Raw genomic sequence first — 271,419 nt, 5'->3', positions numbered from 1 at the left:
ATACTTGGCCCAGGGAATGGCACTGTTGGAAGGTGTGGCCTTGTGGGAGGATATGTGGCCTTGTGGGTGTGGGCTTCAATCCCCTTGTCCTAGCTGCCTGGGAGCTAGGGAGTATTCTGTTAGGAGCCTTGAGATGAAGATGTAGAACTCTCAGCTTCTCCTGAACCATGCCTGCCTGAATGCTCCCATGTTCCCACCCTGATGATAACAGACTGAACCTCTGCACCTGTAAGCTAGCCACAATTAAATGTCCTTATAAGAGTTGCCTTGGTCATGGTGTCTGTCACAGCAGTAAAACCCTAACTGAGACAACCTACATACAGTGGGAACATTTTGGAGAGTCCTGATTACTACCCTACAGTACTGCACATTCACTCTATGGGGAGAGATCTGCAGATGCCAATGTGGTTGCCTCTCTGCGGGTGCCATGATCTTCTTGATCTAATGTCATATCAGAGGGGTTCCCCTGCCTTCTCTTAATTAAGTGGCTTTTTTTGCCTGTCCTTACCAATACATGCCAGGCACCTTCTTTCCATGTCTTATTTTCTTTCATAGCCCTTATTAGTAACTGAACTTGTCTTGTTTATTTATTTGTTAGATTAATTAACTATGAAGTCATGAGATCAGGGAGTGTGTCTGTCTGATCTACCACTTCTTTCTCAGATCATAGCACCCTGCCTGTCACAAAGCTGGCACTTAACAAATCTGCAAGCGAATGAGCGTTTACTTCATTTTGTGTACTAGACACAATCCTTTCAGAGGAATCGCAGTGTGTTTGTGTTCGGCAGTGTTTGTCACCACAAATTGCCCCTGATGACATTCATCACATCTGTGAAGGAATCCGCATGAATCCCTTGTCTATGGGATGCTCACTGTTTAACTGCTCTGGCAGCATCACTGCTGAACAGGAGAACCAGAGAAAAAGCATCCAGACCCACTTGGCCTTGGTTTCCTGGGTAACCAAGGTTGTGTGCTTAGATACACATGACCAAGCAAGACTCTCCCAAGGTACATGGGCATTGAGGACTCAGGCACTAGCTGCATATTTTTTAGTCTCTGAAGTAGTTATGGCCTGAGACAATGACAAACCTGCTCAGTGGCTTGATCTCTGGGCCAGACCCAAAGTCTCACTAGAAAGGCTCCCAACCCCCACGTTGGGTTTTTATACTCAAGTTCACGGACACTTGGTCTGCCATCTGCAGAAGACGTGGTTGTACATTAATCTATATTTTTCTGGGATTACTCTTGAGATCAAGCCAAAAAAAAATGACATGTTATTGTATTCGTGGAGCCAAATCACAACTGGCATGCTGGTCTAAATTTTCTCAATGATGCCAATTGGTTAATAAAATGTAGCATCTGTAAACATTTATACACACAACATTGAAGCACCTCAGCGTACAAAACACCCCAATATATAAAGTATATAAAGTTACCAGCACTGAAAGAAAACCCCCAAAACATTATACTAATGGGAAGAGTGTCAAAGCCCACTCCCAGCAATGATCCGTCACACAGAGTCAATAAGAAAGCAGCCGATGCACAACACCATAGACCGATGGGCCTCACAGGTGCACACAGTGCATTCTATGCCAAGGCAGCAGAGCATGATCTTCTCAAGTGGACATAGAATGTTCTCCAGGGCAGACTGCGGGTTAGGCTCCAAAACAGCTCTTCACAACACAAGAGCATTAGAACCCTTCAGCTTCATTTCTGACGACAGTGCTACAAGTCTCACAACCAGTAATGGGACAGTTGAAAAACGTCACAAGGATAACGTAAGTGATGCACTGCTAAAACCAACACATGGTGAAGAAATCAGAAACCGGAAACTATGAAAATAAAAATGTGAGCTTCCACCAGTCAAGGGCTGGCAGTCAGAGGACTGGTAGAAGCGGTAAGAGGCAAGTACTAAATGGCTGGTTTAGCGAGATGAGACCTTAAATAAACAGCCAACTTTATGCTGCAAAGAACTAGAAAAAGAACAACCAAGTGTACAAGCAAACTCTCCAAACCACCAACGAAAGCTGTTGGCACTAGAGGAAAAATCAATGAAGTAGAGGCAGAAATGCAGTGAAAATATTGAATAAAAGAAGATCTGGGTTTTGAAAATGCAAGTAAAATCGACAAACCTTTAGTCACACTGACCAAGAAGGGGAACCAGCTCAAATAAATGAGTCTAGACAAGAAAAGGAGACGTTGCAACCCATTGGGGTGAACGGCACAGGAACGCTGTGACCATAAGCCACTATCTGTGTGGAATAACCTAAGCCTTAAGTCCTAAAGGAAATGGGTACTTCCTGAGGTAAACTTATCCTATCAAGACTGAATCCTTAAGAAACAGTCTGAATAGGCCAATAGGTCTCTACTGGTCCATCGACCCAATGCCTCTTAGCCCAAAAAAGGTCTAGGACCCAGCAAAGTCTCTGGAATATTTTAGCAGATTAACCAGAGTCATCCTAATGCTCTCCCAAAAAACCTGAAGAAGAAATGACCCTTCTGAACTCATTCTGCACAGTAAAACCCACATCAGGGCCATCATTCAGATTATGGTAATGTGGGAAAATTACAGGCCAGCATCATGGAACAATGTGGATGCAAAAACCCCACAGCAAAACACCAATCAACAGGCCAGAGCAACCGTAAGGACAGGTAAGCATGTGCAGACCAACAGAAATGACACACTAGCAGGCTAAAGACAAAGCCAAACTCTCATCTCAGTAGAGGCAAGAAAGAGTTTGACACCTTTTATGGAAATGCTCCAAACCAGAGCATGGAAGAATGCACCTCAGGACACTCAGGGCTGCATGGTGGGGAGCCCCGCACTTCTGTGGGATCAGCAGCACGCTCACCACTTCAGCTAGCACCATGCTGGGAGTTCCAGTGAAGGTAAGTAAGCAAGAGCGAGATATGAAATGCACCTCAAGTGGAGAAGAAGACATAACGTTACCTCTGTTCCTCACTGACACGATCCCATACAAAGAAACCTGAGAGTAACAAAAGGCCGTCGAAGCTAAATTCAGGAAACAAAAATCAATACGAATGGACAAGAGGCAGGTTTGCGTCTAGACACTAACAATGGGATAGAAATGGACATCTTATGCCGCTCACAAAGTTAACTTCAAGTGGATTAAGGACTTAGATTTAAGACGTGAAAGCACAAAATTCTTAGAAGAAAAAAAGAAATAGGGAAGAAACATTTAGCACATGGTCACAAGACCACAGGAACAAAAGCTGAAATGAGTGGGTGGCACCAGAGGACGCACAGGAAAGGGCGCAATAGGTGAAGAGTCAGCCCACAGAACGAAAACCCCACTGATATATCTGACACAGGGCTGCTATCAAACTGTATAAGGAACTCACATATTTCAACGCAGAGACACAAAAACAGAAAGAGAATTAATATTTGTGACATGTTGGAGGAATCTAAAGTACAGAAAAACAAATGATCCACACCCACACTTTAATGTATATTAGTTTTTAATAATATTAATCAATATATTAATATACATTAGTGCTTATTATATGTATGTATTTGTGTCTGCATGGCTGTGAGTATGTGCATGTGTGGGAATCCAAAGGACCCCCTGGAGCCAGAGTTACAGGTGGCTGTGAAACTTCTGACATGGATTCTGGGAAGTGAACTTGGGCCCTCGGCAAAATCAGCAAGCACTCTTAACCACTGGGCCATCTCTCCAGCTCCCATAACTCCACGCATATGTGAACTCATTAAAAAGTCAAACTTATAGAAGCAAAAAGTAGGATGATGGGTCTCCCAGGACCAAGAGATGGGGGTTGGGTGAAGACACCAGGGTCAAAGGGCACAAATTTGGGGGACTTGGTGAATGTTCAGGTATCTGGTCTCATGCAGCTTGAGGTTACGAAGAGCAGTGATAGATCACATATTTGGGACTGGCTGAGAAGATGCTCTCAAGTCTAATCTGCAGACAGTAAGAAGGCAGCACCATGTGAGGTGATGGATAGATTGGTGGCTGGCCTTGTAACCATCTTGAGATGACATGAGTGTCAGACACTGCACAGCCCTTAGTCATGTATTCTGTTATTGTTTGTCAATAGGGCTGTAGATAGCATCCAAAACAAATTTAGAAATTAATAACTGTCGTTTCACTTCTGCTGGAGAAAGAGGAAGGTCATAGATGTATTTCCCTTCTCTTCATCCAGTCAGCTTAAGCGTTTATTCAACCAAAGCCCCTAGGCCTAGGACTTGCAGAACTTTCTGTAGAGAAAATCTTGCATACTGGTAGTTCCCAGGAACAAGAATAAGCGACAGATATATCATGATTGGCCAGCATCATGATGTCTCTTAATTAATTAATTTCCTCATTTACAAATCAAGAGTGATAGAGGTTCTGTTTCCAGGGTTTTCTAAAATTAGAAGACTGCTACGATGTATCCCTTAATGGTGTTGTGCTTGCCTACCATGCATGAGGCCATGGGTTCCATCCCCAGCCAAAGGAAGATTGGCAGCAGCAGCTGGATCTCTGCTTGCTTTCTTCTGAGGGTAAGCATGAGGCCAGGCAGGGATTCTGTGTGCAAGCCAGGCCTGGTAAGAAGAAAAGACGGAATGGGAGGAAAGCTGGAGGTAGGCCTGGAGACCATGAGGAGGAAGGGAAATGGCTGCTGGAAGCAATAAAGGCCTGGTTGCCCTAAGATTTCTGGGGTGTAGGCAGAATGCTTCCTGGTGGCTTCAGAGACTCAAGGCCAAATATGAGTGCAAGTGCCCAGCCCTCCTGGGGACTCCAGGCTCCTCTCTGCTCTGTCTGCACGATGCCTTAGTCCACTCAGACACTCAAACTTGAGTGGACTGTTGGAAGGTTGCAGAATGCAAGAGGCCTGGATGGAAATAGTGGGACAATGGCTGTCTTTGGAGGCTGTATCTTGAGCTGCCCCTCCCTGTAACTGCCCTCTGTTCCTGTCTACTACGAGGTAAGTAACCTCCCATGCCCCTACTGCCATGACACACATCTTCACCTTGAGTCCAGAAGCAGCAGAGCCAAGGACTTTAGACTGAAACTTCTGAGACAAAAATAAATAATTTCCCCTTAAAATTGTTTACATTGGGTTTTCTATCACAGCAACAACATGTATCTCTCAAATACACACTCTCCAAATTTAGGGACGGGAGGATCACTGCCTGGCTAGCCTTCAGAGAAAAATTTATCTTTCCTCTATAGAACTTAATTTTTTAAATTTAACTCCTTATTGATTTTTTGTGAATTTCACATCATGCATGCAATCTCACTCATCCCCCTGTCCCTTTGTACATGACTTCCACCCTTGTGATCTCTCCCCCTATCCCAAAAGTAAAAAAAAAAAATCTCATGTAAGCTATAGTGTGTGACAGCGAGTCTCACAGTATACTCTTCTGTCCACGTTCTTCTACTTGCAAATATTCATTGTAATGAGCCACTGGTCTAGTGCAAGGCCTCTGGCTTCTGCTACTCTATCAATTCTGGATCCTCACCAGGACTCTTCTTAGATATCCTATTGCTTTCCTGTGTCATGGAGATTCTGCAGCTTTGGATCTGTAGAACTGGCCCCTCCACAGGTTCCAGCAGTTCACAGATGGGATTGATGTAAATTCAAAGCCCTGGATCTGGGCCTGGGTGATAACTGAGATATATCTGTCAGCCTGCCAGTTCTCCTGAACTCACACCACAAGATACCACTTATGGCATCCCAGAGCTTCTGGGTATCTGGAGTAGTCACAGGAGTGCCATGCCTCACCCGCTCTGCATGATGCCAGACCTGGGTGTCCACTCAGGCTTGTTCCCCACCCAGGCCCTGTGCCACCTGTAGAATTTAGATGTTAAAGCCTTAAAAGGGTTAAAAATATAAAATTTGGAAGAATCGAAGAGATAATCCGAACCAGTGTCTTTATTTTCTGGGTGATGGAGGGGATCTGCGAAGCCACAGCTGGCCTGCTATTTAGATACCCGACGTCTGCAATTCTGCAGTTGCTTTGTTCTGCATTTCAAGATGAGGGAATGACCTCACGAGATGGATTTTCATGATTCTGTGATGACGGTAAGCATGCCTGGAAACCATTGTCCATATACCATGCCTCAGAACAATGGTTATACACTCAAGCACAGTGCTATGAAATTCTCCTTTCCTAGAGATCTGCACCTCTTCCTACTGCTTCTCCATCCTATCTTCTCTCACATATCTTGTTCCTCTAGCATGTTTGGAGTTAGGGGTCAGCATGTTTAGTTCATTGCTAGAGGGTCAGCATCATCTTCTAACTGGCCTTCCTGCCTCTGGTCCCTTCCTCCCCATTTTAGCTCTGTGACATCTACAGATTATATTCATTAAGTGCAAATGAAAAAGACCACTAGACTTTCTGAAACTTGGGGGCTTAAGGAAGCTGTTTCCTTGTTGACAGCTCTATTTTGAGGAGTTCTGGCAAGTCTGAAAGGCAAAACCTACCTAGAATTTGGTTGCTGAATGGGATGTTATCCTTATCCACTTCTGGTCTGGATCTGGTCCACCTTGATATGCGCATCCTCCATCTGCACTCTACCACCATGAGCTGAGCAGCCTCACCATGCTTTCCCTGCCATGATGGGCTAAACCCTTCTGACTGTGAGCCAGTAATCCTTGCCCACTACAGCTGTTTCTATTAGGGGACCACTGTGTGGTTGCAGTGACAATGTAAGTAAGACACACTCTATCACACAGCATAGTTATTTATTCAACTAACAAGTCAATATAAAACACCCACCTGTCACTGTTGATAGCTGAACCAATGCCCTAAGTAGACCTTCGGCACTGGCTTCGCACACAGTCCCACAACAGCAAGAGGAAGCTTGCTTCCCAGGAGATTGGACACAACCAGGAGCAGTAGAGCTCTGACATACTCAAAATCACAGTTGAGGCCACAACAACTTTCCCAACAACCAACATAACTGGGACCCCCACAGAAACCAGGGAAACCCAAAACCCCACCGTGCCAGAGGCATGGGTTCCTTGCAGCTTGCACCTATGCATGGAACAAACCCAAGGTTCTGGCTCCCCACCCACTCCTGCAACAACCTGAGAAAGCTTGACTCCCTGGAGCTCTGATACAACAGGATCCTAGGAGCTTGGTCAAACCAGGATTTCAGGATCCTAGAGGCAGCTTGACTCCTAGGAGCTCTGATACACTCAGGATCTCAGGATCTCAGGATCCCAGGATTCCAGAATCACAGGATCACAGAGACAGATGGACTCTAAGGAGTTCTGACACAACCAGGAGCAGAGAAGGGATGGACTCCAGTCAGAAACCACAAGAGCAGGTAGCACTAGAGATAACCAGATGGCAAGAGGCAAGCCCAAGAACATAAGCAACAGAAACTAAGGCTACTTGGCATCATCAGAACCCAGTTGTCCCCACTACAGTAAGACCTGGATACCCTATCACATCAGAAAAGCTAGATACTGGTTTAAAAATCACATCTCATATGAGGATACAGAACTTTCAGACAGACATGAATAACTCTCTTAAAGAAATACAAGAGAACACTGGTAAACAGATAGAAGCCCTTAAAGAGAAAACACAAAAACTCCCTTGAAGAATTATAAGAAAACACAACCAAATAGGTGAAGGAATTGAACAAAACCATTCAGGATCTAAAAATGGAAATAGAAACAATAAAGAAATCACAAAGGGAGACAACCTAGAGATACAAAACCTAGGAAAGAGATCAGGAGTCGTAGATGCAAGCATTACCAACAGAATACAAGAGATAGAAGAGAGAATCTCGGGGGCAGAAGATACCATAGAAAACATTGAAACAAAAGTCAAATGCAAGAAAATGCAAAAATGCAAAAAGCTCCTAACCCAAAACATCCAGGAAATCCAGAACACAATGAGAAGACCAAACCTATGGATGATAATAGGTATAGAAGAGAGTAAAGATTCCCAACTTAAAGGGCCAGTAGATATCTTCAACAAAATTATAGAAGAAAACTTCCCTAACCTAGAAGAGATGTTCATGAACATACAAGAAGCCTACAGAACTCCAAATAGACTGAACCAGAAAAGAAACTCCTTCTGTCACATAATAATCAAAACACCAAATGCACAAGACAAACAAAGAATATTAAAAGCAGTAAGGGAAAAAGGTCAAGTAACATATAAAGGCAGACCTATCAGAAGTATACCAAATTTCTGAATAAAGACTATGAAAGCCAGAAGATCATAGGCAAATATCATACAAACCCTAGGAGAACACAAACGGCAGCCCAGGCTACTATATCCAACAAAACTATCAATTACTATAGATGGAGAAACCAAGATATTCCATGTCAAGATCAAATTTACACACTATCTTTCCACAAATCCAGCCCTTCAAATGATAATATATGAAAAACTCCAACACAAGGAGGGAAACTACATCCTAGAAAAAGCAAGAAAGTAATCTTTTTTCAACGGACCCAAAAGAAGACAGCCACACAAAATAATTCCACCTCTAACAACAAAAATAACAGGAAGCAACAATCACTTTTCCTTAAAGCTCTTAACATCAATGGACTCAATTCCCCAATAAAAAGACATAAATGAACTGACTGGATGTGTAAATAGGACCCAGCATTTTGCTGCATACAGAAAACACTCGGTGATAAAGATAGACACTATCTTGGAGTAAAAGGCTGGAAAAAAATTCCAAGCAAATAGTCCTAAGAAACAAAGTGGAGTAGCCATTCTAATTCAAATAAAACTGACTTTCAACCAAAGGTTATCAAAAAAATAAGGAAGGATACCTCATACTCATCAAAAGAAAAGTCTACCAAAATGAAATCTCAATTCTGAACATCTATGCTGCAAATGCAAGGGCACCCACATTCATAAAAGAAACTTTATTAAAGCTTGAATCACACATTGTACCACGCAATAATATTGGGAGACTTCAACGCCCCTCTTTCATCAATGGACAGATTATGGTAACAGAAACTAAACAGAGACACAGTGAAACTAACAGAAGTTATGAATCAATGGATTTAACAGATATTTATAGAACATTTCATCCTAAAACAAAAGAATATACCTTCTTCTCAGCACCTCATGGTACCTTCTCCAAAATTAACCATATAATTGGTCAAAAAACAGGCCTCAACAGACACAAGAAGATGGGAATAATCCCATGCATCCTATCAGATCACCATAGATTAAGGCTGGTCTTCAATAACAACTAAAACAACAGAAAGCCTACATATACATGGAAGCTGAACAATGCTCTACTCAGTGATAACTTGGCCAAGGAAGGAAGGAAGGAAGGAAGGAAGGAAGAAAGAAAGAAAGAAAGAAAGAAAGGAAGGAAGGAAGGAAGGAAGAAAGAAAGAAAGAAGAAAGAAAGAAAGAAGAAAGAAAGAAAGAAGAAAGAAAGAAAGGAATGAATAAATAAATTAAAGACTTCCTAGAATTTAATGAAAATGAAGGCACAACATACCCAAACTTATGCGACAGAATGAAAGCAGTTCTAAGAGGAAAACTTGTAGCTCTCAATGCCTCCAAAAACAAACTGGAGAGAGCATACACTAGCAGCTTGACAGCACACCTGAAAGGACTAGAACAAAAAGAAGTAAATACACCCAAAAGGAGCCACGGGAGGAAATAATCACACTCAGGGCTGAAATCTACCAAGTAGAAACAAAAAGAACTAGACAAAGAATCAACAAAACCAGGAACTGGATCTTTGAGAAAAATCAACAAGATAGATAAACCCTTAGCCAGACTAACCAGGGGGCACAGGGACAGTATCCAAATTAACAATCAGAAATGAAAAGGGAGACATAACAACAGAAACCGAGGAAATTCAAAAAATCATCAGATTATACTACAAAAGCCTATACCCAACAAAACTGGAAAATCTGGATGAAATGGACAATTTTATAGACAGATACCAGGTACTAAAGTTAAATCAGGATTAGATAAACCATCTAAACAGTCCCATAACTCCTAAAGAATTAGAAGCACTCATTAAAAGTCTCCCAACCAAAAAAAAGCCCAGGATCAGATGGATTTAGTGCAAAATTCTATCAAACCTTCATAGAAGACCTAATACTAATACTGTTCAAACTATTCCACAAAATAGAAGCAGAAGGAACACTACGCAATTCCTTCAGTGAAGCCACAATTACGCTTATACCTAAACTACACAAAGACCCAACAAAGAAAGAGAACTTCAGACCAATTTCCCTTATGAATATCAATGCAAAAATACTCGATAAAATTCTCGCAAACCAAGTCCAAGAACACATCAAAATGATCAACATGATCAAGTAGGCTTCATCCCAGGGATGCAGGGATGGTTCAATGTACGAAAATCCATCAACATAATCCACTATGTAAGCAAACTCAAAGAAACAAACCACATGATTATCTCATTAGATGCTGAGAAAGCATTTGACAAAATTCAACACCCCTTCATTTTAAAAGTCTTGGAAAGATCAGGAATTCAAGGCCCATATCTAAACATAGTAAAATCAATATACAGCAAACAAGTAGCCAACATCAAACTAAATGGAGAGAAACTTGAAGCAATCCAACTAAAATCAGGGACTAGACAAGGCTGCCCACTCTCTCTCTACATAGTCAATATAGTAATTGAAGTCCTAGCCAGAGCAATCAGACACAAAAAGAACTCAAAGGGATACAGATTGGAAAGGAAGAAGTCAAAATATCACTACTTGCAGATGAGAAGATAGTATACTTAAGTGACCCCAAAAGTTCCACTAAAAACACCTAAACCTGATATACAACTTCAGTAAAGTGGCTGGATATAAAATTAGCCCAAGCAAATCAGTAGCCTTCCTCTACTCAAAGGATAAACAGGCTGAGAAAGAAATTAGGGAAATGACACCCTTCACAATAGTCACAAATAATACAAATACCTCAGTGTGACTCTAATCAAGCAAATGAAAGATCTGTATGACAAAAATTTCAAGTCTCTGAAGAAAGAAATTGAAGATCTCAGAAGAAGGAAGGATCTCCTATGATAATGAATTGGCAGGATTAATATTGTAAAAATGGTCATCTTGCCAAAAGCAATCTACAGATTCAGTACAATCCCCATCAAAATTCCAATTCAATTTTTCATAGAGTTAGAAAGAGCAATTTGCAAATTCATTTGGAATAACAAAAAACCCAGGGTAGCAGAAACTATCTTCAACATTAAAAGAACTTCTGGGGGAATCACCAGCCCTGACCTCAAGCTGTATAATAGGACAATTGTGATAAAAACTGCATGGTATTGGTACAGAGACAGGCAGGTAGATCAATGGAATAGAACTGAAGATGCAGAAATGAACCCACACACTTATGGTCACTTGATCTTTAACAAAGAAGCTAAAACCATCCAGTGGAATAAAAGAGCATTTTCAACAAATGGCACTGGTTCAACTGGAGGTCATTATGTAGAAGAATGCAAATCAATCCATTCTTATTGCCTTGTACAAAGCTCAAGTCCAAGTAGATCAAGGACCTCTACATAAAACCAGATACACTCAAACTAATAGAAGAAAAAGTGGGGAAGAACCTTGAACACATGGGCATTTGGGACAATTTCTTGAACAGAGCACCAATGGCTTATGCTCTAACATCAAGAATTGACAAATGTCACTTCATAAAATTGCAAAGCTTCTGTAAGGCAAAGGACACTGTCATTAGGACAAAATGGCAACCAACAGATTGGGAAAAGATCTTTACCAATCCTACATATAGTAGAGGGCTAATTCCCAATATATGCAAAGAACTCAAGAAATTAGACTGCAGAGAATCAAATAACCCTATTAAAAATGGGGTACAAACTAAACAAGGAATTCTCAAATGAGGACTATCAAATGGCTGAGAAACACCTAAAGAAATGTTCAACATCCTTAGTCATTAGGGAAATGCAAATCAAAATAACCCTGATTCCACCTCACACTAGTCAGAATGGCTAAAATAAAACACTCAGGTGACAACACATGCTGGGGATGTTGTGGAGAAAAAGGAACACTTTTCCATTGCTGGTGGGATTGTAAGCTGGTGCAACTGCTCTGGGAATCAGTCTAGAGGTTCCTCAGAAAATTGGACATTGCACTACCTGAAGACCCAGCTATACCATCTCTGGGCATATACCCAAGAGTTGCTCCAACCTATAACAAGGATACCTGCTCTACGATGTTCATAGCAGTCTTATTTATAATAGCCAAAAGCTGGAAAGAACCCAAATGTCCCTCAACAGAGGAATGGACACAGAAAATGTGGTATATTTACACAATAGAGTACTACTCAGCTATTAAAAACAATGACTTCATGATTTATTAGGCAAATGGATGGAACTAGAAAATATCATCTTGAGTGAGGTAACCCAATCACATAAAACATACATGATATGTACTCACTGATAAGTGGATATTAGCCCAAAAGCTCAGATTACCCAAGATACAATCCACAGACCACATGAAACTCAAGAAGAAGGACAACCAAAGTGTGGATGCTTCAGTCCTTAGAAGAGGAAACAGAAGTATCCATAAGAGGAGATATGGAGACAAAGTTTGGAGCAGAGACTGAAAGAATGGCCATTCAGAGCCTGCCCCACCCTAGGATCCAGCCCATATACATACAGCCACCAAACACAGACAATATTGCTGATGCCAAGAAGTGACTGTTGACAGGAGCCTGATATAGCTGTCTCCTGAGAGGCTCTGCCAGAGCATGACAAAACATAGGTGGATGCTTGCAGCCAACCATTGGAATGAGAATGGGGTGACCAGTGGAGGAATTAGAGTTAAACTAAAGGATCTGAGGGGGGTTGCAACCCCATAGGAAGAACAACAATATCAACCAACCAGACACCCCAAGGCTTCTAGAGACTAAACCACCATGCAGTACACATGGACAGAACCATGGCTCCAGACACATATGTAGCCAAGGATGGCCTTGTCGGGCATCAATGGGAGGAGAGGCCCTTGGTCTTGTGAAGTCTCAATGCTTCCCAGGGTTGGGGAATGCCAGGGCTGGGGGTCGGCAGGAGAGAGTGGGTGGGGGAGTGAGGGAACACCCTCATAGAAGCAGGAGGAAGAGGGATGGGATGGGGGTTTCTGGAGGAGAAACGGGGAAAGTGGATAACATTTGGAATGTAAATAAAGAAATATCCAATAAAAGAAAAAAAAACCTATTGATAATAGCAAACAAGGTCTCTGCAGCAATGGGACTTAAAATGTAGTGGAGTTTTATAAAGCTTCATCCTCCTGAGTGTGACACACACAGCGTTTCCTGAGCCATTCTCCAAATCGTTTTGAAATGATTCTGCCTCCGCTGAGTGAGTCCACTCTTTGACTTGCGATTCATTAGCTTGTTTGTATACTGAAAAAAACAAGTGAGTAGTCAAGGGGTTAAAATGGGGAGAACCCAGCCGGGCACCTAGGCACACCCTCACTCTCAGGAACAAGCCTGAGGGCTTGTCTTCCTCACGTTAGTGGCAGGTGAGGCTCCAAGGCATAGAAGCTTTGTTTGGTGAGCTGTCCGTGGTGCTGAAAGAAACCACAGTCCGTGGTCTAGGGTTCAATTTAGAAAGCCTGTCTGTGGTTTCCTTTGCCCTGTGCAACCTCGGAGTTCCATGATCTTTGTTTCTGCGCGGCTGTGGAATGCAGCACACCCCAGGGTCCAGGCTGCACTCCAAAATGTGCCAAGGAAACCAGACAGAAAATGTCTCTGCCATTTGGTTTCAGAAAAACAGGTGCTGTGCATTATTAGGTGGCCAGGGAAGTCTAAAAATACCCACCTCCAACTCTGTGGGCCCATTATAAGGTATGCTATACAAATTGGCTCTGTAAATAATATCCAGGATCTTCAAATGTCTCTGGGATGGCTTTCAATCCCGAGAGCTAGCAGATCTTGAGTTATTCTGGGTCTACCCAAAACCGTGTAGACTCGTTTTAACAACTCAAAACATCACTAAATAATACGAATGACCTCCATTCATGTTGCCAAAAATCTAGACCAGTTAAAACCCTCCCACTGGATGTTGACTTACACAACATAGCCTTAACCCGGACCTGCATTAAAGGGAAGTTCATGGGGTCCTTCTGAGAGAGCCTGCATGAAGTAGGAGTTCTGTTTTCATTCGAGTCTGAAATATCCTCTATGGGCTTGTGATTTGAATGCCTGTCCCCAGATGGTGGTACTATTTGGGGAAAGCTGCTGGACCTTAGGGAGTACAGCCTAGCTGATGGAAATAGGCCACTAGGAGATGCTTCTGGAAATTAGAGGTCAGCCCTAACTAGAGCTCAGCCATGGCTCTGGTCATGCTCTTCCTGATATCTGGTCTACCGCGATGTGAGCATCCTTCATCACATGCTCCCACCAACGTGAACTGAGCTGCCCACAATGCCTTCCCCACCAAGGTGAGCTTAATCCTGTAGTCAGAGTCATTCCTTGTTGAAGTCGCTTCCTTCAGGTGTCCTGCCAGAGCTATGCACGGTAACTAACATTCCTTCTCCTTCCCATACCGAGAAGTGGGAGTTAAATGCCATGCTGGTTTTTATGTGATCTGACTCCTTCCGTATACCCATAGACTCTGTTTAACGGTGAATCTCATATAAGAGAGACATAGAATCCTGATGTGTCAGACCTCAAGGATAGCACTTGCACAACTAATCTCTACATTTAATAAGGAAATTTAACAATCTGGAATTAAGTAAAGAAGGATTTTTTTGGATCAGGGTCACACAGTGAGCTGGTGGCAGGCTGAAGTTTTATAACTCCCAAGCAAACATCCACTCATCCATTCTTCCTTCCCTCGGGCTGATGACCTGAGGAGTATTTTGAAGCCCAGATATAGAGAAGTTGGTCATCAATAAAACACTGCACTGCTTGTGTCCCACACCTGCTGCTTTGAACAATGACCATGAGGTTGGTGTTGTCTTCTCTGTCTTCCAGTCTCGGCTGCTGCTCCTTATTGTGGCCATCACCAGAACCCTTCCCTTCCACAAGGCAGAGGTAAAGAGTGGTTGAGTAGCTTGTTCAAGGCCACAGAGATAACAAGTGACTAAATAAGCCTTTGGATTTAGACTTGACTCCAAACCATGGTCCCTTTCCTGGCACGGTCTCTTGACTGCCTGCTTTCTTCCTTAGCTTGCCTCCGTTGAAAACATTTGGTTTTATGCTCATCCACATGAAATGCACTAAATCCCTGGTGGTGACAGCATTTTACACTTCTTAGCAGATGCAGCGAGCAGATCTGTGCCAGAGGTAAATCACAAACCGAGAGTGAACTAATGGGCTGGTCCTTAGTTGTCTTATTATCTTAATTACAGCAGCTAGTAGAATGTGGCTGAATGGGGTCTCATTGTGATGTGTTGTCACATCTGGCCAAATGATATCTCCTTTATTATTGTTGCTATTATGAACCAAACTGATCAGCATATGTCAAGTGTCTATTACATGCTAGCTAATTTATAGAACGGGCCACTCATAATCCTCAAGACAGCCTTTCCATATATAGGCACCCTTAATGCCATTGTTCAGACAGAGAAACTGGGGTTCAGACAATTTTGAGCCCTCGTCCATCTTTAATATCACTGTAACTGACTTCAATGTTTCAAGGACTAGATCGTGGCTTGCTTCAGATGACAAGTCACTTCCCCATGGGGCTGTGTCCCACATTTTGCTAATTTAGCAAGTGCCTATTTTATTTAGTTTTCCTGCGTTCCTATGTATTTTGGAGTAGGTAGTAAGAGCTGTTCAGCAGAAATGACGGTTTGCATACTGTGCAGCTCCCTTCTATTATCACACTGTTGGATGTGACCATGGTATTCCCTTGATCTGAGAAACACTTCGTTTCACCTCCAAATACTTCAACTCAGGAGTCACAATCAGATGGCCACTCTTCAGGTCATTTCTCCTTCTGCCCCTTAAAAACAATCTATTTCCTCTCAGCTCCCTCAGAGTCTCATACAAATGGCACATTACTTCATTTACATGTGAATTCCTCACTATGAAAGCATCTACTCCCCATAGACACTGTACTTAAAAGTCAGGGAGCCAGGCGTGGTAGTTGCTGGGCAAGACTTCATCTCAAAGTAGCTAATGGCTACTGAGAAATGTCGGTGGGTAAAGGTGTTTGCTGCCCAGCCTGACAGCCTTGGGGATCCACACCATGGGGGGAGAGAGACAACGACTCCCGCAAGTTGTCGTCTCACCTCCAGCCTTGCAACATGGAACATGCATCCCCATAGTCCCACCTCCCACATATAAATGTAACTTAAAAATTAAAAGTAAAATATTATATTCTGCTCTTTGCCCTGTTTATTCCTTTTCATTGTTTTCACTCTTATACACGCTAAACCCTCAGGGCCAAAAGGTGCACATTAGTCATCTTCAAACACTCAGTAGATAAATATTAGGAATAAGTGAGGATCTGAGATAAGTCTGTGGCTTATAATGAGGCTGAACCATTGTTAAGACCAGCGTCTGAGCAATGACGTCAGTGCGAGGCAAAGGACGAACTAAAAACCCAAGGGATATTCTGCATTTCATAATTTTCGGTTTCTCTTTGCAAAGCTCTATCTTGCGCTCATCTATGAGCATCCCCAAAATCTCTTGAGAAAATACATGTAGAGCAGATTAGAGTGTCACTGAGGACAGGTGAAGTCATTCTCTTCACCCCGTGACGCATTGACATTCTCTTCCCTCTCCCAGCCTTGCCTCGTGATGACCTATTCTTAGTTGGACTCCAGTTCTTAGAACCATGGACGCCTGACTTGGTTTTGTGTTTGGTGTTTTCTTCCAATATGACAGTGTAGGTCGCTGGCAGCAGACAGGTTCTCCCTTCAGTTGGTGACTTGGCTCTTTGTGCCTGTGTGCTCACCACCTGCAACTAGAATCTATAAAACTCAGCGGGATGAAGTGCTGGCTTTTGTAATTGTTACCGGTGCGTTTTTTTCCTCTTGCAAAATTTCATTTTAAAGAGTCCTCAGCCATGTATAAGGTGAACGACAGTGTCCAGGAAAACAGTTTCAATGTTTCAGGTACTGTGGTGCTGCCAGAGTGGAATGCTTACTAGATCCTCTATGGACATTGGGTAGAGGTCCCACTTCTGACCTGTACTGGACAGTTTTATGTCAGCTTAACACAAACTAAGTCATCTGAGAGGAGGGAATCTCAATGGGGAACATGCCACCATAAGATCCAAGGTTGCAGGCAAGCCTGTAGGACAGTTTCTTAATTAGTGATTGATGGATGAGGGAGGGCTCAGCCCTTTCTGGGTGGTGTCATTCCTGGGCTGGTGGTCCTGTGTATAAGAAAGCAGGCTGAGTAAGCTGTGAAGAGCTAGCCAGGAAGTAGCACTCCTTCGGAGACTTGGCATCAGTTTCTGCCTCCAGGTTCCTGCTCCTGCTTGAGTTCTGGCTTTGACTTCCTCTGATGATGAACAGTGATGTGGAACTGTCAATCAAATAAACCCTTCCCTAACCCAGTTGCTTTTGGCCACTGTGCTTCACCCCAGCAACTGTAACCCTGTCTGACACACTACCCTGGGAATTTACAGTCACATATCATAAAACCTTTCTGACTATACAGTATGCCATGGCATGAATATCCAGTTCTCTCCAGTCTTGCTTGATTAGCTCCAGACCTGTGTTATAAAATTCTGAACAGTTTTCTCCCACACGAGGCTGCAGCCATGTGTATGTGCAGGTGCTTCTCTCCGGAGCAGTTTCTAAACTGGTTATGCACATCGGAATGTCCTCTGTGCTCACAAAATAAAGATCTGCAAAGGAAAGCGACACAAAGAAGAGCCCTGGGTGGGAAGGACACAGAAGATGTCTGAGACACGGAGGAAGTCTTGCAAGAAACTCAATTTCAGCCAAGCACATCGTGTCTCTGTGGCATGGAACTCTCAGGTTTTCTTCTCTTGGCAAGAGTGTTTGAGAATCAACTAGCAAACAAGCCATTTCCAAAGATTCACTTTAAGGAATTTATCTCTCATCAGTGACCTAAGAAAATGTACCTCGGAGAAGCCACTCCCCCTTCTCTGACACTGAAGAATCTGTACAGAAAGGAAACATCCATAAGTCCCTCTCTCTCTCCTGATTCCTTGCCCCCCTGGAGCTACAGAGCTTCGTTGTTATGGAAATACAGCAAGATGGGGATGGGGGTCACCATGCACTTTCTGTCTTTATTATCATCCTCTCTGCTATAGAAAGTCTGCAATGCAAGGCCACTATATTTGCTTTCATTTCATAAACTGTCATTATAGCGCCATTTTCATTCTGTCTGAAGGACTTGAAGGCCATGGGGGAATGGGTTGCCACAGCAGCTTATGAACATCCCAGATGTGGTTCTCTGCCCTGCTCTGAGGACAGCGGCACAGGCTGTGGGTTTGCCTCGTGGTCTCTGTATGGGGGTGGGGGCAGCACTCCTTACACGTGGGATGACTGAACCTCCATAGCCCTTAGCTTGTTTTTAGCAAATTTGGAGTCTTCAGGACAATAGCCAGTTGTAATTTGGTTTCACTAGCTATGCACACTTAATACAAAATTTGACATGTTGTAATCAATGGAATAAAAAGAGGGACCATACCTGTGCAGAGATGAAAGACTGTCTTATGAATTACCATGCAAGTCTGTGGCAGGATAAAACATTAGCCTGCTTCTCCCATTGTTATTAAATAATTCCTAAAGGTTGGAGCATATTTTTTCCCTCAAGGAAACTCTTACTTGACAATAATTATTTATCGAACCTCTTTCATAGAGCAAACCAAGTTTTAAAAAAACCCTATGGGATCTTTAATAAGGATCTTAACTTTTAATTCTGAGACTTGGATCCTGACTTGTGCCGTCTCTGTGAGACCTTATCTATCTGGACCACAAGGAAGCCAAAGCCAAAAGTATCTACAAGCCTCAGCGAGGATTCTTACCCATCTGCTCATGGTTGGATCTTAAATGAATTACTTAACTTTTTTTAAGCCTTATTTTGGATCTGGAAGGTAGAAATACTGACACGAGCCTCCAAAGGTACTGTGGAGAGGAAACTCTGTGTGTGCCAACCCAATAGCCTGGGCCTCACCACGTAGTTCAGAAAGGCGGAGACTGCATGAAGCAATGTTGTTCAGAAACAGAGGCAGAGGTTCTGGTTCTAGGAGGCACCAAGCATGCTTTACCCTCTCCTGTCTACTGAGTGCAACTGTGAGCCCAGACACAACTCATGGAGCCACTACTGATGGACTAGAAAGTAAACAGCAGTAGTCACACTGGAGAAGGAAAGGGAGCTTGCAAAAGCAACAACGAAAGAGGTTTCCAAAGCCTCAACTTATTTAATCTACCTCCCTCCAGGCTCAGCCATTCTCCAGGGCTATAATCTCACACAAGGTATAGGCAGAAGACTAGCCATTAACCTCTAGTCAGAAGTGTAATTACAAGAGAAGAGGCAGAATAAGAAAGGGGGAGCGAATTCCTTTGAGATTGTTTTTCTGATGCTATTGATTTCCCATCCCAGTCCCCTGGCATCCCCAGCCCCATCGCTGTAACACACTGGGAGATGTGTGGCAGGTAAGCAGGAGCAGGCAGAGGTGGCAGTGAGTGCCAGCAGACACCTAAGACTTTGGGAAAGGAAATAACCTCTTTCTAGCTACAATAATTGTCACGGAAACAAGACAAAGAACATCTTTGCTTTCGTCTCTCCTCAGCTTCCCACCATCTGACGATGAGGCAGCTCTTCATAGGAACTGTGCAGTGGGACCGAGAAACTGAAACCTTAGTTAGCCTTCAAGCTTAACGACAAATAAGTGAAAATTGGGGGAGCAGAGTGCTCAGAAAGCTGAAGGCAGGGACAGTTCCAAGAATGTGGGTTTAGGGGACCATTCCCAAGCTGGATTTGAATGTGTCTGATTTATAACAGCACCCTGGAGGCATTCAGAGCTAACTATAGGACAAACGAACTTGGACTACTTTGTAGAAGCATTGAAAATAAGTTGACATGGAACTCATAGCCCATGAAATGTTGACTGTGACCCAAATGTAGCTGAGTTGATTGCTTTGCTATAAAAACAAACGAAACACCAAAACCAAACCAAACCAAAACTATTGTATTTAACAAGATCCACAGTCATAAACCGTGGCAGCAAGTCATTCAAAACATCTGGGACATATTTCAAACTCTTATCCAAACACAGGATGAAAAGTCTCTCAGCAGCTTGAAAAAGAAAGGACAACCAGCAGACACTAAGCAAAGCCGCAGTGATGTTGGAGGCAGCAGACCCACCCGAGAGGCAGCATTACAATAGCACTTCAAGCAGTAAGACAAAAAGCACTTGAAAGGATGAGAGATGGAAACTCTCAGGGAAGAAACCGGGCTTTCAGGAAACAAGGATCGTTAGAAGCAAACACTATGATAAACAAGATAGAAATGTCACTTGACGAGCTTGATGCAGTCTAAGAAGCCCAGAGACAGCAAACCTGAGATAGGTCAGTAAGGCTCCAGTCTGAACAGTAAAGAGAGAGAGAGAAAAAAAAAAAACAACCATCCAAACAAACAAACCAAAAACAATAAACCATAGGAGTATGGCTGAAGAAACCAGGACAATACCTCGGCTGTAGTGTATAGGTAAAGAAGGTACATGCCACAGAAAAACAATAATTCAAGCAAGACTGTATGGATTTTGTCTGAGTCTATGAATGAAAAAGATAAATCATTTACAACCTTTTGGCTGGTTAGAGTTTTTTTTTAACTAAAACATTTAAGCTACTACCCGAGGTAGCAACTTGGCAGTAGGAAGCTGCCCCTCATTTTCAGGAAAGGCGGCAGTGACCTCCTTGTGCTGGTCGAGTTCACACTCTTGATGTTAAATGTAAATTCATGTAGCTGACGAGGGGCTCAAAGTTTAGGGGAATTGGAAAAAGAGACCAGCATTAGTTATGGGCAAGGAAAGACAAGACAAGGAGAGATGAACAGGAAACAAGAAGCCCACCCAGCCAGAAACTAGATTGTATAAAGATGAAAAAAATGGTACAGAGATCATTCTGACCACAAACTTCAGAAAGTCCATGCGATCTGGCTCATGCCCAGAGTTCTCAGTGGTCACGACTATAATGAGGTCATTGGTATTGTGGCTTCACTCTGCACTTTACCTTCCTCTTTGTGACTTGTCTCATTCCCCATCACCCATGTTCCCCTATTCCTATATAAAATTTAGAGACAACAACAACCACACGTTTCTTCCACCAGCTCAGAGTGCTGGAAAAGAATTTGCTTTCCTCAGCTCCACCAGAAAGGAGAGAACCAACCTTTATCATCTCAGAAGGAGCACAAAACATGAAACCATGGGAAAACATGGCTTACTGGGGAGAACAAGGTTGGTATGTTCTTTTCTCAGTGGGGCTAGCAGGCAGAGACATCCACATTTGGATTGAGATTGGAAGACTGAATATTTAACAACTCGTCTGTTTGATGCAATAGTATTTGGCTGGAGAGAGCATGGTAGGCAAAACTCTGAAAAAAAAAAAGAGTTCTAGGATAAGTTGATGTAGGAAGGAAGCCAGACTATCTTGGTCTACATCCACTAAGAAGATCCTGAAACAACCTTGTCTGAGAGAGTTCTGTTCCCCAAGTCTGCCCTCGGTAGACTCTTGCATTAGCTAGTTTCCCAATGATGTAACAAAATGCCTGTGAATTACTTTTTTAAAAATTCTTATTCACTATTTGGGAAATTCTAACTCATAATCAAGTAACATCATTCATTTGAGACTCTGGTAAGAGTGATACGTGAAGACAAGAGCCAACCCAGACATGGTCCATGCCTTCAATCCCAGCACTGAGGAGACAGAAGCTGGTAGACTTTTGTGAGTTCCAGGATAGCCTGGTCTATATAGTGAGTTCCAAGATGGCCAGAGCTACATCATAGTAAGATCTTGTCTCAAAAAAAAATTCAAGAGAGAAAGACCCATGGGTCTCAGAATTGCTTAAATAGCATGTCCTCAATGACCCTACAGTTCTCCCAACAGCCTTCCCTCTCAAATGTGCTACCACTTCCCAAAAGCATCACCCTTGGGGCTAAACCTTTACACAGTAACCTTTGGGAGCACTTGTCCCACCCATGGCAACATTCATATTATGAAAGCATTTTATTCTCATGTTTATCTCAAACTATAATTCACACGAGAGTATGAACTGTTGAGTCTCAGAATGACTTTCTAGAAGGGAAACTCTAAGAACCATGGAGGAAAGTATCAACATGTAGAAGGCTGATTCAGATGAGTCAAACATGCTTGAGTTTCTCCACTTCTTCTGGGACTTTGTTAAGAAACTGTAGCTGGTGTAAGGACCAAACCAGGCCTGTGCTTCATGCGAGATTCTTCAGGAAAGCATTAACGTGGCCTACAGCCCAACTGAAGTTATTGGCACTATAACATTCTTGAGGAAAGAGGGTGATTTTCCACTCTGTTTGGCATCCCAGAAGACCTAGCCCAGGCTCACACAGGCAGTAGCCTTTCCGTTTCCTTTCCACATGTGAGTGGACAAAAGGAGAAATTACTTTGGGCTGAGATTCTGATGCAGATTCCAGGGATGATTCATCTTATCATGATCAAATTTTTAACATCAATGGGCGGAGATAAAAGGCTGGCTCTCTGATCTCTGGAAATATTGTGTGTAGTTCTGGGCAAGCCTTTAAAAGACATAAAGACGCTAGGGAAGTGAGGAGGAGGACATGGAGAATGATCAAGGAGGTGGGGGACAGGAATGCCATTCAAGGGGAGATCAAAATGGGGCACTTTGTTCTAGAAATATAAAAGCTGAGAGAGAGATTATCAAAGTCACTGAAATCCTACAGGGGTTGGGCAGAGTGGGTCAGATTCCTCTGCACACAATGTCCCTTAGTGCGCACATCACAGATAAAATTGGGGGAGGGGTTCATTCCAAGGCATGGTTTCTCATCCGTTTCTCCTTCAAACTGAGAACCAATTTTGAATGAGCCATTTCAAACTCTCCTAAAGGGTTGGTCATGTAAGCTATTGGCCATCTGGAATTCACTGAAAACAAGATGATTATAAGCTTCTTCTAAGAGAAATGTACTAAAATGTTGAGGTTCTGTAGAAAATTTCATGGACAAGGCTAATCACTAAAGGCAGACTGGTGGTGTCTTAAAACTCACAGGCCCTAAATGAATGTGCATGTTCAACAGGAAGAACTGGAGAGATGCCCTCAAACACTGCTCCTGGCTGATCTGGAGACCCAAGCTCTCTCGCAAGCTTGCTTTGCTCACAGCAAGTTTGGTGATGTGTCTCTGAATTGTACTTCCAAGTCGTAAGAGTTGGGCTTTCTACATCAGACTGAATTTGAGTGTTGGTTTCCTGACATTTGTTACGTGACATTTATTGCAACTGATAGATTGTCTAAATCAAATTGGCTTAAGCATAGAAAGGAGTTTTGATTGAAGCTCATGCAATGGCAAAACCTAGACAGGCCTCAAACATATCATTTGATAAAAATCAGTTAACCCCTCCTCCCAGCTACACTTGGCTTTCCTGTGTTTAGTGCATAGTGTATGGATTAATGCTTGAAGCCTAGCAAGGTCAACATGATTTTAGTCACAGAAACAGTTATATTTTATGTCTATTCATCCCTGTAGCCGATATGGATTTTAATCCCAATTAAAAAGCTGATTAACTAGATCTGAGTGACAGCTTTATTCTTAAGGCTAAGGAGCATGCCATCCTATGTCACCTGTCTATAACTGCATGATTTAACTTTGTAGAAACACAAAGAGATGATTCTAGCAGAAGAGAAACTGAAATTGATTTGTGAGATGTAACATGGAAACATTTCAGCTGGTGACCATGACCACCATTTCCTTCGGAATGTGCTTGGCCACATCTTTCACAAGCCCTGCACATACCAGTGAGCCTTACTCGAAATGTCCTCCTCCAAGAATACACTCCTGAGGCCTGTCAGTGAGCCACCCTTTCTCTGTACTCCAGTGGCATTCTCTCTTCCAAGTCCTCTATTGGACAGTCCCCCTGTATGTTCAAAAGGAAAGTCATCCAGAGGGATTATAGCACAGGATGTGTACCCAGCAAACAAGCTTCATTCTAACAAGAGTGGACTTTAATTCTGAGGAGGCATGAGCACACACATTCTGTGCAAGGTGACACAGTGGAAGAGCCATGTGCCAGAGGGACTGAGCCACAGGAACTGTACAGACTGTCTTAAACTAGATCTCACTGAAACAAAGAATGACACAGAGGGCTGTGGGGAGAAAGCTTATTGGAGAACACTCCTGGGGCACAAAACTATAAGAAAGCAAGGATTGCTTTTTGTAACAGAGGGAAAACCTGGTTCATAGTGCATCAACAGAGGACCCAGTCAGTCCTGATGGGAATTCTGGAACTGGAGTTGCTCTAAACTTAGCTGGAGTTGTTCTAAACCAAAAGGGCTCACATGTTGTTTCAGCCACTCATGACTGTAAACTAGGCCTTGGGAAGGCTGGGAAAGCTCTTTACCCTAAGGGCAACTTCCAGTGTAGGAAGCCAAGGCAGATGTCATGCTCACAACTGGGGCCTGGACCATTTGGCTTTGAGGAGGGGATGTGGACAGAGCAGGTTTCATCTGGCCCATGACATGTTTAGGTGCCACTTGCTTGATGTCTTAATGGGACTGTGTGGCATTCTTTACCTCTGTCCAGCTCAGGGTAAATCTTAGCGGCAGGTATAAGAAGACTGTTTGTGAGGTCCACTGCTGAGATTATGGCAAGAAAAATTAAGAAAATAAATATAAATATGAAGTTAATAATTTTCCTTAAAAGTCATATCTTTTTTGTCTTATTCCTGATCTTTTAAAATTAATTTTTATTTACATCCCAAATGTTACTCCCCGACTCCCCTCACACAGTTATTCTCCTTATTTCCCTCCTTTTCGCCTCTGGGGGGGGGAGTGCTCCCACCCAAGTATCCCCTGACCCTGGAGCATCAAATCTCTACAGGATTAGGTCCATCCTCTCGCACTGAAGTCAGACAAGGCAGCCCTCTATTACATATGTGCCGGGGGCTTCAGACCAGCCAAATATGCGTTTTGTTTGGTAGCTCAGTCTCTGAGAGCTCCCAGGGGTCCAGGTTAATTGATTTTGTTGTTCTTCCTATGGGATTGCCATCCCCTTCTGTTCCTTCAATCCTTCCCCTAACTCTCCCATAGGTGTCCCGACCTCTGTCCAATACTTAGCTGTGAGTATCTGCATCTGTCTCAGTCAGCTGCTGGGTAGAGTCTCTTAGAAGACAGCCATGCTAGGCTCCTGTCTGCAGGCACAACATACATCAGGAATAGTGTCAGGGATTGGTGGGGGGGGATCAATCTCAAGTTGGGCCATTCACTGGACTAGCATTTCTTCAGTCTCTGCTCCATTTCTGTCCCTGATTTTCTTTTAGGCAGGAGCAATAGCAATTTTGTGTTGAACGTTTTGTTGGTATGTCCTTCTCTCCACTGAGAGTCCTGTCTAACTACTGGAGGTGATCTCTTCAGCTCCCATAACCACACTATTGGGCATTTTGACTAAAGCCACCCACATTTAGCCCTGGGAGCCTCCCTAATCCTAGGTTTCTGGGACTTTCTAGAGGTTCCCCCCACCCCACAACCCCAGAACCAGCATGTGTTCATTCATTCTCCTGGTCCCCTGGGCCTTTCTTCTGTCTCTCCCCATACCTGATCCTGCACCCCTTTTCCCCCTCTCACTCCCCTCTCCTACCCAGATTCCTCCCTCCCTCTGCCTCCTATGATTATTTTGTTCACCCTTCTAAGAGGTATTTAAGCATCCTCACTTGGGCCTTCCTTCTTGTTTAACTTCTTAAGGGTCTGTGGGGTGTACCATGGGTATTCTGAACTTTTTTGGCTAATATCTATCAGTGGGTACATACCATGCATGTCTTTTGGGGTCTGGTTTACCTCATACAGGATGATATTTTTCTAGTTCCATCCATTTGCCTGCAAAATTCAGGATGTCCTTGTTTTTAATAGCTGAGTAGTATTCCATTGTGTAAATGAACCATATTTTCTGTATCTATTCTTCGGTTGAGGAACATCTGGGTTGCTTCCGGTCTCTGGCCATTACAAATAAGACTGCCATGAACATAGTGGAACACGTGTTCTTGTGATATGTTGGAGCATCTTTTGGGTATATTCCCAGGAGTGGTATAGCTGGGTCCTAAGGTAGAATGTTCCTTTTTCTCCACATCCTTGCCAGTAAGTGCTGTCACCTGAGTTTTTAATTTTAGACATTCTGATTGGTGAGGTGGAATCTCAGGGTCATTTCGATTAGCATTTCCCCGATGACTAAAGATGTTGAACATTTCTTTAAGTGCATCTTGGCCATTCAAGATTCCTCTGTTGAGAATTCTCTGTTTAGCTCTGTACCCCATTTTTTAATTGGGTTATTTGGTGTTTTGGAGTCTAACTTCTTGAGTTCTTTATCTACTTTGATATTAGCCCTCTATTGGATGTAGGGTTAGTGAAAATCCTTTCCCAATCTGTAGGTTGGTGTTTTGTCCTATTGACAATGTCCTTTGCCTTACCAAACCTTTTCAGTTTCAAGAGGTCCCATTTGTCAATTGTTGATCTTAGAGCCTGAGCCATTGGTACTCTGTTCAGGATTTTTTCCCTCCTGTGTCAATTCCTTCAAGGCTATTTCCCACTTTATCTCCTATTAGTTTCAGTGTGTCTGGTTTTATGTCGAGGTCCTTGATCCACTTGGACTTGAGCTTTGTGTAGGGTGATAAATATGGATCTATTAAAGTAATTTCTTAATAAGTAACTTCTTTTCAATAGACTTAAATTCCTGCTAATAGCTCTTCTAGCCTTTCTAACATTCTTTTGTCCCTTGAGGTGAGAAGCTATCACCATCAGAATAGCTTTGCAAACACTGAAAAGCTTTGATGCCAACAATAGCATGGTTACTGTTAGAGCCACTGACTACAAAAGCCCAGGCTGCAGTCTGAGGCCCACTTGCTACTAAATGGTCAACAGATTTGTGAGCAGGGCTTGCGGGGAAACTTTTCCATCTTTCTCTCTTTAAATAATACCAGAATTACCTATTTCAAGTCACGACATGACACCCCTGAACACAAAGTTAGGAAAATTTGCACTCAGCTATCTCTAGAGTCCTGGCAAATCCAGCCTGGGATTAACTCCAAGACAGGTTTCACAGACAAATGGGACAAAATACTGTGGCATGATTCTGAAGGTTGCCCAGATCTATAGCTGAGAAAGGCATCAGAAAAATAGCAATGATTTGCATTGGTGAGGAGTGGATGATATTTTGAGCACTCCCAGCACAAGTCATATCTATAGGTATTACAGGGAGAGAGGTATGTACGCAAGCAGGTTAACTTCCAGAAAACTCATGTCTAAGCTAAGTTACTGCCCCAGGGTTTCAACGGAAACTTTGGAACCTATAGCCAGTACCAGTGGATCTGTTGTCCTTGCTAAACCCTTAGTTCTTCCCAGTCCCACACTGTTACCTCACACCCTGTCAGCATTTTCACACTGGTATTCAGACCTGACTCTTTTTGATTCTGTCACATCATTCCCCTTGGATCTTTTAGATCTTCTGTGGCTCCACATCCTGCTTGCTATTCATAGGACCAGACAGTGACTTGGCCCTTCATTTATTCATTTAAAAGACCATTAAACAACATCAGGAGACATCAGCCCGAGGTATTCTCGAAGAGCAAATGTACTCTGTGATGTCATCTTGAAAAGGCTTGGATTTTTTTTCATGCAAACATCCCTCCACCCCTCCCATGTTCCTTGTGGTATCCTCCAACAAGGAACCCCTCCAGCCCTGCCCCACCCCAATCGAGGCTGAACTCCACTTTCTCAAGCCTTGGGCACAGACAGGTACACTTCTGTCCTGAAGCACTTCCTGTCACCTCACCTGGTCATCAATGGGCAGTCAAATTCTGGAGCCAAAAGACATTCTCCAAAGGCTTGATGAATGTATGCAAGTACAGGGAAGAAAGTGCTTCAGGGGTCCCTCATAATGAAGTGGCCTTGTCTTATGTCTGCTTGACTACCCAGAGGGGCTCTAGCTAGAAGTCACACTTGCCCAGGTCATGTCCAAGGACAGGACTCTTTCTCCTAGATGCAGAACTCCCCTAGAAGTTCTAGGGGACAGCCCATTCCTACTTTCCCCCCAAACCGGCCTTGTGATCAGTGGTAACTAGACAGGGGCCAAATTGTGGTACCTCAAATATGTTTGGACTTCTCACCACCATTTTTCTTCCCCACCAAGCCAGACATCTACCAACTCTAGGTATTGCCAGAGTTATTTTGGAGATCCAGGAGACGAGACAGGTCTCCATCTTTGCCTTTTGGGAGGGGGCGGCACTGATGTTTTTCGGTGGTTGAACTCCTGTTGCTTCTAGCATTTATTTATTGTAGCAGCTTGTCATTTCAGACTCAAAGTATCCTGGGCACAAACACAGTTGAGCTGGCATAGATGACACACCAGGAGAAGAACTTGGGACCAACTGGGGGGACCTCAAGGGACTAGTCAGGAAGGTCTGGAATGAAGCCACCTATAAAGTCTCAAGTTTGTAGGGCTTTTAGACTACAGAGTGCTGGTCTGAAACTGGATCCAGCCCCAGGAATGCTTGACAGAGTTCTTTGGTGCTTCTCTTTCAATTGAGTTTCCTGACAATGTTTAAACATCAGAAGTCTGCTCAAGGCTACTCTGTCTTGTCCTCTTCGGAAGTTCTGTGGCATTCTGTGCATGACCTCATGATAATGATGGTTAAAACAAAGGCTTCCTGCTTTAGCTGGGCCTCAGTTTCTCTCTCCTCACAGCAACCCTGCCAACTCTATGCACCCACAGGTAAACTTGCCATCTTTGTCCTGCTTTTCAGTGCTTTCCCCTCTGAGGCCTTTTCCCCTTCCCCTCACAGCCACACTTGGCCCTGTTGTACTCCAGAGATCTCTGCCTGTCTCTCTGCCCTGCTGTTGTCCAAGATTTAGGCAGCCAAGCAGTGGGCTGGTCAGCCAGCTAGATCTTTGTCCTGGAGACCTGTCCTCCCTCTAGACTAGACAGCAGGGGTGGGAATTCCACTTTCTCCAGACACTCCTGGTGCTTGCTCCTTCTCCTACAATGCCTCCCTTCTCCCAACTACCTCTACCCTCAAGTAAGCCCACCTTAGCACTAATCCTCTCTGAGGTAAAAGGTTTCTCTCTTCCCGCAGTCGCTCTTTATATCACTGCTGACAAACTCCTCCTATAATCTTGGCTTTTATTAAACCATGCTCCAATTCCCAGCTTCAAATGATAGGCTACCAGGTCATCGTGGCCGGGGGTTCCAGGTCTTGTCAGCTAGTTATTTTTACTTTCTAAAAGTCGCAAGAAGAGTGTCAGAGCAGGATATAGAAATGTAGTGAGACTCGGCATAAAAACCCAGCTCGTTTACTAAATGAGACAGAACGAGACCTATCCATGGTAGAACTGGAAATCACCGTGTTAAGCAAAATAAGGCAGACGAGTATCACGTTTTCTCTCATTGAAAAAAGATACAAAAGTAGCGGAAGACTGTTGTGAAGCATGAAGGGAAACAGTGGGAGGGAAGGAGGGATGGGGCTGGACAATGGAGGATAAATAAGAACAAAGGTCTTATATCCATGTACAAAAATGTCTCTTTTATAGACATAGTATTAATCTCTAGGAATAAACTTTTTCAAGTATTTGATTAGAAAATGTAAAAAGTTCCATCTGCACTGCTTTATCTCTCTTTCCAATTTAGGATTGGAAATGCAAGCCTGAGCCTCACCTTGGCCCCTTCATTCACAACAGTGCTCAGCTCCAACCAATGCTGTGCTGTAGCTACACGGCTTGCCCTGTGGACTTCGTTCTCCATACAACATCCTGTCTCGGACGAGATGTTCCTTCACTGGGTCAAGGGTCAGAAAACTATTCCTGCAACTGTTTCAGACTTTGTGAGCGACATGCTTCTACCCCAGCCAGCCAAGTCTGCTGTGGAAAGAGCGTAAGCCATTGATACCACACAGATGAATGAATGCGCAGTCTAGGCGCCAATTCAACTTTCTTGATTGGCACATGGTCTTCACCTATCACAAAAATAATGTTCTTCTTGAATATTAAAGTATTAGTTCCAAGCCAGACATGGTGGTAGTTTTTATTCTACCATTTGGGAGGCAAAGGCAGGCGAATTTCTATGAGTTCAAGAACAGCCTGGTTTACACAGTGAGTTCCAGGACAGTTGCAGAGTGAAACCCTATCTTGAAGATACCAAAACCCAAAGCCCCAAAACCCCAAACCACACATGCACACAGAAAATAATATCAATTCTCTCTCAGAGGCCATTAATGGCCTGCATCTCTTCATCTTCATCTCGGAATGGTGCCTTGTGAGAGGTCTTCTCGAATCTGCCATGGCGTGTCAACTGGTGTCGCCATTAAGCAGGTTCTATATTGCCTGCCATGCTTTTTTGAGATTTCATGGGTGTCATATGGAGAAGACACTCTCTCAGGGCAGATGCCCAGACCTGTGTCGCTAAATACATTTGTCCCCCTCCTTTGGTAATGTTCCTTGAGCCCAGACCTAAATGCATATACGTATGAGCAACACTAAATTCAGCCAGCTCTAGTTAAACGTACATACCTATGCATGGGTATGTGCATGTGTGAGTCTGTGTACGTGTGTGTTTGTGTGTGCGTGTAAATATAACTAAATAGGAAGTCATGAATTTGAGAGGGAGTGGAGGGTCATCTGGAAGGAGTCAGGGAAGAGGGGTGGGACTAATGTAAATACAGTATTCATATAAAAATAGTCTCGAAAAATTATTTTAAAAAATACATGAATGCCATCCTTAGTTTGTAAAAATGCTACAAAAGAGTTAATGCACCCAATTCCATGGATGGGTCTTAGTTTGCCAACTTCTGCCCTGAAATTAACTTAATTGTTCATTCTTTCCTCACTTCTTTCCTTCCCTCTTCCCTCTCCCTCCCTCCGTTTAATGATGATCTTATCAACTTGAGATTGTCCTTAGGTTTTCCATTACTTTCAGGATTTGGGCAAACACACACAGGAAACACAAACGCTAATGGAGAGAGAATGTCTTCAGCAAATCTCATCTTCCCTCTAGCACTAGAAGCGAGAGACAACATCGGCAAGCATCTTGAGAGCCAGGAGGAAGGTTGTGGAGCTTAAACCCACCTAATGGAACTGAAAAGACCCCAAGGTCCTGATGCCACAGTTCTGAAAAGCTGTCTGGCCACACCCCTGAAGACCTCTCGTATAGCTTTTACCATACGACTCTGCCTGCAGTGTAGACAACGAGTAGACAAAGGCTCTCATTCCTTTTGTGCAGCTGGGAATCACTGCTGAGAAAGGTTAAATAACTTTCTCCCAGGCTCAGCACGCCAAGGACAGAAAGCAAGTTGTATCTGCAATTTTTCCTCTCCTAGGGCTGAAGAATTAGAAGTTCGTCCAAGAAGACAAGCAATTAAGTCAGGTTTCATTTGCTGAGTGTGGGGCACAGTCTACTCTGCTGGATAGCACTTCTATCCTAACGTCTCCTCCCTGGGGTTGTGTTTGGCACTTCTCTTGGCCTTCAGAACACAACCCCACATACTCCTTGTACCATGCACAGCATAGAACATACTGAGCCATCAGTGGCATTGTGACTGGTTGCCATGATGAAGACAGATGGTGTTTGCCTTCCCAACTATGATCTTCCTTTTGCTAGTGATGAAACCCACCAGGTACCTTTGGGAGGAATAACCCCTTCCCCTTCTTGTGTAGCCTACTAGTTCATAAAACTAACTCTGTGAGTCAGTCCTCAGTCAGAACACCGCATAGCCCTAGGTCTGGAGATGTGCTCTAGAAGAAGTGATGTGGGGCAGGTAACTGGGCAGAATCCAAAGGTGGGAACCACTGGCAAAGAAAAAGGTCTATACTTTGGTTACTTAGCTAAGCCGACATGAGGCTGGTGTTGCCAGGAGAGCACTCGAGAAAGGGCCTGCCTCAGAGCAAGGCAAACATAAGAAGAGCAAGGTTGAGCATGGAGAGAGGGGACCCAAGCTTGGGGCATAGGGAGTGGGATCTTCATGTCTGAAGCCAAATGGCATTCCTCATGCAGATGGATCAGGATTCAGGAGCTCTGCGCTCTCCTTCATTAACACGTTGCCCTCTCTCTACATCCTGCTCACACATCATCTGTGCCCTGATGTCCTCCAGAAATACCTCCACATCCAGCTTAGATGTCAGGTCAGACCATTTTCCTAGAAGCATTCTCAAGATCTTCATGACACAGATCCCACAAAATGTTCTCTCCCTCAGAGTCACCTCCCTGTGAGTAGGACAATCTCATGAAGATGAACAGAGGCAGTGGGTTCAGGCTGTTTTGGGAAACAGAGCTGGCAGGTCTAACTGATGAATTGTGCAAATATGGCCCTATTTGAGGAGGTTTGTTATGGTCAATCTTACCATGCACCTTGGCCACTTTCCTGTACAAAGATTACTACAAAGTTGCACGCATGCTCCACACTTCCTCACACGAGAATACCTCCGTTCTGTTCTCATTAGGCTCCAACAATGTCGTGCATTCTGTTGTCTTCTTAGTATAAGAATGCTTTCCTTTTACCCTGAGCTCTAGTTTGCTTAGACATTGTTTGGTAAAATATTGACCACAAGCAACTTGGGGAAAGAGATTGACCAAAGGAAGTCAAGGTAGAAACTCGAGTCGGGAACCTGGAGGCAGAAATAGAAAACGGCTCACAAGCTTACTCCACTGGCTTGCTCAGCTTGCTTCCTTATGTAACCCAAGCCCACTCACTACAGGATAGTCCTTTCTACAGTAGACGGGGCTCTCCCACATCAATCACCAATCAAGAAATTGCCCCATAGACCAACTGGATGGGTGCAATCCCTCAATTGAAGGAACCCTCTTTCCAGGTAACTCGAGCTTGTGTCAACTTGATAAAAACTAATCATTCTCTAAGAGTCAATATTAAATGACTTAAGATATATTATATGCATCTAATAAATAATTGCTCTCTGGGTTTTTTCTCATATTCCTATTAGCAGGGCTCTTTATCTTCATTCTCACAGGGCCTTAAGCATTAAGTACAAAACAGACAGGAATCATGCTGCAGGGATCCACATGACGAGGCTTGACCCATGATCCCAAATAAGAACATGTTACGGTTTTCTAAGAGTCTCTTAAAAGTGAGAACACAAAATTAAAGGAAGTCATGATCCTAAGATATAAGGTTAAGCCAACTTTTCCAAATAGTGTGTGTATTGGGGACAGGTTGACCCAGGAGACCTGTGGCAAGGCAGTGGTAAGACAACTGTAGAGGGAACAAAAAGTCCCTGGGAAGAGGTCTAGGAAGGTGGGGAAGTAAGGCAGGAAAAAAATAGCACCTTCCCTTGATTTTGCACTGACCTGATCGCTGAATGAAGCTCTAGAAATGTTATGAGAACTGTAGCACCAGTGGAGTTCAAATGCATTTTTAATATCTTCTAAATGCGTAATTTAGTTTTGCAAGAGATGTGTTTCATCATTCCCTCCTGCCCCTTAATTAAGCTAATGACTTTATTTCCTTTCCCCTTTCTGATCAGCTCATAAGACATTTCCCAGGTCGGCCTCCCTCTTCAAGCCTGTTGTTTTGGATCTGGTTATTAGCTGTCAGACTCACATGTCTTTCCATGTGTTGGGATGTTACTGAATGAGCCTGATCTGCTCAGGAGGCTGTGGGGCTCGGGGACCCCAGCTGGCACCATCCTCGCTCTCTTACAAAGAACAAAATCCCTTACATGTGCATACCACCTAACAATTTACTAGCACATGCACACACATTATCTCAACTGATGCTCATGAGAAATCACAGAGGCAGGCATTATTAACCCTACCTTCTCATCTCATCAGCCAGGAGTCTAAGAGCAGAGATATTGATGGCTAACCCGGACCGAACAGCAGGATGTTATTAAAGCTGAGCTTTGTTACTCCTTTACCCACATTCTTTGTTCCTCTTTCTACACCTCTCATCTCACACAAAAGATGGCCTGAGCTCACTGTATTGATCTGGGCACTACATTCGTGTATTCCTAGGGGTAAGTGTGGATCACTCAGAATCACTCATCACAAGGATCAGAGAAGTGCCATAATCTGGGTAGGGCAGACACTTCCTAGTTCTCTGTGGGTGAGGGGCACTTCTGAAGGACTCCAGAGTTGTCAGCTCTATCCTCAGTGTGTCAGATGATGGAAACCATGGGGGTCAGGCTTTAGTGTGGAGAATGACTTCACTGAGGTTGTATAAAAGCTTCCAACCTGCTAAGGAGCCCCATTTAGGTGGGATGAGTCAGGGATGCCCAATGTCCTCCCAAAAGTCAACCACTCACTGTAAGAGAACTGGAAACAAGAGTTTAATTGTTTCCATATGAATGAGGAAATTACAAAGTGACTTCCAGGGCCAGGAGAGGCCAACTTCTGAGTCTCTTGCCCAGACTACATTAGCCACCTTTCTTCAAAGGCAAGAAAGCAATTGCTCTGATAAGACAAGTGACCTCTGTATGGTCACTCACCCAGCTAGATAAGGTCACCTTGCAAGGAAATGTGCTATTAGGGGGACTCCACACACCAGGAGATGGAATGTGTAGAAGGTTCGAATCTGCTCAGATGACTTACATTACCAGAAACGTCCCTTATTATCAGGAAAGCCAATGGGACAATGCCATCTCATGGAAGGAACACAACTACTCTATGTAGGGCACTTGGTGCTGAATCAAGTTAGCAAAGCAAGGCATTCTGGACCAACCACAGAGACAAATCTACAGCATTCCCAGAATGCACTAGTCATAGGAAGTCTTGGGAACAATCTTAGAATGTAGATATTGGCCCAACAAATCTCGGTCATCCCCGTCTTCCCCATCAGTCCCTGTGCATGGCCTTTCACTACAGATACTGCTGGGAACCCAAGCCTTCTGCTCAGCACTTCCTTGTTAGCAAAATGAGAAGAGTTGGAGAAAGGACGGTTTGGGCTCAGTAACGGGCTCCTGTATTCCCGTGAACTAAAATCTAACAGTGCTTCTACGAAGCCTTCCAAAAATGCCATCCAGGCCAGGAATCTGACCACAAAGAGCTCTGCTCCATCTCCTTGAACAATAGAAAGGAAATTGAAACAGACATGGTAGCAAGCTGCTCATTAGGCAGAGGAAAGAAGGCTCAACCTCTGTACTGAAAACACCAAGAGGCCAAACAAAAGAAAAGCAGTTTCTCCAGAACCCTCAACAGACTAGCTGTCTCTGAGCAATGTTGAAGTACTTCTGGTCACAGTGATGCAGAGACAGGACCAGGGATTTGGGCATGGAACCATCAAGGAGGGCTGCACAGGAAGATAAACGGGCCTTTTCACCAATAGATTGATCACTATGCTCAGGCTAAATACAGCTTTAGTAGCCTACCTCTTGCCTATGGCAACTGGAGCAGATGAAAGGCAAGTGCCTGGCCAAAAAGTGAAGATCAGGTCAGAGGTTGGGGAAGGGGAATAAGGCTGAGTGACCGACAACCCTTCCCTTTGTTACCCTGTCCAAGAGACCAAGCCTGCTAGAGCAGCTGCTGACTCCTCAGGGCGCTGAGATGGGCAGAGATGACATAGTTGGCCCCTCTGGCACACTCCGCGGTAAAGTGACCCAGGTGAGCTATGGCTTCAGATCTGCTGTGCTCAGGAGAACCTGCATGGTGCAGGATAATATTAGTTCACTCTTATTGCCATGAGCTGGATGCCCTCTGGGAGCTTGGTCATAAACCTTTGATCTGCTGGGCTTTGGAAGCTTCAGAGTCCAACCACTGTCCAGCTCCAACTTGTGCCCACACTCCACGGGGTCGGCTCAGAAAGAAGAGGCTGGCCTGGGGCAGCCATTTGTCTCTTCTGTGCAGCACCAGCCCCTGCAGCATTTTAAGAAGCTAAGAAGAGAGGACCATTGCACCGCTGTGAAGCTCACCAGTACCTGGGGTGCTCTTAGAACCCCAGCTCCTGGATACCGTGTTCCTCCTTTTTACACCGTACCTGTACGCAGTCTTATTTCTCCTCTTCAAACGAATTCAACATATTCAAGCCGAAATGTATTTAGCAAGGAAACACTTCTATGACCAAAAAAAAAATTAACAAACAAAAAGCAAAACAACAACAAAAAAAGCCCAACAAAAAACAAAACAAAAAACCCCAAGAAACAAAGCAACCCCACCTCCCCGCACACATACACATCAATAATGTTTGCTTTTTTTAAAAAAAAAATCAATGTAAGGAAAATGAACAGTACCTCCCCAACCTTAGCCAGATTTTTGTTTGCTGCTTGTTCTGAGCTTGAAGTCTAGTTTTCCACGGAAATGTCAAGACAGACTAGCACCGAAATGACATTTTTCTCCTTGGCCTAGCGAGAGATGGATGGAAAAGAACTGTACAGCCCAGGAGACCACTCAGCTCTCAAAGCTGGCACCAGTCTCCCATGAGCTAGCATGGACTAAAGTGGAACAGAACTTCTGTGTACAGCCTTCCCAGACGGCTCCCAGGACACTTCATTCCTGTGGCTTGCCCTCCTCCCCAGATCTCGGGGGCCATCAGTACCTCACCTATGTTTATAGACACATATGTTGTTCTTCATGAAACATGAACACATGTTAGCAAACCTCTAATATCCACTCCAGATTGGGGGTTTGTATCCAAATATCCAGTTGTAGCTTGATGGATAGTAGGCAAAAAAACCAACCAACCAACCAAAACAAAACAAAACAAAAAAAAAAAAAAAAACAAGAGGGGCTGGGGATTTAGCTCAGTGGTAGAGCGCTTACCTAGGAGGCGCAAGACCCTGGGTTCGGTCCCCAGCTCCGAAAAAAAGAACCAAAAAAAAAAAAAAAAGAAACAACATACCAATAACAACACTCAACTTGGTTTGGTTCATTGTAAAGCTCCTCTCAAAATGGAAGCCTTGGAATATGTAAAATGCAGGCTTGTGGCAGGTGGTCCCCCAAGGGATAACTCGTGTCAAGGTAGGACCTAGAGCATGGAGAATAATGAACTCCCTGGCATTGAAGGTATTCCGTAGAGGCTGGAGACCCATTGTCCTGGATAGGGGTTTGGGTTTGGAAATGATTACTTATAAGGGCACTCACTTTAAGTCTCCAAGGCTTGTCTTTGAAACTCCTGGACTTGAGGCTAATCAGCCCTTCCTCCTGATGTTAGGTAAGAGCCATGCATAGTCAAGTTTGGCATATGGTGAACACGCGTGTGCATGCATGTGCTGTGTAAGCAGTCACTAGTTCTTTTTGCTCTGGCTTCCCTTTTGGTCTGCAAATTTAACCCCTTAGTAACCAGCCTCAGGATCCATGCTGGCTTTCTGACAAGCTTCCTTGCAAAAGACCCCAAGGGGTTAATTAAGTTTTATTGAGCTCAGGTTTATTGCAACTGGCTCTTTAAACACCTCTGCTTCTGAGGAAGCCAGAGTCCTCTGGGACAATATTTTCAGTGCTATTTAGCTCATCTGTAACTTATATTTTATTTTATTTGTTTTTCAAGATTCTCTAAGGGGAGGGTGGATGAGGTTGCCCTCTTCCTGCCCACCTCCATATCTGTTGGTGACCCCATTAAATCAGGGGCTTAAATGGTATGCAGATGTTGCCAATTTTCGTAGAAAAGAATGCATATTCATTTACATAAATTTCAGTGAATTATGGCAGCTTGAGTTTGCAACTGCCTATGTATCTGTGTGTGTTACCTGGACCTGCCTGGCTCCCTCCAGTGAAGGGTTGTCAGGAGACACGGACAGGAAACCCTTCAGCCTTGTGCATGATGCGTTTGTCTCCTTTCTCTGTTTTATTTAATTTTTGGGGCTTCCTCCGTTATTTGTAATGGCTTAATACGATTAAAGGCTTCCTCTAATCACTGCTCAATGTGCTTCTGCTCTATTAAAGATTTATATGAAAGCTTTATGGAACACACCTTTTTAGAATTCAGAAGGATTTTGCAGGTTATTATTCATAACATCTGCCACTTACTGCAAAGAGCCTTAAAGCATCCCTTTAATGTGTATTTAATGCTTCTGATACAATATAATATCAAATAAGACGTGCTTTATTATGGCAGCCGTGTTTGTGTAACCGCACTAAAGATCCGCCATGGTTGTAAGCCTGAGGTGGAAGGTTTATAACTACCATAAAAACCTGCAACAGAACTAAACTTGGCATTTAAGGACACACGGATTTTTTTTTCTCTCTCTTTTACTTGACTCTGTACATTGTGGAGAAAAGCAGTTTGGCAATTTAAAGAGCCACTGAACATAATCTGGAAATAAAGCAGTGGTCCTTGGAGGAGGATTAAGGTCAGCCACTGTTTGGAAACAGCCCTTTCCAGTCTTCACAGATGGGGCTGAACCATCACCTTTCAGGGGTAGCAGGAGCTGCAGGGAGCAGCCAGTGTGTCCAGTGACCTCTGACCCAGTGAGTGAGCGCCTTACAGAGAAACCTCGGTTATTTCCCTTAGTGTAGGTTTTTTAACCAGATAGCATCTGTTAACAAGTCACTTTCACATCTCAGTTGATAAAAGATACACACAGCCTCTATGTCTTCAGCTGCAGGGGTATGATACACACGTGTCAAGATTTTAAGAATAGCCCTGTTCGAGCGTTGCAGCTGATTTTGTGACATGGGCAGCTGGAGCAGAAGCACTCAGGCCTGGCCTTGGATACCAACTGCATGGCCTCCTGGGTCAAGGACAAAAGGCCCTTCCAGGCCATTGTTTTACCTGTGGGACAGGAATTAATGACATAAAAATGGCCACATTTCAAATGTTCACCAAAGACCCTAGCTCTCTTCAGGTGCTCTATGGTCAGCTGTCCCATCCTATAAGGAGTGGATGGCGCCAAAGAATTCTTGCAAAGAAGGCATCTGTTGCTGCCCATCAGATTTCAGCTCTGTGGACACAGATGAACCAAACAGGCTCCTTAGCCTGCTGAGAAGACCCGATTCCAGATGCAGCCCTGCCTGGTTAGCAACCCACACCGCCCACTGTACATCAGAGTCTCCGGTGTGAGGGAATCCTGCAGCTCCACTTCCAAGGACTCCCGCTGGGAATGGACTGAGGGAATCTCCACCATTTCATTTTGCTGGGTCCTTGGTCCAGAAAAGAGAAGACAGACATGTCCCCCAAAATGCGGGCAGGAAGGTTTGGCTGGTGGCTCCTTGTTCCTCACAGAACTGCCCCTCCCACACTTTGTTCCAGCAGAAGGGGACTGTCCTCAGGGTCCGGACAGTTCAAGCTTTCAAGAAAAACCTAGCAGCTCTCAGAGTGGCAGGCTCCGCTGTGCACGAGCTCTTTTTTCCTGTTCCCAGCCCGGCCGTGTTCATTTTTGGTGGGCTACCCTGCCTTGGAGAGGGGTTTTAGAAGGAGGAGATTGCTTCCACAGACAGGTTGCCCCCCAAGGCTGTTGCTGATGCTGAGAATACCTTCCGGTGCAGGCACTCCTGCACCCGTGTAATTCCGAGGGTGGAACTCCCTGAATGCCCACTGGCCAAATTTGCTGAACACTTGACTTTCAAACAGCCCTCATTACAGACCCAGAGCCATCTACTTTCTGACAGGTTGGAGTAAATATGTAATCGGGGAGTTTTTAAGCCGTGTTCTGTAAAGTGCCGCCTGCGTGTGCTGTTTGGTTATTTTATGTGGTCATCAAAGCTGTTCTGGGAGTGTGGGGGTGGAGGATGGGCGGGCAATGTTGCAGGCTGCTGGCATCTACTGCAGAGCACACGGTGTCCGGCACCCGGGAGCTTCCGGGTCTAGATAATCCTGTCACACAATACTGGATCCATTTGCCTTTCAGACTCCCAGGTCTAAACTCCAGATATGAAGCTCTTAACATCTTCAAAAATCTTTTTTGTTGCATTTATTTTATTAGCCATATTTTAATGAATACATTTGAGCGTACACTAAAGGGACTTCGCAGTGAATTTCTGTACGAGGGGTTCTGTCACTAGCTTTTATTGTGCATAATTTAGGCACTATACATCTCTTCCTGTTTCTCCCATGCATTTATCTATATTACTTCAGGATAAGTCAAAGCAAATTGAAGATGTTATGCATTTACCCTCAAATTGTTCTGCACGAATTTCATTAGCGGGAGTTCGGAAGTGGTTTGCATCTTTCTTGTTAGGATGTAAAAATCTACACATAATGGAAATACGTATACATTACTCAAATAGCTAAGATGTGGAATCACTCATCGGTGGGTACAGAGCATGTAGGGCCTATAGATAGGGAGTATTATTCAGCCCTAAAGAAGAAAAATATGCCGATATTTGTCATAAAATTGGAGGAGCTGGAGGACAGCAAGGGTAGGTAGGCCATATGCAGACCAGTACCAAATGTTTCCATGGAGAACCTGGAAGTCCATCCGAATGTGGGCTTGTGCTTGGTAGATGTTGAGTGGATCAGAAGGGGCAAAGGGAAGATAGGACAGTGATGCTGTATCATGTGTTGAAGTATCATACTGAACCCCACTCTTAGGTACAATTTAACATGTCGATCGCCGCTAAAACACAGCCAAAGTCACAATCCCAGTGCTTTCTGCACTTTAATAAATGGTTACATAACTGAGCCCCCAAGATACAGAGAACACTGACGATCACCGCCAGACAATTCTGCCCCGTTCCCCAGAGACATCTGCTCTCGTTTCCACAACTTGGTTTGGTTGGCCTCCTGAAACTCCAGCGCCTACCTTTTATGTAGGGCTCACTGCATTCAAATATGGTTGAACACCGTCCACGCCGTTGTGCTGTCAGCCTGTTCTGTTCACTACTAACTGGTGATAGCCCTGCCAGCTTGTCTATCCAGACTCCTGCCCATGGCCAAGGATCTTGGCCCTTGGGCATTAAGCTATGGTGAGCATCCCAGACTTCCAGTAGACGCACTCTTCTGTTTCCTGGGGATAGCATTGCAAGTGGAATCCCAGGATGGATGGGGGTCATCTTACTAGTTCAGAATATCACCTGATCTTTTTTATAAGTTGTTAGTTTACATCCCCATCGACAGGAGCTGAAGCCCTAAGCAGCTTATAACAAGCTGACCGTGGTGATATCCAGGCATTGTTCGCTCTTCAATCCCAGAGCCTCCTACTGGAGTAGAGCTGTGACTCCCCATGGCTTGGGTTTTCATTTCCCTGATGACCAAGGATGCTGTCCATTCTTCATGTGTTTATCAGACGCTCATACGTCTTCTTTTGTGAGCTGTCTAGTCAGATCTTTTGTTCACTTTTAATTGGGTTGTTTGTCTTCTTATTGTGGAGAACTAGCAATGATTTACATAACCTGAAGAGCGGTGGCTTTCCAGATCTATGCCTTGACAATGTTTCCTTCGGATCTGCGACCTGCTCGTCCATCTCTCCCACTTGCCCTTTCTTAAGTGGCGCTCATTCCAGTGAACTCGAATAATCTTTCTCCTCCTCTGACCTTATAAAATCTGTGCACATGTCTCCAGAAGCTTTGTGACTTCCATTCTTGCATTTACATCTAAACACGTCTTGAACTGATGCTGGGATTAGGTAGGAAATAGGAATTCTGAGTGATAAGAACACAGACCTCTTTTGATATAAGTGATGGGGAATTGGTCCATTGGACCGCCTGTCTCTGCTATGGAAAGCAATGGTTGCTCTCTGTGAGCTCTCTGTCCCATTTCCCTCATCTGTAAACCCTTGTCCCAACACCACGCTATCTTTCTTGTTGTAGCTTTAGAATACATCTTGAAGTCTTCTACATTTTTTCTTCTTTTCCAGGATGTTTTTTGGGTATGTGAGGCATTGACACTTCCATTTAGATTTTTCTGATGGGTTTCTGAAGCCCACCATTTCCCCTGAACGTTCTTTTCTTCCTCTCAGCGATGCTTGCTAGTTTCTAGTGTAGAGTTCTTGCATATATTCATGAAATTTACCTTTTAATGTTTTATGTTTCAGATACCCTTTTGAGTAGAATTTCAAGTTTTTCTATTTTGTAATTGTTTGCAACTCCCAGCATCCTCGGGGTTGATTCTAGGCCCCTGCAGAGGCCAGACCCTAAGGTGCTCAAGTCTCTCAGAAGATGGCATGGTGTTTGTACCATAGCTACACGTCCTCTCGTGCATGTTAGCTGGTCTCTGGATCACTCGTGATGCCTAGTGCAGTGTAAACACTGTGGGAGTGTCTTCCTGTTGTGTTATCTAGAGGATATGACAAATAAACAGGCCCGAACCTGTTCAAGAGATGGATGAGTGCAGATGCAAAACCACAGAGAGAGGGCATGCTGTGGGTAAATGTACTATATGTAAATGTGCATCTGAGTTTTGTAGATTAGCAAAACTTTGCAACCTTCCCAAAAATCACTTGTTAGTTTTAGCAGTGCTCTGATTTTCTACATAAGTGATGATGTGATATATGAACATGACTAAGTTTATCATCTTCATCCTTTTTTCTTTTAATGAATATTTTTTTATTTACATTTCAAATGTTACCCTCTTTACCGGTTTCCCCTCCAGAAACCCGCTATCCCATGCTCCCTACCCCTGCTTCTATGAGGGTGCTCCCCCACCCAACCACCCACCTCTTCCCACCTCCCCGCTCTGTCATTCCACTACACTGGGGCATGGAGCCTTGACAGGACCAAGGGCCTCTCCTCCCATTGATGCCCGACAAGGCCATCCTCTGCTACATATGTGGCTGGAACCATGGGTCTGTCCATGTGTACTCTTGGGATGGTGGTTTAGTCCCTGGGAGCTCTGGGGGGTCTGGTTGGTTGGTATTGTTGTTCTTCCTTCCTTCTCCTTCAGCTCCTTCATTTCTTTTTTTTTTTTTAATTTATTTCATGTATATGAGTACCCTGTACTCAGACACACCAGAAGAGGGCATCAGATCCCATTACAGATGGTTGTGAGTCACCATGTGGTTGCTGGGAATTGAACTCAGGACCTCTGGAAGAGCAGTCAGTGCTCTTAAGCACTGAGCCATCTCTCCAGCCCTAGCTCCTCCATTTCTAATATCTATTTTCTTTTTCTTTGCTCAGTGCTACAGCTTTGCGCTGTACTGAGTAGCAGTGGGGAGCACAGGCCTTAGGCCTGTGTGCAATATTGTACCAGCTATGTGACATTATTTGAGGGTTTGTTTTTGTTTATTTGTTTGGGTTTTTTGTTTTGTTTTAGGTTTTTTTTCTCTTAATTTAAGCCAGACTAGCACTTTCTTTCTTTACAGTAAAAATCAAACACTACACACATTGAATAGTCTTTTCCTGTTTCCTTCTGACAAATAAGTCTGTCTGTAAAGCCAGACATCTTTGAACCATCTTTGTTAACAAGCCTACATAGAAACCTGGACTGTAACAGTAGAGAAATTTAAAGGGAAATAGAGCCCAGGAGATCAGTTGATAAGACAGAGCCTTAAAAACTCAATGTGAGTGCGTTCGCTTATTTTCAAGGATTGTGTTTGGATATTCCTTATCTATAAGAATTCCTTGAATTCTTTTTTTACAACCTTACTGTGGTATCGATGGCAGATAAAACACTCTGAGAGGACTGTCTTACTCAAACTCATACATCCGTCCCTCACGTTCTCACCGTTAGTGCACACAGCAAAGACTTGTGTCCTGTCGGCACACTCCAAGTGTACGGTGCCTTTTCTGTGACCATTCTCACTGAGCTCTCACCTGGGTCCAGGACTTTGCATCACCTAGCTGAAGGTTCTCATCCATCACTGATGTCTTCCTTCTCCGGCCACAAGTCCTAAGTCCAGCACTGCCTGACTTCACTTACGTCTTTAAAAGCATAGAACCCACAGCCAGAGAATTTTTGAAATTATATTTTACAAGAATATTATACTTGCTGTCAGGCGAGAATTTCATCAGAAATTAAACTGAAATTCTCAAATGCTATGAGAATATGGTATCCTCTGCAGTGACTATGTGTTTTATTGGTTTTGTTTGTTTGATTCTGTTAGACCAGCCAACTTTGTATTCCTAGTTTAAAAGCACTGTTTTCAGCCATCTAGAAATTTCATTTTTATAATTATTAAAAGCACCACTGTCTCATGAATATTTGGACATGAAAATAAAATGTTAACTTTTGGATATACATAAAGCACTATACAAACAAGTTAGAGTATTTATAAGCTTCCGTTAGGTTTACAATTCAAATCTTGCTAAATTCTTTTTCATCTCTGAAACACCACATCTCTGGTTTTCCACACAGTGTTGTCTCCTTTGCTGTCGTGAGGATTGGTGACCCAGAATTAACTAAAATGATGTTTCCTTATTATGGTCAGGATTGTCTTTCGGGCTCTAAGCTTTGATGCCACGTCCACAAGCTTGCAATCCCAGGACGACTGCTGTCTGGTAGCAACAACCGTGATACATTGTGGCTCAGGGAATGCTAAATGTAAATAACGCATTTCTCAAAGAACTGCTGAATACAATGAAAACCTTAATCTCCCCCTGCATCGTTAGAGATATTTATAAGGGGATTGCATTTGCTTCGTGATGCATTCTGGTCAGGTTTGAGGTTTATAGGAAAAAATATTGTCAGAAAAAGATAAATGAAATTTTTAAAGAAATTTAGTTAAGAGCCTTCAAAAATAGTTTCTAAGTTTCACTGCTCACACTTAACTTTAGGGGGGGTCTGTGAGTAGAGAGGTCATCTCATTCATTGAGCTCACTGAACAGGCGAGGGAGGATTTGAGCTCGTGCTAGGCCCACTAGACTCTGAGCCACCGGGGGTGTTGCAGTCACTTGTACGTTTCAGAGATCCAGTTGGCCCCTTAAAAGTCATATATATTTTCTGAGAGGATTGAGGAATAAGTAAGGGAGAGAGGAGACATTATGTCAAGTGGAAGAACCATACAGGCTGAGATGGGACTAGAACTAAGGAATCCTGACTCTGTCACCATACATTTGGTCACTCACCACATCCAAGAGTTGAAGTGTGTGTGTGTGTGTGTGTGTGTGTGTGTGTGTGTGTGTGTGTGTGTGTCCTATAATTTGAGTATGTATCCCGTGGATCTTTCCAAAGATGGCAAGTCAAGACCTCAGTGTCATAGATTAGGGAGACAAAGCCATCTCCCCTTTGCTGTGCCATCACCATGAATGAGTCACAGCTGCAGTGTGTGGCTATTAATCACTGCTGTTAGCCAGACTGCATCTCAACGGCATGTTGTGTGTTATTAAATCATACCCTTGCACACTCCTGGGCTGCTGTTTTCAGCTGCACGGAAAGGATTACTGATCAACCCCACCTCCACCCCCAGTTCTTTTGTCCCATGCACGGATAAAGCCCTGTTTGTCTGAGCAGCGGCCTGGTTTCTCAGATAATGAGACCATTTGAGGCTCTGGCCTCCTAGGCTCACACAGGTCACCCTCTGTTCTCCTCTCCTCTGAGCAGATGCCTCCACGTCCCTCCATCCCACTCCTTTATCCTTCTTCAGGGTGGTGATGAATCTTACAGTTTGGGTCATTCTTGTCCTAGCTACCGACCATTCTTCCCTGTCCTGGAAAGAGGGCCACATCTACCAAGATGGGGAGACACAGACCTAAACCTCTCCCTTCAGCTTTCCCTCAAAGCTCACCCACCAGTATTCGGTGTCTGTTCTACATCCAAAGGAATGCCTACTCTAAGTACATCACCATTTATATATGCAAGCCATTTTTGACGAATATGTAGGCCATGACCCCACCCCAGTTTTGGCTGCCATGAACATTCTAGCCCACAACTTTCATTCTTCAGTAAGCACGTGTGTGTGCTTCTGTTGGATGTACTCCTAGGAATGGAAGCACAGGGCCACTGATTTATTTGTGGCTCAGGTAGACAAATGGCAAGATGTTCAGGACAAAGATAGCACACAGCTATGAGAACCTATGAACAGTGACTACACACATGCGTGGTTCTGGTCTAGATGAGAGAAATGACAGAAAACAGACTCTGATTCTCATAGAAACCACAGAGTAAGGCAGCCCTGATATTAAAGAAGCCTACAGGTAGGGGTTGATGAGGCCGGCCTCCATGACCAGAGGGACAGCTCGGGGACTCTGAAATGTCACACACTCGTGCTTCAATTCTTGAGCAGGGTGGCAGCAAATGGCACACGGCCTGAAGCTGTGCCCCTTTTCATGTGTAGCAAACATACCATGCCTTTCTGAAGTCTTCTATCACCCGGTGGTGGTGATCTATAGGTCCTGAGTAATTGAGCCCAACTATATATCAGGTCTTGTCTCATAAGCAATTCCACTAAACTGGAAAACATACTTTATATCAGATCAATTTATTGGGAAGATGGAAGATACTCTTGAAGTGTTGGGCCCTGAGAAAGAGGCAGTCTGGAAGGGAGCGGTGAGGAATGAGTGGGGGATCAGATCATAAGGTTTCCGTAGTCGGCAGGCACTGGACAGGACCACCAGGCCTAATTAAAGCACTTGGTGAGAACGAATGGTCTTCCAGAACATGAGCAAAATCTAGGAACTCAATTAAAGCATGCACGCTACGTGAGGAAGACGAAATTACTCTGGTGCCAAGTCAATCCTCCCAGTGGAATTCTAGTCAGTCCTCACAGAGAACAGAGCTACTGGACCCTGCAGGGGTGGCTGCAGAGGCTGAAGAGCCATGCTCTGGGTGCTTATGGTAAACTGGGCAAGGGACAAACAGACCTAGGAATAACAGAGGCACCAGGATGAGGAGACAGCAGCAGACCAGAGGGCTTGCTGGTTAAAGAGGGAAACCTGGGGAGGAGGGTGCTGAGAGGTGGGAGATGGAGGGAGGTGGGAGGTAGGAAGTGGGGGGTGCAAGGAGGTGGGGGGCACAGGGAAGGGGAGGTGGGAGGTGGGAAGCGGGAAATGGGGGAGAGCTCTGAAGGGTGGAGACAGCATCCATTCAGATTTAACAAAGGGCAAATCTTTGCAGGTTAGAGAGATGGCTGTGAGTGAGGATGGGCCCTAGTAAGTCTACATGGGGTCAGGCCAGCACGGCTAGAGATCCAAACCTAGAAACACTCTAGATAAGGAAGGGGGGGGGGCGTTGAGCTTCAGATAGGTAACTGACCCTTTATCCTATAGTCATGTGGAGCTGGCAGTGATGTGATGGCTTGTGATAGAGGAAGGACTCTTCAGGATTTCAAGGAAATAGGGAGTGTGGAACAATGGAGTTGTCTTACAGCAAAGCATAGCCCTGAGCAGAGATGACAAACTCCAATAGTCCCAGAGGTAGGCATTGAATCACGCTTGCTGTGGTAAATGGCAGCCTACTGTAGCACACTGCTGGGAAAGGACAGAGAGTCTGGGATGGGACTGGAGCAAACTGCTCTGCATCCTGAGGGATGATTGACCCTAAGCTCCAGACACTGTCATGGGTCCGAGATTATGCTACAGCCTAGTCTCTCTGGCCGAGACTAAAAGTTGGGATGCCGGGAGGCAGGAGCACACTGCCTAGCTATTTTGATTTATTGTCTTGTTTTGTTTCTCAGAAACATTGTGCACGTGAAACAAAACAGACAAAGGTAGATTAGATGGGTAGCGTGTGACCCCTGGCAAATAAAAATCCCCAGAATTCAGATATCTGCTCCCAACATGTCCTGGGGAGAAGGGGTTAGAAGAACACACAGGACTTCCAGAGGCTTTTTCTTTTGCTGCTACAGCAGCTGCTAACATTTTGGAGCTGTCTGGGGTGCAGTCGGGACAACATTGATCATCCCCACAGTGCTTTGTGTTTCTACGTCTCAGTCATTTGTTATCTGCACGGCTGGGTTTTTGGCCGTCAATATTTTGGGTGAAGAGAGACATCTTCCTCTAATGACGCCTAATCATCCCTAATTTCCTCTGCAAGGATTGTGCACCATCAGGTATAATGAGCACATTTGCTTTAATGCTCCTGCTGCACAGTTCCTGGGAAATGGTTCGAAGGCACGTGCACAAGTCAACTGCAGGGAGCTTGGGAACAGCAGTGACAAGGGAGTGACTTAGGGGAGGGGGTCAGCAGGTGCCCAGAGGACACTATAGCCAGGGGTTGGGACATCAGCCAGCTGAGCCTGAGCCCTCCCTTCACACCCAAAGGTTCCACTTTCATTAATAATCTCAACTCCCTGATTTGCAATTAACCCAAAAGCTCAGTAATGATAATGAGATACGTGTGCAATTCGGTGCCAGAAGATGATAGATCGGCAGGGCTGGGATCTTTATTAATCTCCCTGCTTTGTCGTTCTGAGTGAGGTGAGAGCCCTCTCATCCCCGGCCTGCTGCAGAGGGGACTAAGAGGGAGGCCCCTAGGTAGCCAGCCTGGAATGATTGCCAGCTGAGCTCCATTCCCCACAATCGATGCTGATCAGGGGCCAAAGCCTACCCCTCCCGGTGGCTGGATGCCTCTGTGGTCTTGCTTTGCATGACCTGGGCCATGTTCTTGGAGAAATGCGAAGCTTTTATTAATACTCACAAAGCAGGTTTCTTATATGCCTCTAGATTTCTGGTGGTGTTAGAAAATATGAGTGTATCTGGCAGTCCTGGGATCACGTTCGTAGAGTACAAAGCGGGCTGAGGGCACATGCTTCTTGTGTGTCCTGACCCTACCTGACCTACTCCACCTCCATTCCTTCCTGGACCTGTAGAGAGATATGTGTGACTACCACAAAAGAGGAGGCCTATTTCAACCTCCCCTGCCTATTAGAATAGGTCTGAGCCTTCTCCTCACTGGCTCTCCAGTGGGACTCTTACTTGGAAAAAAACATGAATGCACTTTATCTTCCACGAGTCCCAGCCCCTGTGCATACTAACTTGGCAAACCTGGCTGACATCTGTGCTGTGGTCCAGGTATATGAGCTCAGCAGGGACAGGCAAAACCACTGGACAAGACTGGGAGGACAGAGGCTGAAAGTCCAGGGAACTCTGAGGGACACAATAGCACTGTTCATTGACAGGTTGGTCAGTGGGCTTCAGAAACCTTAGACCACCATGAAGCTCAGAAAGAAACAACGCCATGAGTGATCCATATAGTCTGCCTCAGTTCAGGACCTTGTGTTTCTTACTTGGGATCCCAAGGAAGGAGCAGCAGAGTGAGGTGTGGGATCCCTGGGCCCTGCTCTACCTCAGGAATCTCCTTGTCATGTGACTTGGAGAAAAGGCTGCAGAGAGAATACAGAATCTGAAATACAGGTAAACAAGTACGCCTCGTGCCCCTTTCGGGATATAATAAAACGATTTGTTTACCAGACATTCAAATTCACCGGGCATCCTGTATGCTTATAGCTAAACCTGGCAGCCCTGCCTAGGGAACATAAGTCCCTCTTCCTCTCTACACATCCTGTTCCCCATCTATAAAAAAAGTCGGGCAAAAACAATAGTTGTCAAAAAACTTTCAGTTTCAGAACCTTCCTTCGGAATTAAAGTGCCAGCACACAGCAAATGTGGCAGGAGCCAGGCAAGGGTACCAATGGCATTCATAGAACAAGCTCTGTGACACGGTGCCCCAGTGCCCTGCAGGAAGCGGAACAGCGATCCTGCGTGACCCTCACACACCAGCACTCTGTGGAAGTTCTCCAGAGCACTTGCAAGGACTTGAGAAGCAAATATCACAAGGACCTCCACCCGGAACGTGGGGGCTAGAAGGAAACCCTGAGAAGCTCAAGCCAACGGGAGTTTCGAATTTGAACCCAGAATCTGTGCCTACAGCACAAGCCCAACAGAATTCTAGAAATGTTAGATAAGAAGTCTGCAACTCAAAGCATGAGCTTCTCAGTGCTAGAGGTGGGCAAGCAGGATCTGGATGGTGATGCCCTGTTAGGACGGACGATGGAACTGGACACAATCCTTTCCTACTCCAAGGTCCTGTAGATCTGTGGCCCCCTGGAACTTACTAGTGAGACCTATATCTCTGTTCCCAAGGATTTACAAAAGAAATAAAATAAAACCCTTCCTTAATGACCACCCCAAACACATTCCCATCATGATTATTAATGACCATCAACCCCCACTAGGCATCTTTATTTTATACTGTGCCTTTGTCCTTTGAACCGTTGTCACTACCCTAAATGTTACTGTGCATATAGCAACCATCCATGGGGCTGGTGAGGTGGCTCAGGAAGTAAAAGTGTTTGCCACTAAGCCCCACATCCTGAGTTCCATCCCCAGGGCTCACTTAATAGGAGAGACTAACCTACTTCAAGCTGCCCTCTGACTGCCACACATGCACTGTGCCAAGAATGCCCGCTCTCACGTATGCACAAAATGTCTAAATAGATATAGAATGCACAAGAAACCATCGAGGTTGAACTGCACTTGCACTTGTCCTTGACTGCTGGTTGTCACCACAGCTACCTTCTCGTCTAAGAAGCCTCAACCTGGGTTTGTAAGTTATTACAAAGTGCCGGGAGTTGCAAACATCATTCTGGGAGGACTCAGGGGCTGGATCTGCCACAAGGAGTGGGTGGCCACATTCAAGGTTGAGTAATGAATGAGAGACAAAAGAGAATTAGTCCAGAATGAAGACCTATCAAGATGCAGGGCCAGTGGACGTCCTAAGAGACTCAAATAACTGTTCATCAAAGGAAATGATACAGTGGCTTGTATTCTCACTGGCATATAACCCTGGACTCTGTTGCCACATCTGTAAAATGGGAAGGCAGCAATAAGTATTTTACAGGGACGTGGGAGGAATCAAATGAGAAATGTAAAGTGTTCCACTTGGGCCCTGCCATTGAGTAAGTGCTCAGTGGCAAGGCTGACAGAAATATTCACATCCTGCCGCTTCATCTCCTTCAGGCCTGGGCTTCCTACACAGGATGGAGGCTGCACTGCGGAAGGAGGGCGGGCTGCTGCAGGCTTCTCTTTACCTCCCACTGCTTCTCTGCTTCTCTTGCCGATCTCACAGCTGGGGAAAGGCCAGGACAACGTTGGGACATGGAAAGGCACAGCAGGCTGGTTCTGCAGAGGCCAACATCCCTCACGATGCCTCCATGCAGGCCAGGAAACCAAGTCTGAAGTGCAGGCTGTGGTTGTCTCCAAAACATGACTTCCTCTCTGCAGAAGATGCTTGTCCTCCCTCATGACCCAGGAAGTTATGAGCAGCTAGAAATAAACCACTGGATCTTGGCTGAGCTAGAAATGGCTAACATCAGGAGCATCACCAGAAGGATCTTAACTGCTATGCTTAGGCCTGCCCTATCCCCAAACCCCAACCACACTCCTGCTGTAGCACTGATCATATCTCTGGCTAGCACTCCAGGGCAGAACGGGGAAGCAGGCAGAATCTACAAGGTTGATGAGCTTGAGAACACGGAGAAGACTTCAAATGGATTTCTAGTTCCCAGTGCACACTTATCCCTGGGAGCCTGCAGGACTGGCCCTGCCCACACCTGCTCCTGCTGCACTGGCTTGCATTCTTAACTCCCTGTAGTGCATTCTTTGCAGTGTCAGCCCATGTCACTTACTAAAATTTCTGGGGGGTTAGCCTCCTATGGCTCCTATGCAGTGACACACCTCCATCTCCCCTCCCGTGCCCCAACTCCACCACCACCTACTCCAGGCTTGGCATAGCTTGAAGGCTATCACTCCGGCCCAACCTAGAACATTCTCAAACCATTTTGTGGTAGCTGACTCTTCCTGCTCCTCCCCAGAAAAAGTGTATCTGAGGACACTGTCCTGCTCAGTTTTCCCGGTCCAACTATCACTTCTGCCTGCCTTGATTCCTTCAATCCCTTCCCACCGTCTGTCTCCATTAGCTCACTTCCCATGTTCCGTACTACATTGTAGGCCTCACATGAAGAGAGGCCTAAAGCAAACACATGAAAGAAGGTTTTCCTGAAGCAGACACAGGTGAAAGGACCTCGAATGGAGAAGTATAAATATGGCCCCACAGGCAGTGGGAAACGAGCACTGGGCTTTGGTTTGCTTTGCTCCGTCTCAATATTCTTTGCTAAGGACACGGAAGTATTGGTTCGCCTTACATAGCGTTGTTGAGCTCAACTTGTGGTAACGCAGCCATTGAGAGAAACTCACCCAAGAACTGCTCCTGAGGTTCCTGCAGCCGCTTGCTGCTTCCGCACCCTCCCTTCAGGCTGGTTGGTGAGCCTTGCGATTTCTTTATGAGTGAACAACAATCTGCTGGTTCCTGTGTGGTGTCTGCCTGCCTAGAGCACTGGTCTGCAGCTGCTAAGTCATATTTGGTGTTTGCTGTGGGACTGAACTGCTGAGGAAGAAGATTGAGGTCACCACCAAAGAACTATTGCTGAACAGGTCCACTTCCCCCTGTATCTTAATAAATTTTCTGTTCCACTACGTCTGCTGGGTGGTGGGCTAGAGGAGAAGGCGAACCCTTATTAAAAGTAGGTTGTGAAAAACGTACGCCTGCATTGTCTACCTTTAGGAACTGCTATGTCCCCTGGGCAAACTACCCATGCCCAATAAATGACAGATATGTAACTAGCACCACCTTTTAACCCCCATCACCACTGCATGCCTTCTCTCCAGCTTCTCAGGTTGCCTTCGTTTTCTTTTCTAAGGAAGCTCTTGAGGATATGTTCCTGTTTCCGAGTGACGCTTCTCAGATCCTAAAGAGGCTCTACCAACCCATTTCCCTTCCTGGACCATGCCTCCAGGACCATTAGCCAAGAGTGGAGTCAGGAAGCAGAAGCAGAGGTGCAGAGGGGAGCCAATTCTGCTCCGGGCCAAAGCAGGTCTGCTTTGAAGCCAGACCCCTGCAAAAATAACTTGAAGACTCTGTAGATCACGAAGCAAAAGAGACCCTGATCTTAAGCACTAGCTGCTGGTTCCCAGTGAGCCCTGACTTCACCCAAGCAAGGGGACTGTGAGTCATTTGCATCAAGGGGCCTTTATGTGTCACACAGCTTAGCATACGAAATTCGTTTCAGCAGGACACAGAACTGTGTTCTCAGATTTATTAACCTCAGCGAAAACACCAGCTTCATTATACCTAGAGAGCACTCGGGGTTAGACATTGTTGGCTCAAACCCCAGCCCTGCTCATTAGTAGCTGGATGGTCTTAGGGGAGCTATTTAGCTTCTATACCTTGGGTTTAACATATGTAAAATACATCTAAAGAGAATAATCGTTACTTTTTCGGGATCTCCACAAGGAATGAGTGTGAACCACATATACACACATGCAGAGTGATATTTGGCAACTGGTAAACCTACATGTGTAGAGGAAGCCATTTACTTCCTGCCTTCTGAAGGTGCCAAGAACACCTTCCAGGGCATGAGCCTGTGACCTTCCTCCCCATGCCCCATCTCTTAACGGTCCCACTACCTCTCAATAGCAGAAGGCTGGGAATAAAGCCACAGCACATGGTTTCAAGGGGTACTTTGAAATCCCAGCTCTAGCATTCCCTTCCCAATGTGGCCAATTGTTACTCACTCTCCACTCTCCTCTCACAGGGCACTTCTGAATTCCTCAGCTCCATTTCTGGTTTACACCCAGCTTGGGCTGAAGTATGTCCACACGGAACCCTTGTGTTGAAGGCTCTGTGCTTCAAACACAACTGTCTTTGGGGATAGGACTTTTGAAGAGGCAAGTGAATGCAAACAAGGTTATTCAATGGCCTCCTTTGGCTGCGTCTTGGCACAGAGAGGAAATAAGGACACTTAGAATATCAGGAATAGGCACTCACATGTAGGACACAGAGAGATGGCCATCTGCTAGTCAAGGAACAAACCCCTTCCAGATCAAACTTACCCTAACGTTGACCTTGGAAACTTAGAAAGGTCTTGCTGCTTACATGCTTAGCCTGTGGTACTGTGTTTTAGCAACAGAACAAACTCATAACTGTCTCAAAAATCCTATTCTGCTCTTCATGTACTCTTCCCCATTTGTAAGTACATCTTTGGGTCATCCCACGGCTGGTGATCTTCTTCCACTGCAGGGCAAGGAGAGCTAGACTTCCTGCCTACCGTGGCTAAGAAGGTCTTAAGACTCACCTTATATTGCTATTGTCATTATTATAGCAGGTTATATAAAGCCATTTTCATACAAGTATATAATGTTGTACCCTGAGCATATTGTCCCACATCTTGTTGCCCTCCCCTTTATGCCCCTTCCCATGAGTCCCCACTGTTCCCTTAGTTTCATTTCAATGTTCACTTGTGTATCTATATAAAAAAGACCCACCAGTGACAGGAAACATGATGTTTTTCTGAGAGTGACTTAATTCACTTAATATGATAATCTCTAGTTGCATCCATTTTCAAACATATGATGACTTTGTTCTTCCTTTGTGCATAAAAATGAGTGGAGGTGACATCTGTTACTTCCAAGGGATAACACTGGGAGACAAGAGTATGATCCTCTGTGCACGCTTCCCCTGCTGGAGCCAACACGGGTACACATTTTCTTGGAAGTGTCACAGGATCACAAGATCGGTGTATTTGAGTTAACATGTGGAGGACAGCTGTCCCTTTGAGCCACTGGAACGGCAGTGAACTTTGTTTTAGCATGTCACTGAGCTTTCTAGTTTGTCATTAAAACATAACTAGCCCATGTTCCTGGTACAATTTCATTAAGGTTTTTATTTTGTTTTGTTTGGTTGAGACAGGATTTCTCTGTGTAGTCCTGGCTGTTCTGAAATTCACTCTGTAGACCAGGCTGTCTTCAACCAGAGGTCAACTTGCCTATGTCTCCCGAGCTCCCAAGTGCTGCAATAAAGACATGTGCCACCCTTGCCTAGCAATTTTCTTTTCTCTTTTAAATGATTTGTTTAATTTATGTGCATTGGTGTTTTGCTTGCATGCCTGTCTGTGCAGTATGTGAATGCAGTGTCTGCTGAATCCAAAAGAAAACATCAGATCCCCTGGAATTAGAGTTCCAGACTGTTGTAAACTACCAAGTGGGTTCTGGGAATCAAACCAGAGTCTCATAAAAGAGCAACCAGTGTTCTTAACTACTGAACCACCTTTCTGGCTCCTCATTTACGTTTTCTTATTGTTTACCTTTACAGGTAGAATATATATATTTTGCTAGCAAAGCTCTTTTGCTCATGTAGGCTAGCCCATGTCTTGTCTGCCAACTGGCCCACAGTAGACTCTTGGTGCTGTAGAGTGAGTGATCCTGGTTCTATCATGCCCAGGACAGAAGGTGGCTCCTGCTTGCTAAGGGTTTCTGAACCTAAACAAAAATGAGGTGGATTGGAGCCTTCTCTCCCCCCAAGTAATAAAGATTCCTCCAGCCCAGGTCAGACCTAGCCCTCCTCCCCCACAGAGTAAGTAAATTGTCACCTTGTCTCACAACTGTCACTACAGCTCCTGGGCTTCACACCTCTCCAGTTGCTATCTCAAGATTAACAGTCTGGCAAGTTTCACTGAAGCGGTGCTTAACTTGTGCCATGCTGAGTGAGGACAGTGTCCCTGAAAACAAGGTAGCGAGCCTCTCTAGAATGTGATCACATAAGGTGAGAGGCAGCTTAAGACTCCTACTGCTTGATGAAGTGATGAAGAAAGCCTAAAGCTGGCAGGTAGACTGGAATCTCTGTTGCCCCCCCCCAACCTTTTATGGACAGATTCATCCCTGAGACACAGCATCCATTTGGGACAAAGCCGATGATGGTAGAGGACCTTGTCCTGAACATTTCAATTAGACACAAATGTATGTTGTAATGGCCACAGCCTTGGTCATTACAACTCAGTTAGAATTTAGGGCTGACCGGAAGAACTCATGTATGCGTCTACTCCATTTAAATCAGCCTTAGAAAGGGTTGTAGAAACAACTCAGTCAAAAGAATTCTGTCATGCAAGAGTGACATTGGCCATGGCCATGTGATGGTGGTGGAAGAAAAGTAGAGACATGTCTTTCCCTTGTTGGCAGAGGTGTATAAAACACAGACATCAGCTTTCCTCCTAAAGACTGAGTAACTGCAATGAAAGACAAGGAGCCTGCTGTCTATCTCTATGCCCACGCGTGCGTGCGCACGCGCACACACACACACACACACATACACACACACACACACACACACACACACACACACACACGCACACACACATGGTAGTGGGGGAGAGAGAGGGAGAGTTAATTCCTTTGCAGCCAGTGAAACAAAAGCCGTTGGAAGCTTGGGGTGGGGAGGTAGAGTGGGTATGAGGGGGAGAAGTCCCACAGAGGAGCTGAAGGGGTGAGTCCTCCACACAGCTGAGACCTGACACCCTTTCTGCAGAAGGCACTGCTTGACTGCGTGGTAGATGTCAACTCATGGTCACTGACACGCCGCACGCCACCTACATACTTTGACTCATCAGGGCACATCACTTCATTTGCTGTGTATTTACCTGCTCCTACAAGTCAATCGTCTTTCAGTCTTAAACAGATTTATTTATTAAAGTAAAGCTGGTGGAAGTCCTAGAGCTACCCCTCCAAGTCACGGCCCTTCGCTAAGAGCAGATTGTGTCTCCTCTAGTGCTTATAACACCCCTGGCAGAGGTTATGGCTTAGATACAAAATGTCTCTCACAGGTTCACATGGGTTGGTTTTTGTATGGATTGGTTTCATTTGGTTGGTTTTTTTGTTTGTTTGTTTGTTTGTTGTTTGTTTTGTTCTTGTGGTTTTAGTTTTTTGAGACGGGCTTTCTCTGTGTAGCCCTGGCTGTTCTGGAATTCAATGTGTAGACCTGGTTGGCCTTGAACTCCAAGACCCACCTGTCTTAACCTCTTGAGCACCAGGATTAAAGGCATGTGCCACCATGCCTGGCTACAGCTCCTGTGCTTTGGGGAGGTGAGTTATTCTGAGTTTATGTGGTGGATTAGTCCACTGACAGAGTCAAAATATGATAGTATTTGGAGTAAATGGGAGAAAGAAGACAGTAATGTCTAGTTGGAGGAAGTAGGTTACTGGGGACAAGTCCTTCTGCTCTTTGTCTTGCTGGCCCCTTCCTAGATATTTGTCATTTGTCCCTCCCTATCTCTCCCCTCCCTCCTGGCTATCCTGAGGCAAGTTTGTCTGCCCATCATGATCAACTGAAGCTTCTGAATTCATGAACCCAGCAAAGCTTCCCTCCACCTACCTCACATTGTCATCTTGGCTCCATTACATTGCTCTCATGACTGCATAAAAGTAACCAATACACCAGGGCTATCAGAATGTCTACTTCTCAGAGGAAAAAAAACTGAATCTTAGTAAGTTTAAGTCATTTTTCCAAAGATGCATGGTTTAAAAGGGTGAGGTGTGAGATTTCAACTCAAGCCTAGCTGAGCCCAGACTTTGGGTCGTTCCTTTGGTGTCACTCTGACCCCTCCAACATGGCCTCCAGAGAAGAAGCCATAGAGATGCTAAACGGGGAAGACAAGGGAGAGGCAGAGCCAGACCAAATGCCCTGCTCTTGGACCACAGAGGCTGAAGGGAAGCTCACACCCAAGGGGCTAAGCTAAATGAAACACTTTGTTCAGAGATCAGGGAATGTTGGACAGGTGAGAGAATTACTAGATCGCATGCATTAAAACACAGCGCCAACACTATTGACGATATGACTAGAAGAAAACAGAATGATTCCCACATCCAACATGATCTGCAAGAGACTCCAGGTTGGTGACAAGTTAAACGTAAAAAGGAAGAGCCGTGAGCACTAAGGTACCCCTCTATTCATTGTTATACAGACAAAGTCTATCTGTAATCGTCTGCACAGGCTTCCAGAAAGATCTGGAGGTATTGACAGCACACGGTCAACATTGATTGTTTCTCTCTGGGTAGGAGGAAGGAAATGAAGAAAGGAGCGGAGGGATATATGGTAAATATACAAAAAGGCTCACCGTGACGTGAGAAAGCCAACAGCATGCTGCATAGAGACACAAACCCTAAAACACCGACTTCACTGTTACTGCAAATATTTGTAAATTAGGTAAGCAAGTGGAGGAGAGCAAGGTTACAATATAACAAATGCAAATGAAAACACAGATTTGATTAGATGAAACACCTGTGGGCAGTTGTTCTAAATAGTTGCTATTTAAATCTTTCCTCAGAGTTGTAAAATATCCCGCCCCCTACAAAGCTTAAAAGTCATTGAAAGTATTTTTCTCAAGTTTCTGGCTATATCCAGGAAAAACCTGATTACAAAGCCCCAGCATTGCTTTGTGGAGCACCGGAGAGGAAGAGCAGGGCAGCCAGGGCTCTGATGTGATCCGGGCATCCTGCCTAAACTTCCAACTTCAGAAACAGCTCTTCCTTGGTCAGCCATGGTGTTGTCTGTTTGGCTTTCGTGTTGGCCATTTCATTTCGAGTCAGAAGAGCACGGGGAACTGTCGACAGATATCACCAAGAAGCAGAAGCCACGTTGACCAGTTAGAAACACTGCTGACCGTCTTTCTGATTGTGATTTCTGCATGGGCACCCTGGTGTGTGCTAATCAGGTGAAGGCAATCACAGACCTCCTTAGCTAGAGAGGAATGAGGTTTCTTTCATCTTTTATTAAACACTGAAAATGGCTAGAACCCTTTCCTCCTCCAAGAAGCAAGGTTTAAGGAAGCAAACTGATATATGTTGCTAATTAAGCCATTAAAAACCTCATTTAGGTGTAAATAAGTGAGGCCCATTAAATTTTAATGTATAGTGTAGAACATAAGCTCTAGGCTAAGGACCCAGGCTCTGACCCCAAGAACATACACCAAAACACGGTCTTACTCTGACTGAAAAGGTGTGCTTCCAAAAGTCCGGGCAACATGTCCATAGACCACTTCCCGTGTGTAATGTAGACCATACAATGAGGTTCATAGGACAAGCTAACTTGCTCCTGGCCACTCCAGACCCAAGGAAAAGGTAATGGGAAGACCCAGCTGGAGCCCAAATGGGCCCTGGACAATCATGGGAACAGCCAAGGAGTCTATGTGCATGGAGTTGTCACAGCTGGTATAGAAACTGAGGTGATGGTCACTTGCTATTTCTTAACTTTTAAGATGCATTAGTCTGGGCTTCAAGTCATTGGTACATTGATAAACCAGCATCTGGAAAGAGTGAAACTCTCTCCATGTGTGTCTTACTTAAGTCCTACTGCTGTGAAGAGTCACCATGACCATGACAACTCTTATAATTTAATTGGGACTGGCTTACAGCTTCAGAGGTGTAGTTTATTATAGTCACGGTAGGAAGCACAGCAACCTGCAGGCAGACATGGTGCTGGAGGAGGAGCTAAGAGAGCTACAGACAGCAGGAAATGCCTCTTCCAGGCCTGGCTTGAGCTTCTAAGACATCAAAACCTACCACATCCCCAGTGACACACCTCCTTCAACAAGATCACACCTCCCAATAATGCCACTCCCTGTGGCCAAGCATCCGAACACACAACTCTATGGTGGCCATTCCTATTGAACCACCACAACGTACTTAGATGCTTAAATGAAACACTGTATGTGAAACCATGTCAGGGCATGGAACTAGGTCAGAGCCTGTCTTAGTTGCCTTTCTGCTGCTGTAACAAAACACTCTGACCTAAAGCAACTCTAGGAAGAAAGGGTTTATTTGGATTACTCTTCCAGGTCACAGTCCATCACTGAGCAAACTCAAGCAGAAACTCAAACATGAGCTGAAGTCATGGAGGAATGTTGTTTACTGACTCTCTTAGCTAGCTTTCTTATATAGCCCAGGCCCATCACCTTAAGGATTGTGCTGCCTGCGGTGGGCTAGACCTTCCTACATCAATTAGCAATCAAGACAATTTCTCACAAGCAGAGCCATGGGTTTATTTGACTGAAGAAATTCTTCAATTGAGATTCTTTGTTCCCAGGCAAACTCTAGATCCTGTTAAATTGGCAGTAAAAAACTAACTCCACCCCTTGTCAACTTCACAGACAAACATATCACAATTAAACTGTGTCTTCCTTTTCTTGTTGGTTCCCAGGATCTCATGTTAATAGTGGAATATGAAATATAGTGCAACTTTAAAAGCCTCACAGTCTTTTAAAGCACTCAGCTCTTTAAAAGTTCAAAGTCTCTCAACTGCAGACTCCTGTAAAATCAAAAACAAGTTAGTTATGTAATTGTTATTCTAAAAGGGAAGAGTGGGGCATAGGAAGAATATGATCAAAGTAAGCCCAGAATCTAGCAGTATAAATCCAAATCCTGTAACTCAGAGTCTAGAGTCTGGGACTCATTCCTGATCTACTCCAGGGGACTTAAGTAGTCCCACTTCTCCAACCTCCATTGGGAAATTGTCTCCAAGGCTCATTCCAGTTCTACCCCACATTTGTCAGTCCTTGGCAGATGTATGGTGCCAGAATCTCCATTAACCTTGAGTCTCCACCGCAACTGAAGCTGAAAGGCTGAATTTTCACCAATGCCTCTGTCTTAGTTTGGGTTTCATTGCTGTGAAGAGACACCATGACCAAAGCAGCATTGTAAAGGATAACATTTAATTGGGGGATGTCTTACAGTTTCAGAGGTTCAGTTCATTGTCATCATGGCAGGAAACATGGCAGCTTGAAGGCAGACATGATGCTGGAGAAGCTGAGAGCTCTACATCCTGATCTGAAGGTAACTAGGAAGAGACTCCTCTCCACAGGCAGTAGGGTCTCATTGCCCATAGTGACACACTTCCTCCACGAGGCCACATGTATTCCAACAAGGCCACACATACTCCAAAAGGCCACACCTATTCTATCAAGGCCATGCCTCCTAATGGCATCACTCCCTGGGCCAACCTTATTCAAACCACCACAGCCTCCTAAAATCTCCTCAGGTACTCTAATCCAGCCTTGTAATGCTTCACAACACTCTCAAGTCACCTCAGTCTTACAAGCTTTCATGTTTAAAAACCACAAGAAACACACACACACACACACACACACACACACACACACACACACACGAAAACAAAATCACAAGAGTGGCTCTTACATATTCACAAGTTGGGCCTTCAGTCTGAGATGCTACCTAGGCCATTTGGAGTACAGAAACAATATTCTGACCCTGGAGAAATACTTTCCAGAAGATTTCAGCTCAGTGATGTTGGTCTCATGTTAGTCACGACTGATTCTTCAGCCCTAGCTGACCCTCCTTCCTCTATCTCTTCACCGTATTCTGCATGTCCATGGTAGTACCCAATAGATATTTTAAATTATTTTCAAAATAAATTATTTTCTTAAACCTATAAATATAGTAAGAATGCTTTTGAAAGTGTATATGACACTTTTCAGTGTCTCCTAGGTAGTTTGTACTTTCTATTATTGCTTTGTTTATTTTTTCTAATTTCTTACAGTAAGTTTATGCTGCAAAACTTTTATAAATATTCTCCTATTTTGACATCTTACCACTATTAAAACGGAACTGAAATGTACTTTGAGGTGTGAACCAACGTCCTGCTCTGGACAACCAAATGTACTAACTTTTAGAGAAGCTGAATGAAGAATGAGTTGAATGATCAACAATGATGACACTGTGAGCTAGAGAGATGTCTCAGTCAGCAAAGGATTTGCTGTGCAACCAGGACGACCTGAGCTTAATTGTCATAAACAATGCTAAAAAATATCCTGGGACCATGGTGGTACCCACTTATAATTCCAGCACTGAGAAAGATGGAGACAGACAGACCCCTATAGCTCTCTAACTAGCCAGCCCAGCCTATTTAACAATTCCTGACCAGTGAAAAACTCTGTCTCAAAAACTAAGGTAGAGAGTATTAGAGGTGTGACCTTTGGACTTCAAATTGATGTATACACACATGTATCTCAATACACGGATGCACACATTAATAACATGCTTATTTTACATATATATTGTCTCAAATAAGATTCTACCTCAAAAAACAAGGTGGATAGTATCAGATGAGGGACCTTTGATCTTCATATAGATGTATACTCACATGTATATTCATGCATGAATACACAAATTATATGTGTGTGAGAGAGTTTATATATAAACATGTATATATATAATTCATATATAAACATATAGATAAACAAAGCTGATAAATCTACTATCTATAAATAGAATAAATGAGTATCTGAAAGTAAGTAGACAGCCAAACTATTCTTTTTCCTCAGATTAACTTCAGTTCACATGACCCTTTTGAAAAGTATTTATCAGAGAAAGAAAGTATGATCCAGACTGCCCATTTCCTTCAGTACTGTCCTGCCAGGTGAGTCTCCCTACCTCTCCATCCACACCTCCCAACCCACCAGGGCAAATGCCCCATACCCAGTGCCCTAGTCTAGTCTCGATAGCCCCCATCTGAGCTTCAATCTAGCTCCAGGTATCCCCCAGGACCCACACTACAACCACTACCCATAGGTTCCTTGTACACTGTACCCAACATCCCCAGCCAACCAGATCTCCCATTTCCACTCCTAGTGTCTAGCCAGGTGAATATTCCTTATCTATATACTCTTCTAACCACCAGACCTAGCCCAGGTCTCATATCCTGTGTCCTGACCTAGATTGGCCTCTCTCTCATGCACCATTACCAATCCCTAAGTTCTTGGCATGAGGCCCCTAACTATTCTCCAGCCCACGGGCCCTTCTGCACTACATTCAACCTTTCTACCCAGTCAGATCAACCCCTACACTCCAAGCTTGAACCAAGGGGTCCACCCTGTCCACCAGTCCTTTGTCCACATGTCTTCATTACACACAAGCCATTCCTAACCTCCAGGCCCAACATGCCAGCACATCCTGCCTCCTGCCCCAATCTGCTTTGTCCACATCAGAGTTAGAAAAAGCAAAGGAAGTTCACATGTCTAGATCTCATCACAGAAATAGCAAAAATGAGAGATCAAGTATCTCCTCTTTCAAACTTACCAGTCCTTTATAAATGCTGGTCAATGAGATTTACCTAGATGAACCCCGGGGCACAGAATTAAAAAATAATAATCATAAATGGTATCAAGGAATTTAAAGAAAACCCAGAGATAGAGATAGATAGATAGATAGATAGATAGATAGATAGATAGATAGATAAACACTAAATAGACAAGACCAGAAAATAAAAATCCCCACAACGTATCATTGTTAAAACACTAAGTAAACATATCAAAGAAAGTGTATTGAAAGCTGCAATAGAGGAAAGAGGGCAAAAACCCACACAAGTAACATAAAAAATCCACCAGAGCAGCAGCTGATTTCTCAATGGAAACTTTAAAAGCCAGAGGAGCCTGCAACAGTGCATTCCAGGTCCTAAAAATCTATGACAGCCAACTATAATATTATACCCACCAAAACTGTCTACCATCATTGAAAATGAAAGAAAAAAGTCCATGATACAAATGGCCTTAAAATGTTTATATCCAGCAAAATAAGTGTAAAGAAAGTATAAGAAGCAACATTTTGGACTGAAGATTGAATCAGCATACAGGAAGCTATGAAAGAACTTCAAAGCCATGATTATTAAAACACAAAACACCACAGAGAACACAGCCCACAACACTAAAAATTAACAACACAGTGATTGTAATTAACGTACATTTCAACAATAACTTTAAAAATCATGGCCTTGGTTTATTTTTTTCAAGTTTCATTGATTCTTGGTAAATTTCACATCATGCATCCTAATCCCACTAATCTGCCCATCTCTCCATATCCACAACTTCTCCCAAAAGAGAGCAAACAAACAAAAAAGACCAAAAATCTCACTATGGAAGCTGTGGTGTGTTATATCATGCCACACAGTATATCCTTTTGCCCAAACAAATGTTCTTGCAAACAATCATTACAGTGAGTCATTGATCTTGGTCAAGACCTCTGGCTTCTGCTACACCATCAACACTGGATCCTCACCAGACTCCTCTCAGATGTCCTGTTGTTAACCTGTGTCATGGAGATCCTACAGCTTTGGCTCTATGATTTCAATTCACCAACCAAATGACACATGCTGACTGAATAGATCAAGAAACAAAGATCTATCTACTGTCTTTAAGAAATGCATCCTAACTTTAAACATTAGGCACCACCTTAGAGTAAGAAAAAAGAACAAAAGTATCTCACCCGAATGAAACCAGGAAACAAACAGACACTGCTATCAAAATTTTGATAAAATAGAACTAAACCAACTAAACCAACTGAAATTGAACTAAAACTAACCAGATAAGATGAAGAACTAATTTCAACATATATATGCAAAACACTGGGTACCTAATTTCAGGGGGGAAAGGGTACTATTCAATTTAAAGACATTAATTTATTAATAATAAACAGAGAAAATCAGGATTAATTGATATCCTATATCCAATTGAACTTAACAGATAGCTACAGAATACATCAAACAATACACATTCTGCTAAGTAGCACACAAAAGCTTTTTAAGGTACACCACATCCTCACATCTTGGAACACCAACCAATTCTTTATAAATTCAAAAAGATGGAAATCACTACTTGTAGCCAATCTGACCAAAATGCAATAAAAACTAAAATTGATTGAAAACACATCTCTTGTAAATATGCAAACCGATGGAGATTAAACAACTCCTTACTAAATGATGATGGGTCAAAGAAGAAACCAAGAAACAAATAAAAACACCAATTCCTGAAACTAAATGAAAATGAGAACACAAAACAGGAAAACATCAGGGCATGTTGAAAGCAATCTATAAAGGAGATTTATAGTTCTTAGTGCCGACAATTTAAAAATATTAGAAAGAGCACTGATCAATTATTTCATATTGCAACTCAAAAATTAGGAAAAACAAGAATAAGCAAAATACAGTCACAGCAAGAAATAATAAAAATCAGAGCAGAAATCAATGAAATAGAAACAAAGGAAACAACATGAATCTAAGAGCCGGTTGTTTGATAACATAAACGAGATTGACAGACCCTTGGCATAACTAACCAAAAGGAAGAAAAAGAGAGAAGACTAAAAATAACAAAATCAGAAACTTCCAGGGGAGTACTATTATAGACAGCAAAGAAATTCAGAATATTATCTGAATAGCCTGTGTTCCATGAAGCTGCAAAGTCTAAAAGAAGTGGAAGAGTATCTAGATTCGGTCAAATGAATGCAATTAACCAAGATGTTAATAACCTAAGCAGATCTATAGCAAACGAGGTGATTGAAATGCTTAAAAGAAAAAGAAGTCACTCAACTAAAAGAAAGAAAACAAACGTCTAAGACCGGAGAGATTCACAGCAGAATTCTACCACACGTTCAAAGAGTATTCCTATGAATACAGACTCACAAATTCTCATACTTATGGCCATAGTACAGGTAGATGTACATCAAAAAGGTTATCCACCACGACCAAGTTAACTTCATCCTTAAAATGGCAGGGATGGCTCAAAATAAACAAGCTAAATATGAAATAATAATGATAACAACAACAACAACAACAATAATAATAATAATAAATAGACTTAAAGACAAAAATCACATGACCATCTCAATAAGCTGAATCAGCCTTTGACAAAATTCGGCATGTCTTCAAAATAAAAGTCCTAGAGAATGTAGGGTTAGAGAGTACATATCTCATCAAAGCAAACACCATATATGAGAAACTCACTGTCAACATAATCCTAAATGGAGAAGACCCTGAAGCAACCTTACTGAGGTCAGGAATGAGGCAGGGCTGTCCACCATCCCCACTTCCTTTCAAAGTTGTGCCCGAAGCACCAACTGGTGCAATAAGGAAAAGAAGGAAATTAAAAGGATACAAGTAGAAAAAGAAGTCCAACCATCCCTATTTGCAAATGGCATGAAATTATACATTAGAAATCCCAAAAAATTTCTACCAAAGAAACACTAGAAATGATGAACAAATTTAGCCATGGGGTGGGACACAGAATCAACTTGCACAAAACAATAGATTTTCTGCACAGAAATAGCAAACATACAGAAAAAGAGATCATGGACACACTCCCACTCACAATGCCCCACAGAAAAAAAAAATCTAGGAATAAACCTAACCCAGGAAGCGAAGGACCTCTAAAATGAAAGCTAAACTCTAACAAAAGATGAAGACACTAGACCGGAACCTGAAGGAAACAGACCGGATAAACAGTTCTCTGCACCCAAATCCCGTGGGAGGGAGAGCTAAACCTTCAGAGAGGCAGACAAGCCTGGGAAACCAGAAGAGACTGCTCTCTGCACACACATCTCAGACGCCAGAGGAAAACACCAAAGGCCATCTGGAACCCTGGTGCACTGAAGCTCCCAGAAGGGGCGACACAGGTCTTCCTGGTTGCTGCCGCCACAGAGAGCCCATGGGCAGCACCCCGCGAGCAAACTTGAGCCTCGGGACCACAGGTAAGACCAACTTGTCTGCTGAAAGAAAGCTGCCTGGTGAAATCGGGACACACAGAGGCAGAATTCCTCTAGGACTGGGCACGTCCTGTGTTTACCAGAAGTCCCACACCCTCGGATCCCAGCCCGCAGCAGCTCTCTGCTCCCAGACTCCGTGGGAAAGAGACCTCACCGCCTGGTCAGGTGGGCACTCCTGAGGCTGCAGAGCAGAAGAGACCACCAACACTGCCCACCCCTGCCCACATCCCTGGCCCAAGAGGAAACTGTATAAGGCCTCTGGGCTCCCGTGGGGGAGGGCCCAGGAGCGGCAGGACCCCTGCCTGAGACACCACCAGAACCTGAAGGAAACAGACCAGATAAACAGTTCTCTGCACCCAAATCCCATGGGAGGGAGAGCTAAACCTTCAGAGAGGCAGACAAGCCTGGGAAACCAGAAGAGACTGCTCTCTGCACACACATCTCGGACGCCAGAGGAAAACACCAAAGGCCATCTGGAACCCTGGTGCACTGAAGCTCCCAGAAGGGGCAGCGCAGGTCTTCCTGGTTGCTGCTGCCGCAGAGAGCCCGTGGGCAGCACCCCGCGAGTGAACTTGAGCCTCGGGACCACAGGTAAGACCAACTTGTATGCTGCAAGTGATCTGCCTGGTGAACTCAAGACACAGGCCCACAGGAACAGCTGAAGACCTGTACAGAGGAAAAACTACACGCACGAAAGCAGAACACTCTGTCCCCATAACTGGCTGAAAGAAAACAGTAAAACAGGTCTACAGTACTCCTGACACACAGGCTTATAGGACAGTCTAGCCACTGTCAGAAATAGCAGAACAAAGTAACACTAGAGATAAGTTGATGGCGAGAGGCAAGCACAGGAACCCAAGCAACAGAAACCAAGACTACATGGCATCATCGGAGCCCAATTCTCCCACCAAAACAAACATGGAATGTCCAAACACACCAGAAAAGCAAGATCTAGTTTCAAAATCATATTTGATCATGATGCTGGAGGACTTCAAGAAAGATGTGAAGAACTCCCTTAGAGAAACACAGGAAAAGATTAATAAACAAGTAGAAGTCTACAGAGAGGAATTGCAAAAATGCCTGAAAGAATTCCAGGAAAACATAAATAAACAAGTAGAAGCCCATAGAGAGGAGACACAAAAATCCCTGAAAGAATATCAGGAAATCATAAATAAACAAGTAGAAGCCCATAGAGAGGAGTCACAAAAATCCATGAAAGAATTCCAGGAAAACACAATCAAACAGTTGAAGGAATTAAAAATGGAAATAGAAGCAATCAAGAAAGAACACATGGAAACAACCCTGGATATAGAAAACCAAAAGAAGAGACAAGGAGCTGTAGATACAAGCTTCACCAACAGAATACAAGAGATGGAAGAGAGAATCTCAGGAGCAGAAGATTCCATAGAAATCATTGACTCAACTGTCAAAGATAATGTAAAGCGGAAAAAGCTACTGGTCCAAAACATACAGGAAATCCAGGACTCAATGAGAAGATCAAACCTAAGGATAATAGGTATAGAAGAGAGTGAAGACTCCCAGCTCAAAGGACCAGTAAATATCTTCAACAAAATCATAGAAGAAAACTTCCCTAACCTAAAAAAAGAGATACCCATAGGCATACAAGAAGCCTACAGAACTCCTAATAGATTGCACCAGAAAAGAAACACCTCCCGTCACATAATAGTCAAAACACCAAACGCACAAAATAAAGAAAGAATATTAAAAGCAGTAAGGGAAAAAGGTCAAGTAACATATAAAGGCAGACCTATCAGAATCACACCAGACTTCTTGCCAGAAACTATGAAGGCCAGAAGATCCTGGACTGATGTCATACAGACCCTAAGAGAACACAAATGCCAGCCCAGGTTACTGTATCCTGCAAAACTCTCAATTAACATAGATGGAGAAACCAAGATATTCCATGACAAAACCAAATTTACACAATATCTTTCTACAAATCCAGCACTACAAAGGATAATAAATGGTAAAGCCCAACATAAGGAGGCAAGCTATACCCTAGAAGAAGCAAGAAACTAATCATCTTGGCAACAAAACAAAGAGAATGAAAGCACACAAACATAACCTCACATCCAAATATGAATATAACGGGAAGCAATAATCACTATTCCTTAATATCTCTCAACATCAATGGCCTCAACTCCCCAATAAAACGACATAGATTAACAAACTGGATACGCAACGAGGACCCTGCATTCTGCTGCCTACAGGAAGCACACCTCAGAGACAAAGACAGACATTACCTCAGAGTGAAAGGCTGGAAAACAATTTTCCAAGCAAATGGTCAGAAGAAGCAAGCTGGAGTAGCCATTCTAATATCAAAGAAAATCAATTTTCAACTAAAAGTCATCAAAAAAAAAAAGATAAGGAAGGACACTTCATATTCATCAAAGGAAAAATCCACCAAGATGAACTCTCAATCCTAAATATCTATGCCCCAAATACAAGGGCACCTACATACGTAAAAGAAACCTTACTGAAGCTCAAAACACACATTGCACCTCACACAATAGTAGTGGGAGATTTCAACACCCCACTCTCATCAATGGACAGATCATGGAAACAGAAATTAAACAGAGATGTAGACAGACTAAGAGAAGTCATGAGCCAAATGGACTTAACGGATATTTATAGAACATTCTATCCTAAAGCAAAAGGATATACCTTCTTCTCAGCTCCTCATGGTACTTTCTCCAAAATTGACCATATAATTGGTCAAAAAACGGGCCTCAACAGGTACAGAAAGATAGAAATAATCCCATGCGTGCTATCGGACCACCATGGCCTAAAACTGGTCTTCAATAACAATCAAGGAAGAATGCCCACATATACTTGGAAATTGAACAATGCTCTACTCAATGATAACCTGGTCAAGGAAGAAATAAAGAAAGAAATTAAAAACTTTTTTAGAATTTAATGAAAATGAAGGTACATCATACCCAAACTTATGGGACACAATGAAAGCTGTGCTAAGAGGAAAACTCATAGCGCTGAGTGCCTGCAGAAAGAAACAGGAAAGAGCATATGTCAGCAGCTTGACAGCACACCTAAAAGCTCTAGAACAAAAAGAAGCAAATACACCCAGGAGGAGTAGAAGGCAGGAAATAATCAAACTCAGAGCGGAAATCAACCAAGTAGAAACAAAAAGGACCATAGAAAGAATCAACAGAACCAAAAGTTGGTTCTTTGAGAAAATCAACAAAATAGATAAACCCTTAGCCAGACTAACGAGAGGACACAGAGAGTGCGTCCAAATTAACAAAATCAGAAATGAAAAGGGAGACATAACAACAGATTCAGAGGAAATTCAAAAAATCATCAGATCTTACTATAAAAACCTATATTCAACAAAACTTGAAAATCTTCAGGAAATGGACAATTTCCTAGACAGAAACCAGGTACCGAAGTTAAATCAGGAACAGATAAACCAGTTAAACAACCCCATAACTCCTAAGGAAATAGAAGCAGTCATTAAAGGTCTCCCAACCAAAAAGAGCCCAGGTCCAGACGGGTTTAGTGCAGAATTCTATCAAACCTTCATAGAAGACCTCATACCAATATTATCCAAACTATTCCACAAAATTGAAACAGATGGATCACTACCGAATACCTTCTACGAAGCCACAATTACTCTTATACCTAAACCACACAAAGACACAACAAAGAAAGAGAACTTCAGACCAATTTCCCTTATGAATATCGACGCAAAAATACTCAACAAAATTCTGGCAAACGGAATCCAAGAGCACATCAAAACAATCATCCACCATGACCAAGTAGGCTTCATCCCAGGCATGCAGGGATGTTTTAATATACGGAAAACCATCAACGTGATCCATTATATAAACAAACTGAAAGAACAAAACCACATGATCATTTCATTAGATGCTGAGAAAGCATTTGACAAAATTCAACACCCCTTCATGATAAAAGTCCTGGAAAGAATAGGAATTCAAGGCCCATACCTGAACATAGTAAAAGCCATATACAGCAAACCAGTTGCTAACATTAAACTAAATGGAGAGAAACTTGAAGCAATCCCACTAAAATCAGGGACTAGACAAGGCTGCCCACTCTCTCCCTACTTATTCAATATAGTTCTTGAAGTTCTAGCCAGAGCAATCAGACAACAAAAGGAGGTCAAGGGGATACAGATCGGAAAAGAAGAAGTCAAAATATCACTATTTGCAGATGATATGATAGTATATTTAAGTGATCCCAAAAGTTCCACCAGAGAACTACTAAAGCTGATAAACAACTTCAGCAAAGTGGCTGGGTATAAAATTAACTCAAATAAATCAGTTGCCTTCCTCTATACAAAAGAGAAACAAGCCGAGAAAGAAATTAGGGAAACGACACCCTTCATAATAGACCCCAATAATATAAAGTACCTCGGAGTGACTTTAACCAAGCAAGTAAAAGATCTGTACAATAAGAACTTCAAGACACTGAAGAAGGAAATTGAAGAAGACCTCAGAAGATGGAAAGATCTCCCATGCTCATGGATTGGCAGGATTAATATAGTAAAAATGGCCATTTTACCAAAAGCAATCTACAGATTCAATGCAATCCCCATCAAAATACCAATCCAATTCTTCAAAGAGTTAGACAGAACAATTTGCAAATTCATCTGGAATAAGAAAAAACCCAGGATAGCTAAAGCTATCCTCAACAATAAAAGGACTTCAGGGGGAATCACTATCCCTGAACTCAAGCAATATTACAGAGCAATAGTGATAAAAACTGCATGGTATTGGTACAGAGACAGACAGACCAATGGAATAGAATTGAAGACACAGAAATGAACCCACACACCTATGGTCACTTGATTTTTGACAAAGGAGCCAAAACCATCAAATGGAAAAAAGATAGCATTTTCAGCAAATGGTGCTGGTTCAACTGGAGGGCAACATGTAGAAGAATGCAGATCGATCCATGCTTATCACCCTGTACAAAGCTTAAGTCCAAGTGGATCAAGGACCTCCACATCAAACCAGACACACTCAAACTAATAGAAGAAAAACTAGGGAAGCATCTGGAACACATGAACACTGGAAAAAATTTCCTAAACAAAACACCAATGGCTTGTGCTCTAAGATCAAGAATCAACAAATGGGATCTCATAAAACTGCAAAGCTTCTGTAAGGTAAAGGACACTGTGGTTAGGACAAAACGGCAACCAACAGATTGGGAAAAGATCTTTACCAATCCTAAAACAGATAGAAGCCTTATATCCAAAATATACAAAGAACTCAAGAAGTTAGACCGCAGGGAAACAAATAACCCTATTAAAAAATGGGGTTCAGAGCTAAACAAAGAATTCGCAGCTGAGGAATGCCGAATGGCTGAGAAACACCTAAAGAAATGTTCAACATCTTTAGTCATAAGGGAAATGCAAATCAAAACAACCCTGAGATTTCACCGCACACCAGTGAGAATGGCTAAGATCAAAAACTCAGGGGACAACAGATGCTGGCGAGGATGCGGAGAAAGAGGAACACTCCTCCATTGTTGGTGGGATTGCAGACTCGTACAACCATTCTGGAAATCAGTCTGGAGGTTCCTCAGAAAATTGGACATTGAACTGCCTGAGGATCCAGCTATACCTCTCTTGGGCATATACCCAAAAGATGCCCCAACATATAAAAGAGACACGTGCTCCACTATGTTCATCGCAGCCTTATTTATAATAGCCAGAAGCTGGAAAGAACCCAGATGCCCTTCAACAGAGGAATGGATACAGAAAATGTGGTACATCTACACAATGGAATATTACTCAGCTATCAAAAACAACGAGTTTATGAAATTCGTAGGCAAATGGTTGGAACTGGAAAATATCATCCTGAGTGAGCTAACCCAATCACAGAAAGACATACATGGTATGCACTCATTGATAAGTGGCTATTAGCCCAAATGCTTGAATTATCCTAGATCCCTAGAACAAACGAAACTCAAGACGGATGATCAAAATGTGAATGCTTCACTCCTTCTTTAAATGAGGAAAAAGAATACCCTTGGCAGGGAAGGGAGAGGCAAAGATTAAAACAGAGACTGAAGGAACACCCATTCAGAGCCTGCCCCACATGTGGCCCATACATATACAGCCACCCAATTAGACAAGATGGATGAAGCAAAGAAGTGCAGACCGACAGGAGCCGGATGTAGATCGCTCCTGAGAGACACAGCCAGAATACAGCAAATATAGAGGCGAATGCCAGCAGCAAACCACTGAACTGAGAATAGGTCCCCTGTTGAAGGAATCAGAGAAAGAACTGGAAGAGCTTGAAGGGGCTCGAGACCCCATATGTACAACAATGCCAAGCAACCAGAGCTTCCAGGGACTAAGCCACTACCTAAAGACTATACATGGACTGACCCTGGACTCTGACCTCATAGGTAGCAATGAATATCCTAGTAAGAGCACCAGTGGAAGGGGAAGCCCTGGGTCCTGCTAAGACTGAACCCCCAGTGAACTAGACTGGTGGGGGGAGGGCGGCAATGGGGGGAGGGTTGGGAGGGGAACACCCATAACGAAGGGGAGGGGGGAGGGGGATGTATGCCCGGATACCGGGAAAGGGAATAACACTCGAAATGTATATAAGAAATACTCAAGTTAATAAAAAAAAAAAAGATGAAGACACTAGAAAATGGAAAGTTACCCCATGCTGCTGGATTGATAAAATTAATGTGAAAATAGTCATCTTACCAAGAGCTATTTACAGGTTCAGTGCAACCCCAGTCAAAAATCCCTACCTCGTTCTTCACAGAAAGAGAAAATGTATTCTAAAGTTCATACGGAGCCACAAAGGACCAAGAAAAAAATTATGCTGTAGGGGTTACTATTCTTAATCTTAATGTATGTTATTGAGCCATGGTAAAAAATGAATAAATAAATAAATAGTAAGCAAGTGGCCCAATAACAATCATATAAACCAAAGGAGAAAAGCTGAAGACCCAATCATGGGTAAATGTAACTTCTGCCATTTAATAGTTGACAATGATCAGAAGCACAAGCTGGAGAAAAGAAAGCATTACCCACAAGCAGTGCTGGAAAAAAATGGATGTCTGCAGGCAGAAGAATAAAATTAGACCCACATAGATCACCTTGCACAAAAGCTGACTCCCAATGGATCAAAAGTATAAGTGTGGAAACTGAAACACTGAGGCTGCTAGAAGAAAACATAGGTAGGAAGTACCCTCATGACAGAGGTGTAGGAAAACACTTTCTGCACAGGACTCCATTTGGCCAAGAATTTAGACTAACAATTAACAAATGAGACTCCATCGCATGAAAAAGCTAAAAAGCAGTCAACGAGGTGATGAGGAAGTCCACAGAACCAATGAAATACATATCAGCTATACCTATAATGGGGAAATCATAGCAAAAATACAAGGTGGGGCAGTGGTGACACATTCCTTTAATCCCTCACTCAGGAGGCAGAGGCAGGTGGATTTCTATGAGTTTTAGGCCATCCTGGTCTACAGGGTGAGTTCCAGGACATTTCTACAGTTTCTACATGAAGAAATTCTGTCGTGTGTGTGTGTGTGTGTGTGTGTATGTGTGTGTGTGTGTGTATGTGTGTGTGTGTGTATGTGTGTGTCTGTATGTGTGTGTGTATATGTGTGTGTGCGTGTGTGTGTGTTTTGTTTTTATTCTCACAAAGAATAAAAAAAAAAAAACAAACAGGGTTTGGTCCTGAAAAGAGAGCTCTCAAAAGAAGAATAAAATGATTAAACAATGGCCTCAAACATACACAAAAAACTAAAGGCAACTAAGGAGTGCTGGGAGTAGAGGAGGTGGTGTTCCCTGGGAAGAACATACAGACTGGTTGTCCAGTCTCAAATGGTCAGCACTGAAAACATTCATACAAGTAATACTGTATGGGCCAAGCAAGTTGTATTAAGGAGTATATATGTATAAAGATATACACATATGCATGTGATAAGAATTAATTTACAAGGGGCCATGAATTTGAAAGAACAGAGAGTGAGAAGAGAGATATGAGAGGATTTGAAGGGAGGGAAGGAAAGGGAGAAATGTTATAATTGTATTAATCTCAGAAATAAAAGTAGTGAGGGGGTTGTTCTTGCCATTCTAGAGGCATATTCTTATCCAACAAGGGACAGATGATAAAGGGGAGAAAGTTGGTGTTTGGGGATTTAACTATAAATGTGGGAAACATGGAGTTGGCTGATAATACCCAGAGAACAATGGAGAAATAACACCAGAAGCTGGTGGTACAGACATCCAGGAACAGGACTTACCCAGTTACTGAATGAACTATCCATTCACTCATTGGTTCAGCAGACACATGTGAGGTGCTTTCTACGCGCCATGCACTGTGCTGAGATGCAGAAGGGAACAGAACAGGGTGGTTGAGAGTTGGAGGCTGATTGGAGGAGCAAGGAACAGTTAAAAGGAGCACATTCTACGTCTAATGCAGAATGCTGAAGGACAGGCCATGTCATCCAGTTAAGAAAGTCAATGGAGGTTGCCCCTGAAGCAATTACATACATCTGGACTCTAAAGGGTGAGTAAGGATCGGCCAGGTTACTATACGCAGAAAAGTCCACTCTAGGAGGAAAATGTGTATGCAAAGCTGTGACAAGCAAGAGCTACAATTGTCCAGGTCATAGAGCTGAGAGTGGGGCGTTGAGCTGGAGACAGATTTTGGAGATTATCCCACATGCCATGGGAAGCTATTGAAGTCCTGCAAGAGTATGACAGTTGGTTTGAAGTAGAGAAGGGACCAACACATTGTATCATGCACCCATTTGTGTGCCTCATAAAAAAAGCATTCAGGAAATCTGGTTAATGCTCATCACTAGAGCCTACCACAGTGGCAGTCCTACATCAGACCCTGTAAGAATGAAAAGAGAACAGAACAAATGAGGAAGAGGCTAGGTGAACGGCAGGGTCATTGGTGAACGGGTGAACTCATCCTGACATTGGATGCATTAGGTATACTTCATAGCCTTAGCCCGGGGGCCATGGCTCTCAAGGCCTCCCAAGGGCAGTGAAGCAGGGCAAGCCTGGCCATAGCAATATTGGAGATGCCTTTTCAGAGGCGCTGACTTTGCCTATCCTGTGCTTGGAAGCCCTGTTTATTCTTCTGATCACCAAGGACAGCAATGAGCGGCTGCTGTGCAAGATGATTGCTGTGCTCATTGGCCTCAGACTCTATGATATTGAACAATTCCATCATGTCTAGCTGCTAAGTTATTTTAGACAAGTGGCTTGTGGTAGGAATGGGGAGGAGAACACGGATGCGGGTGAAACATGGGATGGGGCTCCTGCTCTTCACGCTCTCTGAGCCAATGAACATCAAAGCTGGTAAGCTCCTCAGTGTGATTTCCATATCCAGGATCAAGGGCTCTCCAGGGCAAGATGTTGCTTGTTATTTGTACATTCTCCCACAAATCCCAACCGTGTTGCCAGTTCATCTACTGCTGTATGTGCAAGACTCTGCCAGCCTCCAGCACTGGGGAGTGGTGAAGCGTATGGAGCACGTGATGAGGCAAATGGGACCGGAGGAGAGTGAGAAAATAGACAAGTGAGAATCCATAGAGAACTTCCTCACACTGGGCCTCTTCTTAAAGTAGATGGGATTCGCTTGGTGAGCCAGTTAGCATCGGCTGTCAACTTGACACAGATTAGGGTCACCTGATCATAAGTATCAGTTAAATAATTGCCTTGATCACACCAATCTATGGCTGTGTCTGTGAGGAAATGTAATATCATTACTTAATACACGAGGACCCAGACCACTGTGGGTAGTACCATCCCTAGGCGGGAGGTCTTGGGTTATATAAGAAAGCTAGCTGAGGGAAGGAGGAAAGAAGGATAATACAGGGTGAAAGGAGAGGTAAACAGCACTAAGAATGTTTCAAAAAGTCATAGGGCAACATATTTTATAAATTTATATACATATACTTTATAAATATAATATTTATGCATATGCATGTATGTATATATATGTGTCTGTACTTGTATATATATTTTTAATAGAGTCACACCATATGGGGTGATGATGCTCCCATACCAAGAGCCATAAACTAACAAAAACCCTAGGGCCTAGCATGGGAAACCTCCCATCGAATTCCCCAAAGAAAGAGTTCCCCAAAGAAATATGAGCTACCATAAGTGCTCTTGGTTGCCTCCCAGTACTGGAAGGTAAGGCCTCATTGTTAATGAAACCACACACTTCAAGATACAAGACGTGGAGGAATGTAGGTGGAACTGGAATAGAAGCCTCCTCCCTGGGAACTTGTTCTCACGGTATCAGAAGATGCCACACAAGCTTCCAAAGAGCAGAAACATCAGTAGTCCTACCTAAGTGTAAAGCCCACGAACTATAACCAGGCTTGGACTGGCAAAATATATACAATGTTCTAATAGTGGTGCTTTGGGGATAACAGACAGCTATCTAATTGGACTTAAGTCCCATTCAATAGGAGAGAATTCATGCCCAGTACAGTAAACCTAGCCAATTACCCATAAATGGAGTGCTTCTAGACCACAGATAAGTGGGTAAAAATCACTCCTAGTAAGATTCTTTTTGCAACAGATGGAAAATATTTCAGAGTTATACAACTGGAGAAAATAAAGAGACTAAGGGACTGCGGGCTGCCCAACCCATTCTGATGTATCTGCACTGCAACCCTTAAACCCAGGAAATCTCATGGAAGCTCGGGTGGAAAGGCTATAAGAATCAGAAGCTCATCTTGAAAAGATCAGGAGTTCAAGGCCCATACCTAAACATAGTAAAAACAATATACAGCAAACAAGTAGCCAACATCAAACTAAATGGAGAGAAACTTAAAGCAATTCCACTAAAATCAGGGAGTAGGTAAGGCTGCCCATTCTCTCCCTACCTATTCAATATAGTACTCGAAGTCTTAGCCAGAGCAATCAGACAACAAAAAGAGGTCAAAGGGATATAAACTGGAAAGGAAGAAGTCAAAATATCACTATTTGTAGATGATATGACAATATACTTAAGTGACCCCAGAAATTCCACCAGAGAGATCCTAAACCTGATAAACAATTTCAGCAAAGTGACTGGATATAAAATTAACTCAAACAATCAGTAGCCTTCCTCTACCCAAAGGATAAACAGGCTGAGAAAGAAATTAGGGAAATGACGCCCTTCAGAATAGTCACAAATAATATAAAATACCTCAGTGTGACTCTAACCAAGCAAGTGAGAGATCCATATGACAAGAACTTCAAGTCTCTGAAGAAAGAAATCAAAAAAGATCTCAGAAAATGGAAAGATCTTTCATGCTCATGAATTGGCAAGATTAATATTGAAAACATGGCCATCTTGCAAAAAGCAATCTACAGATTTAATGCAATCCCCATCAAAATCCCAACTCAACTCTTTACAGAGTAGAAAGAACAATTTGCAAATTCATTTGGAATAACAAAAACCCAAGATAGTGAAAACTGTCCTCAACACTAAAAGAACTTCTGGGGGAATCACCATCCCTGACCTCAAGCTGTATTACAGATCAATAGTGATAAAAAAAAACAAAACAAAACAAAACTATATGGTATTGGTACAGAAACAGGCAGGTAGAACAATGAAAAAGAATTGAAGACCCAGAAATGAACCCACACACCTATGGTCACTTGATCTTTGACAAAGGAGCTAAAACAATCCTGTGGAAAAAAAGATAGCATTTTCAACAAGTGGTGCCGGTTCAACTGGTGGTCAGCCTGTAGAAGAATGCAAATTGATCCATTTGTATTACCCTGTACATAGCCCATGTCCAAGTGGATCAAGGACCTCCATTTAAAACCAGATACACTGAAACTAATAGAAGAGAAATTGGGGAAGAGCCTCAAATACATGTGCACCAGGGAAAATTTCCTGAACAGAATATCAATGGCATATAGGACTTCATAAAATTGCAAAACTTTCTGTAAGGCAAAGGACACTGTCATTAGGACAAAATGGCAACCAACAGAGTGGAAAAAGATCTTTACCAATCCTACATCCAATATATACTAATATCCAATATATACAAAGAACTCAAGAAGTTAGACTCCAAAGAATCAAATAACCTTATTTAAAACGTGGGGTACAGAGCTGAACAAAAAATTCTCAACTAAGGAATATAGAATGGCTGAGAAGCATCTAAAGAAATGTTCAACACCCTTAGTCATCAGGGAAATGCAAATCAAAACAACCCTGAGATTCCACCTCACACCAGTCAGAATGGCTAAGATAAAAAACCCAAGTGACAGCAGATGCTGGCGAGGATGTGGAGAAAGAGGAACACTCCTCCATTGTTGGTGGGATTGCAAGCTGGTACACACACTCTGGAAATCAGTCTGGAGGTACTTCAGAAAACTGGTCATAGTATTCCCTGAGAACCCAGCTATACCATTGCCTGGACATATACCCAAAAGGTGGTCCAACATATAACAAAGACACATGCTCCACTATGTTCATAGCAGCCTTATTTATAATAGCCAGAAGCTAGAAAGAACCCAGATGCCCTTCAACAGAGGAATGGATACAGAAAATGTGGTACATCTACACAATGGAATATTACTCAGCTATCAAAAACAATGACTTTATGAAATTCATAGGCAAATGGATGGAACTGGGAAATATCATCCTGAGTGAGGTAACCCAGTCACAGAAAAACACACATGGTATGCATTCAGTGATAAGTGGTATTAGTCCAAAAGCTCAGGTTACCCAAGATACAATGCACAGACCACATGAAGCTCAAGAAGAAAGATGACCAAAGTGTGAATGCTTCAGTCCTTCTTAGAAGGGGGAACAAAAATATTCATAGAAGGAAATACAGAGACAAAGTTTGGAGCAGAGACTGAAGGAAAGGCTATCTAGAGACTGCCCCACCTGAGGATCCAACCCATATACATACAGCCACCAAACCCAGACAATATTGCTGATGCCAAGAAGTGCATGCTGACAGGAGCCTGATATAGCTGTATCCTGAGAGGCTCTTCCACAGCATGACAAATACAGAGGTAGACCCTTGAAGCCAACCATTGAAACGAGAGCAGGGTCCCCACTGGGGGAGTTAGATAAAGGATTGAAGGAACTGAAGGGGTTTGCAACCCCATAAGAACAATAATACCAACCAACCAGAGCTTCCAAGGGACTAAACCACCATCCAAAGAGTATACATGGTGAGAGACCCATGGCTCCAGCTGCATATGTAGCAGAGGATGGCCTTGTTGGACACTAATGGGAGAAGAAGCCCTTGGTCCTGCTAAGGTTTGATGCCCCCAACCAGTGTAGGGGAGTGTCAGTGCAGGGAGGCAGGAAGGTGTGGGTGGATGGGAACACCCTCATAGAAGAAGGGGTGGGGAATGAGATATGGGGTTTATGGACAGGAAACCGGGAAAGGAAATAACATTTGAAATGTAAATAAATAAAAAAATCAAATGAAAAAATGAAAGAAAAAAAAAAGGATCAGAAACCCATGCCTATTGGTAAATAGGTTTCCTGAGGCATAAGGAGAAAAATCCACCTGTGAAATCTTGACAATTTGGTAGCCTGAACTAGCCTGGCATAATGTCATCAGTTGACATGACATCAGTAGACAGTGGAAATTTCATGTGGTCCCACTTCTAGATGAAGACCTACAGGTGGCCATGCCTGCTGGGAGTGAGAAAATTAGTTTTCTCCAGTGATAAGCTCCCATATGGGTTGTCTAATTCCAATGGCTAGCCCTGGACACACGTACATACAAACACACCAAATAAAGTCAGTAGGATCTGTGTGTGTGTGTGTGTGTGTGTGTGTGTGTGTGTGCATGTGTGTGTGCGTGTGTGTGTGTGTGAATATATTTTACATGTATATATCATGTTATATACATATGCATGACAATAACAATTTTAAAGGAGACCATACGTTTAGGAGGGGCATGGGAAGAGTTGTAAAGAAGGGGGAAGGAGGTGATTTAAACACAGTGCACAGGTATAAAATTCTCAAAAAGTTATTAAAAATTGTTTTGAAAAATAAGAAGAAATCCAGCCAAGCTTGAGCCAGAAGGTGAGGCAGGGCACAAGCAGAGTTCCTCTGTGGTTCCTGCCTCCAGGTTCCTACCTTGAGTTCCTGCCCTGACTTCACTCAGCGGTGAAGTATGACCTGGAAATGTAAGCCAAATCACCCTTTCCTCTGCCAAGTTGCTTTTGGTCATACTTTTTGAGCGCAGCACAGAATGAAACAAGAACAGATGGACTGCTGTAGAAGCTAGACAGGAGAGGAGGAAAGAAAGGGAGGAGAATTTCCCAGCATGCTCTGGCACAGCAATTGGTCCAGGCTTGTCTCAGTGACTAGCAGATTGCTGTCACCCTCCTCTGCTTTGTCTCAGGACAACAAGGAAGCCAGCTAGTGCCCCATGGAGAAAGGATGCTTTCAAACAGACCAGCAGGTCGTGCCATGCATATGCCACCATCAGAGCGTGTGGCTGTATCTGCTTTATAACCAAGAAAGAATGACTCTAGCCGCCTCCTTCTCAGAGACTGTTTTGATGTCTGGCTAGCACTCAGGATGCTCCTCCAAGCTCTGCCTCTTACTCTTGCTCACCCAAGCTGAGCTGTAATCTTTCAAGAGCCAGGCGCTCATCACATAATAATCAAACTGAGATAGATGGAGAAAGAATACAAAGAGCACCCCACTGATCTGGCTTGGAGTCGGGGGTCTTCCTTAGTGAGAGAGACAGATAAGAGGAAAGGCGTAAGTAATGCTCACCTTTCCCAGGGTGAGGGAAACTGGTGTTTATATTTCTATTCACTGCATTCCGATAAAGAAGGCTCAGTGTTAAAGGCGCTGTAACTGCATTCTCATTTCCAATCTTTTGCACGCTGGTTCTAGGGACTCAAGCAAATTGTTAATCTTTCAGAACTTTTCTTTCCCTGGCATCAAAATAAGACGAACACTGTCTAATGATCCAGGAAGCCTTATCCGTGGAGATGAAGTTCTAACTTATACCTCATTTGAGAAGTGAGAGGTAAAAAGGAACAGAAATTTTCCTTTGCCTTTTTCCTGGGCAAAGGAAACAGAAAGGGCAAGAGAAAGACAGGAGAAAGCCTGGCTTACTTGGAAAAAAACCCACAAAGACTGGTGGGACTGGAGTAGATGAATGGTTTGGAAAGCCATGTGGAGAAATGCCCAAGACAGCAGGAAGTTCTTATGAGTGATCATCCTTTCAAGATGGTGGTCATGCTAGGATGGTGAGAAAACATCTACTAGGCAGAAGTATGGTGTGGGATGATTTGCAATGTGAACAACCATTCTGGCTGCTAATAGATTGGGGTATGTGGGAGACACGGTGTAAGTCATCAGGGCAAAAGATGGTGTTAGCTTCAAAAAGTCAGTGGCATATGCATGGCACGACCTGCTGGTCTGTTTGAAAGCATCCTTTCTCCACGGGACACAAGCTGGCTTCCTTGGTGTCCTGAGAGCAAAGCAGAGGAAAGGGACAATAATCTGCTGGTCACCGAGGCAAGCCTGGACCAATTGCTACATCAGAGCATGCTGGGAAATTCTCCTCCCCTGAAGTAGACAGAAATGAGAAGGCAGCTATAGCTTGGAGACAGTAGGTGAACGAGATGCGTTCTTTCCCGATTTGTAGAGTCGCAAGTCCAACTTGCTTCACTTCATCCTCTCTGTCCCTTTCAGCCCAAGATGGCAGCACGTCTGCCAGTTAGCTTGTATCACATGTCTCCCATCTAGTCTCTTTGGTTGTCTAGTCATGTATCCTTGTGTGCCCTTCCTAACCACACCTCCTCAGTTTTGGCAAGATAGATAGGCTGAGAGCTTCGCACATCTTCACATTCTAAATTCTTTTTGATAATAATCTAGGCTTGGAGTTTTCTTTCCTCTTGGATTCTCCTGCAAAGAACAAAAGCTCCAGGCTGGGCCTTCAAAGTCTCCCTGGTCGACGATACTCAATCACCCATGGCTGTCCTAGGCTTTGGTAAAAAACGAACAGTACCTGCCTTAGCAACTGCTCCTGTCCTTATTTCAGAGTCCAACAGGAGGAAAAGGCTAAGCAAATCAAAGATCAAAGAGATAGAAAGAGAGATATTTAAATGAAGAGGAAGAAAAGTCCTGATCATCAGCAAGGGTGCTGCTTCCGTTCAAGCAGAAGCCAGCCTGTGAGGGGACTTTTATTAGCTGTTGGTTTTCCGTTTTCTGCTTGATTATCTAGTCAATAAGATGAATTTTCTTTGGAGAATTTAGCTTATTAGAAACTTAAATTTTTAAGCTAAGCAGTGGTGGTGCATTCCCAGCACTAGGGAAGCCACCCTGGTCTACAGAGTAAGTTCCAGGACAGCCAGGGCTATACAGAGAAACACTGTCTCAAAAAACCAAAACAAAATACAACTTAAAAATTGGGTAGTTATTTAGCCTTTAAAAGTTAATTACACACACACACACACACACACACACACACACACACACACACACAGCTTAGTAAATGTGATTTTATAATTCAGAACGAGTGACTCCAAGTCTATTCCAAAGAGGCACACATCACCTGTAATCATATAACAGGTCCACAGGACAGGGATGGGTTCCAACAAGATATGTGACCATCACTGGTTCAATAAGATTCTATCATGAGACTTTGGCTTGAATTATTGGAAAAGACATCTGCTGTAATCCAAACAGGTGCCAATCTGGTATAGCACACACCCAAGACTGCCAAGTCTCCTTGTCAGAGGAATCCAAACAACAGGAACAGCTGAGAAATGAAGATGAAGAGGATGCTGTTCTTGAACCCCTAAAGTTTGTAAATAAACACTTTCCCTTCCCTCCATATTCAGCTCACTCTGAATCCACTCTATGCCATTCACTAGCCAATAGAAGTTCTCAGTGTGTACAGAAACGGAATCCCTAAGACCAGTCATGGCTTATGTATGTATGCATGTATGTGTGTACATGTGTGTATGTGTGTATGTATATATGTGTGTATGTGAGTATGTATGCGTGTGTATGCATGCATGTATGTATATGTGTATGTGTGTATGTATGTATATGTGTGTATATGTGTGTATATGCATGTATGCATGCATGTTTGAATGTATGGACGCATATATTATGCATGCCTGTTTGTTTTGACAGGATTTCCTTCTGTAGCCCAGACTGGTTTTGGACTAAGATCTCCCTCTCTTGGCCTCCCAAGGGCTAAGATAGTAAGTGTGAACCAGTGCACTTGACCTAAGACTTTCAAGACCCCATTCTACTTAATCAAGTTTCATCAGGAAAGTTAGAAAGTGGGGGAAATTGAGCTTTGGCAGGAAAAGTGTGTAAGTCAGAATCTAAGCAAGGCAACCATTTCCAGGCATTTCAGCTCTGACTCAGAGTCCCATCCCCTCCCCCTGGGGGACTGTGAGCAGGTCCCTTTCCCTCTCTTCCACCAGCTGGGAAGGAACTTCAGTCTCCCTTTCTTCTTCCCAACAGCACTGTCACAAGGGCATAGAGACGCTATGTAGCCAGAGCCATGCAGGTTGACACACCTCGGCCTCTCCACTGTTACCATGGCTTCAAGTCTATCCTTTATGTTGTTGGTCTGCGTCATGAAGCCACAGCATTCAACCAAGCCCCGCATCCTCCTTCCCAACAGCATTCTCCTACAGATCCTTACAAGGGTGAAGCCATGTTTATCCTTGTCCTTTATTGGGAACTAACGTCACATATTCAGTTATGCCTGCCTCCCTGTCCCTGGTCCCTCTGCAGATGCTGAGTGAGGTTAGGCTGGGGTTATTGATAGACCGTTCCTGTTTTAAATGCAAAACAAAGGAGACACTGTTTGCCTTGAATGCAAAATCAAGCCCAGTGCATTTTTCAGGCTGCTGGGGTGCAGTTGGTCTAATATTCATCTTGGTGGCAAACACAAAACAAGCGAAACCTCACAGATTTGAGGTGTTTGTGTCCCTGTGGATATAACCAGGCAATTCTAGGAAGGCATTTTCTAATTTACTTTTGCTTGGAATCCTTAAGTTTATATAGAAATGTTCTGGAAAGAGCACCCCTATGTCCTTATACTATGCCATGTAATCTCTAGAAACTGGCTTCCAAAAAAGATTACCAATAACTTCCCATCGAGCACATAATATCTAAAGCATGGTCCATTGATCTGACAGTCACTGGGGTAGCTGCAGTCTTCAGGGCAGACTGTTCAAAGTGTTCAAATATGTATGGGTTTATATGGGAGAGACCTGTTGGAAAGCCAGGGCCAGGAGGAACCCCCTGCTTCCCAGGATCTGCTTCTCACCCATTAGACAGTGCTCTTTCTTACATTTGGGAAACACAGAGAGTGACATTGCTAACTCCTTAGAACAATTGGTCCCTAGTAAGTAGGTTTTCTTTAGATAATTAGTCTAATCCTGTAGGAGGATAATAATTTCCATGTAAGCTTTATTATTTTATTTCTTGCTCAAAGAAGTGGTCACCCACTTCTGCCACCCACGTCCCTTACTGAGCACATACCACCATCATTTGATTCCTATGTATGGAGCAGCTATTGCATCTCTGGTTTTGGAAGGCAGTGCTGCAGTCTTCATGGCTTCCTTTCAATGAACGCCCTGTAGATAACTCAACAGACATTGGTGGGAGCTTGGAGGTCCATACACTTCCATGGAATTCTGGAATCCTTTTGGCCTTCCCAGCCATGCTCCCAGTTGGATGGCCATTGTCCAGCTTCTCAAATGTTTACTGTCCCAGGGACTTGATGATGAACATGGACAGGATTGTAGGACAGACAAACATGAGTCCTGATCCACCTGTGTCAAGCTGCTTCTGGCCAGTCAGGCTTAACTTAAGATATCGCATGTTCACCAGCCCTAAGGGGTAGCCACAGAAGAGAAAGGCTAATACCAGGAGAGGTCCAAGTTTCCATCATCTTCTTACCTCCTAAGTTTTTGGACATATGGACCAGTATCTCCAAACTTCATTTCTAAAAAGATGTGACTAAAATCCTGATGCTTTCATCAACATGGTGACCATGTCAGAAAGAGGACTGCATAGTACCAGAACGTCCGTGAGCATATAATGACTAGCATGAAGCACAGCTGGATCAGAGACCACTATGGCCTGTGAGACGAGTCACAAATGTGAAGTGTCTAGGCTTAAGAGAAGCCTCTGATTTCTTGAACTGCAATGTAGTAGACCAAAGACATTAACTGGATGCTGGGCATGGTACATAGAAGAGACCCTGAAAAAATATGACTGGTGGACCATCTTTAATCTTCCTATTACCAAATACCCTGCCTCATCAGTCTGGGTAGCTCAAGGAATGCTTGCTAGTTCCTACCACTTATCTATTTGACTTAATGAGGAAAGCAAGACTGTAACACACAAAATTGCAAGAGCATTCCAATTTGGGGGGTTATAAGTTAATTGAGTTAGCATGGAGCTTACTAAATAACAGGCACTCAGCAAAGCTTTTATTGGAAAAGATCCTGCTTTTACTGCGGATAGTCATGAGCCGATACATTGCACCAATATTTCCCCTCTGTTACTGTGCGTAGTCATGAGTAGATACAACAATGTCACCCAAGATTTTTGCTCCTTACAGCCACTTTCGATAAAAGGATGTAGATGATCTAAAAGAAACAGCACAGAGCTGGTGTTACTCCTTTTCAGCCAAACCATTTGCAGTATCCTCCCCCAGTCCTCAAGAAACAGAAATTTATCTTCAGGATGAGGACTGAAGGTCTCCTGGTCCACTGTAGCCATTAGCCTGCCCTTGCAAAGGCACAAGAGTGGGCTCATATTTTCCTAGAGAGTTGGATTCAGAAGAAACTGTAGAGGTCATCCAGGCTCTCTCTCTCTCACACACACACACACACACACACACACACACACACACACACACACAGAGAGAGAGAGAGAGAGAGAGAGAGAGAGAGAGAGAGAGAGAGAGAGAGATGGGAAAAGTGAGACCTAGAGAGGAAGAAAGGCTCATTCAAAGCCATACAGCTAGCAAAGTGATGTGGGTTTCAGCACAAACTGCCTGACCCTTTATCACATGATTATGTTGGAAAGATGACTGGCCTTGAACAGTGAAGCCATGGTATCCAGTGCTGGAGAAGCTCAGTGGAGCAGATGTAGTGCATTAGACCAGACTGCATTCCACCAATCAGGATGACGAGGTGTGCCTATGCTTGACTCCCCGATCTCCCCAAATGACAGCTTGGTTCTTCATCAGTGTCCTTATAAGGTCACCCAAGTCTACCCATACCCCATCTCCACTTAAACCATTCTCCCCCGCTAGTCTCATAACATATGTGTCATGTTTTCTCTTCCACCACAGACCTTCTCCTTCTCCCACTCCATTATGTCTCATAGCTCACTGGCTTCTATAAGCACTCGTCAATTTAAACACAGACATCTAAAAGTTCAAGGCTAAGAAAGAACATTCCATGTTTTTCTTAGTGGGTCTAGATTACCTAAGCATACAATTTTCCAGTTCCATCCATTTTATTGAGAATTTTTAGATCTATCTTTTTTTTTGAAAATTATTGGTACATTTTATTAAATAGGCATTGGAAACATGGAATCTGAGAATTGGCTGGGCATGGATACGTAGCCATGTGAGCATGTGCATGTCTTCATATTGGCATACTAAATACCTCTACCCGAATGTCCCAATTATAAATCAAACTAAACCAAATTCATTACCTGCCCTTACCATAGATATCATTTCTTCTTCAATGACATTGCTGTATTCCCTCGGGCTACTCTGTGGGTTACCCCCCCCCCATATCTTTACGGGGCACCAACATCTCCTAAGGCTTTCTGACATAGTAAAATTACCATCAAGGGTTTCATTACCATACACACCATTGCTATAACTCCGGCTTCATGCTCACTCTAACACTCTAAAACTACAGGCTGTAATATTGTTAGTATTTTTTTTCTAAGACTCCAACTTACCCATAGTCCCTTGCTTCTTTATACCCATAAGGCAGATTCAAACTTCTTGGTATGGGACATAGGTCCATTCATGATTTGATCCCAAATCATATTTGCATGCTCATCTTCTGATGCTTGTCCTGACAAACTGTATGGCAAGCACAGGAAGATCTATCTTTTTATTTTTAATTATGCATATATGTGTGTCTCCAGGCGTGTGTGTGACTGGAGTGAGCACTGGGTCCCCTGGACCTGTAGTTCAGGCAGTTGTGAGCCACCTAATGTGGGTGCTGGTAACTAAACCCAGGTCTAGGAGAATGATCTGAGCTCTTAGCTTCTCAGCCACCTCTCCAGACCCATAATTTTATTCTTCTCTAGTAATAGATCATATTGTGTGCACATTTTTACTATCCATTCACCAGTTGATAGACATCTAGGCTGACTCCATTTCCTAGGTATTATGATTAGAGCCATGATGAATATGGTGAATGTGTAGAATTTTTGAGGTGAGTACCCAGGACTGGATGGGTTACATAGTGCCTGTTTCTACCTTTTAAGAATTCCACACACTGGTTTGCATTGCTGCTGTGCAGTTTACACTGCCCTGTCCCTTTCTCCTTGGTCACCAATTTGTTATTTTTTGTTTCCTTGATGTTGGCTAGTCGGACTTGGGTAAGACGGAATCCCAGAGTAGCTTTAATTTATATTTCCCTGATGGTTAATGATGTGGAATAGATTCTAAAGTATTTATTAGCCATTGCATTTCTTCTTTTGAGAACTCTTTGCTTAGTCCCTGAACTGGCTGGGTTTGTGTGTCAACTGGTCATAAGCTGGAGTTATCACAGAGAAAGGAGCCTTTGTTGAGGAAATGCCTCCATGAGATCCAACGTAAGGCATTTTCTCAACTAGTGATCAAGAGTGGGAGGGCCCAGCCCTGTGCGTGGTGCCATCCCTGGGCTGGTGGTCTTGGATTCTGTAAGAAAGCAAGCTGAACAAGCCAGGGGAAGCAAGCCAGTAAGTAACATCCCTCCATGGCCTCTGCATCAGCTCCTGCTTCCTGCTCTATGTGAGTTTCAGTCCTGACTTCCTTTGGTGATGAACAGCAATGTGGAAGTGTAGGCTGCATAAGCCCTTTCCTCCCCAACTTGCTTCTTGGTCATGATGTTTTGTGCAGGAATACAAATCCTAAGACAAACTGGTACTGTCCTATAGTCCATTTTTAACATTTTCAATATTTTTATAATGTGTGTCTGTATATGGGCACATGCATGTCATGACACACATATGAGAGTTAGAGAACAACTTACAGAAGTCAGTTCTTTCCTTCTCTGTAGGTTTTAGGGCTAGAACTCAGACTATCAAGCTTGGTTTTACAAACACTTCCACCTACTGAGCTAGTTTGCCAGCCCCTAAAGACAATTTTAAATTGGGCTGCTTTCATGTTGTTTACTTTATTCAGTCTTTTGTATATTCTAGGTATTAATCTTCTGTCAGTTGCAAAGCCAGCAAACACTTTCCCCATTCTATTGGGCTGACTCTTCTGTTGACAGAACCTTTTGCTGAGCTGAAGCCTTTTCATTTCATGAGGTCCTATTTGTTGATCTTATTTCCTAAGCTGTTGGAGACCTGTTTATAATACTGTGCTTCCAAAAATACAGTTTCATAATTCAGTAAAGATAAGTACCTTCTTCCCTGAAAACAGATATGGTTATTGTTATAAATTATATGCTGATTAGCGTGGCGGGCTGGCTTGTGGAGAAGAAAACCAAGACTGATCACCCTTTGGGATGAGGTTTAGTAAGAGATCAGCCCTCCTGATCACAGAGCAGAGAGGTCTAGGGTTAGATCCTAAAAGTGCAAGAGCGATCAGGTGGGACAGAGCACAATATCAGAGACAATTTAATGGGGAGTTCAACAGAGAAGGGGTGGCTTGCCTTCAAAAACCCAAAGAGGCACTATACTAAAATAATTGCAGTAAGAGAATGCCACCATGGATAGCATGATGAAGGGTCTATAGGAGAAAGAGGGCCTACAAAGAAATCATTGGAACCAAAGGGACTTTCCCACTTCTATTGGGTTTCCTGGCCAGAGGCATGTTCCATACCAGTTGACTTAGTCTGGCACAGACTATGCCAAGGAACCTGGGTAGAACCAAATGATTTGCTTGCAGCTGTGATGAGGGAGAGGCTGGACTTGCTTTTTCCTTCAGCGGTCTGTATGGTCTAACCTTCGAATCTGCAGAGAGCGTGGCTTGACCTAATAGGTGTCAATCCGAGAGGAAGCATCCTGGTAAATCCCAGGGCCATTGGAACTGTTTGGCCTTTGAGCGAAGGACTAGCCTCTCCCACATTGTCCACAGCACAGATTCTCACATCGTCCTGTGGGGTGGCTGCCTCAGAACTGCTAGGAGTTTTTTTGAATAAAGACAATGTGGACTTTTGCTCATCCATATTGAACAAAAATATGTCATTTGCAGGAAATTGATAGAGCTAGAGGTCATCAACGTTAACAAGAATTAAGCCAGACTCAGAAAGATAAAAGTTACATGCTGGCTTATAGTGGAATCTAGATTTTATTTCTGAAGATATGAAAGTAGAAGGAAAAGAAAGGTTGGGATCGGTAGGCATGTGGAAACCAGACAGCGAATCAGAAGGTGGGTGTGAGCAAAGTACATCATAAACCCATAAGAATCTCGCTTTCAGACACATTATTTCATGCGATTAATATATAAGCATGCTAATTTAAATGTCTTTAAAAATTAAGTAAAAATAAATGCCCGCTGTTAGGCTTCCCTCGCAGACACTGTGACTCAGTAGGTCTGGGAGGACCTGATAACCTGAATTTCTCTCAGGCTTCCCATGGGCTTCTTTCTGAGCACCCAGCCTCATAGGGGCCACACACGGGGCCAGCATCCCAAGAGGACCCCCATTAAATCCCTGCTAAATGATCTTTGAAGGAGAAAATCAAACCCTTTCCATAAAACCAACATTTTGCAGATCTCTGAGAGGATTTTAGTGCAACCCTGAAATTCTGGAGGCTCCAGGGCATACTCTTGTCAGCTTCGTCTTCGAAATCATAAAGGAATTAATCTCTTTTTGGGATAATTTGTTACAGACTGTGCAGGTGGATGACTAGAAGATATTTAATCATTTATAACCCAGCACAACTTCACTTCAGTGTAATGTAAAGGTATTAAAAATTACCTTCAGATCATTTGACAAATAATGTCAGAGGAAGAGAGAGAGAGAAGACGAAAGCTTGGGAGAGGGGGACATTCCTTTGCCAAGACCAAAATAAATTGTACCTACTCTATTATGACAACTGCCCTGCCTGAGGGAGGTTGAAAGGAAGATCATAAATAAAGATGCTCATGGCCAAAGGCCCAGGTTCTGCCCGGGAGGTAACAGCCAACACTTAGGCATGCCTTTCCTGGTCCATGCCAAATTCCAACCCCTTACCAGCAGCTACAGCCCCCAAGGTGACCCAGGGCTAAGATTCATCCACCCAGGTGCTGGGTGTGGTCATTTATTTTAAGGATTTTTACCAACAATGAATAACAAGACTTAAGGGACAGAGGACAGATAGTGTATAAATATGAAATTCTCTCGATGGGGTGGATCTGGAAAGACAAGTGTCCCAAGAATGACCCCTAATTCCAAGGTCTAAACCTTAAAGCCCAGTCAGATATTTGAGACAGAGTGGGTAAAGTGGTCTTTGATCTCTATTTGTGAACAATGCAGATTATTTTTTTTCAAAGGAGACTCCTAGGAGGTCAAACTAAAAAACAACTTGATGTCACATCATGCATATGGATGAGAGCTGTCTTAACTTGACTGATGACAAAGAAGACTTCTGAGATCCATATTTTTTTAAACCTGCTGGCTTTTTCTTGTCCCTAAAATAATATCACAAGAAGAGCTGAGCCAACTGGCAAACATCCATCCGCAAGGGGTCCCAGTGAGAACTGCTCATGCTCCAACCCCCATCTCCACCCCGGACACTGTGACACTCTGATCCCCAAACTGCCTGTTCAGCATCTGAATGTCAGTACCTCAGGGAGGCAAAGTCATCCTTGGAGCAAAGGGAAGCTCAAAGAATTGCTGGAAAACTAGTCTAAGACCCAAAGACAAGGGTTTATAAGTGTGCCTCCTTGTGCTCGGGAATATAAGGCTGCAGGAGGCAAGGAGCAAGCCTTCACATCGGATGAATTACATGAAGAACCCTTGCAAGTTTGTTTCAAGATTCTTGGAGATCACCAGGTATTAGAGGAGAGACATCATAGTCATCTCTTCTTATCTCATAGGGTCATTCCTTCCTCAACTAATAGGGAAGCTGAGGCCAAGGAAGTTAAATATGTATTAGATTAACTTAAAGAACATTTGTGAATTTTTTTGGTAGCATGCTAAGCATTCTTTCATGCAATGCAAGAGAGGCATGGCGGATGGGTAGGTGGATGGATGAATAGGTGATAGACATACAGAAAGACAGATAGAGAGGTGGATGGATGATAGATAGATAGATAGATAGATAGATAGATAGATAGACAGACAGACAAATGGGTGGGTGGGTGGATGAATGGATTGGTGGATAGGTAGGTAGGTAGGTAGGTAGGTAGGTAGATAGATAGATAGATAGATAGATAGATAGATAGATAGATAGATAGATAGATAGATAAATGATAGATAGATAGATAGATAGATAGATAGATAGATAGATAGATAGATAGATAGACAGACAGACAAATGGGTGGGTGGGTGGATGGATGGATTGGTGGATAGGTAGGTAGATAGGTAGATAGATAGATAGATAGATAGATAGATAGATAGATAGATAGATAGATAGATAGATAGATAGATAGATAGATAGACGGATGGACGGACGGATGGATTGGTGGATAGATAGAGCCCTAGTTTTAGTGCCCCGAAAGACGCCCGCAGAAATGTAAAATGCATAAAGAAAGCTCTCAACAACAGTTTCCTCCAATCGTTCACTCCTTCACTGCCTAGTGTGCCATAATCACTGCCACAAAGTTCCAACGCTGGAAGGTTCAACGCCCAGTTTTCAAGTTGGCTTCTTTCATGTGTACCCTTGTGTCTTCATCGAGCTCATCTGATCCCACACTGTGCATTATCCCATGTTAATGTCTCCAAGATCTGGATCTCCCCCTGGGCATCCATGCTGAGCTTGGGACCACATCTAACTGCCTTTACAGCATCTTCTGAGTGTATAGGGCAGCTTACACTTAGCACATCCTAGACCTTTGCCCTCTGCTACTCACACCCCATTCTCCTGCATCAGCAGTAATTGCTACTCTATTCTTTTGGCAACTTTAAATTCGCAATCATCAATAATTCTATTATTTTTCTTAGGGCCTACATCCAACCTATTGGGTTTCCAGTTCTTTTGGGGTTCCTCCAGTCCTCAGAACCTCTGCCAGGAATTGTAATGACCCCTCTACTTCTTCTTGTCCAGCTTCCTTCAGGTTCTTTTACCACAGATCAGAGAGGGGCTCATGTATAGAGTGGGCTCAGAATCCTCTGAGAGCTTCCCATCTCGCCCCGAATGGAAACCAGCAGTCCTTGAAATGATCCACACAGCCCTGTGAGCCTGGGCGCTCTCACCTCTGACCTCCCCCTCCACTCCTTATCCCACTGCATCTGCCACATTCAACTCCTCTCCCAACATATCAAGCCTATACAAGGCTGGGAGATTTAGCCTGCTCTAGGCTTCCTGCCTGGCATCCACCCACCCACCCTTCCATGCATACACACATACACATAGCCCTGTTCTCTGCCTCTCCTTCCTCACGCCCTTACTCAGATGTCACCACTCACAGTAGTTATAATCACCCTCAAAAATCCTCTTCTTCTATTTTTTCTCCATACCCAATGATCTCTTCCAAGAAGTAAAAGAATGTCAAATTGTCTCTAAAAGGACCGTTTTGTCCTCTCTGCTCTTTTTTTTCCCCTTCCTTTTCATGGACAGTGTGCAAAGTTATGAGGCTTGACTCCTTCTTCGTTTCCTTGGAAATCCAGCTCTAAATCCAGAGCTACAGGCCAAAATTAAAGATATTGATTTGCTTAAATGAAGCACACTTTCTGACACCCAGTTTTATGAGAAGAATCTCTCAGCGGCCGCCATTCTTTACTGCCTCACAGCCTTGAAACCAATGCCAGGAGATGGTCGCTCTTTCTGTGAGTCTTTTCCCACCTACGATGCTTTTTATTGTATTTTAATTTCCCTTTTAATACACAATGAGCAGAACTGTTTCAAAAGCTATTTCTGTGGCTTGGGATGAGGTGAGAGAATTTTCCCTGTCTGATCCTTTGATAAACATGCATGTGTCCTCATGCCACAAACATAGAAAAACACTGCCATCTCACGTGACCCTCACACAGCTATGTCTCTCTACTTTCTCACTCAGAGATGTCCGCAATGCAGTCTGAGTAGTATGTCCACACAGGCTAAGAAGTTGCTTGGTAAATCCAGGGATGAGGCACTGAGGATGTGCTGGTTTCCAGGTTCATTCATTCAAGGCCCCTTTTGGTTGTGGCTCCCACCAGTGTGCTGCAGTTCCCATGTTGGCCAGCTCACTATCCCCGACTCACAGACTGCCCATTCTCTTTTCTGCACTAAGGAACATGACAATCCAGGAGTACTGGCTCTCAGAACTCCCATTGTACTTCTCACATGACTGGCCAAGACATTTCTTACTACTTATAAATTTAACTGTGTCTCTCCACAGGTACTAACTCCTTTCTGAATGGCCATCGTCACTACAGCAATCCATTGTCTACTGAGATCCCAGTATGTCTACACTGGGCCTTCTAGTCTATCTCCTAGGTTCTAAATTCACTTAACTTACCCCCCCCAAAAGTCAACTAAGAAAGTAAATCCGAGGTCATCATTTAGAGCCCAGGGGTTGATCCTGTTGCGATGAGAGGGCCATCTGAGCTCTCCAACCTGCTCCTTCCTATCCTACAGGAAGGCCTTTCTCATCCTCTGTCTTTAAGTCTCCCCTTGGTCTGCTTCTGCTGTTGTAACATGATGCCATAGACCAGGTATCTAAAATAAAAATTTATGTCTTACAATTAGTTCTAGGGGATGTGGAGTCTAAGATTAGTTATGGTGGGGCCTGTTCCTTATAAATGGTCATAGACATCCTCTTCTGTTAGAAGAGGAAACAGGTCTCCTCAGGCCTTCTTTGCAAGGCCACCTCCTAAAGACCCCACCTACTACCAGCATCACACATCAGGGCTTAAATTTCAACATAAGTGTCAGGGTGGGGGACACATGCAGTCATGAGTCCTGCATGACTCCTTTCATTCACCATGTGCAGCCTCACTGGCCTGCCTTTTGCTCAAGCTGAGCTCGCCCCTGCCTTAATATCTCAGTATCATTTGCTACCTTTCCCCCAGGACACCTGCCTGATTGGGCTCCTGAAAATGATTCAGATCTCACCCCTTCTCTCAGGGGATTGCCTAACCACCCACGCCTTCAGCATGCCTGCCGCTAGATTATCTTGGCAGCACTTACCACAAGCAAGAATTATCCTGCTTATTGACTTGTTTTCTTTATGTGTAATGAGGGATAATAATAGCACCTAATTTATTGGGTCTTATGAGGCAAAACAGAACACTCAGTCAAAGTATCTGCACAATAAGCAAGCGAGCCCCAGTCGGTCACTCCGGATTACCACCAAGCACTATTGTTAGTCTTATCCCCAAGACATGGTGTAAACACTGCATGGGTATAGGAGAAAATAAAGATGAAATCTCTCTTCCTTCTAAGCCTTCTAGACTCTTCCAAACCAGCTGCCAGTCTCAGCATCCTCTCAGGGCTGATGTGCATGTAATCAAATCTTTCAGGTCTATAGTCATGACTTCTCGTTGGAGATGAGAGCCAGCCACCTGCCCCTAAAGACTTGACATTGCTTAAAACGTCCCCTCAGAGATAGACATGGGCACACAAGCGTCAGCACACTGACATCTGCTCTTGATCTTGCTCAGCTTTCAAAGGAAAGGAAGGCATTGTTGGTGTTGATGTTGATGTTGGTGCTGCCCTGCTCTAGCCACAGCGTTTATGTTACAGCTCCCCGTGCTCCCCCAAGGCTCTGCCAGCAGAAAGCATGCTCCATTTTATTTCGCCTTCCCCGCTACTGGACAGACTTTGAGGACCCTTTGAAGACATTTTGGGGTATTGTTTCCCCAGCATATGTGGGCAGCATCACTACTTCCAACCCCTCAGGACTACTTAACAACATCAGCAAAGCAATTAAGGCCGGTTTTCAGGAGGAAGCCAGCGGCTCTGCAGAGTCTGGATGGGAGTCTCAGCCCAATTATTTCCAGCTAGTTGTGAACTGTAGAAAAGTGGACTTTACTTCATTAGAACTTGGCTCCTACTGATTAAAAGTCGACCGTGTTGTAGACGGTAAGGAAAAAAAAATGAAACAATTAAACTTGTCATCAATAAAACTGCTGCATATTCCTCAACACAGGGTTTTACTTCTCTCCAGAGGAGTGATTAAAATGAACTGATTGAACTATAATTTGATTGACTGGAGAGCCCCCGTCCATTGCCCTGAAACTGAGCTTACCGCTTACTGCTGTTCTTAGCTTAGGACGTAAAGTTCGCCTGCACTCGTGCCAAAGCCCAGCGACAGATGCTCTGACAGAATCCATCAGGTGCTGGCCCTGCTTAGGGACCAGCAAGGGACAGTGACAGACAGGGCTACCCAGCAAAAAGGCACAGATGCCAGTTCTGGCACCTGTATTTCTTCAGATGACAAAAGAGACCGTGTAGATGGGATTCACATTGAGCACTTTGAAAAGGGGAGAGTGTCCACATGGACCCCATCTAAACATGGATTCTTAGAGGCTGAGACTCTTCCCTGGCTGTCACAGGGTGCTGTGAATAGAGAGAAATCAAAGCGTGATCTTATTGTTATGGAGATAAAGAATACTATGTCTGTGATCTAAAGAGAGAAAGTAACATACAAGACCAGGAAGGTGTTGAAAGTTTCCACTGGAACCTCCAGAAAGGAGCTGACGATTCTTTAATTTTAACCTGGAGAAGCCAAGGCTGAGCCTTAAGATCTCCATTGTCTCAGACTACTACATTTGTGTAACAAGAAATAAACAGAGAGGGTCACAGGAGCCCCAGAGGCTGGGGTGGAACCAGATGCCAGAAGAGAGCACTCCATTGTGCACATGGTGCAGGACTGTGGGGCAAACATGGGAATACATACTCTATGCCATGGACATGCTGCAGAGGACCTGAAAGCCATTGGGACTGTGATGAAAGCGATCATGGTTTTTTCTCTGACACCCTGCACACAGTTCAACAACAGTTTAGTGATTTAAAGATTACTAACACTAAAATTAAAGGTTTTTTTTAACACTTAGGACTTATTTTTACATTTTTTCTCTTATTGGATTTTTTTTTCATTTCAAATGTTATCCCCTTTCCCGGTTTCCCCTCCAAAAACCAGCCAACTCCCCCTGCTTCTATAAGTGTGATCTCCCACCGACCCTGCCCTGACATTCCCCTACACTGGGCCATCGAGCCTTCACAGGATCAATGGCATCTCCTCCCATTGATGCCCAATAAGGTCATCCTCTATTATATATTCAGCTAGAATCATAGGTCTGTCCCTGTGTTCTCTTTGGATGGTGGCTTAGTCCTGGGGAGCTCTGGGGGTGTCTGGTTGGTTGATATTGTTGTTCTTCTTATGGGATTGCAAACCCCTTCAGCTTCTTCAGTCCTTTCTCTAACTCCTCCATTGGAGATCCCATTCTCAGTCCAATGCTTGGCTGTGAGCATCAGCTTCTGTATTTGTCAGACTCTGGCAGAGCCTCTCAGGAGACAGCTATATCAGGTTCCTGTCAGCATGCACTTCTTGGCATCCACAATATTATCTGGGTTTGGTGGTTGTATATGGGATGGATCGCCAGGTAGGGCAGTCAATAAATGGTCTTTCCTTCAGTCTCTGCTTCACACTTTGTCTCCATATTTCTTCTGTGAGTATTTTTGTTCCCCCTTCTAAGAAAGACTGAAATATTCACACTTTGGTCTTCCTTCTTCTTGAGCTTCATATGGTCTGAGACTTGTATCTTGGGTATTCCAAGCTTTTGAGCTAATATCCACTTATCAGTGAGTGCATACCATGTGTCTCCTTTTGTGATTGGGTTATCACACTCAGGGTGATATTTTCTAGGTCCATCCATTTGCCTAAGAATTTTATGAAGTCATTGTTTTTGATAGTTGAGTAGTACTCTACTGTGTAGATGTACCACATTTTCTGTATCCATTCCTCTGTTGAAGGGCATCTGGGTTCTTTCCAGCTTCTGGCTATTATAAATAAGGCTGCTATGAACTTAGTGGAGCATGTGTTCTTGTCATATGTTGGAGCATCTTTTTCTCAAGTGAATTGGATAAGTGTTTAGTGAATCAGATAGTCCCACCCAAGTTTCCTCAGGTAGACAATTAGATATCTGGTCAGACAACTACATATATTTGACACTACAAACACCATAGAAACAAAATAAAGCACTAGGAGGAGGAGATCACAGACCATATCTTAATTCCATTTACCCTTCTGGTGCTTTGTATCCATCCCTAGCAGTAATCTGAGATTTACACCTAGGTTCCCAAGGTCCTGAAGGTTCACTGAACATTGAGTTGGGACTTACACACCCTACTCAGCTCCATAACAAAATACTATACCAAAATACCATAATAGGAACTTATTCTCGTGGTTCAGGAGGTTGGAAGTTCCAGGTCAAGATGTCAGCCAATTCCATGTCTATGAGAGCTCCCTTGGTAGCTAGCATGAAGACTCCTTGCCGTGTCTACAATGTGGCCTTTCCTCTGTACACTAATGTCAGTGTCTGCCTCTGTAAGACCACAGGTTACATCTTGAGGGGTTATACCCCACACCAGCAGGAGAATTACCTCCATTGTACCCCAAGCCCTTTTCTCTAAATAGCATTGCACCGGGGGTTAAAAACTGAACTCATGAGTTTGGGGTGAGGGAAAAGGCAACATTGACTAAAGGCTTCCTACAGCTCCATGCAGAGTGCTCGGTGGGTATAAAACCTCTCTCAGCACTCCCACTAACCTCATACAAACTGGTTGTGTGTACCAACACCATTTCATATACTAAGAAACACTGGGAAATAAAGGGTGCAGAGACAAAATTCAGAGTCAGTTCTGTGTGAGTCTAGAACTGGAATTCTTAACACAGCATCAGGGAATTCTCTAGTCAAACTGATGTTGTCTTCAGTTGTAGAAACATCCTAGGGTACTAGAAAGAAAGCAGTCTGAGGCTCTGAATCCTCTCTCAGAGACTCTGAGGAAACTCTAAACTATAAATGAATAACTGGTGTGTGTGTGTGTGTGTGTGTGTGTGTGTGTGTGTTGAACAGTGAATTTGCAGCTGTGTGTGTGTGTTGAACACTTGATTTGCAGCTGTGTGTCTGTGTGTGTGTGTGTTGAACAGTGAATTTGCAGCTGTGTGTGTGTGTGTGTTGAACACTTGATTTGCAGCTGTGTGTCTGTGTGTGTCTGTGTGTGTGTCTGTGTGTCTGTGTGTTTTGAACACTTGATTTGCAGGAACTGCAGAACTGCTATTGTGCAACAAAAACATAATATACATAAAAAGCCCTGGTACCAGGCCTGGCATTCATGCTGTGTCCCCTAACAATTGATGCCTCAGGAGGACAAATGTGATCTCCACATGTCACGTGGCAGTCTTTAAAAGGCCTCCAATGGTTCATATTTCAATATACATTTAATTCTTCCTGGAAAACAGACTAGGTGTGGCCTCTCCAATGCCTCCTTCCTAGCAACCAAGGGCTTTTGTCATCCCAGCACCAAATGAGCTCACGGTTGCTTTCTGTGTGGGGCTCTCAGTTCCTGACACCAAGGCCTGTCTCTCCTCTTCAGCTCCACGAATTGAAGGGAAGATGAATCAGTGTGGCCCTGCCTTAAGAACGACTCAATGGCAAAGGACCATGTCCATCTTGCTTCCAACAGTCCTTGGGCACATCCCGGTGCATCGTGTTTGTCAAAAACGGGGACTTTGGAAGAGATGAGCCTATTGTTGGGGCTGAGTGGAAACTGCATGACAACTATCCTGTGAGACCAGCCTCTCACTGAGTTTCCAGCTCCCTTGATGAAAGGAGAGGAAAGGACATAGCGAAGAGGGTAGGCTTGCATGACTCAACTGATCCGGCAGCTAGAGCTTGTCCCTCTAATGGGCCACTGTTTCCCATGCTTTCCAACACCACCTCTATGCCAGCAGCTCCCAAGAATGGACTCCAGCTACTAAGTGTCATTCCCTGCTGTGTGCCATGTAGGTCCCTCAAGCCTACGTCCACTAGTTTCATCTCCCACAGGTACATACCTCCCCCACCCCGCTCTTACTTCACTTTTAACCTGCCTCAGGGAATGGTACCTATCTTTCTCAACCTCAATGTCCAACTGACTGCCCAGACTATATTACTCTACTTCCCAGATAGACCTTCAGCCTACCTATCTGCCCCCAACCCTACTGTCCATTAGCATGGCCACCTGAAACACAGTAGTAAGGTGTCCCACCACCTAATGACACCCTCAGCTCCCACAGAATTCTCTTAGGTCCGTGATCTTCCCATGACTCTTCTTACCCGTCTTCTAAGTGAATCACTTTGTAGTGTCAATAAATCTGATCATGTTCTCTACTTTCAAAGTGCATTGACGATTTCCCTTCAGCTAGTGTAAGCTCAGAACCTCTCCTTGTGTTGGGTCCCACTGCCCAGCATACCCTGCTCGTGTGACATCTCATAACTCTTCCCCAGCCTCACCATGGCTGGTCAGCTTTCATTGTCCATGGCTTTGCTCCATGATGCTCCTGCTCCTGGACTGCACTCAATTCCATTCTTCCCACAATATTTCTTTCTTTCCCCTGACTTCAGAAGCCAAGACTTGCCTCCCCTAGCCTTATGTTTTATTCTTGTCTCACTCATGGTCCTTCCACATGACCTACCTTTATTTCTCACGTCACAACTCGTTTCTTTCTTCTGTTTCCCTTCCTCTTCATCATCATTCTCCTTCACTAGCCTGGAGATTTCATGGATGCCTGTTGCAGGCCTGCAACAGAAACAATGTTCAGTGGCGGCTCAGTTCATCTCTTCTTGTCTAAATGAGCTACCCATGATCCCATAACGGATAAGTGGCAGTCAAACCACTCCACCAGAACTCAAAGCCAGAGCTGTCCTTCCCCAAAGCCCACACTTAAGACATTTGCTCATTTGACCTTCAGGAATGATCTTTGGCAGAGCCGTGTACCCCTCTCCCTCCACCCGTGATGCCAGAAATCCATTTGCCTAAGCTATCATTCCCCTTGAAGGTACTATTAAAATGGCATACCCACACAAAGAAATCAGGAGTAAGCATGTAGCAGAGAGAGATGTTACAAGCACCCATGTACCCTCCAGGGTGGCTTTTAGCTCTGCTTATGTTTTAGGTTGTCCTAACCTAGAACATATTCTTCCCCCTCACCCAGTCAGTACTGGAAACAATCCACTACTTCTCCCAAACATTGCCAATCATCTTTGTGTTCCTACAGACCAAGTCTTGTGTGACCGTGGCCAATTCTACAAGCCTTTCTGTCCATCTGTTACAAATATTATAGTGTCCAGTGTCATATGCCATAGGTCCACTCAGTTCTACTGCAGCTACGGGGCACCTCAATGACAACTGGCATATCCATCTCCTTCTGTCCAACATCATATCAAGTGGACATCACTCTTCACCCAGTAGCTGGTGCAGGCCAAAGCGCACCCAGACAATTCTCACAAGGGTGTCCTCCATTTATCCTCCGGGGTATAATGCTATGCCTCTAGGCAACAGCTCTATGATGGAGGAGGTTACAAGTTTCTCAGAGAAACTCCAGGTCTTCTCCTGCTTGTTTGGCTGACTTTCTTCTTCTTCTTCTTTTGTTTTTTTTTTTCTCAGAGCTGAGGACCGAACCCAGGGCCTTGTGCTTGCTAGGCAAGCACTCTACCACTGAGCTAAATCCCCAACCCTGACTTTCTTCTTTCTCTCCGTCTTTCTGCTTCCTCATTCTGCATTTGTGTTCACCTGTCATTAAACCACTTACACCCAACATGATGTCTCAGCCTCTTCTTTCACGGGAAGCCAAACTAAGAAAGGTTCAACTCCCTTTCAGTCAGTTATCAGCGGGTCTGAAGCTGAAAAGAAAAGAAGACAGGTCAGTGGTGACTCTCAGTGGAACCGCAAACTGAGCAACTTTGGAGGAACAGATCATAGTCAGGGGCAGAAACCTACTCAACGAGATCATCCTCCCTTGGCCTAACCACCAATGTGCATTAGAATGTAGGTCAGTGCCCTCTGCACTGATAAGCCTGTCCCCTTAGCCTGGCTCTGTGACCTTTGCAGAATTAACTCCAAAGCCTTATTCTTCTTCCTGAAATACCCCTTCAGAATACCATACCCAATCTCCTGGTGGGCAATTAGTTTTCCCAGTCCCTGGGACCTGACCATCTTCAATCCCACTGTTCTTTGCACCTAGAAGGGACCTGCATTTCATTTGGCACTGGACCTTGCATATGATGTAGCAGTGTGTGTGTGTGTGTGTGTGTGTGTGTGTGTGTGTGTGTGTGTGTAATTATAAATGGGGAATTTTTTTTGGACTATCTTAATTGGAGTCTACGTAGTCCTATAATGACCACCTGCCTACTAGAGAGTCCTATAACTACTCAGCCCAAGAATCTGGAAAACTTAGAAAAAAACTGGGACCCAGTGATGTACCCTGGCCTGAAGCTAAAGACCTAGAAGCTCCCTGGATGGCCACTGGTACTCTTGCTTAGAAAGGACAGCTCGACCTGCTGTCTTTGTCTTCCACATTTTTCTATCACAGCCTACTGGACAGTGCTGTCCACATTGAGGGTAAGTTGCAGGGTAAGTCCTTCCCCTCAGATGGGAACACCCTCACAGTCACACCCAGGGGTGCGCTCTACTAACCTCTGAGACATGTATATCAAACCAGTCGCACTGACAGGCTTAACCATCAAAAATAAAACTCTCCTACAGGATCTCTCACACCTCAATTGAATCTCTCTCTCCTAGGTTCATCTCCACCAGAATACCCAGAAGTCAAAACTGGATTATCTGACAAGAGGAAAAGATTGTTTCAAGGCTGCTTGTCTATTCATTTCTTTAGAGATTTGGGGATCATGTCTGAGTTCATCTGGAGAAAGCCACATTTTCTTGGATAGCCCATAACATTGTCCACAGATGTGGGGTATGTGGTAAGCTCCAAGAGGGGCATCCAAGAGAGCTTTGGTACACCTCCCTTACAGAACCTCAATGTCTTATTTTAGTATTTTGCGGGTCTTTAAATATCCATGGTTTATTTATGAACTAAGGGTTATTATCTGTTTGAAACTTCATTAAGTCCTTCCCTGGGGATAGTCTCGGCTGAGGTCCTCTTAGATGATCCCTCCCCAAATATCTGTCTAATTTAGATTTAATAGAACAGTTTATTGTATGTTGATAAAATAATAATGAATTAATAAAGCCTTCACTGAGACTTAGGTAACAGAAACATAATCTATTGCTGTAAAGCACCATGCAAATGTTTTAATAATCAGCATTTAATATGCAGCCACCCAGACGTAAATCCAGCCTAACCACACATTTGGAAATTCATTTTAAGCAGCTCGTGAGTTTGCTGAAGATGGGAAAACCTTGGGAATGGTTGTGCAGTGAGCCATCTGGTGTCCTTGAGCCCTTTAAAGCCTGGTAGGAATTCGGGGACCTCATTAGGAAAGGCTGTATTGCAAGATACCCCTACATCCCCGCCCTGAGATTAGATCTAGGGATACTTGCTAACTCAGACATGCATTTTTATGGGGCTCCAACAAGGAAATGAACCCAGGTTGCCCCTAACCAGGTAATGCCAAACCCAGGTTTGCTGAAAACCCATTGAGGACTGCCATTATTGGTCTCTCAGTGGGCGGAGGGAAGCACTGAGAGCTCAGCCCACAGGTGTTGGTTAAAGCTTACCTGTGTTTCACATTCTCCATACCTCAGACTTGCCCTCCAAAGACAGTTGCCTATTCAAGGAATGATACCAAACGCTTAATCCAAATACTACAATCAAGTTATCTTTTCTCTTCTTTTTTCTGCACCTTACCTTTGAAAGAACCTATTTGGTTCTTGAGTGACTGACACCCTGGGTCCTCTTGGATTTGCGCCAAAGGTTACATCTCTTATTGTGGGTTTTTTACGTACTCAGAAAGTCTCTTTTTAAAAAATTGTAAAATAGAACTACTATATGACCCAGCTATTCCACTCTTATCTACAGACCCAAAGAATTCCATTTCTCACCGTAGAGATATTTGCACACCCATGCTTAGGGTTGTTTGATTTATTATTACATGGAGATGGAACAAATGTAGATATCTATCAGCAGATGAATGGATAACGAAGACCTGGCACATACATAAAATGGAATATTATTAGAGTCTAAAAAAATGAAGATACTTTTTTTTTAGGAAAATAAATGGACTTAGAATGTGTAATATTAAGTCAGAGAGAGAAAAAAACCCACATATTCTTACTTATATGAGTTTTCTAGCCCATAATGTACACGTATTTATATGTAAGTATCTGTAATTAGAACATTTAGAAGGGAGACCAAGAGAGGGTAGCATTGGGTTATGAGGGGGGACAATCAGAACGCAGGCAAAAATGACCCACATATCACAAAAGAGGAAGAAAGTAAATTCTCTCTAGTTTGTAATTTGTCATAATTTATCTCCTGTCTGTAATGGATAAGTACATAAAAAATGTAACTGATGGTTAGCATATAAAACCCAAAGTGAAGCCCTACAGCTTCGGAGCCGCACAGAAGTTCACTGATATGTACAAAGTTTGGGACAGGGCAAACGTTTGAGCGGCTGCCTTAGCGTAGCTGTGTGATGTTTCATTTGTGGGGTTTTCACAGTAAAGTTCCAGTGAACATAGAAAAACCAGAAAGTCTCCAAGGGAGAAGAAGGAAATGGTCGTGTTGAACCCATTCTGGCTGACTCTTTGCTAACACCAAGAAAGTTGCCTCTGCTCACAGAGACCCAAGGTAAAGTGGAGCCTCTCCACCGCTGGCAGCCACGATGCCTGAGCCACTCAACGGTCTTCTATTTCTTTGAAATTAACTGTAAAACCAGTGTTTGGAGAATATTTCAATGGTAGAATACTTGCCTACTGTGTATGAAGTCCTGAGTTTAATACCCAGAACTGCCAACAATTAATAGTAATTATAATAATAATTATTATTATTATTATTTAACTATAAACACAGAAGTTGATAGAATGAGAAGAGTACTAAATCTGGAAGTCCATAACGTAGGTTTAAGGCCAACACCACATCTTGGTAGTGTATGGTATGTAGATAAGTATATAGCTATGAGACAACCCATTCCTTCGGTGTCTCCAGAGAGGTTGGCTTTCATGGACTTACAGTGCGTGTTCAGCCCCTGTACTCTGCCCCAGGGAAATGCAGTGCTCAAGCTCATTAGCAGACGCACTCACTCAGCGCTGATTAGTCTGCTGAGTATGGCGACACGACAGAAGCAAAGAGCATGTCAACACCAAACCTAATTCCAAAGATAAAGTGAGGGCTGGCAGACTACTGGTGAGCAAGTTCCAACCACAGCAGTGGCCCTCTCAGAGTATGCTACACGCTGACAGATGAAATGTAGACCCTGTGGAGCAAAGAGAAGAATGACAGTATAAGGGGAGAATGGTGGAGACAAACCTTCCCTGAGTTAGCCTTCACTGGGCTCGCCTTCCCTGAGCCAGCCCTCTGGCCAAGACTCACCTCTGGTCACCGAGAATAAGAAAATAAGAACCCCCCAGGCTATGTGGCTGGTCCCAAAACTTGGTGTAGAGAAGACTAGCGTTTGAAGCCAATGCTGGTGAACTGCTTAAAAGTAGTGTCTTTGTGTTTTCATCTAGAGATTGGGACTGATGATCCCCGGAGCTATGGAGAGAATCTCAAGTTCGCATACATGAAACTTAACTCTGTGGAGACTTGCAGTGGTCTCCCCTTCACCCCGAGTTCCTGGGTTATAGTGGAGAGAAAGAAAAGCTGGGGCCTGCTTCCTCCAGCTACGGCCTCCAACATCCCCATGCCTCCCTGAAGATCCTCATCTTTCAAACTATCAGACCAGGGCGAATGCCTGACACAATGGCCTGGGGTAACATAAAGGAACCATAGACCAGTTCTACTCAAGCTGCTACTGGGAGGACGCTGTTTGCTTAGAAGCTCTGAAAGTCCACCAAGGAAACTATAGCATCGGCTCTTACATCATAGCACACACCAGCTGTGTGCGTGCACAGATGCACCCACACACACCGGTATGTATGACTGTGCATACACCACGGGACTAGTGAACACAGGTACATGTACCCACTCATACAGCTCTGTGTTTATACAGATGTGTGTGCACAAAAACTGAGGTACATCCAACAAGAGAGAGAGACAAATAGGCACAGTATGTGTACACTAAGAAGCCGTCGCCCTCTGATGAACTACATATCCATGTGTTCAGCATGTTTCAAACTGGAGAATCCGGGAAAACAGCTCCACACTAAACTTCAGTTTCCAAGTCAATTCTAGAAGCATTGACAATGGCCAGCATGGAGAAGAGGAAAGGAAAAACAGGGATACAGTGTCTTGTCACAGGGAAGAAAGTGCACCTGTCAGAGACCCCATGGAAGCAAGGTGGCAGCCAGGGGCCTCTGCTGTCCTCAGATGGCAGGCAGGAGTTCTCTCTGCTTCTTAGAGCTCTTGACCCCAAACCAGTTTTCCTACCTTTGCAGAAAGGAATTTTCAAGGAATTCTTGGCTGACCAATGTAACCAGGTGTTTCCACTTGAACCCAAGTCTTGAAAAAGAAACTTCTAAGACTGAATTATTTATGAATAAATGCCTAATCCGTAAGCTTGGGCTTGTTCCCTGACTAACTCGCAACTTATTTAACCCGTTTGTTCTACTCTATGAGTGCTATGTGCCTGGTTACCTCTTCTCAGTTTCATAGTCTGCCTCCTCAGAGTCTGAGCTAATCTTCCATGCTTGACTATCTCAGAGTTCCTCTCTCCCTACTGGAACTCCCTCCTCCCATTTCCTGTCTAAGCTAATAGGTCAATAACTTTTTAATTGACAGGTGATGCTTCCACACAGTGCACAGGAGATTCTCTCTCCTGACTAAGTCTGGCCACAAGTATGGCAAAGTTCATCTCAACTGCACTGACAGTGGTACCAGAAAGACCTCAGATGGACAGGGGCTAGAGTTCACCAGGAACAAGGGGCAAATCTTCTCCCTTACGTGCAACAATGTTCTGCCTGTGAAATTGTCACCATATTTCTGTGACTATCTGCTGGTCTTTGGACGTCCATTGCTTCTTGTTTCCATGTGCTTTCACGTCACTTCTCACGTAAGCCTCAGGGCCAACGTCCTCACATGGCACCTGCTGCTGACTATATGACACCTTCTAGAGGCTCAGTGAAGGCCCAAAAGCCACTGTCAAGAAAGGAGTGAGCAGCTTCCAAGCAGTAGAGAAGCCGAGCAGGATGCCAGGGTCTCTGCCGGTGAATGTCCGTCATGGAACATGCTATCAGGGACGTTAGAGAAGGAAAGCAAAGCTGCCATTGGAACCACGCCCACCTACCCATGCTCCCTGCAGTGATGCAGAGGACATCAGCGATCAAGACTCCCCCAGTGTTTCCCACATTTTGCCTGCCACCATCCAAAACACATATAAGAGGCTTACATTCATGCCCCAAAGAGTGGGGATATGGCCCAGTAGGTTAACTGCTTGTTGTACAAGCATGAGGGCCTGTGTTTGGAACCCCAACGCCCATGTATAAAGCAAGGAGCAACGATGCACATCTCTAACACCAGCACTAGAGGCAGGTGGAGAGAGGTAGGGTCTCTGAGCTCATTGGCCAGCCTAGCAAATCAACTGATCCAGGTTCAATGAGAGACAGTGGCTAAAAAACTAAAGTGAAGAGCAAAGGAGGAAGACACCACATATCAACCTTTGGCTTCCACATACATGCAATCATGTGTGCATGTGCAAGTGCATGTGTGCACAAGCATGCACACATAGACACACACACACACACACACACACACACCAAGGTGAGTAGTATGTTTGTTAATAGATGCTATTACCAAAAAAGGAATCCATGAAACAGATACGCACTGACTGTGCACTGTGGAACCCTGGGTACTCTGTGGACTCCTCATTCAGCTGGGAGCCACTAGTGAATACTCTCGTGCCCCGGGGGTGGAAGAAAGAAACCAAACAGGTGAGTGCTGATGTGGCAGTACCTCTGTACCATTAAAGGGCCAGTCTCAGTGGCCTTGGAAACTCAAGCACCTATAAAATGGCTGAAGAAGCACAGGGTAGCAGAAAGAGACTGGTCCAGGCATGTGTAACAGGGAACTGACATTTTGAGATGCTAATCCTGCTGCCTGGTGTGTTTGGAGAGGGGCTGAGGACCAGATGACAAATTGGCCTTTCCAATCTTCCAGTGTGCTAATATCCTCAGGAACAGCCCCTTGACCTCTGCCTCATATTCCGGTGTACCCCATGCTCCCATGTGGGAAGACAGCATCTTTTGGGGGGTGACCCAGTACCGTGGCTTTGTGCCTGCTGTTTCCTAAACAAGTAGTCTCACATATCCTTTGAATCTCAGCTTAAGGGCCCCTCCTCCAAGTAGCCTTTTTTTTTTTAACTCACCTTTCCTAGGGATTGTCTTTCTGAGTACAATGTAGGAATAAATGTTTGCCTTCTTCTTAATTTCCCCTCTAGATGTCAGCTTTTTTAGAGAAAGAAAGAAAGAAAGAGAGAAAGAGAGAAAGAAAGAAAGAAAGAAAGAAAGAAAGAAAGAAAGAAAGAAAGAAAGAGAGAGAGAAAGAAAGAAAGAAAGAAAAAAAGAAAGAAAGAATTTTTCTTATCTTATTTGTTTTATATCCTTAGCCTGGCAGGTAGGAGTTGCTGCACACGTGTATTACGTGTTGACAAGCGCCCAGTCATGGAAACAGTTTGGGATTTGGAAGCAGATCACCTGGTCGCACCCAGCTCTTCCCCCTCTTTAATGGTTGGACTTCGGTCTGTTCCCTTGCTGTCTCTATAGCTCAGCTTCCCATCTGGAGAAGAAGAATAGCAAAGCTATACAAGGAGTGAGGGAGATGATACGTTTAAATGTTTATAGGGAGCACTTGGTGCATGGTAGCCATTACTGTTCTATCCAATCCATTCCCATCCAAAATTCATTCCCATCTGGACATTGTCTGTGATTCTGGAGATTTCTCTACTAAATCAACACCCTTCAGAGGGGAGAAAAACAAAAAATTATTCTGCCTGCCCTTCGGGTCTTGTAACAATCCCTTCTCTGAGACCCAACCGTCTCCTATTTAGGTTGAGTGGACTTTATTTACAAGGACCCAGTTAATCAAGTTGATCCGTAATGTAAATGTGCTTCTCATTATGCGAAGAGAGCACTAGACATGCAAATCCATAAGCATTTGCATGCCTAATGCAACAGTTCTTGTCCATCCTGTTCTGTTGCTATTTACTATCTAGTTTTTATGACTTATGGATTTCCAACCCTTTAAATTTATATCAGCACCCTGACATATCTGCAAGCAGCGACAGTTTTATGAGCAGTAAAAAAGCTGCAGCACACCACCACTAAATACTAATGACATAAATGGTATCTGTAATGGCCCCTATTTTTATTACAATACCAAACCTCAATATATCGCAATTACCCCTGCACTCAGAGCAAACCAAGCCACACTGTACAGGATCCATCCAGTGGTGGGGATGAGACCAGCGACAGTTTCCAATCACAGCCAGCCTGTAGCGTTAAAGAGCTGAGGTCAGCTCTTAGGGGAAGACTTTCCTCTGAGGTATAAGAGGCACAGAGCTAAGGCCCAAAGGCTGAGGAAGTTCTCAAGCCCCAGGTGTTACCCATTCTTGTCTAGCAAATTAAAGCTATCTGCCCTATCATCCCCACAAGCAGCAAGTCTAAAATGGGAACGAAAATACAATGTCTACCCAGCTGTCTTAGTTAAAGTTTTACTGCTGTGAACAGACACTACGACTAAGGCAACTCTTATAAGGACAACACTTAATTGGGGCTGGCTTACAGGTTCAGAGGTTCAGTCCATTATCATCAAAGCGGGAACATGGCAGCATCCAGGCAGGCATGGTGCAGGAGGAGTCGAGAGTTCTACACCTTCATCTGAAGGCTGCTAGCAGAGTACTGACTTCCAAGTAGCTAGGATAAGGGTTTTAAAGCCTACACCCACAGTGACACACCCACTCCAACAAGGCTACACCTCCTAATAATGCACTCCCTGGGCCAAACATATACAAACCATCACACCAGCCTAATTTGTTTTTTTGACAGAACAAATTCTTTCCCTCTCGGGACCACAGACTTGGGTAGAAATATGTATCTCTGAGGGATCTTCCAATGCCAGCAACCTGGGACTAACTCTATGGAAAATCCAAGCCGAAGATGTAGCCATTAATTTTCTAGAGAATGAAAATATATCCAAGAGGACATTTTTATGCCTGGTTTTATAAGTTCTGATCTTGTACCTTAAAATAATAACACCTTGAATTTATTTTATGGCATTTTCTGTCTAAAACACTTTTCTGCCTGTTAATGACATTTATCCTCAGCGTCCATGGAGAACCATCCTTTTTATGTGCAAGCGTGGAAACTGAGGTAAAAGGGAGGGTGTATGAGGTAATATAACATGCCAGGGTCAGTGTCAAGTCTTTAATGGGATGGTCTTCTAATAAACTACATTTCTCCGCTCCAAGGCCACTCCTTCCCAGATATGTGAGTCGGAGCAACATCCTCTGTGAGAAGAATAGCAGAATGGGTCCTCGGACCAGCTGTTCCCCAAACCTCCATGTCCACCACTGTGCCCTTGTTCTTGTGGTTCCTGCATTGCACCCTGGGAGAGCAACTCCCTTAGGGAGTTGTATGTCTAGTTACCTCCCCGTGGACCGGGATAGTTCTTCTGGGGCCAGTGAAAGAGAGGCTTGGCATGGGTAACTGCAGGCCCCATCCGCTAAGCACACGGGAACATCTTAGTGAAGAGGAGGCTGGATGGGAGAGATTAGCTGATTAGAAGATGCCAGGAATGAACAGGTTTAAGGGGAAAGAAGAGGTCTGGGACAGCAACACGCCTAACAGAAGGCTATTCCTTCCTGCTCTCATCTCTAGGCTGTTACCTCTGCTGGGGATGAATGGTGCCCCATGAGGCAGGCGCAGCAGCTGGCACAGAGATGTCTGCAAGGTAGCATTGTAGCCCTAGAACTTTCTATTTTTTCCTCCACCCAGGCAGTCCCAATCCCCTGCCACCCCCTGGAAGATGGTTACCCTACCCCCTCTAAGTTTACATTGAAGTCTTAATCCACAATGTAATCGAATTTGGAGAGCAGCTTTTAGAGCATAATTAAGATTAAATGATGTCTTATGGGTGGGCCCTACATTTGTGTCCTGGCGAGTTCTATGTCAGCTTAACACAAGCTAAAGTCGTCTGAGAGGAGAGAACTTGAATTGAGAAGATGTATCCTTAAGATCAGGCTACAGGCAAATCTTCAGAGCATTTTTTTAAATTCATGATTAATAGGAGAGGACCCAGTCCATTGTGAATGATGTCACTGGGCTGGTGGTCCTGGGTTCTATAAGAAAGCAGAATGACAAGCCAGGAGGAACATGCTAGTAAGTAGCACTCCTCCGTGGCTTCTGCATTATCTTTTTCCTCCAGATTCCCATCTGGTTTGAGCTCCTGCCTTGGCTTCCCTCAGTGGAGTATGATTCAGGACCTGTATGCCAAATAAACCCTTTCCTCCCCAAGTTGCTTTTGCTCATGGCATTTCATCACAGCATTAGTAACTCTAAGAGCTTTTGTGACTGTTACTCTCATAATAATCAAAATGACCATGGGCTATGCACACACAAAAGGAAGACCATGTGAGGACGCCATAGACATCTATAAGCCAAGCAAAAGACCTCAGCCTCAACCAAGTCTATAGACACCTGGTCCTGGCTGTCAGTCTCCTGAACTCTGAGACTTACGTTCTGTTGTTTGAGTTGCCTTGTCTGCAGTAATGACAGCGCCTGGAGCTGACTGAGACAGACAGGGAGAAGAAACCACCTTGTGTCATTCTTTACTGTGGGAGGTTCACTGGTCTGAGCCCAGAACATATTTGAGCAGGAATAGAAGCTCACCTTAGCAGCAAAATTAGTCTGGCAGGGTACAGGGGTTAGGGTTCACAGCACTCCAGTCAGCCACTAAAGACCCAGCAGCTTTCCAGAGGGTCACATGTGTTGAGTCCATATTGTGTGCAGGCCAAAGAAGCCGGAGGTTTCTCTGGTCCTAATAGCAAACTATAGTGGCAGAAACAATAGTTATCCTTGTTTAAGAAGTGAAGGCAGCGCCCACTTCTCTTTCCTCAGACCTCTCTATATCAAGACCACCCATTGAAAATGCTTCCCACTTTGACAGTGGGTCTTCTCCCCCTGTTAAACTTCTCTGTAGACACCCTACGGGCACACCTAGATATGCATCTCTCATGGGATATTCTAGATCCCACCCATCAAGCTGACAATCAGAATTAAGCAGCACATGCCCATCCATTGTCAACCTCATACCTGATCACATCTCTATAGGTTAATTTCTAAATGGAGATAGTAACAAGGTCATAAGTCTACCTCTCATGATGTAACTGTCCAACAAGCAGTAAAAACATACCAATTCTTCCTTCCTGAACAGGTGCCAGAGTCCTCGAGGAATGTTTACTCTTTTTTTTTTTCTTTTTCTTTTCAGAGCTGGGGACCGAACCCAGGGCCTTGAGCTTAGCTAAGCAAGCGGTCTACCACTGAGCTAAATCCCCAACCCCGAATGTTTACTCTTTTAATGTACCATAACTTAAATATGGCAGCAGTGAAGAACTGATACTAACTCAATCAGTGTTATATTACATGGAAAAGTGAGAGGAAAGAAAGCAAAGATGTATGTTCGATATATGTGTGTATGTATGTGTGTGTGTGTTTATATGTATATATGCACAAAAAGAATCATAACAAAATAGGATAGAAACACTCGTGACAATTACAAGCCTTTTGCCCCCTGTAGCCGGTCATATGGTCATGGCTGCTATTTATAACAACCTTCTATCCATCCCACATTCCTTCTGCTCTTAGCAAGCAGATCAGCAGGGCTTGGTTCATTACCTGGAGATGGGACCCCCACCTTCATTCCTGAAGGGTCTGGACCATTTACTGTTCTGCCTATTTGCAGATGATGTAGTTTCCTCTGATGTTAGTCACAGAATAGGATAACACTAAGAGATGCTCTCCAGATGCCTCGGACTCCAGACTACTCTCCCTACCTCCATTGCCTTTGAGTTATTATCATGCTTTCAAAGCAACCATGCTCTTGTTAGTAACTTCAATACATACACTGATCCACCAAGCTAGACTTAGGGAAGTTGTTTCTTTGGTCCGTCATCAGAGCCCAGTCCTGGTGAGTAGACATTTGTGTACCTCTTCATAGTTAAAGTGACAAAACGCCTGGCTATGGAAAAACATACTATGTATTAGACTCAGACACGGAGCACACACAACCTTCTGGAAAACATCCCCAACCCTCTAGGCAACTGCCACCAAGGTGCTGAAGCTACGTCTTTTAAAAGACAGCTGCAGTATTCTATCAAGCCATGTGCCTCAGAATGGTGGGTGGTGGGGGGACATTGTATGACAGGTGAATTTCATGAACTTGAACCAACTGCCACAATTTTACCTGTGAAGTGGGTTCTTTGATCGGAAAGAATGGTGTATAGAATACTGCAATGGTGGATAACTGGATAACACACTGTAAGTCCATGGATGACAGTTTGGGCAGAAGCATTACATGCCGGAAGGTCAATCTGTTGGCAGAACAAGTCTAGTCCCCTGTAAGGACAAACACTGCCTGTTCTGTGATGGAATGGTTCAGTGTGGCCGATCTGCCACCAGCTTGCTAGTTAGTCCTGCCATCAAATGCCACCATTCTGAAGTCCGGTCTTTCCCCCTCAGTTGATCCTTCTTAAAAACATCTTCACCACCCAAGAGTGTGTTGCCTCACAGTTTCCAGACCTCACTGTGGTTCGATGCGGGATGCCGGTCTCTCCACCGTGTGCTTGAACATTGGTCTCTCCTGGTAAGGCTGGTTGGAAAGGTTGGAGAACCTTCAATATGTGGAAGCTCGCTGAGAAAGCCAGGGTAGGCCTCGAGGCTTCACAGTGCATGCCAACTTCTAGTTTGCTGTCACTGACCACAAATGTGATATGAGCAACTGATCTCCTGTAGCTGTGCCCACCACTTCCCTCCTTTACAGAATGATCCCCTGGAACGCAGGAAGCTGGAAGAAACCCTTCCTCCCTCACATTGATTCCTGTCAGGTATTCAGTCACCGCAGTGAGAAAACAACTGATCTAACTATCCATTGAGCTTAACTATCACAACCTGATATAGCAAACCCTACCAACAGAGTGACATGAGTTGAAGCCTTCATCTCACGGTCCTGTGATTCAGAAGTCTGAAATCAACATGGTAGCACAGCTGTGCTCCTCCTGGATGCTCTCAACAAGAGTCTCGCTTTGCCTCCTCCGGTGTCAGTGGCTCCTGGCATTTCTTGCCTTGTGGCCGTGGCGAGTCACTCTGCCTCTCTGCCTTCGATAGCATTGTCTCCATGTCACTTCTTTCGGGACACCAGTTATCCTGGCTAGTTTTATGTCAACTTGCTACAAGCTATAGTCATCTAGGGGGAGGAAAAGATTAAGAAAATTCCTCCATAAACAAAGGCTGTGGGCAAACCAGTAAAGCAGTTTCTTAATTAGTGATCAGTGGGTGAGAGCACAGCCCATTGTGGGTGATGCCGCTGGGCTGGTGGTCCTGGGTTCTATAGTAAAGCAAGCCATGAGAAACAAGCCAGTAAACAACACCCCCCTGTGTCTCCTGCAGCAACTCTTGCCTTCAGGTCTTTGCCCTGTTTGAGTTCCTGTCCTGACTTCCTTTGATGCTTAACAGTGTAGTAGACGTTTAAGCTCATTAAACCCCTTCCTGCACAACTTGCCTTTTGGTCATGGTATTTCACTGCACCAATAGAAACCCTAAGACCCAGTCATATTGACTTATAAATCCGACACACTCTATGTAGTGAGTGAAATGTATTGTTTATAACAGCATACAGTCATTTGGAGTATAATTCCAATTTTTAGAGAAAAACCACAAATCCCCTATTCCTCCTCACGTGTCTTTGTGCTATCTTCACACCGTACAGTGTCAGACAGTGAGTTTAAGGCCAACTCTAAATCCTACACTGCCATGTTGATTCTTTACTCGATTACAACGCCACATTCCTCTCTTGAAATAAGGTCCCATTGTAGCTACTAGGGATTAAGACTTGGGTATATCTTTTTGGAGAACCCAATACATTTACTAAATGTTGCTGTTAATTTTTTCTTAGTAAATTTTTCTCGGCCTGTCAAAAAATATTGCTTCAAGTATGCAAACAAACGAAAAGCGCCAAAGTAAACACTGTGTCTATCCACCCTTGTCTTTAACAGACGTTCTGGTAAACAGAGACTCTGCTCACTCTTTCCAACTCTTCTCTGTTTTCTTTTCAAGACATAAAATGTCACAGGAATGAGTTTTGTAGGATTTCACGTTCATGCTCCATCCCAGAGTCAGCAGCCACGGACAGCAGCTCTGTGTTATTCCCACCCCCATTTGCCTCCCTTAGCGGTGTTACTGTGTCACGCTATACCTGTCACGGCCAATCTCAGGATTACATTTTAGTCTGACATAAACACTACCTTTGAAATTGCCTTTTGCTGTTCAACGTTGGCTTTCTGAGATTTATCCATGTTAATGTTCAGTTCTCTGCTTTACTTATTTCCCCAACAGCTGATAATATTTCCTTTCTGAAGGAGACTCAGTAATAGATGGTTTTTGGCTGGGTGAGCTATCTAGTCTTTCTCACCACTAGCAGTTAACTCTGCCATTATCCCGTGAGATTAATCATACAATCTGTTCGTGAATGACCACAACTGTTTCAATGAAATTCTATTTACAAATACTGATACAGGTATTAGTCCTGCCAGTAATGAAATATACGTGTTGTTTGAGCATTTTTGCACCTATTTAAAAAAGTGGTAGGCTGGATTTAGCTTGCCAACCCCTGGGCTGAATGGTTGCCAAGCTGCCAGTGGAATTTCTAAAGTCATTATGTGATCTTGCAGCATCCCCCTCCCACTGCCTCTGTGGCTGGAACAACACACACGCGCGCGCGCGCACACACACACACACACACACACACACACACACACACACACATTGCTTCACCAGATTTCATGCCTCTTTTCCCCAGGGTAGCAGCCTGTAGCGTATTGTCCCAGGATGTTGGGCAGGGGTAGCCAATTTTGCAGCTACACAGTCAGGAGGGGAAACACACAATCCACACAGCTGTGGCTCACCGAGGGTGTGGGTAGTTAGCATTCACAGTGCACCTCTAAGTGAATGGTTTTCAAGTTGCTAAGGATCTATCAGGTATTTCCCAGATTAAGCCAGAAAACATCTATACTGAAAAAAATGCCCCGTAAACTTCGAGGAAAAGGCAGATAAGGTGGTAAAAAATAAAACAAATAAATGAAGAAAGCCTCAGCAAACAAACAGGCCAGAGCACAGTCCCACAGGCTGTGGGCGCATATTTGGTGGGACATGCATTACAAGTTATATATCCCTTCATAAGGTCTAGAATTCTTTTTGATTAAAGTGTCATCCACCTATTCCATTATGGCACCGTGCTCCGGCATAATGAAGCCTATTGGCCACACGTTTTTGTTTTGCTCAGGTTGGCAGTAAACTCAGTCCATATGGCTTAAACCAAGCAGGAGCCCTCTTTGATATGCAGAACTTAGATTTTAAAAGTGTGTGTGTGTATGTGTGTGTGTGTGTGTGTATGCATGTGTGTAGGTAGGGAGGGAGACAGAAGATCATGAGAGAGAAGGAGGAGATCTTAAGGGAAGCATCAGACATGAGGAAGAAAGGGAACAGGCGCAGGGTTGAAAGGGGCATTGGAGAGGGTAAGAAGTTACTAATAACAAAGAGTAAGGACACCTATGTTTGAGAATGCTACAGTGAGACTTGTTACTTGAATTTTTAATTAAAATAGGGCTCCTGAACCAAAGAGATGCCATGAACTTAAAGGTGGACAGTAGAAGCCTTTTTTGAGGCTCCGCTAGAAGCTGAACGGTGAGGGTTGTCAAGTCTTCCCGTGATTCCTTCTAGCAGCTCCAGAACAGTTCCACTCAAATTGGCTTCCCTGGAATTCCTTGAGCCCTTCACTAGGCCCAAGATGGTCAAGATACTGACTGGCCACCCTGGAGTCGCATGCCTGGAGGCAGAAAAGGAAGTGGTTTCCCTGAAGCATATAGATTACTGGGAGTGTGGGGGAGGGGTAAGAGTACTTCTCCAGTGAAAGGTTGAAAGCTGCCTCAAAGGAAAAGTGAACGGTCAGGACAGTTGGCGTCACTCTCTCATGGCTTCCTCTTAAAAGTGAAATCCTGAGTGATTTCTTCCAAAGGAACAAAATGCAGACATTACTAGGCAGAGGCCAGTCTAGACAAGGTTCTGGATCCATCCTGAGGTAAAGACACTAAAGAAGATGAAGACCTACAGGAGATTAGACTGCCAAGGCTCTCTGCCCCCAGCCTAGAGCAGTCTCAGAATGGGTGTGGCCAAAGAGGGTGTCAAAGGGACTTTTTCTATTGGAGAAACCATGTTTGTCCTTCCGGACCCGGTTCACAAGGTTCCTCTTGGCCTACAGGGATGCTATGCAAAACACTTGGAAGCTGTCTCTCTTGTCCTATAAGAATAATCTGGGAAAAACTAAGTACCAATGGCTTTTCTTTGACCCAGTTTTTCATTAGAGAACAGGGGGGCCACAGTCCAAGTCACCTTACCTGGAGCAGAATCCTCAACACATAATAGCAAGATACTAAAATGGCTGAGTTGTGGATTGAAGGGAGACTGGCTTCCAGGTCTCAAGTTTAGCTCCTGAAATTCTACCAGTTTTTTTTTTACCACGGTAAAAAGCTAAAAGTAAAATAACACTCTCTCTGTTCTGGCAAAAAGGCAAGGCAAGTAGCCATTCTGGAATAATCCCAGTGTATTCTCCATGACGAAGGGCTGCTTCACAGAGGCAGAAACCAATTACTCACCTGTAGCCCTCCACCTAATGTCTCACCTAATGGGCTGTGAAAAAAGGCAAGAAACACTTGGGAGGGCCATAGCTCAGATGGCAGGCCCACCAAAGCAGTGAGACTTAATCACAAGCTACGGGCTACTTCCAGTCCCCAACATAATGTGGCTCCCAGTAGATGTTTACAGTAGAAAGAACTGTGAGCCTCGAGCCCTATTTAGAAAGAAAAGCCTAAGGAAGCCTAATGGTGAAAGACAAAAGCAAGGATATTAGAGGAATTTGAAGCCATACTGGGGTGGAGAACCAATGAACTCCTGAGTTAGTGTATTGTTGGCCACCATCACATGAAGGACACCAGTGCCTCAGACTAAGGGCAATGACAAGACCTTCTCCTGTTCCAAGTACTGATGTTGAGAAATGATTGACCTTTCCCTCAAAACAAAACCCACAGAGAGTATCAACATCAACCTTCTCTTCCTAAACCACTGTGTGGCCACGCCCCTAGCAGCTGCTTTCTTACAGGGACTGGCTATAGAGAGCCTCCTACTTCGATCAGCTAAGAAGCCTCCTGAAAGCACTGACTGGTGCATTTCCCTGCAAGCACAACCCATCCAATCATGGCGTCACTCACTCGTAGGCAGGTTTCCAGGACCCGGCCACGCAAGACACATGATAACACCTGTGGCTCCAGTCGACCTTAAATGCAGACCAACATCTGGCTGGGTTCAGATACACTCACTTACATAAGGCTTACAGACCCAAGCTCCTCTTGTCAAACACACTGTGTTCGATTTTCAATTTTTAAAAAGTCACAAGACATCTAAAATAAGTGAAAAGTATTTCTAATAGGAAAAGTAGACAATGTGTTAAAAACAGACGGGTCACAGAGACAGAATAAGGAAGTCTGAGAGAGAAACCAAAAGATGTCTGTGACTGCACCTCATCTCATCCGATCTCCGAGGAAACCAAAGACAAACTAAACGTCAAAACCTCCTTAATGAAAACCAAGACCCTGGGCTGGATTCATCAGAACACTTGACCTAAATAAGAAGGCAGTGAATTCGAGAAAACATCCATGGAAAACTCCAAGAATTAAGCACAGGAATGTAAAAAGAATAGAATATTCCAGATCAATGGACTAATTTTCAAACAAAAAAAAAAGTAACATCCAACAAGAAGTAAGAGAATAATGCAGAAAAACATCTGATGTGATAAATGGCCAGGAAAGTTTCAAAATTCATGATAGGAATGAAAGCATGGATCTCCGAAGCCCTGGAGACACCAAGTAGGACCAGCACAGGACACTAGCCCAGAGAGCCAATGACTAGGAGAAGGAAGGATGAAAATCACAGCAGGTCTTGTCAGAAGCTTAGAGAGCAACAGGAGAGAGGGGGAAAAAGAAGGGTAGAGAGGCCTACCAGCCTAGAGCCCCTCAGCTAACAAACCATCCCCCCAGACAAGCGGAAAGAAAAGACTTCCTCTGATTAAAGCTGAGGGAATTCATAGCCAGATTTCCCTCTAAGAAACTATTAAAAACAGGTCTGAGGGATGGGGAAAGTATGTAGGTCAGAAACTCCGATGTCTCTGATCCAAAGAAAAGGTAAAGGTAAATATCTCTTATTTTTCCCAATAAATGCAACAGCATCAAGAAACTCTGGGGTGCAGCACACGGACTGATAGCATTTAAGATGGAGGCTTACAGCATAAGAAACAAACAAAAACAATTCCAGGAGAGATGTGGGCACTGGGAATACCCTGCTGTAAGACACCTGTGAATATCAGTGTTATTTGAGAATACAATTAGATTTTCTACAAAGATTTGCAGTAAACTGCAAAACAATGGTTTTTTAAAAGTGTGTTTTTCTTTGCTGTTATAAGTTCTCATTATGTATCCCAGAATAGCTTCAAACTCGCCATCGTCCTGCCTCAGTCTCCCAAATGCTAGGACTTCAGCCATACACCACCATGAAACACTTCACAGCCAGTACACAAAGAGCAGAAAGAAGATGAAACTGTCTGTCACGCTTGGCCAAATGCAGAGAAAAAGAAGAAATGTGTTGGGCTAAGTACAGCAAACAAAAAACAAAATCATAGCCAGATAGCCTCGACCTTTAATGCTAGCAGGACATGAGACTCTGTCTCCAGGAAAAAAAAAGAAAAGAAAAGAAAGATTGAAAGAAGAAAGGAAGAAAGATACAAAGAACTAAACAAAGAAAGAAAATTACAAACAAGGTAGTTATCAAAAAGATACTTGAAATGTGAGTGATGTTAATACACTAAATGGCATGTTTCAAAATAAACCCCCTTTCTATGCAAGTCCATGTAGAATAATAATGTACTATATATTCAAACCACTCGCTGAAACGATTTTGTGTCCCCACTTACGAATGATAAATACCTGAGGTGACAGATAGGTTAATTACTGATTTATCACAACACATTGTTTATGTATCAAAATACTAATTGTATCCCACAAATATATACAAAATTTCTCAACTAAAAATAATTTTACAACAAAAAATAAGTCAAAATTCTTCAAACCAGCAAACGAACAGACCAATACTAAATGCAAAGATTGGTAAAAGGAAAGAAACTCCCAGACCAGTACTCCTGATGGTCAGAGGTGCAGATCCCCAACGGCACTAAGAAACCTAATGCAACATCACAGTAAAATAATTATGAACCCCGATACACAGGAATGGTTCAAAATGCAAACCGATAACCACGTGCGCAGAATAAAGGCGGAAACCCAGGTGATTGACTTGACTCCATGCAGAACAAGTATTTTGGCAAAATCCAGCAGCTTTTTTTCATTAAGTTTCTCAGCCCAATAGGGGAAAAAAAAGATGTGCTCCAACGTAATAAGGGCCATATATTATAAGCTCGCCACAAATAGCACTCTCTTTGGTAAAATCCAAAACATTTCTCTGAGACCAGGGACAAAGCATCACCACGTCTGTGCACCATAGTACCGGATGTCTTAGCCAAAGCAATTACGCAAGGAAGAGAGATGAGAGACATCTGGAACAGAGGGGAAGACAGAACGTTGTTCACTGCAGAGAAGCAGTCTTTAAACTGAGGATCCTAAAGACCACATAAAATGATAATAAACGAACTCAGGAAAATATAAGATACAAGGCTGATATACAAAACACAAGTTGTGTTTCTCCACATTCACAAATTATTTGTAAAATAAAAAAGAAATAAATCATCTTTATAATAGAATTCAAAATAATCAAATAGCTTGGCGCTGTGGTGCATGCCTTCAATCCCAGCACTTGAAAGGCAGTGCCAGGCAGATTGCAGAGTTTGAAGTCAGCCTGGCCTACAAGTGGGTTCCGGGACAACCAGAACTGTCTTACATGTAGAAACTCTGTCAAACTTGGAAAACTTGGAAAGAAAATAATAAACATAGAAATAAACAACCTAAGAGCTAAAAGATCTAAATGCTAGTCAAAGACACTGATGAAATGAATGACAAGGACAGCTGTCAGGGATAAAGAGGGGCATTACATGAGAAAAGGGACAATTTTCCCCAGAATGTACAGTAATCTTTAACACTCATGCAGGTAAAACTGCAGAGAGACAGACAGAGAGAGAGACAGAGAGAGACAGAGACAGAGACAGACAGAGAGAGAGACAGGGACAGAGACAGAGATACGGAGACAGACAGAGACAGAGATATGGAGACAGACAGAGAAACCTAATATAGAAATAAATTAAATTGAAGGTAAAAAAAATTACAGAAAAAATGAACCAAACTTAAACCAATTCCAAATTCGGAACTAGAACTGATATTTTAAAAATATCAATATAGTGGTAAGCCTTCAGTCTCTAAGCTAACAATGGGTAGGGTGTGGAGAAGACACAAATTACTCCCAACAGAAAACAAAACAGGAGTCCTCACTGCTGATTCAGTGGGCATTAAAAACCCCACAAAGGAGCCAAGCAGTGGTGCCACACACCTTTAATCCCAGCATTTGGGAGTCAGGGGCAGGTGGATCTCTGTGAGTTCTAGGCCAGCTCAGTCTACAGAATTAGTTCCAGGAGGATAGCCAGGGCTCCACAGGGAAACCCAGTCTAAGGAAGAAAAAAAAAAGAAAGAAAGAAAACAAAACAAAAACAAACAACAAAAACCTAGTTGTAAAATAAATAATACCCACAAGGAAATAAGAATAATTATAACCACACTTTGATAATTTAGATGAGATGAACTAATTTCTTGCAAGGCATGGATATTACCAAAACTGAAGCAGTTACTATCTATTAAGGAAATTAGAACAATAAAGAATCATCTTCCAAGAAGCTAGGCATGGTGACACCTGTAACCCAATTACCGGAGAGGCAGGAGCGAAAGGACCAGGAGATCAAGATGAGCCTGAGCTCTTGAGCAAGAGCCTGTCCCCAAAAGAAAGCAGCAGGTCCAGGTGCTAACATTGGTGGATTTTACCAAAGGCTCGAGGGATAAATAAGGCTGGTTCCTATGGTCCTTTCCAGAAAACAGAAGCAAAGGGTCACTTCTAATCCCCTCCATTCGAGTAATACTGAAACCAGACAGAGGCGTCCAAAGAAAAGAGACTCAAGACCAGGACTTCTCCCCTACACAGACGTAAAGCTACTTAGTAGAAATACCAGCCAGTCTAATAATAGAACAATGAGTAAAACCAGGCAGTGGGTTTACTCGGGTATGAGGGGATGGGTAGCTTAGAATCCAAAGCCCGTCAAAACAACCAAAAACATCAACAGGTTAAAAGAATTAAAATGCTTAATGAACTAGGAATAAAAGGGAGCTTTCTCAAGTTATCAAGGACATCTACAAAAACCCCACACTCACACTACACAGAGAAGTAAGAAGCTGGATACTTCCCCTCCCGGAAATGAGGAAAAGGTAATTCACCAGTCCTGCCCATCTTAGCAACAGAGTCCGAGTCATAGCTTCTGCAGTAAGGGGAAGGGAAAGGACAGAGTGGATAGGTTGGAAAGAAATAAAATAGTTCTTGTTTGCAGATGATGTGATCTCCTATGTAGAAAATTCCAGAGAATCAACACAATAAATCCTGGAACTTACAAGTGATTACATCAAAGCTGCAAGTTACAAAGTTAATATTTGTACAGAAATTTCCACTCCGCGCAGCAGCAGGCTCATGCTGAAGAAACCCACAGACACCCCAGCTGCCATGCGGTGATGGGTGGTGGGCATGCGCACAGAGGCTACCCAGCGGCACACCCACCCCGTCGCATGGAGGCATGCAGGTGGGCGCCATTGTGGTAAGCAAGTACGTGGCTGAGAACTGGGAGAGAGATGTGAGACAGTTAGTGCACGGTGAAGAGGGGAGGAACTGGAGGTGTGAGGGTGGGGTGGAACAGCCTGAGGTGAGACGCTCCTGCTGCCATCTGAGGCCAGGGTTAGAGACCAGCCAGTGCTGCCGCTAAGGGCCATGTCTGAATCTTTGGCCCTGAAGCAGCAGGAATCTGTGTTGATGTCCTTGACTCATGTTTCCACCAAAGCCCATGAAGATGTCCCTGGTCTGTGCTACCCCTTGGGTCCATCTTGATGTCTGAGGGATGTGCCGAGTTGGCCCCGTTCCTTACCAGCTGTGGCACCTGGCAAAGCTGGCCTCTCTCGCCTGGCAGCATGAAAGGGCATGAAAGTGGGAAAGCCAGCCCTACCCCTCACTCCTCCGCTGCCCCAGCCCTTAGCCAGGGCTGTGCTGCAAAGCTGGCCCTGGTGGCGAAGGTGCAAGTGAAATGGAGGGCTAAACAAAACAGCAACCACTCAGGACCAGCTGCAGGTCTCTGAGTTGCCCTGCCCTAACATCTATCTATGACCCACTGGAGGGAATGAAGGGACCAGTCCTGAAGAATCGAAGCTGCAGGATCTCCATGACCCAGGGCAACTAAAGGATATTTGAGAAGAGCCCCAGTGAAGATCTAGTCTTGATAGGGAAGCAGAAGCCAGAGACTTCAAACCAGACCAATGCAATGAACATTTGCAAGAGCAGCTGTTTGGGCAAAAGGGTATACTGGGTGACACACAGTGACACACTGCACCTTTTTGTTATTGTTGTCTGATTTTTAGTTTTTGTTTTCTTTTGGGGGGGCGGCAAGGGTGGAGGACACATGTGGGTGGATAGTGAGATGAGTGGACTTGGGGTGCATGGTGTGAAGTTTACAAAGAATCAAAAAAAGTTTTTAAAGCGTTATACGCACATAAAGTATAAGTAGGAAAATTTGTCCTTCATTTCAGCAGCACGTGAAGATAAAAACACCATTCATAACCACACTAAAATGGCAAATACTTAGATATAAATCTAACAAAAAATATGCATTATCTACGTGCAGAAAAACTGAAACACTGCAGTGGAAAACGCATCAATATGCAGCATGGAAGGGAAGACTCAGTTCTCACACGGAGTTCCGTCTTTTCCTAGCTTTGTTCAAGTGGACCTGCCCGTCAAGTGTAGCGTAAGAAGCTTCTGAAAGAAATGTGAGCAAGGACAGGTAGCCATTGGCCTGGCAAAAGGCTTTGAGGTGCGGTATCAGGAGCACGGTCTATGAGGGAAAAGCTGAGTTGGGCTTCATTAAAAATTAAGACTTCTGCTGTGCACAAGAGCAATGTGTTACAGAATGAAAGGATGACCCACAGGCTGGCAGGAAAATGTTCTCAAAGCATAGATATCTAAGAACGTGTATCCCAAGTTACACAAAGACCACTAAGAACTTAACAGTAAAACACAAAGAAATCTGTTTTCTGGATCCAAACAGATCCCTCACTGAAGAAAAAAACCTTTTAAATGGTAAACTATACACATTATTGCAATTTTTAAGTTGCTGATTTTTTAAATGAGATACCACTGTATATTAAAGCGGTTAAAAATCTTAAAAACTGCAAACACTAAATGCTGGTGAGGATGCAGAGCAGGACACACATTCATATATTGCTGCTCCTTTGTTTGTCTTTTAACGATGACACACAGCCTCACTATGACCCACCACTTACACTTTGGGGAATTTCCCAATCAATCTGAAAGCCTTTCTTTAGCATACATGTGTGCTTGTGTATACATGTTCTGTGTGTGCATGCGGAGGTCAGATGACAGGCTCGGGTATTTTCTCCAAAAACACTGCCCATGGATTTTAAAACAGCCACTTGACCTAGAGCTCACAAACTGGGTCAGGCTGGCTGGCGGGTGAGCACCTGGGATCTCCTTGAGTCTTTGTCCCCAGTGCTAAGATTACAATGTGTGACACCATGCCTGGCTTTTCCTAATGCAGGTTCTGGAGGCTGAGCTCAGTTCCTGTGCTTACAAGGCAAGTACCTGAAGCACTGAGTCATCTCCCCAGCCTCTAATCTGAAAGCTTATGTCCACACAAAACCTCCACGTAAGTGATTCCGGTATCAACTCAATTGCCCCTGCTGTAAGCAATCAGCATAGCCTGCAATGACTGAAGACAATAAAGTTCGTGTGTGTGATGAGAATATTGTTCTCCTTAAAAAACCCCATTAGGTTATGTGAATACATTTTTGTTTCAATCCCAGATGTGGGACACCGGGCTGCTTCAGACTGTCCACTGACCAACAGCTGACTACGATTGTCTCGTGCTCTAAGAGGGGCATGGCTTTGGCCAGCTACCGATAGTTTGTGTTTGGAATTCTGTAGACCCTTGAGAGGGTATAAATGTGAGAGCCCTAAGGTGGCCTGTGGCGGTGCCTGCTCCCCGTGATCTGGCTGGTTCCTGCTGCTGCATTTGCTGCTGCTTGATTTCTGGTTCTTGCATTGGCTGGATTGCTGGTTGAAGAGATCCTCTTGACAGCAGAGACTGGACTTACCCCCGTGGAACTTGATGCACCTAGTCAGCAGGAAGGAGTCTAAAGAGGTCTATACCCCCTTGCCCCTCTAACCTTCTTTTTCTCAGCTTGCAGAGGGAGGAATTAGGGTGGAACAGGGTTAGAAGGGCAGTAGATAATAGAACCCAATAAAATAGATAAAACCTGTACCAACAAGTGGTGCCCACATTAGGTGCTAAATATAGCAGGACTCTCTGGGCCTGCCAGAGGTTAAATACTGACAAGGAGACTTACTAACTTCTCTTATAGCTTAGGCTTTTAGCTTGGGCTACCTCCTGGCTAACTCAATCTTAATTAACCCAACTAGTCTAGCCCTACGACCTGCCACGTGGCTGGTTCTTTACCTCTCTGCACCAGTGCCGGTCTGTCCACCTCTGTACCCCGCTTGCAAATCTCCTGCTTCGCTTTCTTCTCCCAGAGACCCTTTGTCCAGAAGTACCTCACTCCCCTTCCTGCCAGACTATTGGCCTTCAGATCTTTATGAAACCAATCAGCAAGTAAGGAAAGTGAATGTTTACAAAAAGAAAACGGGATGTCGGGCCACAGGGACAATGCCAGAATCTGGCCAGTACTCAGTCCTTTGCCAGTACAGCAATGAACGATTGGCTCTACAGAGACACAATGTCCACAATGTGCCCCGACAGGTGCTTCCAATGTATATTAATGAAAATATGTGAGCTGGGCCACATGAGAGGATGCAAGGGAACCAACACAGACGGCCTGATCAAAGAAGCCAGTCTGAGAATGCTGCATGCCATAGAGTTCAGTCATACACCATTCTAGCATGATCTAGAGAGGTCAGTAATTGCTGGGGGCTCCAGGGAGGAGAGGAGGAATGAATATGTGAAGTGTAAGTTTTAGGACAATTAGATTTTTATGTATGGCATGATAATGGTGGAGGGGTGGAGTTATATAATTTTGAAAACTCATGGGAGGTTTCCGCATAGACAGCAACCTTTAAAATATGCAAATTTTTATATTAGGAGTGTAGGAAGATCCTGAACGAAAACTGTGACTCTCAGAGACTCTAAAGTGTGCTGTGAATGTCAGGTCTAACCTTGGCCAAGGGGTGGGAAGAAAAGACACAGAACTAAGTAACTGGAAACGGGCAGGAGCGCATCAGCGCCTGGGCGGATCAAGGGATTCCCTACATGGGCACAGCTCTGGAAGCACATGTGCTGTAATTGAACCATTAGGTAAATAGGTGATACGTGGTCAAAGCCGGTTTTCTTGTTGGAGTGGAAATTTACTGACAAGAGCTGAGGCTAGAACAGTCCCCATGGCGCTGGACTCAAGCTGGAGTTACCGTTTTCAGCTTTAATGAGGTAGAGGACCTATGTATATTTACTGGTGTGTGTGTGTGTGTGTGTGTGTGTGTGTGTGTGTGTGTGTGTGTGTGTGTGTGTGTATTTTATAGGTTTATAAGCACTTTTTTATTCTGCCAGCTAAGATGTCCCACAATCAATGACGCTTGATTTCTGTGTTAGCTTTTTATCACCACCACAAAATACCTGAGCTAAACTATTCATGAATAGAAGGGGTTTGTTCAACTCAGTTTTGGAGACGTGGCTGTGTCTGATGAAGGCCGTGAGGCAGCCAGCAGTGCATCTGGTAGATGGTGGAAGGCAGTGAAGAATAGCAGACACACCTCAAACCTGAAAGCAAAGAGAGGTGTTTGGACCCTCCATAGTCCCTTCTGAGGCATGTCCGCCAGTGGCCTGAAGACTTCACTTCCCCATGTCCCCTAATGGCCTGAAGACCGGTCACCATAGTGGTTTCCAATGTCATTATTCAATGAAAAGAACTAGTTCTCGGTAGAGAAATGGCTGAGTCTAAGATGGTCTTGGAAAATACTAAGTATGAACCTGTGGTATGTGTCCAAGGTTAAATAGCTCGAAAACTACACACCCATTGAAGGTGAGGTGTCAAGTCAACACAGCTGTGGACTGAAAAAGCCTCAGAGACTAGGCTGGAAACATTTTAAACAATGTATAAAGCTAGATCCACAAATTCATACAAAGACAATTGAATAAAGAGCTGTGGGAGCAGACTTGGGGCCCTTTCTCACACAAAAGCTTCCATCACTGATGTCGTCAACACTCATGGAGGGAAGACTGCTGCTCACTCCTTGTAGACAGGCTACATTTGATGCTCTGACAGAAACATGGGTAGCAGAAAGTGAAGATGATCTACCATGGGATGCTTGGTAAACACTCTGTTGTGCCGATAAATATTGACAGCAACAGCGATAAGCATAGATGCCTTTGCAACGGTAAGACAACATTTTAACTTCTGACGTCTTCCTAACCTAGTCACTAGCCCCAGTCCAGTAATGAGGAAAATACTGGACAAATCCCCAAGGGACATCCTATAGAACACTTGGCAGTTCTCAAAAGTACTAAGGCTGTCCTTAGTAACAAGGACAAGGTCCAAGAAACGCTGCACTTCTGAGGAGCCCAGAGAAACATGATGGTCAAATACATTATGGTGTCCTGGGTGGGATAACGGGGGGGGGGGGAGGCTCAGACTAAGCTAAAAGAAAGCCAGCTCTTTGATCATGATAAGTACACCACACCAGGGTAAGATGAGATTAAGTCTGGATCTGGACTGTTCCCCATGGGCTCCTGTTTTGGTTCCTGGGCAGCCAGCTTGTGGCACTATTTTGAAAGTAGACCCTTAGGGGCAGGACTTTGGGAAATGCCTGGCTCCTGCTTCCAGTTTGGCGAGCTCCCACCCACCCTGTAGGAGCTTTTGCCTCACGGTGAAGCCACCATGGACAGAAACACCCGGGTGGTCATGCCTTCCTGGATATGATGGACTGAAAGCTAAAACCTTCAGTCCTTCCCTGCTTTTAAGGGGCACTGGAGGAGTCTGTGCTATCTTTTCAATTCTCCTGCAAAGCTAAAACTTTTCTGAAAAGGAAAGGCTATTGGGAAGTCTCCTGCCTCTGCCAAGGTCTCATAGGGCTTTCATTCCCTTGATCTACCACAGCCTTTGCTGATTACACTAGCACCCAAGCCTCTCCCAGTCCCAACCTCCCACACTGAATTAAAACTGAAGTAGAATTACATGCAAGTGTTGTCAGAACCCTGGGATAGCCTGTTGCCTGACTGTTACCATTCCCAACCACACTGCTGTCTCAGTAAGAAAATGTCTCTAATGCATTGGCCTCTCTCTCTCTCTCTCTCTCTCTCTCTCTCTCTCTCTCTCTCTCTCTCTCTCTGTCTCCCTCTGTCTCTCTGTCTCTCTCTCTCTCTCTGTCTCTCTCTCTGTCTCTCTCTCTCTCTCTCTCTCTCTCTCTCTCTCATCCTGGCTGTGCCTGATCTTGCCCACTGCCCAGGGACTAGGACCCTTTCTGCATCCCTGGGTATCCAGCACTTGGCTAGAATCAAGAGCCTGGGTTTTCCTCTGGATTGCTGTCCCCCCTAAAGCAGCTAAACACTTCTATTTTTAAAGCCCTTGGCTTCTCTCTGTCTCACTCTGAAGGGTGCTCCAGGACTCAGCTCAGGATGAATGTTCCATCTCTCACATCCCCTGTCTCTCTTCTCCACTTTTATGCCATTGCCAATACTGTCTTTCCCCTGGTGCTCAGGGAAACTGAGCTCATAATTCTTCCCAGGAAGGCATTAGAAGGAGAGAGCTTAAGTTCAATCAAAGTGTCAGGCTTGAATTGTTTGTGTGTTTTGGTGTAGGTGAGCAGACCCCCTTCTGGGCCTCATAGCCTCTGCTCTTTCTCCTTCTGCCTGCATGGCGTTGCCTCTTCTGAAGTCCGACCTTTATTAGATGACAAAAGGATCAAATAAAATACACACAAGCACTCGCACGCATACAAACATGTACCATGCACACGCACACACACACACACACACACCACATATACACACACAGTCCCACACATCATACATACACTCAGACACATCATACACACACTCACACACACCACTCACACAGACACACCCAGACACATACATATACATAGACACACACACACCACACACTCAGACACACACACACATACTCAGACACATGCATACATACACACAGTCACACATATCACACACACACATAATCACACACATCATACATATACTCACACATATCATACACACTCACACACACACCACTCACACAGACACACCCAGACACATACATATACATAGTCACACACACATACACACACACACACACACACTACATACTCAGATACACATACACACACTCAGACACATACATACACACAGTCACACATATCACACACACACACCACCTTCGAAATCTTTACAACAGTAGGATCATACTCACCCAGAGATTCCCCTCATACGTATCATGTTCCCCCACAAGTTTGTTTCTGCTCAAGACCTACCATACCACTGCTGTGGCCCCAGCCTAATCCTCCAGCACAGATCCATCCTCTGGCCCTGGATGTCTATTAAACATCAAGTTGATGTCGACATAGGTATCTGAAAAGACCCTCAATGCCACCCCTTCCTGAGTGACCTCCAGTCCTTTTACCTCATTACCATTTCTCCCCCTTAGGCCAGTAGCCACCCATCCTACCACACAACCAGAAATGGTGGCGAAATCAGACCCCACACTTCCATACCTCTCCCTTGTCTTCCTGTCTTCATTCTTCACTCCACCCAAAGGATCAGCTGCATCTTCCGTGCTCCAGCCTCACCGTGGCTCGCTGCCTTAGCACATGTGCCTGTGTCCCTCTGCCTGCTGCTGCTGTCACAGCCTCGTGCCCTTCTGCATATTCCCATGCCTGCCTCCCAGCCCTTTCCCTTCTCTGAAGCGAACATGGCACCTGCCCTATGTAGACAGCCCAGGACCTCCCGCTTTCAGCCCTCTCCCAGAGCCCAGCACTCTTGGAATGAGTGCCGGCCACCTCACCTTGACCTCCCTCCCTACCCCACTGTAGACGGATTATCTCCCCTTTCTCAGTCTCTTGGTTTCAAGGTGATGGTCCCCAGTCTCGGAGTTTGAACACTCTCCCTTCTGGCTGGAATGCACCCCACCTTCACCAACCCTGGGAAGCTGATCTGTAATTTAAAGATCTGTTCCCATTAGAACCAAGGTTTCCAGAAAACAGAGAATATGTCTCCAGCAATTGTTTTCAGACTTACGTATTTATCTATTTTATATGTGTGTATTCTTCCCTTCATGAATTTATGTTCATTGCACAGCAGAAGCCTGAGGAAGCTACAAGAGGTTTTTGTCCCCTGGAACTGGAGTCACAGGTGGTTATGGACCATAATGTGGATGCTGGGAACTGGACCCATGGCCTCTGCAAGAGCCCTTAGATCAGCGGTTCTCAACCTCCCTAATGCTGCAACCCTTTGATGTAGTGCCTCATGTTGTGGTGACTCCCAGCCATAAAATTATTTCCATTGTTACCTCGGAACTGTAATTTTGCTACTGCTGTGAATTGTGATGTGATTATCTGTGTTTACTGATGGCTTTAGGAGTCACGACCCACAGGTTGAGAATCACTGTCTTAGATGATGAATTATCCTTCTAGCCCCTTCTACATATCCTAACAGGAGTTGTGCAGATCTGTGGGGACCACCAGAATAAGATTTACCTGTGAACCCAAGGCCAGGTCAGGGGCGGAGGTGGGGTGGGGGGAGATTAGCCAACCACACTGTGAACCAGTCCCTGGAACAGCATGTGGTTTAGAGCAGGAGCTCATGGGTTTTTACATGGATGCCAGAGCTTCCTGTCAACCCTAGGAGAAGTAGAAATTTCTGTTTGTGAATTGTTGTTTTTCTGGAAACTGTCTTATGGGAGGATGTTTTGATGGAGAGAGGTGAGAGGGTGCTGAGAACAGACACGTGGTCTTTCTCTGGAAGCTGCCTGGTGAAAGGGCACATGGTGTTTTGCTGGACCGGACACTCGAGAGGACATGTGATGTTTGGAAAGAGTGTAAGCATAACCCAACAGACAGTGGATGGTGCTCTGGCACTGGTTCACCTTAATTTCTTCTCCAATCTTTGCTTGTTGTAACTGCATAAAGAGAAATGCACCAAAACCTTCTGCTGGCATTCTAGCTCCTTCTGGCCATGTTGGCGGACTCCTGCTGATTGGCAGAGCCTCAGGGTTTCTTCTGGATTGAGCCGCTGCTGCTGATTCATGCTTGGTGTTTTACTAGTGGCTGGAACTGCAGACGATGAAGATTGGAATCACCCCACCCCCACCCCCAGAACTACTTCTAAACAGGTCCATGTCCCCCTTGTCCTATTAGCCTTCTTCCTCTCTGACCTTTGGTCGGTGGGCTCTAAGGGAGGTTGACACATTTAAGAACCCTTCTCAGAGAAGGTTTTGAAAAATATAAAGCTACCCTAAGGAGGTAAGTTTTTATTTCTCTGCTTCCTGCACAGCTCAGTGCTACCCTGCCATGAACCCAGATCATAAAACTACTTGTGTCAGAATTAGGATAGCTGCCTCCCAAGCCCACGCTGTTATTAGGTCACTTGTCCCTCCATTCTGATCCCGTTAGTCTGCACTGGGTGAGAGGCTTATCAGCCAGGAAGTCCCTGAGGCTCCCTTCCTGGGGCTAGACATTTACAAGTGGAGAGGGTAATAAACCACAGGGAAAAATAAGGAGTGGGAAGGGACTTGCAAAAATTCATTGAGAGTACATAATTCCTCCCTCCTTCCCTCCTTTTTTCCCTCCCTCCCTTCCTCACTTCCTCTGCCTCTCCATTCATTAGAATGAGTGTCTCTGTCTATTAATGAGTCACCACAGCCTTGCTAGTTGTCCCCATTTTCAGATGAGAAGATTGAGTCCCCGATCAAGCTATGAAGCACAACTCTTGCTGGAAGCTGCCAGCAGCTCAGAGAAACACCAAGCAGGATCCTAGCCAGGCTATACCCAAAGAGGTCCCTGTTTCCAGAATCACTTCCCTAAGGAAGCTTCTCAAAGGAGCTGCTTTGGATGCTGTCTCATCATGGGGAGACAATGGAGAAACCCAGCTCCCCCCCGCCCCCAGACAAAGAGAGCTAGGAATAAAATCCTCTCCCCAAGGATGTGTGGAATGTCATCTGTGCAATGTTAAGGACTCTCTTTGCTGCACCTCAAAGGCGACACCCAAGGAACTATCACCATTTCCTTTCCCTGGACTCTAACTCAGCACAGCACTGAGTGGTCCTTTTCTCAAGCCTTTGTTCTTCCCTGAGCTTTTGTGAGCTATCCAAGGGTACAGGGAAAAAAATTACCATTCTGCTTAAAGTAGCCAGTTCCTGTTCCTTTCAACCGGAGCCCCTTTAGAACACCTGGATGAGGCTCAAATCCGAAAACTGGGGCCAGCCTTTCATGTCCCCTTGACAGGATCCCTAGACTTGGAAATTAAGCTGACAACCTAACGAAAAGAGGTCACCTAACAGGCGTCATGGTGACAACACCAGAGGTGGTGAGAGTGGGCACAGGCCTCCCAGGACATGTCAGAGGTCTGGGATGCACAGCCCAGAAAGTGGGGAACCGTGAAGAAGGAGCTGTAGATTCATACTCCAGGAGACGAGCAGGCCCAAGGGTGACAAAGGGCAAGAAGGGACAGCAGGTAATGTGGAACTGACAGTGCAGAGTGACGGATTAGACTGACAGGAGTGTGGTGGGCAGGCTCTCCAGCAGGTGCAGCTGGTACAAGGGCCCTTGTGAAGCTGCCTTCATTACCTAGTGGAAGCCAGGCAGGAACACGGAGCGATGCAGTAGGCTGTCAGTACGACCGCAGGAAGAGCCTTCTCGCCTCCCTGGCACCCTGTGTGAGGTGAGCCTGCTGGTTACATGGACAAGACACCTCTCTCCCGTGAAACGGGAGCTAATTGCACATCTCAGATGATCGCTTCCGGATGGCACTCTAACAGCCTGTGTGTAATCATGCTTCATTATGGGAAGAAGCCCATTCTCCTGTTTCTACTTCACCCTGGAAAGCAAGCACCTGCTCAGAGCCGCTGACTCAACCTTTGCTGCCTCACGGACCCGTGCCCCAGCCCAAGCCAGAGACTGGCAACTGGCAAACGTTTATTAAAACAGATCTGGGCAGCCAATCCCTCTAGAACCCGTGATGTTACAGACGCCTCTCACCCAGTGCAGACTCACAGGATCAGAATCTTCGGCATCAGGGACTAGCAGGTGCACTTCTCAAAGGCTGTGAAGAAGCTGCAAGGGACAGATGACCAAGGGACGAGATACCTGACTTACATGGATTCTGAACAGGCAGAGCTTCCGTAGCTGAGGCCTTTCAGTGGAACCATGCCTTGCCGTCCAGGAAATGAAAAATGCAAGACAATGAGAAAGGACAGAACCGGGTTGTTTCTGCCAGTATCCAAGGGACAGTGAGCAGTTGGGTTTAGTTTGAAGGTGATGATGTTTTCAGGGTCGGCTGCTGGATGGATTGTTGGTTATAGACAAGGAAGAATCAGGCTGATGCAAGGGTGTCTGTTCCAGCCACCAGGAAAATGAAAAGATACTGATGTTGATGGGCAGAAAAACCTCTCTCTCTCTCTCTCTCTCTCTCTCTCTCTCTCTCTCACACACACACACACACACACACACACACCTCTGTACATGTACACACCTGCAAGTGAACACACACACCCTTACATAAACACTCATACTTACGCCTGCACATGCATAAACACTTACACAATGTATAAAACAAGAAATCTAATTCTGTTTAGGATCACTGAGATAACACCCATTCAAATGGGTACTAGAATTTTTGTAGAAGCTCAAAAGCAAAGGCCTGCATTTCACTGAATGTTGTAACCTTTGTCACATTGTATGAAATGCTTCCTGCCTCAGGGACCCATGTCTTCTCTCAGCCTCGTTCCCACTGTGATGGTCACATACCAATGAACGGAAGGTATTTTCTTTGTGTTGCTGGGGAGCCCGCTTAATTATAAGATGGGCGCTGTGTACAGCTCTCACTTTGCTACCAACAGTCTTTGTCAGGGCCCTGGCATTGTGATGCCACCAAACACATGCATTGTTTCCTCAGAGGAGCACAAGCCATGAGTGTTAATTTGTGGATCCAAAGCCTCTCCAGGTTTTTCTGAGATACTAATTCTCATTCCTCAAACACAGGCTGGGGATGGAAAATTCCCAGCTCTAACCAGCCCTGACATCAAGCCACACAGCTCTGTCCCGTACTTATACCAAATTAGGATCAGCCGGGATTCCTTTTCTTTGTTGAGAAGAAAATTTACTGTGGAATTCCAAGACCAGAAAGAAAGCGTGAGAGGCGAGGTCACCCTATAACTCAGTCAGGGCCTCTGGTTGCTGTCTTCAACAGGCGCGTGCCTTGCTTTTCATTCCTCAGTGTTGAAGAGAGCTGCTCATCCCTTTCCACTGTTGGTGCTTCAAATCTTTCCAAGAAATAGTGACAAAATTCTCAGTCTTTTATGGACTTTAAAGGAGTGTGGTGCCCATCTCTAAATCTATCCCTCTGAAAAGGCAGTGGAGGTGTTTCTGGGTCAGGCCAAAGTCAGTGAAGGGAAAAGTTAATGTAAGGAGTACACTCATGTCATCATCAAAGAGCATGAGTGTGCGTGTGTGTGTGTGTGTGTGTGCACACGTGCACACACATATGGGTAAGCGTGTGTATGTGTGTGGATGAGTGTGAGTGTGTCTGTGTGAGTGTGTGTATGTTATGTATGTGAGCGTGTTTGTGTGAGTGTATGTATGTGAGTGTGTGTATGAGTGTATGTGAGGAGTGTATCTGTATGTGTATGTATGAAAATGTGTATGATAGTGTGGGTGCATGCACATATGTTTGAGTGTGTGTGAGTGTATATGTGTGTACACACATGTGTGTGAACGTGTATGTGAGTTTGTATGTGTGTGAATGTGTGTCTGGGTGTATGAGTGCGAGCATGTGTGTGTGTATGAGTGTATGTGAATGTGTCTGTGTGTGTGTGTGCAAGTGTGTATATAAGTGTGACTGTGTCTGAGTGTGTGTATATGAGTGTGGCTGTGTTTGAGTGTGTGTGTGTTTATGTGTACACATATGTGTGAATGTGTATGTGTGTGTGTATGAGTGTATGTGAATGTGTGTCTGTGTGAGTGTGTGTGTGTGCGAGTGTGTATGTACGTGAGTGTGTGTGAGTGTGTGTATATAAGTGTGACTGTGTGTCTGAGTGTGTGTATATGAGTGTGACTGTTTGAGTGTGTGTGTTTATGTGTACACATATTTGTGAATGTGTGTGTGTATGAGTATGAGTGTGTGAATGTGTGTGTGTGTGTGTGTGTGTGTGTGTGTATGTGTACGTGTATGCGTGCGCTCATGCAGAGGTTGATGTTGGGAGGCTACTTCCGATGCCCTCCACTTTATTTTTTGAGACAGGGCCTCTCCCTGAATTCAGAGCTCATTGAGTTTGATCTAGCGTGGATCCTGCTTCTTACAGCAGGAGCAGGGGTGCGCTGAGGCTGTGGAGGAAGGTAGCTGAAAGCATTCCAGCCTTACAGAACCTCACAGCCACTCACAGAGGTACGGGAGATGATCTGAGCCTGTTCCTGGTCTTGCCCATCTTGGGATTGAAAATTTGACTGGGGCAACATGAATATGAATAAAAAAAAATGGGGGCACGGGTACAGAAAAGTTGGGATTGGATGGGTTGTGCTATGCAACCTGGAAACTTAGTGAGTTTATAACACACAGCACAGGGAGTCCTTAGCTAATCTCCATGGGTCCCTGCAGGGGAAGAGTCTCATCCAGCGGGAGGGAGCTGTGGTGCAGGCTTTCTGAGAACACTCAACATTTGTACAGGAACCAGTGGAAGGCTTTGCTATTTCCCTGAGCCTGACCTAGGGAAGGCTTTGCCACTCCTATGGGTTTGAGGTATCGGAGTCCTTGTCATGGCCACACTCAAGTCAACAGTAGACATTCATTCAGGACTCTCTCTGCTCCTTACACAAGTCACTCAGAGCTTCCCCACCCATCCCCCACAGGCCTGGGTACCCAGGAACCTCCAGAGCAGTCCTCTGTCTAGGAAGCCTCAGGAGCCCAGAGAAGGAAGGAAAAGTACCCAACCCTCAGAAGCCACACAAATTGGCACCCTTAGCCTGGCTGGTGTTGACAGCATGCCCAGTCTCTCAGCAACTTCAGACTAAGAGGGAGAGACCAGGAAGCGATGCTAGAGCCTAAGGTGAGCAGAGCAAGTTAGCAGCATAGCAGGCTACGAGTAGCAGCACCTTAGTATGTGGGCCTGCTTGGTCATTATAAACTCATCTGAACGCCCAGCAAAGTATACAACAGGGAGTTTATTTTTGATCCTCTCAGAATACAAGGGGGAGTCTTTAATACATGATCTGAACAACACAGCTTCCTTTCAAGTGAGGAGGAAGAAATACCCAGTTGCCTCTCTTTGGTTGTGACTCTCTCTTTCCTCTCTGAATGTTTGCAGTCATTTCCGACCATGGAAGGAAGGGCACTGGGTAGTTTACCTGATGATCAGGCCAAAGCAGTCTTCGGAACCCAGAATCTATTCTCCGTTAATTAGAACGAAATCCCAGAGGCGGTCATGAGTAGAGCCACCAGCCCCTCCATTGGCCAAGCCACTCTTTGTACCTGGCAACCTACTGAGTTCCATCAGCCCTTCTGCACTGTGGGCTCTCTGTAGCCAGTAGGAGTTTCAATATCCGCGCTCCACGATAAACACAATAGCTTGATCCTGGATCCCTCAAACAGACGATTGACTAACCCATGGTATTTCTAAAAGGATTTTAAAATTGTATTTATTATCAGCATGTCACATACTCTATTCCACCTTTAGGAGTCAGCCATATCCTTCTATAAGGTCCAGAAACAAACTCACGTCTCCATGCTTGTTTGGCAAGCACATTTTGCTAGCGAGCCACCTTGCTTGTCCTGATTCATGGTATTCGATGCCGGAGTGAAGACAGAGTCATTCTTGTCCTTTAAGAATAATAAAGCCTGACCCCACGCTCACAGCATGTCGATGTCAGGCATGGGTTTGGGCAAACAGCAGGGGAAGATGAATTATAGGTCAACTGTAGACTACAGATGCAGTGCAATTCTACCCTAACGCAAGTGGGACTGCTCAGAGAGACAGTAAGGATTGGGAGGAGGAGCCTAACGCTGAGCCAACACTCCAGACTTCCTACAAGCCAGTGAGCCCCGCAGCCAGTGTACCCGTGACTACTCTTCTGTTCACTCAAGGGATACTCTTCTTGTTCATTGTCCTGGGTAGGCATAATCTGACTAAGGAATAGTCTACTGGGCGGCAGATGAACTGGAGCCAAGGCACGGTCCTGAGGTCAGGCTGGAGCCTCAAAGACCTTCCTGGCCCCACCCCCACTCACTCTCACCTTCCCAGTCCACTAGAGTATGTGTCTATCCCCAGGATGTGCCAGTTTCGACCCTGGGGTGGCAAGAGGCGGGGGGCAAAGGAAGAGGCTAAGAAAAAAATGCATGGGATGGATGGTGTTTACTAGGAGCCTCAGAAGCCTCCAGGAAGTCCTCAAAGATCATATCAAGAAATATCTCTCTTATCCCTTACCACAAGGCCATCACTGTATCCTCAGGAAAATGATAGACATGTGTGGGCTTTGGGATGTGTCTGCACAACTTCTCAGCCAGCCACAGTCATGCAAAGCAAAGCACCTTCTGGGAGACAAGACTTAGCAAACATGGATCCCATGGATCTTCTCTTAGCGTCTTCCATATTGTCCCTGTGTCTTCCCATCCTAGGGTCACAACTGGGACATCTTAGGGATAGGCTCATCTTCTAGTGAAATGGGAAGATGAGCGTGAGTGGGGGTGGGACCAGGGGACTTCCATATCAGTGTCCCTGCTGGGGAAACAGGGAGAGGAGGAACCCTGAGGGCTCCAGAAAGTCCTCTAAAGAACATATTCATTGGCTGTGCTCACGTCCTGCAGTTGTGACAGGCACAATTTGCTTTGGATCATGGCATCAGCACAGGACACTGTGGTCACAGAGCCAAGGAAGGAGAGGAAGAAAGATGCCCCAACATATAAAAAAGACACGTGCTCCACTATGTTCATAGCAGCCTTATTTATAATAGCCAGAAGCTGGAAAGAACCCAGATGCCCTTCAACAGAGGAATGGATACAGAAAATGTGGTACATCTACACAATGGAATATTACTCAGCTATCAAAAACAATGACTTTATGAAATTCGTAGGCAAATGGTTGGAACTGGAAAATATCATCCTGAGTGAGGTAACCCAATCACAGAAAAACACACATGGTATGCACTCATTGATAAGTGGCTATTAGCCCAAATGCTTGAATTACCCTAGATGCACAGAACACATGAATCTTAAGAAAGATGACCAAAATGTGAATGCTTCACTCCTTCTTTAAAAGGGGGACAAGAATACCCTTGGCAGGGAATAGGGAGGCAAAGTTTAAAACAGACACAGAAGGAACACCCATTCAGAGCCTGCCCCACATGTGGCCCATACATATACAGCCACCCAAATAGACAAGATGGATGAAGCAAAGAAGTGCAGACCGACAGGAGCCGGATGTAGATCTCTCCTGAGAGACACAGCCAGAATACAGCAAATACAGAGGCGAATGCCAGCAGCAAACCACTGAACTGAGAACAGGACCCCCGTTGAAGGAATCAGAGAAAGAACTGGAAGAGCTTGAAGGAGCTCGAGACCCCAAATGAACAACAATGCCAAGCAACCAGAGCTTCCAGGGACTAAGCCACCACCTAAAGACTATACATGGACTGACCCTGGACTCTGACCTCATAGGTAGCATTGAATATCCTAGTAAGATCACCAGTGTAAGGGGAAGCCCTGAGTCCTGCTAAGACTGAACCCCCAGTGAACGTGATTGTTGGGGGGAGGGCGGCAATGGGGGGAGGATGGGGAGGAGAACACCCATAGAGAAGGGGAGGGGGAGGAGTTAGGGGGATGTTGGCCTGTAAACCGGGAAAGGGAATAACACTCGAAATGTAAATAAGAAATACTCAAGTTAATAAAAAAACAAAAAGATACTGCTTTAAAAGGAATCACCTGCAAAGGCATGCAGACGCATGCCAGCAGGGAACAGGGTAGGCAAGCAGAGGGGGTAGGCAGCTAATAAAGAGCACACAGGCCTGAAGACAGACAATATTCAACAGCATTGAAAAATGCAAATTATAAAAGCAGTGGGAATGAAGAAAGCTATCTGGACTGAGGGCTGGGCCCAGTGATGGTGGTGAATGCCCCACCCCACCCCGCTACACACAGGATCAGGTTCTGAACCCATGATGCCTTGTACTTGCCGAGCATGGAATACCTTTAACCATAGTGAAGACTGCCATTGTCTTCACTTGAAATATGAGAAACTGAGGCTCAAGAGAGAGTTGTATTATATGATGAGTCCTGTGCAAAGAATTCAAGAGACCTTTGTAACAGTCCCTGGGAAACATCCCCCACAGAATTCATTCAAAGGCAGGTAGGAAGTGCGCCTGGGTAGTCCCACTGGCTGCTCTCCCCCCACCCCCAGCCAGTCCTGGGCTTCACTGTTTGTCGTCACTGTCAATGGAATGCACCAGCCCGCTGAGAGGGGACTGGATGAATGGGAAGATTAGATTTAAACTCAGGCACAAACAGTGACATTAGACCCACTACCAGAAACTGTAGCCCACTCAGCGTTCTGGAGCTCAAATTGGTACTGAGGACAATGTAAAATCTGCAGTCTGAGAGGAAGGAGCCTCCCGCTGGGTCCCGGGCCCCAGGACCCTAATCCACCCCCTCTCCACCAGTGCCTGCCCCTCCCTTCTCTTTCCTCGATTAAGACGGTAATTAGAGGCCAGCGAGGCTCTCTCTACACCTGGGTAATTATGTTCTCATTAGGCTCCTCGGCAGCACACCGCTCTGCTTGCTCTGTGCTCAGGCACAGTCCCCTGTGGGCTTCCCCGGTGCTGCAAGCTCCTGGTGGCTCCAGGGAAGTTGGACAGGTGACCTCCTGGCCTACTGGCCCTAGGGCTGCTGGGCCTTTATGAAGCTTCCCTGGGTTCCCCTCATCACGTCACTGAGCAGCTTGCTATGTGGTTCTCTTGCCACGGAGAATAACACTTTAGCCTCCACCCTTAGAGAGGCAGAGGTGGGCTGTGGTAGGGCTAGGTAAGACTCCTCAGAGGTAGGCAGTGAAGGGAGGACGGTTCTGCTGTCCTTTGTAGAAGGGGGAACTGCATACTATCCGGGCAGGAAGGGAGGAAGTAACCCAGGCAGTCAGGGGGCTGGGGGAGGGAACTTATTCAGAACCAGAGGGAGGCCAAGTTTGGGGTGGTCCTGGAACCCTTAGAGGTTGGGATCTGAAGCCACTTGTTTTAGATGAAAGCAGGAGTTAAGGCCCAGATCTGCTAGGGATCAGAGGCTTCAAAGTCTTAAAGGGAACCAAAGGCAGGTATGGGTTTTTTAAAAAAATCTCCCCATACACCTACACACCCACCCACTTCCCAAGCTTCTAGTTGGGACAGGAAGGGAGTCCCCAGGGAACTGCAGCTCTCTGGGGCTTTTCTCTTGACTCATCTCCAACTTGCCATCTGCTGTCTCTCATGACCCCATCTGTGGCCCAATTTTCAGGCCCAGGTCTGGTTACTTGCCTCTGACCGAAGGCTCCATTTTCAACCCCAGAGATGTCCAGTTGTCACATGCCAGGAGCGTGGCATAAATGTGGGTGGCCGCTCCATGTGAAACCCCAAAGCAGAAAGGGGAGACAAGCCCAGCCCTAAGTGGCCCCTTCTCTGTCAGCACCAGACTGGGCCCTCCCTGGAGGGCAAGGAGCAAGTGTAAGCCTCCTAGGTAGGGCATTAGCTGCTCTGTGGATTGGGATAGTTCCCAAGGTGAGGTGGCCTTTTAATCAAACTTGGGTCCACTGTGGAATTTGATTTCTGAAGAAAAAAAAAATAGGAGAGTAGCTTCAACTTCGAGGCTGGGGTGGCACATGTAGGTACAAACAGAGAGCGATGGGAGATGGATAGCCAAGTGGCACAGGAAAGGGCTAACAGGAAGAGGAAGAGGTGGGGACCAAGGTGAAAATGGGTTTCAATGCCAGCCTCAGAAGCAGGGACCCAATCCTACCAGGGGCCATGTAGAGCCATTGGCTCCTTGTTGGGATTCAGATTTGGGCCCCAGTGGGGACCCACAACCCCCTGCCCTCGACCCAGTTAGTGGAGTGGAATGGAACCTGTATGCCCCTGTTTCCAGACCAGAGAATCATTGGGTCCCCAATGACTGGGACAGGAGGGACTCTTAGAGACGTTTAGACTCCTCTCTGCCTTTAGACAGAAGGGCAGCCTGAACGTAGGGAGACTTACCCAAGTTACCCAGGAGGAACTCAGCTTGGTGGTTCCCCAGCACCAGAGGTCCTGCACACTAGACCTTGGAATGGTGCTGCGCTTAGGGAAAGGAATGGACAGCATTCAGGAAGTTCTCTGAGCTCCAAGGTGTTCTGGGAGCATTTGCATTGGTAGCAGGCTAAGCACAGGCTGTAATCCTGGAACAGTGAAACTACACTTAGGATGGTAAGCTCAGACAGCTGAGTTGTTGCAAGGTTCCGTAGCAAAGACTCTCTTGTCCTTGACCTGTCTTTCCCAGAACAAAGCTCTCTTATCAAAAAGAAAAAAGAAAGAAAAAAAATTCACCTTTTTAAAAATTTAATTCCCTAAGGCCCCTCTCACCAGAACTGTGAGAATGGAAGAGACCGGCGGTTCCACTACATTCCCTCGGAACCCCCTTTTGTCACCTACGGCCCCCTCGGTCCCTAGCCCTGTGAAGGGCGCTGCTGCCAGAAGCACTTTAAGCTGTGCGGTCGACAAAGAGGAGCTGGGTTCCCAGGACTGCTGTGCTTGTGAAGCGCTGGGGATGGGGTTGGGGGCAGGAGACAGAAATGCCAGAAATTTTGCCTGCGGTGGTGTTAACCCCTGCTTTCCCCACCCCTCACTCAAGAACCACTGAAACTCAAAACTGAATCTCAACCCAAAAAAACCCTGGAGGAGGGCCCAGTACCACAGGAACCCACCGGGTCGCGGATCTCAGTCCTGGACCCTTGGCTTCCGCCCGCTTCTGGCGTTGCATCACCCGCGTTCAACACAGGGTCAGCTTTCCAGACTTAAAACGAAGTCGTTTATTTCAATTTTGCTTTGCACATTATGTTTCGGTACAATCAAAACTTCTGGACGAACCCCTTTAAAATCCTACGAATGAGCGCAATCGCAAGTCTGGCCGCCGCCGAGGTTGTTTGGCGGGTGGACCTCAGGTTCAGAGGCGCTGGTACAAAGTGTAAGGTGCTTCGGGAGCCGCGGAGCGGAGAGAGCTGGAGACATCCAAGGAAAGTAGGCGTGAAGACACTGTCACGCGGGGCAGGCGGGTTCGAGTACTAGAATTGGGAATAATTCCTGATGCATTTGGAATTGAGGGAGGGCAACAGATTGCTTCCAGGCTCTCAGTCACGGCTAGTAGGATTTGGGTCATATATCTCACATTGCACCAAAGCAGGGGACACAGGGAAGGCAAAGCGAGCCTGCTGCGGGAGACAGCGCAGAAATGGCTTTGTGAAGAAGGCCTTGTGCCCTGGCCTCTCCTCGCAGCTTCCAAGTATCTTGTTTTTCCGCCCACCTCAACCTCGCAACCCGGAAAAGGCGAAGTTCAGAAAGCTGTTTCAGAAAAATAAAAGTCCCACTTTGACTTTATTGGATTAAAGCAAAATTAAAATTTGGCTATTCACACGTATGTTACAGAGGAAGAAGAGTCCCGAAGAACCTCCTTGGCGTTTGGTGGAGCCACAGAACACGGGGCATTGACAAGCATCAGAGAACAAACACCAAGCAGCCTTAGATTTCACGATCACTCCGAACAGGACAGAAATACGGAATACAGCCAGCGTCCACCTGGAAGAGCTCTTCGTGTACAAATGATACGTATTTATGTATAGTTAAACCAGTCACCACGAAGGTGAGTCTTTCGTCCGCTAATAAGCGGGGGATGAATTCTCTCCAGCTTAACTGGCGCGGTGTTTGAAGAGCAAAATCTGTTTATTAAAACTACCTGCCCCATTCAAAAACAAACAGAAACCAAACTGACCCCCTCTTCGAACTGGGGCAGGGGGGCATACTAAGTTTCAGTAAGTGGCAGGGTTCAGAGGGGGATCGGGTCGGGAGAAACATTTCACATTACTTCGTTAATTGTTAGGGACATGGACGTGGGTAAGGAACCATAATGACAAGGCAAAGTCTCTTCCTCGATTACTGCAACTGGCTTGGGGGAGGCGAGACTAATTTTGGAAACGGGAGTGTGCAGAGCTAAGCGAAATTTACTTCTCTTAGTAAGGGAGCGGACGAAGTTGGACCGCGGGCGGCGCGCACCTTGGTACCCAGTGTAGCTAGGAACACGTAGGAAGTTTCCGGTGTCGCCGCTTCCTCGCCCTGGTAATTTTCGGCCTCTTTCTCACTCCCCTCCTGCCTCTCTCCTGCCTCCATTCCCGATACGAGCCAGTCAGAGGGGAAACACGAGGAATCCAGAGAAGGTTGAGTACTTCCAGCCCCCCATCAAGTTCCCCCGCTCCAGCTTGAGGTATGCTCGGTCGCCTTTCTCCATCTGGATGAGGACGCCGTTGCTGGCAGCCTCGCGTGTCACGTCTTGGTCGCCGGCGAAGGCTGAAATCACCGGCCAACCGTTCAACATGAGGCTCACCTGAGAAAGAAAACGACCTGCATCAGAAGCTCCACCTACGCGGGTGACCCAACCTAGGCGCTTGGCTAGCAGCCACCAAGGCTTGGTGAAGCACGAAGTGTGCGGGGCCGTAGAGGGCTTGGCTGCTCGCTGCGAGGCTCTAACAGGAACCCACACTGTATCTAGTTATCTAGAAGGGTCTGCCTATCCAGAACCGGCGGTCAGGCTCCTTCCAGTTTCTCAAAGGAGCGCACCAAGCGAATCCCGATTGGACATGATCCAATTTAGTGAACCCGCAGGTGGCTGTAGCGTCCTGAGACCTTTGGCCTCTCGCCAGCTTGCCGCGAGCAACTCTGCTCCCCGCGCGTCCTGAATTACTAAACAAATACCTTCACCCGGGGCCTCTCCCGGGGTCTGTGGTCAGAACAGATTAGAAGCGGCCAGGAGTGGCTGTCCGCAATTCCGAGGGCTGCGAAACTGCACTAGAGCTTCGTTCCCAAGTCACCCGCTGAATTCTCGCCCTATCCATCTCTGCCGCGCCCGCCATCGCCTGTTTGTGCCCTTGCAGTGCCAGCGTCGGCCTAGGGCCAGGCGCCCTGTCCCCAGTCGCGTTTTGGGCCTCTGCGGGTGCTCTAAGGAAACGCAGACGTCTTTGGGGACCTGGTGGGTGCTGGCTCGGACGTAGTGGCCCCGGAGGGAGTTAGCACCACCACACCCACCTCGACCCTTTTCTCTGTCCACGCTACGAGATTCAAGTTTAAAATCAAGTCTGCAAAGGAAGGGTGTGGGGTTAGAGAATGAGATTCTGTCCGCGGTGGGGGAAAAAAAAAGCGGAAAAGCAGGCAGAAAGGCTTTGGGCTGCAGCGGATTGTTGAGCCTAGAAAGCGAGCGTGGCAGAGACCGTATAAAGGCCCTAGCTGTCTGTGAGGCTAACAGCCCTTATAGAAAGTCCCTAAAGTCCCTAAGGAAAACCCAGGGATCTTTACAAAAGGGTTCAGAAGGAGAAGGCAGGAAACTGTCTCTGGGGATGCTTTCAGGAACCTTGGACAGCTTAAGGGGCAGTGCAAGCCAAAGAACCATGTAGGAGGCCCCGCTACCCGTCCCCGGAGCAATGGGGACTTATGCCACTGATTTCTGCCGCTTGCTTCCACAGAGCCTCCGACAGATCCCTACTGCCAGGACCCCCTCTACCGATACCCTGGCCCCCAGGTGACAGCTGACCTGGATGGTCTGTCTGTTGTAGACTTTCACCACGTGGAAGTTAAAACTGTAGATGCCTTTGCGCGGGGCGATGAAAGTGCTGCGTTCTGAGTCAAAGTTGTTCCCGATGTTCACTAGTACCTATAAGAAGACAGGAACGAAAAAGGGGTAGACCGGAGTCCGCCCGAGCATGGCCTCGCGCTTCTGCAGAGCCCCTGGAGAGTATATCCCACATTCGTCTTCCACGCTATCCCTGTCACCCCCTCACCAATCCATTCTGGATGCTGCAAGAAAACGGGAAACTCACCTGGTCGAAGTAGATGATCATGGTGCGATTACTCATCTCGGACGGCTCATGGTTGGTGCTCCTGATGGCAGAGAAAGCCACCTTGGCGCTGCCCGAGCGCACAGAGATGCCCAGAGCAGTGCCCGTAGGGTCGGACGTGGGGTTGGAGTCACACACCACCAGGCACTTGCCCTCCAGGACGATGGGTTCTGTCTCATTCTGCCCGCGGGCTGGGCCTGCCAGCCACGCAGCCCCCAACAACAGCAGCTCCACGACGCCCAGCATCGCGCCTCCGGCGCCCACCCCGCCCCCCACCCCGGGGGCTGCCAGCGCCAGCCGCCCCCCTCCCCAGCCCTGCTCCGAAGCCCCCTCCTCAGCTCTGTGCGCAGCTCTGCCAACGCCTCCCGGGCCACTACGCCTCTCCCTCGCACTCCAGAACAAATGTCCCCGCGCGCCGTGTACCCGGAGCCCCGCCCGGGCCTCAGGGGTGCTGCGGCCGCCCAGCCGCACTTGGATGCATAGCCTCTGCTGCCTGGTCCCCGCTGTTGCCGCCGCCTCCTGTCCGCACTCGCCGCTGCTGCCGCCGCCGCCGCTCTGAATTATTGATGCAGCGGGCGCTGCAGCCAGAGCGGGCGGAGAGCGCGCGCCGGGCACAAAGGCGCGGACCAAGCCTGGCCCCGCCCCCGCCCCTCCCAGCCAGCCTCCCTGAGCGGCCCCGCCCCACCTCCGCCGAGGCCCCACCCCCTAGCCAATAGCGACGCACCGCGCTCCCCGCCGAGCCAATGGCTGCCCTGTCCGCGCGCGGCCACCTGACCTAGGGCGCCGTTGTTATTAGGAGCAGCGAGGCGGGTGGCGCGCGGCAGCGGGGCTGGGCTCCGGCCCGGAGTCAGCGGAGGGAGCGCGCGCGCGCGCTCCCCGACAGTCCGCCGCAGCCACTCGCCCGGAGCCTTTTACTTGGCCGCGTTGCCCACAGCTACCTCGACCTCGCGTGCCGGGTTTGCGAGCTTTCAGGTATGAGGTGGCGCGCGGCGGGTCGGTAGTGCAGGATCGCGCGGGCTCAGGGGCGCGGCGTGGATGTGGGGGGCGGGCAGGAGCGCCCCCCCGTGGGCACGAAAGCGCGGGGCAGCGACAGCCACGGGCAGGTTAAGGGCACGTACGTGCGGGGCGGGGCCTGCGTGGCGGCCTGGGGCGCACGTGTCGCGGGAAGTGGAGTGGACATCGGGGGCTCTTCTGGGGAGGACGTCCGAACCACCCGGAGTCACGCGTGGACTCTTTCGCTCGAGGGTAGGTGTGCAGATCGGCCAGACGGGCTTGCGCCCCGTCACCGAAAGAGCTGGTAGTTTTCTCCTTGGTTCTTGGATCCTGTTTTGCGTCCGCACCCGCGCCCGCACCCGCGCGAGTTCTACGTCCTTCCCGCCTATCTCGTCCACCGTAGACTTAAACCACACACGAATTCGGTAGACAAAGTGAAAATACATCCTCGACCAGTGTGAGATGAGGAGAGGAGCTGCGGGGGTGGGCCGGTCCCTCACCTCGCGGCGGGAACGCAGACAGGTAGGCCGAGGCCCCGGAGAGCCACGGACCTTGCCTGGAATCCAGACCAAGCGAGCAGAGTCGGTACTTGTGCTGGAGCTCATCAGTGGCTACCTGTCGTGGGAACCTCTTGTGTGCCGCTATGCAGGCCATAGGCTATTGGTGCTGAGGTGGCCTCCGGGAGTAAGGCAGGCAGCTTTTCCCTGGCAGGCCTCTAAATCTGGGGACAGCCTCACCTAGCTGCATCCCCAGCCTCTTCTGTTTCTGGGAGGTGTTTTTTAGTAGCAATTTAAAGAGTTAATGGAGGAGACCTAATACGTTCTCTTGTCTCTCCGACTAGAAATAAGGGGCGAGAACGGGATAATGAAGTACAGTTTTAACCCTGAAAGGCCTGGAAAACACCCACGGAGCCCTAACCTTGGCCTGGCAGTATCCTAGACACTAGCCACTCTGATGGCCCCTAGCACTTGCTCAGTGATGCCCGATCAGGTGCAACCGAGAACAAGACACTAGGGTGGAATGGGGGTGGGAATACCGTTTTCGTGGAGGACACATAAGGGAAGATTGCCTTCACCCAGGTGGTTGCCAGCCTGTTCATCCTGTCCTCTGATGAGGCTTTGGTGAGCAGTGCCCACTGCTGGACTACCAACCCGATGTCAGGAATCCCTCAGCTTCTAGTGGCAAATCCCTCGCTCTGCGGTTTACAGCTGTGCCTTTTTGCATGTACATTCTGCAGATGTGATTAACCGGCCCATCCTTTGTTTTCTACTCTGCTTTTGAAACTCAGCCCTTCTTTTTCCTGACCCTGTGAGCCCACCTAAATACGCTCAATGGAGGAACCTCCCACATGGAATCAGTTTCCATCCCGGTGTCCCGCTTGAGCGATTCTCATACAGTTGCACTTTGGTTCAGATCGATAGAGCCTGGGTCACTTGCACAAACCCTGGGGTGTACTATTCCCAAATCAGCGAATCGCTTCCAGTTCTGCCTTACCCTATTTCCACCTTCACTTGATGACTGTCTGTGAAGGCCTGCAATCTCCACTTCTCTCCATGTAAGATTTCCAACCCATCATGCCCCAGCTCCCTCATCCCTTTCCTGTGTACTGTGTTTAAAACAATAAACGAGTGCTAATGTAATGTTTGTAAGTCCATGCTTTGCTGAGCAGTGATAACCAAAGGATGCTGTGTGATTGAGACAGGAGAGTCATTACACACCGCAAACTCGATCATTCGTGTAGAGTAAGGATTCTTCTAGGGGCAGGTGACAGCGCCAGTTCAAACAACCTTAAAATGTTTACTTGGTCATTTCAAAATGCCTAGGATTGTCTTGCCATGTAAGGTGTAGCAACTGGACCTGTCATTATGTCACTAGGCTTTCTTGTCAACTTCTGGCTTCATATTCAGCCTTTTTATATGATCCCAGTCTTTAAAAGGTGCTGTCACCTTAGCCCTAGTAAGAAACAGCCCCCCTTCTCAATACTTGCAGCTAAAATCTCAGAACTATTCTTACAAGGGACAGTTTGAGTCACCTGCCAGTTGTCCATGATGATTTTTTTGAGATTTTTAGCCTGAGAGCCAAAATGCACACCACACATAGTAGAACCAAGTAAATATCATTCTATCTTTTCAAAACTGTTGGGATTGGTTTTTATCTGTTCGATTTTTATGTTTCCAGAAGGGTGGATAGACACCTGGAATTCCTTAACATTCATCAAGTGATAAGAACAAATGAAATATTGAGTTGGAGCTATAAAAAGAATCGGTTGTTTCTGGAATGAACATCCTCCGGTTTAACTTGTTTTGGCCTTCTGGTACTGAAACACGGCTAAGGTACTAAAAAGCACAGCTATACGCTTTGTGAAGCTTGTAAATCAGCCTGTTAGAAAGGTTTAGTGAACTCCAGATTCCCCATAATGAATTTGAACGGCTTCTGTTATCCTTAGTATCGGCTTTAAGTGTGGCTTCTTATTTTGCTGAACTCAAAGGCAGTTTCCTCTGGCCGTGCTCTGATTTCCCATCCTCAGGGAGCTTTGAGAGGAGTGCAGCACCAGCCTCCCCAGCTGTCATGCTCCTGGCAGCCAATCGGCCTTGCCTTTACCCCAGGGAGAACAGCCTGGGAATGATCGGGCACATCCAGGAAAGGCAGTAGTTTCTCACAGGATTCAATCCTTTTGTTACATCAAAATGCATTCTCCACACCGAACAGGATTTCATCTCTGTAGCAGTGGTTCAAAGGGCCAGTCAGTGCTGATCCCTGGAATTTGGTTCATTTCTTCTTAAAGTAAAAAGGAAGGGCTTCTTTATTCTGAAGAATGTTACGGTTAGGGTATCAAAGGTCATTTCAAATCAGTGCCTGACAGATAGCTATCCTATAAACCATCCATCTAATCCTAAATTACTTGGGAGTTTGAGTCTTCACAGTTTTCTTCCTGTTGCCTGTTCAGACACTAATTAGATGTAATGTTTTGTTTTCCAATCACAAGGGTTAGACTTCAAAATTAACTTTGTAACTAGACACCAAGTATTCTGTTTAGTAAAGACCAGTTTGTAACGTTTTTAAAATCTTTTTCTTAATTTTTTATTAAAAAGAATACTTTTAATTTGCTCTTGGACCTCATGTTAATATCAGGTTCTACATTTTCTTAGTCTGTGTTCCAAAAAAAGCATTGTTTCTTAATTTAAAAATGAATTTAAAAATGCAGCATAGTTTTCAGAATGATGCCTTAAGTATTCTGTAGCATGTGAAGGTGGGAATTTCATAGGAAATGTTTCTTCAAACTAATGAGCTTTCCTTTAAGGTCACAGGGAAAGATATAATGTGTTCAGACCTGTTCTCCAAAGGAAAAAAATGCATATATAGGAAGGAAACCTGAAACACCGGATGCCCTTTCCTCCAGGAAGTAATGATGAGCTGTTTTCGGTGGTCGGTTATGGAGACAAACCAAGGTTTAGCCAATTGAGCAGATCAGCGGGGGCTGCAGTCAGCAGTGTGTACCACTCCTCACTTTTGCCTCCAGCTCTGCTAAGCGGGCTTCTTGAAAACGGTGGCACTGACTCTTCTCTCTATATGTTTTCTATATGTTTACCTTTATCCTATAATCAGAAGGTAGAAGAAACCTACACACAGACACATACACACACACTGCACACACAATGTTAATAAACGGGAGAACTTCAAACAAATGATTTGAGTGTATGTTTCAAATTTAATGTGTGAGAGCTGTTGGGTATTGTCATCGTGGGTGACTGGATTACAATTTTGGAAGAGTTACCTTGTTTTATTAATAGGGGGCTTTGGCATATTTCTGCACTGTATATTCATTTACAGTTATATGAAGACTGCCCATGTCTCAGAGAGCTGTCATGGGTCTTTGAGGAGGCTGCTAACAGATTGTTGAATTTTCCATTCCACAAAAGGGAAATGAAAGGAAAAAAAATGAGTAGACCTTTAAGGGTGGAGAATGCAGAAACATGAGATTAGAGACTATATTTTTAAAACTCCCTTTAGAAACAAACACTCCCAGATTAAGTCAGAGGCACATGCATGGTCCTTCCCCCACCCCCCACGCCAGGCCTCAGTGACAGATTTGTAAGCCAACAAGCTCCCCATATGTCTGCTCTCCTCCACTGAGTCAGCCTTCCCTGCCCTGCTCCTGTCCTGGCCGCTGACCCTCACAACTTTCAGTTGGTTCTGCCCAATGAAAAGTAGTAGCAAGCAGTCATGGGCAGGTAGAAGAGAAGCTGAAGTATCTGCTGACACTCTTCCCAGTGAAGCCAGGGGTTGTGAGGGAAATGACCCTGGAAGATCCTGACTGTGCTGTCTCCCTTCCATAGTCAGCTCCTACCCAGGGGCCATATCTCCTCTCCTGAGTGCTAGCGCGCTCCAGGAGCACTCATCTTCTGCCCCAAGCCAGGAGGTCTGTCAGTCTATGAGTTCTCTATATCTGCTAATGAGTTCTTTTTTTTTTTTTTCTTTTTTTTCGGAGCTGGGGACCGAACCCAGGGCCTTGCACTTGCTAGGCAAGCGCTCTACCACTGAGCTAAATCCCCAACCTGCTAATGAGTTCTAACCCTGCCAATACCTGTTGGGTAAAAATCTCTCCATTTCGCCTGAGTTTAGTTCCTTTCCTCCTGTGATCTCACAAATTTGCATCAGTATATAAAAATTGGTGTCCTGGCAACCAATTTAATATACTTCATTCTTTTGTAGGAGCATTCATTATAATTATTAAAAAATGGGTATGGATTAAATGCTGACTTACTGCAAATTTAGATTAGCTGTGTGATTTACCAAAGCCATACACTTCAAATTAACAAATTATGATTGTAAGTTTTTAAGAATATTAAGGTGAAACATTATGAATATTTCAAGTATTAGCCAATGTTGAAGCCACAAAGCTTTTGTGTCCCCCCATCGCACAGGCATTAATGTCCTGGGAAGTCATAAGGCTATCTTAAGAATTTGAAATATGAAGACGTTACCAAACGTCTTCATTGTTGGAAAAAGCATGACAATTCTTGCCGTTTGGTTTTTAAGCTTGTAAAGTTTTATCAGTGCCTACTTTAAATAAATAAGGGTTTTATTGTCATTCAATAAAATAGGTGATGATTTAGGTTTTAAAGGAACAGATTGGAAGCAAGGCACAGTACGATATATTTCAATATTTAGATACTTAGGGCAAATTCTCTTCATCAACCATTCAGCTTAACTGCATTTTATAACTGTTGCTTACAACTTGAGCTTCTTGCCAAAACAGACAACAGCAAAGCAATTAGAAAGTAACCTTTGACAGATAAGCTATTGCACATAGTAACAAAAGCTAGAAGGAATTCAGTGAATTCACTACTCAGAGCTCTAGTGCTCTCAGACAAGAAGAACAAGCTGGCTGAATTCCTAATGTTGTCTGGTAATGGCTCTGTAAATAAGTATGGATGGATCACAGTTTATCTGATTTTCATGCCACATTAAAAGATTTCCTGAATGTTCTAATCTACTCCATTACTGTGAAACCGGTGCCAATATGAAATGATGCCTATTCAAGATGTTGGGGTTGTATTGAGAAAAGGTTTCTTTCTGTAGCTTCTTAAGGTAAGATCTAAACTTTGAAGTGCCTTAATTCTTAGCCGGTCATCTGCCTGCATTTTGCAGATGACTCTGGAGTGTAAGTCCTCAGAATGCACAACCCATGGCTTCTCTGTAGTAATACCAGAGGCGGAATGTAAGAGAATGGGGTCTCCTTCCTGTGCTTGCTAGGGTGTCAACTGATCAGCTGTCACCTCTCTGCAAGGAGTAGCAAGTGTCTACCCTCCGAGTTTGTCTGTGAAGATGGAATGAGAGAATTCACACTGGTGGCTAGGCATAACTGGGAGCTGTCACCCTATCCCTAGTACCCCAGGCCATTGCCCCATGCCTGCTGGGTACCTCTTGAAGCCAGATGAGTTGAGTTCTCTCTTGGCATCTGAAAATCCAGACACTGTCTTCCTTTGGTATTAATAAATAGAAAATCCTTGACCTTCAGATTTAAAACAAAAAAATAATACCTGTGAACTTAGTAACAGTGTGTACATAACTGACAGTTTCAAAAGACTCAAATCCTTCTGTATTTATTCAACAAACGCGTATTGACTACCCTCCTCATAACATCTTATTTACTGGGAAGACTGAACATTTGTCAGTGAACAAACCTAGAGCATGAGGAAATAGCTGATTTCTGTAGCAGCCATGTTTTCTCCTTGTGATATCCCTGGCCCAAATAGTGACTCGGCCCTCGTCTTGCAGATCAGGCTGACCACCTAATCCAGGCTGCGACACAGTCGTGACGGCCATGCTTTGCTTTTAGCTGAAGCATCATTAAAGAGGTACTTCACAAGCCAAGATTTGGCTGTTTTGTAGATGACATTTAATTTTTTTGCCATTTCTAACTAGGGATTTAATTGGAAAATCAGCATTATAAATTTTATGTTGTCATTTCTATTTTTAAGTTTAAGCAGTTTCAAGGACGGTGGGTCTGCTGCCTGCAAATTAAAGCTGAAGGTAGTTGGTACTTGTACATTTTGGCTTTTAGAGTGGTTTCCTGGGCTTTTTGTCTGTGGAAAATATCATTTTAATAAATTTAATGTGGCCTTTAAATATTGCTGTATTTCTTTATAAAATGTTCTATTTAAAATGTGCTCTGAGAAGGGAACGTGATGCCTGTGTTTAAGGTCAGGAACAGGAGGTATGGAGACTGCTGCCCTGGTTCGGCCTTCTTCACCTCTGATTGCGTTCAGTCAGAGAACCTTGCCTCCCTGACCTCTCAGCATCCCCAGGAGACCTTGTGCTGATTGTGTGTGTGTGTGTGTGTGTGTGTGTGTGTGTGTGTGTGTGTGTGTGTGTGTGTATGTGCGTGCATCTATCTGTGTCTGTGTGTCTGTCTGTCTGTCTGTCTGTGTCTCTGTGTGTGTCTGTGTATGTCTGTGTGTGTGCGTATATCTGTGTCTGTGTGTCTGTCTGTGTGTGTGTGTGTCTGTCTGTGTGTGTGTGCGTATATCTGTGTCTGTGTGTATGTCTGTGTGTGTGTCTGTGTCTGTGTGTATGTCTGTGTGTCTGTGTGTCTGTCTGTGTGTGTGTGCGTATATCTGTGTCTGTGTGTATGTCTGTGTGTGTGTCTGTGTCTGTGTGTATGTCTGTGTCTGTGTCTGTGTATGTGTACGTATATCTGTGTCTGTGTGTATGTGTCTGTGTGTGTGCATATATCTGTGTCTGTGTGTCTGTCTGTCTGTCTGTGTCTCTGTGTGTGTCTGTGTATGTCTGTGTGTGTGTGTCTGTGTGTGTGTGCGTATATCTGTGTCTGTGTATGTCTGTGTGTGTGTCTGTGTGACTGTGTGTGTGCCTCTGTCTGTGTACGTGTGTGCGCATTTGTGTGCACGATCTTCCATGTCCCGTTGTACAAATGGACCCTCATAGCCTCACCCCTTCACCCCATGAGTATGGACGGGAAGCTTTGACATTATGCTTGTGTAAACATAGAGCTCGTTGTGTCTCCTGTATCTTCATAAATGACTTGGATTATGCTAGAAGAGTAGTTCTTTAAATAGAAGGTTCTCCCATGGAAATTGCCCACAATGCTGAGTCCACCCTCAGCATTGAGTGAGGCTAGAGTATAGGGTGCATCCTCAGCAGTGCCCAGAAGCCTAGTGCGTCTCTGGAGTCTCCAAACCAAATTTATAGCAGTTCATTAGTGTAAGGGATCATGAAAGCAGTGGGATTGCCACCATCACGGAGGAGGCTTGGAAGACTGAGCTCTGCGGAGGGCTCTCCCTTGTTCTGTAGAAACCCACACGCCTGTTTCAAGCCCAGTTTTCTTGAGAGCATATGTCTTGCTGAGCAACCAAAAGAATGTTTATATCCCAGTCACTTGGCAAAAGCCTGACACTGCTTCTGGGAGATACGCTTCAGGCCTGAAGGATGGAGCTTAAAACCAGATGAGGTTTGGGTCACAAGAACTGGCCCTACCTTGGTTCTCTCTTTTGTCGCTAAATGGAACTACCTTGTGTGTGTGTGTGTGTGTGTGTGTGTGTGTGTGTGTGTGTGTGTGTGTGTGTTAGAAGATAAATAGGAAGGCCTAAAATCAGTTTGGTTATTCTCACCACATTCTAAATGCAAACAGGCTTGACGTTGCCCACAGAGTTGAGAAGCATTTGAAACTCCATGATGTGGCCATTGCCTGAAGAACTATTTCTATTATATCAAATTGCCCTGTGTCGATAAAACAATTTGCAAATGATTGCTCATTAAAAAGTCTACTTGATATTAACCAGGGTCATGGCACATTTAAAGGAGGTACAGTATTTTGGTTAGCTACTTCTGAAAGAACACAGGGAGGGCAGGTAGCAACATCTTTGTTATCCTAGGCTAAGATTGTGTCCTTTGACCACTTTTGTAATTCTGGTGTCGGTCCACTCCACACAGAAAATGTGTCTTCATACTCTTTTCTTAAATGCCTAGGACAGAAGGTTTCTTTTTTTTTTTTTTTTTTTTTTTTTTGGTTCTTTTTTTTCGGAGCTGGGGACCGAACCCAGGGCCTTGCGCTTCCTAGGCAAGCGCTCTACCACTGAGCTAAATCCCCAACCCCTGAAGGTTTCCTTTTAATATATTAAAGTTCACATGATGCTCGCTGTGCTACACAGGCATTTCCCCGTGGTTTTCAGCCTTGCAAACCACACCCGAGGATGCTCATGGACGTTCCTCCCAAGCCTTGGTTTGCCTTCAGCACTAAGTCATTCATATTAGAAGCAGAAATCCTCTCTTCCCATCATAAACACATCTCTTTCAAAAGGACTTCTCTTGTGGATAATGTTTAATATCTGAGAAATTAGCATAACCTTTTTTTTTAAGCACTGCTCGAACCAAAACATTATTTTGTGGGTGGACTCAAGGCTACATGTCTTAAGAAAAGCATCAGGTTGATTCCACTGGGAAAACTGTCTTATTAACAAACTGTTAATACATTAAAAAGATGCCTTCAGAACTGACAGGTCCATATAGGTCTGAATAGAATTAATCATTAGTTAATAGAATTAAATGAGAGTTAGCAAAACAAAGCAGTTGCCTATATACAGAGTGCTAGCTACTGGAAACCAGCATGCCTTCCATAGACAGATCTACAGTCACCCAACAGAAGGCCTTCGGTGCTTTTTAATACTCGAGTCTGGGTGTGTAAAGCTAGTCTAGCAGAGGTAGCATTTGCCCTAGTCTTTCAGCGTGCAGAGGTGGGATGGTTTTCTTCTCATCCTTCTAAAGGTTCTTCACTCTCTCTAACAGGCCTCAAGAAAGTGGCCCTGGCCCAGGCTCAAGTCCTGGTTGGCTCTGGCTGGCTTAACCTGAAATGTGACAGTCTTTCCTTGTAAGCAGTGTTGTTCAATTTGACATTCTTTTTGTTGGTGTTTTTGGGGCTCACTTACATAGCTCTGGCTGTCCCAGAATTCCTTGTGTTCTGAACTCACAGAGATCTACCTACCTCTGCCTCCCGAGTGGTGGGTATGCCACTACTCTTGGCTTAATTTGAAAATTCTTAAGGATTGTGAGTCCCTCTGTTTTCTTCTCATTTGCCCCTAAGTGATATGAGAGAGAGAGAGAGAGAGAGAGAGAGAGAGAGAGAGAGAGAGAGATTGACTGTTGGCTTGCCCATACTTTTCCTACATCTGCGACACAACAACTGTATTTCTAATCTTAAGAATTGTTGGGAACAGGGAGCTGAGGAGTTAACTCAGTTAGCATAAGAAGCTGAGTTCCATCCCCAAAACTTAGGCTAAAGATAAAAAGAAGGAGGAGAAGAAGGAGAAGGAAAACCAACAGGCTTAGTGGTACACATGGAGGAGGTAGAAACAGTTGGGTCCCTGGGACTTGCTGGCCAGCTAACCTAGAATACCTGGAAAGTTCCAGGCTAGTGAGAGGTCCTATATGAATGAACGAATGGTGGGTAACACCATAGCATACAGTCGAAGTTACCTTCTGCTCCCACCATTCATTCTCATTCTCTCTCTCTCTCTCTCTCTCTCTCTCTCTCTCTCTCTCTCTCTCTCTCTCTCTCTGCTCTCTCTGTCTCAGGGATGCTCAGAAGAAAAAGGGAAACAGAGGAAAAAGCAGTTAGGTAACCCTTTTGCCATGTGACATTTTGGTTGCAGGGTTGAGGGGAGAATGTGTTACTAATTCTGCACTACTTTTTTTGTTTTTGTTTTGTTTTTCAGAGCTGGGGACCGAACCCAGGGCCTTGCGCTTGCTAGGCAAGCGCTCTACCACTGAGCTAAATCCCCAACCCCTCTGCACTGCTTTTTAATATCTCAGCTTTACTCTCTTCCTGCTTGAAGACTGTATCCAGAAGCTTTAGTCTGTCCACAACATGAGAGGCCATTTGCTCTTCTTGTAGTCACAGCCTTCCATTGTTCACACAGAGGAAATCCGTTTGCTTTATACCAAGCTAGACAGTAGTGTCTAGCGATAGATATGTTAATTTACTAATATATGCTTTGGTAAGGCATATTAGTAACAAAAAGTGGAATAACTTCATCAAATTGAAGCTTTTGATGTCTCAATATGTGAAGTGAGCAGCTGAGTTTGAATGTATATGTCACGCACACTGCTTTTCTCCATTGCGATTTAACAGCATTTAAGGAGTAATCTGTGGGTCATTTCTGTTATCCTGTCTTCTCTAAGGTGAAGCACTTGGGATTCTTATGTCCCCCTTTGTTGAACTGTGCCCCTGTTTGTTTGTTTCCTGTTACTTAGCAGAAATCTCTCCATTGCGCCTCCTCGGCAGCCATCACTGTTTTTGTGCCATTCAGTATCTTTCTTCAGCAACAAAATGGTAGACTTGACTTTTCTTGAGATGCCCTCCCCCAAAGAGCCGTGTTTTATAAACTCTAACCTTACCCTCCTAAAGGCATTTTAAGAAAACGAGTTCCCCTTGTGCTGTGTGCAAAATTGGTGTCTCAAAAAGGACGCTGTGACCACTGACATCACACATGGAAGTGAATGATACACAAGATACCTGTAAGATGCCTTTGGGTACATTTTGTTATCTTGTTTTGTTCTTAAAACGCATCTGCTAGCTAGGTATGTTGACTTGCACCCCCAGTCCCAGCATTTAGAAGACTGAGGCAGGAGGATGATAAGTTTGAGGCCATTTTGAGCTACGCAGACACTATTTCAGGAACGCAAGGGCTGATTTGTAGCTCACTAGTAGTGCTCTGGCCTAGCATGCAGAAGGCCTTAGAGTTTAATCACCAGCATGGCCATCAAAGCAAACAAAATACATCTGTTCCATTTTCATGCATCTGCAGGCACCTTTGCCTAGAAGAACCATAGTAAGGGAACTTTTCCCCTCATGTGTATATGTGTATGCATGTATATGTATACGGGTGTTTGCATGTGTGTGGACTTGTTTGTGGAGACCCAAGGTTGACATCGAGAATCTTCCTTCGTTGTTCACCACCTTATTTATTGAGGTAGAATCTCATTTGAAACCAAAGCTCACTGGGGCTTGCTCTGGGGAGCCCATCTCTGTCTTCTGGGAGCTGGAATTACAGATGAGCCATCACATTCACCTGGCAATTACCTGGGTTCTGGAGATTGGGACCCCCAGCCCTTGCACTTTGAGGGCTTTAAGTTCCGTGAGGATACTTTTAAGTAATGGTTATGGTCGTCACTTTCATGTCTGTGTAATTTCTAGCTTATGCTTTTACCCTTGATTTGCCTAAATCCACTTATGTAGCGAGCCGATGGTGAGGAGAAAAACAGACAGAAGTGTCTCTGTATCCTTACACCACGTGATATGAAAATGAACCGCACCTGAGGTAACGCTGGGTGCTCTTCTCTCATTCAGTGTTGTCTACTGTACAAAGCGGACGATTCTCTGAATTCTGTACCAGCAGACACGGCCCTATAAGGACTTAGTTTCAATAAACTTTGAAAATGCATATCGCTTCTGTAGCTAGCATGGCACTTTTAGTTTCTTTATGATATATTAAAAAAAAAAAAACTTTGTCACCTAATAAAGTCTGGACTCTGGTGATTCAGATGCCATTAGAACCAAACAATTGAGAGCCGCAGGTAAACGTCAGGCCTCATGGCAGCTTGTCAGTCTCTAAGCAAGGTTGCTAATCAGACTGAGTGCTCTCTGTAGGAGCAGAGAGTGGCGGCCATGTTTACAGCAATGCATTTGGGCTATAGCTTCCTAAAGGGCTCCAGACCCCTGCAGCCAGCAGAGTTTATCTTCAACGTGCCTAACGCCCACACAATGCTCTGTATTTTACACGCCGCTTTTCGGAGCTAATGCGGTAAGTACCATGCTTAATTCTCTAAGTGCGTTACTTCAATTAATTGTAGGAATGATCTTATGAACTAGGAAATTTATGAATCTCATTTTTGCAGAAGAGGAAATAAAGAACAAATAAAATGTCTTGCATCCCATGGGATGTGTTGAGTAGGCAATGCAGCGTGTTGCAACTCTGGCGACTGTGTTCATGGCTAGTCACGACGCACAAGCCCAGCTGTGTCCACATGTGTCCCCCTGCCAACTTCACAATGTAGATAGGGTGGCTTAGGTTCTCTCTGTTGCAAATGGCAAAGCTAAGCTCTAGAGGCTTCCAGAGAGGCACCAAAGTTGAAGGCTAGTGAGCAGTGCACTGGGGTCATCTGTGGTCTTGACGGTCTACATGGAGGGGTCATTCATCCCAGATCACTACCACCACTGTTTTCTACGGCCTGGAGCATCTAACTGTGTTTGAAACAGTTCTCTCTCTGGTTCCGAGTGGGGTCTCCTTGATTAGTGTCTTCTCTCCTCCATGCACCACTGCAGAGGGGGTAAGAGTATAATACCTCCTCCATTCTCGGCCTGTCTTTCTTCCCAATCCCATTACAATAGGGGGAGCTGGCAAGGTGGAAAACAAAGGCTTTGTCTTTGTCACCGTTAGCTTCCGCTTCTCTGACTTTTGTACAAGCACATGCTATTTCAGCCCCTTTGGTTCATTAGTACCTCATGTTCTAAAGCACCTCCCCACCATAAAAGTAGAAGAGGATCTGTGAGTCATTCACACTTTCGGTTGAATGCGCTTTCGTGACTTTCCCAAGGCTATCTGTGCTCAAGTCCTTTCTTCTAATGGCAGAGTGAAGGTCCCTGGACTGTCCTGGCTCCTTAGACAGGAAGAATGAGCTAGGAATTGTTGGCTTGCACATCAGACCACGAGAGACTCATTGCCTGTAAATGCTTGCACTGCAGCCCATGTTTCTTTGGCATCCAGAGCGGCCTTTGCTGAGCATGGAACTCTCAGCCTACTCTTGTTCTCCCTCCCTCTCTGCTTAAGTCAGGGGGATTCCTGCCCTTCTCTCCAATTTTTCTGAGAACACTTTTCATCTTTGTAGTGATCACATCTTGGATTTTTCCTGAGTCCTGCAGCATGGTGACCTAGCTGTCCCTAGGAACAGGTACAGGCTTTAAGTGTAGCCCTTTTGCTGTCTGCATCCACCTGGTACCCAGAGAACCTGGATATGACTGACTAGCATTCTGGCTCAGGCTCATGGGGTGGGTCAGTGTTTCTGCGTGCATGCGTGTGTGCGTGCGTGTGTGTGTATCATCAACACCTAGCTTATATTGGTCCCCAGAAACCAACAGCAACAAGGTCCAAGGCTCATCGGAGAAATGATGGCATGAGATACTGCTGAACAGAGAGACGTAGCAAGCAGAAGACGGCTCTCTTGGAGGAGTTTGGAAGGCAAGCAGCTTTCGGGATCTCTGGAAGTCTGAGATGCAGGCTGACTGAGGATGTTAACCACAGGCTCCCAGCCTTTGGTAGTGGACATGTCCTCTCAGTTCCACATACTTACTGTGAGTCATCAGGCTTCCTTTGCTTTCATAGAGGTCTTCCGATGAGAGAGGGGGGGAGGGGGGGAGAGGAGGAGAGGTGAAGGGGGCGTTGCAGGAGCCATGGAGTAGCAAGGTCTGAAGGCTATGGACAGCACCCATGTGCTTTCTCCTAGTGTGGAGGTGGTGGGAGCAGGGCAGAGAGCCTGTTGTGTGACCATCCTCAGTGAGGATGTCTATGCAACACATTGGGAAGAATTAGATTATTTGTGTCCCCTGAGCAGCTTGTCACCTCAGACTTTGTTGTAGCAGGAAACGACAAGCAGTTAAGAAGAAGAAAAAAACATAATCTACCAAGCAGTTCATTTGGCTAAACACAAGAGTCCTGCTCTCACTGGCGTGAACTGCCTATTATTAATGCTGATTACAGTGCTGTCTAATAATGATTACGCATGCCGTTAAGTATGCGCCAGATTAACTTTGTCATGAAATTTACAACAGTAAGCCTGATTCATATATGCAGTCTTCATAATTTATTGCTCACATAACATGGCTATGACTTCAAAACAATCTCCAAGACAGCGTTGGTTTGATGATTATGGTACTCTCCATAGGTACAGTTTCTCTGTGAATGGGAAATGGCCACCACACATGTCAGTGGTCATCAGCACTCCCTTCAGTGACAAGACAGTGTCCCTCGACTAATCAGGTAGCTCAGAGACACCTCCCCCTTGTGACTGCACTTGCCATAGATCATTGAGGGATGCAAGTGGCTTTTATTTGAACCAGTCATACAGCATGCATTGTGCTGGGGCATGTGGATTGGAACCTGATTCTGCCCTTGCAGCTCATGGTCTAGCAAAGAATCACACTAATTTTCTAAAATGATTACTGAAGAGTGAAGGAAACACGGGCCAGATGCGGTGGTGCACACCTGTTATCCCAGCATCTCAGTACTTTAGAGTCGAAGGTATGAAGAGTTCGAGGCTACCTGTGCATATGTGGCAAGAAACTGTCTCAATAAATAAATAAACAAACAAACAAACAGCAGACTGAAGCAAAGGTAAGGGACTACACATCTCGTTTCCCTTGTTGTGCAGGAACAAGGCCGTTGTTACTTGGTTTCCAGGAAGTGTCTGTGAAGCAGCTATTCACTCTGTTTTCAGAAGCGAGTAGCACCTTGTGCTGTTTACTGCACAGTCTTGGCTTTTGTACTGAGAACTTCATAAAGTCATTTACTGGTAAAGTCTAAGGGCTTCCTTTTGCTAAGTGCACAATGACAGCACTTTTTGAATCCGTGTTTAAAATGTCACCAGATATGCCATGAAAGGGCTATCCAGAAGAACTTTACTATGCCAGCAAAGGCAAACGCTCTCCAGGGTAAGGCTTAGCGTTCTCACAGATGCAGCCAGATGTGTTCTTGAAGTTTACAGTTTCATAGGAAAAGAATGTACCAGGAAGCCTTGGTTGGGCACATCTCTCAGAACTGAGCTTCGAGAGCTGGAGTTAAGCCCATGCTCATCACCGAGAAGAAGGAGGAGAATGAAGCAGAAAAAGTCAAGGTCAAGAATAGGCAGAGCCAAAGGCAGGCAGACCAAAGGAAATGCTAGTGAGATCCAGGACCAGGACATGAGGTCTCTGGGGTGGCCAAGTGTGGGTAGGATAGAGAAACCAAACCAGGTCACGCTGAGACCTTCCGTAAAAAGGTTAGTGCGGAGCCATTCCTAGCTACCGACATAGGAACAGGCCAGGCGACCATGCCGTTCAGGCTGTGATAAGCCCTGGTACATAAAGAGGCCTCTAAATGGCAGGCATGGTTTAAAGGGACGTAATCCTTGGTTCTGAGAGGAGCAATGGTCAGACACAAATACCAACTTCAACAAATGAATGCCAGGACTCCCCCAGCACTAGAAAGGACCAGGGTGTGCCCTCCTATCCAAACTGCTCAGTGTTTCTGACATGGTTCCACACACTTCATGCCAGAGCTTCAGAGAACCCTGGGACCAGGTTACCACTCCACCATCAACATGTCGCAACTCTCTCCCATCGGAAACCAGGGCTGTGCATCTCAGTCCTGCAGCCTCTGCCTCGACCAGAGCCCTTCAGAAACTCCAGCAGGCTTCTCACCTGTACTTCAAAGTCTGTTCTCTGAGCCTAGTCGATGGCACCCTTGGTACATTCTCCCTGCCCCATCCCCACCAAGGCCCTCCACTTTCCTGTCCCTCCCAAGCCACCATCACTCTGAGGATATACTAGCAGAGTCCCATCAACATTTGTCATCTATGCCTTCCCTCTGCCCAGATCTGAAACATTCCAAACCATTCTTACAGCACATACCTGTGTCTGAACCCAGGAAGACGTTCATTTGCTGGTTTTAGCTTTTGACCTAACATCCTGCATAGCTTTGTAGCACTTAGCACAGTGACTGAAGGGGCAAGAGAGGCTCAGACTATGGACTTACTTTAACTGCAGTGATTTGAGATATTGGACTCTAGGCTTGGTCTTTGTCCCACTGCGCTTAGCTTCCAGCTGTGTAACAGCTGTGGCTCATTTGAGCTGGAAAGGGAAAGAGGCTTTGATATTGCAGAAGGAGCCAGGCAAGAAATCTCTTCAGAGAACAAACTTTACCCACTTCTGGGTCTTATTCTGCCACTCACTCATGAGCCTGACACTTGACTGTCACTCCCTCTGGACACTTTCCTGGGCTGCCTTGTTGTCAGCAAAGCCTACTTGACATGGGATCCTTACCTGCCTAAAATTAGGCCAAGACTCGGGCCATCTGATGGTCTAGCCTGGATCATGTCTCAGCCTACGCTGCGAAAGGGCTGTGAGAGTGAGCCTCTGGCTTCTGTGGGATTGTTAGTCTTTCACCTCCCATCAGTACTCATGAGGGCTGGAAATCCTCAGACTATGGTCAGTTCAGATGCTGGACCATGCTTGGGGGAAATGGCTAATACAGGGTGCAAAGACAATGCCTGGTGTTGCCACACACAGTGGGACACACTTGTCATCCCTGCACCTGGAAGGCCTGTCTCCAGAGAGAGAAAAAGACTGCCCTGTCTCTACTAGAACTTCCTTTTGAGATGTCTAATCGCTAATTAAGAGCTCCTTTAACACAATTCTAGAACTTGCTGAAAAAAAAAAAGTATCGTGTTCAAATTAAACCTAAATAAAGGTAACATTAGCAGAGGACGGGTGAACCATGGAAGACCATCAGGGACAAGCAGCACTTCAGAATGACCACTCTAGAGGCTCTAACCACAGGCCTCAAGAGACAGGAGGAAATTCTGGCTTCCAGATCTAGATGTGGCATGCAAAGGTGAGAGGAAGGGACTGTTTTAAGGGGCACAGTTCCCAGGCAGCCAGGAGTAAGGACAAGAAAAGTGGATATGCTGGATCTCCTCCATTTCCTCTGACCCTGCTGAGGACCCCACCCCTCCTGGAGGCTCAAAGGCCAGTAAGCCCATGCTGGCTGCCCTGCTGACTCACACTGAAGTACCAAGCGGAAAGCCACCAAGAGAAACAAAGGCAAGGCAGATGTGCTGCCCTGGAGGCTTGCTGGTGTGCCACCAACACTGTTCTTTTCTTTATCCAGTGTCCCCTCGTGCACTTTCAGTACCTGGACCACAAGAGCAGCACTCTTCACGTGTTCCGATGCTGCCTTTTAAGGGTGCACCATTTCCCCCTTGTTTGCAACTTAGAACCTTCTAGTGCATGTATACCTCAACAGCCTGCACCATTAAAGGTTGGCAAATGTCAACCAGGCCTTTTAGTTCTTTCCCAGGATTGTGAGAAAAGAATGAGCTGTGTGGCCCGTGCAGACACAACAGCAAGAATCCTGTCAAAGCTTGATATAGAAATCCCCTCTCCATCTGGTCCTACCCACCTGGTCTCCCGTTGTTAGCCCACCACTCTGTAAATTGTCTAGTCTTCTACAGGGGTAGATGTAAGGCCAGTCACTGCAGTGAGCCTATGTCACTAACAGAAGTTATAAGGCCCACACAGGACCCGACGGCTCATGGACTGTAACTCTTGAAGTTCTTAGTGAGGAGTGCTTGGGCTCGGTTCACCACTCTCTTCAAGGGCATAATGTGTTCTTCACAGACTGCAGACACCAGCTATTGTCCCGTAAACTAATAGAATTAAGTATCACATGCGAAATCTAGATAAAAGAAATTTTGTTTTTCCTACTTAAAATGGCATTAATATAATCATTATTTTAAAACGGCAGGTGGTAGAAACAGGTAAGAAGAGCAGGAGTCTGCCCTCTCCCACCCCTGCCCCACAACGACATCAGCAGTGTGGCAGAAAGGGTGGAATCCATGTGAGCATGGGCTGTAATGCAGTGCCCTTGTGGTGCTGAGATTCGTGCGTTCCCTCCCTCCCCCACCCCCTGTCCCATCTCCTTCCCCTTCCTCTCCCCCTCGTCCTCCCCCTCCCCCTGTCATGCTCAAATTCTCGATCTCTCTCCCCTCCCCCCCCCTCTCTCTCTCTCTCTCTCTGTGTGTGTGTGTGTGTGTGTGTGTGTGTGTGTGTGTGTGTGTGTGTCTATGACCGAGTCTTGGTATGTACCACAGACTGTTCTTCACCTTGTGATTCTTTTGCCTCAGACCCTTGTGTGCTGGCATTTCAGGAGGGTGCCACTGCGTCTACCTGATGCTTGTATTTTATTTTATCTTTTTTTTTTTTTTTTGAGAGGAGGGTGCCACTGCGTCTACCTGATGCTTGTATTTTATTTTATCTTTTTTTTTTTTATTTTTGAGACAGCGTCTCTCTGCGCTGCCCAGGCTGGCCTAGAATTCCCATCTCCCATCTCAGCCTCCCACTTGACTAGGATCACAAGCACAACCTCCACAACCATAGTTTGTACTCTGCTGCTCTTGCAAAGTCCCGGCCAGCCTTGGGGCAGCTGGCAGAGCACAGGCTGTATCTCCCTGAAACAAACATTGGAAAGACAAGTCTGGGCTATGTTTCATGACCGCCACCTCCAAGGATCTTATTCCTGAGCAGCGTCTGTCCCCTTCGGTGTCAGTCATATACATGCAGCTCTCCTGCCAACACAGGAATTTGGTTTATTATGTTAGAAAACATTTGGATGAAAGAATCTGCTGGTGATGAATACTTAAATTCCTTCTGTGGCTTCTGTCATAGCATTTGTAGACATCAGTTGCTTTTATATTTTTGTTAGAAGGAGGAGTCCAAGAAAAGAGTGTGATTGACACTTACCTAGAACGTAAGAATCCCAGGTTTCCTGTACCATCCCAAGCATATGAAGACTGCCACACGGGTTTGCCAGACTCCAGAAGCCACTCCCGTACTCACCTTGCAGGAGGCCCAGCTTGAGCCATGTTGGTCTTCACATGGTGTCATGCCCCTCCTTGTGGCCTGATCATGGATCACAGCACAGTAGAGTAGTGGGCCCTGGTCACCAGGCTCAGAAGGCTCGCTGCAGACAAGCAAGGAAATTGTTCTACGGAGACACAAGTAACCACTGGCTAAGTCCTTAGCTCTTTTACAAGACCCTAGCCCTCTGTGAAAGACACCAGTGTTCTATGAGGCTGAGCTCTAAGCCCACTCTTATGTTAGCCTAACCCTCCTCTCCATTATGAGAAACTATGAGGTCTTCCTAGCTCTTCACCTAGTAAAACCTTCCACCCACTGTTCTCAGTGATCCTTAGTGCAGCTTTCCCAGAGAGCTCGTCTGTAGATCTAACGCCTCTCCTTAGGGCTGCCATAGTTGGCACCTGGACCTTCGTTTCTGTAGCACTTGCCTAATGTCCGTCTTCTCTGTCAGACCGTGAGATCCACGAGGACAGGAACCAGGTCCGTTATATTTAGATCTGTTGTATTCGCCGTTCTGTCAGCACTTTACAAATATCGCATGATAATTGTTTGTTTGTTTGTTGTTTTTTGTTTTGTTTTCCGGAGCTGAGTACCGAACCCAGGGCCTTGGGCTTGCTAGGCAAGCGCTCTACCACTGAGCTAAATCCCCAACCCCAAATATCGCATGATAAACATTGGCTTTAAAATGCAGGGTCAGAATTAGTTAAAAGGCCGTCTGAGCTGCTTTTAAATTTATTCTAGTGCTTCTGCATTTACTGCCTGTGTTAATGACTTTTCTCCCTGCTCTGACTAAATATCTGACAAAGGCAATTTGAGGAAGACTAGTATCTGCCTTAGGTTTGAAGGTACAATTAATCACAGAGGGGGGTCATGGCCGCAGCAGCATGAGGCAGAGCTCTAAGTTGAGGTCACATTGCATCCACAGTCAGGATGCAGAGAGAAGAAACCCAGTGGCCATGCTCTCTCCTTTTCTGTCTGGGACTCAAGAATTTGGAATCGTGTCATTCAGGGTGAGTCTGCCCTGCTCAGTTAAACCTTTCTGGAAACATCCTCATAGACATCCCCACAGGTAGTTTTATGGTTTTGCTGAATTCAGTCAAACTGGCAGTGAAGATTAGCCATCACACTATGTAAGAGTGTTTCTCATTACCGTTTTGTTGTGAAATTTGCTGAATCCTACCTTTAAGTACAGTTTGTCCATGAATGTGAATTTCTGTCAGGTGCATGCCCTGACTCCGCCTCCCTCAAATGCCCAGCTTCCATCTGCACACTCAGCCTGCATTTCCAGTAGCCAACTCAAATGTGCATGGCCCTTCCCCATTGTATACACTGCCTCCACTTTATATAAATATTCTAGTCTTTAGCTTTCTAGAAAATTAACCCATAATTAAATACTACTACTACTACTACTAATAAACTAACAGGCCTCATGTCACAGACCTATAATTCTAGCTGCCCAAAAAGCTGAGGCAGGAGGATACAAGTTCAGGATTTACTTGGGCTACAGAGAAAGCTCAAAATCATCCTGGGCAACTTAGCAAGACCCTGTCTCAAAAAGAAAAGAAGTCAAGGGGCAAATGATTAGCTCAGTTGTGAGTGTTCACCTAGAGGCCTCAATGTCAGAAGTCCAGAAAACAGAAACCATAATGTGGTCATCATTCCTTCAGACATCATTTGGGAAAGCATGGCTCGGCATCACGGGAGCCCTCAGTCAGGATTAGCTCCTCCCCATTATTTATTGTTGTTCATTTGGGTTGGAATCTCAGTTGTTCTAAATATTAGTTACGGCGTTTCCTAAATCTCTCTTCCTGGCCCTTCCCGGTTTGGTTGTTCTCCACCATCAGTGGTGACAGTGCTGTCATTGGGGACATATAGAGGTTTTCTGGTCCCACCCATGGGTCCCAGTTCCCTCTGAATCATCTCTGATGGAAATTCAAATTATGTTGTTGCTTTGGGAAAGGTTTCTTCAAGGTTCCACCATCTCGCAGTTCGCATGGACCTGGGAGTGCCTCACACGGGAGGCTGAGGCAGGAGGATGGCAAGTTTGAGACCCACCTGGGCTACAGACAAGACCCTGCCTCACTAAAGCAATAGCCAACAATAAACAGGAACCATTTACAATGTCTTACAGACTCTGTTTCCATGTAATGAGGTCACTTGTCTATTAGGAGTTGTAAAAACAGCCTTCTGCCCTTGTGAGTTTTCTCTCCATTTACGAACTAGAGTGTTCTGTCAGCTAAAGTCACAGGGGAGAGGACAAGTGTGGGCTCTCTATTCCCGTTTACAAACTGGTGCTCAAAATAACGAGTCGTTCCTGGTACAGCTCAAAGGTGATGGAGGAACGTGAGCTTGTTTGCTTCCACTTTGTTGTCAGTCCTACCAGTGTTCTGCCTTAATGCTTTTGTGCATTGGCAACATTTATTGCTGCTTAAATTATGTCTGCCTATTGAAAGTTGAAACACATCAACTTGAATACATTTTACAAGACCATAATTCTCTCTGAAAGCTGCCTCACTGAAGACACAGCGCAGTTAGGAGAGTGCTTGCTTAGCATGTGTAGGCCCTGGGTTTGAGCTTTAATACCACATAAATCCCAGGACTGTGCCGTATGCCCATGTGAAAAAGCCAGGAGAATCCTAAGTTCAGGATCATTCGAGGCTACGTAATGAAGTCAGAGCCAGCCTGGGATCCAGGAGGCCCTGTCACCACACACAAGTCCCTTGCTGTATGGCAAGGCTCCCCAGGAACATTCTGCCTCAGACGTCACATTTTTTAAAGATGTGTGGGTGCGCGCATGTGCGTGTGTGTCCGTGTGTGTGTGTGTGTGTGTGTGTGTCCGTGTGTGTGTGTGTCCGTGTGTGTGTGTCTGTGTGTGTGTGTCCGTGTGTGTGTGTGTGTGTGTGTGTGTGTGTGTGTGTGTGTGTGTGTGTTTCCCTTGGAAGCCAGATGAGAACATTGGATCCCCTGGAGCCAGAGTTTTTTTTGGTTTTGTTTTGTTTTTTTCTTTTTCTTTTTTTCGGAGCTGGGGACCGAACCCAGGGCCTTGCGTTTGCTAGGTTTGCTCTACCACTGAGCTAAATCCCCAACCCCGTGAGCTAAATCCCCAACCCCTAAAATACACTTCTTTTTTTTTTTTTTCTTTTTTTCGGAGCTGGGGGAGCCAGAGTTTTAAGTGGCTGTGAACTGCCTGACACGGGTGCTGGGATTAGAACTCTGGTCCTCTGCAGTAACAGCATGTGTACTTAACTGCTGAGCCATCGCTCCAGCCCCAGACAGCACAGCCTTCAGTGGGAATTTTATTTTAGTGACCACAATCTTGGTAGTAAAGGGATTGGTTATTATTTACAGTGGACAAAGGTAGAAATGTATAGTTTTTTTTTTTTTAAGGAAAAAGTTAATTCACTCTGCATCCACCTGACATTAGGCATAGTGATGTTTTTACCTGACTTCACAGACCTTACGTCCTCTCCTGTGCTGGAAACCCTGGGTCCAAGTCCTGCCCAGTGTTGTTCCCAGTTGACTGCGCTTGGCACTGCTCAGAGCCTCCAGGGAATCACATCCAGATGTGGCCAGCAGTGAGGCCAATGATCTCCTTTGTCAGTCAGGTATCCCTACAGCAGGCTGTCTGTAGCCAGACCACCAGCCGTTTCTACAGCGAGGTTCAGTCCTTTCATTTTGCTTTGCGTTTTTTTAGTAATTCTTTTTCTCAGCCTTGTAGTTCTTTATAAATTCAAAAGTATCTACATGATTACAAAGTCAAAATTGATAAAGCAAGGAATCTGTATAGCCGAGGTCTAGCATTTCCCCAATCTACTTGTATGAAAAAATTATTTTAAGATATAATTTGTTCTTTTCCTTCTTGTGCTAGTTATGGTGGTACACACGAGGAGTGTACTGACACCGGTGCTTGTAATCCCAGCCCCTAGAAGGCAGAGGAAGGAGAATCAAAAGTTCCAGGCCAGACTGGGCTGCATAAAGAGATCTGTCTCAGAACAAACGAATGTAATAGAACGAGGCCTGCTGGTTTCTCGAACCTCCCCTGTGATGTGCCCTCACACATGTGGTTGCCCTGGTAATGACACTTAGCCTAGCCTGCCGCCTGCCCTTGACTTCACCAGTGTGTTCTCAGCTCCACGGCTACTACCCCTGCCTGTCACTAACTCATGCTGTCACCCCTCCCCTCAAAAGGCCCCACAAGATCCCATCTCTCTCCTACTGTCTTCCTCTCCCCACTGTACTCTGGCCTACATTTTCTTGGGTGCTCCCTTCAGGGCTTTTGTAAGGCCCTCCATGAACAGAATTCCTTCTGCAGTTCTCAGCTCTCTCGCTCGCCTCCCTCTAGTCCTGCCTCATTGGCACCTTGTCACAGAACGTTACCTTTCCTGTGGCTAACATTTCACCACTGTTTCCATAGCCTTTGTCCTCCCATCATGCTCTGGGAAGCTTACTCTAAGTACATTGGTGTTCTCCACTAGGAAGGGACTTCCTTAAAAGTAGGGACCGCACTGCTCTTATTCACCCACGAGTCCCCACTGCCTGCACAGAAAAGGTGCTTCTTAAGTATTGAGTGTCATAAAGACTTCCTGAACTTCAACTGGAAAAAGTTACTGAACCATGAGCCAGAGTCACATGATCATCCAGTGCCACACTGGCTACATGACCTCAGGAGAACAAGGCTTTTTTCCCATCCACCAGAGCATGGCTCCTTCCTCTCCCATGTCTGGGTGCTCTGGAGGTAAACAATGCGGACATCAATCTGACAACCCAAGGTAATAGTAGTGGCTCATGGCTCAGTTGTCCACTGTGTTAATATGAGCTCCACAGGAAGTCATTAAATCATATCCACACAACAACCCAGCAAGGGTGGCCTGCTGTCCACATTATAGAAATAAACCAATGAAGCATGAATGCTTGTTTTTAATTTTCTATGGCAATATTTCATAAGTGACACAGCCGGAGTCCCCATGGAGTCCATGGACCCAGGCCTTGAGCCAGCGCTCTGCAGGACTAGGGAGACGATGGGTATGTTCCTTGTCTGTGGTACTCAACTCAGTACCCTCAGCAGTGGAGACTGAGCACCTGACTGTTTGCCCTCAATCCTATGTTCATTATATCTAGTTTTAACCATTTACATTTAAACAAGAACACAGCACTGATGCTGTGTTGGACCATGCACCATACCACTGAGCTTTGTAAACACGGCTGGTAGAGTAACAGTGTTAGTCAACTCCTCACATGGTTGTCATGTAAACCCAAAGGTACAGCCTGTTTCCAGGATTCCAGGAAACGGCTCAAACCTTCCATCAGTGTCATCCATAACTCAGGGATTGAACTGCTTTAATCTTAAACAATTACATACCAGAGGACCTGCTGCCCACATATGTTTGCTCCTTTTCGCTGGAAGAAGTGAAGGCACAAAATGTTATGGCTTCAGTTTGCCCTCCTTTGTAAGAGCATAATTGTGTAAAATAAAAATTGTTTAAAGTTAATCTCCACAGCTAGGGCATGGTATTGCAGGATTTCTATTGATTTTTAAACTATACTTTTTATTTTAGAAATTGAAACATGTATATGGGGAAAGACCAGTAAGACAAATTTTCAACACCCAGAATTAATCACTGGCATAATATCCATATTATCCATTATGTGTATAGAAAAATTTATATATTCTTAAATTATACAAGTGATAATGAATATATTTTTTATTTAAAAAACACATTATTAAGCAACTGCCCCTTGTGTGTCCCTCTAAACACAACCTTTTCCTTATTTCCGAGAAGCAGGCAGCATTGGGAAGTTGATGTGTATGTTCCTAGCGTTTTCTAAATGATTCTTAAGGATGTGTATGCATTTGCTTAGAAACGTATGGTGAGGGGGGCGTGAAGAAGCAAGCCTGCAATACCAAGTTCTAAGGTGGAGGCAGGAGCATTGGGAGTTTAAAAATCATCCTAGCTGCTCATAAGTTCAAGGCCAACCTGGGCTAAGTGGGACACTGTCTCTAATTAATTAGTTAATTAGTTAATTAAATGGTTATGTCTTTACTATGTGTGTGAATGGCCACACTGTTCTAGAATGTTGCCACTCATTGTTTCTGAGCCCAGTAGATGGATAGATAAGTCATGTGACATCAGTTTTGCATAATATGCCGTGTTTAATTATCCACTCCCTTGCTGATGTGCATTTAGGGTGGGCCCCCTTTTAAACTTCTAATTGTGATGAGGGACCATATCCTCCAGTGCGTCTGTTCGGTAACTCCGCTAAGAAGATAACTTGAGGGCACGGAATGTGATGATCGTCTGTAATGCTGTTACAGTCGACACCCACCAATGAGTGTATGGAGTCTTCATCCTGCCCTTCACTGACATCAGCTCCTGCTGGCCAACTAAACACTGACCTGGCTGACACACGTGACTTTGTGTTCCCCTGCTTATTAATGAGGTTCATTCTCCTTTATTGGGCAACAGAACACCTGAGTTTTGTGAAATTCTTGACTGCGTCACTACTCCCTTGTGTACTGAGTGGTCTGTGTGATTGATTTGTGGGGTTCAGTATAATCCACGATGAGCACGCTTATTCACCAACTCTGTGGCAAATGTTTCCTCCCTATTGACAGCCAACTTTTTGTGGTTTATTTTTGTCATGACGAAGTTTTAGAATTTCATGGTGGCTTCATGAGACATCTCTCATTCTTGTTGGACTGATTGCAAGTCTTATGGAATCTTCTGGAAGAGATGGGGCTAATGTGTGACTTCCCAGTTTATTGGTTGATCACTAATTCTGAAAGAATAAAAACTTCCCTTGTGCATATTTATAGCATTTTTCTTAGGAACAAAGTTCATTTTTATGTCGTTGTGAAGTGCTGTGCTGGGGAGGTAACGATTTTGCGATATCAAATAATAAAATGTTGGTGTGGTAAAGCCTTATAATCAATTTGAAAGCAAAAGTTGATTCGCTTCCCACTGCGTGCTCTTTTTAGTTGTTTGTTTGTGGCGCTTCCTCTTGGGAGGTTTTTTTAAAATAAGTTATTGGGATCTGCTATCTATGATTACGTTAAGAATGAGTTTCACATGTTTAAAAGTATTTTAATACCATCTCTCTTCAGACTGAAATTTCACCAACCCTGAACCCCAGCTCTCCTGCCTGCCCTGTGGAAACAGGCAGCCACTTGATTTGTTGGTTTCCTTATCTGTCAAAATAGGCAGTCCTAGTGCGGACCTCCCGGGACTGCTACGGCAGTTAAAAGAACTCCGCCTCCTCATGAGAGTACCTTAGCAGCACCCCACTATGGAAGCAACACACCACAGAGGCAGGCCACAGTGTCTGCCCATCTGGTGTCTTCAGTCACATAAGTGAGAACAAGCTTAGTGTCCTCTGCCATCGCTGACCGCCCTTCTCTGCCATCAGTGATTTAGGAAAGTCAGCCTGTAGGTAACACAGCGCTGCTGGGTGTAGCTGACCCACACGTGTCTGTCTTCACCGATAGATCCCATTGCACAGTTCCAGCCATCCACGCTCAGTGCTTTCCAACACAGTAAATGGAAAATGAAGGAAAACCCTGGGGAAGAGTGTGTGTGTGTGTGTGTGTGTGTGTGTGTGTGTGTGTGTGTGTGTGTGTATGTGTGTGTTGGAATGTGATATGCAGTATGTATCTATGTATACAGAGAGAAGGTGAGAGATCTCAAATTAAAGTCCTTCACACATGTATTGTATAGCTAGCTGAAGAAGATGTGTTTGGCTTCACCTCTCCTGCTGGTTGACAAGCTCTGTGTAGCCCCAGGCAGTATATGCATTTAGGATCAGGTATGTGGCTATTCTTTTCTTTCTTTTTTTCCCACTAGTTTATTTATTTACTCACTTTTCATCCCAATCTCAGCCTCTCCTCCCTCCTCATCTCCCAGTCCTGCCTTACAAGCCCTTCCCCCTCCTCCTCATCCTCCCCTCCTTCTCAGAGAAGAGGAAGCCCCCCATCTTCTTCTTCTTGTTAGCTGACAGCTAGTAATTGTATCTCTTAATATATGTGTGATAAAATGTGGCAGTATTTTTTGAATTGCTGGTAATTAAATCACAGTAACAAATGTATTACCTCCTGTGCTTATTATTTTTATGGTTTAAAACTATTTTAAATCTGCTTTCTAATCAGCTTTTGAATCCACTCTGCCATGTAGCCTTTCAACAGAGCACTGAATGCATTCCTCCTTGCTGAAAGTTTCTGGCTTTTGCTTGATATTTACCTTTGTTTCCCTCTGCTCTGCCCTGGCTCCTGCCCTTCTGTTTTGCTTCTGAGCTCACTATTTTTCAGTATCATGTGACCAAATCACCCAGTACTGGCTTCTCTGCGCCTCGTTTGTTTCACTTAACATACGATCTTCTAGGTTCATCCACGCCATCACACATGACAGGACTTCCCCCCTTCAAAGGCTGCGTCTGTACCGCTCTACGTGCACACCGTCTTCATTCACTTGAAGGATGCAGGTTGCTTCTGCGTCTTGGCTCTTGTGTCGGATGCTTCAGTGGTCATGGGTTACAAATGTCTCTTCAGTATTCTGATCCCCACTCCTTAAGAAAGCAACCGAGTTGCTGGGTTGTTCAGTGTTATTTTCCACAATGGATGTCCTGATTGGCATTCGTTCTAGGCGCTGGGCAAAGGTTCCTTTTACTACAACCTACCTAACAGCTGTGATCTTCCTTTGTGTAGCAATGATTCTGATAGAGAAGGGGCCCCCACAGCTGTTAGCAAACGTCTTGTCATTTGTTTTGCACAGTTCCTGGCTGGAGGGTACCTGGAGCCTTATATGAGGCTTCCCTTCTGCAGCTCAGTCAGGCATGGGACTCAAAACTTCCACTTCTGTTTCTTCAACCCTAAGGAAGAAGCCGTCATTCAAGATGGAGGGCAGTTAGCATCTAAAGTAATTTAAAATTACTTTAAAATTTAAAAGGAGAATGCTGAGATGAATTACTCTGACCACCACAGCTGAGTTAGAACAACGATCAGCATCCATGCACTAGGGCCTGAACTGCTTTCTCTTCATCTTGACCATCACTCTAGAGCAAGCACACTCTTTCCTCCAGCTCCTCTCCTCTGTACTGGTGGCTCAGCTGAAGTGATGGCCTCTGAGATAACCAGTCATCAATTCCCATCTCCACAGAATTCTCCTGGCCTGCCAGACAAGGGCTTGCAGGTCTAACATGTAAAAGAGTCAGGAACAGGGCAGAGTGGAACGGGGCTGGCCACTCTGTGGGCAGGACTAGCCCTTGTTCTCTGCCTGTGCCAGGCCTTGCATGGTGTTTCCTTGCCATCCTTGAACTAACAGAACCTCAGCCGTAAGTGTGTCGGTGTGCGGGATGCTTCCCCAGAGGGACTTGCTCTGCTCCGATGACGACACTTTGTCAATCTTGGGTAAAATGAGGCCTTTCTGTTAAAGGGAAGGTTACGGCTAGTTTTCTGTAAGAGCAGTAAAGTTGAGAAGACCTTCCCTGAGGAGAGAAAAACCACAAGCCCCAGGAACAAACAGGGACGGACTGTCTTCTTTCTCACAGTATTTATTATCCCCACCCCACCCCCCTGCTGCCTCACCATACCAGTCATGAAGGAACTAGTCACTTAAGCAAGCAAACCGTACTTCAGATCTCAAGAACCTCAATTCTCCACCTTATCAGTGTCTTTTTAAATGAATAATACCGTGACCTTCAGTTTTGTCCTCCATTGTGGGGGTTGATTCGCAGAGACCACTCCACTTTCCCAAATTAAGGCAGCTGCTGTCTGTATTCTGTTCAGCTCCAGCATTAGAACTGTCCCAAGTGTGACATTTATGCTCTTTCGCTTCTTCCTTATAAATAAATATCAAAGGAGGAAGACCAGAGTGAACTCCACGAGGAATAATAAAGTACAATAATACGCCATTGATTTTGTGCAGGATGTCTAAGTGTGTTTTTATGATTGTGTATGTTTATAGCTTTTTCACACAAGTGACATGAATTCTGGGCAATTAAAAAGGACATGGATTTCAAAACATTTAGGAAGGAGATCTGCTCTCGAACGGCTGTGCGTCTCTAGCAAGCTGGAGCTCTTGATGAAAACTGTAGGTTTCAGATCTCCGCCTTAAAAAGCCAGAATTATTGCAGTTTTGTATTGTTTGCAATATGATTGCCCTGAGACTACATTTGGGGACTTTATTTTGGCTGCTAACGTGGATGTAACCATTTAATCAAGAGCTGATAAAGAGTCATTTACCCACCGTGTAGCCTCCTGTGAGCTCCCTCCCACCAAGGTCCCTAGACTGCAGCCTGAGTCCTTTGGGTTGGAACACAACCTTCTGTGGAGAGAGGAGGGCACATCCCCTCCCCGCCCTGTGAGCCCTACAGAGTTGCCTAGGACTGTGCAGATGGGGGAGAAGGGGTTCCATGCAAGCAGCCTTCCAAAGATGGCTTTGGGACAGTCATTTTTGTAGGAATTCCGTGAGATAATAGACAGACCCTACACCCCTGGGCACCCCTTTCTCTTCTTTCTGCCTTCTTAGAGCACTCCTGCTGTTCACTTTGACTTTGTGGTGTATGGTTTAAATTATTCAATAATGCATAAATACCAATCCCTTGAAAAATAACGAAGCATTACAGAGAACTTAGTCACTTAGACTCCTCCCAAGACAAATGGCTATTTTGTCTCCTCTATCATGCTATCCATCCCCGTCTGCAATCACTTGTCTGCATCCTCCTGGACACTTCTATACATCTGAGCACAGTGTGAATGTCAATAGCCCTGGGCAGCTGGATGGAACTGTTCTTTAAAGGTCCTGCCCCCTTTATGAATACTGTCTGTGTGTCTTTCTGCAACCGGCCCTTTTCGTCCGTTCCATGGTAATTAATCTGCCAGACTCACTTGTTCATATTACTTCTCACGTCATGCCTGGGCTACAGTTTGCTGAGCTTCTCTCCCACCCAGGCCACTAGCTCTCCCAGTTTTCTGCTGTTAGAAACCTCTGACGTCTGTGATTTCCTTGAGCCCTTGAGCATTCCTCTAGCTGTGTGCCCACTGGTGGGATTGCTGGGTCCTAGAATACGCGCAGCTCGCCATATAAGAAAGTGACAGCGATGGTAAACTGCTCCAAAATGGAGGTTTCAGCCTGCGTTCCCACCGTTTCCCTGCATCCTCAACAGCCTGTAATATTCTTAGACACTAAAACATCTATGCCTTTCACAGCTGCTGAACAGCAGGATTTACCTCCTCTCTTATTGCTGGGAGATTGAGCCACTTTTCATGTTTATTGGCTGTTGATATTTCCTTCCTATGATATGCATGTGGTGGAGTGTGGGGTATTAGTATTTGTGTGGCGTGTGTACACTGTATTGTGATCCCGTGTCGGCTCGCATGTCCTAACCGCTTCCCAGATCACATCTTGTGTTTTAGATCCATTTATTCTCTCTCTTGACCCCACTGAGCTTGACCTGGCTTGACTCCTCCCATTCTTGTTCTTTTACCCAAACTGCCTTGCGAACGCATATGGTGCCACAGTCGTACGTGGGTGATGCTTCCAAATGGCTTTGCTCATTTGAAGCTTGGAGCTGCGACTGGGTGCTGGAAGCACTTCCTGCAGACATGGGGTGCATCTGTCACCAACACCCCTTTCCTCAGCCCAGTGGCAGAACAGCCGGGCATTGTGTTAGACTTTCCCTGCTCTGGTATTTAATATAGACAACTGAAAGGAGGAGGGTTTCTTTTCCTCATGATTTCTGTGGATTCGATACACAGTCCTGGGCTCCTTTGGTTCTGGGCCTGTGGAGAGGCAGAATATGGTGTCCACAGGAGCATAAGGAGGAAAGCAGTTCAAGACTGAGGAAGCTGTGGACGGGTACCTTCAAAGGGTGACCCCCTCTGCCTACTTCCTCCAGTTAGACCTCCATCTCCTAACATTGCCAAATTTTTCTCAAACACCAGCAGTAACTGGAGACGAGGTATTCAACACATAAATCTGAAGAGAACAGTTCCTATTCAAGCCACAAGAAGTGTCAAACTCCTCTCACACCTGTTTGGGTCGCAGGCTAGAAGTCTATAGGAAGGGTATGTGGAAATGACGCGTGTGTTCGTTATACACAGGAGGAGTCTGGGCGGGCGGGCGCGCGCGCGCACGAGTGTGTGTGGTGTGTGTGTGTGTGTGTGTGTGTGTGTGTGTGTGTGTGTGTGTGTGTGTGTGTAATTGGGAAGGAAAAACCCAGGCTCAGCAGTTTCCCTGCTGTCTACTTCTCAGAAATTGTTCCACACTCCCAGGGCTGTATTCCAGGTTTTTATTGTGCACTTTAAATTGGGCTATCTCTCAACAGTTGCATTTAATTGGGTGATTATTAAAAACCTCGAGCAAGTTCAGTCACTCTCACCCAGAAAATGCCCTGGTGTCCAACTTGAAGGCTTGAATGAGACCAACCTTCTCTCAGGTCCACTGTCCTGCTGGGAGCTGCACGGTAGGGGGGAGCAAAGATAGGGCTGTGGGTGGATGTGTCCTCTTGTGGAGTTTGGAAACCACCTAATGACAGCCCCCACCCATTACCTACTTCTAATCACGAATGGACTGAAAAGCTTAACCCTTATCACTGCTGCAGCAGAAAGCCATTTGTCATATATAGATATGCTGTGGGCAAAATGCACACAATCACAAGGGTATGAGATACTCTGAGGTGGGGATCTTGTTTCAGAGCCATGCTGTGTAACAAAAGGTACTGTTCTAGAACAGCCGCAGGAGGGTTCCTGAGAGAACTGAAAGGAAACCTTGCTTCCTGACAGATGTGGCTACAGTGTCAAAATCGAGTCTCAGAATGCCCTTGGGAGCACATAGCACAGACAGTGACTGGAACATCTGTGGAATCCCGAATCCTTGGTTTCCGAGTGAGTGTGCGAACATCCCACTGACTAGTTCCCTGCAAGTGCTGACGTCAGGGGCTACCTTCCCTAGTCAACTTCCCATTAATCCTCCTGCAGTGAGGAAGGAAAACTAGCTTTAGCTTATGTTTTCAGAGACTCCAGTCCACAGTCAGCTAACTCTGCTGCCCTCTGCCCTGGGCTGAGGCATCAAAGCAGGACACATGGTGCACAGCTCATTGATCATCCCATGGCATCAGGGGAGGGCATTTTGAAGTCACTTCAAACAGGTCGTGTAAGTAGGTTTTTAATTATTGGCTTATCCCCTGGCCCATCTTCTCCTCTGGGCACCCTCCCAAAGGCAGGCAGTTTGAACCTGTTCTATGGGCCGACCTTGAGTTTTATTTATTTATATTAGATAAAATGCTTACAATTTTATTTCATTGTTTCCTACCTTTAAATGTCTAGAAACATTTTCCCCATGTCAGCCGGGAACTCACAGAACACCATCACCCCTTCTGCTTCTTCTCCTTCACTGCGGTTTTCCTACGGAGACATCTGTCTGATGCCACTGTAGTCCTCAGACCATTGTAAGTGGTCCGGTTGTTCTCAGGGACGGGTGGGGATTCTGGGTCCTGTTTGTAATTTCTGTGGCTCAGAAATTGCACAGTGATGTAAAATTTCATACCTAACTTGTTTGGGTGTTTTAAAAAATAATCATTTTCTGTAAGTTCTTCCTACTGAGTATCTATCGGTGTGCCATAAGGGGTGGGGAGAATATGGGGCCACTGTCTTCTCATGGCTCTTATTTCTGCCTGGAAATCACATGTTTAGCAGAAAGATTGGCTCTCTTGCTGCTTACCGGCAAATTGGCGATGGCATACCCTGCTGGAACTTGTTGTGTATCTGTTGCAATTCATAAATCTGTGGTTTTATTATTTAGCTACAGTCGGAATTTGGGGGTCATTATTTTCAAACCTAGAGGAGTTTCCTCAAAACCTGTGCTGCTGTCTGAGTTATAAAACCCTCCTCACTCGTCTTTCATGGCTAATGTTTTCTATAACCTGTCTACTTCCTGTTCACTGATGTTCCCCTCTCTCATCTCCAGTATATATACATATATATACTAGATTATATATATTAGTATACATATATATATATTAGATTAAATGTTATGGTCTTCATCTCTAGTGGCTCACTGAGGTCTTTTGAAGGGGTGCGCATGCGTGTGCTCTTACCATTCTGAGCCTTTGTGCTCACTGTCATTTGTTCCGTTTGACTCATCGCTCTTCTTGTGCATCCTCTTTCTCCTTTCCTCGCTTTGCGTGGTGTTTTGTTTTGTTTTTTTAATCAGGTGCTGAAGATTCGTGTCCAGTTTTTAAAGACACCGCTGCTCATGGAAACACTGGTAATGCTGAGCTCATGACTGTAATTAGTTATCCAAACTCATGTCCTCGAAGTGGACTTCTCGGCGAGTAGAGGGTGCATCTCGTCAATTGGAGAATTACCGGAGGGCTGAGTCGGAGCTCAGGAGATGTTTGTTTAGAGTGAGCAAAACTGCTCTATTGGTAATCAAGACTACAGGTGAAGGTGTGTTTCTTGAAGTGTTTACAGGGAAGGGCAGCTTGCCCTACAGGACTTGAAGCTCTCTGGGAGCTGTTAGCATTACGCCTGCCCTGCCTTTGTGACAGGGAACACTCCACAAGAGTGCTGTCATGCCTCCTTCTGTTGGGATCCATCTGAATGTCACTTGGGGGGGGTTACCCTTGGTGATGTGTCCCAGTCTTCTTCTAATCTGATCTCAGTGTGAAAATTATCATAGAATTATGTAGAAAAATGTCCCTCCAGCTGTCTGTCTTTTTGGTTTCATTTTTGTGCAATTTAATTCTCTAAAGGACACTTAAGGTCCAATCTATATGTATATACATATATGTCTATATGTGTACATATTAATATGCAAATACACTTATGTACATGTATATAATTATACATTGGACCTAAAGAGTCAATGTGTGTATATATATATATATATATATATATTGCACAATGTATAATTCTCTTAATGTTCAATGTATAATTATGTATGTATATACATGTATATATACATGATTATACATTGGACCTTAGGGTCATTGTATACACATATATTGTACAATGCATAATTCTCTTAAATCCATTGTATAATTATGAAGATAATAGGTGCATTTTAAAGTTGAGTTTTCTCACTATTTTTCTTTTCCCAAGCATTAGAACTGTTATTTCATAGGTTGACTTAATCTTTCTAATATTCAGGAGCTGAGAAATTAGAGTAAGAAAGTCAAACCAAGTCCCACCTCTTGTTTGGAAAGGCAATATCACACCGTGAATTGGGGTTCCAGGGAGCCCGGTTGCTGAGAGCACAGCCCTATCCTGCTAGCCATGTGGTCCTGGGCAGGAAACTGCAGCTCACCAGGCCTCAGGTGTCCTGTTCATAAAGTGCTGTCAGAACAGGATGTCCTCGAGCTGTTGAGATGATAAAACTGGTGTTATGAAATGCTGTGAATTACCCTCTTCTGTGGTGAGTGCAGTAAGCGTTGGTGTGAGCTCAGAAAGCCATCAAACCAAATAAAAATAAGGTTCATTCGATCCTTCAGCATTTTATCCAGTCTACCCTTTCCAAGGAGGAAAAAACCCCCCTCTATAAACATTTGTCATTGTATTGTTAATGACAGTGTTAGCCCTTCTGTGGTTTTGGAAGACAGGTGAGTAGTGAGAAAAGTGAAACCTTCCTGGCTGCTTCCTGGTCCTCAGGACAGCCGTGGTGCCACCTTCCCACTGATCTCCCTGGGTCATGGTCAGCTAATGTCTACCCCTGTACTGGAATCTCACTTTAGACAAAATGTACAGTTTTCTTCCATTCAGCTTTAATTTCTACCTCCAAACTGTGTTCTCCCAGACCAAGGGACTGCTAGAGAGCTTGTGAAACAACAGCCATCTTGTGCTGGGGCTGTTTCCTAGAATGCTTCCACACCAATAGTGAAGTTTGCAGCCTTACTGTATTCCTTCCTACCTCAGTATCCCTGTGTTCTGTAGTACTCCAGCTTCACAAGCATCTGTGGCATATAGAATATCCCAAGTTGTTAGAGACAGACCATTTTTTGCCATTTTTCAGTCTGTTTTATTATTGGTGTTTGGAAATTTTTCTCTTTAGCATCATCTGCCTGGATTGTTACCATCTTCACATGTTGTGCTTCTGTTAAGAGCATAAGCCATTAAAAACGTCTAATCAGCAGTACATGGATGGCCGTGTTTTGTAGCTATGTCTTGGCTAATAGGCTTTTGAAATTAATGTTAACTTACTGTTTAATTTAGTCATGTACTAGCTAGTTTTATGTCATCCTGATTCAAGTTGGAGTCATCTGGGAAGAGAGCACCTCAGTTGACATAGCATCCCTGACAAATTGGCCTGCAGGCAAGCCTTTGGCTCATTTTATGGATGGATGATTGATGTGGGAGAGCCCAGCTCACTGTGTGTCACCCCTGAGCCCATTGGTCACGGTTGTATATGAAAGCAGTTATTATAAGAAAGCAGGCTAAGCAGGCCATGGGAGAAGGCAGTCAGCTGCTTCTCTCTGTGTCCTCTGCTTTGGTTCTTGTCTCCACTTTCTTGCTTTTCTTTGAGGGAGACTGTGATTGGGACATGAAAGCTAAAATAAACTCCTTTCCCCCCAAAGTTGCTTTTTGTCCTGGTATTTTATCACAGAAACAGTCAGTACCATAGCCATCTCGATAATGCTGTCCTTGGGAGACAGCTGTTCACGCTGTCTCACCCTAATATATGCCCTATAGGAGGGTTTGTCAACCTCACAGGGAGACGAAGCCCATGAGTCTAAACTACTCATTTCCACTGAACTGTCAATACAGACCAGGCCTGGGCCACACCAGGAGATGTGGCAACCGTGAAAGGGGTGTCAGAGGTGCACACACCCCACCTCCCACTCGGGAGCATCAGTGCTCTGCAGGCGTCTGTGGCAGTGGCTCCGTGGGTGTCTGAGGAGGTGTTTTCAGTTGTGCAGGCCACACTCCACCAAACAGCAGCCTGAGTAATAAAAACGACTTGTTGTGAGAGTGAAAATTAAGCAAAGGTACATTGTGACCGGTCACAATTTCTAAACGAGTCTTCCTGACTGATTGAGGCCTGACACTGCCAAAGCTGTTGCTATTACTGAGCATGTGAGAAAAACAAGACAAGACAATAGGGTTCTTGAATGCCTGCCTTAGCGTTGTTGCTGGATCTCTCCAGAGTGTGATGGGCACAGGTACGCTGCCCTTAAGATGCGCCCTACCATGTCGCCCAACAGCTGCTGCCGTGTTCAAGCCCCACCGGTTCTCTAGTGTTTAGCAAAACAGAGAGGGTCTTTTATCTGTGTAGAGTGGTGGGTTTGGCTTGCTCTTCAGACATTATCTTTTGTAAGTGCTTAGCTGTGGTAAGTGGGGGAAAGAATGCTTCTTTTAAATTTAGCAAAGAGCGTTTCTGTACATATGTGCTTTGCCACAGCCACACTTACGAGGTAATAGAAACACCATGGAAAAGCAAACCATGGGTTTTCAGCGCTGTGGAGGCTAAGACTGCCTTCTCTCGTCCCTCCCGGGGAGATGGTTAGGAGAACAAGAGGCTTCTCCGGTCTGAGTTGTTAAGCTTGCTTGCTGTAAAATGTCAATTCTTTTTTAGGCTCCGGATCACACTGTAATAAATGTGAGTGTAAGCAAGTGTGCGAGTGCTTTCTAAGCAGTCCTCGCATCTACAGTCACATGCATTCTTTTATTTGGTAAATGCCAGTGAACGCTGAGGAGGAGGCAATGCCGTTTGCATGATGCCACCACCCAGGGTGGAGTCCAGCAGCTGAGCAGGCTTGACCAGAGAGTCAAACAAGTTCAATCTCCTGGAAGCCACAGTGGCCTTCCCTGTATTAAGAGAGTGGATGTCTCTAAGATAGATATGAGATGAGAAGTCCACAGCCTTGCTAGGACAGCCTGGGCATGTCAGTGTCTCTGCCACTTAAGTAGGCTCTTGTTTTAAGATGTTATTCCTGTGTCGTCCTGGTATGACCAATGACCGTCCCAATGAAGACACATCCAACAAGTTATAGCAGGATTTGTGTTTTTAAAAACATTTGATTATCAAGTCCAGTAATAGGGCACAGGGAAGAAAGGTTATACAGACATGTAAACTGTTTATGGGAGTCTGGGGAAGCCCTGAGTGAGAGCGTGTTGTTGACAGGAGCACAGCCATATCAGGGGCCTGTTGCCTCAAACCCTGGGGAACAGATAAAGCCTTCCTTGGCATGAGGCTCAGAGAAACCCTTCCTCTGGTCTGAGTTCGAATGTTGGCAGCTGTGAACCGTAGTTTCCTCCTCCCCAGGGACTGCAGCCTAAGACTGTCTGACTGAGACTAGCTAACCCCTCCCACTGTGCTACCCATGATGCAGTGAGGCTACAGCTCTTGTGTAGTTGGTGCTGCTCCAGCAGAGCTTGACCCACCTGATCCCAGCTTGTCTGTGCGTCCATGTGTCCATGCGTCTGTGCTTTCTTCACTCCCTCCTCCCCAGCCAGATTTCCAGGACCAAGCCTTCCCTGCGGCTGGTGGGGTCTGGTCCCCTGGGCTCAAATCCAGCTCTATTTCTCTGGTGGTACCAGGCTAGTAGTCAACCCCTGTATGCCTCAGCTCCCTGTCTGTGAACAGGGACACCAAGACCTCCTCACAGGCTTGGTAAGTGAGTTCGCGAATATAAAAACAACCCACAGTTGGCACGGAATAACGCCAACTTGTGGCGTTTTTATTTTAGGCATTAAGAAAATATTTTTACAACTGAAATATCAAAGAGGTGGAGACACTAGCGACTTCTTTGGCTTCAGAAGGTGACTTCCAGGACAGAATTATCCCAGCTGACAGTCAGACGCTATCTGACATTAGGATGCTCCTATCCAGGCGTATGCCTTACCTGGGGAAGACGCTTAAATGTACCAAGAGTTGTGGAGTTTCTTTAATTATAATAAATTAAGTTCTCATCCCTTCCTTCCTGTCTCAGTATGTTGCTTTCTCTTATGCTGTGGTCTGTAAATGTATTTCTCTTCCTAATTTGGCTCTGTTTTTAGATCTAGCTGTGAATTCTTTATTCTCTCACATAGACATATGACAGTGGGGGAGGAGAACAGGCATATTTCCTAAATTTTCACAAGGAATCTGTCTTGCTATCTCCAAAGAGCGGAAATTTGGGGAGGAGCATCCAGTAGTCTCAGTAGCACGTTCAATATGCCACACACATCAATCAGGCGTTTGTCCTGAGGACAGCGAGGGCTTTAAAGGTATAAGATGGGGCCGACTTGTGCGTACAGAGAGGAGTACACATCCTTGGGTAGCTCTGGAAGCCATCTTTGTTGATACTTCATCCACGTTCACTGTGTTTTATCTTACAGGCTTCTGGAGTCCACTTTGTCTCTAGAGTGGCTAGAAACCCCCGAATCACATTTCTAGAGTCAGCCCTAACCAGCCACTGCCAGGAAGGTGAGTATGAACCCACTCCCTCCCTGTGGGGCTACAGTAATTCTGAGTTCCTTCACAGCCACCTCCTGTCCCTGTGTCTTCTCCCTGAGTTCCCCCAGCACCTTCTACTTCTCGATCAACCTCTCACTTCAAAGTGCTTGGTTCTAGATCTCTTTGGGGGCTTCCAACTTAAGACTGTACACTTCCCACAACAGAAGTCTTAGTATAGTTTTACCAAGTTCATCGTGGACCCTAAGTTGACAAGACACATTTTGCCAAACTCCTGGACAAACATCCAGAGCTAAGCCCATCATGAATTCATATCTGTTAATGTGTAGCTCTTAGGCGGGGATGATCTTGGGCCATAGCTACCTGTTCCCTCCCTGATTCTTCCTCTTGCAATTCAGGATACCCAGGTCGTATTGGAGGACGGAACGACCAGGAACTTGGCATGGTATGCCAGCCCGCTGTGAGTGTATGCTTTCTGAGCATGGATAGCCCCAGTGACCCCTCTCACCTGCTGTATCTCCTTTGGTGGGGTGGGCAGGTGAGTACTTAGTTGGTTTGGTTTGGTTTCTTGGGACAGGGACTCACTCTGTAATCCTGTCTGGAACTCCCTGTACAGCTCAGACGAACCTCAAGCTCATAGGAGTCCTCCTTTCCCAAGCCACCTGAGTGCTGAGATTACAAGTGGGAGCCACCATGCCAAGCCCTTTCTTCACTCAGGCCTAGGTAACAAAAGCCTCCTGTTTTCTAACAGGAGCCTGAGTGGACCAGTGCCGCTCTAGGCTGAGAAAGCACTTGCCCTCCCACAGTTCCCACTAATGGGGTAAATCACATTTTTCCTTAAATTACCTTAAGAAATGGGGGTACTCCTTGCAGCCTCTACCAGGCTACCACCCTGTCCCTGGGCAGCCCAAGGCCCTATTACATATCCAGCCAGACCCCTTCTTTTCTCCTCCATTGTCTCACTTTATCACCTTTGGATGCTCACACACAGGACATCAGCAGAGGCCTTGTGACTGGATCAGAGCAGATTAACCTTGGGGGAGAATACAATCCTGGTAGAAGACAATACACTCGATTCTACACAAGTGTCCTTTATCCTTCACTCAGAAGGCAATTCCTCAAGAGTGGCTTGTTTTTATTTGTGAGACTCACGGTGTCTGTGGGCTGCATATCAGTATGCGCTCAGCCACCAGCACTCCGACAAAGAAGCCACGGCAACGTTCTTGTTTACCGAGGTTGCCGTCTGAGAAATTAATGTCTTCTCTTGCTCCGTAATTAGGAAAATTTAGGGCCCGACTGCTCCAAAACCTTGCATTTGAGGTTGTATGTTATCTGGCTTTTCATGAGAATTTGTTGGATCTCTGTCATTAATAACAGGCATAAACCCAGCAAGCAGCAGGGCGTGCGTTACATTTAATCAATTTGCTCTCTGTATCCGTGATGCACGTCCTCCATTTTGAGTCGTGAAAAATTGAGAGGCCATTGCAAATAGAAGGAGCACCGCGGATTACAAATGATGTAGCAAGAGCAGAAGCACTATTAATTGGTCAATTGTGCTTGTCAGCCCATATAAAGTGATTAAGGCAGGAAGATTAGAAAGGACAGGAATGTGCTTGGGAACAGGAGCCCAAGAACACTGGGGATCCGTTCAATCCTCTGTGCCCAGAAGAATGCAACAAAGCCAGATGCTATTTGTTCCCATTTTACTCAACAAATAATGGATGAGCAAACTCCATGAGCCCTAGGCTCTGGTGAACACAGCAGAAAGTAATGCAGGTGCCATCTGTGACCTCGGGATGACATTCGGGGTGTTCAGAACTGATGGCTGTACAGTGTGAGTCCCCTTAGCATAAGGCCACAACGCCCAACAGGAGGTGCCTAAGTGATGGCTTGGGAGGAGTCTATCGGGAAGCAACGTCTGAAGGAAAGTTAAAATGAAGATCTAAGGGTGAGAAGGTTTGGGTCCGGCACCCCAGTCCCCACCCACCATTAAAGAAGGAAAGAGAATTTCTGTAGATAGCACCTGACGACAATGGCTTGACTTGGGATTTCAGATTTTACAGTACTAAGTATTATGTGGTAGAAAGTCCTCTGGGTTTAATGCTTTTTCAGGCTGGTGAATGGCCCCGCCATCCCTCATGGTGCTGGGCTGTAACGGCGCTCCACAGTCAGCCATGTAACCAGGAAGACACATGTTCGGAGCATGTTAGACACGAGCGCTCCACAAATCTGGTGAGATCTTCAACACTTTGTTAAAAAGAGGCTTTGTGTTGGAGAGCTCCGCCCAGCATTAGGCTAAGGAAAGCTCTCTGTCGTAAGATGAGAGCCAGGAGTCTATAGAGTAAGAGTTCCAAAGGCTTCCTAAGATATTCCTAACTTGGATTATTGGATGTAGCCCCTTCGTAAACTGATGTGTGAGGGTTTGTTTTTGTTTTGTTTACTTATGGGCATAGGTGAAATTCAATGCAATGGGATGGCTTCCTGGGCCCAGAACGCCCACCCTATCACTTCCCTTGGGTGGACCTTTCTGTCATAGCTGTTTGTTTTAAGTGAACACATGACCTCATTGACCTCTGATCACATCCTCTGCACTCAACCAGGGCATACAGATGAGATGAGAAGCTTCTGCTTCTTGCCCACACTACCCTCTTCCCACTTTTAGGTTGTCTCGACTTCAGGTTGTCTGACCTTTACCCCCACATCTCTGTGATCCTTAGAAACCCAGTCCTCAGTGCCCCAGCCGCCACCTCAGGGAGCCCCAGCCTCCAGGGCTCCATGCCCACCCAGGTCCTCAGCAGAGCTTTGCTTTGCTCTGCTCGGTGTGTCTGGTACAGCCTCAATAACTGCTGTCTGCAAACCCAGTTCTCTGTATCTTCTGCACTGCGTTCTAACTGCCATGAACTCCAGTGTGTGACTCTCAAGTTCAGCTCTGTGTCTACATGCCTACAACATGCCTGCCCCGAGGACAGTTCTGTGTCTACATGCCTACAACATGCCTGCCCCTCGGAGGGCCTAGGGAAGCTGGAATGAATCAATGAAGGACCATGTGATGGGAAAGGCATGGACCGTTGGAGACCTGCTTTTGTGTGCAGAGAGCTATTTAAATGTTTTCCAGAGACCCACATAGAAGCAGTGGCTTTTCATTCTGCTCAGTGTTCTCTGTGGTGACCAGGTGGCATTGATACTGGTGCTGTGTGGCTTCAGACGGTACAACCTATTGGCATACCCTTCTAAGCCCCATAGTAGGTCTTTTCAACACGTTGGCTGGCTTCAACTTTCAACACATGACTAAAGCGCTGTGGCACTGTCTACAGGATGAGACTGACCCAGCTGAGGCACGGGGATTGAGCAACACAGCGAGCCTGCTGTACAGGGTTGTCTAGAACTTGCTCTGTGCAGAGCGCCTGGTCAGAGGCAGGAGGAGGTGCTGTGGTGGGATGGTACAGGACTCTAAGTTCTTTGTCATAGAACTCACAGTGGACTTGTGAGTCTGTCTTCTTCCTGGCCCCATAGCAGGTGCCAGAGATGCCTAGTGGAGGAGGCCATGCTGCTCAGCTGCTGGTAAGAGCTGGCAGTCTTTGGAAGTTGTTCCTGCACCCAGCCTTCCATTAGAATCTTTGGAACCAGGGCCCTATCTCAAGTCAGCTGAGTCAGGATCTCTGGGGAAGGGCTTTCATGTCCCTCTAGAATGGTTTTTAAGTTCTAAGCTCTGCTTATACACAACCAGGTTGAGAGCCACAGGCCTGTCAGGAGAATGACTGCAGAAAGACCCAATCACAAACCACCTGGAGAATTGCCACAGATGGAGGCCTGAGCCCGCAGTGGAGGCATGTTTCCTTGGTGTATAACTGTGCACAGCAAACAGAGTTCATAGAGTGCCGAGGCTGGTCAGGCAGTAGATAAACATTGCAATTCCCAATTGCCTGTCTCCAAAGAACTGATTTTAAAATTGAACATAGCATTCAGCAAACAATTACTTTCCTTCTCTGGGGCCAAGTGAGAGGCTGTGGCTTTCTTTTAACCCAAGTATTGAATGTTGGACTCTTCATCAAATAAAGAATTTTTATTAAGAATAGCCTTTCCTAATTAAGGAAGCAAACAGGTCTGATAGCTGAGTTTATGTTATTCAGTTCACCATGAGTTTTGAAGGTGAAGATGGTCCAGCAGAGTGATAAGCTGTGGTGTTTGTGAGCACTGTCTACAGACCAACACGCTCTTCACAGAGGCAGCCTAGCATCCGCTAAGGAATTCCACACACAGGAGGAATAGCCCTCCTCAGCCCACACACAGGAGGAATAGCCCTCCTCAGCCCACACACAGGAGGAATAGCCCTCCTCAGCCCACACACAGGAGGAATAGCCCTCCTCAGCCCACACACAGGAGGAATAGCCCTCCTCAGCCCACACACAGGAGGAATAGCCCTCCTCAGCCAGTGCTTCCATCCTGGGAACTCACGGCTCACCTGTGACATCATGGCGAGCGATGTTGGATTGCCAGCTCTCCATCCCACTGGTCTCCTTGAAAGCCACCGGTATCAAATGGCAGGAACCATAGTTTTAGAGAAACCTTGAATGTAATTATTAAAGAACACAGCATTTTACCAAATCTAAAGATGACCCAAGAGGGCCATAGGAGGAGCGCCATGTGTGTAATGCAGGCCTTGGTTGGGAGTGGAGGCTGCCATTAAGCTAGGGTCACAGGAAGACCTTCTCAGAGCATGGCTCCTGAGGAAGATCTGCCAGTTGGAGGCTCTCACGGCCATGCTGCTCCCTGTGAAGAACAGCTCTGCATGTATAGCTGTCTGTATGGTGCAGTCACACAGGAGCTGGAAACACGCCTGTCTAAGATGCTTGGGGGGTGGGGATGAGGCTGAGGCTGAGCGTGTGTGCGCTGTGGTGAATCTCATGTGTCACACGGCCAGGGAGTGCTGACGTCTTCTAGGTGAATGGCTGAAATAGATAACAAGGGACGTCACCTGGAACACATACCCCACGAATCCCAGTGTCGGCAAAGGGCGAGGACTCCAAGTGGACTTCAGTGGCAGGACGAACCCATGCCCAAGCACACACCCCATCCCTTTCTTGGCTTCTTGATCCCTAGCCCTGCAGAAATGACACAAAGCAGGACCAAGTAGCCATGGAGTGCAGACCCGACGTTTCGCCACACACCTGGCTTTCTGGTCCCTCCCGAGTCAGAAGCTAAGCCAGTGCGGCTCAACCACAAGAGCACCTGCAGGGAAGCTTGAGAGCCTCAGATGCTGTGCTCTGGGCTTCACTGCAAAGCCCCATGAAGCCTTGCATTTGTCCTAAACCACTCGTGGGATGTCACAGCTCCATCTTCTCCAGAGCTCTGGAACAGATCCATAAGGGAGTGTGGAACAGCCGTGAGGGGAGCTGGGAAGATACTCCAGGGCTTGTCCTGACCTGGGGTAGCTTCAACTATGGAGCAGAGATTCCACCACAGGCCAGGAGGGAAGAATAGGGGGAAGTGTTTGCATCTCCTGAGTGTAAGCCTCTCACAACCTTGGGCTCCAGGCCCAGGGCCCTGAGGAGCTGTCTGTAAGCAGTGACACATCACAGGCTGAGAGTGAGTACAGAGCGGATCAAAGGCACCATGGTCTGCTAGGACAGATCATGTTTGCTCCAACAGCCAAACATGTCTCCAAAAATTTATCAGCAGGCATCTGGACTTCTGTAGACAGTGTACACTGTGGGCTTCCACCTCGCCCTTCTCTCATGAGGCCATGGTCCTGTCAAGGCCCTCCGCCTCTTCAGTGTCAGTTCCTTGTTTCCACTGGTTTTTATTTCTCATTATCAACAGAGGGGAAGTCTAGAAGGTGAGGAGGAAGAAGATGTGGCTAAGGAAATGAATAAAGAAGGCCACTTTGTCCGTAACTGTGCATGGGAGATGCCGGTAGTCAGAGACAAGACAGCCTCTCCTATCCTAGGGGCCTCAGAATGGGAAGTGGCCTCAAGGGTGTTCTTGTATGGCTGTGCCCACCCATTGACTTTCCTTCTGTGTGGAGGCCATCGATGTGACAGTAGCCCTGACGTCATTCTTGTGTGCTTATGTTGGAAAGTCACAGGGAGAAAATCTCTAATACTTTAAGGACGAAGTTTCCAAGAGCAACTTGTCTTAACTTTGCAACAAAGGAGGGAATTGTCCAAGATGTGACACCTTCCTACGTAGCTGTAGAGGAACTGGGGAACTGGACGTGTTCTCTGTCCGCCAGCCCCTGTGGAAGGAGGTTCTTCTCCAATTGGTCCTCTCTCTCTCTCTCTCTAGCCTGCTGCCAGCTCCAGGCTCATGGAGGCTGGCATTACGGGTCTTATCCTTGCCCTTGGGCTTGGCAGTAGTTACTCTTTTACCACCGTGACAAAAGACCTGACAGAAACAATTTAAAGGAGTAAGGGTTTCTCTTGGGTCCTGATTTCAGGCGTGTCAGGACATCAAGGGGAGGGGTATGGTGGAGCAGAACAGTTTACATAGTGGTGTGCCAGAAACAGGAAAGAGGCCACTCAGGAAGGATTCAGGTGAGATGTAGTCCGGAGCCCATTCCCCAGTGACCTGCTTCCTGTATCCAGGCCCCACCTCCTTCTTGCCCCACCCCCCGGTAACAGCATCATGTTAGCACACCTCGTGTTCTAACCACATCTGGAAATTCCTCTCACACACAGTCATACTCCACCAGTCCTCCGGACATCTCTCCGTCCAGTCCCATAGACAAGATCAGGCATTACCAAGCCTGAGGAGATGGCTCACTGAGTAAAATACCACACACACGTGAGGACGTGAGTCTAATCCAGAGCCTGGGAGAAGCATCGGCTGAAGAAGAGAGGAGGAAAAGGAAGAGGAGAAAGAAGAGGAGGAGGAGGAAAAGGAGGAAGAGGGAGAGAGGGAGGGAGGGAGAGAGACAGACAGACAGACAGACAGATAGACAGACACTATCATTCCTTCAGACTATAGACTGAGTTCACGTTTAGATTGAGAGGATGTTCTAGTTAGGTTTCTGTTGCTGTGATCAACACCGTGAAAACTTCACAGAGACTAGGGAAGGGATGAACTTGTTTGAGCGTACAGCTCCATCACTGAGTAAAGTCAGGGCGGGAGCTGAAGCAGGAGCCATGGAGGAGGCTGCCCAGTCCTCATGACTTGCTCAGCCTGGTTGCTTACTTTTTTTTTTTAAGTGATTTATTTTTATTTTCTGTGTTTGTGTTTGCCCAACATGTATGCATGTGCATCACATACATGTAGTGCCCAAAGAGGCCAAGAGAAGACATTAGATTCTTCCCTGTAATTGGACTTACAGGTGGTTGTGAGCCACCATCTGGGTTCTGGGAATTGAACCTGAGTCCTGAGGGAGAGAAGCCAGCGTTTTTAACTGCTGAGCCAGCTTTTCAGTCCCTTGGCCTGCTTCTTTATACAACCCAAGATCACCTGCCCACAGTGGACTGGGCCCTCCCACATCAACCATGAGTCAAGGGAATGCTTCTCAGACTTGCCTGCAGGCCAGTGTGATGGGGCATTTTTAAAATTAAGGTCCCAGATGAGCCTACCTTGTGTCAAGATGACATAAAATCTAGCTGTCCAGAAAAACCAACAGAAGGCTACTAAGAGAGGAACCTACAGAAGACCTTGCCTCTCTCTAAAAAGTGCTGCTTGTTTGGACCCATTTGGACATTTTGTTTTTGTCGTTCACTCCTACATAGTTAGCATGCCTGTCCCGAAGATGAAGATAGTTTCATGCCTCACATCCCCAAACAAATATTGATTCAACAATATCACCCAGTTGGGGCCTTTGGCTTAAAAGAAGATTTCCTGTTAGCCCCTGGCTTTACTGTATTTAGAAGCTGACAAAACACTTTGATCTGAACCCACAAGAGCCTTCCGAGCAACTATTGATACTGCCCTCCTCTAGACAGAAAAGTAGGAGCCAGAGAGGGTAACTGATTCACCAAGGTCACACAGCCAGTGAGCAGCAAAGGCAATTCTAGTCTGCAGAATTACACGACATTACTAGACTGTTCTAGAACCTAAGCCCCAAACACTGTGCTTAGCCCATGGGCACACACTCAAACGTATACACACACACACACACACACACACACACACACACACACTGTCCATATCTCCCAAAATCCTGAACACTTTTCCAGCTTCGAAGGGTAACAGCCTAGATTGGCTGGTAATCCACCTTGGCCTCTGCCGTGGAACACTGCCAGGCAACCCACTTGGACGTCACACTTAATTTAAGCCAATGTGATTGCTTGCATGGTCTTTAACTATATGATTCCTGTTCCGTTCCATTCCCCGAGCACAGAGTGAAGAATTCCCTCTCCAGAGCCTGGGGTGCAGCCTCCTGGCTTGGGATAACTGGCTTATTTGTTCAGCAAAAGGGGTGGGGAAACATGGCCTTGCCTAGCCGTCCTCAACCACCGTCTGCAGCCCAAGATTCCCTAGCCTGTTCACTTTACTCTTGTACCTTACTATGCTGCCATGCAAACTTCTTCCTTTCTCAACTGCAGAAGCCCTCGTCTGGCCATCTGTGGCAGTGTCTCTGCCGAGGCTGATGCTCCACAGACCCCTGGAATCTCCACATTCACTGACGTCTTAGGTGTGTGTGGCCTGTACAGCTTGCCTTCGTCTGGCCCCAGCTGTTCTCTTTCTCCTCTCATGGGATACTCCCCACCCTCAAGAGCCAGCCTTGCTAGCTGTGTTTTCCTCAGGTAAGACTATGGAGTTTCCAATCCTGCCCAGTCTCTACCTGCACCCCCTTTCTACACAGTTTAGGCCTATACACCCCTGAACATGGCTTAGAGTTAGAGCCTCGTGTTTGCCCAATACCTGTCCTTCAATGACGTGCAGCCCCCGGTGTCTTTATATAATTACTGTTCAAAATACTTTTTAGCATCTGGGTCCCGAGAAAACAGTAAGAGCAGGGAAAACCAAAACTTGCTGGGTTAGGATCAGAGCCAAACAGGAGCTGAGGTTTTCTGCCCCAAGCTGCTGCCCTTACCGGTGGTCTCTGGGCTCCTTGGACAAGAAGGGACCCACACCCCTGCTATCCTCACAGGGCACTGAGAAGATAACCAGCCCACCCCAGCCTTTTCAGCATCTGTGTCACACTACACAGATTCATGTGTGTTATTCGTCTTCGCTATCTCTGTATTCACCAGGTCTTAGCTGAGCATAATCATCCCCCAACACACTGAGTGGGACAGACAAGAGGCCCTCTTGTTACACCAGAGGAAGCTGACCACATCAAATCACAGACAAGGTATGTAGCCAGAAGTCAGAGGTGCAAGGGACAGAGCTCCCCGTCAGCTACAACCACCATTCCCTTCCTAGAGGTTTCCCAAAGGCATTCGGTACCCCTGAACCTACAAGACAGTATATATACCCCCAACCTACTGGTCCCAGGCGGGCTTCACAGAACCAAGGGTCCTTGCAGCCCTGCCCACAGTGCCTCACGAGGAAATGTGGTACTTTCTCAAGCCAGTGAGGCAAAGGTCACTGCTAGGGAGTTAAATCTAGGGGCAGCATCCCAGATTTAAAGAGCAAGCCATAAGGAAGGCTGCTCTCCACTTCCTCTGTGTGTTACCTCATCAAAGTGTGATGTCTAGGGCATCCCAGCCCACAGGCAAAGCCGCACCATATACCAGTGAACAGAGAAACAACTGCTCTCCTCAGGCCGCTGAGGAGCTGAAGCTGCCAGCCCCCGGGCTCTCTGGAGCGTTTCCATAGCTCATGGCTCCCAGCTGAACACAGCCAGTCAGATCTACTCCCGTTTCTGCTGCACCCCCATCTCTCCCCTCTGTGCTTGCTGTGCAGTAAGTGTGTAATATTTGTGAACGTGTAGTGTGTCGGTGTCCCCTGTAGCAGACCGGGCAATGAGACTTAATGTGTCATATGAAGGGAGTGTTCCAGGGGACACAAATAAGGGAGCAGATATAGGACAAGGGTTGGTGAGGGACAGCACTGGAGCTGGGCTGTCCTCACCCCCACTCTTCAGTATCAGGCCATGGCGTTCTCCAGGGACACAGGCACCCAGGCCTTTCCTCAGAGCAGCGCAAGCGACACTGGTCAGACTGTGTTGAAGCAATAGCAGGAAGCAGCGAGGACCTAGGTGGGGCGCCAGCACTGTGTCTGTCAGTACAACTGTCTGTCTGTCTCAGGTAGGGTTTCTACTGCTGTGATGAAACACCATGACCCAAAACAACCTGGGTAGCAAAGGGTTTACTTCACGTTACAGCTCAGAATTCCATCACTGTGGGAAGCCAGGGCAGAAACCTAGAGCAGAAGCCACAGGGGAACAATGCCTATGGCCTGCCTGTTCCTCGCTCGTGGCTTGTCATCCTGTTTTCTTATACCACCTAGGACCACTTTCCCATGGGTGATACTACCCACAGTGGGATGGACCCTCCAATTCTCAGTCAAGAAAGTGCCCGGCAGCACAGTATCCAACAGACAGCAAAGCCAGGGCTGCCTCCAGACCTGCTGTCCCTTTCACCATCCTTCCTAGGACCAGAGGGGATGCCGCCTGCTCAGGATGGACTCTATTGAAATGTAAAATACACACTTTGCATATCAAAAGCATCATTGTGTTTAGCTATGCATCTCCAGTTTCTTCTTGCAAAACATTGAAACCTAGCTCATAATTTGATGATAAAATATTGATTATTTATTGACAGCCACATGCAGAGGTCCATGGCACATGAACGGGAGGCCCACCCTGCATTATCTGTATTTTAAGTCAATATGAAGATGGATATTCTACCCCTGAGATGAATTTTGTTAAAGTGCTTTTGTCAATAAAAAGACACTCCTGTTAGAGTGTGCCAACTCCTGCTATTGGCCTGGGGTCTGCTTCTCCACACACCAGGCGGCTCCAAGAGAGGCTTCCAACCTCCAGCAGCTCCTGGTCAGTCTGCATATTTCTTTAAGCCATGTGAGTGAAAAATATCAAGGAATGGTGAGTTGGCATTCCAGGTGAGAGAGAATGAAAAGAAAAGCGAACACAACTTATAAACAAATCTGGGAGAGCTTCATCACCATCCATAGCAACTGCGTGTCTTCTGCTTCCAAGATAGAAGAGCGGAAGTGTGGACCATCTCTGAGCGTCTGCCCTGACTGCCTACCCAGCAGGTATTGCCACCTGAATCTTAGACGTAACCTCTTTCAAATCTTTTTTCTTTTTTACTTCTAAATTGTTTATTGGGTATGAATTTTATAAGCATTACCTGTATTTGCAGTAATGGTAGAGCTGAAGAGTATTCTATGTCCCCAGGCTGCACGGTGAGAGCCACCAATAGTGTGGTAAAACTGGTGTGACCCTTTTCAAGGTCACAGATGTCAGCTCAGGCATGCCTGTGTGTGTGTGTGGACTGGTTTGGTGATCCAGTGGGTGTCGGGATTTTTTTCTGCTAGCCTTACAGAAAGGATTGCTTCCTTCCCATCAGAAAGGGAGACACAGAGGCTCAGAGATCTTAGCATCATTCACTCCTTATAATGCCCAATGTTTGAATGCCGGATAAATTTACCTATCTGCTTCATTGATTCATCCCACAAAGTGAGCTGTGACAGTGCAGTAGGACTCCGGGATTTACCAGTGAACCAAACAGGCATTCAAGTGGGCTCTCAAGAAATAGCTGTAATTATTAAGGGCTGGCTAGACTGGGTTAGTCAGCCACTGCACTAGAAGGGAGGAAGCAATATAAGACTGAAAGTTCCAGTTTTAAACAGAGAGCTTAAATCTGAACCAAACTGTGAGAGGGTTAGAGGAGTCAGAGGAACAGCTGTAGAGGAGAGGGAAGGAATTTCCAGGCACTTACGGGGGCAAGCACTCGGGCAGGGATGTGCCTGACTTATTTGAAGAAAAATGAGTGTCTGGGATGAAGTGAGTTGAATGTTCATGGTTAAATTAGAAGAATGAGACTAAGCTTCCTGCAGTCCATTTACCCCGCCTGCACCTCACAGAGTCTCTAGGAAGAGTATACCAAGAAAGGACAGCAGCCTGGACGCAGCTGGCAGGGAGCAACAAGCCCGGGAGTTTTCAGGTAAAGAAGCCACTTGTAACTAGCAGTGTCCTGATTGGACTCAGACATACAAACTTGAGGCCTGGGAAACTTGTGGTGGGGTTAGAAAGACACCCCCTCCCATTGGCTAATTCTGGGGCCCTGGGAAACCCTAGCCTTGGGGCAAAGTCTGGAGTCTGTCTATACAGGGAACCTACAGCAGTGGCAGGTGAGAAGAAAATTTCAAATTTGCAATTTTCAAGTGTCAGAATGATATTGTTCCACTCATCTGATGCCTGGCCTGAGAAACAGGTCCTCCTGGTTTCCATCAACACGTCTGCTGGGTGAGGGTGGCCTTTGCTCTCTCAACCATCCAGACCCTGACTAAGAATGCCCGCTCCAACACCGGCTACCAGAGTACCCCACCCCATGCACCCAAGGACAAGACCTAAGGTCTGCACAGTACTTCTAGAAGATTCTATTCTAATCAGAGGCTCTCCTAACACCTCAGTTCAAGGTATTGGAGAGACAGAAACCCACAGGTTATCCTCTGAAAGGCAAACACAGGGCCCAGACTCCCCACCCAGGAAAGATCAATATTCACCTGTGAGCATTATGTGTGGCCCATGACATAAGACCCTTTATGCAACAGTTTGAAAGCAAGAACAGCCAAGATGAGCAGAAAGAGAGATATTGGTCCTGGCATGAGCATCTAAGACCTTAAAGCCCGTCCCCAGTAACACAGTTCTTCCAACAAAGCTATACCTCGTAGTGTCAGCCAGCATTGAAGTGTCAGTTATGTGGGTGAACCATGATGAAGGGGATCCTCCCAGCCCACTCATCCTCTGAATGATAGCAGCCCAGGTACACCTGCGCCTGCAGGCTCTCCAGGCAGAGCCACCCGCTGCTGCTGCCCTGAACTTATACCCAGCAAAAGATAGGGTGTCCATTATGCAGTCTCCCCTGACACTGGTGTCAGCGGAACTGTTAGACAGCAGTAGACAATTATTCCAAGCAGGTCTCATCTTGATGTGGTCACTTCTCAGACAACACACGTGAGGTCTTCCCCCCACCACCACACCACGTATGGACTTCTCTGCAAAGCCCCCACAGAAGCCACTTGCTCTGTATGAAACCTTGTCTTCAAATATGTGTATAGAGTTCCAAGTCCTCAGAAGTTCAGACAGAAGAACTGCTGTGAGTTCTAGGCCAGCCTAAGCTACATAGTGAACTTCACATCAGCCTGGGCTACAGAGTAAAATCTGTCTCCAAAAACAAAACAAATGCTATCTACAGCTGTCTCTTCCCTGGACTCTTAGGAGTGTTGCCCCCTCTAGGAAGCTCACTAGATCCAGTCAGGGATCCTTCCTCCACATGCCTACAACCGTACTCTCTTGTTGTCCCTTCTTGGAAGACTTGCCACATAGCCTCAGAGGGCCAGAGCCAAACATGTTTTTTCTCCTAAGTGTTAGCTACTAGGAGGCTTGGTTCCACTACAGATGACTCGCAGAGCTTTGTGATCAGAAGACTTCAACACTAACCTAAGTTTTTACTCTCTGTAGGATTAGTCAGTGATAGCCTGGCCCCATTTTATCTCCCTGATCTTAATGTTTTTTTGCCCTGACTACCTCATCTGTTTCATCACTTTATGTGTGTGGCCTTCTGCAAATTGCAACAAATCCTTGGTGACATGAGGCAGCATTAGCTCATCTTCCCTGGTCTGAGATGTGGGCAGAGATTCTGAGTGGAGGAAGCAGACCCACTTCTGAGTGGGCGGCACACTCTTGACATTCCTTTGACTTCTTATCTCCTGCCTCACCTCCCCAAGGTGACAACATTCTGTCTGGCAGGTGGGATGTGAGGAGGGAACGCCCTCAGGAAGTGTAGGCCTCACCACACCTCACCAGCACAGTCATCTATAGCTGTTGAACTGTCACACATGGTCACCATCCAGATCCAAGGCTTTTCCTTAAGGAGCCCAGCAACCTATGAAAGGAGTTTGCCTTCCCTGGAGCAATGCTAGATGCCCGGTTCAAGGCTCAACCACACCAAGGGCACAGACTCAACTGTCACTAACCCCACAGCAGGGAAGAAGCACACTGGCTTAGGATCCCAGGCAAGATAACGCCACCAACTACAGTGATCTGGTGCAGAAGAGGATTTTTTTCTTTCTGCTGGGAGGTTACATTGTAGCAGCCATCATGGTAAGAAGTCAGTGTCTTTAAGATGAGCCGGCTAAGGGCCTACCTCTAGCTCTCTGACCAGCAAACACTCTTTGATTTCAGTTAGCTTCTCATGTCATGGGCAGCAGGGGAGAGCATGTGAACAGAAAGGATGCCAATGGGCTGTTTTCTGTGGTACCCTTTTTCTTTTTTATTAGAAAGCCAAGCTTCCGGTCTCATGTGCATGTGCATATACACACAAACACAGGCACACACACTCACAAGGACTCCGAATGCTCCAGGTCCCCATCCATGGTGAATAGAATGTAGATTGTGAGTCCCATCTCATAGGTATGGATTGAGCCAATCCCTAGGCAAAGCCTCCATGGTTTCATTCCACCCCTTTGGCACATGGAAGCCCTAAAGCTGAGTCAGGGTGGGTAAGCACCCAAGATCCACCCAAAGAAATGACTCCTGTGCTGGGTAGCACACATCTTGGAAGGCTAAAGGGCAATTGTAAGCTTGAGACCACCCTATGCAACAGCAAACCTCTCCAAAAAACCAAAAAGCAAAAACAACTTCTGTCCCAGGGTTTACAGGAATAACATCAGAGTCTGTAAATTTTTGGTAAAAATTTAAAAAATAAGTAAATAAAAACCCTCAGGGAACCCACACCTTAGCCAGCAATGGAGCCACACAGACTTCCCCATTAGACTGGGAAGCTTAATATCTAATACTGTCTTTATTGTCCAATCACTTTCTAGCTATTTTATTAATCACACTGGAGAGTCCAAATTTGTTACTCCTTAATAAATACAGTGTGTCTAGTTAACAAAATGTTTACAAAGACAAGGACCAGTGGGTGGTAATAAGGCTAAACTTTATCCTACAGAGCTGAGAACCACCAGGCCACCACCCTCTGGGAGGGAGAAACGGGACAAAGTCACACTTTCTCAAGCCTCAAATTGCTCTGAAACTTTTAGAATGTTCTGTAGTTTACGGTTGCCTGTTGTATCTTGAATTATAAAAGACAGTCTCTTTTAGAGTCTATTTTTTTCTTAATTCAATCAAACCACTGTGAATGAAGAGTCTGGCCCTTAAAGTCAGTATGACACCTGAGTATGACGTCAGCTTTTTCATCTGCTAAGTGGGAGGAAGAGAGGGGGAGGCTTACACAACTGCCCGGTCACATCAGCATTTTCTCCTTACTCGATTGTCTCAAAAGTCTAGTGAGAGAGGTATTTTTCTCCTTTTATGACAAAATTATTGTTTGGAGAGAGTAAAAGATTCACCAAAAACAACTGACGTAAAACCAATCCGACAGCTGGGTTCAGAACCATGGACAGAGGCAGGGGTCTGGCGTCTTCTAGGTGAGCCAGAGAAGTAAAGAGCGTGGGAGTGGGTGCTGTCTCTCTGGGGAGAAAGGGGGCTGGAGTGAGGTCGACACATTGCCATAACTTATTCTGCCTGCATCACGCTGGGCTCTTCAGAATTTCTTCTGTCCTCCCATCCAGAGGATATGCAATGCCATTCCCAAACAGCCACCCAGCATGTGTGTAAGAGTAGACGAAAGGAACAGTTATCTAAAGCCCATCGAAACCCACTCTTGGAAGCACCAGTAATAGGCAAAACCCTGGAGCTCCATGCCTAGCAGATGGGTGGCTGTTTCTCATGTGTAGCCTCCAGCAGGACTCCTTGCTTCTAAAAATGGTGATGCTTCCTTTCTCCTTGTGGCTGGCCACCTTCTGACTTGGCTTCTATAGTTGCTGTGTTTATCACATCGAAATAAAGGAGGAAACTCAGGAGCAAATGCTCAGATAGTTAATCAAGCTAAGTTTGGAGAGGCACGTGTCACCTTTACTCAGACCAGAACTCAGCCCTCAGCATATATAGACATATAGAGAAGATAGTTAGGCATATAGATAGACAGGCAGATGATAAATGGGTGAGCAGGTGGGTACATAGATAATAGGTAGGTAGATGATGGATGGATACGTGGGTGGGTGAATGGACAGACAGACAGATGGATATATATCAAAGCCTGTCTTCACAGTGCTGGGATTTCTTGTTTAGCCATTGGGCCAAGGCCTGCAGATTTTTAAAAATTATTTTTTATGTATATCTGTGCACCCGTGTGCATCTCTGGTGCCTCCAGAGGTCAGAAGAGGGTGTCATGTCACCTGGAATTTCATTTACAGATGTTTATGAGCCTCCTGTGGCTATTGAGCATCTTACCCAGGTACTCTGGAAGAGAAATGCTCTTGACAGTGTCTCTGTCTAGCCCCTCTCAGGAATATTTTGATATGGAAATTATAGTTCCTTCCATTGCAAGAAACAGAAAGGGCTCACCAGTCTTAAATAAGATAGTAAGTCACTGGCTCATGTGTGTAAGACTGGATCACAGCATGACTCAGACTTCAACATCTTCCCAGGGATACCTGGACTGTCTCTCATTCGTGTCCTCCATGACTGCTCTCAGACAAGCTCCTCCACCACTCAATATGGCTGACAACTGCTCCTGGCATATGTTTTTATCAGTGATCCTAAGAGATTTTTTTCCCCTCCATAAAAATTCCATGGTATATCCTGTTGGTACTAAGTGTCCTAATTAGGTCCCATATTCCATGTGATCAAAAAGATGGTGCCCTTGTCCAGACCTAGGCCATGGCAGCCCTGGATATGGGAGAGGCCTGTTCTGTATAATGCAGACAAGCTAAAACAGATACAGGCAGCTCCCCTGGAAGCCACCATTACTGCTGTCTCCCAATGGGGAAGACTGGTGCCAGGCAAGCCTGGACTGACACCATCACATCAGCCTTCCTCACGATGGCTGTGGGCGGGCTGCAGTCATGTGAGGCTTGAAGCTATCTGCAGAGCTGTGGAAGCAGCAGGTTGTCTCCCCACCCATCCTCTCCGTGCTTCACCCATTCACTGGTCATGTGACAGCACAGCTCTCCAGGTTCCTGTTAGAAGGCAAGGAGTGTGTTTGGCCCCTTTGCATAGACTCCACCAGAAGTCTTTCTCAATATCTTTACCACACCCTGCAAGGTTAGAGCATGCCTCCAAACCCCTCAGAGACCTTAGGAGATAACAACTCCTAAAGCCTTCCGGACCTCAAGAGCCATGAACCAGGAAATCAGTTCATCATTTTGTGGATATGTGAGTGTGAAGGCCTTCATTAAACCACCCAAGGAGGCCCATCCTGAAGTGGGTCAGCAGCACCAGGGGCAGCTTCTCTAGCATCCAGATAGATGCTTCAAGTATTTGATGATAGGATTCCATGCACCAGTTTGCATTGTGGAGAAACAAGAAGCTTTGGGTCAACCTGACATGATAGCTTTGTCAACGTTTCTCAAAGAGGACTCCTTGTTACACGGAGTGCAGCAGTCAGTTTTTGTTCCTTTAAAGGCAGACTACCTCATAAAGGACAAGATTCAGTTCACAATTCCAGAGGCTGGAAGGCCCACCAGCAAAGTGTCAGGTCTGGCAAAGACCACTGGTGTCATCACATACGCTGATGGCATCACGGCACAAGCATGTTGTGGGGAGAGCTTGTACACACAAGTCAGGCTGGGAATGACTAAACTCGATCTTAAAACAATCTCCGTTCACAAGAACTCAATCCTACCAGGACCACCTTAATCCTTTCTGAGATCAGTGACCTAATGACTTCCTTTTAGGTCTCACCTCTTAAGATCACCATACTTGGGACCAGTTCTCTAACATGAATCCTTAGCAGGACATACCACGTCAAACCACAGTACAGACTCGTGTGACACTATATCCTGAGAGAAACTAAAGCATTTGGTGTCCATGTGAGTTGGGGAGATGTTGAACTAGTTAGGGTTTTTTCCCTGCAGGATTTCTTCAATCCTATAATGTTCTGATGTGTTTTGTGACTCTGGAACAGTGGTTTTCAGCCTTCCTAATGCGTGACCCTTATTTTTATTCTTTCCTACAATATATCCTGACACAGTTTCCCCTTCCTCTACTCCTTCCAGTCACACACACACACACACACACACACACACACACACACACACACACACACGAGAGAGAGAGAGAGAGAGAGAGAGAGAGAGAGAGAGAGAGAGGGCGAGCGCTTTTCTCTGCCCAAGATCCACTCCTGCTCAGTTTCCCTTATTCTAAGACTCTTTAATACACTTCCTTATGTTGTGCTGACCCCTAACCATAAAATTATTCTCATTGCTACATCATAACTATAATTTTGCTACTGTTAATATCTGTGTTTTCCAATGGTCTCAGGTGACCTCTGTGAAAGGGTCTTTCAACCAAAGCAGTTGCAACCGACAGGTCAAGAAACACTTCTCTAGAAAGAAGCAGACTGATGCCATCAGTACACCCCAGCTTTATTTAACAAAGCCCTGTTTAGTTTGTAGCATCCTATGAACATTTCCCAAGATGTGGATTTATGAACTGTCCCGGGGGAACTGCGTCCTTGGAGAAAGTATGCAAATATTGGCGACTGGGTTTGTGCGGCTGTGAAGAGGTCAGGTAACAGGCTTCTTAAGAGTTCCCAGAGGAGATGATGTTGCCGATTTTAGCAGAAAGCATACTCTTTCCCTGAATTAGAACAAATGAGGTGTCAGTGTTTTTCACCAAGCTGGTGGCATCTCAGGGTGTCAGGGAACTGAGAAGTGCTAGACACAAGGGTACTGGGGCTTGCATGCCTTGGGCAGAGTCACTGTTCTGCCTGCCATTCAGGAGCTGTGCAAACTCGAGCAGGGTGCTCGTTCCTTCTAAGCAGCCTTCTCCCCAAGAGAGGATGAACCAGACCAGGTGGGGAGTGGACAGTGTCTGGGAAATGGAAGAGCCCACCCAGTGGCTGAGACAAAGGTTGCTCTTGGCTTCTTCTGCCCTCACAGCCATCTACCTAACCCATAGGGCTTTGCTGGTGATCAGGAAACCTCCAGGAGGTGCTGTCCTTTCTTCCCTGCCCTCTTGTGGCGTCTGAGCTGGGTGGCATGGGAATGTAATTCCTTCTCCTCTACACCAGCGTCTTCCCACATCCTCCTGAAGACACTGTCAGTCTCAGCACCTCCGGCCAACAAGCAACATGGAAACAGACAGAGGCCCCACTGTTTGCTGACGTTCACTGACTGTCCTTCAGGTCACCCTCTGCGATGTGTCACCGAGGGGGAGCCAATCCTCGAGTGCCTGTCCTATCAGAGTCGGCCTCTGTCTGCATCTGTCACTGCTGATTGCATTTGAATGACTTTGCCTCTTTTTTAAATAAAAGATTTATGCCTTAGCTGTTGGAGCCTGCCTTTATTTGAAAATTTAATCTTGTTTCTGGGAGTCTAGATTAACTTATTAGATTTAGGCGTCCCTCTCGCGGAGCTGGGAGAGAGGCGGAGCCTGGTTTCTCTGCACAGGCCTGTCCGCCAGCAAAGGTAGAGGAAGCGATACTTGGGACCCTGCTTCTGCAGCAGGGTTTCCTGGGTCACCTGGGTCCACACCCAGGCCTCAGCTCCAGAATTGGTGTTTCCTGCCAGGCTGTGTATCAAATCTACCCTCCCCCTAGCTTTATAAAGGGACACCACCATTCTGGTAAGGGCTATGTCAGGTAGTCCTGTCCCCCAGCCGCGCTGTCTCTGCTCTACTGCTGTGCCACAGGATTGGATCTTACATTTCATCCCTGGTGTGTGGCTGGCACTTAACTCCTCTGACCAGGCCTCAGATCTCCTAGTCTGGTGATGGTAGTGCTGCTAAATCCCATCTCAAAGGCACGTAGCATAAGCACTGGTGGGGGGGGGGTTCTTACTCTTCTTCTTGCTACTGCACTGAACAGCCTGGAGAAGGCATCGAAAAATTTCTTCCACTTGCATGCTGAAGTCAGAAGCCCCAGAGCTTGGCATGGACATTTAGCAAGTCCCGAGCAGCAGCACCCATAACAGGGGGGAGTGTGGGGGCGGGGCTTATACAATATGCAGTGGACCATAATGCATCCCGGGAATTACAGAACTTAAGATCTAATCACCTCTCATTGATCTCCTAGTCAACACTCATAAGAGAGTGAAATTTCTGCATGAGGCTCTGGGAAGGGAAGTTAGAGCCATGGTTGGGGGCCTTCAAAGTGTACCCTGAGCGCTGCTTTGGACACTTGGGTGCCTGGGTCAGCCAGATGGTGGAGCGCAACTCCCTCTGGAGCTAGAAAATGGCAATAAAAGCAGTGAGTCCCAAGGTCACAATAGAATCCAGTACCAAGGCAGGCTGTCCCAATCCAGCTCCCCTCACCCTTGCATCCGGGCTATGACTGAGCTGCGTCCGCCTTTCTTAGTTAAATCCAAGCCACAGTGCTTGAGCGAAGTATACACTTGGACAGAGGATCTTTGGAAAATTGGAGCTTAAGGGGGTTGTAGAAACCGGCCTTGACTGTCTGTCTCCCAGGAAAGGCGGGGAGATGACCGTAGATATCCTCAGAGCTGCCTGTAGTGTGGGCCACACTGCCCACTGGCCACTACAGCCCTAAGTGCTCTCTCAGTCTGCATCTCCCTTTTCCTCTCCAGCCCGGAGCACAGCGCCTGCAGCCTTGACTTTCCCGCTGCACTCTCGCCATCTGCTGGTCAGTGGTGGAATAACAAGTCTGCACTTGGGACCGTCGCCGCTTCTATGCCAATCTGAGCAGAGACTACGCCTACGCGCGCGCGCGCGCGCACACACACACACACACACACACACATACACACACACACTCATGCGTCAGTGTGCACCTACAGGCCCACATGCACACGTGCACGCACACTGGTAACGTGAACACACAGGCACACGGTGTACGTACCCACATTGGCACAAACAAGCAAGCACGCGTGGTGGTCTTACTTTGCTTTTTTCGCCTTTCTCCCCCAGCTACTCATCCTGAGGATCCTGAGTTCTTGACATGAATACTCGCCTAGGACTTAAACGTCTTAAACTCTGGCCTCAGCGAATGGGCATAGGCCCTTGTGCCCCCCCCCCCCCCTTGCTCAGAATGGGAGCTGGACTAGGTGGGAGGTCACGCTTCTCTTCTAGTCAGGTTCACCCGATTGATGGACCGACAGGCGGCGATCAAGAGCAGCTTCTGGTTTCCCTGAACTGCCTTGTGTACTGCTATACACTAAGTCCGGATTTGTGCCTCGTGTTTTGGCACTTAGCAAACTAACTCCAAAGGAAGGAAGGCACATCACTACCCTCCCCCCATTCATCTGCCAGAGCCTCACGAGGAGTTGAGAGGACCCCAGGCCAACAGCCAGACTGTGGCTGTGGTGACAGCACATCCAGGGATGCTAACGGAGCGTCTGACAAAGCTCACACTGTCCTTACTGACCCCAGATTGTTTTCGAAATGTGGGTGTTTTGTTGATCTTGGGCTTACTTCCCCTGTTTCTTATTTTGAAAACAGCACGTTAATGAAAACAGGAGTTAAACATCTGTGTTCACAGCCCAAGTCACAGTAGCAGAAAGTGAAGGAAACTGCCCACCCGGGATGAATGGAGAAAGGAAGTGTGGTAGAACAACGGAGTATTGTTCAGGCCTGGAGAGGAAATGCTAACACAGTGCAGGACAGATGAACCTTGAAGACACTACACCAAGCGGGATGACCCCACCCGCTGTAGTTTAGATCTGGCGTGTGCCCCATGAGGCCCCTTTATTAACGGTGCAGGGAGCAGCCTGTGTTGCTATTGCTCCCCTTTAAGAGGTGAGCAACACGGACTGGGTGCTTTGAGATCGAGTCTCAGTTAGGAAAGGCGAAGTCTCAGCATGGGATGGTGGTGCTGGTTGTACGAAAGTGTGGATTTACTCACACCCTTGAAACGTGCCCTTCCATGGTAAGATAGTTGGAATCTGAAACACCCTTTCCCAGAAGCTCACATTTTGAACACAGGTCTCCAGCTGGTGGTGCCATAGTGGAAGGAGATGGGCCCTGGCTGAAGGTAACACCCTCCCACCCCTGGATCAGTCAGTCCTCAGCTTTCTGCATCCAAGGAATACAGGGAGGGAAAGCCATGGCCATGGTGTACCTTCGCAGCCTCAAAGGAATTAGTCACCAGCTGGTCAGCTGCCCCTGACAGTTAACATTTTCTACAGAGAATCCCAAGCTTGGAGCCACTATGTGGCTGTCTCCTCAGAATGGCCGGGTGAACCCTAGAATTTACAGGTCCAAGGAAACTGAGGCAGAGAAGTTAAAAATCCCACCAACGTAGGCAACATGAAGAAGCGCCATCAGTCCACAGCCTGGCTCCTCCACACACCTAGAGTCTTCTGCTGCCAAAAAATAGAGAGAGCTGTGTCCTTTCTCCCACCCCCAAGCTCATCCTAGGTGTCTGCCTGTCCCCAGGGGCAGCTCCTTCCGTGCCGCATGCCTCTCAAAGCGTTGGAGGTCGGACCCTGCCCCTTAAGCCCCACCCACTAGGTACCTTGCAGAACAGGAAAACCCCTCTCCCACCTGGGCCCTCCTGTGTACATATGGTGGCGAGGCACCCGGGGAATTCTGCTGGCAACTTGTTTGAGACGGCCACACTAGGGGTTCCCAGACCTCCCGCTGCCTCCGGTGGCCTCGGGCAGACACGTGCACCATCTCTGCTGACTCCAGCAGAGAAGTCGCCCGTAGCCACAGACTGCCATCACGCTGTGATTAGTTAATCTCTAAATGCGTGGCGCTTTTAATTAACCACCAGCCCTGCACGGGCAGCTGTTCCACGCACATCTGATCTCAGTCCCAGTCCCAGCTGACAGAGCGCTTCCATCGTGCCCGGATGCTTGCATGCGGTGATGCCTCAGAGGTGGCTGCTGCCACAGCTACAGCCCTAACAGGAGCCACCAGCCACAGGAAGGAGAAAAGACAGTCATCCTAGGGTCATCATGTGTGAAAGATTGAGAGGTTGGTGACGTCTATGCAGTATGGGTGAGGCTTGTAGTGTCTTTCCAGGTACTCTAATTAGCTCAACTAAATGCGAGAGGAAAGGACCCAGTTCTAGCTAGACAGTAAAAGGCTTCAGGCATGGCTGGATCCAGGAAGGAAAGCAAAATTACCAGACCAGCTGGGTTTGACCCCTCGGAAGAGCTTTGCCTTTGTCTCCCCGGCATGAGTTAGCTGACCACAGGTGCAGGTAGACAGTAAGATGGCCTCTTTCTCTTTGCTTCCCTCTGATAAGCCTATGCTCGCTCACCTCCGCACCTTGGGATAGGTCTGGCCTTAGTTCCACCATCGCCTTATCAGATTGAATCTGAACCATTCGGACAGACGTTCCTGTTATCCAACCGCAGAGAACCGTCTAGTTCAGTACTACTGACATCCTAGGCTTCAGTCTTTCTCCTGGGCTGTCCTGTGCATCCCTACCCCTGGATGCCCCTGGAGTTTCAGCTAGAAAAATGGTGACACCAAAATACTACCCCCAAATACAGCCAGAGATCCCTTGGGCCTGCCTCCAGTGGGATGCTGGTGGTGCCCTGAAACAGAGGCCAGAAGGCAGACAGGAGCAAGTGGAGCTTTGGGCACATGGACCGCTGACGGCACAGGTCTAGCACCTTGAGGTACAGCATGTGAGCACCAAAATGGAGGGCCATACGGCATCTTCACCAAAACTTACCTGAAACAGCAACTTAGCACAACAGACAGTCTAATCAGCTCGAGGTTTGGGAGGCTCAGAGTCTAAAATCAGGCAGCCAGTTTATTAGCACTGGTAAGGCAGATGCACCAGTGGCCATTGCTGTGATAGAAACAATGTTCTGACACTTGGAACCAACGGGAGGAGAGAGGCCCAGCCTCAATTCCCATCCCCAAGATATACCCAGTCACCCGAGGACCATTCGTGCTCTGCAGTCCCTCCCAATACTGTGAGCTTCAAGAGACCACTCAGTATTCAAGCCACATCCCATATAGACACTCATGTGGCCGGCCTACATGGTAGGCTTGGGATTGGGGCTGAGTGTATGGTGAGCACACACAGAAAAGCTTGGGGCATAGGCAAAGGTGATCTCCTGCCACCCACATGGCTGCTTTCCACAGTCATGGCCCCAGCAATGTGAGGTGCCTATCACTGTTGGAAGCACATCGCAGTAGCTGAGTCCCAGAGTCAGTGCTAAGTATAGTCTCCTGGGTACCACTTTACAGTTTACTCGGTGCCATGTGGTAGAATCAGGACCCAGTCCCAGTGTGCCGGTCCCTGAATTCACAACTTGTACCTCACCAGCCCCTGCCAGAGGGCAGGGAAGGCCCCAGTACAGGCCATAGCCTTTGAAGGACTGTCTAAGGTCCTTCTGGGAACAGGAAGTAGTCAAACCTGCAAAGCTTCTTTCTTTAAAAAAAAAAATCAGTTTTGACTTTCAACCTAAAATTTATCCTGTCAGAGACTGAGGGAGTAGTCAACCGGTAACCAGCCCAACTTGGGACCCATCCCATAGGCAAGCGCCAATCCCTGCCACTATTAATGGTACTCTGTTATGCTTGCAGACAGGAGTCTAGCATAACGGAGAGAGGCTCCACCCAGCAGCTGACTAAAACAGATGCAGACACCCACAGCCAAACAGTGGATGGAGCTTGGGGACTCTTATAGAAGAACAGGAGGAAGGATTGCAGGCCCCAGAAGGGATAGGAACTCTACATGAAGACAACAGAGTCAACTAACCTGAACTCTTGGAGCTCTCAGAGTCTGAACCACCAACCAAAGAGCATACGTTACACAAGCTGGACTCAGGCCTCCCTAATCATATACAGCATATGTGCAGCCTGGTCTTCATGTGGGTCCTAAACCACTGTAGCAGAGGCTATCCCCAAAAGCTGTTGCCTGCCTGTGGAATATGTTCTACTAGCTGGGTTGCCTTGTTTGGCCTCAGTGGGAGATGAGTAATAAATAAATCTTCAAAAAAGGAATAAAATTATATTTTAAAATCATTTTTGAAATATGAAGTTTGCAGTGGTCACTAAAGTGTCCTCCTTCTCCCCGACCTCGTACCTGACGCTCCAGCACTCAGCAGCTGTTGTCTCCCCATACTTCACCAATCATGCACCAAGAATCTGTGTGCGAGTCCAGGCGAACTCGGGAGGGAGGGGCTACCAGTTCTCTGTGAGGAGTTCGGCTAGCTAGGGCCAAGTCTGAAGCCCATTGAAATTTTTTCTCTAAATTTTATAGATTTTATTCCTAATGCATATAATTATTACACATTTATGGGTCTGGCGTGTTGTTGTGACACAGGCATACATTGTATAATAGTATACGAGGGCCATCAACATATCCATGTCTTATACTTATCTCCAGGGTGAGAAATTCAGATTCCTCACTCCTAGAAAGCTATTTCAAGATATTCACTACAATGCTACAATTGGGAACATCTTGGAAGATGCCCCTCTTACTTACGGTGACTTAGCATCTCTGGGCTCCCTTTTCCCTTTTCTCCCAGCCTCAGTCCCCTCATTCCACACAGTCACAGGTCCTTTGGCATTTACTGTGTTTAGATTATTTTGTTAAATATTTTTAAAAGATTTATTTATTTTTATTTTACGTGTATGGGTGTTCTGCCTACGTGTATATCTGTGCACAGCATTTATGCAGTGCCCACAGAGGCCAGAATAGGGTGTTGGATCTCTGTGGTGGTTTGAATATGCTTAGCCTATGGGAAGTGGCACTATTAGGAGGTGTGGCCTTATTGGAGGGGGTGTGGCCTTGTTAGAGGAAGTGTGTCACTGTGGGGATGGACTTTGAGGTCTCCTACTGCTCATGCTCTACCCAGTGTGGAAAGAAAGCCTTCCCTTGGCTGCCTGCAGATGACAGTGTCTTCCTGGTTGCCTTCAGATCAAGATGTAGAACTCTCAGCTCCTCCAGCACTGTGTCTGCCTGGGTGCTGCCCTGCTTCTTGCCATGATGATAATGGACTGAACCTCAGAAACTGTAATGCAGCCCCAATTAAATGTTGTCCTTTACAAGAATTATCTTCATCATGGTGTCTTTTCACAGCAATGGAAACCCTAAGACAATGCCCTAGCTACAGATGGTAGTGAGACACCATGTTGGTGCTGGTCTTCTTAACCACCAAGCCACCTCTGCAGCTCCCCGTTGTTTAAATTCTCAAACAGCTTTCTGTGGGACCTCTCTTTCCCAGCCTCAGTCTCCTTGTATATAAAAGAGAAAAGCAATGCCCACTTTCCTGGGGAGCAGGGAATCCTAGGCACCACTGTTGGCAATGCAGGACGTACATTGGTAACCAGAGCTCTTAAGTCTTCAGTTTCTCCAGCTGTAACGAGGGGTGACAACACCCTAAATACTAGTTGGAAATGAGTTCAGAGTCTGGTGGTATAGGAGTGACAGGACTCAGGAAACATCAAAGATCCTCAGGCCACACCCAAGCCATTCCCCTACCCTGGATCCCATTCTAGCCTCCTCTGCCCCACACCCTATCACCAGGTCCCTGACAGAGAGCTATAACACCTGTGAATGTGTGTCACCCACCCTCCATTCTCACCTGGTATGAAAGCTCCACACCAGGACTCTCTTTAAGACAAGATGCCAAGAAGGAACGCCCATTCAGAGCCTGCCCCACATGTGGCCCATACATATACAGCCACCAAACTAGATAAGATGGATGAAGCAAAGAAGTGCAGGCTGACAGGAACCGGATGTAGATCTCTCCTGAGAGACACAGCCAGAATACAGCAAATACATAGGCAAATGCCAGCAGCAAACCACTGAACTGAGAACAGGACCCCTGTTGAGTGAATCAGAGAAAGGACTGAAAGAGCTTGAAGGGGCTTGAGACCCCATATGAACAACAATGCTAACCAACCAGAGCTTCCAGGGACTAAGCCACTACCTAAAGACTATACATGGACTGACCCTGGACTCCAACCTCATAGGTAGCAATGAATATCCTAGTAAGAGCACCAGTGGAAGGGGAAGCCCTTGGTCCTGCCAAGACTGAACCCCCAGTCAATGTGATTGTTGGGGGAGGGCGGTAATGGGGAAGGATGGGGAGGGGAACACCTATAGAGAAAGGAAGGGGGAAGGGCTAGGGGGTGTTGGCCCATAAACCGGGAAAGGGAATAACAATCGAAATGTAAATAAGAAATACCCAAGTTAATAAAGATGGAAAAAATTAAAAAAAAAAAAAAAAAAACAAGATGCCAAGCTGAATCCTAACAGACTGGGCCACAGACAAAGTGGCTGGTGCACAGTGCACACCCCAGGCATGCAGCATGCCCTGACCTGTGTGTCCCCAGTCTTTTTCTATTGGAATTATAGTCGCAATAAATATAACAGATTTCCCAAGCAACCTGCTCCACCCGGAGCATCACTAGTTCACTGTGGCCAGCCCTAAATACCCTCATTTGATCAAGAAGCCCACCACCTTCCATCGGTCTCCTCCATTCACCTCTAGGAGCTGTGAATGAACACCTGGACAAGCTCTTGCTCCAAAGCTGATCCTGGTGGCTCTCCTGTCTCCGTCTTGGATACTGAGAACTGGCAGGAGCAGAAGGTGGAGGAAGCAGATGCCTGAAATTGCCAGTTATTGTTTCTGTTGTCCTACAAAGTCCCCTTCACAAACACAGAGACACCCATTGGGATCTACTCAAGCCTTCCCGGAGTCATTGTTCTGTATCTCTCATGCATTCCAGTTATACACACACACACACACACACACACACACACACACACACACACACACACTGTCAGCCACCACAGGCCTCTGTTGTCTATGCTATGCTCACACCTGCCACTTATGAAGCAGCTGCTGCCTGCTTGGACCAATTCTAAGCACATTATCCAAATATCTTATGGAGTGATCACAATTAGAACTATTGTTTACAGAAAACAGTCACAGGATGTTAAAGAAACTGGTACAAAGGCTGCATGCTGCTGTATAGCTCTTTCTTCTAGAACCAACACTCTCTGTCACAGCACAATCCTGGAGCCTGGGCTTCTACAACTTTGTAAGCCCTCCCAACACACCACCTCAATTGACATAAGACTAACACAAGTGTCATTTTCCAGATGAGGAAACAGGTCTATGAGACCTAGCCTACCTGAGTTCATGGAACAGGAAGACAGAAAAGAGAATGGACAGCCATTATGAACTTGCTAAGTGTCTCATTGACCTCTCCACAGAACTCCACCATGGAAAGGTCTTCTCCTCCTGTTTAGCAAGAAAATTCATGAAGAATTGTGAGATCCCCACTCTACCCTAGGCACTTCTTCACTCCTCCCAGTGGGAAAACAGGATGTGTCCAAGCTTTAATAACATCAAGAGGAGAAGAAGTCATCAGTGCAGTCAGTCCAGGGATGATGTGGTTCTTAACCCATTCTTGATGCAAGAATGGAAGGAGAGTTGGCTTAGAGACAGACACTTTACCACACAAAATTTAATAAGGAGATAGAAACAATTGGAGAGGAGTCAAGCTAGAAGGAATATGGAATAGGAAAACCCAATAATTCATCTATAAATTTCAAAGGAAAGAATGAGACCGAGTGGAGCATACAGACCAAATGAACAAGGGATATAGAAAGTGTTTTTCAAACACAGAAAAAGGAACAAACAAGAAAATCTGGGACATCCTGAAAGATGAAACCTTTTAATTCTGGGCACAAATGAGGGAGAAGAATCCCAAGCCAAGGGTATAGACTAGATCTCCCACAAGAAAGAAAAGCTCCCCAAACTAAGGGAAGACAGGTATACATATACAAGAAGCACATGGAGCATCAAATGGACAAGGTCAGAAAAGAAAATCCCTGTGACTTATTTATCATCTTTCAAACATTAAGTATACATAAAAAAGAAAATGTGTTAGAAGCTGTAAGGGGAGAAGCAAAAGTCACACACAAAGGAAAAGCCATCAGAATAGCAGCTGTTTTCTCAATGGAAACTGAAATCCAAAAGAGCCTGGAACAATGCATTTCAAGTCTTAAAGGACTGTGATGGCCAACCTTGACTAATATACCCAGCAAAACTATTCACCATAATTGAAGAAGAAAGAGAAATCTCTGTGATATGGTCTAAAATAACATTGATTATTGGTTATAATCAATAAGCCAACCCTAAAGAAAATACAAAGTGCAATATTTTGGGCTGGAGAAAGAAAATGAGCATAAAAGAGAGGATGTGAGAAGAATGTCAGAGCCACAGTTATTAAAACACTAAGTATGACTCAGAACTCAAATAATACCAAAAGTCAACAATGACCACAATAAACACACATTTCATTAATAACCTTAAATGTGAATGGTGTCTTCCAATCAGAAGACACAGGCAAAATCAAACAAAAATCTATCTATCAACAGTCTACAAGAAAAGCACCATAGCTTTAAGATAGGCACTGCTTAAAGTAAAAGGATAAACAAACCTATTCCCAATGAATGGGACCAGAAAGCAAGAAGGCACCACTCTTAGTATTTAACAAAATAGACTTCAGACTATAGTGGGCTGCTGACCTACAGTTACACCACCTCATGAAAGTATTCTTAAGAAAAAACCATTAAGTGGTAAAATTATCTTGGATAAACTGGTTACTATGGGCCAACCATAAATTTCTATCCAGTGTGTCCCTGACTTCATGGTCAGAACAGTCTGACAGCTTACCTGCTGTATTTGCACTTCTGTAACAGCGCTAACTTCTTTTCTGCAGATGTGCAGGCTGCCTTTCTGTGTACATCACACCAATGCAGCCTTTGCCTTTTAACACTAAAACTTGAAGGTGGGGTCTGCTCCCGACTACTCTGCCTGGGATAGCCCATCTGATGGTAGAAGGCTCCATATCATTTGAATTACTCGGGCCCCTCTGAGTATGGCCTTTCTTCAGGGAAGCCATAATAAAGCTAAAAGTAGCCAGCAGAAGTGAGAAGGGACACTTAACTGAGGAGACATTACTGTGCTCAGCACATATGCACAAAACTCTGCACACCCAATTTCGGGTGGGGGGGGATGTTCAACTAGATTTAAAAACACAGATTAACATGACAGTAAGATCAAAATAGTTAGGTCATATGGACAGAAATATATAGAGGGAAACATCAGAATTAATTGACCTCCTACATCAATTGTACTTAACAGATAGCTATAGAATACTCCAGAAAACACAAAAGAATACACATCGTATGCAGCATGACATGAAGTCTTTTCTGAAATAGACCATATCCTGAGATGCCAAAAAAAAATCTTCACAAGTTCAAAAGGATTGAAATAACCCCTTGGATCCTGTCTACTCACAATGTGATAAAACATAAAATTGACCACAAACAAATTCATGGAGAGTAAAGAACTCATTATTGAATGATGATTTCTTCAAAGGAGAAAAAAATCAAGAAACATTTTTTTAAATCCTGGAATTAAATGAAAATGAAAACAAAACCTCCAGACAAATGAAAACATCCCTAAAAGGGGAGCTCACAGGTGCCTATGTTTTAAAAAGCACCAGAAGGAGCACAAATAAATGACTTCATGGTGCGACTCAAAAACTTGGAAAACCAACAACAAACCAAATACAAACCCGGTCAACAGCAATAAATAATAAAAATCAAAGCAGAAACCAATGAAATAGGAACAAAAACATTATAAAAAGATTCAATGCATCTAAAGCTGGTTCTTGATGAGATAAACAAAATTAGCAGATCCTTAGTCCACCTAACCAAAAGAGAGATGTAGGGACACAAATAAATAGAATCAAAAATGAACGAGTATCATGACAGACAGCAAAGAAATTCAGAATATTATCATCAGAATATTATCGGGGAATATTTTAAAATCTGTGCTCCATGAAGCTGGAAAGGGGGTGTGTGATAATTTCTAGATTCGACAAACCAAGAAGAATCGGCAACGTAACCAGACACCAAACAGATAAGTACATTGAAATGGTAATAAAAAGCCTTTCAGCTTAAAAAAAAATCCAGAGCCAAATGGATTTAGAGTAAAATTCTACCAGATGTCCAAAGACATCCTTAAACTATTCAAAAAGGAAAAGAAACAGATACAGAAGGAACACTCCAAACCCAGGAAGTGAAGGACCTCTACAACAAAAACTTTAAACTCTGAAAAAAGAGAAAGACACTAGACCAGCAGTTCTTACCCTGTAGGTCATGACCCTCTGGGGTTAACAGGAGTCACATATCAGATATCTTGCATATCAGATGTTTTTATGGTTGGGGTTGCCACAACATGAGGCGCTGTATTAAAAGGTCACAGCATTTGGAAGGTTGAGAACCACAACACTAAACTATGGAAAGATATCCCCTGCTCATGGATTGGTAGAATTAATGCTTTGGAAATGAGCATTTTTACTAAAAGCCTTTTACAAATTCAGTGCAATACGATAAAAACCTCTGCCTCATTCTTCACAAAAATAGACAAACTATCTTAAAATTCATACAGACCCACAAAAGCCCTCAGACAGCCAAAAGAAATCCTGAACAGAAAGCAATTCTGTAGGGATTGCAGTTCCAGATTACAGAACCACAGCAATAAAAACAATGTGGGACTGGTACAAAACCGACGTGTTGTGAACATCAGTACCTGTAACTTCAGTCACTTAATACTTAACAAAGATGTCAAAAGTACACACTGAGGGAAAGACACCATCATCAACAAATCGTGCTGGAAGAGATGGATGTCCTATGAAGAAGAATAAAATTAGACCTGTTTCCATCACCTTGTATGAAAACTAAGTGGATCAAAGACCTAAACATGAGACACTGAAAGGTCTAGAGGAGAAGAGACACAGTGGCCTGCATGATACAGGTGCAGGAAGGGACTTCTGAACAGGACTCCATCTGTTCAGGAATTAAATCTACAAATGACCGGAGGGACTTCATAAAACTGAAAAGCTTCTGCACAGCTAAAGAAGCAACCAGGTGAAGAAGAAGCCCACAGAATGGGAGATCCTCGCCACCTCTACATCTGGCAGAGGATTACTAATATCCATACCACATAAAGAACTCAAAAGACGATTTTTAAAAAATGACCCATTCAAAAAATGGATCTGGAACATGAACAAAGAGTCCTCAAAAGAAGAAAAAATGTCTAAAAATTGTATTTTTTTTAAACATTAATCATCCCTAGCAATCAGGAAAATGCAAATCAAAACAACTTTGAGATTTCATCTTACCCCAGTCAGAATGTCAAAGACCAACAAAACAAGTAACAGATGCTGGAGGGGTGTGGGGAAAAAATCATATTAACTGTTGGTGGGGTTGGGAACTGGTTCAATCCCTATAGACATCAGTGTGCTCAACTCTCAAAAAGCTAAAAACACGTCTACCATATGACCCAGCTATACCACTCCATGGCGTCTACTTGACATCCAACGTCACAGATACCTTCTCAGCCATGTTTGCTGCTGATCTAGTCACACAAGCTAGGAAACTGCGACAATCTAAATGTCCTACAAACAACAAATAGGTATTAAAAATGTAATCCATGTAGCCCATGGAAAACCATTCAGCTGTAAAGAAAAAAATACATCATGACATTTACAGGTAAATGGATAGACCTAGAAAAGATCATAGGGAGTGAGGAAACCCAGACCGTTCAGAAAGACAAACGTCTCATGTTCTTTCTCATCAGAGGCTCCAGCTCTCTATTTTCATATAAAGTGTAGTCCTCAACTCTCATCAAGGAAACTTACCTTTGCAGCAGATGGAGTCCGTTACAGAAAACCACTACCAATCAAACTGCAGAGTTGTAGAGCCCAGTTCCAATGGGTACATTTACGGAACAACTCCGTACCTAAGGCTCAGGGAACGTCGTGGAAGGGAGGGCGGAAAGATTGTAAGAGCCACAGAATTTGCTGTGAGACTTTTGTCTTGGAGTAAGTCAAAAACTACACCCATTACGTTCCAAGAACATAACAGCCTAGACACGAGCCGAGCAAGGACAACAATAGGTGTGCGGATGTGGATGAGGGAAAGACCAGGAGACCTCAGGTCTGTACAAAGAACTACAGCAATCACAGGCAATCGCGGTAACTGTTTTCACTTTGTGCGAAGGTGTGTCTCTCTGTTTTCAATTGTTAATTCTGTACCAGAAGAGAGCCAAATGCTGGCAGGATCTTGGTTTTGTCATTTCTATGGTCCATAACTGGCCTTATAGTTTGTAAATATTCGTCCATCCTGCCTATAGGCAGTCTAGAATTGTATTAGAGGTTGTCTCGCTGCTGATTGGTTGTAATAAAGAGCTCATGGCCAATAGCTGGGCAAGAATTAGGGGGTGGAACTTCCTGTCAGAGAGAGTGCTGCAGGGGAAAGAAAGGAGAAGCAGGTGATTCAGAGAGCAAACTTGGAGGGGAACAGACACAGACCGCAGCAGCTGAATAAAGAGATCTAGAGCTAGCCACGTGGCAGGTCCAGCAAAGTTTAAACACTAGCAAGGAGATTACCCAAAAGGAAGGCCTAAGCTTTAAACTATATAGAAGGCTCTGTCACTATTTATACCGTTGGCAGGACAGAGAAAGTCCTTCTATAATTCTCGGAGTAGGAGCAGTGCTCTGCTAAGAGAAGAGCACACTAATTGGTTATCAGATAACAAGTGCTCAGCCCTGAAATCGTACATACAAGTAGCATTATAAAGACTGAGCAGGTTACATTTAGGAATATATATGTATATACACATACATAAAAGCACGTAACAACAATTAGTGAAAAAAATAGACAGTAAATTTGAAATAGAGCAAGGAAGTACCCTGTGGGAAAGTTTGGAGGAAGGAAAGAAGGGGGGGATGACGAAACTATATTTTAATCTTAAAAGTAAAAGAAATAATTTTTAAAACTAAAGATTGACACTGTGGACATTTGTCTTCTATAAGATTAGTAAGACAGTGGTCCTCAAGAAATTGGAGCTGAGACAGAAATGGGTCAGTGGCAGGCTGGCTGCTTAGTCTCTCTCTCTCTCTCTCTCTCTCTCTCTCTCTCTCTCTCACACACACACACACACACACACACACACACACACACACACACACACCTCCTCTTCTCCTCTGTTTAAACCTAAGCCTTATCTAAGTACCCCCGAGATTGGACATGGGGGACACAGGACCCCTTTACATAAACCTTGTTTCTCAGACTTACCTCTCCTGGGATCCACAGAGTAGTTGGGGAGCAGGAAACTAAAACTGAGGGATTTATTCCCTGCCCCCTTCAGATTCTCAACATTTGGCCTGGCATGCCTCCTAGCTGGCTGGGAGTATGGCTGAGGGGGGCGGAGCATAGCCACAGGAGTTACCATCAGTGTTTCTTTTAAAATTTGGCCTCAACCAGGTTTATATAAAGATCATGATTTCTAGCTTCATTTGAAGAACTGAAGGTTTGAACCATACCTGCTCTGCTGTTCCACAAAAAGTCATGACCGTCCAAACCATGATCATTGTCCTTTGAAGGAATTGTGGGTGCTTGTTGACCTCATCCAAGAAGTTCCCCCTCTATAGGTTATTTATCTTGCTCTTGAATTTGAGACTCTGATCTCCTGCACTAGTCCAGACAGGAAGTGCCTTTAGGACACATACACAGGAGCAGGCCTTGTCATTCTGGTTCTCCACGTGTCTTCTAGACAAGTCTAGGAGCTCTTGGGTCATCTGTGGAATGAGAGCAAATCCTGGTGTCTTCCAAGGAGGTGTGCAGCTCTGACCCTGTGAGCCTCAAGACCTTTCCCGTGACCTTGGTTCTGCAGGAATCTAGGCAGCTCAACCTCAGACAGATGCAGAGAGGAGGAGGCAAACAGAAAGAAGACACACACTCAAGGGTTCCTCTATGCCGAAGGATCCAGTGATGCTTCCTGTCTTCACTGACCTATCCTCTCTCCTCCGTTGTAGAAATCAATCTACCCCTTCTTTGATCATTCAGTTCCTGGGTAAAAGACATGCAACTTTTATTAATATTGTAAGCCTCAATCAGCATTAGATTTGGGCAGATATCTACCCTCTAAGCTACTAGAACCTATTTCCCCATTAATAACCCCAAATTACTACTTTCCATGCTCCATCTGGACTGCTTGTAACTTCATTTGGCCAGCCCTCGTGGCCATGCTTTCATGACTCACCTACCCCCATGGCGTCTCCTTCTCTCCTCTTGGTTCTCCTCAGACCAAGCATCATATTGATGCCCTGCCTTGCGAAAGCTGTTTCCTAGAGGACCAGTCAGTGATGGAGGCGAGGACCTCATTGCTCCCATTCTTTCCTCACTCTCATCACTTCCATTTCAGCCCTCACTGCAGTCTCAGGACCCAGTCTGCACTTACACTCCAGTTCTCCCTGGCAGCGTGGCTGAACTTGATGTATCCTGTCTGTGTGGTTCTAACTTGATCGCCACTCTCCACTCCACCCACCCTCAGTTCTGTTCGTCATTAGAGGCTCCCGGCCCATAAAGAGTTCAAGAACCTCTCACTGGATGAATGAACGAGCCTTGAATGGTCTGAATGTTCCCTCCCAAACTCACAATGAGACTGACTTGCCTCGGCAGCAGCTGTAGGAGGCTTTGAGCCGTGGTTAGGTTTTAAGAGCTGTGTTCTCAGGAACGAGTCAGTGGGTCAGATGTCATAAGCGGCTATATATTCAGCCACCATGTGCCTCTCTCTGTCTTAGACTTCTCCGACTGTAAAGCTAAGTAAACTAAAGCTCACAGTATCCTGGTTTGCCGTATTCCAGAGCAGCCAGGCATTCACCCACCTTCAGCTTCTGGATCCCACTCAGGTCACTTTCTGTCCCAGGGGCTCCCCTCTTCAGTGTATTTGCTCCACACTGCCCACCTTCAAGCACTGGCAGTCCTCCTGGCTGTGTTCTCAGCATTCTTCAAGGCCTAGTTCATGGGATCTTCTCTGACCCCTCCCAGCTGACTTCCCAGGAAATGCTATACATTTTGTTACACTGTCTGTAGCAACATTGAGCTCTACCATCCTTCCCGTGGTTGCTATGGCCATCCCTGTGTTTGTGATGATGCCCCTCCCCCATAGTTGCCATGACCACCACTCCTGTGTTTGCCATGACCACCACTCCTGTGTTTGCCATGACCACTCCTTCCTCTGTTACTGCAATGACCACCCCACCTATGGTTGTTATAATTGCCCCACGTATTGTTGCCATGACCACTCTCCCTGTGGTTGCAATGACCCCAACCCCCATGGCCACAATGACCACCCACCCTGTTGTTTAGATGATCCCCTCACTGTGGTTTCCATGACTACCCTACCCTCCCTATGGCTAGAATGACCACCCCGCCTGTGGTTGTGATGATTGCTCCACCTGTGATCATGATGCCCACACCCCTTGTGGTTGCCATGAGTACCCCACCTGTATTTGTAATGATCACCCCCACATGTGGTTGCAATGACCACCTCCCTGTGATTGTGGTACCCACCCCACCTGTGTGTTATCTTAACCCCATCCTTGTGGTTGCCATGACTACCCCACATGTAGTTGCAATCATCCTCCTAAAGGACTGCCTACCCTGTGGTTTCAATGATGTCCCCACCACAGTTGGCAGTTGTCTGCATCACACAGAAGTCTTCGGCTGCAACTAGAACACCCAATTCCAGTTGTCCCACAGCACTGACTCTATCACTGGCTTCTTTCCAGCAAGCCCTCAGCTCTCCCTCACCGAGTGGGGGCTCATCCATAGGGAAGCTTCACCCCCCCCCCCGCCTCAAGGCAGATGGCCACCAGCTTCACATTCACAAGCCCACCTGAACAAAGGAGAGCCTTTCCCAGCATGCCAAGGGAAAGGTCTCCATTCATGTGGATTGTTCTTCCATCCCAAGCACTTGAGCCCGGGTTTCTACACGCAGCTCTAGGTTGGCTTTAAGCGACCTGGTCTCAGGGAGAACCGAATCTCCCCTCAAATGGGAACAATGTCTATCCCACCACAAGCAATAATCAAAGTGCCATGGAGATCTTGGCTAGAGACTACAAGGTCCCTAGGCTTTGTGTTTCTCCCAAAGAAACCTAGAGCTCACTGACGTAGGGCTCACTCCACGTCATCTCCCGTCCTCCTTTCTTGTGCCTGGCACACAGCACACTCCCAGCAATGTTCCTCCATTTGATTTCCTTTCTTCTCTCCCATCCAGATGACAGAACTAATGCAGGGCTTTATAAGAACAGTTCTGGTACACCCCCCACCCCCAGCTCTTACCTACCCTTAGACAGCCTGCTCCCTGCTAGGCAGACTTCTGGAAACAAGTCACTGCTTGCCTCTCCTGACATGGACAAGGTAAGTGCTATCCCAGGACATCTACACTCAGTTCTTGGCATTTGAGCCTCTTCATCATGGCCTTCCCTGGGAATTCCGCAGCATGGGAATGGTCTAAGTGCTTGCCTATCCCTGCCCACTCTGTCTCAGTGACAGTGGAGTGACAGCTGTCCCAAGGAACGCCAGATTTGACCCAGTGGAAGTGGAATAGGAGCCTGATTCTGGTTTGTTTTATTGGTTGGCCGGTTTGGGGATTTGCTGGAAATTTGGATAGGGAAAATGTAAGTCTTAAGATTCTGAGCTGGACCGTCTGTGAGGAGGGTGTTGCAAGAGAAGCAGGCATCCAGAATCAAAGGAAAGAGGGCAGGCAAGAGACAGACTGGGCGGGTCATGGAACCCCCTGTTGGCCCTACTGATTTCTGGATCCAACCCCAGATATCCTGTCCTGAGGCTCCGGTCCTGGCATCCTCAGTACCACCTAATGCTGGTTCTTGGCTTGGTGCTAAATGGCCCAGCCCGCTTCATTTGCAGTTGGGGAACTTCCTCTTCCTAACCCCACCACCACCACCACCATCACCACCACTACCACCACCACTACCACCACCACCACCACCACCACCACCACCACCACCACCACCACCACCACCACCACCACCAGGAGCAATGTAGCCTCTCCTTGCAATCTTACTTAAACTAGTCCTGGTCAGCCTCTGAGCTCTTCTATCCAAAAAGCTTTGACTGGCCCTTGTCGTGACACAGTGGCCCAGCCCAGCCCACTCACAGAGTCTTCTGACTTCTTTTGCTCCATGTCTCATGTGGATAGTTGAGTCACTCATTTTGTTCCCATAGTTCCTTACTAACTTTTTGTTATTTCAAGTAATTGCTTCAGGATATTTGATCACACGAAGCCCCCTGAGATTGTATTATTTACTGGAAAGATCTGCCTTAAGTTGGGGTGCAGCTGAGCCTTAGCCCATGCCATCAACCCAAGAGCTTTCTGCTTGAATATTGTAAACAGGATTAAATTAACCTGCTTACCATAGGTAACCATGAAGAGCTTTCTGCTTGAATATTGTAAACGGGATTAAATTAACCTGTTTACCATAGGTAACCATGGGTCAAGAGGCATACAACCAGTTGACAAGATATGAACATAGGATTATTAAAGAAAAAAAAAAGCATGGCTATCGAGAAGGAACCAGGAGGATGGATAGAGATAGACACACAGGCCATAGAAGGGAGGGGCACTCGGTTTGAAGGAGTTTTTTGAGAGAAAGGCATTGCTGGTGGGATGTAGACTGAGGAGGAAGGTCAACTGGGTGCTTCCTCTGCCTCTCTGAGATAGCAGGCTTCCATCCAGCATCTGACTCCTGAATCTTCATTGGTAAAATCTAACAATTGAAATTTTTGTTTTAAAAAACAACAACAAATTATGGTTATGGTTTTTTTTATTATTATTATTTGTTTTTTGGTTGGTTTTTGGTTTTGGTTTTCGAGACAGGGCTTCTCTGGGTATCCCTAGATGTCTTGGAACTCACTTTGAAGACCAGGCTGGCCTTGAACTCAGATATCTGCCTGCCTCGGCCTCTCCAGTGCTTTCATTGAAGGTGGGCTGTCAGGCATCAACTGTGTTCCAGGCAGGCTCAATGCTTGATATGGCAAAAATACAAAGAGGTACTAGGGTGGAATTTGGATTTTGGAAATCCAAATAATTAAATAATTTAAAAATAAGCAAAGGTGGGGTGACATTGAATCTTGGGAAAGAGTATATGTGGGATGGGAAGCACCTAGGTAGCTAAGGGACTCCATCGGAAGGCTGTCTCAGCCTTCAGACAAGCAACTGGTTGTGGATCAACTTCAAGCATGTGCAGCATAGCCTCAGTGTAGGAACACACTCCCTACCCCAGCCACCTGCATGGAACCCCTGCACTTGGGAAACTGAGACAGGAAGATCTTAATTTGAGGCCAACTTGGGCTACATAGTGAGACCCTCTCTAAATAAAATAAATTTAAAAAAAATAAATACTTAAGTAGAAGAGCGTGAACAAGGGACATGTATTTAGGGGAATATTGCAAGGAGAGTTTGTTCTTGAGTGTTCCCAAATGTGTTTAGCAAGGACACTTGAATTAGAGTAAATCATGTTTTAAAGTTTAAATAAAATCATATCAATAATGAAACAATGGAATACATAGGCGAATGCCAGCAGCAATCCACCGAACTGAGAACGGGACCCCCATTGAAGGAATCAGAGAAAGGACTGAAAGAGTTTGAAGGGGCTCGAGACCCCATAAGAACAACAATGCCAACCAAGCAGAGCTTCCAGGGACTAAGCCACTACCCAAAGAGCACCAGTGGAAGGGGAAGCTCTTGGTCCTGCCAAGACTGAACTCCCTGTGAATGTGATTGTTGGGGGGAGGGCAGTAGTGGGGGGGGGATGGGAAAGGGAACACCTCTATAGAAGGAGAGGGGGAGGGGTTAGGGGGATGTTGACCCGGAAACCGGGAAAGGGAATAACAATCGAAATGTAAATAAGAAATACCCAAGTTAATAAAGATGGAGAGAGAAAAAATAATGACGCAATGGAGAACAATTAAAACAAGGAGATAGAAGTTACGAAATAAATGGAAATTCTGGAATTGAAAGGCACTATTGAAACTTGGCACTTACTAGAATGAGTACTAGAAAGATTATGGAGCAGATTCTACGTGTCAGAGAGAAGGACCAGTGAGCCTGAAGACAGAGTGGTTAAAAACTATCTGGTTTAAAGGATGGAGATTAAGAACCCAGTTCAACAAAACACCAATGCTTATGCTTTAAGATCAAGAATCGACAAATGGGATCTCATAAAACTGCAAAGCTTCTGTAAGGCAAAGGACACTGTGGTTAGGACAAAACGGCAACCAACAGATTGGGAAAAGATCTTTACCAATCCTACAACAGATAGAGGCCTTATATCCAAAATATACAAAGAACTCAAGAAGTTAGACCACAGGGAGACAAATAACCCTATTAAAAAATGGGGTTCAGAGCTAGACAAAGAATTCACAGCTGAGGAATGCCGAATGGCTGAGAAACACCTAAAGAAATGTTCAACATCTTTAGTCATAAGGGAAATGCAAATCAAAACAACCCTGAGATTTCACCTCACACCAGTGAGAATGGCTAAGATCAAAAACTCAGGTGACAGCAGATGCTGGCGAGGATGCGGAGAAAGAGGAACACTCCTCCATTGTTGGTGGGATTGCATACTGGTACAACCATTCTGGAAATCAGTCTGGAGGTTCCTCAGAAAATTGGACATTGAACTGCCTGAGGATCCAGCTATACCTCTCTTGGGCATATACCCAAAAGATGCCCCAACATATAAAAAAGACACATGCTCCACTATGTTCATCGCAGCCTTATTTATAATAGCCAGAAGCTGGAAAGAACCCAGATGCCCTTCAACAGAGGAATGGATACAGAAAATGTGGTACATCTACACAATGGAATATTACTCAGCTATCAAAAACAACGAGTTTATGAAATTCGTAGGCAAATGGTTGGAACTGGAAAACATCATCCTGAGTGAGGTAACCCAATCACAGAAAAACACACATGGTATGCACTCATTGATAAGTGGCTATTAGCCCAAATGCTTGAATTACCCTAGATGCCTAGAACACATGAAACTCAAGACGAATGATCAAAATGTGAATGCTTCACTCCTTCTTTAAAAGGGGAATAAGAATACCCTTGGCAGGGAATAGAGAGGCAAAGATTAAAACAGACACAGAAGGATCACCCATTCAGAGCCTGCCCCACATGTGGCCCATACATATACAGCCATCCAATTAGACAAGATGGATGAAGCAAAGAAGTGCAGGCCGACAGGAGCCGGATGTAGATCGCTCCTGAGAGACACAGCCAGAATACAGCAGACACAGAGGCGAATGCCAGCAGCAAACCACTGAACTGAGAATAGGACCCCCGTTGAAGGAATCAGAGAAAGAACTGGAAGAGCTTGAAGGGGCTCGAGACCCCATATGTACAACAATGCCAAGCAACCAGAGCTTCCAGGGACTAAGCCACTACCTAAAGACTATACATGGACTGACCCTGGACTCTGACCTCATAGGTAGCAATGAATATCCTAGTAAGAGCACCAGTGGAAGGGGAAGCCCTGGGTCCTGCTAAGACTGAACCCCCAGTGAACTAGATTATTGGGGAGGGCGACAATGGGGGGAGGATGGGGAGGGGAACATCCATAAAGAAGGGGAAGGGGAGGGGGATGTTTGCCCGGAAACCAGGAAAGGGAATAACACTTGAAATGTAAATAAGAAATACTCAAGTTAATAAAAAAAAAAAAAAAAAGAACCCAGTTCAAGAAAAATTAGCAGCCTTAGAAGCAATGAGACAGCATCAAGCAGCCCAAGGTATGATGGGAGTCCCAGAAAGAAGAAATGCAATGTTGGAGAGTAACAATGGTTCAAAACTCCCTAGATCTGACAAAGACAACTTTAAATACTGTTGCAGATTAAATGAAACTGTCTCCCACAGCATCATGAGACTCAGTGCTCTGTGTCCAGATGGCTGTGCTATCTGGAGAGACGGTAGAAAACACAAGAGGTAGACGTAGTAGAAAACACAAGAGGTAGACGTAGCAGAAAGACGCAGGTCATTAGGGTGAGGCTGGAAAGGTTCCTTCTCTAAGTGTCCCCTACTCCCACCAACTTATAATGTGCCCAGAATCATGGATCCAAGGACCATGGAGTGGAAGTCTGAAGCCAGGAGCCAAAATAAATCTCTCCTTTTAAAGCTGTTTGTTGTAGGCGGCTGGCCACAGTGTTGAAAACGTGACTTCTAATGCAGATCTAAGCAGTTCCAAAAAGCCCCAAAGAATAAGAAGTGGTGTACAGGGCACATCAACGCCCAAAACATGAAGACAAAGGCAGAAGGCAGTGGTAAGCAGGCTGGAAATTGACATTAATGGGGACTCCAGAAACACCTGACCCAAGAATTCCACTGCTCAGCAATGTTTTCTTTAAAAATAGGGGGAGGGGCATAAATCGGCATTGCCAAGTAGCAACAAAACTCATCATCAATGTTCATAAAGTGGATAATTTCAGATGCAAAAACAAAAACAAAAGCCACTCTTCCTATGAGCTCATTTATACAATGTCCAAAACAGCCAAACATGGTAACTAAGTTAGATGCCCCTGAAGGCAGCCCTTCAGACCCCTGAAGGCAGTCCTGTGCCAGGGGAGGTGTCAAGGTGTGAATGCCATTAATGATTCTGGCCGACTGACTACATTCAGAGTCTACTCAAAAAGCTGATCTTATCAGCCCTCCCCCACTGGGATACCTTATCATTTCCTGTGTTTCCCTGCCTTTCCCATCTGCTCAGAACTTCCCACCTCCAAGGTCCTGTATCTGCATCATCTCTCACGTAGCCATTATGGCCTTCGTTGTCCCTTCAGTATAACATCCCCTATTCTCCCCCAGGGACACTGCTCGCCCATTGGGATGTGTATTGTGTATTGGTGTAACCAGAATACCAGAACTGACACTGCCTGATACCACAAATGCCTTTAAGCAGAAACATTTTCAATGAATTCTTTGAGAATTTCACAATTCACCACCCACCCCACTTTGTGTCCTCCTTTCCCTTTTTAAACCCTATCGAGTCCAAACGGTAGACTTACTCTTGGGTGGGTGGCCACCTGCTGGAGTGTGGTTGACATATAAGAAGCCACACCCTTAAAAGAACCTGAGGGAATGTGGTAGATTTCCCACTTAGGGCTAAGTATTCTCTAGTCTTAGTCTCTGGGTTGACTGGTGTGGCTCTCTGTATTGATCAGCATTTACTATAGGAAGAAGCTTCTCCAATGAGGGTCGTGAGGTACAGTAACCTGCAAGTATAGTGGTGAGTCAATGAGACCTGGCTTAATTCTGTCTGATATGATATAGGTTCCTCTCTACACTGATATATTTAAACTTTTGTTGATTCTTTGCAAACCAATGCACCCCATTCCTGCTCATCTCCCCACCCCGTCTTGTTCATATTCACCCTCCACCCTTGTAACCCCCCAAAATAAAATAAAAAACAAAAATTTAAAAAGTAAGCAAAACAACACACACACACACACACACACACACACACACACACACACACATTTCATCATGGAAGCTGTCCTGTGTCACCGTGTGTCCCACAGTACATGCTTCTGTTCTCACTTCTTTACTTGCATATGGTCATTGCAACAAGTCATTGGTTGGACTCAAGGCCTCTGGCTTCTGCCACACCATCAATACAGGATCATCACTAGGACTCCCTCTCAGATATCCTGTTGTTGTCCTGTAGCTTTGGATCTGCAGGACTGGCCATTTCACATGCTCTAGCAGTTCATAGACGAGGTAGATATTGGGATAGGCCAACTCAAAACCCTGGATCTAGGCCTGGGTGGTCACTGAGTTGGTGGGCTCATCAGCTCCCCTGTACCCACACAACCAGGGCAAGCTCTCCAGGACTGCCCCGCTAGCTCAACCAGGCTCATGTGCCCTCTGGATGCCTCACCTGGCTTTCACCATCAGGACCAAGTCTACTGTGCTGCCCAGGCGAGGAACAAGGCCTGATCTTCCGAGTGCTGTAGCCGTCAAGGTGCAGGGCCAGCTCTCCTGCTCTCCTGACCCTGGGGCCAGCTCTCCTGACTACTGCAGGTAGTAAGGAGTGGGGGAAACAAAGGATTCTTTAAATCATACTTTATTCAGGGATGACAACTTGAGGTTGCAGTAATAGCAGCTAACAGGAGGGTTCTATTCTCCATCAATTAAAGAATTCAAAGACAGGAAAACCCTTGGGCAAGAGTGCAAGTTTATTAGCAAGTATTACAGATGTCTCCAGTAGGGAAACAAACCTCCCGCCCTTTAGACTGGGAAGAACACCAACTCTGATGGAGTCTGGATTTTCATTTGAGTTTAGGGTGAGCCACACTGTGATCCTCTTCTCTCTCTCCTTTTCCACTGGCCTAAAGGTGTCCCTTTCTATAGCAAGGATGGGTCTCTGTCTCTGTCAGAACACAAAAATAACTTGCTTGACAGGATAGGGGTGGGCTCCCCAATCTCCTGTACTCTGTGTGCTGTAACAGATACAGGGAAAATCACTACATGTACGGGGAACTGGGCTACCTTTCAGAGAAATGGAAAATTATTGCTGGAGACAAATAGCCACCAAGAAATGGACAATTCAATGTTGGACCCAAGAAGCCATTAAAAAGCTCCCTCATAGTCTGCCCTACATGTCCACAGCCTCAGTAGCAGGTTGATACTTTTTTCACCAAACATATTTTTGTTGATTATTTGGGAATTTCACATAATACACTCCATTCACACTCACTTCCAAGTTCTTCCAGATTCAACCCACTACCCTGTGACCTCCCCCAGGAATGGAAAAAGGAGGAGGAGGAAGAGGAAAGAGAGGAGGACAAGGAGGAAGGGGAGGAGAAGTATGGTCAAATTCCCAGTAGCCAGCCCCTTAAAGCAAACTGAGTTCTTCCCTACGCCCACCAGAAGCCATCAACCGTGAAAGTTACACTTCAGCATCCTCAGAACAATTTTTAAGAGTTCTCTTCAATGGCTTCCTGTCTAGACTGGTTTTTTTTGGGGGGGGGGAGGCTGTCACAGAAACATTTTCTATTTCTCACTCTCAACTGTGAGTCTGCAGTCATCAAGATCACCGTGAAAAGAAAGCTTCCTTGACCTTTACCGTCGGCAGCAGCATGGAATTCCACGTGGCCTCTGGTGTCATCATGGACCATGGACCTCGGGATGCTCTCCAGTGGTAGAACATCCCACAGACATCAACATGGCCCTTGGCAGCAGCACAGACCACAAGACATCAACAGGTTACTATTTTTTTTAATGTTGCCATGTGTCATATCTCTGGCCAGCAGACTCATGGGTAAGCAGGGGGAGGGGCAGAGGAAGCTGGCTATTCTACAGCTCAATCTTGTGCCGCTAGTTATGAGGTCAGTCAGACTTCTAGAATTCTGCTACCAATATGGTCGGGGTCTGGGCTGGATGCTGTCAGTTTCTTTGCCTCTCATTCAAGGAATTAAAATAAAGGTGTATATTATAGGCATGAATTTTTTTTGCAACCTACTTTTTTTTGCAACCTACTTTCAATAAGGGTTCGACCTCTCCTTTAGCCTACCACCAGCCTAGGCAGTGGAAGACAAAAGTTATTAAGACATGGGGGAAGTAGACCTGTTCAACAATAGTTCTTTGGGGGCGAGCTCGATCTTCTTGGGCAGCAGTTCAGTCCCGTAGCAAACACCAAATACGAGTCAGCAGCTGCAGACCAGTGCTCTAGGCAGGCAGAGAGCATACATGAACAGCAGCTATATAGTTCAGTCCTTTCAGCAGGCAGACACCAGGCATAAACCAGCAACTGTAGTTCAATCCTGAAGAAACCACCAGGCTCACCAACCAGCCTGAGGGAAGGCCACTGTATCGGCAAGCTGCCTCAAGAACCTCTCAAGCAGTTCTTGGGTGAGTTTCTCTCAACGGCGGTGCTACCACAAGGTGAGCTCAACAATGTTATATAAGGTGAACCAATGCATGGGTGTCATTAGCAAAGCATATTGAGGCATAGCAAACCAAACCAATGTTCAGCGCTCATCTCCCACTGTCTCTGGGGTCGTATTTATACTCCTTCATCAACTGTCCTTTCACATGTCTCTGCATCAGGAAAACTTTCTTTCACGTGTCTGCTTTAGCAAGACATCTTTTCACTTGTGTGCCCCAGCAAGACATCATGTGACATAAATTTCCAAAGAAACTAGACGTTTCCACTTCAGTATATAGATCACAAAATGGCACAAGGATGTTATAAGTCATTGAACATATTGGAAAGCAATACACTGTCTAGACTGACAGCAGGCCTCCTGAGTGACAGTACTCACAGGCTCTGGAGCTCTTGGGGCTAGGAGCTTGGTTACTTGGAATACAGTAGGTGGTTCTCTATTTTGATTGACAGATTAAGTTCTGTGACCATTTCCCCACCTCATAAACCCATTTCCATAATGTATCTGATTTTAATCAATGTGTGCCTCTTCATGTACAAGCATCAGACGGTAAATAGGTGACTCTCCCTAAAAGTTGAGGACAGCTCACTTTATTTTGTCTTCCTGGAAAACCAGTTCAGACTTGGACTGAATAGGATCTAAGTTTGGTGGTTGTTAAGGGGAAAGGAACTTATGACATTGTTCAGCGAGGTGAGTAGTGTAGCTCAATGTAGGCTCCCAGGTTGCTAACAAGTTGCTGGCTGCGTTGTTCAGACTGTGAGTAGTACATTTAGGTGATGCTCTCGGGCTGCCAAGTGCACGGTTAGAAGAGGGGTCTGTGTGTATGTAGCCCAAGCTAAGTGTCCCTGGCTGCTAAGCTATTGCCTCCACTTGCCTCCTTCACCTCTCACCAGCATCCTCTGCTATCTTGCCTCACTTCCTGGATTCCTTCCTGAAATGCTGGGTCTAATTAGTGTCTGCTTGTGCCTGTCTTGTACTGTTCCAGGGGCATGTTGGACAGAGGGGAGTGATTAACTTGGAACAAACCCCTCACTGTGTGTATAGGCTAAGCTATCAATAGCGTGTCCATCCTGCAGTGCAGAGTACAAATGGGCCCCTACAGTGTACATTATAAAAGTAGCCCTGTCCTTCTCTCTTGCTACCTATCATGGGGACTGTGACAGCAAAAGCTGTGTAGCTTACAGACCCCAAGCATCTGTTTCTCATCAGCCTGGAAGCCAAGAAATTGAAAGCTCGGGTGGGCAGATCCAGTGTCTGGGAAGGGCACCTTCCCTCTGTGTCTGCACATGGCGAGCTGCTCTAGCTTGCTGTGGTTGCTTTCTATAACAGCACTGAGCTGGCTAGCTTAGGGGTTAACTTGGCACAATCTAGAGTTGTAAAGCCCAACCAATCCCATTTTTAAAGAAACTCCATTTTGTGTGACACCGGGGGCCAAACTCCAATTCCAGGAAGAAAACAGCATATTCCAAGTGAGCAAACATTCCCTCCCCTTAGCAACAGTCAGTCAAGTTACAATAGCAGGGTCAGGGAACAGAGATAACCAAAGACATCCTGCAGAGAATAGATGACTTGGCCATCCTGCTTGTCAGGTGGTTTTGCCACTGTGTTCCTGCAGATTATGACAGAAATTCACTTTTTAAAATATTAACTTACTGACTGTATGGAAATTCCTCAAGTTTGCTGTAACCATCTAGGAGTAAAAACCCTGCACTCCTAGACTCAGGGCTCTCACTCTGACCAGCTGTGATGGGGACGGCGAGAGACCTTGCTAGCAAGCTTTCAATAAGAGAAGTGTTCTAATAAAAGAAGTTCTAATAAAACACTGTGCGTTTGCATCAGTGTTGGCTCCTCGGTGGTTTTGGGGAGTCCTTGCAACTTGGGCAAAACATCTCGGTGTGTTGACCGGGAACCCCAAGACCTCCAGGACTCCCAACCAGAGGGCTGATAGGCCAATTGGTAAGGAAACATCTCATTGCTGGTCTTTATGTCAGTGACTTTGTTGGATTTACGTCAATGCCTTGTCTCAGATTTGTGTCTGTGTGCCTTGGTGGTCAGATTTTTCGTCATGGAGGGAGACAATTAAAGTGGATGTGGAGCCCCACTACAGCAGACACACTGGAAGGTCATAGCTTCAGGGGCTTGGAATATATTCCAGAGTCAGACATAGGGGACGGAGTGCCCCTGGGGTTAATTTCTGGGAAGTACAAAATGAGACCCACTGTTTCCACCCCAATAGACTTGGTCTTAGGACATTTAAAAAGGTCAAGTTCTGCAGACATAATTTGATAGTAAAGATTAAAAAAGAAAAGATGGAGACCTCAATTTTCCCATTCCCTAGCAACCCCATTCCCAGCCCATATAGGACCCTACCACAGAAGGAGGAGCAGTGGAATCCTGGCCCTGGCCACAGAGCCTCCCTACCTCCTCAGAGGAACAGGACCTGCCCAAGGAATGAGGGGACACCCCAGAAGAATGGACAGTTGGGCCCAACTCTACAGCCTGCCCCCATGACCAAGGAAGCCAGCTTCATCTCTGTTAGCCCTTTGCTACTAGTGACTTAGATAATTAAAACTCTCAAAATGTCCTCTTTTCAGAGAACCTTGATAACTCTGCTAAAAGCTGCCTTTTTTTTTTTTTTTTTTTTTTTACCTATCAACTCACTTAGGATGCCTATTATAGGTTCTCTTTACAAGAGAAGAGAGAGAGTCCAAACAGAGGAAATTGGTTCCTGGTGACACCAGGGTCCTTACCAACAACCCAGTTCAGAACAAGGGGTCCCCTCCTTTCTCCTCCATTGGGATTATAAAACTTCTGAAGGTAAGACTCCGTGTTTATTGCCAGACTCTGTTGCGGGATTTTAAGGCTGCGACTTGAAAGCCAACCAATATGGCCAAGGAATATAATATCAGGCAGGACTGGAAGAGAGCCAGCTGCCTTCCTGGAGTCATTGAAGCATTTAGACAACACACTCTCTTATGAATCCCAAGTCTCAGGAAGCAAAGGCAGCAGTGGCTTTGGCTTTTATTAACTAACCTGCTTCAGAGACTTGCAAGACATGGAGAAAAGAGTCTCCAGTATTTAGTGGTCATGTCAGGAAAAAGGGTTTTACCAATAAGGGAAGTATTGAGGAAAAACAGATAAGGGCAGAGAAGAGGCAGTATCAGAACCTGGCTAAGATCATGTTAGCAGCAATGGCCATGCCAGAGGATCAGAGGAGACACCAAGAACAGCTGATTAAAAATGAAAGTAAGGCAGGACCTAGAAAGGGGGGACATCTGACCCCGGCTAGGCAAAAACTATGAGCCTATTGTAAACAAAAAAAGGGGGGCTATTGGGCCAAAAAAGGTCCCAAGAAGGGAAGAACTAGAAAGGGTGATGGACAGTCACCCCACAGTCCCTAACCCATATATCTTGCTGATCTCTCTAGCACCAGACCACGTTTGGCATATAATGCTAGACTTAAAGGATGCTTCCTTTAGCCTCCCTTTAGCCATCAAAAGACAAGATTATTTTGGTTTCAAATGGTATGACCCTGATGAAGGAATTAATGGAAAACTAACATGGACCCAACTCCTCTAAGGCTTCAAGAACTCTCCAACCATCTTCGATGAGGACTTGGGTGAGTTCTGTTCCCTGCACCCCCAAATAACCCCTTACAACATGTAGCTGACTTGTTCATCACATCCAGCACACAGGAACTATTCCTGAAAGGCACTGAACAACTTCTACAGACCTGAGGGAAACGAGGGTACCATACAACAGCCAAGAAGGCCCAGATTTGCAAAAAGGAGGTACAATATTTGGGTTACATCCTCTGAGGAGGTAAGAGATGGCTATCCCAAACCAGAAAAGAAGCAGTCCTGAGAATCCCCACACCCCAAAATGCAAGGGAACTGAGAGAATTCCTGGGGATGGCAGGTTTCTGCCACCTGTGGATCCCTGGGTCTGCCAAGTTGACCAAGCCCTTATATGAAGCCACCAAGGAACAGACAGGCTTCACATGGACTGATAGCTAGCAGAAAGCCCTGGATGCACTGAAATAAACTCTCCTGTCAACCCCCACTGGATATAACTAAGCTCTTCCACCTGTTTGTATATGAACATAAAGGAATAGCCAAAGGGGTCCTAATGTAACATCTGAGACCATGGTGTTGCCCGGGAGATTATCTGTTCAAAAAAAACTCAATTCAGTAGGTACAGGATGCCCTGTGCCCCCCCCCAATGGTGGCCATAGTTGCTCTCCTGATGAGGGAGACAGATAAGCTGACTTTAGGACAAAACCTGGTCATCACCTTTCCCCCATGCCATAGAAGGAAACCTGAAGCGACCTCCAGACCACTGGCTTAATAATGCCCGGATGACACAATATCAGATTCTACTGCTGAACCCCACCAGAACTTCCTTCCAGAGCCCCACTGCCCTGAATCCTACAACTCTGCTGCCTAACCCAGACTTGAAGACACCACTTCATGATTATGTGGACATCCTGGCACATGTGCACAGAACTCAGAGTGACAAGACATGCCTCTCCTGGATGCAGAGGTGACAGCAGATTCATGCAGGGTGGATGAAAGTATCTAGGGACAACAGTAGTGTCAAAGGAAGAACTCATCTGGGCAGAGGCTTTACCTATTAGAACATCAGCTCGACGGGCTGAGCTAGTTGCACTAGCAAAGGCTCTGACTTTAGGGAAGGACAAAAAGCTAAATATCTACACGGACAGTCGGTATGCCTTTGCAACTGCTCATGCTCATGGGGTAATACACAGAGGAAGGGGACTGTTGACTGCAGAATGAAAGACTATTAAAAATAAGGAAGAAATCTTGGCCTTGTTAATGGCTCTTTGGCTCCCCCAAAAGACTCCCCTTTATCCATGCCTGGGGCATTGGAAAGGAGACGATTCCATCCCCAGAGGCAATATCCTCTAGCAGCTAAGGAAATAGCCCTGAAAGCAGAGCCTGTGTTAGCCATCACTTTTCCAGATCCAGGGGATCCCCAATTACCAGCTGATCCCAAATACACAGCAGTGGACCTCCCATGGTCAAACAGCTGCCCCATGAGTCAATTCCTGGAGGGATGGTGGAGGCCAGTGGAAGGAAAGCTAATCTTTCCTGCTGATCTAGAGGATCAAATCCTAACCAAGATGCACCAGTTGAGAATGCAAGGGCTGATTCATCCTGAAGCTCAAGATAAAAGATGCGAGTTCCAAAACTGATAAAATGGTGGCCAGCTGTAAAGTCTGCCAGCTCACTAGCAAAGCTAAGAATAATCTGACCCAATGGGAGCCCAGTGATTAGGCCTCCTAAGGACCCAGAAAAAGGGGGGAATTGTAAAGCCCAACCAAGCACAATTTTGAAGAAACTCCATTTTGTATGAAATCAGGGACTAAACTCCAATTCCAGGAAGAAAGCCACAGAATCCAAGTGAGCAAATCATTCCGTGGCACCCTCCCCTGCCTAGCAACAGCCAGTCAATACAATAGCAAGGTCAAGGAACATATAGATAACATAAGAGGTTCTGCAGAGAATCTCTTGGCCATCCTGTTTGTCAGGTTGTTTTGCCACTGGTGTTCAGTTCCTTCCGATGACACCAGAACTAGTTTTTAAAATATTAACTTGCTGACCTGTATGGAAATTCCTCGTTTGCTGTAACCACAATAAAAAGCCTATACCCCTAGATTTGGGGCTCTCACTCTGACCAGCTGTGATGGGGACAATGAGAGACCTCGCTCATGAGTTCTTAATAAAAGACCTTGTATGTTTGCATCGGTGTTGGCTCCTCGGTGGTCTTTGGGGGTCCCTGCAACTTGGGCATAACAGAGTTATCTGGGAAGAAGGAGTCTTGAAGAATTGCTTCCTTCAGATTGTTCTGTAGACCTGTAGGCAGGTAGAACCAAGTGACATAAGAAAGCAGGTTGAGCAAGCCACTGGAAATAAGCCAGTAAGCAGTGTTCATTCAAGGTCTCTGCTTCAGTTCCTGCTTTAAGTTCCTGTCCTGTCTTCCCTCTATGATAGACTGCAGCCTGAAAAACGAGGTAAAGTCTCTCCTCCCCAATGTTCTTTTTATCATAGTCTTTATCACAGCAAGAGAAATCAAAATAAGGCAGAGTCTGACCTCATAAGACACACCCTTAAGATCTAATCACCTCTGAAAGCCTCTCCTCCTGATGCCATCCCTTTAGAGTTTTAATAAATGAATTTGAATTTGAGAAACACAAACAGATTCAGACCAGATCAGCCCTAAAGTTTACTTACCCTTTAACTCTGTGTACTTAAGGGGAAGCCATCCAACTCTACCTCCAAGCCCATCTCTGCTCCTGTCATCAGAGACTGAATCACATTCTTTTTCTTTGTTGCATCATTCTTCAATGTTAATGTGGTATCTGTCTGCCTCTTGTCCCTCCATATGAATTATACTTCCAGGTCACAATCCACCACTGAAGAGAAGTCAGGGCAAGAATTTTCACAGAACCCATAAAAGAATGCTGTTTGCCAGCACGTTGAGCTGGATTTCCTACACAGCCGAAACCCAGATTCACCTGCCTAAGGATAGTGCTACCCACAGTGGGCCATGCCCTCCCATATCAGTCATCAGTAAAGACAGTCTCTTACCGATGTTCACTGGCCAACCTGATTGGGCCTTCCCTCCAATGAGACTCTTCATATAACTGTAACATGAGTTATATTGACAGCTGAAGCTACCTAGGTTGCCATGCCTGACTCCAAGAGAAAAGGGAGGAAAGGGGAGAAACATCCCTCCCACCAATACATAATGAGGCTTATTAAAAGCTTCACTCTAATCAGTACCTACCCCAAAGGTTGTGATGTCCAAGTGAAGACCTCAGATGCTTCCCAGTAGGACACAAGCAGCCCTTGATGCCTTCTGAGGAAAGGATCTCCCACTCTGACCTTTGTTGAGTGAGGAGGTTGTATAGTGATTTTCTCCAAATTGAAATGTGTCCTTTTGGAGGAGGGGGTAAGACTAATGGAAATTCACAAACTTAACTTGTTATGTTGTTAAATCATGGAGAGCTAACAATATCCATAAGTCCCTATCTGAGGCTATACACATAGTATGTCCCCTCAGGCAGGAGATTTTTCCATGAGATGAGCTATCTGGAGGAGATTCTCCAACATGTTGATCTGCCTGCAAATGAACAGAGAGATCTAGAAATTTCAGCTTTCATATGTCAGCATCTATTTGGGGTGAAATTTTTTCCATGACACGGCTGCCTTTGAGTTGTCCCTGCTCCTGTAAGCAACCCCTCACCCATTCATTCGTATTTCTACTAACTCCTCACTCATATTCCTAGATCACCTCAATAAACTTAGTGTAATTGTTATGTCATTGGTTTCCTGTCTATAATAAGTAGATGTTTGTGTCATGTTTCACACAACAGCCTGGCACCTGAACACTGAGCAGAAGATGGGTCTAGACTCTAGAGAGTGATTACACGTTCCTGGTTATGGTGTAACAAGGCACACCTCTGAGGCCGAACAGTCTGAGACGAGAGCCTCAGATGGGGAAAATCCCAATATGGCTGCTTATCCCTTGGGTGCATGTAGTGTGCATTTTTATTGTGGCTGCAATTGCATTGGCCTTGAACTGAGTGATGAGACACAAAGCCAAGGCTAAGTCCTTTAACCAAAGGGGAAATCTTGGTAGGGGGTTCACTGGGAGAATCCTGGCAAGCTGTCTTCCACTATATAATATAGAATGGTGTGCCATTCTGCTTTATGAGTGGGGTCCACCATGTGAGGGCAGAGATACCCAAGAATGGCTGTGATGGTTTATATATGCATGGCCCAAGGAGTGTTACTATTGGGAGGTATGGTCTTGTTGGAGTAGGTGTGGCCTTGTTTTAGCAGGTGTGTCACTGTGGGCATGGGCTTTAAGATCCTCGTCCTAGCTGCCTGGAAGCCAGTCTTCTCCTGTTTGCCTTCAGAACAAGATGTAGAACTCTCAGCTCCTCCAGTGCCATGCCTGCCTGCCTGGATGCTGCCATGCTCCCACATTGATGATAATGGACTGACTCTCTGAACCTGTGTACCAACCCCAATTAAATGTTGTCCTCAAAAGAGTTATCTTTGTCATGGTCTCTTCACAGCACAGTCTATAAGAGTAACGCATAAGAGACAAGAGTATCAGTAGGCTGCCACAGAGGTTATCTATATGGAGGCCAAAATAGGTCCAGAGTCGGGAGGGGAGGAGAGAGAGAGAGAGAGAGAAAGAGAGAGAGAGAGAGAGAGAGAGAGAGAGAGAGAGAGAGAGAGAGAGAGAGCGAGCAAAGGAGATTTGTTTAGTGTCTCTGGTCTGGAAAGGAAAATAGAAATGGGGAGATTCAAATAGACCTGTTGGCTCTCAGCTTATGGCTGTAAGAGGCCTGAAAGGGAAAGAACAAGTTAGGTCTGTCCAGAAGAGCCTTCCTTGGGATCCAAAGCCGTGGGACCCACAGGAAGGGTTACATAATAAAAGGGAGGTTAACTGATGACACAGGAACTACAAATAAGTAAAACAATGTTTGATGCCAGTCCATCAAGCCAGCTAGAACTGTGTTTACACAAGAATCGAGAGAGAGGTCAGATCACTAGGAGCCCCAGGATTGTGATAGAGCTGTGTGGACTTTGCAGATCCTGTGGTGGGATGTGATTTTTGTGAAGGAAGAGAAGCTTTGGCACACCCGAATGATCCAAATCAGCAAAGAACCAAGTCAAAAGCACAGCAGAGATGGAGAACTGAGAAACAAGATGGTGGGTCCTGTCCTAATGACTCAAGAACAACCATGCTGGGACATGAGTTGAGCTGGAGTTCCTAGGAGAAATAAATTACAGATAGCCAGATTCCAGCTCCTTGGGGACTTTTTTCAAAGGCTTTCAAGTCTGACCAGAAGTTCACCAAAGGGTTGAAAGGAGAGGTGAGTACAAGTGCACTGCACCCCCTGCTTTAGAGGAAAAAGAAGCCCAGGGAGTGGCATATTAGGAAGTGTGGCCTTGTTGGAGGAAGTGTGTCACTGTGGGGGTGGGCAATGAGATCCCCCTTTTAACCACAAGGGAGTCAGTCTTCTCCTAGCAGCCTTCAGATGAAGATGTAGAACTCTCAGCTCCTTCAATGCCATACTTGCCTAGATGTTGCCATGCTCCTGCCTTGAAAATGGACTGAACCTCTAAACCTGTAAGCCAACCCCAGCTAAATGCTGTCCCTTCTAAGAGTTGTCTTGGTCATGGTGTCTCTTCATAGCAATGAAACCCTAACTAAGACAGAAGTTGGTGCCAGGGGCTGGGGTATAGCTGTGATAAGCATGACCAGGCTTTTGTTTGGAAGAATGTGGATTTGGGGGATTTGGATTTGGAAAGCAGTGGGATGCTTTAAGTAAGGTATAATGGGTTATTCTAGTAGGGAATATGGGATTGGGAAACTTTGTTGCTGAGAGTGATTTGAACTGTACAGACTGTTTTCACTGGAAAAGAATTTCAGCATGTGACCCAGAGACTGTTTTTGTGGGGTTTTGGTGAAGAATGGTGGCTGCTTTTTGCCCTCATCCAAAGAATGTCCTCTCTGGCCAAGGTTAATGACTCCTTGATAATCAGAGACAGCAAGAGTCTGGAAATCTAGGGTGTAGCTAATGTTTCAGTCAAATGGTACAACACTGTGACATTCAGGACAGCCCTTAAGGCTGTGGGAAAGAATTCTGAAAACATGAATTCAAACATATAAAATTTCTCAACTATGCAAAATTCAATATGAATAGTATAAGGAGTTTCACAGATCTAAAAGGGACAGAGGCAGCTGCTCTATGAGCCGGCTTGTCAGAAAGATACTAAGGAAGAAGATAAAGAGGTTTGGAGAGTGCTGACCACAAGACAAAATCTCACCCAGCTAAGTTTTTGTTTTGTTTATGAAGGCAGACAGATTCCTGAGTTCAAGGTCAGCCCAGGAAGAAAGGTAATTTAAGTCTAGGCATGGTCAGAATGGTAATCTTAGAGAGGGAAATGCTGATTCATGGAATTCTTGAAGTCATGGAGTTCATGACTGAGTTGATATGTAAAACCTTTGGTCTGCATGAGAGGAGCTAGCAGAGAGCCATAGCAGCGCTTTCTTAGAATTTTCCTAGCAAGACCTGAGCTGCCTGGAGATCTCTGGAAAGTGAACATAGCTCTCTTACAATCTTTTCATAACAGGATTTCTAATTCTGATCGGAAAATCCATGGAAAGGGAACACAGCTCTTTTAGAACTTTTTCTGGCCTTTTTATTTTGATTGGAAAACCCAAGGGCTATTGTTAGAATTTTTCCAATGAAATTTCTGACTTGGTCGGAAAATCCAAGAACTTTTTTGCAGCAGATTTTCTGACTGTGATGGGAAAACCCATGAGTTATCCAGAGAACATTTAGAATTGTTTCAAACCTGAGAATGCTGTCTAGCAAGGAGCTTTCTCAAACAGGGAGCTATCTCCAGAAAGAGCTGTTTCAAGCAGGAAGCTATCTGGAGCATACTATAGAACCAAGAGCTATCTACAGAGAGCTGTCTAGGAAGTTATCTTGGGCAGAACACAAGCTGTCAGTGTGGACCCACAATTTGACTTCCAAGTTGTTTTGTTTCACTACTTGCAGACATGATTCTCTCAGGAACCCCAACCTAGCCAAGGCTGGATCTTGGCAGACTCTAATTATATGGAGGAGGGAGATAAATGCCGAAAAAGGAAATGGGGAGGGTAAAATAATAGCAAGGTTTGCCTGAAAAAGTCTTAAAAAGAATCATACTCTAACTGCCTACCTAAAATAGCTGTGGTACACATAAGACAGTGTATAGATATTCAAAAATATTTGAAATAAATGTTCCCCTCTAGGTTGACAATGCTTCCCCCAAAGCCATAGACCATCCAACAAAAACCCCAACACCAGTCTTAAGTATTGTCTGAGAGACTCCAAAAACACTATAGGCTACTGATGTTGCCCTCGTTCGCCTCCCAAAAGTGTAAGATAAGTCCCTATGGTTGAAGAGACCTTGTACTTCGGATCTATGGCCCAGATTCCTCCCTTAAACTGAATCTGTTCCGAAAGCCTTCTTTCTGCAGACTAGCTTTCAGGGTGCCAGAAAGCATTATGCAAGCTTTCAAAGAAGGGGAAAAAACCAATAATCCTACCCAGCTACGATGCTTATGAACTGTAACAGTGACTAGCACTACTCAGTGACCCCAAAGGTGCAGTAGTGGGATGTATACCTTGACAGTAGCAAACATCTCCCTAATTGGGCTTACAACGTGCTCAACAAGAGTTAAATCATGCCTACTATTAGAAACCTAGCCAAGGCTAGTAAAGTCATAGATCATAGAGGAGAGTCTACAACTTAAACCAGCCTAATTCCTAACCCTATTCTAAATAATTTTTCCTTATACCAACAGCTAAGGAGTCCTAAACTCTTATCAAGAAAGCTTCTCTTTGAAATAAATGGAGACCCTTACTAAAGCAACCACAATTGATCAAAATGCAGATTTGTGGAGCCCAATCCCAAATCATGCATCTACAATACAACTATTGAATCTAAGTGTCACACCCACTCCACTGGAGTCTGTGTGACCTGTAGTTCTTATGCTTCGTTTCTGTCCAGAACAGAGGCCTGTGCCTGGAATGGCTTGGCCTCCTGGAGGTCCTGGCCGTCTCCCTACAAAAAGATGATGACTGGGGTCTATGCTTGCGGTGGAGGTGCCTTCTGTGTTCTAGCCTTGGTGATCTTAGCAACTTTAAGCCTGTCAACAATATCTGATTTTAAGAACATAGCAGTGTGGGAAGATGGCCATGTACCTTTAGATATCTCAGGAACTGAAAGTTCAGAGACAGAAATGTCTCACACCATCATGATCCTGATGAACTCAACGGCTGCGATGAATTCAACTGCTACACCCATTAATTCCCAGCAAATAGGAGAGAAATTAATTGCAGTTACTAACAACATGACTGTTCCAGAAAAGCCTTTCCCCCCTTTTGGAAAAGTTTTGTTTAGCATGATTCAAAATAGTAATGATTCTTTTAAAAAGATCATAGACAAGTTCCAACAAGTTGAACAAACACTCTTATCAAGAGTTAACTATGGTTACAAAAGTTTCCCTACTATTTTGAGGGGCCATAAATATAGAGTTTAAACTTTATTATGACGAAGATAAATGATGAATGCATACCTGGTGCCCACAAGTCTGGCAGTTATAACTGCAGTTTTCTAAACTATTGTTTGCAGCTGAGAATTGTTTCCTAGACTGTACATTCAGCTTTCCTCCTTGCAAGGGACATTTGGTGGGGTGATGAATAAGAGCTGGATGATTGCCAATTATGATGTATCTGTTCTAACTGCTTAAATCTATGCCAAGAAGTAAAGCTTTTCACAACAGCACACACCTCGAGTTTGTGTCTGTCTGTCCCGCCGAATCCATTTTCTACCTGAAATCCAAGCCTTGGTCTCTCTGCTGACACACTCCCCTGGGTGGTCTGTGACACTAAGCCTCAGAGGTCATTGTGGAAGATAGAGCAGAAAGATTATAAGAGCCAGGGGATCAGGCAGATAGCTGTGAAATTGTGTGGTGGGGCAAGACAGTGCAGAGGTTCCTCTATCTTGTGTTCTGATGGAGGCCATTTCAGGTTTAACTAGAATTTTATCTCCCTCATGAAGAATCCCATGGAAGAATTACTTTAGGAACCCAAGCCAGGTTGCCCTAGCTAAGTTATCTTAGCTTCCTTTAAACCGCATGTTTGTGCAGAATCCCCTCCAGTTAACTGCTTATCTTAGCTTCTGTTAAACTGCTTGCTTCTACAAAACTCCCCTGAGCTACAGAGCAAGATGTCAGAATCTGGTTTTGTGCCTTCCAAAATTATGTGTTCTACATACTCAGAACTAAACCAAGGTCCCTACTTATTTGAATGTAGTCCCAGATGGCTAAAATAAAGACTTTCAGTTGGCTATAAGTTGTATCTACATGGTCATCTCTGGTAATATACCCATAACAACTATATTTCCTGGAAATGTCAGACTCTATACCCATGAGGTCTCACCAATATGACTGCTCTAATGTGAGCAAAACAAGGACAAGAATGACACCAATAGACACGTAACATGGTCAGGGGAAATCTCATGGGATATTAACCATACACAAAGAATTTCTCCTGAGAGCAGGAGAAATTGTCTTCCTCAGAGAAGAGCCCACTAATAGGTTATTCAACTCCAATGGTTAGTCTGAAAACATGCTATTAACACAAGATACAGTGAACTGGTTATATTTTTATATTTATATGATATATGTGTATGTAATTTAGGAAAATATTATGAACATATTCACAGCAATTAAAAAAGATGAATTTGAAATAGAGTAATTGGGGAGTATGTGAGAGGGTCTGGGGGAGGAAAGGGGAGAAATGATTCACTATATTATCTTTAATTTTTTAAACCTTAAATAGAGTAATTTGAGGGGAACAAAGAGGAGGCAGAGCTGCCCGGAAGAGGCCTGCTGACCTGTCAACAACCTGCCAGGGGTTGAGCAGGCAACTTCCAGGTTGCCATGCTTATGAGCTGTCAGTCACAAACAAGTGCTGAGGTGGGCTTGACTTTTAGTGATTCAAATTATCTGTGAATCTTACCCACTCCTATAAGGAAATTCTCACCCATACACCTAAAGAACTCGTTGGCTAGCTAATTTAAACTTTGGTAAAATTGTTATTTTGGTCTGTCATTGGTTCCTTCTCTTGGGTGAATAGATATTTGTGTTACATAGCCTCAGGAAAAATCTCACATTACTTGAACTGAGAGACAGTAGAATGCAGGGGAAAGAGGAACTCAGAGATAGGACATGATCTCATGAAGGTAGTTTACATCCTACCTCCACTCTGACCCCTGACCTAGGGACCAGTTACTAAGTCAACGGTGACCTCACAATCACTCTCTTGACTGTCTATCTCTACAGCCAACATCCATTTGCTACCTGCCTCTGTCCTTTGTCATTACATCCAGAGGCACGTCCTGCCTCCGACTCCCACACCAGCCAACCCAGGGATCCAGAGAAACAAACTCTGCTGTAGGGCATAGCTGAGATATCAACATGACACAAGAGATAGAAGACACCGAGAATCTGATGCCCACTGAGAGGAAGTCCTTCTGGAGGACACCTGAGGAGAGACGGATGTCTGACCTTACCCGGGTGCTGGAGTGGCTGGAACGGAGGCAGGGCAAGAAGCGAGCCCTTCAGGTGTGTCTGGTAGAAGAATGTACTGGAAGAGTATGCTAAATTACTAATAAGAGAGTTAGAATTCAACACCCCCAAACAAAGGGGGATCGTTTTTTAAACCCCGGAGTAAGCCAGAGGGCAAGTCCTAGAAGAGAGATGCCTCACCATAATAAGTAGGCTGTCCTGGTTTCCTAACAGCAGTCATCATGATTGGGCTCCTCCTATCCTATCAAAGACAGCATCATAGTCTTTACTAGTGACCATATCTAGAGAATGGCTCCTGATCCTTGAGAAAGATGCTTCTCTATGGAAAATTTACATTCATCTTACGATGAAGCTAACAGATTTCTATCTCAGAGGGAAAGAGAAAGAGGTTGCTCAAATACAAAAGATCTGAAGTAGACACTCTAGAAAGCACTTGAGTCAGAGTCTGGGGGAAGAAGTCTCTTATGTTAGATCAAACTGTGGACATTGCTAATATCTCTCAGATTCAGAAAGTCATGAACATTGGCTTATGGGTTCTCCATGTGAGGACAAGACCCCTTCTACTGATTTTCCTACATTCCTACTATTCCCACATGGAGACTCCTACTAAAATATACCTCCCTCTTCCCCCACCTCAGGGGCTGCTCTCACCAGTCCATTCCTCTTTCTCTGGGACTCTTAGATATCAAATTTGCCTTGGTTTTCCTCAGAGCTTAGGTCCCCTGGGCCCATCATCTATGAAAATGAAGTCAGTCCTACAGAAGGTGGTACCTTCTTTGAAGATACTCAGATGCAACATCTCCCAGGCAGAAAGGATGCTTGGATCCTAGAGCCTACAGTCCCAGAGTTTATCGATGCCTACAGCATGACTAAGAATGGCAGTCACCTTGTAGCTACTCTGTGCTGTCCTGCAACTTCCCTTAGCCAGGCTGTATGGACAAGGGTAATGATTATCCCCAGCTTAAAAACAAGGAAACTAGGTCAACAAAAGTCACAGTGTTAGAAAAGGATGAGGCAATATCTCAAATTCAGATTTAGTCAGTGTGAGCTTTCCCACAGCTCCCTCTGATCTCTCTGCAGTTCCATACTCTGCTTTCAGCAGATGCTCACCTGTTCATTTGATCGCTCCTCTCATACAGCCAGAAGGACCTCTGAGAACCTCCTGTCCCATCATCTGGGGTTGAGGGTGGTGGAGGACTGGTTGCTGGATCTCTTAAAATTCAGTATCAGTCTCGGGAACTCTGTTTTTCAAGGTTAATAGGTCCCCATCTCCTTTCAGAGAGATTATATTCTTGTGCTTCTGCCTCCTTGCCTTGTGTGTGGCTTCAGTATAAATAATTTGAAACCTAGAGAGGAAACAAATTTATATTTAAAACACAAATCTCCATCTATCACCATGTGCCATAGAAGCATTTAGATTTCTGAAGAAGGGTGACAGGTTTTTCATGGGAGGAGACTCTTGGTTCTCCATTCTTCTTCAACTGGGTCACACATGCAACCCTGACTTTGTCCCTAATTAATTGGCTCCCTGTGCACTGTGGCAAGACCTAACAGAAACTTAAGGGAGGGAAGATTTCTTTGGGCCATGGTTCCAGTGAGTTCAGGCCTTCGTAATAGGGTGTGTGCAATGAAGAAGAGCAGTTCTCATTATGACAGCAGGAAGAAGAAAAAGCACCAGAAAGGGAAGGGTAGGATTCTGCCCTTACTACCTACCCCCAGGAACCTAGTGCTCCCAATGGGCCCTACCCCCAACTCTCTTCACCGCTCAGTCATTGTGTTATGAATTCATCAAGAGATGAATCTTGACTGGGTCAGATCCCTCGGCATCTGATTGTCTCTGGAAATATCAGACACACACACACACACACACACACACACACACACACACACACACACACACAGATGTGCTCTGTCACCCCCTAGGTGACTCTCAGTCCCGTCAAGTTGACAGTCCTGACTGATCAGCACAATTCCCTTCCAGACTCATTATGATGCTGCCGGCCATGGGCACTTGGGCTGATGAGCCCTTGAGATCCAGAATTATCTCGGTCACAGAGGACTTTGAATTCCTGTCATCTGCACATCACTGGGGTCTAAGTCATCACATTCCCAGCAGTCCCCCAAACTTACTGTATAGAACTGAGTATTGCTGTGGGGACACTGGTTCTAGAGTGCCAGAGTGCGCCCTAGGGGAGGAAATACCCTATCCCTTATTCCACCTGCACACCCAGCCTTGGCCCAAACTCTGACTCCTTTGGCCACTAAGCCATACAAAATCATCCTGACATGATCCAGCTGCCCTCCGTGGAAGGTAGCGTTATGACTCCTGGCCTTGAATACTGTGCCCAGTAGTTTTTCTGTCAATTTGAAACAAGCTAGGATCATCTGGGTAGAGGCAACTTCAACTGAGAAAATGACTCCTTCAGACTAGACCATAGGCAAGTACATGGGACATTTTATTGATTGATTGTGGTGGGAGGGCCCAGCTCACCGTGGGCAGTTGTCAGTCCTAGGCACTAGGATTCTGGATGCTCTAAGAAAGCAGGCTGAGCGAGCCAGGGAAATCAAGTCCATTAGCCACATTCCTCCATGGTCTCTACATCAGTTCCTACCTCTGCTTGAGTTTCGGCCCTGACTTCCCTTCATGGTAGACTGTGATCAGGACCTATAAGACAGATAAATGCTCTCCTCCCAAGTTTCTTTCGGCCATGGTGTTTTATTAAAACCATAGAAACCAAACTGAAACAGATAACCCTGGATCTTCTGGTGCCCCTTGCCAGCTCAGCAATCAGATCACTGCCCTCTCAGGGTCTTCATGACACATCCAGAGAGCGGTTATTGTTCATGGATCCTACACTGAACCAGAGAGAGAGCAGGCATTTGCTCAGGGTAGTGCATCCACTACCCAAGTGACTGGGCAGGGTGACCCAGAAATGAAAGCCTGGGCCATCCAACCCTAGGAACCACACGTGGCATACTCTGAAGTCGGTCAGCCTGATCTTTCCCACGATAGTTCAGCATCCTCTCCCCACCTTGATAAGGCTGAACCATCTACTTCCCATGCACTGTTATCCTAAAAGTGCTCTGAGAAGCTCTTTGTCCATTGGAACTTGGAGATTCCCAGAACCCTCCTCTCTGCTCCCACTAGGGAACAGCAAAGCCATCACAGGCCACAGACAACTCACTTCACAAGAGCTTACTCGGGCTGGAGAGATGGCTCAGTGGTTAAGAGCACTGACTGCTCTTCCAGAGGTCCTGAGTTCAAATCCCAGCAACCACATGGTGGCTCACAACCATCTGTAATGGGATCCAGTGCCCTCTTCTGGTGTGTCTGTGGATAGCTAGAGTGTACTCATATAAAAATAAATAAATAAATCTTTTTTTAAAAAAAGCAAAAAAAAAAAAAAAGAGCTTACTCATTCAAGAGCAGAGCTCAGAACCCATCCATATAAAAAGCCAGACATGGTGACCCCCTTAAATCTTAGCACAGGGGACTAGAAGCGAACAGGTTCTGAGGAGTTGCTGGCCAGCCAACCACGTTCAGTGAGAAACTGTCTCAAAATTAAGGTCAACTTCTGTGGCCTCCCACATTTACCAGCATTAGTAAGTATCTGCACACACACGTAAGCACACACACACACACACACACACACACACACACACACACACCACAAACACGCCAAACATATCTGCTAGTGGGAGCAGGGAAGACAGCTCCTGGGGATCCAGGGTCCTTTTGGGGTCTTGTCACAGACACAAGGGATAGATGTCAGGGTGGTCCAGAGGCCAAGGGACAGTGATGAGACAAGAGGCTCTACAGTATTTGTACTAAGACTTGGCTTCCCACTTGCCAGGAAGGTCCTCCTGTTTAGAGACAGTGGGTGGAACCCTCACAGGCTGGCTGGCTGCAGAGCCCTTTATCCTGCCTTTTCAGAAAAAGAAAGAGGAGGCAAAGGGTGCAGAAGAGAAGGGTGCAGACAAAAAAACCACAGGCACCAAGAAGAAGCCAGACAAAGGCAGCCGCAGAGTGACCTTCAACAAGGTAATCACCTCTCCACCTCCCCACAGCTGCTGCCCTACTACGCCGTCTACCACACGACTTATGAAGACCCCAAGATACCTCTCTGCCCCATAGTGACACCCCAAAACAGATGAGTCTTCTGTACACACATACACGCACACAAATCCTCCTTGCAGCTTCACCAACAACCCCTGCCTCCCTAAAGTCCACTTTAAGGGTAAGCGTCTCACATTCCTCCACACACTTCCCTCCACACTCCATGGTGACAGAGCTTGGAGAGCCATGGGAACACTTAGCCCTCTGCCTAGAGGGTATCCCAGACCTGCCTGCAAGCACGGGCTACATTGTACCCCTATGAGACAAGGAGAAATAAAAGTAAAATCTCAAAAAAAAAAAAGAAAGAAAGAAAGGAAGGAAGGAAGGAAGGAAGTGAAAACTCAGTAAGTCAACATGGAGGGCACGTCTGCCCCCTTAAACTCTTCCTGGGCTCAGGACAGGCCCTTGAGCAAGCTGTGGAAACCTCTCAGTTTGGGTCAGAGGACGCTGAGCAAGGCCCTACAAGCGCATAACTTCTCTCCTGCTTTCCAAGAGCTTCCTACGCCCTGTCAGTAAGAAGGACATCATCAGTTCCCGCAAGGGGAGTGAAACTGACACGAAGGGCAAGCGTCTGAGCTTAATCTCTACCTCCTACGGCAGGGACATGAAGAAGTCTGGTAAGGAAAATACATGGGCCCTGGGATACCAGAACTGACCTCCCCTTGTCCACTTTCTAAGAGACAGTGGAAGAGCTGCATCATCTATGCCTATCCAGCCTGTGTCCATAGGAGCCAGAAACCAGCATCTGCAGGGGTCTTAGGGAATCACCCAGGGTGGCATTTGACAATGCGGGCATACTGTGGATAGGAGGGGAATGGTCGTTGGGCTCTACTTATCCTCAGGTATTGCCAGGAATCCAGCACAGTGCGATACATGCTCCTGAACTATTTCAGTGACGATGCCTTCATGACTTCCACATTTCCTGAACTAAACACCATGACATTGTCTACTACAGAAGGTGCCATCCTGGTGACCTGACATCTGTCAGTGGTATGCATTCCCAGAGGAACAGGCCTGGGTTACAGTTCACAGTCCTGCTCCATCACCATAACCAACTCATCTGTATCATACTGGCCATGCTCCCAGCTCTGGGTCTAGGTTAGCCACATAGAAAAGGATAGAGTAACTCTACTTTCTCTGTATTGTGGCTGTGAGGCTGCAGTGATGGGGGGCCTGTAAATCACCAGCCTGGCACAAAGAAATGCCAGTAAAGGGTTGGGAAGCAGATACATCGAGCTTTTGTTGTGCTTAGTCTCATGGGAGACAAGCTTAAGGTGCAAGTGGAATTTCTACTTACCCATGTAGAAGGTTGGTGGGAGCCTAGAGCAGGGGTCACTAAGTTGTTCCCCCTGTGTCCCAAAGGAAATCCTTTCCCCAACTTTCTATTAAGTACACGAAAGCCACGGTGTGCAAATTGGTCTGTCACAGTTCAGTATGACTGAGGATCTCTCTGAGGGCTGCAGTGCTAAAAGCATTGTGGGACACTAGACGTTGCATTGTGGGACATTGTTGATCCTATAGGAGCACATGGGCAGGACACTCATCTAATTCAAAGAAGCTATGCAAATGGACAACCATAGATACCTTGCTTGTGGTAAACAGCCTGTGGTTCTATGTGGCTGATCTTTGCTACTTTGTGGGTACTTCTTTTCCTATCCCCCTGGTTTCTTCCCCTAACACTACATAGGAGAGAAGAAATTGTGTGTGTGTGTGTGTGTGTGTGTGTGTGTGTGTGTGTGTGTGTGTGTGTATGTGTGTGTGTAGAGAGAGAGGGAGAGAGAGAGAGAGAGAGAGAGAGAGAGAGAGAGAGAGCCCTGAATCTTATTTCTTTCTGTTTCTTCTTCCACACAGCTACTAACAAACCACAACCAACCTCCCTCCAAGACCAGCAGTTACCACCTCCTCCACTTCTGGGGTCCGACCATTTGTGGACTCTCTGAAAAGTTCTCAGGATTCCAAATACCACACAATTGCAGACGTTATCTGAGGCTGGCTAAGCTACACTTCTGCTAGAGAATGAGGCAAATCATGGGCAGCTGCTGTGGACAGTCCAAAGCAGCCCCACCTCCGTACACCTGGGGTTAAGCTGAAAGCACGTTCTTAGACTATGTCTGTGCTTTTTAAAGAAATCAAAATCCCAGGATTCTCAAAGTAGCACTACAGTTATGAGATGTTATCTCTCAGGAAAAGTGAGTGAATTGTAATAGAAGCCCTGTTTGCTTTCTTTGAACCTCTTCTAACTGTTCTTATTATATAACGCTATATACATTCTTAATTAGAAATAAAGTCAAGATGGGGCGGAAGCTCCGTACTCCAGCCGAGCTCTGTGGCTCGGCGATCACTGTTACCACCGAGCTGGCCCTGTTGGATTCACGAGCTTCCTTAGATCTTGCTTCCAGCAGAATCCCACCGCTTCCTGAAATCTTGCCGTGGTGATTTCTGCCCAGACTCCTCCCAGGAAATCTTTGTGTGAGAGTAGACTTTCCTGAGACTTCCGGGGGCAGCGAGGGTAAGAATCCACATCACAGAGGTTCGCCGCCAACAAATCAGGCCGATCATGAGACCCCACTCTCATTCTTCAGAGTCCTTTGTCTCCTGGCCCCACAAAGACTTTCTTGGCTGCACTTGGAAGGAGGGAAAGCTTCCTGGGGCTTTCTGAAAGTTTCAGGCTGAGTTTAGAGTTAGACAACCGGAAGCCCTGGGGTTCATCGTTGCCAGCTCTGCTTGCAGGAAGCGGAGAGCAAAAGCCTGCTTCCGGGTCCTTCCTCAGTCAGACTTCTTGGAGGCGCTCCTTCCTTGCCTCCAACTCTCACTCTCCACCCCATGCAGTGCCACTGGCTTTTTACTTAATCTGCTTTTTGTTTCTTCTGTCTCACTCCTCAAGAGTGCTATCAAGATATTTTCCTAAACAAAATGTGTCTCTTCCCTAGCTGAACCTCCTGTCGGTGGAGTGATGGTTTTCACGTCGCTGTACAAGATGTAGCCCTGAAGGCTGACTTTCTCACCACCTAAGGCAGATCTCTTGCTTCTTTTGGTGTGAAACAGCCCGTGGCCACCAGAGGGCAGTAAAGGGTTCCATGCAAACAGAGGAGCAGGTGCTAGGAGGCATTAGAGAAGCACCTGCCCCTGTCCGCACTTGGCATGCAGGACTGAGTCAGGCCGAGCTTAGCCACAGTAAAGACATATTCCTGTGCAGTCTTGCAAGCTACCTCAGAGGAGCAGGCAAGATCTGAACTGGGAGACAAGATGGAGATCAGGCATGGAGCCAGTTACCTGCCTAACTCCCAATGTTACTCAGAACTACACAGGCTCAACAAGCTTTGCCCGCCTCAGAGGACGGTGCAATTGCTGACGCAGAGGGAGAGCGTCTTCTTGGTACCCTCCTCCTTCAACCTACATGGCCTGGTCTGATGCTTCTCCTGTCTTTATGCCTTCGTCTGTTTATCTTCCCTTTTCCTATCCCACTGTTCTCTTAATTCGCACTTATTCCTCCGCTGAGCCAGTCTCTTGCAGTTTCGGCTGCCACATTTACCTTCCTAATTTGTGTGCTTGTGTTTAATGTGGTTTTCTTCACAGCGTTGCCACAGAAAATAATAAACCTCATGCGATGGGTAAATTAGCACAAAGGAATTGAAGATCAGTGAACTGACTGAAAACTAATTCAAAACAATCTTAGAGCTTAATGAACTATAAGGCAGCCACCATCAGAGAAGTATCCCCCAGTAGATGAGAACTGGTACAAAGACCTACGACTGGACAATGTTCCCAAAGAGCCTTGGACCACTCAGTTCACTCCTAAATGGGATGTCTCCATCAAATCCCTCTCCTCGGGGCTCAGGGAGCTTTATGGAAGAGGAGGTGAAAGATTTGAATAGCCAGAGGGGATGGAGGACACCAAGGGAACAAGGCCTTCCCAACATGGCAGGTCCGACACAGAGGCTGTGGTAGCACGCACAGGGCCTGTACAGGTCCAAGCGAGGTGGAGTCTCAATGCAGAAAGGGGAAAGAGGACATAACATGAGGTCCCATCCCTAACCAAGAAGCCATCTCCAATTGACAACCATTTGCAAAAGAAAAAGAAGTTGTCTCCAGTGAAGTCTTACTGGGTACCTAGACCACACTTAGGAGAAAACTTCATGCCAGGAGTAGATTCATCAACACAAAATGAATTCCATGGTGTTCTTGGAGGTCTGTGGTGGTTGTTTATTTCTGGGTTTTGTTTGTTTGTTGTCTTATACTTGTTGCTTTGTCTTGGAATTTGCTGCTCTTTTGCTTTTGTATGTTACGGTTTCTGCTCCTGTGTTTTTATGAGTTCTGTTTGAGTGGTAGTAGCGGTGGTGGTGGTGGCGGTAGCGGTGGTGTGTCTGTGCTCTCACGCGTGCGTGTGCACATGTGTGCACTTCTTATGCATTTTTTTGTTTTTTTTTAAATTCTGGGTTTTCTGTTTATTTGGTTTTGCTTGTTTGATATCTAGAGGGGGCGGGAGCAAGGGAGGGACGAAATGAGGGAGGGGGAGAGAGGGAGAAAGAGAGAGACAGACAGAAAGAGGGGGGAGAGAGAGAAAGAGAGAGAGAGAGAGAGAGAGAGAGAGAGAGAGAGAGAGAGAGAGAGAACATGGACTTGGATGGGTGTGGAGGATCTGGGATGGGTCTGTGATGAGGGAGAGGAAAACATGATCAGAATCGCGTTTTTAAAAAAAGACAGGAAATCTAAAAGTCTGAAGATCACATTGTCTGAAAGCAGACCTGCAGTGAGCACTCTGACAGCCCAGCCGATCAAACAGAAGATGCCTCAGTTCAAAGACACCTATGATCCAGTGAGGGACAAAATAATTTCAATAAAAAAAGAATAATACACTCATCGTGGCTGTCCAAGAAAGAGAAGAAAGACCAGAGGAAGATCATCTAAGGAATAAGTGAACCAGCATGGTCATGGTGGTGTGCACTTTTAATCCCAAGACTCATCAGGCAGAGGTAGGTGATCTCCGTGAACCTAAGGCTAGCCTAGTCTACAAAGTTTCAGGGTAGTCAAGGCCTGAAGACACCTTGTCTGTGAATGAATGAATGAATGAATGAATGAATGAATGGAAACTTCCATAATTTGGGGAGAGGGGAGAGGAAATCTTCCAGATTCATGAGGCCCCCAAAACATCTATACCAAGACACATTAAATCCCAAGTCTAAGCAAAAAAAAAAAGGCAGAAAAGTGACTTTTCACACAGAGAGAGCTTCCAAAAGACTAAATTTCTCAATGGAAATGCTGTAGATCAGGACACAGGTAATGACATACTCAAAATTTTGAAAGAAGGGACACCTGACACCCTCAAATACTAACCAAGTGAAAGCTGTATTTTAGAAATGGAAGAGACAAGCAGACATGACGGCACACACCTGTGGTCCCAGCGCTCAGGGTCTGAACTTGCAGAGTCACAATTCAAAGCCAGCCTAGACTGCATGGGATCCTGACTCAGAGAAAAGGGGGTGAGGGCAGTCAGTATTTTCTCAAACAGGCAAAACTGGAGGGAGTTCATCTGTATTACAACGAGAAGAGTGTTTCTCAACAGAACTAAGAGGATATGTATTAATGACATACAAACTAATGAATGTCACATTCTCCCTGGTAACTAATTGTAGTCAAACTCAGAATTCTGTGGCGTCATAATGCTTGTAATGTGATAAAATGGCTTTATATAAACCATATTCAAAAGAACACATGTTTTTTAGATTTAATTATGCACACTTTGTGGTGTGTAGTCTGTATGTGGGTGTGTGCACATGAGTAAAGGTACCCGAGGAGGCCAGTGTTAGATCTCCTGGAACTACAGGTACTTCGGAGCCGCCTGATTTTGGGTTCCAGGAACCAACTCAGGTCCTCTGCGAGATGTGCTCTTAGCTACTAGGTATGCCTGTATCCCCAAAATCAAACACCTTAAAAGCTCTAACTATGAGATATATCTAGTAAGGGCAAAAGTTTTTAAATTTTTTTTGTCTTTTATAATTGACTGTATAATATTGGTACGCATTTACACTAATTGTGGAATTTACCAAAATATTTTGCGAGTGCATTGTGAATCATCTGTTTGTTACCTTGTATGCCCTCTAGCAAATTTTCCGAGCTATTTATAATTATGAACTGGGGTTATTACTTTCCCCAAAAGATTAATAATTTAAATATATTTAGAAAAAACTATAACTATACCACTTTGCTTATGAATACACAAGATTAAAATTTTTTTAAATTGTGGGCTTGGAGGTTTATTCAGGGGTAGAGACCTTGCCTAGAACAGGAGGCCAAAATCCAATGCCTAGCGCCACAAATGGAAGCCATTTCTATGCCATCAAGGCTAACTGCTACCAGCTTAAAATAGGATGTGGTAAGTGTCACGTGGTTCGAGTAAGCCTCATGGCAGCCACAGAAGAAAAACTTGTAGTCAATATGCAAGGTGTTAAGAGAAAGGAGTCAAAACACCACTGCAGGACGTCATGCAGTGACAAACGGGAGGACGGGGAAAGAAACCGAAAGCATGCAAGTCATGGGAGACAGCGCAGCAACAGTAAACCCTTGCCTTTAAACAAAGAAGGAAAGTCTCCCCAATCCATTTGTGATGCTGTGACAATGCCGTACACAGGCTAAGAGAAAGGCGTATTTACCTCACTTTGGAGAATACAAGGCTCATGGCTATGCTGGCGGTGGCACCTGCCAAGGACTTTTGTGCTTTATCATAAGTAGTTGACGGTGAAGGGAAGCTAGTGTGTTCAGGAAAGGAAGTGTGGAGAATGGACTCGTTACACAACAATATGCTTTCCCGGCAATATCAGTCAGGCAGCCCCCCAACAACCCACTTTCCCGATACCACCCTATCAAGGATGACGTTTCCAATGTGAATTTGAGGGGCACGTGCAAACTATAGCATTCGCTAATCCAAATAGAAGAGCTGGAAAGCTTAAAAATCTAGCTATGCTGACCGCAGAGACACGTTTGAACTTTTAAAAACACATGTGGGCTGAAAATAAAGGGCCAGAAGAAAGATTCTCTGTGTAAATGGGGAAGGCAGGAGTTGGCTGTACTGGCATCAGGTGAGATAGACCATGAAGGTTACTGTACATCAGTGAGGAGGTCAACTCATCAGAAGACCCAACAGTTGTAAATATCTATGCATCCAACCTTGGGTCGCCCGAATGGATAAAACAAATGTTAACGGCACTGAAAGCAGAAATAAATAGCAAGACAATAATAGTAGAGGACTCAATAACTGAGAGAGGGGAAATGATACATCAACCGGACAGAAAATCAATCGGGGAAACAGCAGATTGGAAAAACGACCAGTGGACCTAACAGATACACACAGAACGTCCGTCTGTCTGACAGCAGCCGCTGTGCATGCTTCTCGAGAAGGATGGGCACTCTCCAGGAGAGAGCACACATCAGGCCTCAGATTCATGACAATGTCTTCCCTGCATTCAACCAGACTCAAAGGAAAATGGCCAGTGGTGAACAGTCAGGGTAGCCCAGAAGTCCAAAGGTACTGGAGCTGTGAGAGGGGAAGCCCTACATGCTGGAGCAGAGGGTGGCCTGGGACTGCATTCATGATGTCCATGACTACAGGAGGTGCCCTACAGAAATAGAAAATTGCAAGTAAATAAAAATAATAATAAAAACCCTAAGCTCATGCTAACAGAACAAAATAAATAATAAAGATATTATTGTGTAGACTCTCAGACAATAAAATGGCCAATGAAACTGACAGTTGATGTTTCAACGAGGTGGCCAATTGATAAATCTCTAGCCAGACAGAAAAGAAAAATGACTTTGTAAATAAAAATGTCTACATTGCAGAAGCCGCAGGAGGGCAAAGGATAGAAGGCACTGTTAGAATTGACTGCATAGCGATGAGTCACTATCTGAAGGAAAGCCAACCCTAGAAAAACGAAACCTGTCAAAATGGAATCATAAAGAATCAAACCAATAGAAGGAGATTAAATCAAAATCAAAAACCCATCAATTAAAAGCCCCGGACCTGATGGCTTCACGGGGAGCCCCATCAAATGTTTAGATGAGAGTCAACACCAATCCTTCTCGAGCTTTTCTAAACATCGGAGGTCAGAGAATATTCCCAAGCCTATTTACAAGGGACCCCCATTTCCTGATACCAACGTTAGATTAAAAAGACTGCAGGAAAAAGAACCTCACAGGCCAGTACCCGTGGTAGCAGCTGAATCTAGCTAAGTCTAGCACCACACCAGAATGACTGTACCACAATGACCAAGCACAAGCCACCCCTGACATGAAAAGGATGCTCAACCCAGGAAAATCCACACACAGAGTGTGCTGCACGAGCAGAAATCAGGTCAGAAGTTTTTGTCTGGATTCAACATCGGTTCACGGGCTCAATAAACCCTAGGAAATTCACCTCAGCAGAGCAGAGACCACACATGACAAGCCTACAGCTGACGTCACACTCACTGTGAAACCCTGAGATGAAGGACTAGGCAAGGGTGGCCACTAGCCCTTGACACTGGATGCCCTGGCCAGAGCAATTAGGAGAGAAAAAGAAATACGAGAGACCAAGACTAGAGAGGAAGAAATAAAGTCATTTGTTTTTAGATGCCATAGCCACAAAGCTTTAAAGACTTCAAAAACAAACAAGACACAACAGAATTCATGAGCAAATTAAAGTTAAACAGATTAAAATTGATTTTATTTCTCTTTTCCTGGCAGGCATTCATCACGCACGGCAATTCACGTATTCACAAATACTCAGCTGTCTCGTGTATTTTGGCCTCATTAACCCTTTCCTTGCTTTCCCCAGATGCTTCCACACTTAATTTCACTCTTATTTAAACATAAATAAACTTATGTGTGCGCACACACATACACACAATTTAGCATCCACATGAGAGAAAACGCTTGTATTTATTAGCCTGGCTTACTTCAACAAACATATTTATTGCCATTTCTTAACAAGAAAATTTTTATGATTTTATTTTCATGTATGTGTGTGCGTGTGTGTCTATGTGTGTGTCTGTGTGTCTGTATGTGTGTGTGTGTGGTGTGCTTGTATGCCTAAATGTGTGTGGTGCCTAGAGAAGCCAAAAGAGACCATGAGACCCCCTGGAGTTGGTGTTATTGGCAGTTGTAAGTTGTGTGTGCTGGGAACCTGACTGTAAGAACCCTTATCCACTGAGCCATCTCCCCAGGCCCTGATAAAGAAGTTTCCAAGACTAACATTTATACTGGCATCCAAACAATAAAATATTTAGATGGTAAGAGACAGATGCTTTGAAAACCAGAGGACAGTGCTGAAGCCACAGATGAATGACAAGGGACCTTGGCTCACAGATTGGAAAACATGCTCTCAGATTTTCTACATTATCCAACATGGCCTATAAGATCTGTCAAAATTCCCATTGGATTTTTCACAAAGAAATAGTAAGAAAGAAGAAAAAAGTCAGAAGAACCAGATTTCCGGATCTCAAACTATTCTCTAAAGCTGTAGTAACCAAAGCAATGTGACAAACAGGTTAAAAACAGAGACGTCAAAACAATAGGACACAGCCTAGGAACAATCCCACACGTACAGTCAGTGACGAGGGAGCCAAGAACGTACAAGAGAGAATGATCCATGCAGTGAATGGCACTGGGAAAATGGACAAACATACACAAAGGAATGCACCCCGTGACTCAAAATCCTCAAAACTCAAAAGCAAAGAATTCAGTAGGTTGAAGATTAAACTGTGAGATCTGAAACTTATCAAACTTCTGTAATTAAACACAGGGAGAAACGCTTTAACACTGGTCTTGGCAACGACTTTATGATCACACGTGCACACACACACACACACACACACACACACACACACACACAGTTAATAAATTGGAGATATAAACCAAAGGACCGTGTTAAAAGGCATCTGTGCAGCAAACTGAATCTGCAAAAGTAAATAACACCAGGAGGGAGGGAGTGTTAGCAACCTGTCTGTCAGGGGAGAGTTGATATCTGCTGTGCTTTAGAGATAAAGTGGCCCCTAAAGACTTGTGTGGTGAAGGCTTGATCCCAGCTGTTGGAGCCGGACATCAGAGGTCCTGAGACCTCCTTTGCTCTCCAGGGATGCTCCAACCCAGGCTCCATTGACCACAGGCCCAGAAACAGTGGAACCAGCTGACCATAGACTGCCTGAAGCCATTCACCAAAAGTTAAATTCGTTCTCTGTTAATTTCCTCAGGGATGTACACAGTGCCAAAAGACTAAATAAATCCACACATGCAGTGAACTCATGGGCAACAGCAGGAGCCCAAACGTTTTTAAATATAGGTAAATAATTGGCAAACAATGTTTTCTCAAAGATGATACACAGATAAAAGTCAAGCCCATAAGAGCAGGCTCAGAACCGTTAGTCATAAGGGAAGGGAAGCCAAATTCACCAAGAATATCACCTCATTCCTATCAAGAGCTGTGATAGCTGTTATTGGTTGTCAATGTGACGATGTCCAGAATAAACTAAAATCGAAATGACTGGGAAGACGTGCCAGCTTTTTTCTTCAATCGTTTGAAGTTGGAAGACCCACTTCTAGTCTGGATCTTTGAGGTGAGAAGATATACTTTTAATCCAGATCTTTTGGGGTGGAAAGATCCACCTTTAATCTGGGTCACACCTCCTGGTCACAGCCTATATAAAGGACACAGAAGAAGGAAGCTTTTAACCTTTGCCTGTTTGCTCTCAATTTTGCTAGCAAGTTCATTCCTTCATCAGCATTAGAGACTACTTCCTCAGGATTTTGAAGTATATTGAAAACCAACTGAGACATCCAGCTTCATGGACTGAATTATTAGATTATTGAACCTTCCATGGGTAGACAACCATTGTTGGATTAGCTAGACCACAGCCTGTAAGCCATTCTAGTAAATCATAAATATATATATATACATTATATATATATACACATACATATATATGTGTGTGTATGTATGTGTGTATATATATGTGTGTGTGTATGTATATATATATGTTTGTGTAATATATATGCCTACATGCCTATATCATGCATGTGTCTATATTTTATTGCATATGTTTATAATATATTTTAATATTTATTGTGTGCATATTTCTGTATTATATACTATATTCATACATTAAAATATATAAAGGAGTCAGTGTAGTTAGCAGTGTAGTTAAGATCTAATACAATGTATTCATAGTGTGGTTAACAGTGTAGTTGAGATCTAGTACAATTTATTCATAGTCAGTGTAACTAGAGGTGTAGTTGAGATCTAATACAATGTATTCATAGTCAGTGTAACTAGAGGTGTAGTTGAGATCTAATACAATATATTTATAGTCAATGTAACTAGAGGTGTAGTTGAGATCTAATACAATGTATTTAAAGTCAGTGTAGTTAGCAGCCCCGCATGACCTGCTTGAGCTTGTTACACTATTGCCCAAGACAGTCTTACACACTTCAAACTTTCTAAGAGAATTGAGCTTAACCAGCAGCTACACAGAGTGTAAGTATGCTGTTGGATGCGTTAACATGATGGCCTTAGTTGTATTCCAATTCACAAGTACATCAAATTATCATCGTATGAACTTTAAATACAAGCAAGATTATCTGTCAATTATATCTCAACAAAGCAATACAAAGTACGCTGCGTTAAATGAGCACATTGGTATTGCTGGTGTGGCTGGGTCTACAAACTGCTGTTTCGGGTATCTGTTTCTCTCCAGTTCTATCCCTGCCTTCTCCCTTTACTTCTACCCCTGTGGGTGATTTTGTTCCTGTCTCCTCTTTCTTGGTTTGTCATCTATAACCCTGTCACGCTGTCCTGAGCCTGCACCTCACTTCTCACAGTCCTCTTCTCTTCCTGCCCCCATAAGGGACCTATGAGAAGACATTTCCATGCCTTGCCCCATCATGTTGTGTTGCCAGTACCATAACTCTCCCATGTGAAAAGTTCACAGTGCATTGTTGGGATTACACACACACACACACACACACACACACACACACACACACACACACGTTTACCTGCATTCCAAGTGTTCTTCATTCCTTTGCATAGATCCAGAATTTTGCCTGGAGTCATCTCCCTTCCCTTAGCTTTTCTTTTAACAGCTCTGAAAAAGAGTGTAAGATCTTGCAGCCTTTGTGCATCCAAAAAGGTCTTTGTGTGGTCCTGGCTGTGGGGATGGGGGGTCTTTCTTGTCCCAGGTCTCTACCAGCCCCTCCCCTGCTGAATTCGGAGTTGCCAGTGGGAATCTGGAAGCTGGCTGGCCTCTGAATCCTGGAACACCTCATCCCTAGGCATTCTTTCAAGGTCTTCCTTTAAGAGGTTGCCCAGTGGTGACCCTCAGTGTCATTTGCTTAATACACTTGTGTTTGAGGTTTGTGGAGTTCCTTGGTTTCTGCATTTTATCAGTTTTGCCCAGTTTTAACCATTATTTTATATTCTTATTCTCCTACTCTCTTCTCCGTCTTCCAGACACCCTAACCACACATGAAGTTCCTCAGGTCTCTAGTTTCATCTTTCAGCCTTCTCTCTCTCCATGAGTCATTTTGTATCATCTCTGAGGCTACGCCCCCAAACCTCTTGTCTTGGTCTGCAACGCCCAGTCTGGTGTTGCTCCCATAGAGACTCATTTCAAACACTCTTATCTGCAACTTCAATTTGAGTCACTTTGAATCTTCTGTGCCCCCACCCCCTTGCTTGCTCATGTCTTGGTGAGCATAACGGTACATTTAAATAGACATTTCTAGACTTCGGGGTGTGGCTTAACCAGTAGGGGGCTGGCCTAACATCCACAGAGTCTTGTATTCAATCCTCAGAACCACCACATAGAACCAAGCATGATGGAACACACATGTAATCCCAGGATTTGAGAGCTGGAGGCAGGAAGATATGAAATCTAAGGCTATCCTCTACATAGCAGCAAGACCATCCTAGACTACATGAGACTCCCTCTCCCAAATATAGGTACATTCTTGCACTAAGCTGCCATTTCTACTGCTATGCCTCATCCTTTCCTGCACTGGTTGATCAACACTGAGCTAAGAAGCTTTTCAACCATCTGCAACAGGCTAGAGAGACATCTCCTGTTGCTGCCTGGTTTTCCATACATGGTCCACACTTACTCAACTTGGGGGAGCTCTCCCTGTATTAACCTGAATAGATGTTCCTGCTGCAACCTGAACAATCATGGAGCATACATCTTTTCTTCTCAACGCCTTGTGCCTCCTGTTATTCAAAGTCTGAATGCTGTGGTCTCTCACAATGTCCAGGTTTATTTTTGGCTGAAAGTAAATCTCCCATTGACTTTTCCAGAAGAGAACCCTGTTTAAAATAAAACAGCAAGCCACTGAGTGATTTAAAAAGGGAACTACAAGGTTGGGTTTGAATTTTAGAATGGTCGCCCTGGATAGAAGTCAGAGAAAGCTCCTTGAAAAACGTGAAACATACTCCATGACCAAGATCGTGGTGAAGTCCAAATACCAGTAACAAGAGGCTTCTAGCAGCCACCCTCCTTGGGCGCACCTATATGGACTCTGCAGCTCTCAAGGTCAAGGGTGTCCATTCTAATGGGAAAGGCTAAGAATGACAGCCGTACATACACACCCTTTGTCAACACGAATAGTCACTCAAGTCCCAGATGTGGCCCAGTAAAAGTCTAACTTTTCTGCTCAGTTATATTCCAGAAGTGGGGATAATTTTCCCCCAAAACAATGGTCAGGAAAGGCTTCAGGGAAAGGCATCTGGGTTCACACCATAGGCTCGCCATGAATTAGAAATGGGGTCTCCGGTGCATGACCTTTAGTTTGCTCTCTAGCTAAATGTATATGATAATGGTTGCGAAACTAGAGTGACCCCCTCCACCCCCCAAAGAAAGCCCTTGGATTGCTGTAACCTTTAATAGTGTTGCTGTTCTCTAGGTGCATCTGGATCCAGAAGAGCCTCAGAGATCACAGGAAAGTATATGTTGTTGCTCTGAAATCCCTGATTTTCAGAGGGACACCGTGACAGGTGCCCCCTTCCTGGAACATAGCACCAACCCCACCATGCCCAAGCAGAAACGGCTGAGGCCACCCAACCCAGCCACCTTGTCAGGGACCAGCCACAGGCCAGAACACCAGATGAGGCATGAAGTGTTTGTTCTAAGGCTCCTTTGTATCCAGCTAAGTTGTCACTCTCTGTTCAATCCACAGAGAGTCTGGACCCATGGGATATAGGGCTAGCCTGGAAAGATTCCTGGATGTTTTAAAACATGAACACTCACAAGGAAGCTTATGAGGAGAATCTCATGAGGAGAAAAGAGTCAACCTGGTGGTCGAGCAACTTTTGATGCTCAAAGCCGCTTTAGGTGACACAAAAAAAGTCCACAACTTATAAGCCCCACCCCCACCAAACACACCATCATTGCATCAGGGTGACTAGTATCTGCGAGTTTGGAAATGCACGGCCATAGGCATCTGTCTGCAGGAAATGCCGCAGAAGAAAGCAATTCTATCAGTAAGGAAAGAGTGGATTTCAGAGTCAAAATTCAGAGGCATCCTTAAAACTGAATGATTAAAAAAAATAAATGGAAGCAGAGGCTAAGGTGGAGATAAAAACAAGGGAATGCAAATAAGCTGAGGTAGCCCAGACTAGGAAGAAGCTGAGATAGCTACTCTTTTTTTTTTTTTTTTGGTTCTTTTTTTCGGAGCTGGGGACCGAACCCAGGGCCTTGCGCTTCCTAGGCAAGCGCTCTACTACTGAGCTAAATCCCCAACCCCGAGATAGCTACTCTTAAAGATTAAAGGGTCAGTAAGACCCTTCTACAACCACAAGCAAAAATGCAACTGAGTAGAGACCACAGAAGGAATCCAAGAGAACCTTTCAGTCAGTCAGTCAGAGGCTTCAGCCGTGCAGTATAGAGACGCTGTAGGCTCACATCTAAACAGTGTAAATCTTAAATTGTGTGTCAACATCACCTGTATAGTTCGCCAGAACAAAAGAAAAAAAGCTTTCACTTAGAAGCATAAGATATAATTTTGTTTATTTTTAAATGTTTAATTTGTCATATGTATATACACACGTATTTGAGTGTGGTTTTTTGCACGTGTGAACAGTGTCTTCAGAGGCTGTAAGGTGTCAGATACCTGGAGCTAGAATCACAGATGGTTGTGAGTCACCGGACATTGGGTGTTCTGCAAAAGTAATACAGAATTTTAAACGGGGAGACATCTCTTCAGCTTCCTAAAACATAAGGATTTTAGAGAGATCTATCTTGTCCTAAAATAATCATGAGAAGTAAAAGATACTCTTCAACTTAAAAAAAGAGACTAAGAAACGCATAACAAAATTACCCACATATCAATAACTAATCATACAAGTAAGCCTATTTGACTCCAACCCCTCTCTACACAGAGAAACCGACACAAAGAACAAAGTACAGAATTAATGGCTCTTGCCTACATAAAGCAAACAATAAGAGTGGTAACTTGGATTTTTATACCGTAGTAAGTACCAAAAGAATCACTATGTAAGAGAGAGAGTAAATCCTAGGTGAGATTAGTAAGATAGATAGATAGATAGATAGATAGATAGATAGATAGATAGATAGATAGATAGATAGATAGATAGATAGCAGGGAAGCCAAATACAATGCTTCCTGGAAAAGCAAGTTTGACTAACAGGAAGGTGTCATGAAACAAGAAAACATAAGGAAAAATCCACGTGCTCAGACCGAGAGCACTTGCATGCTTTAAGCCTTTTGCATCTCCGCTGTTATAAAGAGTGCAGCCATATGAAAGCGGGTTGGTGTTGGCCTGTGAAGGACAGATAGCCCACTGCCGCTCTAGCATTGCAGATCATGTAAACCCGGACACCTTGGCATTCACTTAACAAAGCGTTATAACTCTACCATAACATTATGCCAGAAAGCACTACGACAAGCTCACAGTCATACAGATGCGAGGAATGCTAAAAATACATTGCAAATATACCTAACCTGTGACAATACATCAAACACCCCAGTGTCAGAAGTAAACACTAGCACTCCATGACTGAGCAGGCCACATTTGGTGGGTGAGGGACCCTGAATAGTCAGTACTCACAGCCACCAACTAAGGGAGAAGTCGCACACTGGTATCATTAGACAAAAGAAGCCATTTGTAAAACCAAGAGATCTTATTAACAAAAATTAGAAAATAAATGAAACTGGCCAATCTCATTGGAAATGATGGGACACCAAAGTCACTTTAATTTAAGCCTAGACCAGGGCTGGAAAGATGGCTCAGTGGTTAAGAGCACTGACCGCTCTTCCAGAGGTCCTGAGTTCAATTCCCAGCAACCACATGGTGGCTCACAACCATCTGTAATGAGATCTGGTGCCCTCTTCTGGTGTGTCTGAGGACAGCGACAGTGTAGTTATATATAATAAATAAACCTTAAAAAAAAAAAATCTAGACCAAAACGGGTATGGCTTCAGCCTGCCACCCTTACCGTTTAGACGGTCAAGTGCATTGTGCCAAGAATAATATGTAGTTTTTATAAACTGGGAGGAAGATACTTTCATTCCTCCAAACTATTTGCAAAACTCAAGGCATTCTAACTGATGACATATTTTTGAAGTGATAGACTTTGCTCTGCACCAATCACGGCAAGTAGACATGGAATGAGTAGACAGTGTGCCCTTTGGTAATTCTGCAAAATATGGAGAGCAGTAGTTCTTAACTTTCCTGATACCAGGCAACCCTTTAATACAGTTCCTCATGTTGCAATGACCTCCCCAACTATAAAATTATTTTCATTGCTACTTCATAACTAATTTTGCTGCAGTTGTGAATCATAATGAAGGACATTCGCTATGCAACCCCTATGAAAGGGGTGGTTCAACCAGCTCAACTCTTCTCTCTTCTGATTTCTTCTTCTGGGTTAATTCCTGTTAGATAACCATCCTCTGGGGGAGGGAAGACAGAAAAGATTCAAAGAAAGGGGCAGAAGGAAGTCGAGCAGGAAGGCAGTTGGGAAGGGTGTGAGAAGGGATGCTGGGCTAAAGTCAAGTGCAGCCCTGCAGGAGATCTTGCCGAGACCATCCCCTGTGAAGGGTCCATTCTTTTAGCTCCACCGTGCTCATTACCACCACCCTTCCCCACCCAAGTCTCACCTCTCCTGTGATCTAACTTCCTGGGGGGCATCTTCTAATTTCAGACATAGACATCAAGGATGTCATAGCCCTAGAAACCAACAGTCGGGTAAGTTCTTTCCGAAGACAAAGCACTATAGATCCCGCATTTCAGGACAGTATGTTTGGCAGCCGGAGGGCAGGCCTCCTGAGAGAATGGTCAAGCAAGGCTCCTGACAACAACTATGAACGCAAGCTGAAGAGCCTCATGGAGAAGGGCCTCGAGCCCAAGATGGAGAGCGCCAAGATGCTGAAGCCAGAGGAGGTGCTGAGCTGCCGGTGAGGAGCACTGGGGTGTACGGGCTGGCCCAAGACAGCAGTGTGTGAATGTGTGCCTGAACATGGAGAGGGCAGACCTAGGTCAGTGGGCTCTGGACACGTGCCCAGACATGGAGGGGGCCAGCCCAGCCTTACCTGGCTCCCCAGCAGTCTTTCCTGCCAGAGGCTATGAGTAACGTATTTACTCCTATTCAAATTCCCCTGGTGGACAGCCAGGTGGGGGCTGACATTTTGGGCTTTGCCTCTGGAAATTCGCACTTCCCGTTTGCTTCACGGCAGAAGCTCTAGAGATTCGTCGGAAGGACAATGCAGGTTGTCCGTGGCCTTCTGCTCACAAAGAAAACTGCCCTGAGTTCCTTTACTCTGGTGAGCTTGGAGAACTTCGTCCACATTGGTTACTCTTCTGTTGCTATGCAAACACCACTACCAAGGCAACTTAGATGAGAAGGAGATTCTTTGGGTGTTTAGCTCCAGAGGGATAGTTCCCTAGTGGCAGGGAAGAACATTGGCGAGCTCAGAAGCAGCAGGCCTGTCAGCAGAAACGAGAAGCTGGGAGCTCATGTCTTCAAACTCAAGCAAACTAGAAGTAGGGTGAGACTTTCTCAGAGCACCCCCCCATCCCCTGAATAATGCACTTCCTCTACTGAGACCACTCCCTCCTCGACCTCCCCAAACTGTGCCATCAACTGGAGCACCCAGGAGTCAAACAGCAGATCCTACGGTGGACATTTCTCACAGCGTCACTGTCCCCCGTGGCCTGAGGTGTTTGGGGGTTAGATTCCCAAGACAACCATAAGCTGTCAACTTACCCTCTTCTTGCCTCACTGCCGGAATGGAACCCGGGGCCTTGCAGGAGCCAGGCAATGTCCCACCACTGAGCCACAAGCCCCACCTACCTCTTGACTCTTCTCCATCCATACCTCATAGCCAGTTCTCTACTCTGAAAACACTCCAGGCCAATGGCATCCTTACCTGCCAGGCGAAGTTTAAAACCCTTAGCGGAGGAGTCAAGGCAACAGGATAACAGGGTCACTCTCACCAAGCTGGCAGCAATGTAACCATCTTAGGTGAAAGTTGCCCTCAGGGCCTAGAAACCAACCAGTGCTACCCCATTGCTCCTGGAGACTCAGAGAAGCGGCGGGAATGGCAATGAGAAGCAACACCCTTAGAAGAACAAGAAACCGTATTGCTCTAAGCGTGCCTGGTTCCATAATGGAGGCTTCTTTCCCACTGACAGCAGGAGCATGGAGACAGATGACATCCGTGATGTCACTGGGAAGGCATGTAAGACCAGGGTGAAGATGGTGCAGTGGGGTCTTAAGAAGCCACATGTGAAAGTGCTGGTCACCCCACCACCCTGGCAGACTGTCCTGGGAGGGGAGGACTAGAGCCATAAGCAAAGGCAGTTCAGAGCCCAAGAGGTCCCAGGCACAGGCATGGCACTGGCACAGGCACAGGCACAGGCATGGCACAGGCACAGGCAAAGGCACAGGCATGGCACGGGCACAGGCACAGGCACAGGGACAGGCATGGCACAGACACAGGCACAGGCACAGGCACAGGCATGGCACGGGCACAGGCACAGGCAAAGGCACAGGCACAGGCACAGGCATAGCAGAAAGCCAGATGAGAGCAATACAGCTCCCCCTTGTCACCCAGAACCAGCCAGCAGGTGGCTAGTAGCATCCACCCTCTATGGAGGCTGGGGCCAAGAAGTCAGCAGAGTAACATACTCCTAGCACTCAGGAGCTGAGGCAGGAGGATTTTGTGCTTGAGGTCACCTAAGCTACAGAATGAGATCCTGTCCCGATATAACTAGATAAATGAAGTAATTAAATATAAAGTTGGCCCCAAGGTCAAGGTTGGCAGTGGAATAAGGAACTCTGTCTGGACCCCAAAGCACAGATGGGATCAATTTCACTCTTCAGCAGAAGGCAGGATTACAAGGCTTTAGAAAACACTTTAAATCAATGGCCTCATTGTTTAACTGTGTGTGTATTAAGGAAGGGCATGCATGCCTGCTCCTGAAACTCTGTGTGTACACACTCAAGGGCCTCCAGCCTCGGCTCAGATTCACTGCCTGCAAGCAGTGTGCAAGACGCCACGATCCACCCTCTCACACATTCCCCACGCCACGTTAGCCACGTCCTCTTCCCTCCTGACGCCATTCTAACAGAATCTTCCAAACAGGGTGGCCATTCTGTACCTGGCTGTCGCTCTGAATGGATCACCCCATTTCCCAGATGAACACCTGTCTTTCCATAGCTTAGCTTCTCTTGACTTCCAGGGACTTTGAGCTGAGTGTCACGGCTGAATCGATGAAAGTTAGCCTGTCTTCTTTGGTAATAGCCAGGGTGATGCCTGGCAGGTTGATTTCCAAGAGTTACAGCACCAGGAGCCCCTATCTCCTCTGCCATCCTCAGGGTACTACTCTTCAGGGACACACACACAGAGGAGCCAGGCCAAGGTCTCTTGCCTGGCCTCCTGCTTAAAGCCAACCCCTTTGCCTCACCTAGTTCTTTTGTTTCTTTGCTTGTTTTGGTTTTTTGTTTATTTCTGGTTTGTTTTTGTTTTTGAGACCAGGTCTCCCTGTGTAGCACTGAGTGTCCTGGAATTTACTATGTAGACCAGGCTAGCCTCAAACTCACAGAGATCTGCCTGTCTCTGCTTTCCAGGATGTTGGGATTAAAGGTGCAGGCTCCTACACCAATCCCTTTTGAGTGAAAGTTGGGTCCTATAGCTCCTTGTCACCTCTCCCTACCTTCTCTTGAAGGTACCTGCGTTTGTCCAAGAACAACATCAAGACCTTGATCAAGCTGTGCAAGGATGCGGGGATGGATGTGGACATCCACCCTCACATGGTGGAGGCCGAGATAGATGCAAAGAAGATATTCGGACATCGATTAAGTGTAGCACTCTAGCTGCACTGCCCACTGGAGAATCATCTCATGAAGGCTGAGCACCCTGCTAGCTAGTTTCTGTAGACCATACCAAGCGAATAAGTCAAATGCATCACCACTAGCTGATGTCAGCTCTGTCCTCAGCTTTACTTTGCATCAACTGGGTTGTAACTGGGAAGAGAGCTCCCTTAGAGGAACCTTGCAGGGCATTCGCCTGTATTCCAATGCAGGTGGAAGCAGGGGGATGGAGGGTTCAAGTTCAGTGCCAGCTTGGGACTCCATGACACCCTGTCTAAAACACCAAAGTGGGGAGAGGGAGTACAAAGTTTTTGTTAATTCTTAGTAGAGAATTCTTCTTGAGCAAGAAAATGGGGCTTCAAGTCCCTAGGAGAAGTTGAGCAGCTGTCTGGAGACACCTATCACTGCCCTCTGAAGGACATCGGCGTATGGAGAACTGGCCCTCGTGTATAGGCCTGAGGTTGGTGGCTGAAGTTCCTCTCTTGCAAGAACTGACTTCATGATAACTGCTCTTGCTGTCCCAGTCCCCTGCTGCCCTAACTGTGCTTAGGGTCGATTTGCTATACAGCTCACTGACACGACTCCTTAGTTAACCTGCAAATGATCCCTTCCTTTGATGAACACTTTCTCCAAGAAACCAGAGGAGTTGTCTCTTCTTCCCCTCATGGGAACTCTAGCCAGAGGCTTACAGGCCCGATCTCTGTCCTGCCTCTCCCTCCTCTCACCTCCTCAGGTATGAGAGGCTGGCCCTTGCCACTGCAGATGCTGGACTATGACAATTCAGGTTGTATTATTTATCCTTTGCCTACCAAGTGTGTTTCATGGCTTTCTGGGTTCTTCTTGGAGTCCACTAAGACCCCAGGTCCCGCCCACAGAGCTAGATCTGGTTGTACAGATGCTCCATCCCACAAGCTCTGGGATTTGAGTGTAACACAAAGTTCCCAGGGGGGAACCACACTCTCAGGGAAGTAAACAGGCCAGGTAATCCCAAGATGGTGCTTGGGATTCCACTAGTCCGTTATCCCACCCACCCACCAACCCACAGGAATTATAGTGTCCTCCCTCCTAAGACAGAGGAGTGAGCAGATGGGAACTCTGGAAGAGGAAAGGCTTCCTGGAGGAGGATGCTACTTTTACTGAGACACAAGCATGCCAGGATGTACGAGAGAGGGAAGAGTAGGCAGAAAGGACAGAGCACGCAAGTGCTCAGAGGCTAGGACAGTCCTGTAGTTAGGAAGCTGTAGTTAAGTCTGGATGGAGGGGACCGGAACAGCAAGGGCCATCAAAAGGAAATAACCAGGGATGTGAGAGTCATAAGCTTTGCAATTTTACAGAGTGTACCCACTGTGTGTTGCTGCCACAAGGCTGAGGACATGTCAACAAGAACAGGCATGCTCCTGCCTCTGGGTAACTTGAACTCTGGAGGGAGGAAAGACTGAAAATGATGTGACCACAATCACAGGGAACTTCAGAGACGGCCCAGCATCAGCAGGGGCAAGAACCAGCCTCTCATACCTGAAGAGGGGAGAGAAGGGAGAGGCAGGACAGATCAGGCCTGCAAGCCTCTGTCTGGAGTTTCCATGAGGAGAAGAAGAAGAGACAAGCCCTCTGGCTTCTTGGAGAAAATGTTCATGGAAAGAAGGGATCATCTACAAGTTCACTAAGGAGTAGTATCAGTGAACTGTGGCTGTGTAACAAACCACACCTAAGCACAATTTAGAGCATCCACTTTCTATACGCCTCAGCCATGGTGCTGTGAGTGGCCTTGGCAGATCTAGGCTGTCTGCCTGTGTCTGGACTCAGTGAGTCAGCTA

General features: G+C 45.4%; 3 protein-coding genes and 2 long non-coding RNA genes across 26 annotated transcripts in view; 3 read left to right on the top strand and 2 right to left on the bottom strand.

Moving 5' to 3' along the window:
• LOC120098531 (uncharacterized) overlaps positions 1-261 on the top strand; it is a 28,149-nt gene extending 27,888 nt beyond the window's left edge. For both annotated transcript variants that reach the window (XR_015644323.1, XR_015644324.1), the window contains one exon: positions 1-261. This exon is cut by the window's left edge and continues 992 nt beyond it. This is a non-coding gene — a long non-coding RNA (uncharacterized LOC120098531).
• Positions 262-141,933: 141,672 nt separating this feature from the next.
• Positions 141,934-145,743, bottom strand: Cbln1 (cerebellin 1 precursor). The gene is made up of 3 exons (NM_001109127.1): positions 145,480-145,743; positions 145,194-145,313; positions 141,934-143,993 (listed from the first exon to the last, which is right to left on the bottom strand). The coding sequence occupies exons 1-3, from the start codon at positions 145,741-145,743 to the stop codon at positions 143,796-143,798; spliced, it is 582 nt and encodes a 193-aa protein (NP_001102597.1). The 3' UTR covers positions 141,934-143,795.
• Positions 145,744-146,291: 548 nt separating this feature from the next.
• Positions 146,292-204,503, top strand: LOC147999361 (uncharacterized). Of its 12 annotated transcripts, XR_015643579.1 has the most exons (9): positions 146,292-146,469; positions 184,980-185,067; positions 185,454-185,593; positions 193,581-193,781; positions 194,232-194,332; positions 195,433-195,621; positions 195,747-196,200; positions 197,032-197,111; positions 204,249-204,503. XR_015643579.1 is itself a non-coding variant. In XM_087595352.1 (8 exons), exons 1-4 carry the CDS (start codon positions 146,533-146,535, stop codon positions 193,623-193,625), a joined length of 483 nt encoding a protein of 160 aa, XP_087451478.1. In that variant the 5' UTR covers positions 146,379-146,532; the 3' UTR covers positions 193,626-193,781; positions 194,232-194,332; positions 195,068-195,230; positions 195,433-195,621; positions 195,747-195,902. The 12 variants fall into 12 exon arrangements, 7 of the variants coding, with proteins under 7 accessions (XP_087451478.1, XP_087451479.1, XP_087451480.1 ...); XR_015643582.1 differs by lacking the exon at positions 195,433-195,621; XR_015643581.1 differs by lacking the exon at positions 195,433-195,621 and having other exon boundaries at positions 204,137-204,503.
• Positions 203,583-247,072, bottom strand: LOC102551322 (uncharacterized). 3 transcript variants are annotated; one of them, XR_015643585.1, is made up of 4 exons: positions 246,849-247,072; positions 246,246-246,481; positions 219,521-220,046; positions 203,583-203,815 (listed from the first exon to the last, which is right to left on the bottom strand). It is a non-coding gene; the product is annotated as an uncharacterized LOC102551322 (long non-coding RNA). The 3 variants fall into 3 exon arrangements; XR_015643586.1 differs by lacking the exons at positions 246,246-246,481; positions 246,849-247,072 and adding exons at positions 228,938-229,074; positions 237,200-237,381; XR_015643584.1 differs by lacking the exons at positions 246,246-246,481; positions 246,849-247,072 and adding an exon at positions 237,200-237,314.
• C19h16orf78 (similar to human chromosome 16 open reading frame 78) lies at positions 244,864-270,242 on the top strand. Of its 8 annotated transcripts, none has more exons than XR_015643576.1 (6): positions 244,864-245,171; positions 249,070-249,177; positions 249,746-249,869; positions 263,176-263,215; positions 266,435-266,687; positions 269,461-270,242. XR_015643576.1 is itself a non-coding variant. In XM_087595348.1 (6 exons), exons 1-6 carry the CDS (start codon positions 245,025-245,027, stop codon positions 269,496-269,498), a joined length of 501 nt encoding a protein of 166 aa, XP_087451474.1. In that variant the 5' UTR covers positions 244,876-245,024; the 3' UTR covers positions 269,499-269,716. The 8 variants fall into 8 exon arrangements, 4 of the variants coding, with proteins under 4 accessions (XP_087451474.1, XP_087451471.1, XP_087451473.1 ...); XM_087595348.1 differs by having other exon boundaries at positions 244,876-245,171; positions 266,435-266,478; positions 269,461-269,716; XR_015643577.1 differs by having other exon boundaries at positions 244,885-245,171; positions 266,435-267,971.
• The last annotated feature ends 1,177 nt before the right edge of the window (positions 270,243-271,419 follow it).

The sequence above is a fragment of the Rattus norvegicus genome, chromosome 19 (genome assembly GCF_021556685.1).
Source record: "Rattus norvegicus strain SHRSP/BbbUtx chromosome 19, alternate assembly SHRSP_T2T, whole genome shotgun sequence".
Taxonomy (NCBI): domain Eukaryota; kingdom Metazoa; phylum Chordata; class Mammalia; order Rodentia; family Muridae; genus Rattus; species Rattus norvegicus.
Note: the sequence above shows the minus strand (reverse complement) of the source record. Positions and strands in the feature narration are given on the sequence as shown.

Excerpts from the sequence above, each read along its gene's own strand:
- Cbln1 (NM_001109127.1), bottom strand. The coding sequence starts at position 145,743 with ATGCTGGGCGTCGTGGAGCTGCTGTTGTTGGGGGCTGCGTGGCTGGCA. Across the intron at positions 145,314-145,479 it reads TGATCATCTACTTCGACCAG|GTACTAGTGAACATCGGGAA; the intron begins GTGAGTTTCCCG and ends GTCTTCTTATAG. Across the intron at positions 143,994-145,193 it reads ACAACAGACAGACCATCCAG|GTGAGCCTCATGTTGAACGG; the intron begins GTCAGCTGTCAC and ends TTTCTTTCTCAG.
- LOC147999361 (XM_087595355.1), top strand. The coding sequence starts at position 146,533 with ATGTGGGGGGCGGGCAGGAGCGCCCCCCCGTGGGCACGAAAGCGCGGG. Across the intron at positions 146,743-184,979 it reads GTGGACTCTTTCGCTCGAGG|GCTTCTGGAGTCCACTTTGT; the intron begins GTAGGTGTGCAG and ends TTTATCTTACAG. Across the intron at positions 185,068-185,453 it reads AACCAGCCACTGCCAGGAAG|GATACCCAGGTCGTATTGGA; the intron begins GTGAGTATGAAC and ends CTTGCAATTCAG.
- C19h16orf78 (XM_087595345.1), top strand. The coding sequence starts at position 245,025 with ATGACACAAGAGATAGAAGACACCGAGAATCTGATGCCCACTGAGAGG. Across the intron at positions 245,172-249,069 it reads GCAAGAAGCGAGCCCTTCAG|AAAAAGAAAGAGGAGGCAAA; the intron begins GTGTGTCTGGTA and ends CTGCCTTTTCAG. Across the intron at positions 249,178-249,745 it reads GCAGAGTGACCTTCAACAAG|AGCTTCCTACGCCCTGTCAG; the intron begins GTAATCACCTCT and ends CTGCTTTCCAAG.